At 45.7% G+C, this 252,872-nt stretch overlaps 1 protein-coding gene across 1 annotated transcript; it reads right to left on the bottom strand.

Moving 5' to 3' along the window:
* Window positions 1-9,303: 9,303 nt before the first annotated feature.
* C8B (complement C8 beta chain) lies at window positions 9,304-195,129 on the bottom strand. The gene is made up of 12 exons (XM_069232591.1): window positions 194,978-195,129; window positions 191,148-191,298; window positions 156,276-156,417; window positions 116,491-116,632; window positions 114,877-115,009; window positions 98,428-98,625; window positions 77,526-77,766; window positions 55,979-56,107; window positions 55,721-55,884; window positions 14,878-15,031; window positions 10,763-10,831; window positions 9,304-9,855 (listed from the first exon to the last, which is right to left on the bottom strand). The coding sequence occupies exons 1-12, from the start codon at window positions 195,028-195,030 to the stop codon at window positions 9,704-9,706; spliced, it is 1,728 nt and encodes a 575-aa protein (XP_069088692.1). The 5' UTR covers window positions 195,031-195,129; the 3' UTR covers window positions 9,304-9,703.
* Window positions 195,130-252,872: the final 57,743 nt, after the last annotated feature.

The following is a 252,872-nucleotide window of genomic DNA, read 5'->3' as shown; positions in this document are numbered from 1 at the left end:
CATCATCTGAACAACTGGGAGAGTTACTGATTTAGTTGCTATACTTTCAGGCCCTGGTTTGACTCACTCCTCTCTTCTAGCCACCTTCTCTTATTTATTCTTGTTGTTACCTCTTGCTCACAGATAGAATTTCCATTGTGGTGATGATGAATGGGGCTTCCCTGGAAGCTACTAAAATGATTTGGGGGGTTGAAGACCTATATAACCTTGGCCAGTATGTAACACATTTTATGAAAGTAGAGGTTTTTTTTAGGCCTGTGGAAGTTAAGATTGTTTCCACTGTTTCCCGAATTACCATTTGGATAGGACTGAAGTGTAGCTGTGAGGTCAGCCCTGCTTGCTTTCTTGTAGGCCGTTAAACATCTGCTCCTGCAAAGAATTCCAGAATATGTAGCTAGGCTATGGTGATTTTGCAAATAGGAATATTGTTAACCTTTTTATGCTGATACCGAGATCAGTGGTGATTTATTTTAACAACTGGGCTTATGGCAATAACCTGTCAATGACGTTGTGAGATAGATGCCAATTCATATGACCAGCAAGCGCCAACTTTCATAGTCCTTTCAGGTGCGCTGCATCAGTGGGGCTGTTGTGTGTCCTGGGTATTCCACATCTCCAACTATTTGACCCTATCAGCTATCCTTGTAATGAGGCAAACAGAACTTTTTGCAGTGCGCGGCCACACAGCTGCATATGAGTTCACTTAGTTCAATTTATCAGTAGACCTGAGGCCTACTCATAGACCTAAAAAATCTGTGTCACTTATTTTACAGACTTTAGGGGACCCTGTAGGAAATTTATGACATAATCTGGGTTTGAGCTACCGTATCCTCTGCTCCTCTTTTCCACTGAAGCCCCACAATCTGAGCATTACTTCAGATCCATTCCACTAACAGCTCTATCATCAGGGCAAAAAGAAGAGAACCAGGGAGAGGGGGCACCCCTGCTCAGTACCCTTCAATATTGAGAAGAAGTGGGAGAAAACTCTGTTAATCCATAGTCTGCTAGTTGGGGCATTTTAGAAAGCCTTTACACAACCCAAGAATCTTGGGCTAAATGTTCATCCTTTCAAGCATTTTAAATAAAAAGAGCTAATAAACCCTGTCAAAGGCCCTATCATAATCCACTAAAAGCAGCAGAGCTGCAGGTACTGTCAGTTTCCATTATTTAATCAGGGCTTCTTGTAGTCGTCTCAGGCAGTGTCGCCTGCGTCTGCTATTCTGATCTTCATGTATCAACATTCTTTTAACCGTAATAAATCGAGAGGCGAGCAGTATGGCAAGGAGCTTCATATTAACATCAATGTGGGGGATGGGTGACTACGTGCACCTTGCTCAGGTGGTCTACAATGCTTGAGTAGAGAAACTATTTTGGCCTCTTCAAAGTCTTTCAGGAAAGTTGTTGTGCCCTCAACTTCCTTAAAAGCTGTAGTAAATGTGGAGAAAGCAGTGGGGCTCACTTCTGGAAACCAAATTGGTCCAGAGTTTTTGCCTGTGTCCATCTCTAATAGAGACTTTACGGGTTCCTCAATGGAAAGCGGTTGGTCCACTTTATCCCAGTCCTCTCTGAAGAGTGAACTGACAAACAAGTTGTTATCTATTGGATTTATAACTTCAAGCCAAGTAGCAGATTTTATGTTGTAGAGCTTTATATAATACATTTCAAAGCCACCTGCTATCTCTACCAGAATAGTGATCATCCAGCCTTCTGTGTACAGACAGCTGCTCCAGCCTTCTGTGTTCAGCCAGCCAGAATTAAGTTGCCAAATGCCCTTTTCGTCACTGGTGTGTGTTTGTGAGGCACATCTTGACCGGTGCACGGCCTGATAACTCCCTAGGCAAAATCCAGGACCACGCAACTGCCCCAGGTCTGTCTTTGGCATTTCTTTCAAGAATGGTATCCTACCACCCCGAGATCAGTGATATTAAAAAGATAGCCTCATCCCTTTTCATCAATGAGACAATTAAATATTTTTATGGTGGACCCTCACACACCCTATTGGTGTAATGACTCATCATTGGGTCCCACTCTGGTTCCTTTAAACCATAGTGGGCTCAACCATGTTCCAGGGAGCACTTTAGATAAAGCTCTAGACCTAACGGGGAGCGTACATACAAATACCTAGTGGCTACCACGGCATTCCTTTATTTTGTGTATCACTGTTAAGATTAAACTTCTTTACAAGTTGGGTTAAGTGGGGAGGGGTTGCTATCAGTTATAATCTATATAAAATTCGACATGGTTCATTCTTTCTTATGGCCCTCACAGGGACCCATTCTTTTATCAGGACTGAAAATAATTTTTTTCTGTGAATTGTTTTGAATTATGACTATCCTTTTGAAGAGATTAAAAAAAACCTTATGTTTGAAGGCTTATGAAATATTTAGAGAATATTGATTACCCTCCAATTTTGGAGTTTTCAAGTTTGGTGTGTATATGCTGCCTAATTTCCATGGGGTTCCTTCCATGGTAACCAATATTATTGTGTGTCTTCCCCGTGAGTTCAGATGGACCCTGGTGACCACTAGAAGGAAAGTTTTTATGTAACTGGATAGCAGTGCCTCTGGATCTCATATCAAATCCTGCATAGTACACTCTTATATAGCCGTGGTGTCCCAAAAGCCCACCCCTGGTCCCCATCAAGTGGGTCTTCTGCAGGACCAGGACCACCTGAGCTTGATGGTTAAATAAAGACCTCACCCTCCCGCCACGTTGCTTGAATTTATCCAGGAGACATTCCAAGTCACAACTCCTTGGACCCCACAAACATCAAACAAAGCCATGTAATAGGTTTTCCACCAATGGAAAGCATGTTCATGGAACCCCTCTCTGCTGAGTAAAACTAAATACATTATAACTAACCCTCAGCTTTCCACTACCTATATTTCCTATCTAGAAGCATCTGTTACCTCATAAATGAATGAACTAACCTACAAAATATCAAGCATACTCCAAATTGCTCCCAACCGCCTGCTGATCTTTAAACAAGGCACCTAAAGAACAACAATACAGTATGCCCTGACTGTTCAGTAGCGTCCCAAACCTCTTGTGGAGGCACATTTCATGGTGTGGTGGCTGCATCATTTCCAATATGTGTGTCCAAGGACACCTCAGCAGTCATTTCTCTTATAGCTGCAAGGGCCGATTTGGTTCATTTCGGCCATGCTATTTACTGCAGGATACAGCAAGTGCATTGCCGTCCATCCCCAATGTCTCTACCCGGATCCTGTGCACACCGATCTGGAGGATGTCAGTGAGGTTTGCTCCTCAACCCACTCCCATTTGTGTTCTAAATGATCAAAGAACAGAGCATTAACCTGTAAGATCCTTCGAAGTTTGGCAAGAAAGAACCACATATATTTTATATCCATCGCTCAGAACTTTTGTTTTACATGCTGCAATGACTTTCGCTGCCTCTGTACGATTCTCATGTAGTCTGGGAAATGTAAGATCTTTTGTGTATCATGTAACACCTGTCCTATGCTCCTTACAATTCGAATGACAAGGTGTCTGCCTCTGAAGTTCAAGAAACAAGTAGTCATCAGCCTGAGGGCTGCCATTGGGGTGGGAGGGCATGTCGCCAAGACCCGATGTAATTGCTCTATGAGGAAGAATGTTGAGAGCTGCTCTGCAGATCGAAAGGAGTGTCAGCAGCTCTTGAGTAACTGTTCTGGGCTGGGGGCCTTACACTCCCTCCAGAACTGACAGGAGGTGCTGATTATTATGCTCTGCACAGCCTTCAGCATCTTCTATTTGGGAAACCATCTTGCTCCTCAAACATATCAGTTTCTGTACGGTCTAGCTGAGCTCCTTAAACGTCCTATAGAGCTGCAATGCTCTCTGTCTTTGTCACTTGGCCTGGGGTTTTGCATAGATCCTTTCAGAGCACTGCAAACTCCACCCAGACTTCCCTAAAGTTAGGCCCAGATATACTATGATTTTGTGTCACAGTTGTGTAACTTTTGTGGCACAGCCCCAACGCAAAATTATTTGGGACATTTTATAAGCAATGCAAAGCCACTTTGTGGGGCTTTGTGTTGTTTCTTGTTGATTAATAACTAATAAGTTATGCCACCTGGTGCATAGTACTGCCTTGCATTACGTTGCATTGGGTCAGCATTGTATAGTTGGAGCATGGGCATTCCCATGCATTCACCCATGTACTTTGAAGCAAACCCAGATTTATAAAGACTTGTAAAGCTGGGTTGCGCCAACATGGTGTACCTACCTGTCAGAGGTATAGTGAACAGAAATATATTTATTTCTCTTTGTTACTTCCTCTTTCCATGTGTACACACATAGAAAGAGGGATATTTATCTAAGATTTGGTTTAGAACAGAAAGGTCTCTCTTCCTGCACAAAACCAATCCTGCTTGTAATGCAGGCACTCTTGCTCTGTTGTGCAAGGGTGCCTACACTGGTGTTAGGCAGAACACAGTGCAACAGCTCAAACTGAGAGTAGAAATGTGCTATATCTTTGTAAATATGGAGCATTTATGCTCTCTTCCTCTCATACAAATTCCCTTGTGGTGCCAAGTTACATTAAATATAGCAAATGTGCCCATGGTCTCTAAAGCCTTCTGGAGATACTTGATTGCCTGTAGCATGGCATCTGTGCCAGGATAAGCAGCCTCTCTGACCCCTTCATGCTGCAGAGTCCTGACTCTCCGCTGCGGTGGACGTTGGAGGCCGAGATATTGGCTTAGCAAATTTAAGCAATTTCCCCTGTATTGGGAGTGACCTTGTCCTTGGCCATCTCGATGTAGTGCAATGGAACCCGGCAGGGAGCCCCACTGAGTAAATGTGTTTGAGCAGCCATACCCCTGCCTTAAAAGGGCAGCACGCGTAGTCAGGAATCTCCCTAGTCGATTCATGGGATCACTACAAACATTCACATTACCCCTTGACATGAGTGCCTCACAGCTAGAGAGGCAGCAAGTACCCCCTGAGTGAGACCTCAGCTGCTAAAGGTGACACCAACTCCACACGGAAGCATAGCCACTTGCAGCACATCACCAGGATCACCAAGAGGAGTTTGAGGAATCTCCTGACCTCCAAGTGCCAGCATCAGGGCCCCATTACAAGCTGGTCTTCAGCAGCAGTATCCCTAATAACAGAGAAAAGATCCAACCACACAAGATGCTCCACCTCTGCTGATAACCAAGGATGTCTCTCAGGACCCTCTAGGCTTGATTTAAGTATCTTTGTTTCCCCAGTCATGACTCTTCTTTGGAGCTGGGTGCCCATTACCTCCTGCAGTGCACAATAGACTTCAGCCCAGCTATGTTCAGTCCCACCCAGCATCAGCCCTATGAGTTCAGTACAGTGTGCTTCAATGCAGGTGTGGTACCCTTCAAACCTAGGCGGCAGAACTCCGGCCAGCCACTCGCTTGGTCCAGTACCACAGCCCCATGATTACAGCAAAGGGAGACGTGGCCACCGACTCACGTCTTCTCCTAACTGAACTGGTGGAGTGTTGTCCCAGGAGGCTGACCAAAAGGGAATTTGATGGATTAAGCAGCCACAAAGCAGTGCCGTATGTCCCTTCCCCTATCAGGCAACAGGAATCATGATCACTACAGGTCTGCCACCACAGTTGCTGGGCATCTTGGGATCAAGGCAGTATTTCGACGAAATCAACTTCATCGTCTCCAGAATATATGTTGAATAGCATGTGCAGGAGCACTAAAGGGTGGTGTCCACCATCTTGCATGTCCAGACCATGTCTTTGTTTTTGGTTTCTGGCTTTGTGTACCATATCTCCAGATAGTACTATGTAGCATGTGTACAGTTTAGGGTACCAAAGACATGTGAAAGTTGTCAAAGGCCTAGTGTTCTCTGTTCACTTCTTACTGATTGGGGCCTGGTTTGAGGAACCTGAGATGCCTTGGCATACATGATCTGATTGCACCCAGCACATGTGGCTGGAATGAAGATAGACCCAGATATACTAATTTATCACACATAAAAACAGTGCTGCATCCAAATTGGCTATGCTGTGCTACATTGTGAAAGGAGGGAGAACAGCTCCATATTTACAGAGATTGGCTAAGTACAGGTGTCATCCCATCCACTGGTCTGCAAAAATACTGTCTCAAACGATGCACAGCTTTGCACCACGGCGAGAAAGTGCAAATTCTTATCTGTAGTCAAACCAGAAGGTTTCTGTATGAAAACGTCATCTTATGTTTGATCACCTACATTTTCATGGACTTATGCTGCAGATTTTTTTGTCAAAATTGGTTATGCTCATAATTAGCACATTGCCATAGGGCAATTTTAGTGGACACCTGGGCAGGGCACATCTTTGGTAACTTAGTCAAGCAGGCACGAATCCCATTGGGAGAGGAGCTGCCCCCAAAACACTTTGAAGTGACCACAGAGGGGTTGCTCATTTCACTGGCCACACCTCTGGAGTAGGCACACATGATCTGCATAGCGCAAGAATGATTTACCATGTTGGATTTAGGTTGAGAGCTGCAGTGTTAGCTTGTTTAATGTAAGGCAAATAGGAACCGCTACAAAAGTGGGTTCAGTTGCCAATAGGAACTCTTTCCCTATTGGTCAAGGGGGAGCCCGGGGTCTCCCCCACCCATTTGCTAGTGCCAAGCATATATGTAACACCCCTGGGTACCTTCTTCGGAACACTAAAGGACCTGTGGAAGATAGAAGAAGGCCTGCACCTGCTGCTGAAACCTTTGAAGGGACATGAAGGACTGGACCTGTTCCCACCCATAACCAGAGCAAAGAAATTGACTCTAAGAGTCAGTTGGTTGACCTCCTATTAAGCTACAGGGCTGCAAAAAGCTGCAAGAACATAGTACAGCTGACCAGTTTCAACTGGATCACCTGTCATGGACCCTGCTGAATGCTTCCAACTACTGTGTCTGAGTTCCTGGAACCCTTGGCTGTATCAGAAAATCCTGAAAACCTAGGACTTAGAAATATGTTGGCTCCAAAGATGTCCTCAGGGCTGGGACAACCATGCCAAGTCAATCCGATGAAGGTTGTTGCCGCTGGGCCAAAGATTCAGGCTGATTTTCTCAGCAGCAGCAAATCTGTTTCAGTGGGACATCACTGAGATTATATTGGGCCTTGTGGAACCCTGTTTGGCTACAGCTTGAAGTCTTTTCCCACTGGAGCATTCTGAGTTTCAAAAAAGTGCCTAAGTCTGAACGTGAAAAACTTCACCGGGCAAAGGTGCCAGAAGTATCCAGCCAATGAAGAACCTTACTTAGAGGAGAATTTTTAATTTCTCCTGCTCTGAGCTTTCCTGCAAAAAGTCAACAAATTTGCCAGGACCTTGTCCAATGGCTGTGCAGCCTTGTGAAGCCTTTCTCAGCCACAGCCTGCTGCTATTCCCTAATGCCCTACTGAGGATTTTGACTTCCATGTCGGAGACTAAGGGGCATATTTACAAACCCCTTGCGCTGCTGGTGTTCTTTGATGCTCCAGTGGCACAAAGTGCAGACTCATATGTAGGAGGCCACACAAAGCCACTTTGCATAGCTTTTCATGGCCTCGTAGGTATGGTTTAAGGCAATGCAGCACAAGTCGCTGCATTGCCTTTCACTGCATTACGAGATGTTCCATCCGAATTGCAGTGGGTTTTGCCACCCAGCACCCATGGGTTTTGATGCATTTCAAGATTTACAAAGATGGTTAAAGCTGGAAATGCGTCAAAACCATATACCTCTCCAAGGGATAAATAACAGGGGAAAGTACCTTTATTTCTCCTTGTTTTGTCCCTTTCTATGTATGTTGCAGAATGCAGCACAAATAATAGAGGAAAAAGCCTCCACGGATTGTTTTTGAGCAAGAATGTGCCCTTCCTGCACAATAACAATCCTGCCTACAATGCAGACAGCCTTGTACCATGGTGCAAGGTTGTCTGCTCTGGCGCTAGGCACCAAATTGTGCAACGGCTGAAAGGACAGAAATGCACTGTATCAAACTGTGAATTCATGCCCTTTCAAATTGGCATAATGCAGCACTGCAAAAAGACTTGCAGAGCTGAGCCTACACCAATTTTTGGTGAATATGCCCCTAAGTCGGAAAGCAAAACTTCTCCCTGGGATGAACCTGGTTTCTGTATCTGATCTGTGCTCCATTGGAGTCAGTCTTAAATTGTATCTAGGTACCAGTGAAGTGCAATCAGATGACTGCAGTTGGCGCTTTATGCTTTTTGGTGCTATTTCGATTTGAATTTTTAAAAATTCATATCTCTTATTTCCATCATTAAATTTATGTTGCTTTGAAGTCATTTAGTTCATTAAATTATTCTCTATTTTCATAAACTGGGCTGGAATTTTGTTTGTGTTTTTTTTTTACTTTTTAACTCTTTTGGTTTTCCGAATGCTTTATACGATTTCTTAAATTAAGCCTGATGGCTCTGTGCCTTAGCTAATAGAGGTTGTGCTCAGGTTTAAGTTACAGAAACCATTACTGAACCTAAGAAGAATACTGACCTTGTAACTTGTGGTGGACTATCTTCCACCCCACTAATAATCCACTTTCTCACAAAACTCAACCTTCCTTCTACAGAAGAATAGAAAGCTAAGCTGCCCTCTGTGGTAGTTAAACTCATGTTTTGTAGAACTGAACAGATGTCTGCTGCAAGCTTTACTATACTGAGCCATATTCTCTTCATGAATTTAAAACCATTGCTTGGAGTACATAGTTAAGTACAAGAATGACATCAGATGGTTCAATATATATGTACCTGTAAAATGTAACCGCTCTGCAGATTACAACATCTTGTATTGTCTTGTTAGTAAAGTTGAGGTAGAAGCAGAAAAAAATCACAACATTTTCAATGTTATCAAGGTGTTTAACTGATTTAGAAAGATACCAAGAAGCACACAGAATCGAGTGCGAACCCAGGATTTGATAACGATGAGTTCAAAGTGCATATGAGCAAGACTAGTTATTCAAGGACAAACCGAGGGACTATGAAATAAACAAAAATATATAATGACGAACTGGATAGACTTCATTTATCAGTACTAATCAGCGTTGCTTTTCTTTAAGTATAAGCATTAACTTATCAACTATTTATATTCCTAACAGTTTATCATCTCTGCAGGAAATTTACCAACTGTTTATATTGTGTTTCAGACAGTAATATCCCTTGTATTTCTTGTTGAAAATGTACAGGAAGTAAGTTTCTAGGAAGACTATCTCTTCCAAACTTTGGCTACTAACTTGTAAATGTAAAGCAGTATGCTGTCTTTTCTATGGCTAGTAGCAATAAAGATAACTAGGATATATATTTTAAGACAACAAAACAGTAATGAGAACAGGTTAATTTTCTTACCACTAGAAATGTTTATTGAAACCCGTTATCAAGATGACAACGAAAAACACATATAAAATTATTATCAACATTTTTTATGTGACGCGTGACAATCAAACACTGCTTAGTGAAAAGTGAATGTACTGAATCTCTCATTTAGTTTAATGATTATGTCCAGCAATCAACTAAATATTTGTCTTGAATAGCATTTTCTATTTCCCTGTTTTGTTGATACTTTATTAGTAAACTTTTCTTCTTTCGTCAAGTGAATCTCTCAGGTTTAATTTTTCCTGCTTTTAATCAAAACGGCAAATGAAATGTCACAACATTATTGAAGATAATACTTCACAATTACATAATTTCAATTTTAATTTCCAGTATTTTTCTTTTCAGCACATATTACTTCATCTAACATGCAGTTGTTTCAGTATTTATGCCCATGCACTGCTGCCCGCCATTCTGTGGTTCAGGATTGTTGCACAGTCTGCTTCTTGTTTGTTTTCCACTGGAACATGACGTCCAGCTGGACCAACAACCCCAGTTCCCATTAAGACTGACATCTGGAACAACAGAAAAATACATTTTCAGTTTTTGAAGAACTAAACTTTTTGTTGTTTTTCTAAATTTGGGTATGATTTAATCACCATTACTAAAACGTCTATCAAAGTTATCTATTCAATAGAGCACGTGAGCAAAAAAGAAGAATGCTACATTTTCAAAATGTATGATCACTCATGCCAAACCAGTCCATCTTTCAATACCTCCACAATGTGTATCAAAATATTTAAAGTGTTCAAATGTGTTCAGCCTTCAAAATGAATTGGTATAACGTGTTTCGATTGCACGTGAAAATAAATGTTGGTGCTTTCAGTTTAACATTGATTTTCCTGAACATTCAGGATCGATGATGAAAATAACATATGTCTGCTACTTCGTATATTTGTTTAGAAGTAGTATCAGCAAAGTATCCTGAATAATGATGCACCGAAGCTAGTCACTACTGTTCCTTTAAGCAATGGCTACCAATAATGTTTATGCTGAAGACGTTTAGGGCAACCATCCACATGCTTGCCTTCCTTTAGAAATGTACAGAAATTGCTTTGGCACAACTAGTGAACTGTTGGAAGCACCACTTTTATAGAAAATATGTTTAGAACTGTTCTACAAGCTGCTCTTGATTCATGCAGAAGGTGGGCTGGGCTGGCCATGGAGGATGTTGAAGCCCACCCCCTTCTTGCTGCTTTTTTATGAATTGGCTACTTTGACAAATATAGAATGAAACTAGACTAGTATGCGTTTTACACATAAGGGTGGAGGTGTGAAATCCTGTACCCAAACATGAAGTTAAAAATAATATATTTTCATTTCCTCATTGATGATCTACACAAAACCAATAATGTTTAATAATATGCATACAGTAAATCTCCAAATTTGGAAACATAGACAGTACATTGTTAATACTCTTACCTCTTCTCTGTGTAACCTCACAAGCTTTTCCACGGAACCCCACTGGACAAATACAATCACATCGTGTGTCTGCAAAAATAATAAGTGTGTGAGATGTTGATCTTTTTTATTGCCACTGCTTCCTTTGTGTGCCACTTTCTTAAAGCTTTGTCCATCACACTTCTCATTCTTATTAAATGCAATGGCAGACTAATGATGTGTAGCACTGCCATTCTTTAAATATTTAAGTATCATATCTACAGAGCCATTCCTGGAACTCAAAATATGACCCTTAATCCTCATGTGTATTTCCTCACCATAATAAGACCATTTGCGATCAATGTTATGCCCAGGCAGCACATCAAATGCCACATCAATGCTCTAGCACCCAACATAGCTACGATGAACAATACCTACAAATATAAAAGCAAATCAAATCTGATTTTACTTTGTCTCTCGGATCCCTTTGGATCAGTCATGCAACCAAGTGGTGCTTTTCTCTTCTCAAATAAATGTGAAATCCGAAACAGCATTCCATCGCTTATGCCTTCTTGAATGGATTCTGTCATTGCTCCAATGATCTCAGAAAACCACCCTTTTGATTGTTGTACTCAAGTTATACATGTGTTACTGAAACAGCCAACATACTTGTCCCCAACAAAATGTCTCTTAAAATTCATAATATTTTAAAACTGTGAGAAAGTGGATTATTAGGTGGGGTGGATGGTAGTCCACCATGTGCAATAATGGCAGTATTCTTGTTAGGTCCAGTAAAGGTTTCAGTAAACCTGAACTCAGCCTCTTGTGGCTATGGCACAGAGCATAAGGGATTAATTTAAGGAAATGTTTAAAGTATTTAGAAATACCAAAACAGTTAAAAATATAACACAATAAAAATGCCACTCCAATTTGTAAACATAGAGAATATCTTAATGAAGGAAATGACACCAAAACAACACAAATCCAAGAAGGGGAACCACAGCTATGACTTTCAAAAATATTGCATAAAAACAGTTAAAAAATAATTAAGCACAAAAAGCAAACATCTGGTTGCATTTGACCCAAACCTATGTGCGATTTAAGGTTAACCCGATGGACCATGAGGCGAATACAGAAAGCAGAAACATCTCTGTGGGAAGTGGCGTGTTGTAGATTGCTATGGAGTGCTTATAGAATGAAGTGGTGTGTTGTAGAGCGAAGTTGGGTGCAGTACAGTGGAGTGGTGTGTCTCATGGTGGAGTGGCATTTTCGTTAAGTGGAGTGTCAAAGAGTGGCATGGAGTGGAGTGAATAGAGTGTAGAAGAGTGTTGTGGAGTCGAGTGGTGTGTCATAGCTGTAATAGGGGGAGTGGCATGTCATAGGGTGGTGTGTTACAGAGTGTCAGAGTGGAGGGGTATAGAGTGGAGTGGCGTACAGTGAACTGACATGTTGTACTGAGGAGTGGCATGTCATAAAGTGGAGTGGCATGGAGTGTCACAAAATGGAGTGTCATAGAGTCGACTGTTGTAGAGTGAAGTGCATTTCATAGAGTGGGGTGGCATGCTGTAGAGGAGAGTGGAGTGTCACAGAGAGGAGTGGAGTGGCGTGTTGTAGTGTTGAGTAGAGTGGTGTGTTATACAGTGGAGTGCTGTAGAGTACCTAAGAGTGGATTGGCGTAGAGTTGAGTGATATTAAGTACAGTGGAGTTGCATGTCATAAACTGTTGCAGAGTGGAGTAGAGTGTTGTAGCATAGAGTGGAGTATAGTGTTGTAGCATAGAGTGGTGCAGAGTGGAGTGGCGTGTCATAGAGTAGAGTGGTGTGTCGTGGAGTGGCATGTCATATCAGTGTTTTAGAGAGGAGGGGCGTAGAGTGGTGTGGCATAGAGTGGTAAAGTGGAATGGCATAGAGAAGAGTGTGGTGCCCTAGAGTGGAGTGATGTAGGGTGTTGTAGAGTGGAGTGTCATAGAGTGAAGTGTCATTTGTAGAGTGGAGTGGTGTGGCGTAGAATGGAGTGGTGTGGTGTGGAGTGATATAGAGTGGATTGTTGTACAGTGGAGTAGCTTATCATAGAGTGAAGTGGCGTGTTGTACAGTAGAGTGGAGTGGCATAGACTGGAGTGGCATGTCATGGAGTAGAGTTGAGTGGCATGTCATAGAGTGGAGTGAAGTGGCATGTCGCAGAGTGGTGCAGAGTGAAGGAGAATAGTGTGAAGTTGTGTGTCGTAGAGCAGAGTGAAGTAGTGTGTCATAGAATGATGTGTCATACAGTGTCTTAGAGTGGAGGGGCATAGAGTGAAGTGGCATGTAGCAGAGTGGAGTTGCATGTTGTGAAGCGAACTGGTGTGTCATAGAATGGTGTGGCATGGAGTGTTGTAGAATGGGGTGCTGTAAAGCAGAGTGATGTACTGTACAGTGGGGTGGCATATCGTAGAGTGGACTGGCATGTTGTAGAGTGTGCTGTGTCCTATATACATCTTTTCCTTAGATTTCAGTAGGTACCATGGTACTTTCTAGTTATTTTTGTGAAAGTATAGTGGTACTTTGTAAATGTTTTAAAAAATGTATAAATTGATAGAAATAATGTTGCCTACCTCTAGAGAGTTTTCTAAACTGTCTCATGTCTTTCTATGCATTACTAAAAAATATTAATCTATATTTCACATAAAAAGACAGAACAAAGACAAAGTATGGTCTAAAGCAGGCTTCTCCAACCAGTAGCTGGTGAGCTACTGGTTGCTCTTCAACTGCCTTTGAGTAGCTCTCCATTGTGCTGGACATCCTACTAAATCAGAAGCTTTTGCTTGGAGAATTAATTTACGTATACCAAAATTGAACAGTATGTATTAGAGACAAAAACGTGTATTTCGAGAACTCATAACCTGTTGTTTGGAGAAAAATGCTTGTTTTTAAAAAATGTGTTTAATGCTGATAATAGCATGATAAAGTGTGCAATGTGGAAAATACTTATTACTAACTAGTACAATTACATAGGTGCTAGCTGCATTACAGTTATGGCTGGTATGTATTACCCATGAAGAGGTATTACAAACTGATAAAGCCTTTTTTATTTACATTACTGCTGGAAGTCACTGTTGACAATCTTGCATGGGGTGGACACTAATGTAATAATGTCTGATGCAGTGGAGTAGCAAAAATTGAGGGTGGCCCTGTAAAGTACATGGAGGGCCCCCCTCAGACTCACTCAGGAGCTCTCAGGCCACAGTTATGTGCTGAGGGGGCCACTGGAGCTTTGGGGCCCGTGCACTGTGGGGGCTGTGGATGCCTTTGTTACACCACTTGTCTAATGTAGTCACCATTACAACAACACTGATCCTAGTAATTTCAGGATGATTTCCATTGATCATAAGTAGCTCGTAGTAAAGAAAATGTTGGAGACCCCCAGTCTAAACAGTATGCTGTATTTTCATTTTTTCAAGGTTTTTGATTAATCAATATTATTATGTTTCATCTTCATCAAGTTTCATGGTATACTTCGATATTCCCTTGCCCAATATATCACTAAGTTTTCATCTCTTATTCTAAAACTACTGAACAAATTCAAATCAAGTAACAATGAAGACCCTTTCCACGCCGTAATCTGTATTCCTGACAAATTTCATGTAAATCCATTCAACCACTTTGCCACTACATCTGTCGAAAAAGACTGTGGCAAATACAGTGACAGAAAAACCTGTTTTAGGACCCCCTTTTTTCTTTGCACCGTTTCAACTAATCAGCACAAGACTTTGCATCATCAGTCATTGGAGAAAAATGAAAAAGTCAGCTGGAGATTCAGCAAATGGTGACAACGTTAATAGCAAGCAAAATCTGAGGAATTCCTCTCTCTCAAAATCCCTAATGTAACTAAAGAATGGTGCTAATTTGTGGAGTGAATTAACAAATTCTTCTCCCCCACAAAAACACATAATTACTTGTTTCCATTCCCCAGCATAAAATAATTTGCTTATGGACTTAGTGCTCTAGGCCATGTAAGGATGGCATCTAAAGTTCAGGGATTGTGATTGCTTCAGTTAGTTAGCACTGATGTCCCCTATTCAATTTTTTAATTTTATTGTTTTTCGAAAATTTAAATAATTTTCAATGCAATGTATATCTATGTTGTTAAAGCAAAAAATACAACAAAGAAACAACTTACCTTTCAGAAATGCCAACCCATTATTGCGGCACGAGGAACACCGACAGGAACTTATCTCAATCTCATATTCAGTAAGGGCACGCTTCATGTTATTTTTCAGTGTAAGTGCACTTGCAAATTCACTCGCTGTCACCAGTTCATAGAGTGGTTCTGCCTAAAAAATATTCAGACAGGTATTTTTAGATTTTAAGGAACCTGCAGCAAGGCAGATGGTTAGTGAAGGACAGAATAAAAAGTGAGATCAATTATGGTTTATTAAAGCATTTTTGAAGTATGCTTTGGATATGATTCATGAATTACGTAATAAAATAGGCACTCATAATTCCTGAATTGAAGTCTTCATATTTATAGACTGAGATCAAAACTAAATATGATAACATTGCCCTCACTCATCAGTGTTAACTTGTGGATAGGGTCCATTAATACCCTGGGTTTTGTGAAGAGATTTTCTATGCAAGATTACAAGAAGTGAAAGAAATATAATTGTCTTTGGCAAATATGTCATAAACCTATCCTTTAAGTATTCTTACAACGTGTCATATAGCTGCTGATCTCTCTTTAACATGGAATTATGACAATACTAAAATTTTGGTGAAAAAGCATGGTCAAAGGTCAAAATTAGTTAGGAAGACTAATGCAATTTCATAGTCCTTCTCACTCAGATTTACTCTGTAAGAATTCTTCCAAGATACCCTCAGAGAATTCCAAAGACCATTATTTTATACAGACAACGAGCAAGGCTTACTAATACAGATGAAAATTGCACATGTAATACTATGCATTTACGGCATCATAAAGTCTACTGTTGAAAGTTTTAGTTAATATTGCTGTAAATTCAAAATGAACAGCCAAAGTGAAGCCATAACATAAAATCTTATATTTTGTCAGATAGTAGCTGGAGATACCTAATTAGTTTCTCTGTCTCAAGTGTAGGCTTCCTATCTGTTTTTGTGAATCTAGCAAATTCTACTCAACACAAAGGGGGTCATTCTAACTCTGGCGGGCGGCGGAGTCCGCCCGCCAGAGTTCCCCCCTCCGAAATACCGCACCGCGGTCAGTAGACCGCAGAGGGTATTCTAAGTTTTTCCCTGGGCTGGCGGGCGGTCGCCAAAAGACCGCCCGCCAGCCCAGGGAAAAACTCCCTTCCCACGAGGATGCCGGCTCGTAATCGAGCCGGCGGAGTGGGAAGGTGCGACGGGTGCTGTTGCACCCGTCGCGCATTTCACTGTCTGCCAAGCAGACAGTGAAATACTTGTAGGGGCCCTCTTACGGGGGCCCCGCGACCCCCCCTACCGCCATCCGGTTCCCGGCGGGCGGACCGCCGGGAACTGGATGGCGGTAGGGGGGGTCGGAATCCCCTCGGCGGCGCAGCTAGCTGCGCCGCCTTGGAGGATTCCAAAGGGCGGCGGTACACTGGCGGGAGACCGCCAGTGTTGCCGGTCCGACCGCGGCTTTACCGCCGCGGTCGGAATGCCCTTGGGAGCACCGCCGGCCTGTCGGCGGTGCTCCCGCCGACCAAGACCGCCGGGGTCAGAATGACCCCCAAAGTATTTTTAAGGACATCTTTCACATTCGATCATAGCATGATCCTTAATCTTAATTATCTTTAATTTTCAATGGGGTCATACAACTGAACATGTGAAATCTGTTTGTGCCTTTCTAAATGGGACCTGTGACTGATACAACATGGGTAAACCTCCATTGCATTGTGATTCTCAGCTGATGGCATTCTCAGACCATTTTCTTTCACAAGCCATTCGTTAGTGAAAGCTTCTAAATCAGATATGCCACATTTTGGATTGCTCCTATTCTTGCCTTACACCTTGAAAATTAAAGCTAGTATGTATGGATAGTTTCTTTTAACTATTCAAATAAACAGAAGACATGCCAGGCACACAAGCAAACGTCATGTTTGCAAATAAACAAATGGCAGCGTCAAATCTATCAACTGCCACTCTTCAGCACTGCTCCAAAATGGACCATGTTTCGGGTCACAGAATCATGTCGGATATAAGTAGGGTATGGCACGTCACATTCTGTACTGTCCAAGTATTTGTTGAGAATATTACACGTACAGATTAAAGCTAATTGTAATAAAATCCAGTTTTGTAAAAGTTAGCAAATCTGTGGATGCTTAGGACTGTTTTCCTGCTGAATTATTTGCGTAATATCCATTTACACTACCCGTGGTGGATAAGCAGATTGCAACAAAGTTTCTTAACATCAAATGCACATGCTAATTTCACACTGCTTTTAAATGCTATCTATGCTAGCCGAATTTCAAATATGTTACAGATATAGCTATAAATATGTGGATATCATAATAATAAGAAATAAATAAAGGTAACTGTAACAAGGTGACAGTATTATGTGGTCTTACTATGTAATATTAACACAATACCTGAAAGTGGACCTCAAATTAATACCAGTAACCCTCAGCTCAGTCTTGGCAGAGTGGCAAAGAGCAGTCAGGCTACTTAGAGGAACATGTATGAAGCATTTCACAGCATTAACATGGATGATAAGTAATTGACATGACTCGATAGAAATCCAACACCAATTTCTAAAAATAAAACTTTTTTTTTAAATTAATTAATTTAGGCACCACACCGAAGTGAATATGGTGCAGATAACCAGAGTTATTGATTTTAGAGCATTAAATTAATCAGTACTTTGCGGAGCTGTCAAACACTATTATTGCGGTCAATGGGAGAAACACACAGTATGCAATAAGTAACTTGTGGGGTGAGTTCAGTTGAACCCACCTTGGGTTAAGGTCTTGCGGGCCCACAGACCAAGCAGCAACAGTTGTCATTGACTCACTATAGTTATGCTTCATTTCTTAGCACTCAAAAATCATGATGGTTCTACCCTGCACTGATGTACTTTGCACATTTTTCTTTTGTGTCATTGTTTTGAAACACATTGGAAACTCACGCCTACAATGGATACGTCCGTGGTGTGTGGGATTTATTCTCCACAGTATTTTTGAATACAGGTGGTTGTTTGAGCTCAGACTTTTAAAGGATTTACCTATTTTTGGTGTTACGCCTTTGTTACAACTTCTGTTTTTAAAAATGGCGACTGCCACTACCGGTTCCAATTGCAGTAAACTGCAGACTGGTTGTTCATGCATATTTAACATTTCACAGCCTCAGTAATGCGGGCAGTGATTTAATTTGCATGGTAGAAGCATACACTGCTTACAGAAAGGATGTTTTATATTCTTGGGTCAACTTTCCGACTGTGGATGCAAATACAAATCATTTTCATGAATACACTATTATTGCACTACCTAATGCATACAGAGCATATGCACTCTTAGAAATACCACTTACACATTGGTAACTTCCTAATTGGTTCCAAGGCGCCCTAGAACATGTACTTGCCCAAGTACGCATGGGACCCCTTAGTAATGAAGGGGCCACTTGGCCAGCTTTAGCTGGTTATACATCTAATCCTGATTTACGTCACTTGCCTGTTGCTAAACTTCAACAGTTATATACTACCCTTGTTCAACTCTACCAAAGGTTAGCTCAATTTGTTATGCACATTTTGATGGCAGCTCCTGTGTGAGTGGCAGCAGCGGGTAAACCACGGTTGCCTTCTACTCCGATAATTAGTCTTGTGATTATCAATGCAGTTATGGGTAAATTGCCCACAGTTGTTGAGGAAATTCCCTTTTGGATTACCAAAAAATAGACCAAATTGAGGCTGTGTTTCCCTATGGGACCACATGGGATGGACCCCAGACAGCGGACTGTAACACATGGGGTACAGTCTTTGCAACTTTCTGTACCCTGACTCATGGCACACATCTTTTGCAGTGTTACCGGATGTCTTGAAGCAAGTGCAGAATGAGTATTGGGCCGACCCGGCCCTAGGTATGGGTATGAAATCAATGGGAAATGATCCTGTTGTTTCTGAGATGATTCTATCAAACATCATAGATGAAGCTGCATCTCTGGCTATACATCAGAAGATTACCGCGGTCACTGCTGCTGATCGGGAACTTGAGCTGCTGACCATGACACCTGAAGTTTATACTGCAATAATTTGGAGACCAGACTACCTAAACCCCAACTTGGCAAACCTAGTGCAAGCAAGAACACTGCCAAACAGAACCCGGAGTCTGTTAGAAAAAAATGGGACAAATCTAAACGAAAGACTAAGGGGGTCATTCCGATGGACCGCCAGGGCCGGGGACCACGGAAGCACCGCCAACAGGCTGACGGTGCTTTCTGGGCTATTCTGACCGCCGCGGTCAGAAAAGGGGAACCGGCGGTTTCCCGCCGGTGTACCCCTGGCCCAGGGAATCCTCCATGGCGGCGCTGCTTGCAGCGTCACCATGGGGATTCCGACCCCCTTCCCGCCAGCCTGTTTCTGGCGGTTTTCACCACCAGAACCAGGCTGGCGGGAACGGGTGTCGTGCGGCCCCTGGGGGCCCCTGCACTGCCCATGCCACTGGCATGGGCAGTGCAGGGGCCCCCTAACAGGGCCCCACAAAGATTTTCAGTGTCTGCTTTGCAGACACTGAAAATCGCGACGGGTGCCACTGCACCCGTCGCACCCCTGCAACTCCGCCGGCTCCATTCGGAGCCGGCTTCCTCGTTGCAGGGTCTTTCCCGCTGGGCCGGCGGGCGGCCTTTTGGCGGTCGCCCGCCGGGCCAGCGGGAAAGCCAGAATGGCCGCCGCGGTCTTTTGACCGCGGTGCGGTCATTCGGCGGTGACCGCATGGCGGGTGGCGACCGCCGCCCGCTGCGGTCAGAATGACCGCCTAAATCTTGAGACGTTTGTCCTCCACCAACACCTCTGATAGAAAAGATCATTTGTGTGATCACACACAACTTAAACCTCCTGAGAGATATCAGCTGTCTGATATTCATTCCTTCTCTTTCCTTCCAGGACAAACCACACGAGAGAGGAGGGCATTCTGACTGCAGACAAGAAGAGTACGTGAAACTGAGAAAGGACTCATAACACTCATCTGATGTGAAGATCAAGAAGGAGGAAAAACCTTGTCAGTTAAAACCCCAAAAAGAAAAAGGTTGCAGCCATAACCACAAAACATGCCCTGAGATCCCTTCTACTGGGCAGTGACTCTCCTCAGCAGTACAGTCGAGGTCACAATAGTCCTCTGGACTCTCCGCTCAGTGAAAGCAACTGATCAATATGTGACAGTTGAGATTACGGATAGGCACATGGCCTCTCCAGATCAGCTCTACCATTTAGACATCGAAATTGATGGTGACATACTATGCACTATTCGTGTAATATTTTGGGACAATGTAACATATTGAAGACATTCTTTTAGCAGAGGTCAATTGATGCCAGAGTTTGTCCGCTCTTTCCCGCAAGGTGAAGTAGTAATCCTTCCTTCTTTCTCTGCCCTTGTCCCTGAAGAAATCAAACAGGCTTATGCAGCACAATGGGATCTTCCTCAAGCCCCAACATTATCCCACAATCATGTAGGCTGGGCTAAGGACTCCCCTTATCACATAATTCCCTTAAGGTCCAGCCTGCAAGCGCAAATCCAATATCCTATTAAACAGGATGCTAAAGCACCTGTTAGGGATATCCTATCCCAGTTAGAGTACCAAGGAGTAATTGAACACTGTATCGCCCAAATGAACAATCCACTTTTTCCTATTTTGAAACCGGATCATTCCAATGGAATAGTCTTAGACTATAGGCATTTGAATAGTCATACACACAGTTTTGCAAAACAAAACACACACAGTTTGGCACTTATTAATAATATCGTCTGTAAAAAAATATAAAACAACCTTGGATATTTGCAATGTTTTTTTCAGTCAAAATCTAGTGCCTGAGAGTAGGGACTTAAGTGCCTTCTCTGTGCTTGGCTTCCTGCATCACTTTGCATGCCTGGCCATTGGGTACAACTTCAGTCCAGGACTGTTTGCTGCCTGTATAGTGTCAATTCTTCATGATATTGACCCAGACGCACTGTCTTATGTAGATGATATCTACCTAACAGAGAATGATTTAAATGCACACTTAGCCAGAGTAGATCGTATAATTTGGGGATTTTCTGTCATTGATTACAAATTTGAATTTAAGAAATCTCACATTGCACTTTTCAGTGTCATATTGTTTGCATATAAACTCGCGAACAAAGGCAAAAGCCTTTCACTTCACTTCTTAGAGAAGTGTGCACTCCTACAACCATCTAATACTCTTTGGGAGCTTAAATCGCTTTTGGATTTCCTTAATTGTGGCAGGACATACATTCCTGATTATGCTCAATGTATGAAACCTTTGTATGAATGAATACATCCATATTTTTCCAGTTCACATTGGACATCCGACCACACTGATCTACTCAGATCACTACAATCTGACTTATTGATACACAACATTTACAATACTACAAACCTTGTCATCCGCACATTTGTGGGTGCCATTGGGTTTACTCACACTTCCTTCAACAAGGATGAAACAGTACCTATTGCATAGGAATCTAAATTTATATTCCAATGAAGAAATGCATTTTGCTTCCACTAAGAAAGTTCTGACTGATGTGCAGATGGCTATCCTAAAAGAACAGCCTCTTGCACAGGAAACATGCATAGTTGTTGTCACACCAATTCCAGCATTAGAGGCTTTCACAAAAGCTAGGGTTCCAAATGCTAAAGCTCTGCATCCCAGATGGATTCAGTGGGCAACTTCCTGAACAGCCAGGGATATAAACTTTATGACCCGTCTTTGCAGACACAAGACTTTTTGCAATAGAAGCATGTTTAGCCCATGCCATTAATATTTGTACAACATAAATGTATAGTTTATAGAGATGGTTCAGCTCATCCTGCATAGGGAGTAGACACCAGTATTTAGTGTGTGTGCTTCGATTCATGGTATTGTGTTAGATGGTAGATTTCAACCCCAGAAAACTCACACACAGTCCCTTGGGGACTGTACTGTGCAGTTAGCTGAACTGAAAGCTCTGATTTTGAAACTAAAAAATACGGATCTTGAATTCCCCACACTTATCATGTGTGATTCATATTATTGTGTCCAGACATTTAATGACAATCTGCATTATTGGCATCAGAATGGTTTCAAAGACTCTAAAGATAACACCATAAAGCATAAAACACTTTGGAAGACAGGTTGTCACGTGTGAGAACACAGGCTGTAGGGACTTTGTTGGCAGATGAAGCAGCCAAAGTGGCAGTTGCGACTGCTGCTGTAGCTGTGATTACATGTTCACAAATCCGCATTGACAAAGATATACTGGCAGCCGAAAAGACGACAAGCAATGGCACTCCCTTACCCTAGGGCTTTCCAGCTAAATATGCATACCATTTAAGTGAGCATAATATACCCTATGATACACACCCTTGAGTTGGTGATCAGCTGATTCCCAACTTAGACCACAGGCTAGCATTAGTAAAAGCGGTGCATGAAGGTGTTACTTCTGTTCACGCTGGTGTGGTGGCTACAATTTTGCTGCTACAGCAGCGTTATGACTGACATTGCTTATACACATAGACCAAGACATATGTCCATTGTTGTGCCATTTGTTAACAAATTGAGTGCTCCACTATAGCACACCCCCAGCAGACACACCTATTCATTTTGAACAAACCTTTTCGGCTGCATTTATTTGGACCATGCAGATCCTCTTATTTTGGATGTTGCATTTAAATGTATCCTTCTTGCAGTTGATTCTTGCTCTAGATTCCTCTGGGTGTGGCCACAGCATTCGGCTGACGCTCGAACTGTCATCAAAGATCTGCAAGTTTGTGTATTAACTTATACATGCAGTATTTTCCAATCTGACCAGGGGCCTGCTTTCAAAGCATACAGGGACTCCATTCCTTTGTTACCGGTACAGGTGCATTATTCTTCAGCATAAAGGCCTGAGGGAAACTCTTTTGTGTAATGATTGAACAGTGACTTAAAACAGTTCTTGACAGCTAGGGATTTAGGCTCATGACGTCGTTGAATCCACCACCCCAATGGGGTCAAACGCACACTTAATAATCTCCCAAAATGACATCTGGAGGGGGCAGACTCCATACCAGGACCTCTTTGGAATAAACATGTATGTTCCTGACCTTGATGGTCCAGACAATGTGGCGGCTGTCATGTCCTTTGACATTAACAATCGTTGTGTTGTCTTACAGGATTTTCAACACTTCCGTGACTCATAATCAAGCAACCAGTTGAAGACGTCTTCCTCCACAGGGATCTCATCAAAGAGAAGGCTGCGGTGAAGGTGGAGTTTGGCCTAGCATACCTTTCTCCTGTGCCAGTCCTTGGCATACAAGGTATAAGAACTGTAATTTTGCCAACACTTGCTGATTTCAAAACATTTGTTTTGTCTCCATTGAACACGTCAAATTACATCATGTGGCCGATACTAAATAGTAGGCCCGGAGGAGCCTTTGGTAGTCCCCTAACTCCTCTTGCTACCATACAGCTAATTCCTCTGCAGCATGTGAGCACCACCGAAGCTGTTTCTCCCCAGCTGGTGGGGATCCGGGAATCACATCTCTTACTTCCAATTTCCTCTGCAAACACCAGCCACAATACAGTCATGAGTGCTGTGCTTCCTGCAACAACTTATGTTGCTAATTTGGTTTCTACAGTTCCACCCCTCAGTGACTACAGGTTTTCTATTCCTACCTGTGGCTCCCATTTTTTGACATACTGGTTCTGGTTATTTTGTGGGAACGGATGACTTCTCATCACAATCTTTTGACTCTTTCCGGTCTCAGAGACTCCACCTATGAAAGTTTGTGTTTTCTTTTCATAGATAAAATGTACTTATTTGGTTCCACCTTGGATATACGATAGGATTATGCTAGCCTTGATTATTTTTTCCCTTTGGATTTCAATTTGTGACAGTCTTTTTCTTGTCAATCGATGGCCACTATCTCCTAGAAAGGTCAGCCACAGAACTGGTCGAGGAGGTGCTGACTCCTCATTCTTCTTTCCTTACAGTGACATGAGACCTGCCTTGTGTGAACAATTCAGCTGTGCCGTTAATGGATGGAACTGTTTGGGATAAAGTCACCGTTGATGTCTTCGGCCCCAACAAGATTCTGCAGATTCCATGTGCATTCAAAATATCCATGAGTGACATCATTGTACCTGGGTTACCTTCTGATAAGTGGGATATTGATACTATTATTGCAATGTTGTCTGAGTTAGAATACTGTACTGTCTTCGACTATGAAAATCTTTATTTAAGTTCAGCCAATTATGGAGACATGTTCTGTTACCACCATTATGCGCATCACTATTTACATAGAGCTAACATTAAAATTTCAATTTTCATTTATTCACAGTGGGAAAATTGTCCAGCTCCCTCACAGGACAATTCTCCAAAATACAAAGCTAAATTTACATATTTTTCTAGTCAAAATATAACTTACCCTATATCCTTCTATTTTAAATTAGTCCCCATAACAGCAAATAAATACATGCTGGCACAAATGATACAGTTCAACAGACTACATGTCTGGGATTCACATAAATCAAGGACACGAATGGCCCCAATAATCCCTCTATTGCCCTTTTTGACAATTGGCAGAATATTTTAAATTACACTGAAGATCAGCTCAATGAAATGGTCCAAATTGGCACCTTTAACTCTACATTTACAAGTTCAAACGGGTGGTTATTTTGACCACAGGACACAAAGGTAGTCATGCTCATTTTTTTAATTCCTCACAGGGGTTCAATACAAGCAGGCCAGACCCTTGTTATTCTCCATCTCAACATTCAGATGTAGTCACCACTTATTCAGTGGGGAAGTTATGTCAACTATGGTTAGAACATTCCACACTGTCTGTAGTAAAACAACTTATTTTTTACCTATCGGAGGACATGGATCTCTCTGATTTCTTGTTGGGTCCTAGGTCTCCTTGTTCAAAAAGATTTATTTATGTAACCTATAATGAAGTTTGGAAATTGTTGCAGATGGAAGCTGCTGCACATTTAAGACAATTAATCAAAATAATTTGGATCAAGTACTTGCTGTTGTTGATAATAGCATTAACACATTGTCTTCTCAAATTTACGGTATGAATAATGTTGTGTCATCTGCCATTGATATCATGCAAAATGATATGTCTGTATTGTACCATGGGCAAAGTCAGCTTAGATCAGTTATGCAATTTAGCTGGACACTATAGGTCCTTAAAAATGGCTGCATACCTTAGCAATAACTTAATTTGAGTCACCTATTTTTGCCATTCAATCTGACCCACAAACAACAACTCATGGCTCAAAAAGATACCACATATACAAAGTTACATAGCGAGAAGTTTGACATGCTGTCCTTTACCATTGCAGAAACACCAGCCACAGTTTGGCCAATACATGGAGAAATATCAATCCGTATTTCAACATTCCAGTTCACTTATTGCATGAAACATTTTCCCGCAGGTAGATATGAGGCCCTGGGAGGGAGCTTTATCTACGAGATATGGTTATTCCCCTTTGAATATCATTGTGAATGGCTGGGTTAGGAGGTGTTTCTCACTGGAAAAGAATGTGACTCCTCTGTTAGCCACTCACTTGTGTGCAAACATGTTACTGTTTACGGCTCCTTTAATGCATCTATTCTAAATGTGCCCTATTCATTTAACAGAATTCCAGTTCAGCAACTTTACTCCCTCTTAATGTTCTATCCTGTTGTATAGCCATTTTAGCGATGTCTCTAGGCTCGTATTTTTAGCAACTGGGCCTGCTGTTTGTGCCCTTTAGCCCAGTTATATTTTTTTCTGCTTTTGTTATTACTTCAGGATAGCCCACATTTTTTTTACATGCTGTTTTATCTTCTTTATGTAGTTGTTCTTTCACCTAGGACAGCATTGCATTTTCTTAGCAAGACATTCTTTTCACTTTGTTCTTTCCTCGAAGCTGCAGCGAGATACGGTTGCCGGCAAAGTAGTACACTGCCTTTCCAGCATTAACAGAAACATAAACATCCTTACATGGGGACGTTTTCTCAGAACATCAGCTGCTTTATTATGCAAACACTTCTCTGTCCCATGCACGTTAGAGGGAGATTACAGCCAGATGCCCACAACCGCATGCTGATTGACTTTGCTACAGCTGCTTGCTGAGACTATTGGTTCACTGGTCTACATGGGGATGGTGTCTCTCTATAGACAACAGGCTTCCTTGCTCAGGTATGGGGCATAATATCTTCCCAGGAGGAATCCTGTAGGGCGGATTAGGGCTTATCATGCTGTGCTCTAATATAGCTTAAGTAGGAACTGCATATATTACACATAGTGAAAGTATGGTGGGACTTTTCTTGTGTTTCACTTTTCTTGTCACAATTTTGCTTATAGCTTGTTTCATCCTTCTAATTACTGCAATTCATGCCATTTTATCTAAGACACAGTTGTTTCAATAAATCTTATTGAACCATTTTCCTGCCTTTGTTTGTCTTTGCATGTGTGAGAATAATGTAACTGAGAGAAAAGGATAAGATCTGATCCACCACGATTTCCCCGAGAAGTCATTACGTCATGCGTCCGGTTGCCACACATCATCCCTGCTCTGAGGCGGAGATGAGGCGCTGCTAGTTGGCTGGAAAAAATTAAGCCGACAGTTGTCCCATGGTGTGTGGGATGGGACTCAGTTCCCCACAATTCAGGTGATGCTGCTGCCCGAATCCAGCAGCCTCATTAGGATAATGAGAGCCCACATAACATGGTGCTGCCAATGTTTGGTCAGGCACTGATGTTTGGATCCTCCTGAGTATATCTGTCACACTACTTGCTAAAGGCACCTCAATACTATATACAGAGATGTCCGTGATATTGATGATTTCCTCAGCTAGGTAGGTAGTACCTATCCAGCACTCTAGGTTGTTCAAGCTTGAACCATAAAAGGATCAACCCCCGTTTGGTGTCCTTATCTCTGTACAGGTATATCCACCATGGTGAACCCACAATGAGTGGTATTTGCAGTAAACATGCGACCTCCCCTCACTGCTCATTTTCTGGCTAATGGCCTCACAGCCCAGGGGGGTCCTGTATATTTGTTGTTGAGGCTCATCCAGCCTATAGAACAGAAATATTCTACTATTGGTTCACCTTTCCAGCAGTTGATGGGAACACTAACACAGTTCATCACTACAAACCTGCTAATAAACCTGCACAATACAGAGCATATGCATATTTAGAGATACCTCTATCTTTTCAAGTCCATAATACCTGGCTTGATAGTGCCCTACCACACACAATACTACATTAGGTTAGGTCCTCTGAGCAATGATGGTCCTACCTGGACTTTACTGGTCACATATCCACAACATCCTGATGCAGAAACCTTGACGGTAGCTTTACGTCACACTTGTACGTTCAGCTTACAGCAATATACAGACTGTTAGTACAGTTTGTGATGCAGACATTAAATACTAACCCAGCATGCGCTGCCTCAGCGCATCCACATGGAGTCACGCCAGGCATTAACCGTTCGACTGTACATTCGATCATGGGTAAAGTACCCACCAAACGGGAGGAGTTTCTGTTTTGGTTAGCTCAAAAAATACTTGCGCTGGAAGCAATTTTTCCCCATTCGGGATCTCAGAATAAACATAGAATACTCACTATGTGCTTGCCATTTGACATTGTTCCCACAGTAGATAACTGCAATACTTGGGGCACAGTATACAACAGCAAACGGTACACCGACACTTGCCAGGTGTGAAAACAAATTCAAGATGAATACGGGCTGCTCTAGCCCTGGACTTGAGGATGCAATTAATGGGCAATTTTGCCACAGTATCTTCAATTATATTAAATAATCTTAAAGGGGAAGTAGTTGGACTAGCCGTGTATACAGGTACGGGAAGTACCTGTACAGGTCAAGAATGTGAGCTGCCAAAGATTATTTACTCTAGTATTGGTCGAGATAGTCTGGGAGCCAGGCCTATCAAACCACAATTACAGGGTAAATCCAATAAGGATTCTATCAAGGAAGCACCTGAGGGTTCTACAAAATGCTGGAATAAACTACAGCAAACACCTAAAAAAGAAAGGGGAGAATCTTCACATTTGGAGACCCTTCAAAATCGCTATAATCTTAGAAAAAGATATAATATAAAAATGCCCGATAGATATCTATATACTGATACACGCCAATCTCCTTCCTTTCCAGACTCACCGGATGAATGCAGAGAGAGAGGTAGGGGGTCAGAGCAGCGAACTGAGTATGTGAAACTGAGAAAGGACTCACAACGCTCTACAGAGGTTTCTGTCAAGAAAGAAGAGATACTTCCCCAACAAAAAACCCCAATTCAAAAAGGAAAAAGTGGCAGTGATTGCTATACAAAATGCCACTCAGGATGAGAGCTTTTCCAAAGAACAGGAAGTGGGCACTGACAGTGCTAGACAGTGCGGCTGAGGTCACAATAGTTTCCTGGAATCTTCAAGAGCATCTGCAGGTGAAAGCAACTGATGATTTCTTACAAGCTGAGAGTGCGGATATGCATGTCCCAACACCCAATATGGTGTATAAACTAAAAATACAATTAGAAAAAGACATTGAGCGCACAATAGACTCCATCTTTTGGGATCGCGTTCTTACCATTTATTGTATTGTATTGTACTAGTATTTATATAGCGCTTACTACCCCTGACGAGGCATTGAAGCACTTTCCGCAGAGTAGCACGCTACTCCGGAGCCTAAGAGGAATTAGTGGTGGATTAGTATAGGGAAATATGTGTTCAGTTTTAGTATTTTTATGAGTTAATGTGAGCAGAGGATATGTGAGCTCATTAGTTGGATTGACTAGAGTAATGGGGGGATAGAGGAGGAACGAATCTAGAAGTGTCAATTAAAAGTTTATAGTAATAGGATGAGGCTTTGGATGAGTAAAGGAGAGATGGAGGAGGGAAGAGTCTGTGAAAAGGGTTAGGGAGATCATAGTAGCAGGAGGGCTTTTGACTGAGTCAAGGTGAGATAAATGAGGGAGAATTTATTAGGGTTGTTTGTGAGATCATGGTGGTAAAGTGAGGTTTGGGTGAGCTAGATGTGGAAGAGGAGGGAAGAGCTTAGGCAGGGTTATTTTGGAGATGAAAGTAGTAGAATGGGTTTGGGATGAGTCAGAGTGGGGTTGGAGGATAGATTGATAAAGACATGACATATGGTGATGGGTAGATAGAGTAAAGCTTACAAGAGAGTACATTTATATTATGTTAATCTATTGTTTTTTTTTTTTTTTATATATATATATATATATATATATATATATATATATATATATATATATATATATTTATAGATCCTTTTTTATTCATTATTTTATTTTTCTTGAATTTATTTATTCATTATTATTATTTATTTCATTTACTTTATTTTTTTAACTTTAATTTACTTATTTATAATTTGAGTTTTATTTATAGATTTTATTTCATTTATACACACACACACACATATATATATACATATATATATATATGTATTCACATACATATTTAATCATGAGTAAATATACATTCGGTAAATAGGTTTAAAGAGTATTTGTGTAATTTATTGTTATGACATAGTAAAGATACATATTTCCTTAAGAACTATACATATCTAGAATATACATATATTCAGATTAAAAATATTTATCAACACATGCATACATAGTCCATTGCTGTTTGAGTATGGTGGTTATGAAGGAAAGAGCCAATTCTTGAGTAGTCTTCTAAAGACAAGATAGTTATCCGTGGATCTTGTATTTGGGGGTAATGAATTCCATAGTTTAGCTGCTTGAACAGAGAAGGATGTACCACCTATAATCTTTTTCTTGTATGGTGGTGTTCTAAGGCAGGGTACCAATCTTGAGCGGGGGTTTCTTTGTTGAATGTTTTTGGTTATTTTTTTTCTGATAGAAAGTGGTCCTGTTCCACGTATAGCTCTGTGGGTGAAACAAAGCAGCTTGAAGAGGGATCTTCTGGCAACAGGTAACCAGCTGAGTGCTCTCAAGGCAGGGGAGATGTGGGCTTGTGGCTTTACATGTAATAGTAGCCTGGCAGCGGAGTTTTGAATACGTTGTTGTTTTTTCATAATAGATAGAGATGATCCATCTTAGAGGCCATTGGCATAATCCAGGTTGGATAGTACAAGAGAGATGGTAGCCTGCACCTTGTGTGGAAATCTGAGGTGGGGAAAGATGCATCGCAGAGTCTTCAAGGTGATGAAGATTGTTTGTGCTAATTTTTCCATTTGGGCATTTATAGTTAACTTGGAGTCCATGGTAATTCTGAGGTTTATTAACTTCCTTGGATAATTGAGGAGGTGGTCCGAGTTTGTCAGGCCAGGCGCACAGTGGGTCATACTTTTTCCATTCACCACATATGAGTATTTCTGTTTTGGAGACATTTAGTTTGAGATGTCTCCAAGTCATCCACTGATCAACAGCTCTGAGGCAACTGAAGATTTGTGAGTTTTCAATGTCTTTGGGGCATTCCAATTTAAGTAGTATTTGTGTGTCATCTGCATAGTTGTAGCATGTGAGTTGAAAATCATTGATCAGTTCTGGTAATGAATTAGTGTAGATGTTGGAAAGCAAAGGTGAGATGATTGATCCTTGGGGGACCCCTGCTTTTGTGAGATAGGGTTTGGATGAGAAGGGGGAAAATAGATAATATTAGTTCTGTTTTGAAGGTAGGATGTAATCCAGTCAAGAGCAGTCCCTTCTATACCGGCTTTGTGAAGTCTTTGAATTAGGGTGTCATGATCAACCGTATCAAAGGCAGCCGAGAGGTCCAAGAGAAGAAGTGCAGTAACTCCATTGTGATCGACTGTGTTTTTAAGATCATCCCAGATTGCTATGAGTGCTGATTCAGTGTCTCTTCCTGGGCGAAATCCAGTTTGGTTGTCTAAAAGTATGGAATTGTCTTCAATGATTTGTGACATCTGGGCAAATGCTGATCTTTCTATCAGTTTGCCCAGGAAAGGTCCATTTGTGATTGGTCAGTACTTGTTGGGATCCTGAGGGTCTAGGTGTGTTTAATAACAGACATATGTATGCCTTTTTCAGGTCTTCAGGAAAAGTTCCTGTGGTTAAAGAGTTGTTGATGATTCTTCTTACAGGTGTGGCAGCAGAAGTAGATAAAATAATGTTCTTGAAGATGTCTGGTGGACAAGGGTCAGAAGGGCAACCAGAAGGCCTGCTTGCTTTGACCAAATCCATAAATTCACCTTGTGATATTTGTTTGAAGGACTGTACAGGCTGGGTTGGTTTGATGTTATTGGGGATTTTAGGAAAGGGGTTGGCACTAATAGTTTTCTTCTGCTTTCAATAGGAGTCCACTGTGTCTGCCTTGGTTGTGTACTGAGTTGCCATTTTGTTTGTGAAATCATGAGTAGTGTGATGACTTCCTTCCATGCATTTAGGTTTTTGAAATTCATTGAGAATTTTTATCAAATTCTTTGGTTGCAGATTTAGCATTTTGTATTCTGTCTGAGTAGTAGCTTTTTTCAGCTTTTTTGATTGATGGTTTGTATATTCTGTTAAGTTTCTGTAGCTGAAGTTTGTCATGAATGTTCTTTGTTTTGAGCCAGGACCTCTGCAACCTTCTGATTTGTTGCTTTATCTTTTAAGCTCTGTGTTTCACCAAGGTGTTCATTTTCTTTTGTCCTGTTTAACTTTTCTGAGTGGTATTAGGATATCAAAAGCTTCATGTAGCCATTCATAAAGTTGTGGAACAGAATTAATTGTATCTAGATCTGGGTTGGCTGTTAGTTGTGTTTCTAAGTCATCAAAAATGAGTTTGCTCCATGATCGATAGGTACATGTATGTAAGTAGTGGTGGAGTGTTTTGATTTGTGGTGTTTAATGTTGGAAAGTTATCAGATGGTGGTCTGACCATGTGATTGGCGTGATGCTATAAACGGTAACTAGTCCAGGCTTAGTAAAAATGACATCTAGGTTGTGTCCAGTGATGTGTGTGGGATTGTATACAATCTGATGTAGGTTCAATGTGACTAGGCCAGTGGTGATAGCTTTTGGATGGGGCATATTGGGTTTGTCAAACCAAATATTTAGGTCCCCAAGAATGCATAGGTTTGAGTATAATGTAATAATAATATTTGAGACTGTATCTAGAAAAGCGTCTGGGAATGTTGAGTTGTTAGGTGGAGGTCTGTATAGGAGGAGAAAGTTACATAGGAGGAAGTTGGAGTAGGGTGGCATCTGGTGAGGAGGGCTTCACAACCTTGTATGGATATGTTGTTTGTTTTACTGAGAGTTATTGCTTGTTTAAATATTTTATTGCTAGTCCACCTCCTCTCTTGCCTACACGGTTTTGTGTGATGGTTTGATAGCTGGGAGGAATGGCTTCATACAACACTGGGTCCATGTCATCCCCCAACCATGATTCTGTTATGAATAGTAAGTCAGGTTGTGTGTCTGTGAGCAGGTCATAGATGTTTGGCTTGTTTTTTGAGAGTGACCGACATTTATAAGCTGGCAGTTTAGAAAAAGGGGCACAATAGTCCTGTTTTTCAGTATAGTGTTCCTCTTCCAGCATGCTCAGGAGGCATTTTGTTGGGTCTGTGTGTGTGGGTGGTGGACTTGGTGGCTGAGAGAGACATGAAGAGTGTACATGTTTTTGTAGGTTGGCCTTATTATGTAACAGACAAGGGGATGCAAAGTTGTTAAGAGCGGCATGTTGTTTATATTGTTTGTGTCTGTTTTGTGTGGAAGGAGTATGGGTTAGAGGGGGTGAAGGAGTATGTGGATCATAATGTAAGGCTCTAAATTGTGCAATGGATGAGATGCAGGTGAATGAATGTTGCTTGTGGTAGATGTTTGGAAGAGTGAGAAAGTAGGGGTAAAGATAGGTCAAGATTTGATAATTTATAGGCTGAAAATGATTGGCCACCAGAATGTGTCTGCAATCTCCCAGATGGGAAAGAGGTAATTGAACCCTATTTCTCGCCCCTTGTTCCCAGACAGCTCAGGGAAGCTTACACCATTGGTTGGGCAAAGGCGTAGGCACCCGCATTATATCCCAACCCTGTGGGGTGGGATAAAGGTTCTCCCTACCATGTAATACCAATTAGGTCTCAACCCCCACCTCAAACCCACTATCCAATAAAGCATGAAGCTAGAGCACCCATGTGGGAAATCCTCACGCAGCTAGAGTACCAGAGCGTAATCGAACCCTATGTCTCACCAATGAACAACCCATTGTACCCTGTAGCCAAACTGAACCATACATATAGAATAGTCATAGACTATAAACATTTAAACAGTCATACATGCACATTTGCCATTCAAAATGCACACAGTACAGCACTTATAAACAATATAATGTGCAAAAAATATTTAAAAATCTTGAATATTTCCAATGTTTTTTTCTGCCAAAATATAGCACCTGAAAGTAGGGACTGAACAAGGTTCAGCACCTTGGGCTTTCAGGAAAAAAAATGATATCTCCCACAAAGGTATAAAAACAGTCCAGGATTGTTTTCAGCTCGTGTTACTTCAATTTTACACAACACTGACCCTGAGGCATTGTCCTACGTAGACGATATCTACCTTACGGATGATGATCTCGTACAACACGTAAGACGGGTGGCCAGCACTGTTGTGGGATTTGCCGAATTGGGCTACAATTTTTTTTTTTTTTAAATGATAAGAGCCTTCATTAGTGTCCTGTTTTTCAGATACAAACTATCAGATGAAGGCAAGAGCTTAGTGCCCCAATTTTTAGAAAAATGCACACAACTACTACCACCAAACATTATCAAAAAGCTACAGTCACTGTTGGACTTTTTAAACTTTGGCAGAACATACCTTCCAGATTATGCACAATGCATTAAACAATTATAAGACTTAAAATGTCCTGACTTTTCAAGAAAATATTGGACAATCGAACACACATGCATTCATAGAGCATTGCAACAAGACATGCTTGCAGCTAAACATTTACACACAAGGGACAAAAAAACTCATTTGGTCAGCAGAGTAATTGCTAGTGCCATTGATTTCACCTTTGTAACATTCAATGAGGGTGAAACCGTCCTTATAGTATTCAAATCACACCTATGTTCCACAACTGAACGCTTTGCTCCCACAGAAAAAATGCTGACTGCTGTTCAGATGGCTGTCATTAAAGAGAGACCTCTGGCCGAGGGGAAACCCTTCATTGTCGTATTTCCACTCCCAGCCCTTGAGATTGTTACCAAAGCCAGCGTTTCTAACGCTAAGGCACTACATACACGTTGGATCCAATGGGCAACGTCTCTGATGGCCACTGAAGTTAACTATGTTTTGTTTTGTTGTTCATTTTGTTGACAGTGAGCTAGTCGGGTATTTTGGTGGTGCTGGCTGTCCTTGGTTCTGAATGGGACACACTATCTTGGGGTGGCACTATAGCACAAGGTACCTTGCAGACTGAGTTCAGCGAAGCCCTTTGGTTCTTGACTTGGGAGTTCACCTCAGAACAGGAAGAGCAGCTCTGCAACACACAGGTGATTTTAGTGCAGAGGTGCTCCTGGCTGTCTGGAGTGCTGAACAGGATCCGCGGGTGCTGGCTTTCACAGGCTTGCTAACAGAGGGTGAAAGGGGATGCAAAGACTGGACACCGAAGCCACTGAGGTGGGTTGTTGCATGGTGACATTGGTTCCTTCGGCCTGGAGCTTCGAATAAAGCAGGTAGTAGTCAAGCTGACCACAAACAAGCCTTGGTGCCGGCAAGCACAGTGGTTTGAGAAATCTTCTTCCAGAGGCCCAGGGCAAGAATGCAGAAAGCTGAGCCTCACTGAGGGTCTGGACTGCAGTTTTCTGAAGGCTCCTGACTGGTGTCTTTTGGACAGCCAAGCTTTGAGGCCTGGTGGACAGTACTTCAGTAGCTGTGGAAAACATGGTCTGGTCTTGCCGTTGTCAGGGGACTAGTTTCTCTAGTCGTAGGGAGTTCTGGTGAAGGGGTTCCCTTAAATCCTAGCTTTAGGTGTGTTAATGGGTCCATTGGCCAATGGGCATCCAGTTCTGCGGCTAAACCGACCCTGAGGTGACCAGATTCAGTGGGAATGCATCACTAAACTACCCAGAACCTACTACTCCTAAGCCTTTCCAAGATGGCATGGGCCATCTGCCATGGTATACTCTAGCTGGCCCACCTTAGAGGTGTGGTCAGCCTTAGGGGAGTATCCGCCTCCTGACTAGCTAATTTTCCCACCTAATGATCTCAGAAGGTGCCTGGGGTGGGAGGACTTAGTCCTTGAGTGGGGGGCACATTCCTTTGTCCAGAAGCGGTGGTGCAGCCTTTGAAGCTCACCACCATAATGGGTCTAATCATTAGCCTTCCTGGCAAGGTGGAGGTGTGACCTCCTTCCTGCACAGACTTTTGTTTTGACCTCTGGGAGTGGCACATACTCTCCATCATCTGATCAGAACTCTGTCGTTGAGGCAAACACTTGAGCAAGCCCGCCAAGGCAGAGGAAAGCTGACAACTCGGTGGGCATCCACTGAGAACACCACCTGGGTGCATGCTAGTTAAACCTGGGCCTGACGTGTTCAAGGTTAAAAAGCATGGTTTTTGACACCAAACATGAGGGGGTTCGGTCGGGCCATCATGGATCTGGACATCTGGTTTTGCCTGAGTGCTAGCCCATGTTATCCTATTGACCACTGGTTACTTGTGGTAGTATTAAGTTTTAAACGCAACCACAGGGCCATATATGCTTGCACATATATGTCCACACTCATAACACAATGCACCCTGCCTCCTGGGCCATAGAAGGCCTACCTTAGGGGTGACTGATTTATGGGCAGTGAGGTGGCTCTACCTGAACCTGGTGTGGGCAAAGTCGAACTTTACCCGGCACATTGCTCATGCATGCTGAGATAGCAGCCCTGCAGGCTTTGATTTTACATGGGTCATTCAGGGTGGCACAATCAGTGCTACAGCCCTGGTGACCCCTTTAGCATCCCTGTCCTGTGTACCACTGATACCATTTACATACCACTTACAGGGGTAGTAAAGTCCTTGCCAATTGGGATTACCTATCACAGTTACAATTTAAGGGAATGAGCACTGGGGTCCGATTAGCAGTCCTCTGCACTTCAGATCAAAAACGACAGCATCAAGGAGCAAAAAGTTGGGCGTGACCATCAAAAAAGGTCACTTAACAACAGTAACATAGTTGCAAATATAAACATTGAGGGAAAACAAAGGATCATTTCATGCATGCGGACACCATTTTATATGTGCATGCCAAGTAGCTCTCCTTTCACCACACTCCTTGACAATACTTAACACATTTATATATGGCCACAGCCTAATTAGTAGATAAAAATGCATGCCTTTCCATTGAAAAGTTTCACCTTCCCTAAAGACGGGGTGCCCCTAGTGCTTTGTTAGATGACTTCTAGGAAGTTCCAGTTCAGATTGTGCACTACCTCTGTGTTCCCCATGGCGCTGTCATGATCTTTGACAACATTTAATTCTTATGTTGTATTATTTTGTTTTAACCGCATGGTTATTCCTGCTAAAATAATACGGCCAGATGGGCACAGAAATGAAAATATTAAATTATTAGTGTAATCATTCGATAACTGTTTCTGAATTTTCCTTGTACTATTATATATCAGGTATCTATAGCATTGTCTTTTATTTTATTTTCAATTTAGATCCGACTAAATTGTTTCGTTTTTGTCCTCCCTAAATCAAAAATGATTTCTCCTTTATTGCTGTAAGGGTTGCAAGAATGTACAGTTTTTAAAAAAAATACACAGTCCTCTTTATCGAATTAGTCTTAATATTAAACATGGTCATTCAAAACGAGTTGAATATTTTGTCCTGGTGTTCAACTAGCGATCTAAATTCTACAGTTCTTCTTCTGCTCCTTACTGAAACATTGGGGGCATATTTAGACTCTATTTGCTCCAAATTTGCGTCATTTGTTTTGACACAAATTTGGCGCAAATCTAACTCCATATTTATATTTTTACGTTAGACCTGTCTAAAGACAAAATACTGGAGTTAGCACCATTGTTTAGATGCGTGAACCTACCTTGCGTCAATGAGATACAAGGTGGGCGTTCCCATCTAAAAAATTATGCTAACTCCATAGCCCCGTATTTATCCCCTCATGCTAAAATGACGCACGGGTGGGAAGAGGGGCTAAATAATGGTGCAACGCGTGCTTTGCACCATTATTTAATGCCTAGGTCAGACCAGCCATTGGAGGACCTGTGGACCCATTTCCATGGTTAAACACTATGGAATGGGTCCACAGGTGCCCTCCTCAAGCCCCACGAACACCCCCACCCACACCAGAGGGACACTGGCGGATGGGGGACCCCATCCCAGGTAAGTAGGGCATGTTTAGGTAAATATTTTATTTTTTAAATTAAGTGCCATCGGGCCCAACTTGGGGCCCCCTGCATGGCACAGGATGCAATGGCCATGCCCAGGGGACACTGGTTCCCTGTGCTGGCTATTGGGGTGGTGGGCATGACTCCTGTCTTTTCTAAGACAGGAGTCATGTGGTATGGATGGTTTTGCATCAGAAAATTATGCTAGGCTGCTTAGGGGCATTTTTTTTGCCTCCAACCAGCCTAACATAATTTTTTGGGTGCAAAACCCCCTTCTGCCATACCACCACCCCCGCCCGGCTAACACTAGCCCACCCTTTGTGATGGCTTGTGACATTCTGGAATGACACATGCCGGCGCTATACTTTTTGACGCAAAACTGCGTTTGCGCAGTTTTGTATCACAAAGTATAAATATGAGTCATACTGTCTACGTAGGTTGTCCACGTGGTTATGTGGTCAGTGAAAGGGCCTACCTTTCCTCTGAAAACTGGTGGTTACCACTCAAAGGCATCTTGTAAATCTGACACTCCATATCCCCTTAGTCTACCCTGGCATGAGATGGTCCTCCGCTCCCTATGTTGCCCATCCCTGAGTTTTGAGAAATATTTCTTGCGTACGGTCAGCATCTCTGCTATGTATTTATGATTTGTCAACATGTTTTCAGATTCTGCCCATATGGAGCAGTAGTATATAGAGCTCCTGATGAAAGTTACCAGCTGGTATCATAGGCCAATTTTGTAGAATTACTTAACTCTTTATATTTAGTAAGAAGGTTATATTCTCAAGAAGGCAATCCCTTCTTCATGGAGATGGTGATATTGTTGGTTTACTGAAAAGGTTAAGGTTAGTACTTAGTTAGCATTTGCATATTTTACGAAATTAGGAACCTATACGTTGATTTTCTATGTCATATATGAAACTATTTGATTACTAATTTATGTTGCGCTGGAGGCACATTGCTGATGCTATCACCTAGAAGCCGATGCCTCTTGTATCTCTGTCAGTTGTTTCACAGATTCTTTGGAGTTATTTTGGAGTTACACTGGAGATATTTTGTCATTTTTATTTGTAATCTAAAGACTGTACGATTTTACCTATGACTACCATCTGACCTTGCAGGGTGTCTACACCTTCTGCAGAAGCTCCACTGTTGAAGCATGTGAAATCACTTTTACCTCTGCAGAGTATCTTTATAAATTGAAACCTTTTATATGATCTCATCTGGTCTCACAAAGTAGATTTTCGATCATGATAAATTACTGAAAATGTACTTGTCATGGGCAGGTAGAGTAACTGAATGGTGAATGCAATTTAGAAGGGAGGCCGGGTGAGACACCCATTTAAAAAATTGCAAGATAATTTCCAACAGCTTTCCCAAAATATCTGAACTATCTTTGTCCTTTTAGTCAGCGTTTAGGAACTGAAAATACACCCTTTAGCCATTCCAATTTTAGACGTTGAATATCTACAGGTTTTGGCCCTGAATTCATCTGGCCCACTTTTAAAACTGCCAGCCATACAGACAGCAGGGAGGAAGTGTGACGTTGATGTATTGTGCACCACTTCAAATGCAAACTTCAAATATTGCGGAAAACTACTACTTTCTTATATTTAGTTACCAATAAACACAAGAATTCACTGCCAACAGGTGCTGGTACTGTTCCTGGGGTTCAGAATGATCCTGAATCCAAAAAATACAGCAACCTCTCATGGGAATGGAGTGATATTAGTGGCCATATTTATGGGACATTGGCCTAGCGCAGCACCGCAAGTCACTTTGCTGTGCTGCCCTATGTCAATGTGAAAAGGCAGAAATGCACAGTATTTAAAAAAACTGTGCGTTCCTGTCCTTTCTCCCCCTACGCGGGCGCACAATTGGCTGCTAAGCCCATACGCAGGGACCCTTGCACCATGGTGCAAGGGCGTCTGCGTTGCATGCAGGATTTTTTTGGTGCAGGAAGGGACACCTTCCTACACAAAAGCAATCCCAAGAGGCAAAAAATGAGGAGCTGCTCTGGAGAGATGTAAGATTTTGGACCTGTCTCCAGTTTAAGTTTTTCTACATCCAAGTCAGCGTCAAAATCCTTGTGTGTTGCATGTAAAAACCCACCACAACGTCCATGAAACGCCTCCCTGGAGCAGAGTAAGGCAACGCAGTGACTAGCGCTGCTGGTCTTATTTCATATCTATAAGGCCTTTCAAACCCACTCAAAGTGGCTTTGTATGGCCTCATAGATAAGGTTGAGAGGCTTGTGCTGGCCGGCTTGTCAAAAAAAGTGATGCTCAGGCACGTAAGCCTCTCATAAATATGTCCCTAAGTTTTTAGACATGATTTGATATTTAAATTCTTTGCAGGATAGGAAAACGAGCTGGGATCCACATAAGCCCATATCCGTGCATTTACTTGGGTCTATAGTTTTCATATATGTCTGGAGTTAGTAGGCTTCCAATGCTACTGGACTCACGTACTGCAGTCAACCTGATGCTCTTCTTAACTCATTCCCAAAGTTGAACTTTGACTGCTTAACGTTGAACCGAGGATGTATGGTTGTGATTATAGTGTAGTATAGTGACTTGTATGAATGGGATAGTTACTTAATTTTTGCCAAGGCTTCCTCTTCTGGTTGTTTTTTTCATTACCGACCTGCTTCCTCTCTGCGAGGTCTGCACTTGGCTTGCTTGCAGTTTGAAAGCGATCACAACATTCTAAAACTCCAGCCATTTACACAAAAAATCTTTTTCAAGGGTAGGGGCTCTTTCTGGATGTAGAGCTGTTGCCAGCTTGTGTAACTTGCTTTTTAGGACTGGCCTTGAGAGCACTTTAGGTGCCTCAGCACACTTTTGTTTTAAAAAAAAAAATATATATACAACATAGATATATGTATATATATGAACAGCGGTTTTCAGTCAGTATTGTACATCCATTTGACAGATAAACAGTAATTCACATTCTTTTTTACAACTACCATAGCATGCTGCATAGGGAAACGGGTCAGCCCACCTTCAGCAATTGACTTCCCTCAATATGAGTGACTGCATTTTGCTTGTGCACTATTTACACGTGCGCTAGTTGTTCCATTCATAGGCAATGTTATTAGACCAGTGTGACCTTTTATGTTTGTAAAGCTTAATTTAACTATTGTTTTTTCTTTGGCAAGGTCTCGGCTGCTCCCTAAGCAATGCCACTGGGCCTCTTCGCAGTAGAAAAGGAGTCAAATTAAAGTGATTCTCAAATAACCACTAAGTTCAACAGTAAATAGTGCATCTCCCAAGAGCCAAGTGTTTCTTGAAGCCTGTTTCTGCTGCATGGTATTCGCTAACAGATAATAATCCTATTTCTAGATCTACGCCCTGTCCAGTTCTTCCTTTGGTTGTTTTTACGCAGGGCAAAAGTGGCCCCTAGTGCACTACAACAACCGTTCCACATGTATTTAAGGCACTGTTGTTAATTTGAGTTATTTTCCAACCTGGTTTTCCAGTTCCAAGGTCAGTGGATTTCTTGTCGTCCAATTACCAACTAAAAGACGCTTTTTTACAATTATTTAAATTATGTGTTGCTCCGATTTATTGGATTGCTGTTTGTATCGTTTCAGTGTTTTCTGTTGAAATTAATCTATTACAATACACTTTTGTCAGTTTCCCTGTAATGCACTTGCGCTAAACCTGCTTTGCCACAGTCTTTCCAGTAATCGGCTGTCCTTGTTGGAAAGTTAAAGTTCTTTGGTCTTCTCTGCTGCCTTCATGAGGTAGATATTTTCTGGTGTGAAATTGTGGAGGTACATTTTGTAACATGTACTCTACACCACAGAAATTATCCCTTGTTTCAACTAATCCCAATTTTACTCTTGCAGCTCGTCTTGACTTGGCAAGACTGTGGCAACATTTAGATGCTGCCTCCAGGACCTTTTAAGTGTGTTGTGAGGCCCTTTGCTTTCTTACCTTTCTCTTTTCAGCGACCAACAGAACTCCGGGTCATCCTATGTCACTAGGTTGTAACTGGTGGAGTCGCAGATTTTCCTGCTCCATAATTATAATGTGCTTTTCTTCTTTTGTTGCAAGTGCCTAACCATCTACATTGTCAGAATAGCTCATTGTTTAGCTTTTAAAAATATTAGCTTAGAATTTTAATTGGATACTTGTTTTGACTTACATGGTGTGTTGGAATGGGGGAGATCCTTCTGTACCAAGCGGTCTGGGCTACCAATACATTTGAAGGCCATGCACCTATGCGGGTCTTTTTCTGATGGGGGAAAAGAAGGGAGTTTACCTGATCAATGAAGACAACAAGACCTTCTTGGCTCCATCCAATAAAGCTATGGGTGGTAAGAAGTTCTGGAAAGTTCCAACGTAGAATAGGTTTAGCAGATTCAGATCTGACTTTGCTGTGGGAATACCTTTACCTAACTCTTCAGATTTCCCCCATACTTGTACATGAGCCTGTCTCGTGAACCTCTCTGCCTATTTCCCATGAACCTTAATTTCTTTCATTTTCGACTGACTGCTTCGGCCTAGAATTTCTCTTTGCTACTCTTTGATGCTTAATCTATACGAGGGGAGTTCCTTTATGTAACCGATACTGCCTTTATTTAACATGTGGTATTTGGTAATGATTTGAATTGTCAAATACATATTAGATAACCTCAGATAGAAATAATCACTTTGATATACATGCTTTTTTAATAGACTGATTTATTACATCATTTAATTCTCTAATTTTTACTAATCTGCTAATAAACCTTAATGATTTGAAACCATCCTCTCTTTCATTCTTGTGGAGCCGACAGATTTCACTGGAGATTGAAATACTGTGCTGATGTTAGCTCCTGTTTTACACTTTCAGTCAACGATCAAAGGTCCATATGATCTTTGGCACAACTTGTTTGATGATTATGCCAACGCTTATAGGAATAGAAAAGTGTATTGGGATCACTGGAGTTTTTTTGTTCTGACATACACTCTAGAGAAACGTATTTTTATTTTGAGAACCAAGTAAAAGTGCATGAAATAGGTAATATAGTTTCCTATATAATGTTAATAGTTAAAACACAACTGCTGTGATGTTGAGACTAGTAACTGAACTCCGGTATACGTCTGTTAAGTTCAGTCCATTCAGTTATAGAGTTGTCTCTTTTCTGGGAACCATTAGTCCCTCACTTTTTGACTTTTATTTGTATTTAGATATTGATTTCTTATGGCCTCTATATGACTGGGCTTTTACTTCTAAATGTATTCAAGCATGTTTTGGGGGAATTATGACTGATAGAAAGCAATAGATAATTGCACATATTTCACACTGCTTTTTTTCATTGTGAATGGAAATTTACATTGCTTCTACCCTTATTAGAAGTTTCCTGACTGCATGACCAACAACCATTATTTTAGACTTTTTTCTAATTTCTAAATTTTTTTTCTAATTTTTCTCTACTTTCAGCAAGGAGTTGACCAGGTGCCACCTGAGTACTAACACCTTCTGCTCTCCTATTTTTGAAACCTCTTCTGTTGTCCCAAGGAGAATATGACGGATGTCAGTAACGCACAAGTTATAATTCTCTGTGAGCTAGATTGAGTCCAGCCATGGCACGAAAGTAATGTTTAAAGACTTAGGGACATATTTATAAGCCCTTGCAACACATTAGCGTAATTCTTTTTACGCTAATGTGGCCCAACAAAGCCAAAATCCTAGCGCCATATTTATAAAGTGGCACAATGCATGCATTGTGCCACATGTAACCCTTTGTGCATAATGTATGCAAAGGGGGCGTTCCCCCGTTGGGGGGCAAAAAAATGGCACAAGGAAATCTAAGACACTTCCTTGCATCATTTTGTAAGGCACTTTTAATGCCTGCTTAGAGCAGGCGTTAAAAGGGGCTTCTATTATTTATAATGGCCCCCTATGTACTCTGAAGGAGTAGCGCCAATATTTTGGTGCTACTCCTGCAGAGTACTTCATTAGCGTCATGAACAATGATGCTATTAATCCCTACCCTGTGCCATGGTGGACCGTACTTTAAATATGGCACACACATGGTGGCGATAGGGAGGGCGCTAAGGGACGCAGGGAAAGTGCCACTGCACTCGGTGCAGCGTCACTTTCCATAAATCTGACCTTTAATTTTAAGTGCTTGCCAGACCCTATGTTTTTATGGTGATATCATTATCTTATACCCATGCTCCCATTTACATGGTCTAGTGTGTGCAGAGCATTAATCTTTTTTTCTCACACTTTTTTATCTCTTTCAATTGTCTTTGTTCTATCTATTTACTGCAGGTTTTCTGGGTTTCTCCAGGGTGGGAAATCCGTTTCAAAATGACTGTTTAGTTTATACATGGAACAGGTGTCACATGTCTTAAAAAATGTGATTTGATGTTTTTCAACACTCTCTGATCCTATGCTTTCAATATTCCAGCATAGTATTTTTCTTCACAATCCAAGTCAACAGTGCCAAGTCAAACACCTACTCTGGTTTTGTCATTTATTTTACCAAATACATTTTTGTTTAATTTTACAATGGGGCATCCGTTCTACAGAGCTTTTTTCTCATTAGTTGAAATGTGACAATTTTCTGTATTTTCTGGGTACTTTATTTCACATTCTTCTTCCACTTTCTATCACCATGACCGGCTCTGTCACTTTTTGTTTGTCTTGTATTGTTCACTCCCCCACCTCCCTTCACCAGCAAAAGCTAGAATTTAGGATTTTGAAATCCTTGACTGCAGTGAGCAAACTGTAACCAGAATGAGTACCAATAAGGTCAGCCCTCTATAAAATATATCTTACCTCAGTGCTACCATCCATGCCAGGTGCAATAGAAAATAACCTATGGAATAGACACAATTTATTGTCCTGCCTAGAAGCTGTGCAACTACATACATTTAGATTTACTTTTATTTATTTCAGCCTTTGTCAGTAGATCCATGGCTGTCAAAGCCTGGGGAAATCATCTTACCAGGACCTCTCAGAATTCCTCAAAAACATCATGGGCATTAAAACTGTGGTCATGCATGAAGTCATGAAATGATGATAAACTGTTTCCTACCACAGATGAGGTCATCTCCAGATCTCTCTTGTGTTGAACACATAACAGATGCAAAATGCTTCCCTAGTGCCAAAAGCCATCATGGGTCCCTTTTGGACTCTTACCTCAAGGTTGATCTGGAATTAGGGACAGAAAATGTAGACAGCAGAATAATATTGTGTCAGTAGCCTGGTCAAGGTAAGTGCCATGAAAAACAGGCCATGTTGAGATCTTCCCTGGTCACTCCTACTCATGCTGTGATTTTTGGTGTTCGTGTGCCTACAGGGGTGTTGCGCTCTTACCTCCACTACAACTGAGGCTCTTAGTCCATAAGTCTAGAAGTTGTCTCCTCTAGGAAGCTATTTTCCCAGAAGAAGCATGACTAAATATCCCTCCCGTCCACGACCAGAAAATTGTTCCCCCAGGTCTATAACAAAGTGGTGGGTACATTGATATTGATACATAACCATTTTCAACATTCTGATGGCAGGTGTTAGAAATGGGGTCTTTGGTTGGCAGTCAGATTACCCCCTGTCCAAGCAAGGACCCTCACTCTAGTTAGGGTAAATCACACATAATCCAAATCATCCTGTGCCCGCCCCCTGGTAGCTTGGCACTGAGCAGTCAGGCTTAACTTAGAAGGCAATGTGTAATGTATTTGTGCAATAAATCATACAATAACACAATATAGCACCACAAAAATACACCACACAGTGTTTAGAAAAATATATAATATTTATCTGGATATTTGCAGGTCAAAAATGATCAAAGATGCAATAAGCAAATGTAGAGATATCACTGAAAAGTGATATAAAGTGTCTTAAGTGTTTTTAAAGTTAACGAAGTCTCTTTCAAGCACAAAGTACCTGGTTTGCGTGAAAAATCTCCACAAAGGGCAGCAGAGGAGGAGAAGCGTGGAAACAAAGGGGTGTGCGCCGATTTCTCAGGCTTCACACAGCGATGCGTCATTTAGTTTCCATGCAGGGATGGCGGTGCGTCGATTTCCCGTGCTCGGTCGTGGATTCTCTTCGGATTGCAGGGTTTTCAAACGCCCCGGGGTCTGTGCGTGGAATCCTGGGCCTGCAGAGCAAAGTCACAAGCTCTGTCATTCCGGTTGGCATTGCGTGGAAGTTTCATCCGCACGGCAGGCGCTGCGTTGATTTCCCCTCTGGAAGTCGGACTGCATAGTGCCAGGTCAGCTGTGCGTCGATCCGGTGGGCAGTGCGTCGAAGTTCCGGTCGCAATGCAGGCGCCGCGTCGATCTTCTCCTTGCGAAGTCACGCTATGTCGTTCCGGTTCAATTTTTCACCGCAGGACAGGCTGTGCATCGGTTTTAGCAAGCTGTGCGGCAAAGTTTCTCCGCACAAGGAGTCCAATTGCAAGAGAGAAGTCTTTTTGGTCCTGAGATGTCAGGGAACAGGAGGCAAGCTCTATCCAAGCCCTTGGAGAGCACTTCTTCACCACAGCCAGAGAGCAGCAAGGCAGCAGGCCAACAGTAAGACAGCAGTCCTTCACAGAAAGCAGTCAGGTGAGTCCTTTGGGCAGCCAGGCAGTTCTTCTTGACAGGATGCAGGTTCTGGTTCCAGTTATCTTCTCCAGGAAGTGTCTGAGTTGGAAGGGGTCCCAGTAGGCGGTGTGGCAGTCCTTTGTGCAAGAGCAGGCCCTCCACCCTCCGAGCCCAGGAAGACCCATTCGAAATGCAGATGTATGCAAGTGAGGCTGTGTTTGGGATGTGTCTGAGTGAATGCACAAGAAGCTGTCAACTAAACCCAGCCAGATGTGGATTGTAAGGCACAGAAAGATTTAAGTGCAGAGAAATGCTCACTTTCTAAAAGTGGCATTTCTAAAATAGTAATATTAAATCCAACTTCACCAGTCAGCAGGATTTTATATCACCATTCTGGCCATACTAAATATGACCTTCCTTTCAGATCAGCAGCTACCACTCAAACAATGTGTGAGGGCAGCCCCAATGTTAGCATATGAAGGGAGCAGGCCTCACAGCAGTGTAAAAACGAATTTGGGAGTTTTACACTACCAGGACATGTAAACTACATAGGTACATGGCCTGCCTTTTGCCTACACAGCACCCAGCCCTATGAGTTACCTAGGGCCTACCTTAGGGGTGTCTTATATGTAGAAAAAGGGGAGTTTTAGGCTTGGCAAGTACTTTTAAATTCCAAGGTGAATTGGCAGTGAAACTGCACACACAGGCCTTGCAATGGCAGGCCTGAGACAAGGTTAAGGGGCTACTTAAGTGGGTGGCACAACCAGTGCTGCAGGCCCACTAGTAGCATTTAATCTACAGGCCCTGGGCACATATAGTGCACACTACTAGGGACTTATAACGGACTTATAAGTAAAGGGAGAGAGCATATGCACTTTAGCACTGGTTAGCAGTGGTAAAGTGTGGAGAGTCTAAAAACCAACAAAAACAGTGTCCAAAAAGTGGAGGGAGGCAGGCAAAAAGTTAGGGGTGACCACCCTAAGGCTTTCAGGTCTAACAGCAGGCATTCGGAAATATTCTTGAGGTTATTACAGTAGTGTGAAACACTTCTCTATTTGATCCCATGGGCTTCTAGACATCTAAGAGGACATCTATAACTAATATGGATGAATGAGTGACAGGGGGATTGTGGAAAGAAGATGCACCTAAGGATGGGATGTATGATGGGTAGGGCAAAGAAAGTGGGAAAGGACTGTCCAGCTCTTCACGTAGAAATGGGCTCAAAGACCCTTCTCTTACAATATTACCCCATATGGTGCTTTTAGGCATCTTGTAAACTGGTGCTATCATAATGGGTTCTGCCTGCTCAAGAGAACAGTCTTTACATTGGTGTAGGACGCCGGCTCTCTATATAGTGGAATAAAATGAAGAACGCTGTGCAGAGAGTCCAGTGAATCCCCATTGCAGACGCAAAAGTAAATAGGACTAATGTTCTATTTTGTGGTAGTGTGGGTGAGCAGTTAGGCTTATCAGAGGGTAGTGCTAAGCATTTGTTGTACTCACAGAGGCAATAAATGAGACACACACTCAAAGAATAAATCCGAGACCAATTTAGAAAAATAGCATTTCTTTTTATATATGTTTCCAAGCCAAGAACTTCATAGTCAGGTAAGTAGATTTAGAAGCATAAACACTGCAGTTTCAAAAATCAACACAGTGCAATTTTTCAGTTCACCAATGTTAACCTATGGGAGGAAAACAAGAATGCAGTTTTGCAGGTAAGTACACGACTTGTAAATCCAGTCTTCAGGATTTTAGGTCAACACCACATAAGGTTCAAATCAGTACTGAGAGTGCACCCCCAGCTGCACAAGGGCGGCCAGGTGTAGATGTCAAATTAGGAGTTGGGTGCCCTATGTTAGCCAATGGAGACTGGAGGTGAACGAAGATGCGCTGCTCATGGGTGAGTAAAGCAGTGTTAGAGGTCAATCTCCTGGGGTTGAGGTAAGCACAAGGGGGCTACAAGACTGCACCAAACTTACACCCTCAGCGGCACAGGGACGGCCGGATGCAGAGTGCCAACACAGCTTCAGGCGCCTGATGCAAATCAATGGGGGAGATCAGTTTTGGAAAAAAGATGCAAGCTCGGGTCAGAAGGCTGAACAAACAAAACCCACAGCTGTCCAGGTAAATTCTGATGCTAGAGGACATAGGGACATTGATGGTCCAGCTCCCCAAGGCCCAAGGGCTCCAGCTGCAGGGGTGTCCCTTGGTGTCTGAAACAGCTTACTGGGCAGGTTGTGATCAGGGGAAGTCTTCGGTTTGAAGCTGCAAGCTTGAGGAAGAGTCCTGCAGGGGTCATCCCACTGTGGATTTGGACTCAGAATTTCTGGGCAACCTTCACATGACTGGTGGGTCACTTGGACTCGGGCCATGGGCTTCGGTGCAGAGGTAGATCCGTAGGCGGGTTCATGGTTCCTAAGGGCAAAGTTATTTTTCTTTTAAAGTTGGTTTCTTCTTGAACAGGTCGCTGTTCTCAGTAGATCTTGATCTTTGTAGAAGGCAGGCAGTACTCCCAAGAAGGTTGCTGGGCTGCAGGACAGGTCGTCTTTTGATGCAGGATTGTCGAGGGCTGCAGACAGGCCGGTAGTGCTGGGGCCAAGTCAGTTGGTGTCTGTAGTCTTGTCTGCTGGTGTGACTTTGTAAGGTCCCGATCTTCTTATGTCGTTAGGTATCTCAGTTCTGGGGTTCAGGGGTGTCACCTAAATACTCAATTTAGGGATGTTACAGGGAGTGTAAGGTGGTAGCCAATGGGCTACTCACCTTTAGGGTGACTAAACCCTTTTTATGACCACTTCCATTGGGGAGTGGGCATAACCCTAACCCTAGTGGCCTACATTCCTTCCAAACAAGATGGAGGAATTAAAAGGTAGTGTCGACTTCAGCTTGTCCACCTCAGGGGTGCGGCTGGCATGATGTGGGCACACCTCCTAATCTGCCTAATTTTCCCACCAGTCCTGACGCCAAAAGTGAGGTCAGGAACTTTGGAGACACCTGGGTTGCATTACAAAGTCAGCAAGGCCTTTTAAGCCCCCTGCCCTTGAACGTCCATCCTGCCTGGTCGAGATGTTAGCACCTCTGCCCAGAGCAGGCCTTTGTTCTGAGCCCTAAAGAGCATTGCCTCTAACCTCATGGGGCCTGGACGATGTCTAAAGTGGCTGCACTGATTTTGACCAGTCAGTGTTCACGCTAAGAGTTGGTAGGTTTTCAGGAGACACCTATACGGTGCTCCCTGAATGTATTAATAAATAACTCACTGGATTCAGTGAAGGTTTATTAATACGAGACGTTTAATACCAAACATCCCTATCTTCAGTGAATTCATCATGTAGTAATGACTAGTGTCCAGCACATGTACTTAAAATGGCTTCCCTGCTCTTTTACTATATCTGAGGACCAACAAAGACATGTCAGGGGCATATCTGCTCTTGCAGGTATGCCCTCACATGTAATATAATGCACCCTGCCTTTAAGGCTGGAAGGCCTACTAGAGGGATGACTTACATATATTGCATACAGCGTAAAGGGAACAGGGTACACAGGTTGTGTGCCATTTTGTGTTTTCATTTTAGTTCTGCACCAAGACATGCAGCCTGCGAAAGCATCCCTAAGGGTGACACAATTTGTGCTGCAGCCCTCAGGGTCCTTACTTTAGCACCACATGCCCCTGTACCAGAGGATATAATTTACTATGTACTTATGGTAGCTAAAGTTTTGCCAATTAAAAAAAATTACTGTGTAGTTTTGGGGAAAGAGATCCCTGGGACCCAGTGCACTTTCAGTTGAAATTGCACCAAAAAATAGGCAAAAAGTGTGGGGGGGACCATGTCAAAAGAGACACTTTCCTGCAAGTGGGAGCTAGATGGGACTCAAAAGGGTAATCATGTTTATACCTGCCCCAGTTCAGGCGACCTAGGAGCATCATTGTCTATTTTGGGGATATTCTCCCTAGGGTCTACATTTGCATGCGCAACTATGGTTGAGGCAACTGGTTTCCAGGGGGAGTAATTGGTGAGTCCTTCCATTTCTAGCTTACGTAACTACACAGCACACTCCCTTAGTTTTCCTCCCACAGCTGCGTTCTTCTAACCTTCTACAATGATCTCTTCCATGGTAGTTTCTACGGTATGGATACTTTTGAAGGAGTTGGTCTTTCAGAGTCTGATTTTAGGCAAGCTTATTTCCAATTCTCTTTACACACTCTATCATGCAGTCAGATTTTCAGAATGATGGTGCCCTTCTAGTCCTGTCTGCTTTGTCCTTGCCTACTAGTGGTAAGGATGACACCTTCCACTAGCCATGGAGCTGCTAACACACACTAGTGCCAACAGGAAGTGCTTTCAAGAATGAGCCCTAACCGTGAATAACCCCCAAGGATGAAAATGCCAGCTGACAAAAACCTGATACGAATATGGAGTGGCATGAATGATTGGTGTATCACTGGGACAGCAGAAAACAACAGAAGAGATGGTTCCAGCAGGCTTGCTAATAGTGAAACTGTTGCCCAGAACACCTGGAAAAAAATCTGGGTGTAAAACAGAACCAAGGAGTGACAAATGCAATGACAAAAATCACTTCCCGATAGTGTTGTGGCGGGGTGAAGCCCCACAACAACCTTCTTTTACAGTAGATAGAGAGGGTGGTGTTCCACAATTCCATGTATTCTAACTTGGTTTGGGAAAACAGGATTGGATCATCAGGACTCATCCACCATCTTGGATTAGTTTTCTAAAGGTTCTTTGTTTAACTAACTCCTAGTGCCTTCTGGGAAGAGAAGCAGCCTTGATGGATTGTCATTATGTGACACAGCCATCAAGCAATGCCCCCAAAGAGATGTTTGTATGGGAGGGACCCCACATGGGTGAGCTGGTTGCTGTCTAGTGAGTGGTGTTAGTAGTGTACTGCAGGTGTTGTTGTGCTGCTGCACTCCACCACCATCACTCCTGCTTCTTACCGCACAGGGAGATGTAACCAAGCTGTGTGTGAGGTGCAGGCGATGGTGAGGAACTATGGCTGCAGCAATATGATGCACATTTCTGTTCCTTCTGCCACCTGGGGCAATTAGGAGCTGCTACACCACCTGCTGTGCTGTCTCATGAGCTTTCTGCTAATCCACATGGCACTGCAAATTCAGACTCTTGCTGTGTTTATTATTCTAATTCTCTTTGCAAACATTCAGTTCTGCTCCTGTACTGCCTTTCTTCTGTGTCAGGCAATATCTAAACATTCAATCAGCAATGTACGTTTTTGAAAGAGACTAGTCTAAAATTATTGAAAAGCCTTAAACCAATTTTTAAATAACTGTCCAAAGTAGATTATCATCTTTGCTCCAAAGTGATGATTTTCAGTTATATATTTTGCCTTTTATGTCTTTTAGAGGCATTTGCGAAAATATGCATTATGTTCATTGTGTGATTTATAAAATTTGCTTTAAAGAAATATGCATTCATGTATTCATCTGGCTAGATGGTGCTTAGGAGAAAGCAAAACAGCTTTAGACCTTAACATGTGTGTTCAAAAGAATTCTCATGTTATTTCTCTCATCTTATATCATGAACAGAAAGTTGATTTTTCTCGAAGAATGGATTAGAAGGTGTTTAATAGTTGTTCATAGCCCCCTCTTTGAAGATTGAGACTTCAAATACATTCCAGAGTAGTTTGGCTCCGAGCTGAGCCTCCCAAAGCCACAAAGGCTGTTTTTTACCATCACATTTCTTCTCGTAAAGACATAACTCGGCCTTATTTGCATAGAGGCCTGAAAACTGTACAAAGGTGAATCAAGTACAGGTGTGATTATATGTTGATTTTCTGTTTTTTTTATGATGCATAAACATTAGGGGGAAGATTTTACTAAGACTTTGTGTCAGGATTGTGACACTTTTATTGTGCAGCCCGATGCAAAACCCTTTTTGGTATTTACTAAATCACTTCGCATGGTTTATTAAAAACAAAGTAAATACATTACCTTGTAGTGGGAAGACGTTTCATGGGTTGAGCATGAGTGTTCCAATGCAGCCACCCATAGATTGGGGAGCATTCCCAGATTTACTAAAGGTAATAAGCTTGAGAATGCATCAAAAAGCTACACCTTCCTTCTCATTGCTACTTTCTCTTTGTATGGTTGCTGCAATCTGCAGCATGCATAGAAAGAGGTATGCCTTTCTGCATGAAACAATCTTCCATGGTGCATGGGTGTCTGCCTTTTGTAAATATGGAGCAATGCTGTTCTCTCCCTTTTACGTAATGCAGTGCAGCAACTTTTCTTGCCTTTCTGCATTGCGTGAATTGTAAGTAAATCCTCATCTAGGCATGTAGGGATTCTTTAAAATTTACTATATATAATATGTTGCTGATTGTAATATAATTTACAAATTCTGCTTACGCCAAAGCTATGAGTTTCTGATTTCTGCAATTATTTTGTTTCATTTATTCTGCACTAAAATTGGCTTCGAAGCAAAGCAAGGAAAAGTATGGGTTGCTTGTGTGTGCACCTTTGTGGTCAAATGTTGCCAGAAATCACAACAACAATAAATAAATATTCCTGACAGTCTCTGATACTGCTATTTTGCCTAGCTGACATAACATTGTTATGTGCTTGTTACATAATATCTTACAGGTAAATTAAGGGAGGTGCGCCCATCATAACTTGTCTTTATAAATTGATAAATTGGGACATACCTGCTTGTGCCAAAGAGCTACAAGAGGTCTAAAGTGTTGATTTTACACAATGCTTATAAAAATGTAAGAGTTCCTCTGCCTACTTGTATCAAAGCCTAAAATGATTTTGCGTTCAAATCTGAGGTCACTTAGATAACTCCGAAGCCTTGGAGCTCTTAGCTACCTCACAACTCCATCCACCACTAACCCATTCAACCCAATCTAATGTAATGCAACTCCAGCACAATTTAGTAAAACTACGCCAGAAAGTCTTACAATTGAACTCTCCCTGCAAAAATCTACGTCATTCTCTGTTCACTAACAGTAGATCAGATCACATTCCTTACACTTTCCAAGCCATTGTATATCTTTTTTTTAAGCTTGACAAAGATGCCTTACAGGAAGACTGTCATTAGCTGAGAGGTAAAAATTAGTCTGTCCAGACACAGGGCCTCATTACCACCCTGGCGGTCACTGACTGCCAGGGTTAAAGTGGCGTTCGTACCACCCACAGGCTGGCAGTACGAAATGCCATATTATGACCATGGTGCGGGACCGGCGGTTTACCGCCATGGATGATCCGGAGGTCAGAATCCACTAGGGCAGCGCTACTTGCTGCTTGCAGCGCTGCCCTGGGGATTATGACTCCCCATACCACCAGCCTTTCCATGGCGGTAGACACCGCCATGGAAAGACTGGCGGTAAGGGGACTCGCGGGGCCCCTGCATTGCCCATGCACTTGGCATGGACAGTGCAGCGGCCCCAGGCACAGCCCCGTCGCGATTTTCTCTGTCTGCCTGGCAGACAGCTAAAAATGCGATGGGTGCTGCTGCACCCACCGCACCGCCACATTGCCGCCGGCTCCATTAGGAGTCAGCTGCAATGTTACGGCCGACATCCCCGCTGGGCTGGCGGGCGGAAAATCGGTTTCCGCCCGCCGGCCCAGTGGGGAGGTCCAAATGCGACCGGCCATGTGGCCGACTGGCAGTTCAGCCTTGGCGGTCGGCCTTGTCCGATCACCAAGGTTGAAATGAGGGCCACAGACTTGAAATGGTGTAAAGTAATCAGTAAACATATGCATCTCCGTAGGCTAATAAAGTTGAATGAGGCACACACGATCATAAATCTTAGAAATTTCAAAATGAAAATGGGTAGCTCTAAAATGAATACAGTTTTCAAACTAAATTATATTTAAGGTGTAGTTTGGGCACAAATTTCTTTTATAAAGTCTGAGATCCAAATTAATTGTGAGAAATAATGAAACACAGCATGAACTCTCAGATTTTGGTGCAATACAGAAACTGACTGAAAGAGAGAAACTTTGGAGGTTATTGTAATAGGGTTTAGCTGTTCTTCTGCAGGCCGGTTGCACGTTCTATGCCTAAATATCTTTGAAAAAATTACAACCTCTAAAAATCTTACAAGGTGTGTGCACTATTAGCTGCCTTAATTATCACCAACCACACAAAATAGCTCCAGCCAAAAATGGTTTGTGATTGCTCCATGAGTGCATAAGATCTGCTGTGACAGAGCCTATGCATTAAATTAGAACTTCAATTTTCACTTTTTGGGAAAAGGCAACATGTCTTAAATTAGCTATTGGATCGAAATAACTTGCTATCAAATAGCCTAATGTTCAAACGAACTTCCTTTGTCTGTTTCAACTGTTGTCAGTTGTTTTAAAATAAATTATTGGTTTCTAGAATGTTGAAGAAAACTATTCTTGTGAAATTATAAGACACTATCACAAAAGCGAAGAAGAAACAACTGTTGAAAATGAAGTCTTGAAAGCAAACCCTTCTTTTTATGTTTTTACCGATTGTCTTGGAAATCCGAGAACTAAAAAACATTTTTAGAAAGGCAATTAGAATAACAGAACAAAGCAACTTCACACATTCATTACACCAGCCACATAAAAAGTGTAGGCTTCTTGGGGATAAGAAGAATCTTCAGGTATCTGAAGCCTGAAGTGTCAACATATTTTTTGGATGCAAACATTTTGTTCACTTTCGACAGCTGTGGATATTGGGCACTTTATATGCTATTTTGGGTAATGATTTAGCCAGAGGCTGATGGTGGAAAAAAGGATGAGCAGCCTAAGAAGGAAAAGTAGTGGTAAGGGTTTTAAACTCTGACATAGCAACATATGTTTTAGGGATGCATAAATTACATATGATTCTATAATACATTTAGTTGTATGCCTGAATTTAGTACTCGTGCAGGTATTATGTTTGAAATACTATTTCCTCATTCTTTCTTTAATTCGAATACAGATATCTAAGCATTTGTAAGGGAACAATGAGGCACTGAAATGTGATTTCTCATGGTCAATGATATAAATGTATTCAGTTGTTGAGTTGATATCTAATGCTAAAGGTGTGTTGCCAAAAATTACTTTCCTGTGAACTTTTGCACAAACATTTTTATAAGTGATATTTCAATTTTAGCAACTGCAGTGAATGCAAGCCTATTGTAAACAAAAACCTTTAAACAAAAACAAAATCTCTAGTGTCTGAATTCAGAACAGACCCAGATAAGTAATAATTCAAGAAATATTATGAAAATACCATTAAAAGACATAGACAACAAGGTTTAATACCACATATATGAGAAGGAGCAAGGGCCTGTACAGGAGTATAGATTCCTTTCTTTGGGCATATCCAGAAAATATGTGGTTTTGCTGAATCGAATGGACAATATTTCAACCAAAAATAGTAAAAAATGAAGCCATGTTTGGCATTGTCTTGTGGTCGGTCATTTGGAAAATAGGAAGTACCATTCCTTGATAAATCAATCCTTTTGTAACAAAACATATCATTTTACAATGGTTTTCTATTTTAACTGCAGCTTAAAACTCTAAAAAGTGAAGCAAATTGAGGAGTGTGCTATAAATATGTTTCATAAATACAAATATTATATCAATGTTCAATGTAGCTAAAGTCCCTATGAAAACCTTCTCATATTTGATATAGCCACGTGCAAGCCATTGAAAATATCACACTCTCAGGTGTTCTGAGATTTCCGTGTCTACTAAGCACAAGACAATACTCATACATAGTGTTAAAGATAATACCACTTCATGACATTGGCTTTATAGCTCAACAATACAAACACACCTTTATCAAGATGGTGTAGTAATAATTATTCCGAGTTATGACCGAAAAAATCTCTAGTGTGGTTGGGTACAAAACCAGACATATGAGATAAACATTTCAAGAAAAACAAAAACATAATGACATTAGCAAAATAAAATAAAATGGACTCTGCAGTTCATTGGCACAGTGGCACTGAAATTAATAAGCGTAATCAACTCACATCTATACATTTCACTAACAATATCTGCTCAATACCTTTACTTTGATGATATCGGGATTATACTGCACTGCATCCCCCCACTCTTGCATCAGGTCTGCGGTTGGCAGCTTTTTGTAAGCAAGTGCTGTGATGTGTTCACTTGCTCCACCTCTAACAAGTGCCACAAAGTCTTCAACAACTTTTTTGTCATATTTGTTGTCTGTGAAATATAGTAAAGTAGAACGGAATAAACCACTTTCCTGAACAATCAAAAATGAAATGCCTTTTATGCAAAATATCATTTTTTTGCTTACCTCCTACTTCTTTCAAAAAACCTCTACAAGCACCAGCGGACATTCCTGCGCTCACATAGACGCCTTCAATGTTTCCTCCAATATTAAATCCAACCTGTAAACAGGACTGGATATCGCTGAATGTATATCCTTCAAGAGAAATACACAGAATCATGCATTTAATGCTCATTTTACGTTAAAGTTGCTTTTAAATCTCTTATTCTAATTTTGCTGTTCATTGGCATGTTATTAATCTTTGTTATAACTGGGAGCTTACATGGAAAACTGCTTTTTTCACCGTTAGTATATTTCAATATCTCTCACTATCACTGGTATATTTTTAAATTCACTGTAAGAGTTATCAAATTAGAAATTGTTAATATCACGTTTTGTATGCAATTTGCACCTTAATATCAGCATCTTGACTTATTATCACCTTTACAGGTCATTCTCTTCACATGTCATTCAAGGCTAAAACTGAATTTCTTGCTCTCTAGATTTTATGGCTCACACTTTACAGGCACATCACGCCGTGTGCACAAGCACCTGATAAAACATCATCTTTCAATAAAGTTCTGTCTTCTTTTATGGAGCATAGCTTATTTATGAATGATTCCATTCTTCTTGTCTTTCCTCAATGTATTAATTATATATTTTTATTTTGCATGCATTTTATAGTGTTGGCTAGGCAACCACCACCAGAATCATGTGCCAACTGAAAGAAACAATAATGCAACTTTCCAGTGAAATATTGCATCATTGACTTTGTTTTCCTAAAACTAGGAGGTCGATGAACACATTGGTATCAAAACAATTTAAGGCCACCACAAAGCAACAAATTCAAATTAGCACTTTTTCTAAGGTAAATCTCTTAACAGTAAGACAACATATTCCCACCAAGTGGCTAGATTTGCTGTGAGTGCAGTGATGCAGCAGTGGGCAGCATGCATTTCATGGTTCTACTGAAGATTTGTATATGATCTGTACCTACATGTCTTTCTCAGATGCCCGAGACATACACTTCCTAAAATCAGTTTTGGAAGCACAACAAGTTGGTTTCAGATACCTACGGGTGACTGCATGCTAAGGACAAAATTGACTTTGGTAACAATAATGCTAATTCATTGCAAAAATGTTTCTTTACTTTTAGGATGTTGAGGTATGTGCTTCCCCGAAAGAGCTGTTAAAATGCTTTAATGCTTTGAAGCGATTCCCTCATCTCTTTCCTCAAGCCTCCAGAATAAGCTTGCACACCAGCAACACTGACAGAACCTTTAACATTAAGCAAAAATAATATCTAGTTGTGCTCATGGAAGCAAGTTGAACCATGGAAAGCACTAATATCACACTGACCTTTTCTAGATCCTACATTTTTCAGACCACAGTTAGGTAAACTGATCAAATTATTGGCTGACAAAAATAAGCTATTCCAGTCATTCAAAGCACAACAACACAAACCCAGATCTTTTTTTGTTTGCCAAGGGGCCAGCAGCAACAAAGGAGACCCTTCTTTGGGGTGGGGCTCATGGTCAGGGAGTTCAACTTTGCTGGAGTTCTGAGGGCTCTCAATAACCATGAAAAGACTACCTATGCTGAAAACAATGCAATCCGGGGGTTTGTATTTTCTTTTATGCAGACCATTGGAAGAAACTAGCAATGATTAATGGGTGACACCCATTTATATTCCCAGCCATCCCATTTTGCAGAAATAACTATGATTTGCTCTGGGAAACATTCATTACATGACAGGATACTTGCGTTCAGGCCTCTCAGCAGCACCAACCATCTTCACAAAAGTACTTGCTGCTGTAGAAGCTGTTTTATAATAGCAAGATACTTACATTTGTTCTACAAAGATGAATGGGTTATTTGTACCCATATCTGTTAAAGGGACAAAAATAAATGACATCTCTGTGCTCAACACTGCAAGTATTCAGCGTTCTGCTGAATAGGAAGAAATCAGATCTGGAGCCATCTCAACATCATAAGATCATAGAAGAACATTTCAGAAACAATATGGGGCAAGTATTCCTCCCAAAGACTGCACCTTGGCACTTGAATCTCAATGTTCTTCATACAAGCAGATTGCGCGATGGCAGAGTCATTCCTGAAAGTTCAAGCTCTGATGTTGGCAGGGGTGAGTGAGGTCCCATGATCTTGGTTGTACCCAAAGCCTCTAGTAAGGTATCTCCTAATTCATGGGACCCGATTGTTTTGAACTTGAAAGAGTTAATATCAGCAAAAAAGAGCCTGAAATAAAACAAAATAGTAGGTGGATGGAGGATACTGCTTTCTTGAAGACAGTACCACTTAATTAAATCACTTCAAAAATTCCAGTTGTGATAATGACAGATGCCAGCCACACAGGTTGGAGGTCTGTATTACAGAAGAAACAACAAATTTGGCCCTGTCAGTTTTAATCCAATCCTCCAGTTGGGGGGTTCAAGAGTAAACTTTCAAGCAAAAAATAATACTATTTCCAAGGATGTTGTTATAATAACAGACAATCAAGTAGCAAAGACAAATGTATCCAGGTGGTGGGGTCAGGGGAACAAAACCTACAGCCCTAGGCCATGTTCAACATATTCAAGTGAGAATATGGGCAGCAGAGAATCTAGCTTTGTTAATGGGAGCCTGTTAGAAATTGGGTCTGTAGTTGGCAGAGGTTTACACCCTTGTCCAAGTAGACACCACAATCCTAGTCAGGGTAAATCACAACATAATCCAAATTATCCTGTGCCCACCCTCTGGTAGCTTGAGCAGTCAGGCTTAAATTAGAAGTCAATGTGTAAAGTGTTTGTGCAATAACTCATAAGGTAACACAGTGAAAACACCACAAAAATACACCACACTGGTTTAGAAAATTAGATGATATTTATCTGAATGAAATAAGGTTGGAACAATGAAAATTCAATGTTCACAAGCAAAATTATGAATTTTTAAAGATGAAATCCCCCTAAAGCCCCTAGAAACACAATAGCTCCAACTGGGGCTACCACGGCATCGTTGACTAAGTCGTTTCTAATAGTCTGACTCCACAGGTACCGGTCACAGACTCGCACGGACCCCCAGGCACAGTACCTTTGAAATCGAAGAAACATAGATGTTGCACAGAGTTGTGGAGGTGAGGTGCTGCTGGGCCGGTGCAGCATCAGTCCCTTACGGATTCCGGGGAAATGAGGCGTTGGTTCCATACTGCAAGGCAGTGGACACGAGGAGTCGGTTGCATCCAGTTGCAGGGGGGAGCTGGTGCGGCATCGGTGGTGATATGTTGGTTCCTTGTGACCTAGCCGGGTCGATGGATCCAGTCGGTCAAGACGTGATGTGTCGACTTCGCAGTGTTGCGATGATACTGCGGGACGTCAGTGGTATTGCAGCAACGTCGGACTTGTGTTGCAGTCCACAATCATTGCATGCAGCGATGTCCACGGAACAGGAGCAGGCTGCAGCATCGGTGCTGGAGTCGCTGAAGTTATTCCTGGCATCACTGAAGTCAGAAAACTAGCTAAAAACTAGTAGTCTTTGCTGTTCCTGAGACTTCAGAACAAGAGGCATGGTCAATCCAAGCCCTTGGATAGCACTTTTGGGGAAGGCAGAGTCCTTCCAGCACAGTCATAGGCCAGCAGGCAGCAGGGTAACAAGCACAGCAGCAGTTCTCCTCAGCAAAGCAGTCCAGATGAGTCGTTTGGGCTGCCAGGTAGTTCCTCTGACAATGTTCCGGTGTAGATCCAGACGTGTCTGATTTAGTGGGGTGGGAGACATAGCTTATAAGTTCCCCTTTCAGCCCAGTCCTGTCTGCCAGGATCCCTGTGGGAGGTTATCAGTCCTTTGTGTGAGGGCAGGCCTCTGGCCTTTGAGATGTAAGGGAGAGACCCTCCACCCTTCCTGCTCAGGGAGACCCATTTAGTATGCAGATGAATGCAGATGTGACTGAGTGTCCTATGTTTATGGCCGTCTGGGTGGAATGCGCAAGGGGAGTTGTCAACCAGCACAGACAGACATGGATTGGAGAAAAGGCTGTAAGGCACAGATGGCAGTAAGTGCAGAGAAATGCCCACTTTCTAAAATTGGCATTTCTAAAATAGTAATATTAAATCCAACTTCACCAGTAAGCAGGATTTTCAATTACCATTCTGGCAATACTAAATATGACAGGGCTGCTGCTTCCAGATCAGAATCTACCACTTATAAGTATATGAGGGTAGTTTTTATGCTAGTCTAGGAGAGAAGCAGGCCTCACGATAATGGAAAAACAATTTATGAGTTTTTCACTATCAGGACCTGCATATGCAGAAAAAAGGGGGTTTTAGGCTTGGCAAGTACTTTTAAATGCCAAGTCGGAGTGGCAGTAAAACTGCACCCACAGTAGCAATGGCAGGTCTGAGACATGGTTAAGGGGCTACTTATGTGAGTGGTACAAGCGATGCTGTGAGCCCACTAGTAGCATTTAATTTACAGACCCTGGGCACATATAGTGCACTTTACTAGGGACTTATAGGTAAATTAAATATGCCAATTGGGTAAGAACCAATGTTACCATGTTTAGGAGAGAGAGCATATGCACTGTAGCACTGGACAACAGTGGTAAAGTGTTCAGAGTCCTAAGACCAGGAAAAACATGGTCAGAAAAATGCAGCGAGAGAGGCAAAAAGTTGTGGGATGACCACCTTAAGGGTGTCAGTTCTTACAGAGCCTAGATCGGAGAAGAAATGAATCAGTTGGCAGATCAGCCTAGCAGAAGCTTTCTCAAATCAACAGATATTCAAATTAATAACTTTTCCCCTAACCCCTCTACCAACACCAACCTTGCACAGGGAGTGAAAAACTTAAATGCCTGGATCGTCAATTGCACCAACAGCATTGTCCCCATCAAAAGCAACATCCAGAGAAAATCTTCCAAGAAGGCTAGCTGGTACACTGAAGAACTCAGAACAGTGAAACGAGACAGCAAAAAGCTGGAGAGGAGATGGCGCACCAGCAAGGACACCTCTGACAGAGCAGCTGTCAAGACCTCCCTCAACCTCTCCCACCACCTGCTTAGGGCAACAAAGAAGACAGCCCTAAATGTACACTTCAAAACCAGCACCAACAACACCAAGGAACTATTCAACATTGTTAAGGAATTCTCCAACACGGCTGCCAGCAAAAACAACATCACACCCTCACAGGAGCTGTGCGACAACTTCGCCCACTTCTGTCACAGCAGGATCGCAACCATATGCAGAAACTTTGAACCTCAACCCACACCTATGGACTTCCTGGACAGATATGCCACCACCGTAACTGCCACACACCACACACTGACCATCTGGAAATTCCTCTCTACTCAGGACATCACCTCCACCATGAAATCCATCCACCCGGGACCTCCCACAGGCCCATGTCCACACCACATCTTCAAACTTGAAAACCAAAGGATCGACCAGGAACTCACCAGCCTGCTCAACACCTCTATCAACACTGCAACATTTCCTGATGCCTGGAAACACACTGAATTCAGACCAATACTCAAAAAACCCTCTGCCGACCCCAGTGAACTGAAAAACTACAGGCCAATCTTTATGCTCCCATCCCCAGTGAAGGTACTGGAAAAGATCATCAACAAGCAACTCATGACATGCCTGGAGCAGAACCAGCTACCCAATGCCTCCCAATCCATCTTCAGCAGCAATCATAGCACCAAAACCACCTTGATCACAGCCACAACGACACTCAAACCCTCCTCAACAAAGGAGAAACAGCAGCTTTAATCCTCCTTGAACTTTCGGCAGCCTCGGACACAGTATCCCACCACACGCTTATCAAAAGACTCCACCACAACGGCATCCAAGAGGATTCGTTCTGATGGATCACCTTCTTCCTCACCGGAAGAATCCTGAGGATCCACCTCCCACCTTTCACCACTGAACCCAAGGAGATCATCTGTGATGTCCCCCAGGGCTCATCCCTCACCCTCATGCTCTTCAATTCATATATGGCCCCAGTGGCCAACATTGTCAGATCCCACGGTATCAGCATAATATCGTACACTGATGACAACCAACGTATCCTCACACTCACTGAGGACCACTCCACCACCAGAACCAACTTCCACAGTTGCATGACAAGCGTCGCTGACTGGATGAAGAACAACTTCCTATAGCGGAACACAGAGAAGACAAAAGATCTGATCTTTGGCAACAGCAGCAACACATGAAGTGAATCCTGGTGGCCATCAGACCTTAGACCCGCACCGACTCCCTCCGACCACGCCAGAAACATCGGAATCATCATTGACAACAATCTCCCCATGAAATCACAGATCAACACTGTCTCCTCAGCCTGCTTCCTCACTTGGTGCTTGCTACATAATATCTTCAAGTGGCTACCCTTACACATGAGACACATTGTGAAACAGGCCCTCATCACCAGCCGATTGGACTATGGCAACACCCTCTATGTAGGAACCACCTTACTCCCCCTATAGAGACTTCAGACCATACAGAATGCTCCAGCCAGGCTCATCATTGGCCTTCCAAGACAAACCCACATCATACCCCACCTCAGGCAACTCCACTGGCTCCTCGTACAGAAGAGATGCCAATTCAAGCTGCTCACCCATACATACAAGGTTCTACGCAACCAAGGACCCGCGTACATTAACCACTACCTGAACTTCCATCAACCATTGAGAAGACTCTGTTTTGCCTCCCTTTCACTTGGCCAAACTCCCTGCATCTACAGAAGCAGCAGTGGAGGGCGCTCTTTCTTTCACATTACAGTAAAAACCTGGAACAGCCTCCCCATGCACCTCTGGACCATCATCTCACTTCCGGAATTCTGAATGGCCGTCAAGACCTGGCTGTTCGAATAAGCCTCTGGGACATGCAAGCGCCTGGATACCATTTAGGGTGATTAGGTGTGCTTTATAAGTCCTGATTGACTGATTGGATGGATCTGTATACTTCCTAATCCAATACACAAGTTCCAACGTTCTGCTTGAGAGATGAGACGTTGGAATTATGGTGATGGATGCCTTGTCAATAATGTGGCCAGAAGGTCTCCTGTGCACCTATCTTGCTACTCCCTTCCTGGTGCCAAAGAGAATATAGAGGGAGAAGGTTCAAGTAATTCTAGAAACCCCATTCTGTCCTAGAAGGACTTGGTGTCCGCTACTACAAAGAATGTTCATATGTTTTCCAGTAAAACTATTGAAGTTGAACAAAGATAGGATTTTTATTCTATCATTCACAATACATTACAGGCTTGGAAAGTGAGAGAGTAGCCCATAAATAGCTCTTGGTGTTCAGAGTCAGAAGCAATTGACATGGAAGAAAGGAGGTGTCTTAATACAAGATCATCTTTAATCAACACTGTAAGTATGCCAAAAGATGCCAAAACAGAATAGAGATCCAGTATCTTGTGACTCCTTTCGAATATTTGATTTTTTTAGTTAAGAGAATGGCTCATGAACAATATAGCAATCTGTACATTAACAACTCAATGGTAAATCATTAGAGCATTTAGGGAACATGTACAGTCTTTATCAACAACAGTGGAGCTGACTAATTAATTGCTACAAAGTTTATTCCCTGAGAGGTTCATCTGTTCATCCCCTAATATCTTCATGGGTTCTACCATTAGCATTGAGTGCACTTCAATCTCCTCTATTTGGGCCATTAGAGAAAGCCTCTTTCCAATACAGAAGAGCAAAAGTAACTTTTCCTTTGGCAATAGTATCTACTAGGCATTTGGGAGAGATAAAAGCATTATTAACATGTGAAATTTACTTGAAATTGTTCCCTGAAAAAGTAATATTTAGACCACATCATGGCTTCATTCCGAAGATCAATTCTGAATATCATCAAGAACAGCAAAAAATATTACCAGGTTTCCAATAAATTCATCAAGACAGGAAGAAATGTCTTTATATACTTGTTAGAAATGGGGTCTTTGGTTGACAGTCAGGTTACCCGCTGTTCAAGCAAGGACCCTCACTCTAGTCAGGGTAAAAGAGAATCACCGTCAGCTAACCCCTGCTTACACCCTTGGTAGTTTGGCAGAGCAGTAGGCCTAACTTCAGAGTGCTAGGTGTAAAGTATTTGGACCAACACACACAGTAACTTAATGAAAACACTACAAAATGACACAACACAGGTTTAGAAAAATAGGAAATATTTCTCTAAACAAAACGAGACCAAAACGAAAAAAATCCACAATTCACAAGTCATCAATTCAAAAGCAAAAAGAGTCTTTATGTAGTTTAAAACACACACTAACACTGTTAACTGGAAAACGTACCTTGGGTGAGTCAAAAATAACACCGCACGGGCGAATGTGCGTTGAAAAAGGGCTTGCGATGCGTCGATTTCACTCATGAGCGACACCTTGCATCATTTCTCCTTTCGTCTGGTCGGGGCACGTCATTTCTTCTCTCTGCAGGAGAGCGATGCGTCGATCCGGTCAGCACTCTCGGGTCTGGGCAGGCCTTACGTTGTTTTTACATGCCCATCGGTGTTTGCTTCGGAAATCCAGCCGCATGATGATCCGAAAACCACTTAGCGCGGGTTGCCATCTCACCAGCCTCTGTCAGCGATGCTGCGTGATGTTTCGTCAGCTCCGTGCGTCGATTCTTCGGTCGCGTTTCCGGCGACTGTCAATTTTCAGCCACGGAGCCGGCAGCGAGTAATTTATTCAGCCGCAGATCGGAGTCGCATCGATCTTTTCCACGCATGGCGCTCTGTGCGTGGATTTCTTCCTCTTAGGCTGCCAGCTTTCAGGTTCCCAGGAACTGGATGGGCACCACAGGGCAGAGTAGGAGTCTCTCCAGAGACTCCAGGTGCTGGCAGAGAGAAGTCTTTTCTGTCCCTGAGACTTCAAATAACAGGAGGCAAACTCCAAATCAAGCCCTTGGAGATTTCTTCTCAAGATGGAAGGCAAACAAAGTCCAGTCTTTGCCCTCTTACTCTGGCAGAAGCAGCAACTGCAGGATAGCTCCACAAAGCACAGTCACAGGCAGAGCAGCTCTTCTTCCTCAGCTCTTCAGCTCGTCTCCAGGCAGAGGTTCCTCTTGTTTCCAGAAGTGTTTCTAAAGTCTGTGGTTTTGGGTGCCCTTCTTATACCCAATTTCTCCCTTGAAGTAGGCCTACTTCAAAGTAAAATCTCTTTTGAATGTGAAATCCTCTCTTGTCCAGGCCATGCCCCAGACACTAACCAGGGGGTCGGAGACTGCATTGTGTGAGGGCAGCCACAGCCCTTTCGGGTGTAAGTGACCACTCCTACCCTCCTTCCTAGCATAGATGGCTCATCAGGATATGCAGGCTACACCCCAGCTCCCTTTGTGTCACTGTCTACTGTGAGGCGCAACCAGCCCAACTGTCAAACTGACCCAGACAGGGAATCCACAAACAGACAGAGTGACAGAAATGGTATAAGCAAGAAAATGCTCTATTTCTGAAAGGGGCATTTTCAAACACACAATCTTAAAATCAACTTTACTAAAAGATGTATTTTTAATTTGTGAGCTCAGAGACCCCAAACTCCACATATCCATCCGCTCCCAAAGGGAATCTACACTTTATTCAGATATAAAGGTAGCCCCCAAGTTAGCCTATGAGAGGGGCAGGCCTTGCACCAGTGAGAAACGAATTTAGCAATATTTCACTGTCAGGACATACAAAACACATTACTATATGTCCTACCTAAACCATACACTTCACCCTGCCCTTGGGGCTACCTAGGGCCTACCTTAGGGGTGTCTTACATATAAGAAAAGGGAAGGTTTAGGCCTGGCAAGTGGGTACACTTGCCAATTCGAATTTACAGTTAAAACTTCACACACAGACACTGCAGTGGCAGGTCTGAGACATGATTAAGGAGCTACTCATGTGGGTGGCACAACCAGTGCTACAGGCCCGCTAGTACATTTGATTTACAGGCCCTGGCACCTCTAGTGCACTTTACTAGGGACTAACTAGTAAATCAAATATGCCAAACATGGATGAACCAATCAATAATACATTTTACACAGAGAGCATAGTCACTTTAGCACTGGTTAGCAGTGGTAAAGTGCTCAGAGTTCAAAAGCCAACAGCAACAGGTCAGAAAAAATAGGAGGCAAAAAGATTAGGGATGACCCTTCATAAGCAAAAAAGTCCAACAATACTGTTAGATTCAGATAGAACCATATTAATCTATCTGGAAAGAAGAAGCTCTTTTCATAATTCTCATTCTTTGTTAGTTTCTTTCAGCGGAAATGAAAATGGAAAGAAGCCATCTACGTCAACATTAAGCAGATAGATACAATTTGCTACATGAGGCAAAGGGACGAACTACACCATCTAACATACAGGACTGCTCAACAAGAGAAATAGCTGTGTCTTTGGCAGGATTCAAACATGTCCAGTTATTAATTCTCTTGAAAGTAATAAAATGTATTTTCCAGTATGTTTTCAGCTTCAAATAAATTGACATTACTCTTTATTTGTTAACCAAAGAGGTTGGCTTAGTACATCCTCTCAGGTAAGGTCTGGGACGAGGAAGTGAGGATCGGGAATGTGCAAATTATTGGCTGGTAATTTCTATTGCTCCTGATCTTCCTCAATAATGTCTTTAAAGTTCTCACCTCATCCTCCCTTGAAGACACAGAAGCTTGACATTCCAAGAAGGACTGATGTTGGCACCCCAATTTAAACACAAAGGAGAGTGTCTAAAACAATAAACATAGTAAAAATACTATTGTTTCTATATAAGGGAAACAAAATAAAGAAGAAGGAAGCTGTTTTATGAGAGAGGAACTTCTCAGTATGTATAAACTGTGACAAGGAAGATCAGGATTAGGAGTAAATAAAATTACTGGCAAGTAATTCATACATTATCATGACTGAAACCAGAGGTGAGAGTGATGATGAGGAACAAGTCTATGCAAAATGCAAAAAAGAAAAATAACATGCTTGACCTGTCACAGGAACGTTGCACACAACAATTGTTCTACACAGAAACACTCCTTTATCTATTTCATATTCCATTACAATATTGTGGACAGGTACCTCAAAATTCTTAAGACGAGGCCAACGTGCAGAATGTGAAGTGTCATGAATTTTTCAGGTAACCTAAGTATGCTAAGTGCATATCTTCAGGACAGAAAGTACTACCAGGGCAAAACTAAAAGGCATTGGCAAGGCCAGTAAGTCTGAGCTCTAAAATGCTGAGAAATTGGCTTTGCCAATACTTATATTCCAATTGCATGTGTATAAATGCATCAAGACACATGCACACACACATTGTGCAACATTAGAATGGGTTTGTTATTAAAGAAAGCTATTCCAATATGGCCTCAGACGTACAAACATGAGTTGGGATGTGTGCACATGTGTGCATAAAGATGCATGCCCACACATGCCTTTTGATGCATGTGTGCAAACATCATAATGGGATTTCCCACTTTTAATTTACCTTCTAAAATGGCAAATGTAAGTGTTGAACTGGTAAATTAAAATTAAAAAAAATACAAACCAAATTGTGAAGCATGGAAGTGGGACAGCAGTGGCAGTGCTGTCCAGTTGCTGTGCCATGTTTTTTTTTTTTTTAAATCAATGCAGGATGAGTAGCAGGAAGTGGGATGAGAAGCAGAGCAGGCAGCATCGCCGTATGAGTACTAAGGAGATTAAAGAGCGAGCAGCCAATAAACATGACGCAGAATGAGCTGCAGAAGCATCAGGGAAAGACAGAAGCAAAAGACAGTGTGGTTGAGGAGGGGGAGGGGAATGGGGGAAGAAAAAAAGGAGATACATGCACTTCCATGTACTACTCCATTCAAAAAACCCAAAAGAGGGATGTGAAGACAATAACAGGAAAAGAGAGAAAAGGATCACATGTAGCCCAATGGAGGCCCTCATACAAAATATAGAAAATAGTCCCTCAGGTAGGTGGTGGAAAGATACAAATTATTAAATCAGAACAAGCAGACCCTGAAACGTCCCTGGGGGGGAAAACATAGGAATAGACAGTTAAGCCATTAAATCTGGAGTAGGGAAATGATATCAACAACAAAGCCCTCCAATCATCAGAAAGGGGGTCACCCATTATACACATTATGTATGTTGGAAATAATAGGTCCGTAAAACCTACAGCTGAAGCTGTCTTTGGAGACTTAATAAAAATGAAACTCTAACACGCACTACAAATGCCTGTTAGGTGTAAAAAACAACATCAACCATATTGTACTGTTGCGTTCCAGTGACGCAACTGGTCGCTAGACACTACCATTAGCGGGGGGTGCCTAAACTGTTCCTAATGTGTGTGCGTGCATACCCTGTGTGTCTTTGAAATATGGTTTTGCCCTGAAGTCGGAAAGGGCGAGTATAAATAATAAAGGGCATGGCTGGGAAAGGCAGTGAGGCCACGCATGAGGAGAGTGCAGATTGGAGCAGCCTTCACGAGTCTCCTGTGACCACGCGCATAAAAGAAAAGAAACATTCATAATTATTTCATAGCATTCATGCAGAACAGCAGTATGTCGGAAGCGCCGACATTAAATTTTGGCGACGGAGGATGGAGCACAAGACTCACCGTGCTGCTCTGACCCGTGGCGGCCGCTTCCTACGCAGTGCTCGTGCCACGTGGGTTCAGACACATCGGCGGTATCTCCTGCTGTCAGCCACTCCCCAGCTGCTCCCCGTGTGTGTTTACACGCTGCCCCTGGTGTCTGCAGAGGTCTGTTTTCACCCCGCATTTCAATTACAATGGTGCCAGCGCACCTGCTGTGAGGAGCGCGTCGTTTCCTTGGTGTGGCATGTGTCTGTGCCCCGCCCACACCGTTTGTCTCGGCTTCTTTCTGCTGCTGCTTCTAATGCTTGGGGAGCTCCCTGCTCATCCTGCTGCCTCCTATGTGTGGGAGCTTCTTCAGCCATCTGTCACAGAGGATGCTCCTGCCCCTCCTCATTGCAGGAGAGTATTTATGTGCCCCCAGGCCTCCTACATGACTTGGCACTCAGGCTCTCTACACAGTTTTGGCTGTGACTATCTGGTGAGTGCCCCTGCCTATAGTTCTTGATCTGCAGTCACCCAAGCTCATTGCAAATGAGCACCCACTGCTGCCATGTCAGCTATACCACCCGTAGAGCCATTTCTCATCAATGGGGCCCCATCTGCACAAGCCCCTAAGTGGAAAGACTGGGTGGAGAGGGTCCTACTATTTTCTTGGAAGCCACCAAGGTGGAAAATGCTCAAAAGCAGGCTCTACTCCTGCAGTTAGGGGGAAGGACATCTACAACATATCAAAGAATCTTGTTGAGGATGCGCCCAAAACACACACCACTCTCATTGCTGCCCTAAATAGACATTTTGAGCCCACGGCCAATACAGACTACGAGCGTTTTGTTTTCAGCCAAGCCCATCAACGAGCAGAAGAGTTATTAGACTCTTTCCACATGAGGCTGAGGGATCTGGCCAGCATGTGCAGGTTCACTGACGAGACAGAAGAGATAAGAGGGCAAATAATTCAAGGGTGTTTATCAATAAAACTCAGAGAACGGATCCTGGAAGAGTCGGGAAGGCCTCTACCTGACATTCTACAGATGGGGCGCACAAAAGAACTATCTAAAGCCCAAGCCTCTCATAAGGAGGCGGCCTTACAGAGGCCCATAACAGAGGAGGCAACTAACAGAGTAGCTCCACGCACAAGCAGATCAAAGTACCGCCCAAACAAACAGCCAACAAGACAATGTGGGTATTGTGGTGGACCAACGCACAAACTGTCTGAATGCCCAGCAAGGGGCAAGAAGTGTGCTGGTTGTGGAAAGTTACATCACTTTGTAAAAGTGTGCAGGTCAAGCAAAGCACAAACTGGAAACACTCCAGTCAACGCGGCAACTGACAAATCTGAGCATGGTAGTGACATGGATGACGATGAGGCCGAGGTACACGTCATTCATTCATTGTTCACGGTTGGGAACACTCCCTTTGTGTCAACAAAGTTGCCAAAATGCCAAGTTCATGTAGGTATGCATGAGATCATGGCGGTGGTCAATATGGGAGCATCAATAAATATCCTAGCCGCTGATGAATACCGTAAAATTACGCCTAGTTCTGTACTTGCCAAAGCCAAAGTAAAAGTCTACACCTAAGGCCAGAACACGCCATTTGCGCTAAAGGGTATGTTCCAGACTACCATCTCACATGGGTCTCGAACCATCCTGGCTAAAGTCTGTATAACACAAGAGGGATGAGGAATGCTGCTAGGCTGCAATGTGAAAACAACAAGTGATGGACGGAATGCTGAACATTGTCAAACACTCACCCCCAGTCACAGATCTGGGTTTAATCCATCGTTCTTTTGCTCACCATGCCACCCCAGTTTGGACCCATCCATATGCAAATCAGTCTTGACCCTGTTCCTCATGGGAACAGTCCAGCCCGAACTGCCAAGCCAGGTCCTCACTGGACCGGAAACAAGCATCCTGGGACCGGTTTCGGGGTTTCACCCCTCATCAGCCAGGCTAGCTTGAATCCAGTGGCATGGGAAGCACGGGACCCACGTCTGGGCATACCCTTCCCACTTAGGGCGACAAAGCAAAAACAACAAGTGATGGACGGAATGCTGAACATTGTCAAACACTCACCCCCAGTCACAGATCTGGGTTTAATCCATCGTTCTTTTGCTCACCATGCCACCCCAGTTTGGACCCAGCCATATGCAAATCAGTCTTGACCCTGTTCCTCATGGGAACAGTCCAGCCCGAACTGCCAAGCCAGGTCCTCACTGGACCGGAAACAAGCATCCTGGGACCGGTTTCGGGGTTTCACCCCTCATCAGCCAGGCTAGCTTGAATCCAGTGGCATGGGAAGCACGGGACCCACGTCTGGGCATACCCTTCCCCCTTAGGGCGACAAAGCAAAAACAACAAGTGAGATGGACGGAATGCTGAACCTTGTCAAACACTCACCCCCAGTCACAGATCTGGGATTAATCCATCGTTCTTTTGCTCACCATGCCACCCCAGTTTGGACCCAGCCATATGCAAATCAGTCTTGACCCTGTTCCTCATGGGAACAGTCCAGCCCGAACTGCCAAGCCAGGTCCTCACTGGACCAGAAACAAGCATCCTGGGACCGGTTTCGGGGATTCACCCCTCATCAGCCAGGCTAGCTTGAATCCAGTGGCATGGGAAGCACGGGACCCACGTCTGGGCATACCCTTCCCACTTAGGGCGACAAAGCAAAAACAACAAGTGATGGACGGAATGCTGAACATTGTCAAACACTCACCCCCAGTCACAGATCTGGGTTTAATCCATTGTTCTTTTGCTCACCATGCCACCCCAGTTTGGACCCAGCCATATGCAAATCAGTCTTGACCCTGTTCCTCATGGGAACAGTCCAGCCCGAACTGCCAAGCCAGGTCCTCACTGGACCGGAAACAAGCATCCTGGGACCGGTTTCGGGGTTTCCCCCCTCATCAGCCAGGCTAGCTTGAATCCAGTGGCATGGGAAGCACGGGACCCACGTCTGGGCATACCCTTCCCACTTAGGGCGACAAAGCAAAAACAACAAGTGATGGACGGAATGCTGAACATTGTCAAACACTCACCCCCAGTCACAGATCTGGGTTTAATCCATCGTTCTCTTGCTCACTATGCCACCCCAGTTTGGACCGAGCCATGTGCAAATCAGTCTTGACCCTGTTCCTCATGGGAACAGTCCAGCCCGAACTGCCAAGCCAGGTCCTCACTGGACTGGAAACAAGCATCCTGGGACCGGTTTCGGGGTTTCACCCCTCATCAGCCAGGCTAGCTTGAATCCAGTGGCATGGGAAGCACGGGACCCACGTCTGGGCATACCCTTTCCACTTAGGGCGACAAAGCAAAAATAAAAAGTGATGGACGGAATGCTGAACATTGTCAAACACTCACCCCCAGTCACAGATCTGGGTTTAATCCATCGTTCTTTTGCTCACCATGCCACCCCAGTTTGGACCCAGCCATATGCAATTCAGTCTTTACCCTGTTCCTCATGGGAACAGTCCAGCCCGAACTGCCAAGCCAGGTCCTCACTGGACCGGAAACAAGCATCCTGGGACCGGTTTCGGGGTTTCACCCCTCATCAGCCAGGCTAGCTTGAATCCAGTGGCATGGGAAGCACGGGACCCACATCTGGGCATACCCTTCCCACTTAGGGCGACAAAGCAAAAACAACAAGTGATGGACGGAATGCTGAACATTGTCAAACACTCACCCCCAGTCACAGATCTGGGTTTAATCCATCGTTCTTTTGCTCACCATGCCACCCCAGTTTGGACCCAGTCATATGCAAATCAGTCTTGACCCTGTTCCTCATGGGAACAGTCCAGCCCGAACTGCCAAGCCAGGTCCTCACTGGACCGGAAACAAGCATCCTGGGACCGGTTTCGGGGTTTCACCCCTCATCAGCCAGGCTAGCTTGAATCCAGTGGCATGGGCTGCAATGTGGCAGAAGATCTCAGAGTAGTCACCTTTGCACTCAGCATACATCAGGAGTCAGTAACAGAGCTGTTGGACAAATACCAAGCAGTGTTCAAAGGAATTGGGTGTTTAAAGAGTAGGGAGGTAAAGCTACACATTGATAAGACGGTGCAACCAGTCTCCCTTCGCCGTAGGCGCATTGCGTTTCACCTCCAACCCCAGGTAGAGAAGGAGTTGGATCATATTGAGAAGGCAGGTATCATAGAAAGAGTGACAGGACCAATGCCATGGGTGTCACCAATCGTCGTGGCACGCAAACCCAAACATCCTGGAGAAGTCCACATCTGTGTGGACATGCACCTCCCAAATGCAGCCATTAAACGGGAGAGACATTTAACACCAACAATTGATCACATTATTGGTGAGCTCAGTGTGTCCTGTTGGTTTTCAAAGATGGACTTAAGATCAGGATACCACCAGCTGGTGCTGTCAGAGGAGTCGCACTACATCACAACATTTTCAACTCACATCGGGCTGAGAAGGTATAAGCGTTTGAACTTTGGGATCTCCAGCGCTGCTGAGGTCTTCCAAAATGTGATACAAGAACTACTAGCAGATCTACCTGGGACAATCAATGCCAGTGATGACATTCTGCTTTATGCACCCACCACTGCAGAACACCATTCCAGTCTCAGAAGCATGCTTCAGAGGATCCAGGAGTCCGGGCTAACGATGCATCGCAATAAGTGCGAATTCCTGAAAGACAGAATACAGTTCTTCGGGTATGTATTCTCAGCTAGTGGCGTTGCACCGGACCCAGCGAAAGTAAGCGGCATCAAAGATGCACCTCCTCCCACATGTGTAAAGTTTTTTGGGGACGGTAAACTACTTTGGGCAATTTATAAAGGACCTGTCCACTCTCTCACAACCTCTCTGTAAATTGACCAAAGCATCTGAATCTTGGACATGGGGTTCGGCTGAGCAAACGCCATTTGAGGCTATCAAGGATGCTTTGTCTAGTGAAACTTCGTTGAGGTATTTCGACCCCAAGAAAAAGACTAAAGTTGCCATCGATGCAGGGCCAAAAGGACTAAGAGCTGTGCAATTCCAAGAACATGGTGAAGGGAACTGGTTCCAGGTAGCATACGCCAGCTGATCTCTCACTGAGACTGAACAAAGGTACTCTCAAATAGAGAAGGAAGCCATCGCTGTGCATTGGAGCTGTAAGCATTTTCACATCTATGCGTATGGTCGCTCTTTCGTAGTGACAACGGATCACAAACCCCTAATACCTTTGTTCCACGGCACGGCATCAAAGCCTCCTCCTTGGATAGAGAAATGGATGCTCCAGTTACAGGATTACAGATGTCAGTTAGAATACCATCCTGGGCCTGAGAACCCTACAAATTATCTGTCAAGACATCCACGAGCCGCTTCAGAGGAAGAAGTACATGATGCCCAAAAAACGGAAGAGTACGTCAAATATGTGTCAGACCGGTCTCGACCGTTACCTCTTTCGGTGAGTGAGGTTGTTCAGGCTACCGAAGCCGATGAGTGTTTACAAAAGGTGTTATCTGCCATGCGGACTAGTCAGTGGTACATCGTGAAGAAACAACTACCCACCCTAACTTCTGAATCACAACATATTCTGGGTAGTTTATACAATGTTCGAGATGAACTTACAGTGGACACAGATGGATGGATGTGTACTCAGAGGGTGCAGGTTGGTCATACCATCGGCTCTCACCGCTAGAGTGGTGCAGCTCGCTCACAATGGTCACCAAGTTATGGTCAAGACCAAAAGCCGTCTGAGATCAAAAGTGTGGTTTCCCCTTATCGATGAACATGTGGAGAATGTGGTGAGGTCTTGTGTGTGGTGCCAGGCCTCGGGTGAGCCCAGCCGATCAGTTCCAGTTGAAACAGAGCCTAGCCCGGAAGAACCCTGGGTGTCAGTGAGCCTTGATTTTGGGAGTTTCCCGGGCGGCCGTCACCCAATGGTCTTGATTGATGACTTCTCAAAATACCCAGAGGTGAAAATCATACTGGCTCTCACAGCTGATGTTTTAATCTCCTGTTTGGAGAAGGCCATGGCCACACATGGCCTCATCTCTTAAATCAAAACTGATAAGGGTCCACCTTTCAAGAGTCGGGAGTTGGCCGGGTACTTTGAGAGCACCGGTGTTCGACACCGTCGAATCACACCACAATGGCCCCAGGCTAATGGGGAAGTCGAACGGTTTATGAGAACACTAAACAAAGTGATACGCATCGCCCACGCCAGTAGTCAAACCAGTGACTACGCCATATACTCGTTTTTACGAACTATCGCCAGACCCCTCATTCAACTACTAACCGAGCCCCTGGACATGTAGTTTTTGGGCAAGCTGCTGTTGATTCCATCCCGCATCACCGCTCTTGGGTCCCTCCAACCACAACCCTGATCAAGTTCAAGAACGACGATGAGCCAGGAATAATTATGGAAGCCGGAAGAGACGAGCAGTGTCGTCAGATCTCGTGGTTGGTGACAAAGTGCTGTTGAGAGAGCTGGCGTCTGGAAGTAAGTTCCTCATGCCGTTTGGTACCGCTCCTTGGACCATAATCCGTCAACATGGATTGTCAGTGGTGGCGCACCCGCAACATATCCCTTTCCAAGGAGTTCCATCCTTCCACTGACGTCGCCAAGGGTGTACCTAATCCATATGTGGACAGCGACATGATATCGCTACCTGATGAGGACCCTCGTAGTGTCCCGTGCCCTGACGTGTCACCCAACTCCACGCAGGCTTCGGCCCATGATGTTATCGCTTGTCGTGACTTCAGTCGAGATCCTGATCCAGGGCAGTCAGAGGCTACACGTTATAATCTGCCCTTCTACGAGACTACGCGACCATCTGGTGGATGGGTGATTTAAGATTTTGTCGTGCATTTTCAGTTGTTTTACTTTTAGGAGGAATGTAGTGTCGCGTTCCAGTGGCGCAACTGGTCGCTAGACACTACCATTAGGGGAGGTTGCCTAAACTGTTCCTAATGTGTGTGCGTGTATACCCTTTGTGTCTTTGAAATATGGTTTTGCCCTGAAGTCGGAAAGGGCGAGTATAAATAATAAAGGGCATGGCTTGGAAAGGCAGTGAGGCCACGCACAAGGAGAGTGCGGATCAGAGCAGCCTTCACGAGCCTCCCGTGACCACACGCATAAAATAGAACAAGCGTTCATAATTATTTCATAGCATTCATGCAGAACGGCTGTATGTCGGAAGCGCGACATTACACATATCATGTAATCCTAATGCAAACTCATTCACAGGGCGTGAAGTGCTTTAAAGATCTTTAAATACAAATGGTGTAAAGACATGGTAAAAGGATACGGTGTAAACACAATAGTGGTCACAGCTGATAATAACGCTGCTGAGCCCCATGTGACCTGAGGGCGTGAAGAGCCACCAAAACAGCAGTTGAAATCTTGGCATCTGGTAGTTGCAGGGCAATTCTTTTGGTTCATCATTAAAAAGATGCTAGATATCCTATTGCTAGAAACTCTTTGAAGCACGGTTTTAAGTGGCAAAGGAGGCAGCATCGATTATTGCATTCTAGTAATGAAGCTGACCCCACTGATGCAGTGCTGCCATCTTAACCACCATCGAGCTCTAAAGTGAAAACTGTCATTTCATTCCGCAAGTCCCATTGGAATGCAATGACACATGCAGTGACATATGAAAGACATGGATAGTATATCGAACCTAGCAAATCAAGTATGAGTTGGAAACCCCTGTAGAGAGTGTTTCCAAATCAAGGGGGCAGATTTACCATCCTTCCTGGCAGTGCAGTAACCAAAAAATCTTCACTGAGTTGCGCGAGAAGGAGGGAGCAGAAGAGCGCCATATCTGCGGAGATATGGCTCTATCCTCCCCTTTCCATAGTGCCCGTGCTGATTTCAGCTGCCGTGTACCACAGACACATCTTTGCTCCTTAGTGCAAGGTTGTGTGCGAGGGTCTGGAATAGGTGTTGTATTTGAAGCATACCTTCTAGTGCAAAATACTAGGCCTAGACAACTTCTAAAAATGTTCCTACTTTGTATGTGTGCTGCACAGTGCATCACTCATGCAAAGTAGGGCAAAAAAAAGAGACATGACAAAATGCTCCTTTTAACGACTGTTTTTAAAAGGCGTTAATTTTTTACACTAAACCCTGTCTCACATTTTTGGTAGATAGGTTTGCATCAAAAAGGGTGGGTGGTTGCATGGTAACGCCCATGTAGCACCCCCCTTGATGCAAAGTAATGCAAAGCAGAGCCTCACGCTACTTTGCATTACTTTTTGTCATTTTCCAGCGCAAAACAAGTTTTGCTCTGGAAAGTAAATAACAGAAAAAACACTTGCGTCAATTTTATGAAACAAACCCATCGCAAAATGTTGGTAGTGTCTTGAGAATGAGCACAGCTGATGTCCATAGGGAGTTTGCAATCTGCGTTGGACATTAGTGGAAGCCTTTGAAGCCACTTTTGTGTTGTTTTGGGGGAACTGAGTATTGGTAGAGGCAGAAGAGGGGTTTACTTTGGTTCACGGACAGTGACCTGCACAAAGCCTCGCTCCACATCACAGGCCACACCCCATTCACATGGTGCGATTTTGTTCACAGTTGGTAAGTCTGTTATTTTCTAAAATGAGCAAACCTATTATACACATTTTCTACTAAAGAAATATAAAAAAATGAATTGTATAAGGGAAAAATGTTAAAACAAATCTTACTATGTAACTTCTCCTTGACTGTTGGTACGTTCATCACAGTGCTTTGGAAATCATCAGTGTGATACTGAGGACCCTACTATACGACAGGGAGACACTGGATGAATGCATGTACATGAAGAAAAGTGGCATAGGTCAGACGTGGTAGAACAAGGTTGAGCTTGGTGAGTTGATGGTGCCATTTGGCCCCAAGATTTGCCCCGTGGTTTTGTTTTTCTTTGTAGCCTAATTACATGAAATCCTTTAAAGTAGGCAACTGCATCAATCAAACACAAAACAAAAAAAACCACAAACTTTTGCCAGCCCAAGGGGATACACATACACGAACCAGTGCATTTAATTTGAGTTAAAAACAATGCGTTAGAAACCCATGCAACCACTCAGTTGGAAATAGCGATTCTACATACTTGCATTATCGACCTCTTTCTTGTTTAGAATCAGGGTGTATTCATAGATACCGCCCAGAGTTGCTTCAGTGATGTAGTGGGTTCCGTAATCTCGAAACAGTTCTCGGTACTCGCCGTAGCTGTAGTCCAAAGGCAGGCTTTTTATTCTTTGCAAAAACTCATAATTAAGCATCAGGTCCCTAGATTTTAATTTGTATTGGGCTATTTCCAGCCACGACCTAGCACGGATAAATGTGCTTGCCTATTAGGAAACAAAATTGAACACCTATGAGAATTCCACAGACAGACATCTATTTTATAGACATAGCTTCACATTTCTCACTAATGCAATTGTTGCTGTCTAAGAGATTAAAATGGAAAAGCCTGCATTCATTGTATTGGACAAATAGTACCACTCTATAGACCTCAGAAAGAGAAAAAACACAACACCTGTGGAAGAAACTCAAGGGCTAGATTTATTGACATTTTGTGCTGGTCCGATTACCAAAAGTGAGACAAACCAAAGTTCTGATTATGAGTTTGGCAGTCAGATCACCATATCACCAAGGCTGCGGTACCAAAAAGAATGCAGCGCCAGCGGTCTCCAGACCGCTTTATAACGATGTATGCAGACTGAACCGCTGACCGTCAAAGCAAATGGCTGCCCGCCAGCTGGGCAGCAGCCTGCAATCTTAGCAGTGCGCACTCGGTCGCCGTCATGGCAGCGTGGAACCGCTGAACCCATTACAAAAACACAGTCAATGTGGTGGTCTCCTTGAGGCGGTCATCTGAAGGAGGTCGTCCTCAATGGTATGCAATCTGCAAAGCAACAGACAAGTGCCCATTGGATGGCTTCAAAACCAACATAGCTGACATATTGGCCCAGTGGACATACCTGCAAAACGCAGTATGAAACACACCCTTTCCCAGACCATGATCCTTTGCCTCTCCACTGCAAGAAAGAGACCAGAGCCCACTGTTTTATCTCATCATTGATAGATAATGCACCCCTTTATTCACCATCCCATTCAACACCTTTCACGCACTTTTGTCCATTTACTCCCTATATCACTTTTGTTAGTAAGTACGTCTCTGCTACCCACTTTATTTTACACCAATGTCACGTCCCAAAAATCTTCATTTTTTTAAGAGGAGTTGAAAGTCATGGTGAATGAAACCATAAGAGTAGAGCCACAATCGTTTGGAGCCCAAGTCCAGCATAATCCTCTCAGTAGGAAAATGGAAATGTGATAAAGGATAGTCGACAGAGTGAACGCTGTAGGCTCCACCCTGTACACAAAGGAGGACATTAGGAAGAGTTGGAATGACCTGAGGGCCTCCAGGCAACACATGGAGGCCCAGAAGACAGTGGTGCTCTACCCAGTGGCCCATTACAACTCTTTCTCTGGGAGGAGAAGGTATTGGCCATCCTACATCCTGAGGGCTTGACAGGAATAGCTGCAGGGGTGGAGTCTGGTATGTTACAAAACAAAAAACTGTCATAAGTTCTCAGTGTCCTGCATCCTCACATCTCACCTTTTGCCACTGTGTTGGTAATCTATTTTCCCAACATGCAATATCCAGAGTTGCAGCAATGTAGTCTTGTCAATGTGTACAGTTGTACATAACATTACATGTATCAATCCCCAACACATGTCCTATGTTGGAATTGGGTATGTAAGTGTTTCAATATCAAAAGCTCTTCCTAGGACCCATGGTATGTGTCAACATGTGAATGTATGGGCCAACCTAACTGCAGTGTGGCAATGGATTTGTAAGACTAAACATTTGTCAAGTGTTGGGAAGTACCGAGAGTGACATGACTATAACTTTCAAGAGGTCCTGTTTCTGTACCTCAAACCAAAAGACAATTCAGCACTTGTCCAAATACACGTGCGATTTCTCAAATAACATACCTTCCCCTGGGAGTTCAGCATTTGTGTACTGTGGGGAGTCAGCAAGTGCATGACTCCAACTACCAGGAGGCCCTGTTTCCATGCCTCTGAACAACAGGGCTTTCAGCACTTGTCCAAATACACCTGCGTGCCATCTCTCAAATGATTTACCCTCCCCTGGGAGTTTAGCATGTGTGTAGAGTGGGGAGTCTGCAAGTGACATGACTAAACTACCAGGAGGCCCTGTTTCTGTACCTCAAACCAACAGTCCATTCAGCACTTGTCCAAATACACCTGTATGCTATCTCTCAATGATGTACTCTCCCCTACGAGTTTAACATTTGTGTAGTGTGGGGAGTCAGTAAGTGACTTTGCACCAGGTCCTAACCTATGAATATGTGCTTCTTTTTCTTCAGAAAGTGGACTACCTGTAATGCTATCACCATAGTATGAAAGCTGCAGGTAGAATGATCTTTAGCACCTTCTTAGCGTGGTTATTTAAGCAAATAGTATCTTATTTGATAAACGTTTCATAGAGAGCACACTGTTCTTAGTTGGTACTTTTTAATGCTCTGTGGTGTACTTGCAATTAGAGTTTCACTGTCTGCAAACAGTGTGGTACAAAGTAAACTCTCTCTATAGAGTAAACACTGTTTACATTGCCCACTTTTCCACCCATATCAACTTCATTTCTCAACATGGTTTGGTGACTGTGAGAGGTTTGATACAGATAAAAGCTGACCATAGTAAGGCATTAATTTTGGAACAGATCTTGAGTATCCTGAGAAAACTGGCTTTCTCCGAACAGTTGTATGCATTTTGAACAATGCGTACAATGAGGGTTCACATATAGCTATGGGTGATTGTTAATGTGAACTAGGCTACTGGTGAAGTATATGGGATAGAGTCAATGTTGCACATAACGTGCTTGCTACACATAAGAGAGTTGTATGTGTGATGGCATTAATGATGCATCATCATATTCTGAGCTATTTTGTAGTTACTTCCTTACTTACCTTTAATGCCACACTAATATTTAGAGAGATGTCTACAAATGAAGCTTATGTCATTTGAGATGTCATCAGTGATGTCATAAATGATGTCTCTGCTAAATATAATGAGTGAATTCCTGTGTTGTTTTTATTTCAAAGCATTTATGTTGTCACTGATTTATTCACCTTAATATAACTTTACTTTAACCTTTTTTTTTCAGAGTGATATATGTATATATATCTATTTATTATACAGAAAAAAAAGCAAGGAACTCTGGGTAGTACTCAAGTTTAGGTGGAGGTCAACTACCAGAAGGCGCTGTTTCTGTACATCAAACCAACAGGTCTTTTAGCACTTGTCCAAATACACCTCTGTACCCTCTCTCAAACGATGTACCCTCCCCTTGGAGTTTAGCATTTGTGTAGCATGGGGAGTCAGTACTGACATGACTACAACTACAAGGAGGCCCTGTGTGTGTACCTCAGACCAACAGGCTTTTACGCACTTGCCCAAATACACCGGTGTGTCATCTCTCAAATGATGTTCACACACATGGGAGTGAGCAATCTGCATATTATGCTCAACTCAGAGAGGTGTCTGACTACCTAGCTTGCTCTTGTTCTGGTATCACAAAATGAAACAAATGAGGATAGAAATTACACATATACCACAAAGCTGAACATTTGCCTGTATCTCACACAACTAGGCCTTGAAATGGACAAATACGCATCTCCTCTCCACTGTGTTGGCTTACATATTTGTGAGATGTCATGTTCATTCCCTCATCTAAAGTGCAACTGATCACCACATCTAATGAGCTGCTTGAGTCTAATAGTTTCTGCAAGCTTCACACGTCATGTCAACAAATTCAATACCATGGCAACATATCACAATCACAAAACCTATCACTTAAGAGTGTCCAAGGGCTCTGCTTAGAGTCACACAAAACCTTTGGATGTAGATTACACACTTAAATCAAAAACAATGTACCATATTTATTAACAGGTCTAGTTGGCACAGCACCTGGGCAGACATTGTCCACCACACAGACTCTCAACCCACCTCTGAATGAAGCCCTCAGTGATAACAACACTCCTGGACATGTGGATGTGGATGACGGTCCTGGCCCATCTGGGCAGCCTGGTCAGATGGCAACAGTGGGTCTCACTGTGCCCACAACACCTCCCACCCAAGTTGCTTCAGCATCACAGACACCAATGTGCCCCACAAACCTGTGTACCTAGCACAGTTGCTACCATCTTGTGCCCCCAGTCCTGGATCCTAAGGTGCAAATCAACAATTCTGACACTGAGGGTCCGTGACCCAGTTGGAGAGGGCACCCTGTGCTAAGAGCACAGGCTCATGGGGGTAAGCTCCTTAGGAGGGATGCTGTGAGCCAGAAGAGTGAGACCACTGGGCCCACTCAAGACCAGGATACGATCAGCCATGTCTTGTGAGTCCAAAGGCATGTTGTGCCAGGTCCTAACTGAACTCAGGGTAATCAAGCAGCTGCAGAGGAATATGAACCAGCATATGTAAGACAATAACTTAAACATGGGCACCCTAAAAGGGGTTGCTGAGGTATAGCCATACAGCCTTGAGTCAGGCTTTTCCCCCAACATCCACTCCTTCCTGTGGGCCAACTACATTAAGCCCAATTACATCTGCGGCAGACACAGAAAAGGAGGCCCTGCCAGAGGACCAACCACCCACGGACACCCCTGCCTCTGCAGGAGCTGCCCACCCATCCTCACAAGCGGGGAGATCCATGTAAAAATCTTGGCGGTACGGATAGCAAGACACCCACCACTGCCTCAATATCCGTGTTTGTGTGCCACACATTCACTCTGTGGACTGATCCTTAACCCCATTCCATTTCTTTTGGGAGGAGTACTCTGGACTTCGGACTTCCGATGGTGTGGCATTTACTCCTACGATTTCATTCACCATGACTGACACCTTTCACTTTTCATTTATGTTACTTTTTGCCACAAGTTTGTTTTCACCCTTAGCACTGTAATCACTTCACAAATCACAAACTCACTGTCTGCTGGCTTAAATTTCAAATGTAAGAACATGTGAACCATATAATAAAAAAACAAGCTACTTGTGGAAGCAGGGATATGTTGCATGCCCACAGGATCCACCTCAGGATTACAACTATTCCACACAAACACATACATACCAGTGTCTTTTAAAAAAGAACATTTATTACAATGTTCAGCTCATAGGCTGTCAATATGCCTGAAACATAGCAAATCATACATGATTGAATCATACTGGGTAAATGATCACATTTACAGGTACAGACCTCCAGACCATGGAAGAAAGGGATATATCAGACATTGTCCTGTAGAATAGGCAAACATGAATTTGGTTGATGTCATCAGCTGGAGCCATATCACCTACCTCACAAAAGGAATCTAACATCATATAATGCAAGGCTCAGATAGATGGCAGTACAATAGTTTCTGATCACAGGGTCATTACAATCCAGTGCTTCTGCATCTGGTGGTATTACACAAACAAGTGTCAGTGATGTGCCACAGGCACTTTGGCTTACAGTGATGAAACACATCAACAGCTACATACAGTTCATACAAAAAGAGTGTTTAGCTATTGTGAAGGTAAACTATTATGGATTCAGCCTAGGACTACATATTTTCTGACCACATGATGACACACATAATGCATCAGGGCCACTGCAAACAAGGAACAAGTCCAATGGAGTCCTCCAAATTTCCATTCTATCACTGTGAAAGCTGTCTTGGCATGCGTCTTGTACACCCAACGTCTGTGACATACAGTCCCAGGAACAATACATGTCCACTTTATATTTCCGAATAGCATCATATATCTGCCAATGTCACAACTCAGAAATGTCTCAATGAAGATGTCATGGTGAAGGTATCTGAACAAACAGAAAAAATGAGTCTAGAATGAAACCATACATATGACACAATTCACATAGCAAACGCCTAGAAAATGCAGTCCATGTTATAAATCTCACACAAACAAAGCAACATCTCCAAAATGTGATTGTGTCAAAAGCTTACTCATCAGACACACTTTGACAGTAATTGCCAGAGCTTCAGCTACAGAACTTTTCAAACAAATATACTCCTCACATCATCACAAGAGGTTATTGTACAGTCAAAGCCATGCCATCTCATGACATTCACTCATGAGAAGAAGTTGTTGATGAGATCTTGTTGCAAGTCAGCTCCTTCTTCTTCACCTCTATCATCTTCATTTGGCTTTTCCGGATTCTCACCCAGTGGCACTACAGGCTCCCCCTACTCTGGGATGTAAGGGATAATCCTCCATGTGGCGATGTTATGGAGCATGCAGCATTCTAATATGATTTGACACACCCTTCCAGGAGAGTAGTGAAGGAATCTCCCAGTCATGTCCAGATAGTGAAATCTGGCCTTGAGGAGCCCAAAAGTCTGCTCAGCTACCGTGGGCCTCATTAAAGTGGACTTATCCTGGCGTAGTTGGATTCCTCATAGGTGATAACAAACAAGGACTGTTAGGATATGCTTAATTTCCTGTTTTGTAATGAGACATAAGTGCCACAATGAGTCACACACTTTCTGATTGAAGCACCTGACATTGCACACAGAAGATCACAACAGATGGAACTTACCAACAAGCCAGGCCTTCACAGTCTGGAGTTGTGACATCAGCTGGGGTATGGCTGTTTCACATAATACAGGAATAATGGGCTGAAACTGGGAACCGGGCACAGATGTTTGAAATGTACAGATTTAACAAGCAGACAATTTGCACATTAATCAAATGGAAGTGTTTTCTGTTGTGATAGGCTTGTTCACTGGCATGCGGTGGCCCCAATGCAATATGGGTGCTATCCATGACCCCCACAACATGTGGGAGGTGACCAAATCCATCAAAGTCAACTTTCACATTGGCTAGATCCTCACTTCTGGGGAACCTGATGTATCTGTCAGTGTGTTTCATCATTGCTGATGGCACGTCTCTTAGAACACCACTGAACATAGGTTGTGACGTACCAGGAGATATAGCCACTTTATATTGTAATGACCCTGTGGCCAGGAAGTGTAATACTGCCATGAGTCTCACAATGGTTGGTATACATGTTGGATTATTGTTTTGAGGCATGAAATCTGGCTCCAATTGACAACATAGATCTTGGATTGTTTGCTTATTCAGACTGAACTGCTTTATTATGTCACGTTCTTCCATGGTCTGGAAATGTATGGTAGACTGGAGGTTTTTGCATCCTCCCTCTCCAAGGGTACCTATTTGTGGAATGAAATGAGTTGGAGCATTAGTCATGGAGTCCAGACCAACATATCTGATGAGTAAGATCAAATTCATGTGACTGAACATTACTGACTGGAAATATATTACACCCATTACACATCAAAACTGTCCACTACTTAAGGTCCAGCTATGGTCCCCATGGTTGTCTAGACATGTCTATTACATATTTGTGCACATAACACACCTATCTGCATCTCTTGTGTCCCTTGATATTGTAAAGTATGTTCCGACTGCCAAAAATACCGTCACCGGCAGAGTACAGTGTACCACGGTTCTATGGCATCTGTGACCAGCAATGCACTACACGGCTGTAGGAGAATCTACATGTAAAGGGAGCTTAATATCTGTTGAGATGTTAATACACATTAATAGATGTTATGTCACATTTAAAAGTCTGCAAAACTGTAGTTTCCACTGCCAAAATGGCAGATGCCTGACCTCGTTCATTGGACTTTAGGAACCTCCTGCTGCCGGCAGAAGTCGACTGCGCAGTGGGTGGTTCCAACCGCGGTGGATACAGCGATCGGCTAACATTGTTGACTGTGACTGTTGCGGCCCAATGGCTGTGCCCATCGACGGTGATGGCTGTGTACGTGACATACATGTACGCCGCGATTTGGAAAATAAATCACTTGCCTCCTGACAATGCTGCCATCAACACCTCCACTACTTCCGCTGCTGTGTGTTGCCACTGGGAACCATTATGCCAGGCCAAGCAGGTAAAAGGACTCCTGCCTTCTCTTCAGAGGAGCTGGAGAAACTTTACCAGAGGATCTCACATACTTATTTTACTATGTTCAAAACCATCCTTTCCTTCTTCACAGGTTACAATGTCAAGTGAAGGATTTGGGTGCCTGTTGTCACAATTTGTGGTCCATACATAGAATGTACAGGTTGTAGATTGCGGAGCCCTATACTCTAAGTATTTCAAATGACCATTCTGTTGTGTGATGTGTGATAAGCCCTAGAGCCTCCTTGTGTTACAATAATATATCTATGCAAGTAATCTTTACAGCCAAGCAATAATTTATCTGATGATGGTAAATACCACAGTACATGTATTTGCATTACAGCATGAGCTGTGTATGTATACTGTTAGAGTCAGTTGAGGATATTGTTAGAAATGTGTAAAGTCCCACAAATCACTCAGCCCATATCAGGCCTTGGGAAACTGTGGTATGACAGGCCCCTTACTCCCACACGTCTGTTGTCACCTTTCCAGAGGTCATGTTTGTACAGTACAGGCCTGTTGCACAAGTGGCAAACCCACAGTGCTGATAGTTGGTTGATGCAGGGGAGATCATGACATGTAAATCACTAGCTTTGTTACATGCACCCAATCAGACCAAACATCCCTTGGTATATGGAATTTTATCTCTGTAGGAGTGGCACATATGGTAAGACGTGTAGTCTGTACTATGGTAGTTGCCTGTATGGACCATATGCAGCGAATCAGTGTGCCTGGATGTAAAGGTGTCTGAACAGTCATGCACAAGTAGTTTACCCTTCAGATGTTCACAATGGTGTGGTGTTTCCTAGTGGCTCACATCACAGTGCATGTTGCTTGGCCCTGGACTACATAATGTCAGTGGGCATGCATAGTCAGTATAGGCTATGACCAGGTTTGTGGATAGTCAGCAGATGACTCCAAAAGTGTGTATTTATGTCCCTGTACTTATCACCATGTGTGATTTACACTTGTTGTTTGTTGACAATTATGAAATGCTTTTGCTAGGTGTTTCCTAAATGTGTGTTAAACAACCGGTTACCCTAAAAATGTGCAATTGTGACCTCTTCATTTGTCTATTGCATCCATGCAGGTCAATGCCCAACAGAAGCAATGGATTTGGAGAGCCATCGCCTGGAAGGTGCAGACACTAGGGTTTTTTCGACGATGGTGAGTTCACTGCCGAAAAAGCTGGTAGAACCTGAGACGCTGGGCCGGGAGATCACAGAGGTCCAGCTGGGGCTGTCCTCCGAATGTGCACGCGCACGCTGGACCCTGACCCCCCAATGTCCTGCATAGTGATGGTGGCCTACCCCAAGTTTGATGGGTATTTTAGGAGAGTACAGCAGCTACAAGGGGGTGAGTCCTGGGAGATTCATAACTGTTCCATTGCAGGTAGATGTGTCAGAAGCAGCCAGCTCTCCCTGAATATTGGAGATGGTCAATGTGGGATACACAAGATGAGTTACTGTTTGTGTAGGTATGGTAGGTGGTGCATGGTGATGTGCCTTCCCTCTTGTCCTAGTGACCAGAGACACAATAGCAATATACTCTCTTGAGCGGGACACATAGCTGAGTGCAGTGGTCAATAATCTAATGGTGTTTCATGTTGTGTGTATCATTTGTACCCAAAGGTTCACTTGCCTTCAGTGTGTCAGCCCCAACGTCAAACAACACACAGTGATAGAGCACTGTACTCAGCCATGTGTCTGCTCAAGAGGGTATCTTGGCATATATACCCAACCTGCCACTTGTCTTTAGTGTGTTAGGAGTGCTGGTGCCTCATTACTGTCTCTCATGTGACATAGCATACATTGTCCTTTTCGTGCAGTCACAGAGCAATACTTTTCTTGGTAAGTAGGGAATGTACAGTTAAATGATTTGCGTAACCTCACTTTTGCCATCTGTATTTGTGCTTACAAGTTAACATGTATACCTTGCACTTTTGTAGTATCATTTCCACTACTTTTCCATACACGATCTACCTGTCTTCACTAGATGATGTCTGATTCCATCACATATGTGTGTATGCCAAAGTCTCTTCCAAAAATAGTTTCATATGATGGGTATACAGTTCATGTGGTACCACAGACAGGAGTGTGTCAACATTGTTTGTTGGGTCACACATACCCTAACTAGTTACTCCCTGTCATTTATCTTGAACAATTGAAGAAGCAATGACGGACATGACAAGTAGACCTACAGTACTTATTCACAATGTGCATTTCCATGCCATTGATGTTAAATAATTTGGCTAAGTGTTTTGCACGTCAATTGTTGAAGGTTCATTACCTGACATGCATCAGGTAATGACATGCAGAAATGTTGGGATCATATGTGAGTGTATGCACTCATTAATTCAATTGGATCTGTGTTTGCATGACATAAAGGTACAGAGATGTGCCTTCCTATTGAGAAACATGTTAAAGGTCGTCTTCAGAGTTTAGAGATTCCTTGAGCCACAAAATCGTTCACTGGACTGTTGCCTTCTAGTTATGCAATGTGAAAAGGGTGTTCTCAGCAGCACCAATCAAAACAGGCGATTCCCCTAGGCCTAGCTGATTCATTGTGCTGTGGATATTTGTCCACAAATCTCCCAGACATTTTGACCAGATTGTTTCTAGTATACTTTTATGTGCAAGATGTGTTATCTAGCAGAGCAACATTAGTACAACTTCCATTACACTATTTAGACAAAGTACATATTGTGCAATTACTATTGGTGAGCTTTTACAGTGTGACATGGGCATTTACATATCACCTTCTTCAAGCTACTGTACTTCTTACTGCCATATGGCTGGATTATTTGGCTATCATTTCATCATGATCTGTTATTGTGAATATGAATATTTGCTGATTTCAGGACTTGGTGTGGAATGTATGAGAATTTCCTTGGCACTGCCATTATAGTTGATGCCAACAGGTTAGTGAGGGGTACCACAAGAGCCAAACCATTCAAGGTGACAAAGTCTCCTACTTGATTCATGGGTATTGTGATTGGAAAACTTCACTCATACAATTGAAGTTGTCTGTGATCCTGATTTTCCTGTGTGCAAATGTTTACAATTCATGTAGCATTAATGCATGTGACGTTGTAAATGTTGGAGGCACTTTTGTAATCTTTTGTAATCAAAGTTGTTGTTCAAGTGTGTTCAGGCACATGGACTGACTCTATTTGTATTTGTAATTTCAGCATCATCACAGGAAAGCGCCAAAATTAGTGGGGAAGCAGCTGACCATTGTACTTCCAGTCACAAGACATCAGACATGGGGGGGCACAGAGGGCGAGGGGAGTACCACAGAAGAGACATGCTCCACATCATCTTTTTATGAGTGGAGCTCCAGTGGACACTCCCTAGTAATGGCAGAACACTCAGGAGCTGCGCCTGCTTCATCCTTGTCACCACCCCAATTCCATCTGTACCCTCCCTGTTGTTCCCCACCCAGTTGGCTGGGCTCACTCCCCCAAGAGGGTAGCTATCTCCTTTGCTCCAGGCACCTCGCTCCCTGCCCCTGTAACCTCTGTTGCTCTCAGTGAGGAGGCTATTGACCTCCTGAGGAGCATCGCTGTTGGTCAGACTACTATTCTGAATGCTATCCAGATGCGGGGCACCCATTTCCAACAGAGATTTGCAAGTGATACCACCCCCACCCACACAGACCCATCCACCACTCCCATCATACCCATCACATTCACCTCACAGCTCACCAAGAGATGTAAATGGCCATTGGCCTCTTCTCCATTTTTGGAGGGTTGTAAATAAAGTGCAGTTGTTTGCTTGTTACTCAATGGTCCTGTAATTACTTTTCTACCTTTTTGATGTTCATGAATAATTTGTAAGGTATGACTACAGTTGTGTCTGTTTCACCCTGATTGATGATCCATTTGATGGGGTTGATAATATCTGACTTTGGAACCAGTACTAGAGTCAACCAGTACAATGGGAAATGTTCTATGGATGGATGTGTGGGATGTAATCCAATTGAGGTGGCATTGCAATGGGTGTTGTTTCATATGGTGATATTATTTTATTGGCTTGGCCACTATCAACATATATTGTGTTACATTTCTCCCCACTGAAGTAGATTGGGCATTTGTTTAATGTGTGCAAGCTCCATGTATTGCCCACATGGGGGCATTCAATTGTGCTACCTTCCTGCACAATTGAATGGACATGTGTCCATTTTAATGTGTACCTTACACCTACTTTATCTAAATGTGCGACTCATGCTGTTACTCGTGTATTTGCTTTCTAGACTTGCACTTACATATTTGCTACATGGGCAAGGCACTTGGTTATGTCATGGCTGTCCCTGATATTCATCAGGCCACAGTTCCTGTGCAAATAGTGTTTTTGAGGTATGTGCATTGAAATGCATCCCAAGGCAGGAGCCTTCCTGGGGTCCCCCTGATGCCGCCATACCTATTCTGGAGGGATTGTTTACATTGTGCACTTTGGATGTTTGTCACACAATTTATTCTGCATCCCATTTACTTTGCATTCTCTTGCAAGGTAGGGGATATGTGTGAGTCCATTACGAGGATTTTGCAGGGAAGATGTGTTTGGGTTCAATGACACATCCATACAGATATATGTGTTCTGTCATGACAGGCCATGGCATGTGAACACTGTGAGGGTGTCACTTCAATTAGCAAGTGTAGTATTGATGTGGATTTGCTGTGAAAAAATATTGTGGCTACGTCACTATCTCTCAAACTGGTATGTGCACACATATCAGTTTAAGTACAGTGTGGAGGTGCAGTGTCAGTGACCTGGCCAAAGGGGGCTTCACGGAGCTCTGATTGGGACATACGTTGTGTACAACTCCAACCCAGGGTTCATGATATATATATGAGCAACACAGCACAGCCCATATAGAAGGTCAATGACCCAAAATGCTGATTTTTAAACTTTCTGGGTAAAAACACTATATTTGTGCTGCAAAGTTGGCTGAAAGATATGAAAAGTATCACTATGCACTAATTTGCATATAGGGGGAGTCCCATGAGATGTACTTTTTGTGTTCCCATGCTACTGTCCATAGGTAATACAAAGCCCTATTTATTTCCATTTGGAGGCAGGGCTGTGCGCCAACAAGTATGCCTCCTTGAGACAGGTACATAGTAGCAGAAAGGTTTTTTTTCCCTCCAAAATTTTCACACTTTGCATAGGTGCTCTAACGTACAGTGCTCATACAGTGCAGAAAAAGTTCAAAAGTATGCCTCAGCATAGTATTTTGTCCTGGAAGGTGATACTTCCAGTACAAAACGTATGATAAACTCATGTTCTCAATTTTCCAGTAGTCTACAAAGGTGTATGCTTGCTGTTAGGCAGCCAAATTGTGTGCTAGTGCTTTGGGAGAGAACAGGGGAACCATATCTTATTAGATATGTCTCTGTACCATTCACTATCATGCAAAACAGTGCAGCAACTTTGGCTGCTGTGTTATGTAGAGTGACATAAATCTGTAAATGTACCCCAAGATGTCAATGTGCAACTGTTATATACATTTGATCGATGCTGTATAATATGAGCTATGACATATATGGTGGGTTCAATGCTGTAACTTGAATCCAGGTTTCAGTTGCTTGAAGATTTGGTGCATGTACATACATTCACGTGCTGCGTCTCCACACTCGGGGTACCTTTTTGAAACATCCTAACTCATTTCAAATGATCTTGAATTGTAATTCAGGGATTTCACCCTTGTTCAGTGCTCAGCTGTTGTGTAGCTTGGTTTTGTGCACAGATGCCAAAACACAATGCCTGTACATTCATGCAGGGGTCAAAGAGTTGTTTGACCTTGACTATAGCCTTATTGAGAATATGTGTACTTGAGTTATTAGGTTACAAAGGAGTAAAGGATTATAAAACCACATCAACCTACTTCTTTATGAGCTCTGTAAACCATATCTGTCTGTGTACACACCTTTGGACAGGGTGGTCATCAATAGGAGCAAATCATGGAAAAAGGGGACGACTACATTGCACATCTTCCTACGTTCTAATCAATCAATCAATCAGTGAATTTATAAAGCGCGCTATGTACCCGACAGGGTTTCGAGGCGCTGGGGGAACGGGGAGCTGCTAGCGTTCGAAGAGCCATGTCTTGAGGAGTCTCCTGAAGGTGAGGAGGTCCTGGGTCTGGCGTAGTGAGGTGGGGAGAGTGTTCCAGGTCTTGGCGGTGAGGAAGGAGAAGGATCTGCCGCCAGAGGTCTTGCGCTGGATTCGGGGGACGATGGCGAGGGCGAGGTTGGCAGAGCGGAGTTGACGTGTGGGGACGTAGAAGTTGAGTCTGGTGTTCAGGTAGGTGGGTCCGGTGTTGTGTAGTGCCTTGTGAGCGTGGGTGAGGAGCTTGAAGGTGATCCTTTTTTCCACCGGGAGCCAGTGGAGGTCCTTCAGGTGGGGGGAGATGTGACATCGGCAGGGTATGTCGAGGATCAGGCGGGCGGATGCGTTCTGGATGCGTTGGAGTCGTTTGATGTCTTTCGTTGGGATGCCTGTGTAGAGTGCGTTGCCGTAGTCAAGTCTGCTGCTGACGAGGGCTTGAGTCACCGTCTTCCTGGTTCCTGTTGGAATCCATTTGAAGATCCTGCGGAGCATGCGGAGGGTGTTGAAACAAGAAGAGGAGACGGCGTTGATCTGTTTGGACATGGTGAGAGCAGGGTCGAGGATGAAGCCGAGGTTTAGTGCGTGGCAGGCTGGGGTGGGTGGGGGTCCGAGGGCGGTGGGCCACCAGGAGTCATCCCAGGCCGAGGGGGTGCGTCCGAGGATGAGGACTTCCGTCTTATCGGAGTTGAGTTTTAGGCGGCTGTTGCTCATCCACTCGGCGATGGATTTTAGTCGCTCGTGGAGGTTGGTTTTGGCGGTGAGCGGATCTCTGGTCAGGGAGAGGATGAGCTGGGTGTCGTCGGCGTAGGAGATGATGGTAAGGTTGTGATGACGGGCCAGTTGTGCGAGGGGGGCCATGTAGACGTTGAACAACGTTGGGCTAAGAGAGGAGCCTTGGGGCACGCCGCAGATGAGGTTGGTGGCTTTGGAGCGGTAGAGTGAGAGTCGGACTCTCTGGGTTCTGTCGGAGAGGAAGGATGAGATCCAGTTGAGGGCTTTGTCTTTGTCTAGGTCTTCCACATTCCAAAATGCTTAGATCATTGTGAATAATTAGGAAGATAGATTTTTAAATAAGTATATTGAAAGATAACTGTTTAAAATCAAAAAAAATTCTACTTCCTGTAAACATTTCAGTTTTGATAGGGTCTCTCCGGAGAGTGCTTAAGCCTTAATGAGGAGCATGCAGCTTCTCAGCTGGCGAAACAGATGCCTACTTTTGAGGGCAGCAAGGCTGGCAGGGGTAGACACTAAACATGAATCTGGGACTATGACAGTTGGGAGTGGACATGAATAGAGGGTTAAACCACGGGCCAACACAGAGACCAGGTTTTGACCTGATTGCACCAAGTGCGGCCAGCTGTGGTAGAAGCCCTTTCTGATATGTATCTCAGCTCTATTTAGGGTAGAAACCTGTTCCAAGATCAGTCAGATGGGTGGTTGCTAATATCCATAGAGCTGGACTTAGGTGAAGTCTGAGATCTCTGTCATTTTAAAGATGGGCTTCTGGAATCATTTGCAGATGGGCAAGACAGGAACTATTGGTTTGGGTTAAGAATGTCACCAATCACTGGCTAGTCTACTGGATAAAATGACACCACACCAACATCTCATCGCAACATTCCTGGACTGGAGTTTTTGAAAGAAAAAAGATGCTGCCTGACCAATCTGTGAAAAAGACTGTGATGTATCTTGCTATTCACTTGCTTTGTAGTTGAACCCAGCAACTGAAATTGATCTCCAAGGGTAATTTGGGAGATCTGCTTTACTGCCTCAGGGACACAAAAAAGCTAAAGGGCTCTCTCCTGTTTGGGAGAACTTCCTGCCCAGTTGGAAGGTTATTGTGTTGTAGACTTTGGGAGTCCTGGCTGGAAAAAGAACTGGACTATAGAAGTCCTCCTATGAATTCTATGAGCTATACAAAGTACTAAGAGTGACTTTTCCAGCATTTTCAAAAAGAACAACTATTATGTTTATCAATTCTGGAGGACCTTTGTTAGACCTTTCATCCTTGGCGTGGTCTCCAGTGGCGGCCAGCAGCTTAAGGAGGGAGGGAGGGGCGGGAAGCACACACACACTCATTCTTTCACAAAAACACGCATGCATGCACGCACATCCATTAACAACACTCATAACGTTCAAACATGCACGCACGCACCAAACATTAATTTTAAAAGACCACAGTGAGACTGCTGACCCCACCCCACTCTGTGACAAAGTGTCACTGATTGGCACTCGCCCTGGGCGCAACAGGGCTTAAAGCTGAAGCACCCAGGTCAAAGTCAGTGGGTGACGCATTCCTCGTCACCCAGGGGAGGGCCTCGAGGCACCTTTGCTGATCTGAGGAGGTCACACCCTTAGGAGCTGTGACCTCCTCAGCCCAGCAAAGTTCAGCTCAGGCAGCCAAGAGTATGTGCAAATTGCACATGTCTGCTCCTGTCTGCCTGACCTGAACATGAAGAGTGTCTGTCAGGCTGACATTTGTTCAGCATGACAGACACTCATCATGAGGGGCAAAAGGTGGGGGGGGCATGGCCCCTCCGCCCTAAAGGATGGACCTCGCCTGGTGGTCTCCCTTAACTTTTTGCCTGTGTTTCCCAGGTTGTTGATGAGTGCTGGACTCTATTTTTGCTGTTTTTGTTACTCTAGGCACTCTACAACTGCTAACCAGTGCTAAAGTGCAAGTCTCCTATACACATATGAATGTAATTGGTTCATTCATGATTGGCATATTTGATTTACTGGAAAGTCCCTAGTACAGTGCACTAGAGGTGCCCAGGCCCTGTAAATCAAATGCTACTAGTGGGCCTGCAGCACTGGTTGTGCCACCCATAATAGTAGCTCTGTAAACATGGCTCAGACCTGCCACTGCAGTGTCTGTGTGTGCAATTTTAAACTGCCAATTCGACTTGGAAAGTGTACCCACTTGCCAGGCCTAAACCTTCCCTTTTCTTACATGTACGACACCCCTAAGGTAGGCCGTAGGTAGACCTGTGGGCAGGGTGCAGTGTATGCTTAAGGTAGGAGATATACTAATGTGTTTTATATTTGCTAAATTCGGTTTTCACTGTTTCAAGGCCTATCCCTTTCATAGCTTAACATGGGGGCTGCCTTTAAATATGATTAAAGTGTAGATTCCCTTTGGGAGCAGTTAGACATGTGGAGTTTGGGGTCTCTGAGCTCACAATTTAAAAATACTTTTTTTAGTAAGGTTGATTTTAAGAATGTGTGTTTGAAAATGGCACTTTTAGAAGGTGAGCATTTTCTTCTTAAACCATTCTGTGACTGTTTGTGGATTCCCTGTCTGGGTCAGTTTGACAGTTGGGCTGTTTGTGCCTCTCTCTAGGCAGTGACACAAAGGGAGCTGGGGTGTAGCCTGCTTATCCTGATGAGCCATCTGTGCTAAGAGGGAGAGGAGGAGTGATCACTCACACATGAAAGGGCTGTGTCTGCCCTCACACAATGCAGTCTCCAACTCCCTGGTGTGTGTCTGGGGCCTGGCCTGGGCAAGGCAGGATTTCACAAACACAAGAGACTTTTCTTTGAAGAACGCCTACTTCAAAGGGCAAAATGGGTATAAGAAGGGCACCCAAAACCACAGACTTTAGACCACTTCTGGAAACCAAGAGGAACCTCTGCCTGGAGAAGAGCTGAAGAGCTTAGGAAGAGGAGCTGCCCTGCCTGTGACTGTGCTTTGTGGAGCTACCCTTCAGTTGCCACTTCTGCCTGTGCAAGAGGACAAAGACTGGACTTTGTCTGCCTTCCTGCTTGTGAAGAACACTCCAAGGGCTTGAAGCTGAGCTTGCCTCCTGTTGTTGAAGTCTCAGGGACACTCTGCGGCTGAAATCGACACAGCGCTTGCAGCATGGTTGTGAAATCGGCACACGCGGCTGGAGAAACTACCCTCTGCATCCCTGACGGAGGCTGCAACGAAACAACATAACTGGGCGGAGAAAAACAACGCAAGCCTGCCCGGACCTGAGGTGTTTTGTCCAGATCAACGCATCTCTCTCCTGAGGGGAAAGAAATGACGCACGCCGATCGGACCGGAGAAGGAGAAACGACGCACGACCTCACTTGTGGATGAGAAATCGATGCACTGCGTACCTTTTTCGATGCACACTAGCCCATGTGGGTTATTTTGACGTGACCCAGGTACACTTTCATGCTAACAGCGTTAGCGTTGTGTTTAAAAGATCATGAAGACTTTTTTTGCATTTTAGTTAATAACTTGACTTATGTATGGTGGATTTTTGTCATTTGGGTCTTGTTTTGTTTAGATAAATATTTTCTATTTTTCTAAGCAGTGTTGTGTCATTTTGTAGTGTTTTCATTGAATTACTTTGTGTGTTAGTACAAATACTTTACACCTAGCACTCTGAAGTTAAGCCTACCTGCTCATGCCAAGCTGCCAAGGGGGTGAGCGGGGGTTAGCTGAGGGTGATTCGCTCTTACCCTGACTAGAGTGAGGGTCCTTGCTTGGACATGGGGTAACCTGACTGCCAACCAAAGACCCCATTTCTAACGACCGTGACATGGGACCAATGGCTCCACACAAAGAAAAGTATGTCCTTGCAGCCTATGAGCTGCTGTTTTGTCATGCTCAGAGCTTTTTGCAGTGAATTTTGAGGCTGCTGCAGAACCTCTGAAAAAATGTATCCAACTGCAAGAAGTCCTCTTCAGCTACAGCCTCTTGCTGTGTGTTCTAAGCTTCTAAGCTGCTGGAAGCTTTTAAGAACCAAAAATGGGTCTAAGCCCAAATGTAGAAGTTAGGGCTGGGGGCAAACCAGCAAATATATCTCAGCAGAAAAGTGACCGTGTTGACCATAAAAATTAACTTTATCCCACTCAGAGGTTTTGATGCTAATAGTGGTGTCTTCAGCAGGAATCCATAATTAAGGCCTGATTACAACTGGCCCATTAGACACTGCACTGAGGTTGCTCACAGTAATTGTTGGGCACGATAAAGATCACAAGCTTCCACACATTTAAGCAGGTCAAACTTACAAGAAGCACTGGGTTCTGTATGTTCTGTCTTAAAATCTCAGAATATGCAATACATATTGCATTTGATTAATTCCTTACCTCAGTATTGTATTTTTATTGACTATGAAAAATTTTACATCTGACAGGACCTATTCATAAACTGGCCTTTTGAGTATGCAAAATCCAAATCAAACTGCCAGGTAATAATTTTACCTATTCCACTCCTCAACACTTACTTGATATCCACTGTATCCCGTTTGGCATCAAATAATGCCCAAGTCTGAGTGATTTGCTGCTTTGTTTGTTGAAATATTTTTCCGCAGCACTTTAAAGTAAATCAGGTTACATTCATCCTATTTTATCCATTTTATATACATGTGCTTATTATTTTTTTCTATTTTGTTAATTGATTTAGAAATGTTATAGAGTTGTTTCTTGACTTTAAAGTTGTTATTTTACCACGTATTCCTGTGCAATATAAACCTGTTCCTGCTGAAATACTTAACAGGGAGTTCTCCATCATAATAAAAAATGTCTGAGAATTTCTAAATCAGGAAACACCAGGCAGCAAAATGCAGGCCACGATGAGGACATGATGGATTGAGTTCGGCCTACTATGATACATGGTTGAACTGCCATGATCATGTGAGAAACATGAAATTATCTCAGGTCCAAAGAATATCAACCAGAAATCTATTTTCTTTGAGTACAGAAACATGAGAAGACCATGCTCACCATCTTCAGGAAGAACCTCAAGACGTGGCTCTTCGGATGAGGCTCTAACCCTTTATTCCAAACCCCACTCCCAGCACCTTGAGACCCTCATGAGTGAGGAGCCGCGCTTTACAAAAACTGATTGATTGATTGATTGATTATCCTCAAGTGTTCATGACTGAGGTATAATCTTTCTAGCCAGTCCCCACAGCTATCATGACCACAGGGAGCACCTCCACAAGTAATATAAGTGCTACGTTGGTGGGGCATCACTTCACTCAACAAGCAACATAACCTACTCATGGCAATGTTAGCAAATCTTTGTCTGAAAAATGGATGAAATCCTGGGAAACCCCAAGTAAGGAAAGTATGGCTAAGGGCAGGTGTGTAAAGTTGGATCGCCTTTAAGGTATTTGATGACAAACGTTAATCAGTATTAAAACATTGGAATGTTGGGAGCTCCACTGGAGACAATGGAGTGTGCCTGCCAGGCTTTTACCGGAAGGTAAAAGCCCAGAGCCTTAACATTCTAATGTTCTTTGTTCACAACAACAACTGTAAACAAAGGCCTCAAGAAGCCCAAGGGGATTTTAATCCCCTCGGGCTCTGTGAGGAGTTTGTATTATTTAATAGAACATTGTGCCCTCTACTGGCAGAATGTTTTAATAGCCTATTAGCCCTTCGTAGCTGGGCTATACCGGCAATTAAAGTCCCGCTCCCTTGTTAAAGGACTTCGCCCTCGGCTCAGGCCTTTAACGCTGGAGCTGGCCTTTAATGGCTGATATTGCCTGCTACGGCAGTCTCTAATGCTATAGTAGTGCTTCCACACCTGCCTTTTAGGTCCTACAAACCTTTAGATGTGACATATCAAGATTCCCAGACGAAAAACTCAAAAATGCGTTCAATAAATAAGTTTGAGGAATTATAAATCTATTAGATAAGTGGACTTCTAAATAATCATAAATTACAAAAAGTTATGGAAATATGCCAGGCACTTTTTGACAGAGAATCTTTCTCAATAAGCAATTTTCACATGAGCCTATTCACTTTTTTACCAGTTTATCACCAAAAATGTTGCAGCACTTACTATACTTCATAGGGAAGACGATTTCTTTAATGAAATTATATATGGCATTATAAAGGAGGATAGTGTGAGGCCACAAACAGGGGGTAGCACAAAATCTACTTACTGTGCTTGAAAATTGTCGTGTTCTTTCAATAACCTTCTTGAATTTTTTATCAGAGTAGTTGAAGCCAATCTCGAAAACTCCGGGTATTTTGAAACCGAAGCTAGCGCTTGTTTCTTTTGAATAGGTGCTGAACATATTTTGTTCGTAACTGGAGTATGAACTAAATTCATTTAATTCAAACTCATATTTACCTTTGGTCTAAACAAAAGAGAGAAAAAACAAGTGTTATACATTTTACATATCCTCGTTGCAGAAAAGAAATGTTCTGTTATTATGTAAGTTTGGGTAAAAAAAAAAATATTTCAGAAGGAGGTCATGGTACATTTTAATGGATCTTTGCTGCACAGCGTGGATGCTGCAGTGACACCACTGAACCCTTCCTCAGATGCACATGAGTTGCATTAGCCAGAACATGCACTTAGCATCAACTAGGCCACAATTATGAGTGGCCTACAATTAACTGCAAACTGTAAATAGAGGTAACTCAAAGTGCAATACTTCCCTGGTGGGGGCGTGTACCTCTGATTCTTAGTTGTTTTCTCTACGAAAATGAGGCAATAAATGAGGAACTGGTGATTTCTGCATGTCTCCGAGTTTACCCCAAATTTTCCTCTGCAAAGTCTCAGAGCTTACTTTATTTTTTTCCCCTGCAAATTTCAGTAGGCGTGACCTGACAAATTGACCTCGCACAAATTGTGACCAGAGTAGTAATTATCAGAAATATCATAAATCCGATCCCTACACAAACTCCTGTGTAGTCAATGATCAGAACACCCCATAATATTTGTAATCTGGATTCAAATTGAGAGCTAGGTTTGCAGAAGTTGTCAAAAGGAGCATCAACCACCTTAAAGGGACTTTTTTGTTGTAAATTGTAGTTTGAACAGACAGGTAATGTCTAACAAAGTTAAACAAATTAAAACTTTGGCAGAGGAATAACTATCAACATATGTAGGGTGTGTGTTTTTTTAAAGGCCTGTTTTGTTGTTACAGTTTCCAAGTAGGAAAACATACCAACCTTTTTCACAGAAGACTCTTTTTAGGGACGAACCTGCTAGTGCATGTGCTAGCATTTTGCGTGCAAGACTGTTGTGTTCAGTAAAGGGCATAGAGCCCCACTGTCGCTCACCATTTGTTAGTGTGCATGGCACTTTTCTTTAAATCCTCATAATTATTCCAGGCATGCCTACTTTCCTTTTTCCTTCTTCTGTGTGGAGCAGGGATCAAGCACTATTTGATTCAACTTAATTAGTGCCTGTCCGCTGCCCCTGACATAATCAAGGTATGATTCGTTATTTTTTACCTTCTAGTGCCCCGCAAACAGAAGGCTTGTGACTGGCAAAAACGTACCATGAAGGACAAACAAAATTGCAGAGTTTTATTTTTTAAAGCTAGCTTTCTTTTAATTTGTCAAGTTGTCTTTTCTTACTTTCCACTCGTGTTTTATTTTGTTTTTGCTTGTGGGCACTGTTTTCAAAAGATGACAATTAACTTGTTTGAAATATTGCAAAGCAACAGTGTTTCTTTATCATGTGTAATCTCTGAAATGATGCTTTACCACATGTTCATACAGTACACCCCAATGCAACCCACTCCAATCCGCCCCACTACTATCTACCTCAATCCATTCCACTTTACACCACACCAATTCACCCCACCCCAATCCAGGCCACTCTAACCTACCCAACTTCAATACTCCCAACCCTCCCCGATCTAATCTGCCCCAATCCAGTTTGCCTCCTCTAGTAAAAACAGTCTGCACCACTTCAAAGCAATCTACCCTACTCCAATCAAAACAATCTGCTCCCCTCCAATCTGCCACACCCCATTCCAAAACAATATGCCCCACTGCAATCTGCTGCACTCGAATCCAAAACAATCTACCTCACTGCAATCCAAAACAATCTGCCCCAATGTAATCCAAAACAATCTGCTCCACTCTAATCCACCCCATTCCAATCTACCCCACTACAATGTGCCACACTACAGTCTGCCCCACTCCAATTCAAAACAATATGCCACACTCCAATCCACCTCACCCCAATCTAATCCACCCCACTCCATCCTAATTCACCCCATTCCAATCCACTCCACTCCCATCCAATCAATCCCACACCATCCCAATCCATACCACTCCAATCCACCCTAATAAAATTTGCCCACTCCAGTCTAAAACAATCTGTCCCACTCCAATACGGCCCACTTTGGTTGCCCCATTCCAGTTCAAAAAATTCTACCCACTCCAATTCACCCCAATTCAATCCAAAACAATCTGCCCCACTCCATTCCAAAACAATCTACCCATTTCAATCTGCCTCACTTCACTCTAAAGTAACCTGCCCTACTCCAATCCATTTCAACCTGCCCCACTCCAATCTGTCACACTCTGATCTTTTCCAGTTTAATTCAAAACAACCTGCCCTACCACAATGCCAAATAGCCTACCTCAATCCAAAACAAACTGCCCCACTACAATCCAAGCTACCTCACCTCACCCCAATCCAACCCACCCCATCCCGATTCACCCCATTACAACCCAGTCCACCCCACACCAATCCACCCCACACCAATCCACCCCACACCAATCCAATCCACCCCATCCAATCCACCCCAATCCAGCCTAGTCCAATCTACCCTACTCCCAACCAATACATTTTACCCCAATTCACCACCCACTCCAGTTCAATCCATCCCACTGCGATCTGATTCAATGTACTCCAATCCAGCCCACCCCAGCCTACTCCAAACCAACCCACCTAACTCCAGATATCCCACCCTACTCCAACCATCCCACCCCAGTCCAATCCACCTCACCCCAATCCAACCCACTCCACTCCAATCCAATCCACCCCACCCCATACCAATTTAATCCACCTCACTCCAATCAAGTCCATCACTACCCAATCCACCTCACTCCAATACGATCCACTTTAATCCACCCCACTCAGTCCTATCTAATCCACGTTAATCCACCCTACTCCACTCAAATCCACCCCACTCCAAACCACCTTAATCTACCGTACTTCAATCCAGCACACCACTCTCCAATCAGTCCACCCCACTCCAATCCAATCCACCCTACTCCAGTCCAATCCTCCACAGTCCACTCCAATCCATCTCAAACCAACCTAATCCACCCCACCCCAATCCAGTCCACCCCATCCAATCCACCCCAATCCAATCCACCACACTCAATCCAATCCACCCCATCACACCCTAATCCATCCCACTCAGTCCAATCCACCTCACTCCACTCCACTCTGATACACCCCACTCCTGTCCACCCCACCCCATGCCAATCCAATCTACCTCACCTCAATGCAATCCACCCCAGTCCAATCCATCCAAGTCTACCCCACCCCAATTCAGTCCACCTCCTCAAGTCCACCCAACCCCACCCCACCCCAATCCATCCCACCCCATTTCAATCCACTCCTCTTCACCCCATTCCAATCCACCCCACTTCAATCCATCTCACTCCAATCCTCCACACTCAACCCCAATCCAGCCCACCCCATTCCAGTTCAGTCCACTAAATCCCAATCCAATCCTTCCAGCCTAACCCACTTGAATCAACCCCACTCCAACATAATCCACTCAATCCACCCCAGCCAAATCCAATCCACTCCATCCTATCCCAGTTCAGTCCACCCCACTCCAGACCAATCCATCCACCCCACTGCACCCCAATCCACCCCACCTCCATGCAATCCACCCCACTCCAATCCACCCCAGTCAATCCACCACAATCCAACATACCCCATCCTAATCCAATCTACCACACTCCACTCCATCCCAACCTAATCCACCCCACCCTACTCCAATCCAATCCACCCCACCCAGCCCAATCACTCCAATCCAAACCACCCACCCAACCCAATCTAATCCATCTCACTCAAATCCACCCCTACCCCATCCACCTCACCCCATTAAAACCCACCCCACTCCAAACAAATCCACCCTACACCAAATCCACCCCACTCCACTCAAGCCCCCAATCCAGTCTACCCCATTCTACTCCAATTCAATCCACCCCACTTCCTCAATCCACTCTAACCCACTCCACTCTATTCCACTTCACTACACAACACAGTCTGCCACTGAATACTACTCCCCTCTACCCAACTCTACAACACTCTAATCTTCCTACTCCACTCTACAACATTCAGATAAATCTACTCTATGACACTCTACTCCCCCACTTCACTCTAACACTCCACGCCACTAACCTTTAGCCATGCTGAACAGTAGCCACACTGGTGTAGAACATGGCAAAACAAAGCCAACTGATCTTATATGGGAAAGACCTATTGGCTTTGCCAATGCTTGTTTGTTTTGTTTTTACTATGAACAACATTGTAAGTCTCCTAAACTAGAAAAGGATTGCCCACAAGATTTCTGCTAGTAGATGTGAGTTGTTAAGTGATGTCATCAATCCCTTCACCTGACCTTCAAGCCCTCTACTCCCCTTTTTATACTTCATGGGTTTGTGTTTTTGTGAGCTATTATCAATTTGTGTTTAATCACTGATGACAAATCTAGAAGTTATACTTCATTGGTTTAATTTTTGAGATTTCTGTTGAAACTCACTCATAAAATCAGAGTTAAATCCTAGTATTGCATTTTCATGGACAAAGGAGACCAGACGTCTTCCCCCAGCTTTGACCTTATCCTCATCCTTTTCCTTGCTTTTTCTCTTAATCCTGACTCTATTCACAGCAGTCATCCTTAGTCTTAATCAGTTCCTCCCCCATTCGTCAACCTAACCCTGACTTGATACCCATTTCTCTTCCTTACTCTTATTTTATTATTATCTCATTCCTTCATCCTGAATCTAAACATCTCTCATAGCCTTAGCTTTAGTGAAGCCTTTGCAATAAGACTTAACCATTCCCATGCTGATAACTTGTTCCTCCATTGTATTTCTGCATCACTGATTTTGCCCAATCACTTATTTCTTCTTGCCTTGCCTGTGAGTAACTCTGAGTCACTACTCACATATATGTTTGGAAAGCGATCCCTCCTTGACTCATATTGTTTACTACCACATATTGCTGATCACTAAGATGTTACCTTGTATGATTGAACAAGGATCTGTGTCATACTCAAACGGTATAGTGAACGCCTCAAATATTGATCATACGTCCAGTCATTGGTCTCTTAGCCTACTGTTCGTTTTATCATCTTAGTAGACATTGGCCCTCATTACAACTTTGGCGGGCGCACACCTGCGGTGGCCATTTTAACATCCCCGCTGGCCCAGCGGGGATGTCGGGCGCAACACGGGAGCCGGCTCCAAATGGAGCCGGCGGTGTTGCTGCGGTGCGACGGGTGCAGTTGCACCCGTCACACTTTTTACTGTCTGCAAGCTTCATGGGGCTGTTGCAGGGGGCCCCGCGATTCCCCTTTCCGCCAGCCTTTTCATGGCGGTGCCTGCCGCCATGAAAAGGCTGGTGGGAGGGGGACTCGTAATCCCCTGGGCAGCACTGCAAGCAGCGCTGCCCAGGAGGATTACAACCGCCGGTGGTCGTAATCCCTGAGTTTTTACCGCCAGCCTGTTGGCGGTACAAACTCCAGAACAGCCCTGGCGGTCTTTGACCGCCAGGGTTGTAATGAGGCCCAAAAATGGGTTACATTTCTCTTATTGCTGGTCAATCATCTCTTAATAGTTGGTCAGTATACCTTGCCAATGACTTGATAAATGTGTTTCTGCTTTTCCACTGGCTGCATATTATAGTTCTTTTCTCTGTCCCATCGATATGTAAGTACTCAAAGTAATTATAATGGTTTCACACCATCAATGCTTTTAATAGAGATGAATCTGGAACATAATTTCTTCACATTTGTGACGGTCCCTCGTCTCACTCTATGTGATATATTAACCAGTGTGTATGCTGCTGTTATTTTACTCGCATATTTTTGCTGTTTAATCTCCAAGATGAATTGATTATGTGTATATGAGTAGTCCTGCCGAGGGTGGAGAACATGGTCATTTATGATAAAATACCCTGGCATCTTCTCTTCATTACAAAGCCAACACTGCTATGCTGTTAATTTGCAGAGGTTTAACTGAACTGCACTTGAACTTCTCTTCAGGAAGGTAACATGAGACAGTTAGTAAATATATTGACTGAAAAGTTGTATTCTCATGCATAGGCAATCCTCAAACTCAAATATTTTGCATGACTGAAAAACAAGAGTTCTTATTGCAATAGTCACTTTTATACACATATAAATGTGTTCTTTACCTAAAAAGCATTACTAAATAACAGCGAACTTTGAAATTATGGCAACATTCCTCTTCGTGTGCTTCTGCCAGGACAGAAGGAAATGTCCGCTTTCCTTTGCGTTCGGGGATGTGTGACCCAACCAATTACTCTTTCCGCCACACAGTGCTTTTGAGACTGTAGAATGCTTCTGAGCCTGAAGAAGCATAGACGATAAGCAATTTTTCTCTAGTGTACCACTATTTGTGAAGATACCATTCCATTTTGACTTTATGCTGTAGTCACTCTGAATGCCTCAGGGACCAAAAACAACTGAATCAACTACCTTGGGCTCCAGAAGAATCTGTTATGAGGGAAGTCAGAGCTCCATGCCCATGCATGTGGGAAGCAGGGAGGGACAGCACACCAGGAATCTGCCTGCCTGGACCATGGGTGGAAAGCAAACTGCCAGCTCTCACACTGGCAAAGGACAATGTTGGCAAGGCAGAGACCAGCTTGAGGCACATTGGTTTGAGTGTAAAGTTGGTGTTTGAAGCATGAAGGCACACGGATATTTACTTCAAGTAGGTTGATTCAATAGGACGCCTCATCAGCCAAGGCTACAGTTTTCAACTGTCACCTCAGCGTTCTCCCATTTCACCCGCTACGTGTTCCAGATTTTGTTTCCATAACAAATGAATCTTCTCTGAATCATTTGTTAGGAACACCACACATCTCCCTTCCACATTTAAACAAACACAAAATAACATTTTAGAAAAATTACAGATCAAACTTTAAATAACTACACATTAGAACAACAAGACCCCACTTTGTGCTATTAATACAGTGTGACTAAGTTTCGTGCCTATCAATTCAGGGCATAATCTTTAAAATATTCAGGAGTAAATTTCCTCCTACTACTTTTCCTTTCTTCATACATAACTTCTCTCTCATTACAGTTATCACTACAATTAGACCCTAATGATCGTTTAGTCTCCATGTTTCCACTTTCTCCTGAAGAGACGAAGGGCCACATGTACAAACAATTTTACACGTCGCAAACAGCGAATCTGGCTGTTTGCGAAGTGCAAAATGCACTTCCCGATGCACAAACCCAGTTTTGCGATTCAGTAAACTTGTTACTGAATCGCAAAACGGGATTGCGGCTCGCAATTAGGAAGGGGTGCTCCCTTCCTAATTGCGACTCGCAGTCCCATGTATGATAGTTTTGTGACAGCGAATGCGGTCGCAAAACAATCACAGTTAGCACCAGTGTCACGCTGGTGCTAACACTTTCGCAAACAGGAAGGGGTCCGCATGGGGATGTCCCCTTTGTGAATGTCACTCAAAACATTTTTTGTTTTTGTAATGCATCTTGTTTTCCTTTAAAGAAAACGGGCTGCATTACAAAAAAAAAAAAAAAAAAACTGCTTTTTTTAAAAGCAGTCACAGACATGGTGGTCTGCTGTCTCCAGCAGGCCACCATCCCTGTGAGGACCGCCATTCACAAGGGGGTCTCAAATTGCAATCTACCTCATGAATAATCATGAGGTGGGCATTTGCGACCCCCTTGCGAGTCTCAAATAGTGTCCATGACACTATACTACATATGGTTTTGCGACTCGCAACGAGTCGCTCTGACTCGCAATTTGCGAGTCGCAAAAAAAACATTGATACATGTAGCCCCAAGTTGTTTTCCAACAACCCTTTCACAGGAACTACTCTGTTCATATTCCATATCCTTCCATCAGACGTTTTTACTGCATTCCTAAATAATTTGATAATCTTCAAAGGTCTAGTGTATTTTGACCAATTCGCACAACCAACCGGAGCTTTAATTTTCACCCACTTTTATCCCATCTTACAAACTCTCTCCCTTATGTCAAAATCCTGTTTCCTTTTGAGCATTAAGCTTTCCTCTCTTCTTCTCCAGTTCATTTCATTCAAATAAAAATTATTCTTTACCCAATCCATCCATCCTGGACACAACTTGGTATTGGGCACTCTTCTTCTGATAAGTTTAAACAGTGATTTACCAGTTGTCGTATCTGGAGAGAAGCGATAGGCTGTTATTCTTCTTAGAAGCTCCTTTCTCCAATCAATACCATTTATTCCTACCAGTTGAATGCTCTCTTTCATATACCTATTGAATCTTTCCACAGCACCGTTTGTTTCAGGATGATAAACTTCAGATTTTTTGTGTGTAATGCCACAACTTTCCAGATGATTTACAAACTCTTTTGAACAAAATTGAGGTCTGTTATCAGCTAAAATTAATTTAGGAAAACTTTCTTTTCTAAAAATGTCTTCCAAAAATAATTACACACTGAAAGAAGAAATATCACTTCCATTTTTTACCCCTACCCATCTGAAAGACAAATCCATTAATACAATTAGATATGGAGTAGAATGTCCATTTTGCAAAGGACCTACAATATTAATTGCCAATTCATCCCATGGTTTGTTCGGTAATTTCCAACAAATCATGGGTACGTTACGAGTTTACAATATCTTGTCACTACACGAACACTGGACACATTCCCAAACCATTCATTCAATCCTCAGATCCATGCCTGGCCATCAAGAATTGGCTCTCAAATTTTCTTTTGTTTTCACAATCCCAAGATGACCATCATGAGCTTGATTTATTATTTTCTTTCTCAAATTAAACAGTGGCATTAACCTTGTACCTCTTAATAACACAGACCTATCCATAGCCAATTCTTCTTTTATCAAGTTCCAAACTTTTTCTAGAATAATGAAGTTCCCATTTTCCATTGCTTCAATAACCTTACCCAACTCTGTATCTTCCTTCAGTGCATCTTTCCACTCTTGCTCCTTTATAGCACCACAAGTAATTTCACACACGTTACTGCTAATCTTCCTCCATCATTAGATCATTACCACATTCTTCCCCAGTTTCATTAACATCAACTAATCTTGAAAGACAACCTGCACTCACATTCAATGCACTAGGTAAATATACAACCTTGAACTTTAACTCTTGTAGTTCAATTATCCATCTTCTTATTCTGGCAGAAATGCAATTCAACCCTTTGCTACCAAAAACCTCAACTGTAGGTTTATGATTAAACAACACCACAAAATCTGTTCCTCAAATGAAATGACAAAATTTTCTGAGAGCCCAGAAAATAGCTAAAGTCTCTCTTTCACTTACAGAATAATTTTTCTATGCCCCACCCAATGTTTTTGACGCACACGCACTCAACATTTTCTTCCCATTATCCTCTTGCACAGCCCCCAAACATTTTGCACTCGCATCAATGACAATAAACGTTTGCCTGCCAGGTTCAAATGCTTGTAGACATGGTGCACCCTCTAACTCTTCATTTATTCCCAGAAATTCTTCTTCCACTTCAGGTCCCACTTGAATTCTCTCCCTTTTTTTAACAGTTCTCTCATGTTCACCGATTTGTCTGCCAAATTCTTTATAGACCTGCCATAATAGTCAACCATACCAAGAAAGGAACTCACCTCCTCCTTAGTCTGAGGAGTGACCAACTTCTTGATAGTATTGACTAAGTCTGGTTTGGGTCTTACCCCATCACCTGAGATCAGATGTGCCAAGTTTTCAACCTCAGCAAAACCAAAACGACATTTCTTTCTTTTAAGAGTGAGTCCTGCCTGGTTTAAACATTCCAAAACCATATCCACCCAATCAAAATGTTCCTCTGCTGTGCCACCAAGCATTTCACTCCCTTCAAGTCTTTCAATACTTTGTTCATAACCTTTTGAAATACTGATGCAGCTGAAACAAGACCAAAAGGCATCCTTTGAAACTTAAATGCACCAAAAGGCGTAATAAATGTGGTAGGTTCTTGTGAACCTTCTTAGAACTCCACCCGGTGGTACACAGATGCTAAATCTAGAATGGAGAAATACGCAGCTCCTCCTATCATGGAAACTATTTCCTCTATGTACGGAAGAGGAAATTTGTCAACCACTACTTCCTTATTTAAGGCCCTAAGTTCCACTCACAATCTAATCTCACCATCACTCTTCTTTGCAACTACTATGGGACCCAACCATTCTGTAGCTTCTACCTCTTCAATCACACCTAACTTTTCTAGCCTCTAAAGTTTTGCTACCACTGGCTTTTGCAATGCCAACAGAATCCTCCTCACCTTTGCTGCTATAGGTACTGCATCTTTCTTCAACCTGATCTTATGCTTGTACCCGTTGAGACAGTCCAAGCTATCTGAGAATACCTCTGGAAACAATTGTACAAATTTCCACTCATAATCACCTACTTCCTGAAATTGTACCTGTGGTTGTGCATTTGGGTTAAGTACAACACCTAATAACGTTTGATGTGTACAACTATGAATATCATCACCTGTATTTGAGACATAAACGTTTCCTACAATATGCCTTCCTTTTAGCTCCAGATGTCCTTCAAAGAAGCCCAACATCTTAATAGGTTGACCACCATAACCTCCAGGGCACACATCCATCTCTTCTAATTTCCTGTTCTTTGTACTTATAGTATCAAAACTCCATTTTGAAATAATGGTCAGCTGTGAACACAAATCAAAACGCATCAATAACCTGACACCTTCCACGAGAACAACTTCACTGGGATGTTCACATCTATCTGATTGCACATCAAGTTGGAAAACAATTTCCTGTGAAGCCTCCTTAATTTATCAGATTATTATTATTTTTCTTCTTTCTACTACGAAAACACCCATTGCAAACCACACTCAAAGCTGGGCAACTACTTGCATTCGCTTTATGCCCACTCTTACCGCATCAAAAACACTCACCCTTAAATTTAGCAGTCTCTTTTTTTTTCTCACCCACAACATCCTTGCTTCTCACCTCACATACTCCTTCTTCAATTTTCTCAGCTTCACCTGGCACTGTTTTCTTAACTGCGCTCAATTCCATGACACATTTCAACATGTGTTCAACCCTTTTTGCCACCATGATAACCTCCTCTAAAGGTGGCTCATCCTTCAAACACAACTCTTCTCTAATCTTACCACTACTACACTTCAGCAAAAAATGATCACAAATCCTAACTTCCCCATGCTTGTTATGTACTCCTCCACAGTTTCATCTTTCCCTTACTCTCTTTTCCCAAAACAATATCTTTCCATAATCGTGCTTATCCTTGGTAAATAGTGTTTGTCCAAATTCAAAATACATGTTTCAAACTCATTTAAATTTCTCACTTCTTCACTGTTCAGGTCTGGTAAATTCCCTAATACTTCTTGTCCTTCCCCACCAAGACAATGCATTAATAATGCATGCTTCCTTTCAGCACTCAGAGTTGGACCACACACTCTTGCATAATGAATAAACACTTTTTTCATTTAGCCCACAAATAAACTGGTTCCCCTGGGCTAGTTAGGAAAAATGGAGGTGGAGTCACATTCTCCATTTTGGCAAAATTTCTTTACCAACAATACTGTGGCCCTCATTCTGACCTTGGCGGGCGGCGGAGGCCGCCCGCCAAAGTCCCGCCGTCAGGTTACCGTTCCGCGGTCGAAAGACCGCGGCGGTAATTCTGACTTTCCCGCTGGGCTGGCGGGCGGTCGCCTTCAGACCGCCAGCCAGCCCAGCGGGAAAGAGGCTTCCACGATGAAGCCGGCTCGGAATCGAGCCGGCGGAGTGGAAGCTGTGCGACGGGTGCAGTTGCACCCGTCGCGTATTTCACTGTCTGCGCAGCAGACAGTGAAATACATGTAGGGGCCCTCTTACGGGGGCCCCTGCAATGCCCATGCCAGTGGCATGGGCACTGCAGGGGCCCCCAGGGGCCCCGCGACCCCCCCTACCGCCATCCGGATCTCGGCGGTCCGACCGCTGGGATCTGGATGGCGGTAGGGGGGGTCGGAATCCCCGCGGCGGTGCAGCAAGCTGCGCCGCCGCGGAGGATTCAATGGGGCCGCGGTACACTGGCGGGACCCCGCCAGTGGTGCCGGTCCGACCGCGGCTTTACCGCCGCGGTCGGAATCCCCATTGGAGCACCGCCGGCCTGTCGGCGGTGCTCCCGCGGTCCTCCGCCCTGGCGGTCAAAGACCGCCAGGGTCAGAATGACCACCTGTGTCTTTAAATACAATATTCTTCTCTCTATTTTCCCACAGGTAGTAATCTGATTAAAAAGAGAGGAAATAAATAAATAAATAAATAAATAATTCCTAGCTGAGATGCGCCTGTCACCATGTATTCTTGGATTTCCGCAGTCCACCCAAAATGACAGACAAAGGTGTGCCTGTCACTGTGTACTCCCATGCATTCCTCAAAGTATAATACATTTTCAATTGTTCTTGAATCCAAGGTTCTCTGAAAACTTTGTTGAACAACAGGAATAACACCAAATTCCAACAACACTTCTTTTTTTTTCTTCTTATCAAGCAAACCAATCTCTACAAATTGGCTTCAGCCTCCTCCATTGCAATGATACGCCAACTTTTAACGTGTTTCTATGACACCAGCACACTCTGTCCACACCAAAATGTTTATTCGCTCCTTTTTGAGTTTGGTTTACTGCCCCTTTAAGGCTCCTTGTTCATCTCCAAATTAAAGAAATAAAATACATTCCTTACTTGTTTCCCTCCAAGGAAACCGTCTTACTCGCCTGCCCCTTTAAGGCTCCTCATACTGACAGAGGCACGCCCCTCGTCACGATCCAAGGAGTTGTGCAGTCTCAAAAGTCTGTGGAAATCCTTGTCAAACACAGGCTAAAGTCGCCATCACACAGAAATGACTCTTCCGCCAAACCTGCTCCTCAAATACTCTGCCCGAAGCAATCTACTGAAAAACCTTGGACGCCGTCGCCGAACCCCTTCAACTACTTCTGTAAGTTCTCTTTTTTAAATGAAAGCTGTTTATCCACACCACCGCCTCTCCGTGTTATGTTGAGGGGTCAATCCACACATCGCTTGCCACCAATGTAAAGTTGGTGATTGAAGCATGAAGGCACACTGATATTTACTTCAAGTAGGTTTATTCAATAAGATGCCTCATCCATCAGCACCGCTACAGTTTTCAACTGTAACCTCAGCGTTCTCCCATTTCACCCCCTCCATGTTCCAGATTCTGTTTCCATAACAAATGACTCTGTTCTCTGAATCATTTGTTAAGAACACCACATTGGGCTCCTGTGCAGCCCCCTTTAAGGCTATGTCTTGGTGACCTGTAGGATGGACAGGGCATGCAGACCCTAGGAAAAAAATGAAAAATAGGAGAAAAACCCTTTTTCTGTGATACACGGCTGCAAAGAAATGAGGCTTGTCTGAGATGGTGAAAGATTCGTTTTAGGAACCTTAGTGTCAGTGGCAAAAATGTACATATTATTTCTTGTGGTGTCCCAAGATCAAGGCCACCACCTGTAACTCTTGTTCGGGGGGCTTCCAGTAGGGCAGCACCCCCAAAAGAACCTTTATTTAAAAATGTAAACATCATTCAAACTCCTACGTGATAATGTATTCATGATCCAGGAGAGGTTCAACATTGCTCGAGGTCTTCTGGCTCTAACATGCAGGTCCCTTTATGCTGGTTTCTAAGACTGCTTTGCAGCATGTGTAAAAGTAGAAAAAGACTCATGCAGATCATATACTGGATGTTAAAATGCTTTACTGGCAATGATTAAGTTAACAATGAAGTACTGCATGTATGAATGAAGGTCTCTGTGGAGGACATCATCAAGAGAAGTTTAATGTTTTGGCATTGTGTTATCTTGACAGATTTCTACTTCTATGGAACAACACTGTTTATGTTGTTGTACAGGGCTTTAACAACACAGTTCTGATTTTATCCTTGGTGATCGCATGCCAAAGTCCACTTTGATAACTACACCCCATTATATTGTGTTCAACAAAGGTGGGGGAGTATTGTGGCTTTAGGGTTCAGGGCTTGATTGGGGGTACACTGATAGAGCATGTCACCATAGAAATACCCACTTGCCAACTTGTATATATTTGTAAATTCATGTTTTGTATTGAATAGTGTGTGGGTAATAAAGTACTTTTCCTTACTAATGGCAAAAACACTGGCTGGGCAATGATTTATTGAGGGTTGTCTGTTGCGTGCCTAAGGACTTGAGTACCAGTCCACACCACCTCCCCTGAGTAGGTGTTAGACTGCTCTACCTCAATACCCTGAAAAAAATTAAATGCTATAGATACTTGGTCTCCAATCAGGAAACATATGCCTCTATTAATTTTGAAGGACCAATATTCCTATCAATTAACAACCCGATTTCATACAGGCATGAAAGGTTTGATATCCTTCAACAGCTGTGGCTGTCCATTTGCAGTTTCTCCATTCACAAAGGAAGTATATCCTATGTTGGCACAGCTGTGTTTGCAGTGTTCAATCCTAGTACTATAATATAGATGTGCCACTGCAGAAATGTACCCACCCACTTTATTGACATCATTTCAACCTATCCATGTGGCCAAAACAGCACCCATATTGCCCTAATTGAAAGTGACATTATCCCACTCAATGCCTGGTCATCAGAGCCTCGCTGAACTCTGAGGTTATGGGTAGTGCTCAAGAATACTTGGTTCTCTTGAAATGTCATGGGTGAGAAAGACTTAACACATCTTTTACCAACTCCTTGCTCACCTACCTCATTTAAAGGTAAGTGAATCACCAGTATACCAACAGAAGAGCAGCTCCACCAGTAGCTCCACCCTCAGAAGCAATTGACCCACTCATCAATTTGCCCATGGTCAATGTTTGTCAGAAGGACTGTCCTATTCCTTCCAAAGTACAGTTGTGCCACTCGAGTCTACAAGAAAAAGTCAGGTGGCTCCAAGTAATAAAAAGTGCAATTTACCCCCCTCACACTAGGAGGGAACTCCCAGGGCACTAGGACCAGTTATTTTTTTGTTTTTCAGAACAACACGCAGCCACTCTAGTGGTTTGTGTCTGAGAAACAAAAACATTTGTTTAGTGAGCCCAAACCAACATGGCACCTGCTTGCTATGTTTCCCTGGCTTCAGAAAGACTGCTGCGCCTGAAAAGGCAAGTGCATGACTGAGGGTTGGTAGAGTACATGTGAAACTGGAAAGTTCAAGAAACCATAGGGTGTCATACATCTATGCTTGTAAATGTTAATTTGGGGCTGGAGTCATTTCTTTGGGCGAGGAGGAGAATTTATTAGATTCACCAATGTGCATGACCAAAGCTTTGGATTCTTAAGAACTGGGGCTGATCAAAACTGATTTTTTTATGTCTACAGATAAGGGTAGCGGCAAATCACTGAGTGCGCTCACAATTACATGGATTTGCTTCTTTATCTACATGAAGAAACATATATTGTGGGCATTAGCTGTCAGTATCCCACAGCAGGGATATTTAACTTCTGCAATATTGTTAGGCCACTCACACTACAATGGACTGTCTATGCTTCTGGTGCCATTGTCATTCTGAATGGCTGTGCTGCAGATGCCACTTTTACTTGGTTGAAAGGTGAGCAATCAGAAACAAATTGTTCGCAACTACCTCCACCAATACGAATTGTCCCTTCAGAAACGTCCTAGGCAGCGTACCTCCTCCGGCCATTTTTGCAGTCTGCATGTCATGGAAGCCTGGATGTGAGCATGTTCTAAAATGGAAGGTGCCCTTTTTATGGGCGAGCGCAAAGCACTCTGTCCATAAAGTAATCTCTCTTTGGGCTTCAAACCACGCCCAGGTCACGTCAGTCTCTTTCATTGGTTCTTGGGCTTGCTCTTTAAAATCTGCTTTCTTTCATTTGTGAAAGACATGCATACGTCATGCCTTTTCCATTGTTCAGCCTGCATTCACAGCACCAGTAAACTACTAGAAACACACGAGGCTCGATGTTTTGAGCCTGATTTCTAGGACAACTTTATCTGTTAATTTTCCCCGCAGCGTGATCACGCTGGGGTTTACATGGCGCAATTGCGCTGTGTTTTTTTCATTTAATTTGTGTGGCAAGAAAAGTTAGGTTAGGAGTTTAAAACGCAAATAGCTCCAACTCGAGCAAATGCGAGCCCCGTTGCATTGAAAATGCTTGTTTATAATCCAACTACAGAGTGTATTTGGATATTTTTACCAACCTCTACATGTTCTGAAGGATGACTCAACTTGCTGGTAGAACTAGTGATCTGTGATTATAGTCAACTATGCCTATCCATTTCCAGTTGTGAATAGCACATGCTGCTGAGTGAAAACACAACCACCATATTACCATGCAGTAAGCAAGCAAACCCCTTCAACAGTAGAAACGTATTCTTTTAATTACCTGTGCGAGGTAGCTGTCTACGTTGTAAGGTTTTCGAAATCTGGTGTCACCGATATAATTTGGAGAACATCCTCCAGCATAATACCTGTGATCTAACACTAGCCCTTCATATTCATTGGTGAAGATATTTAATCTGAAATGGCAGAAAAAATATGCAATTTTATAGCATCACATTAAAGTAGTGTGTGAAAATCATTGCAATGACTATGCAGTTGTTATTAAATTGCTTATTTTTTTTAAATTATTGACCTTTGGTTTTTTAAACTCTTCCCCTTGCATTCTTCAAAGCATTTGCATATGCGTATGTGCGTGCGAGTGTAAACACACAGGCAAATGTACAAACAGAGTGGAGGAAACCCTTAATTTAATGTTTACAACCACATATAGGTGGTCATTTTGACATTGGCGTTAAAAACCGCCTACCAGCGTGTGACTGCCATCAAAATACCGCCACCACGGCTACCATCCGTCTGCCATATTATGAGAACTGCCGGACTTCCGCTACAAGAAGGGTGGAAATCCGGCAGTGTTCATGGTGGAGGATGGTGGTAAGGTGGCACTGCTACCACCAGCACCGCCACGCCAGTAGAACGCCACCAGCTGTATTATGACAAATAATACAGCCTGGCGGTGTTCTGCTAGTGGGGCACTGCTAGTGGTAGCAGCACCCCTTCCTGTTCCCTGACGGAAGACCTCCTTGCTCAAGGTAAGTCGGGCTTCCGACAGGGGAGGGGGGAAGAAAGGGGGTGTTTGTGTGTCTGTGTGTGTGTGTCTGAGTGTGTCCAGGAATGTGTGAGTGAGTGTGTGACTGCGCCTGTGTGTGTTGTGTTGTTTGCATGGTTGAATGCGTGTGAGTGAATGCGTGTAAGAATTGTGAAGTGAGTGCGTGTCTGCATGTCAGTGCGATTGGGTGTAAGAATGTGTGCCAGCATGTCTGGAAGTATGCATGTATGAATGCGTGTATGCCAGTGTGAGTGATTGGGTGTCTGTGTGGTGCGTGTCTGTGGGTGTGTGCGTATGTTCGGGTGTCTGTGTGATGATCGGAGAAGGTGGGGGGGGGGGTGCGTGATGATCAGAGAGGGTGGGAGGGTGTGTGTGATGATCGGAGGGGGTGGGGGGTTTGGATTTGCGGTGGGGGGTTTATTTGAATGTCGGGTTGGGGGAGTTAGTGTGTGAATGGGGGTTAGAGGGGTCTTTGGATGGAGGTGGGGTGGGAGGTGTTAGGTGTGTGTTGGGGGGTTAGGGGAGCTGCCTACCGGTGACAGAGAACGAATTCCCTGTAACCGGTAGGGCCTACCACCATGGTTTTCATGGCGTCGGTAACCCCACGAAAAACATGGTGATAGGCATGCTCATAATGCCGCTGGCAGTACTGTGACATCTCTGGCCCGGTGGCTGATACCGCCATGGTGGTATGAGTGGAAAAGTGGCGGGTTGGCTACAGCCAACTAGCCATTCTCATAATGTGGTGGTATGTGCTGCCAGCCTGTTGGCGGTACTACCCCCACATTAACACTCACCGCCGGGGTCATAATGACCCCCATAATCTGTGGATACATTGTGCTGCTTAGCAATTCTTCTATCCTATGACTGCTTAATTCTAAGGACACTTACCCACTGGCAAGATTTTCTATTCCCCAGTATTGATCCATCTCATTAGTGCATTTTCGATACACTTTTTTACAATTTTTTTCATCAGACATATCGCCACAATCATCGTCTCCATTGCACAACAGTCTTCGTGCAATGCATCGCCCTGGCAAACAGGTGAGGAAAATCTTTATTAGTCACAGTATCTGAAAAATGCTGCAATTACATAACTAAATACATATATTGACTAGTACAAGGACGAACATGACAAAATGTGAAGGTTTTCACAGGCAGAGCCCTTTATCTTCTCAACCTAAGCTAACCTGAAGTGTATACCCTTACAAAGAGTTCATAAAATCTCTGCAAATTGACCTGTAAGACAGTGATTCATTTTCCATAATGGTTTGGAATTAAATTGGGAAAGTTCATAACTCATATGTGGCAGAACGCGCCTCTTTTTTTGTGGTCACCTAAATGTTTGCTTGCTTGTATTGCTTTATTTTGGACTCTGGTCACTTGCACACTGCTGTCCAGGCCCCAGTGTATATGCTCATACCTCTAAAACATTGTAAAAATGGCTAACCCCCAATTAACATATTTAACTTTAAAGTAAGGCCATAGCATATGCTACAGGAAAATACAGCAAGGTCATGTGAAGTTACATGTAAACTGTGGACTGCAGCATTAATTTTGGGATCCACCAGAAAAACAAAGAATACATAACTTCAAAGTATCCCTGTGTAGACTTATTATTGCAGCTTTTAAACTTGCAGGCAAACATGTCAAAATAAAGCTTTTTAACAAGAAAAAATCCTTCTTTTAAATATTAAATATATCACCCATAAGGAGGCCTTGTAAAGCACAAGGTAGGGTGTCTAGCATTTAAAAGTGATTTATTAAATAATTTAGTATTTGCACGTACCTACAGTGACTTTCCCTGAAAACCTATTTACATTGTGGGTGGGGAGTAGCATGGCTCCAGAACAGTGTAGCTGTGCTCTATGACTCCACTCAACTTTTGCTTTACTAAGGTAGGATGAGCCTGATGCATGGCACTGATGTCGACAGTAACCAGGAACACCGGAGAACCAGAGAACTGCTCTTGCCACAGCATTCGGTCTCCACCATGGCCTGATTCACAGAGGATCACAGTGGTGTTGCGGGACTCAGCCAGCCCACGCTATCTTGAACCATGCAGCTGCTTGGGGTGTGGGTGCCGGTCTCTCCCTTGGATCGAAGGCCCAACTTCCCACTTGTGAGGAGAGTCTATGCCCTGACCGGAACCAGGAGCACACCACACCATGGAGGATAATGGGCTGCCTGCTGATTTCTTGGCCAGCTGTTCTAGCACTGCCTCATTTGAAGGCTTACCTGTGCTGATCCTGACCGGGACAGGGTCCCAGTCTGGAGGGTGAGTGAGTTCTAGCCCATACTGATGTTCTCTCCTCCAGTCCAGCACCACTGAGTTACTTCAAGGGCTGCTTTTTTCTGACATGGCTTGTCGCTGACTGGTGGTGACTGAGGCAGCCCTGTGCTGTGGATATTTGGGAAACCCCAACCACCTCTTATTGAGAGAGTTCCTGAATGTTTCCATTGTGACCATCACCACAAACATTTACACTGCAACCCCAGAGGTGCACAAGCCTGAGCACTGGTGAATCCCATGGTCTACAGGGCTTTGCTAGATCCCTCACACTGCCTGTGCATCCCACGCAGTAGAATAGGGGTGTAGGACTTCCAGGCTGCTCATGCTCCCACTGTTGCCTGTATGGAAACTGTGCTCTTGTTTGTTGAGGCGGGCCTATGGTCTGTGCAGCCATTGGTGCTTGAACTGTCTTAACCGGTTGTTTCCGGGAGATGATCTCCGAGGGTAAGTCCCACAATAGGACCAATGTACTAATATGTAAGTACGTTTCTCTTCACGTTTAAGCGAAAACGTTGCGACCCCATTGTTGGACCTTCGATACATTTCTCGTTGTTTGGCATTTACCTGATGGCCAGACGAGCGTGATTTGACACGAGCTGAGCTATGAGCTCTTGAACCTTAATAGACTTTCGTTCTTTATTCACATTAAGATATCTTATACGGTAAGACTTGCACAGTGCAGCTTTGCTCTCATTTACTTGACAGCAAGGCATACGTGCCGATTTTTGACACCAGTTGAGCTACGAGCTCACTAATCTAAAAACAGACCATTTAAACATTCCAGATTTTATAGATTGTATGATTAATAACGTGTAGTTTTGTTCATACAATTTTGATTACACACGTCATGCTTTATCTGGTTATGTGAAGCTATATTTAGTAAGTTGACTATACGATGTATGTATAACTGGTTTAACTTTACATTTTAAGCATCAATATTGTTAATTATGGCACCATTAAGCCACTTCAGACATATTTTTTAACATTTTCTTGGCACCTCTTAATTTAGATAGCTATTTGAAGTCTTTGCAATTTTAAATTGGCACGACGAGTCATGTCTTCATTTTTGTTTCCCCACCTGGATTCATAACTAGTGTCATCTTGAGTCCTAGAGACACCTTACCCATGGAACCTGTTCTCGAGTAGGGGGTGGTAAGCATTTTCTTTGTGTGATGTCCTATTCATTACCGTTTTTTTCTTTTGACCAGAATTTGGTTTGCGCCACATCAAATGGTGTACTTCACATGATAGAGAGATCTGTTTTACACTCCTTTGGCGGTTTTATTTTTGTTTCTTGTTTTTCAGGGTACCTGTATTACCAGTTAACTAAAGTAAGTGACTGGTTTTCATATATTTCTTAACCCCTTCCCCGCCACGGACGTAATGGTTACGTCCATGGCAGCGCCCGTGTGGCGCCATGGACGTAACCATTACGTCCTGAATGCTTCCCTCGGGAGAAGCGCTAGCGCTCCTCCCGAGGGCCGCCCCCCCACCCCTCTAGGTCAGGGCTGACCGGGGAATCCCTTCCCCTTCCACCTCCGACCCCCCCCCCCCACCCCCCCCTGTTACGTCAGCACGCGCGCGCGCGCTGATGTGTCACAGGGGCCTCCCTCGTCGCGCTGGAAGCTCTGCTTCCAGCGCGATTGAAAAAGAAATGCAAAAGCATTTCTTTTTCAATCACTTGGGAGGCCCGGAGGGGCTTCAAAGGGAAGGAAAAGTATTTCCTTCCCTTTGAAGTCCCTCCGAGGGTTTCAAAAGCCGGATTGCTTGCAATCCGGCTTTTGAAACCCCACTAGACACCAGGGATTATTTTTTTCTTTGAAATTGACAAAAGGGAGCGACCCCTTGGGCAAGGGTCGCTCCCAGGGGGGGCATTTTTTTTAAAAGGCCTTTTCTGCCCCCAGGGGGGGCAGAAACCTCTAGGCACCAGGGACCATTTGTTTTTTTTTTGTTTCATTTTTTTTTATTGAGGTGGGGAGCGACCCTTTAGGCAAGGGTCGCTCCCCTTGGGGGAAAATTATATTTTGGCCATTTCTGCCCCCCTTGGGGGCAGATTGGCCTATTTTGATGAGGCCAATCTGCCCCCAAGGGGGGTAGAAACCACTAGACACCAGGGATTTTTTTTATTTTTTATTGTTATTGACAAAAGGGAGCGACCCCTTGGGCAAGGGTCGCTCCCAGGGGGGGCATATTTTCGGGAAGGCCTTTTCTGCCCCCCCTGGGGGCAGATCGGCCTACTATTAGGCCGATCTGCCCCCAGGGGAGGCAGAAACCTCTAGGCACCAGGGACCATTTTATTTTTATTTTTTTCATTTTTTTTTTTTTGGTGGGGAGCGACCCCTTAGGCAAGGGTCGCTCCCCTTGGGGGAAAATTATATTTTGGCCATTTCTGCCTCCCTTGGGGGCAGATTGGCCTATTTTGATGAGGCCAATCTGCCCCCAAGGGGGGTAGAAACCACTAGACACCAGGGAGTTTTTTCTTTGCGTGAATTTCACGCAAAGGGAGCGACCCCTTAGGCAAGGGTCGCTCCCTGGGGGGGAGGGCAATTTATTTTAGGCCATTTCTGCCCCCCCTGGGGGGGAAGAAACCTCTAGGCGCGGGGGGTGGGGGTTGGGGGGGCAAATTTATTTTAGGCCATTTCTGCCCCCCCGGGGGACAGATCGGCCTATTATTAGGCCGAACTGCCCCCGGGGGGGGGGCAGAACACTCTAGGCGCCAGGGCAATTTTTTTTTTGTGTTTTTTTTTTTTGTTGTTTCTTTTTTTAGAGATGGGGAGCGACCCATCAGGCAAGGGTCGCTCCCCTGGGGGGGCAAATTGTATTTAGACCATTTCTGCCCCCCTGGGGGCAGATTGGCCAATTTTACGTCAATCTGCCCCCAAGGGGGCAGAAACCACTAGGCACCGGGGATTTGTTTTTTGGCGCCAATGTCACGCAGGGGGAGCGACCCCGTAGGCAAGGGTCGCTCCCGGGGGGGTGGTGGGTGTTGGGGGGGCAAATTAATTTTAGGCCATTTCTGCCCCCCCGGGGGACAGATCGGCCTATTATTAGGCCGAACTGCCCCCGGGGGGGGGGGGCAGAACACTCTAGGCACCAGGGCAATTTTTTTTTTGTGTTTTTTTTTTTTTTTTGTTTCTTTTTTTAGAGATGGGGAGCGACCCATCAGGCAAGGGTCGCTCCCCTGGGGGGGCAAATTGTATTTAGACCATTTCTGCCCCCCTGGGGGCAGATTGGCCAATTTTAGGTCAATCTGCCCCCAAGGGGGCAGAAACCACTAGGCACCGGGGATTTGTTTTTTGGCGCCAATGTCACGCTTGGGGAGCGACCCCGTAGGCAAGGGTCGCTCCCGAGGGGGGGGGGGTGGGTTTTGGGGGGGCAAATTTATTTTAGGCCATTTCTGCCCCCCCGGGGGGCAGATCGGCCTATTATTAGGCCGATCTGCCCCCGGGGGGGGGGGGCAGAACACTCTAGGCACCAGGGCAATTTTTTTTTTGTGTTTTTTTTTTTTGTTTGTTTCTTTTTTTAGAGATGGGGAGCGACCCATCAGGCAAGGGTCGCTCCCCTGGGGGGGCAAATTGTATTTAGACCATTTCTGCCCCCCTGGGGGCAGATTGGCCAATTTTAGGTCAATCTGCCCCCAAGGGGGCAGAAACCACTAGGCACCGGGGATTTGTTTTTTGGTGCCAATGTCACGCAGGGGGAGCGACCCCGTAGGCAAGGGTCGCTCCCGGCGGGGGATGGTGGGGGTTGGGGGGGCAAATTTATTTTAGGGCATTTCTGCCCCCCCCCCCCCTGGGGCCGGCTGAGCTACAGGCCAAACACCACCTTGCAAAAAACACCTCTGTTTTCTGTGAAAAAATATGTTGTGTCCACGTTGTGTTTTGGGCCATTTCCTTTTGTGGGCGCTAGGCCTACCCACAGAAGTGATGTACCATTTTTATCGAGAGACTTAGGGGAACGCTGGGTGGAAGGAAATTTGTGGCTCCTCTCAGATTCCAGAACTTTCTGTCACCGAAATGAGAGGAAAAAGTGTTTTTTGGGCCAAATTTTGATGTTTGCAAAGGATTCTGGGTAACATAACCTGGTCAGAGCCCCGCAAGTCACCCCATCTTGGATTCCCCTGGGTTTCTAGTTTTCAAAAATGCACTGGTTTGCTATGTTTCCTCAGGTGTCGGCTGAGCTACAGGCCAAAATCCACAGGTAGGCACTGCTTTTTATAAAAAAATGTGATGTGTCCACGTTGTGTTTTGGGCCCTTTCCTTTCGTGGGCGCTAGTCCTACCCACACAAGTGATGTATCATTTTTATCGGGAGACTTGGGGGAACGCTGGGTAGAAGGAAATTTGTGGCTCCTCTCAGATTCCAGAACTTTCTGCCACAGAAATGTGAGTAACATGTGTATTTTTAGCCAAATTTTGAGGTTTGCAAAGGATTCTGGGTAACAGAACCTGGTCCGAGCCCCGCAAGTCACCCCTCCTTGGATTCCCCTAGGTCTCTAGTTTTCAGAAATGCACAGGTTTGGTAGGTTTCTCTAGGTGCCGGCTGAGCTAGAGGCCAAAATCTACAGGTAGGCACTTCGCAAAAAACACCTCTGTTTTTTTCCAAAATTTAGGATGTGTCCACGTTGCGCTTTGGGGTGTTTCCTGTCGCCGGCGCTAGGCCTACCCACGCAAGTGAGGTATCATTTTTATCGGGAGACTTGGGGGAACGCTGGGTGGAAGGAAATTTGTAGCTCCTCTAAGATTCCAGAACTTTCTGCCACAGAAATGTGAGGGACATGTGTTTTTTTAGCCAAATTTTGAGGTTTGCAAAGGATTCTGGGTAACAGAACCTGGTCCGAGCCCCGCAAGTCACCCCTCCTTGGATTCCCCTAGGTCTCTAGTTTTCAGAAATGCACAGGTTTGGTAGGTTTCCCTAGGTGCCGGCTGAGCTAGAGGCCAAAATCTACAGGTAGGCACTTCGCAAAAAACACCTCTGTTTTTTTCCAAAATTTAGGATGTGTCCACGTTGCGCTTTGGGGTGTTTCCTGTCGCCGGCGCTAGGCCTACCCACGCAAGTGAGGTATCATTTTTATCGGGAGACTTGGGGGAACGCTGGGTGGAAGGAAATTTGTAGCTCCTCTCAGATTCCAGAACTTTCTGCCACAGAAATGTGAGGGACATGTGTTTTTTTAGCCAAATTTTGAGGTTTGCAAAGGATTCTGGGTAACAGAACCTGGTCCGAGCCCCGCAAGTCACCCCTCCTTGGATTCCCCTAGGTCTCTAGTTTTCAGAAATGCACAGGTTTGGTAGGTTTCCCTAGGTGGCGGCTGACTTAGAGGCCAAAATCTACAGGTAGTCACTTTGCTAAAAACAGCTCTGTTTTCTGTGATATGTCCACGTTGTGTTTTGGGGCATATCCTGTCGCGGGCGCTAGGCCTACCCACACAAGTGAGGTATCATTTTTATCGGGAGACGTGGGGGAACGCTGGGTGGAAGGAAATTTGTGGCTCCTCTCAGATTCCAGAACTTTCTGCCACAGAAATGTGAGGAACATGTGTTTTTTTTAGCCAAATTTTGAGGTTTGCAAAGGATTCTGGGTAACAGAACCTGGTCCGAGCCACACAAGTCACCCCTCCTTGGATTCCCCTAGGTCTCTAGTTTTCAGAAATGCATAGGTTTGGTAGGTTTCCCTAGGTGGCGGCTGAGCTAGAGGCCAAAATCTACAGGTAGTCACTTTGCTAAAAACAGCTCTGTTTTCTGTGATATGTCCACGTTGTGTTTTGGGGCATATCCTGTCGCGGGCGCTAGGCCTACCCACACAAGTGAGGTATCATTTTTATCGGGAGACGTGGGGGAACGCTGGGTGGAAGGAAATTTGTGGCTCCTCTCAGATTCCAGAACTTTCTGCCACAGAAATGTGAGGAACATGTGTTTTTTTTAGCCAAATTTTGAGGTTTGCAAAGGATTCTGGGTAACAGAACCTGGTCCGAGCCACACAAGTCACCCCTCCTTGGATTCCCCTACGTCTCTAGTTTTCAGAAATGCATAGGTTTGGTAGGTTTCCCTAGGTGGCGGCTGAGCTAGAGGCCAAAATCTACAGGTAGTCACTTTGCTAAAAACAGCTCTGTTTTCTGTGATATGTCCACGTTGTGTTTTGGGGCATATCCTGTCGCGGGCGCTAGGCCTACCCACACAAGTGAGGTATCATTTTTATCGGGAGACGTGGGGGAACGCTGGGTGGAAGGAAATTTGTGGCTCCTCTCAGATTCCAGAACTTTCTGCCACAGAAATGTGAGGAACATGTGTTTTTTTAGCCAAATTTTGAGGTTTGCAAAGGATTCTGGGTAACAGAACCTGGTCCGAGCCCCGCAAGTCACCCCTCCTTGGATCCCCCTAGGTCTCTAGTTTTCAGAAATGCACAGGTTTGGTAGGTTTCCCTAGGTGGCGGCTGAGCTAGAGGCAAAAATCTACAGGTAGTCACTTTGCTAAAAACAGCTCTGTTTTCTGTGATATGTCCACGTTGTGTTTTGGGGCATATCCTGTCGCGGGCGCTAGGCCTACCCACACAAGTGAGGTATCATTTTTATCGGGAGACGTGGGGGAACGCTAGGTGGAAGGAAATTTGTGGCTCCTCTCAGATTCCAGAACTTTCTGCCACAGAAATGTGAGGAACATGTGTTTTTTTAGCCAAATTTTGAGGTTTGCAAAGGATTCTGGGTAACCGATCCTGGTCCGAGCCACACAAGTCACCCCTCCTTGGATTCCCCTAGGTCTCTAGTTTTCAGAAATGTACAGGTTTGGTAGGTTTCCCTAGGTGGCGGCTGAGCTAGAGGCCAAAATCTACAGGTAGTCACTTTGCTAAAAACAGCTCTGTTTTCTGTGATGTGTCCAGGTTGTGTTTTGGGGCATATCCTGTCGCGGGCGCTAGGCCTACCCACACAAGTGAGGTATCATTTTTATCGGGAGACGTGGGGGAATGCTGGGTGGAAGGAAATTTGTGGCTCCTCTCAGATTCCAGAACTTTCTGCCACAGAAATGTGAGGAACATGTGTTTTTTTAGCCAAATTTTGAGGTTTGCAAAGGATTCTGGGTAACAGAACCTGGTCCGAGCCACACAAGTCACCCCTCCTTGGATTCCCCTAGGTCTCTAGTTTTCAGAAATGCACAGGTGTGGTAGGTTTCCCTAGGTGGCGGCTGAGCTAGAGGCCAAAATCTACAGGTAGTCACTTTGCTAAAAACAGCTCTGTTTTCTGTGATGTGTCCACGTTGTGTTTTGGGGCATATCCTGTCGCGGGCGCTAGGCCTACCCAAACAAGTGAGGTATCATTTTTATCGGGAGACTTGGGGGAACATAGAATAGCAAAACAAGTGTTATTGCCCCTTGTCTTTCTCTACATTTATTCCTTCCAAATATAGGGGTGTGTGTAAAAAAGACATCTATTTGAGAAATTCCATGTAATTCACGTGCTACTATGGTCACCCCGGAATTCAGAGATGTGCAAATAACCACTGCTCCTCAACACCTTATCTTGTGCCCTTTTTGGAAATGCAACGGTTTTCTTGATAGCTATTTTTTACTCCTTATATTTCAGCAAATGAATTACTGTATACCCGGTATAGAATGAAAACGCACTGCAGGGTGCAGCTCATTTATTGGCTCTGGGTTCCTCGGGTTCTTGATGAACCTACAAACCCTATATATCCCCGCAACCAGAGGAGTCCAGCAGACGTAACGGTATATTGCTTTCGATAATCTGACATTGCAGGGAAAAGTTACAGAGTAAAAAGTTGAGAAAAATTGATGTTTTTTTCTCCTCAATTTCAATATTTTTCTTTTTCAGCTGTTATTTTCTGTAGGAAACCCTTGTAGGATCTACACAAATGACCCCTTGCTGAATTCAGAATTTTGTCTACTTTTCAGAAATGTTTAGGTTTCTGGGATCCAGCATTGGTTTCATGACCATTCCGGTCACTGACTGGAAGGAGGCTGAAAGCACACAAAATTGCACAAATGGGGTATGCCCAGTAAAATGCCAAAATTGTGTTGAAAAATTGGGTTTTCGGATTCAAGTCTGCCTGTTCCTGAAAGCTGGGAAGCTGCTGAGTTTAGCACCACAAACCCTTTGTTGATGCCATTTTCAGGGGAAAAACCACAAGCCTTCTTCTGCAGCCCCTTTTTCCAATTTTTTTGAAAAAAACGAAATTTTCACTGTATTTTGGCCAATTTCTTGGCCTCCTTCAGGGGAACCCACAAAGTCTGGGTACCTTTAGAATCCCTAGGATGTTGGAAAAAAAGGACGCAAATTTGGCTTGGTTAGCTTATGTGGACAAAAAGTTATGAGGGCCTAAGCGCTAACTGCCCCAAATAGGCAAAAAAAGGCCTGGCACAGGAGGGGGAAAAGGCCTGGCAGCGAAGTGGTTAAAGAGGTTTACTTACCCAGTCATGTAGGTCCTGATGAAGCGTCAGTGGATCTGGATAGACCAATAGACGTGAAACATGTCGACCATTATATAGAGGTTTCCTTTCAAATTTTTTTAGGACACTCTAGCATATTTATTGACTTTTGAAAGGTATATGAGCATAATCCTCAACTTTACTTTCAAAATTGTTTTTAACCTTGGTCTTCATCCTTGTTATACTAGACCGATTAAATGATGAAGTTTATGGATGAATAACCAATTTTAGAACCTCTTTCACTTCCTTTTTTGCTTTGGGTGGTGACTTGCGGCACCCTTATTTTGCACTGTTGAACCTTCCAGTCACTGTCACTACGGGGTGCCCACTAGGCATTGCAGCGCCGGCCTAGTGAGGAGCTATTCCCGATGATGATACCTGTCATCCAGAGTGATGCTTGAGGGCTCTTGCTCCTGAGATTCCAGGTCTCCCCTGTTTTCATCTTCTTCTTTCTATATTTTGTGCCTTGGAACAGTGTACCTTTATATATTCACTATTACAGGGAGACTGTACACTGGACCAGAAATACTCCGGGTCCCTCTTTTTGTGTTAGCCATTGGTGCTTGAACAGTCTTAACCGGGATACACCTTCTCACTCCCCTGTGACCTTCTCCTCACGAACGGGCTAAACAAATACAACAATCATCACAAGCTTGTACCTCTTTTGGTTCCTTTGTATGTGACACATTATGGATTCATTTGATGTCTCCTAACTGCTACAGATACACTCTCAAGGGAAAAACTGGACATGATTGTAGCAGCAGTAACACATTCCTGCACAGCCTTTGAGGCCAAGTTTGACTCCCTGACCAATGATCTTGCTCTCCTTTGAGAACACCAACACAAGCTGTTGTAACGGGTCAACATGAACATGCAGACCATCAAGGAATTATGGGGGTCATCCTGACCCTGGCGGTAAAAACCGCCAGGGCCGGGGACCGCGGGAGCACCGCCAACAGGCTGGCGGTGCTCCTTTGGGCATTCTGACCGTGGCGGTACAGCCGCGGCCAGAAACGGAAAGTCGGCGGTGTACCGCCGACTTTCCGCTGCCCAGGGGAATCCTCCATGGCGGCGCAGCTTGCGTATGGGGATTCCGACCCCCATACCGCCATCCTGTTCCTGGCGGTTTTGTTCTTGGCGGTATGGGGTGTCATGGGGCCCCCGTAAGAGGGCCCCACAAAGAATTTCAGTGTCTGCTTAGCAGACACTGAAATTCGCGACGGGTGCTACTGCACCCGTCGCACACCCTCCACTCCGCAGTCTCCATTCGGAGCCGGCTTCCTCGTGGAAGGGTGTTTCCCACTGGGCTGGCGGGCGGCCTTTTGGCGGTCGCCCGCCAGCCCAGTGGGAAACCCAGAATTACTGCTGCGGTCTTTTGACCGCGGTACGGTCTTCTGGCGGTTCCCGCTTGGCGGACGGCTCCTGCCGCCCGCCAAGCTTAGAATCACCCCCTATGTCCTCCTACACAGGATCTGTCAAAACAAGCACAATCTATTCTGGAATGGCTCCACAGCCCAGGCTGGAAGATGCAGAGGGGTACTTGTGTAAGAATAATATCTGTATTTTTGGTCTACCTTAAGGGTGAGACAGAGATGACCTGACTAATTTCCTGGAGGACTGGCTAAGGACTGATATAGCCACAGGATTGCTCTCACCCTATTTTCTGATTGAGGGGGCCCACAGGGTCCCAACGTGATGTCAGCACGAGGCCCATGATGGCCAAGATCCTGAATTACCAAGACAGGCATGCCATATAACTAGCAGTCAGGAGCAAAGATTCTTTAATATGAAACACTGCAAATGTGATGTTCTTTCTAGACTACAACTCGGCACAAGTTGAGAGGAACGTCCGAGACCTGGTCCTTAGATATGCTCTTCTTCTCCTGTCAAAACTAGGAATCTTGAATGGGGAGCTATCCAATTTCTTTATTAAACCTGAGCGGGTGGGAAACTGGATAAAAACATTTGACAAAAGGACAGGCAAATGATCCCATCTACCTCGCCTTCTACTCTGCGTATGGTTCAGATCTCAGATACTGTCAGAAGGTCATTCAGCATCGTGTCAAGAGGAATGGCTCCACACTGGCCCAGAGCAAAAGGTACTAGTTGGATACAGTGGTTGCCTTCCTGCTGGACCTTTAGGTGATTCCAAGCATGCTTGCCTTTGATTCTAACATGTCTACAGATGACAAACTATAAGATCACAGTGGATCTGAAACTATGTAAACCCTGAGGTTTATGGCACAGTACGCAGATTAAATACTTTGATTGGGGTGCCCCCTCGTACTATGTGCATGGTTGTCTGGTGTGTTGTCTTTTCCGTGCATATGAACCTCATGTGGGGGATGACATCCCCTCTTGTTCCTTTTATAAGCCAGCCTACTTTTTACAGGCATCCAGCTTCCTTCAAGCGCCTCTACTCAGGTGTTACTGTGGTCCTTGACTGGGGCTCCCTATCTGTTTTCACATTAGGGCATTCACCCTGGGCTTTCCCTTCAGTGGCTCTCCTTGATTCTTGCATCACAATTTTCTATCAGCAGGGCCGATGTATTCCCTTTGCGATGATCACAACCCAAAACTCTCATTTTTTTAAGCTCTCTAGCTGAGGAATTTACTGTTCTGATTGTTCTTCTCTTCTCCCTTCTCTTGAATGGGGGTTTTCTCCTTTCCTTTTTCTTGGAGGGATAAGCTGGGAATCTGTCTCAGTTCTGTTCTATGTTTGTGTATTGTTTTTCCAGCATACCACAGTGCCTTACCTGTTCATTCTACTAGGACCCCATAGTAGTGCATCTTCCACCTAGCACTCCTTTTGGGTACCCATTCCCTTCTATAATTAGAGCGGCCTTCACTGTCCCCTATACTTTGATTACATAGGATGTAAAGGGTCTGAACTCTCTACAAAAACGTTACAAGGTACATTCTGCCTTGGTACTCTAGACAGTGCAGATAACATATTTACAAGAAATGCCCTTGCTCGCTAAATTGCAATGGATTTGGTGAGGTTAGGTTTACAGCACAGGGGGTGGTGCTGTGGATCAGGGCAGAGGTAGCATTTTTAATAGAGGACACACACTCTGATACCGATGACTGCTTCACTCTAGTGCCTGCCTGCCTTGATGGTAAACCAGTAAATCTTGAGGTGGTTTATGCTCAACATGTCAAACAACAACCTTTCTGGACCTGCTTGTTGACTTTTCTTGCAAACTGGTCTACTGCCCCTTGGACAATCAGGGGTGGTTTTAACTCTGTTTTAGATGCCCTTATTAATATATCTACCTTATGCTTCCACAATTCCTAGTACTTTTGAATGCAATACTGCTCTGGCCATGTTTGACACACTGGGACTTGGATGACACATGGCACTTGTAGCACCCTCATCCCCTCCAGTATTCTTTTTATTCTCCTGTCTATAGGCTACATTCCTACCTAGATCGGTTTGTCTGTTCCCACTCTAGCCACATCCGGGTGACATCAACCTCCCACCGCTCACGTTTTTTACTAACCATAATCCCTAGGGCATGGTAATGACCTGGGGCAGGAAACTAATCCCATTCCCCACTTCGATATGGCAAGGGTCCATGCTGGAGAACGTGGTCTTCCAACACACTTTACTTGAATATATGGGCCCTCATTACAAGTTTGGTGGATTGGAATACCCATCCGCCAAGCTCCCGACAGGGTGGCTGCCACTGTAGTAGCGGCCTCCCCGCTGGACCCATTGTAACTTTCCAGCTGGGTTGACTGATGGAACCAAGGTTTCCACCAGTCAGCTCAGTGGGACACTGGCGGCAGCATTGTCGCCGGCACGTAATCGAGCCAGAGGCAATGCTGCCTCCTGCAGTGGGCACCATCACCCTCGTAATAAGCACAGTCTGCACAGCAGACGGTGCACATTATGAGGGCACTGGGCAGCGGCCACCCTGTGGCCCCCTGCACCTGTTCTCCGCCAGCATTTTCAAGGTGGTAAAACCGCAATGTAAAGGCTGGGTAAAACCAGGTTGTAGTCAGCAGCGCTGCCCTGGCTGATTGCAACCTGCACCCACCATCAGCCCATCAGGATCATCGATCCCGGTAGAAACTGTGGTACCCTGGCGGTCGGACCACCAAGGTCATAATGTGGTGACTGAACCTCCACAGCAGTGGCAGTTCAGACCACCACTGCGAGTCTGGCAGTCTATTGACCGCCAGACTCATAATGAGGTCCATAATCTTGTTTTTTTTCGTGAGAACAGTGGTACTGCCTCTGCTCCCTCCATAGAATGGGAAACATTTGAAGTAGTCAAAAGGGGCATATGTGTCATGGGGGTGTCTGTTAGCTCTACACCTCGATGACCATATGGGACTGACTGACACTGCACTGGGCATCTGAGGGGCATGCAATGGTTGTTGCAGTGGCTGTCCCATTGTGACACCCATAGCAATTGGGGCTGCCTCAGATGTAGTAGACATCTACCTCATGTCACAATAAACTAACAAACTACTGCCCAGGGGTTGTGTAGGTATTCCAATGTGTTGAGGAATGACGTGATATATCCTTCAGTGAAGTAAGTAATGTATGTGTGCCATCACAAGGCACACACATGAGCAATAATGCTGTGAGAGTATACTAATGTGAAGATAGTTGTACCTACTTGCATATTGACTGATTGAAATCATGGATTTCCTGCATGTCTTGCCAATAGTGTGTGGCCAGACAGTGTTGCCATGACATACCATTATTTATCGAGGAAGGGATAAGGACATGGGCATAGAAAATGCCTCAACACAGAAACACTTGTCCTGTGGTGCAAAGATGCATTGTTGGTGCAGGTTACTGAGCCAGTGAAGGAGCAGATGCTGGGCAGCCCCATACTGTCAGTGAGAAGTGGCAGGCCTGTGGAACTGACTCTGCACATGTGTGTGGTAATAGACATAGGCGGTTATTCTGAACATGGCGGGACAGCCCATTCAGCCAGCGGTGGCGGTAATTACCGCCGACGGCATGGCGGTGCACGACCCCCATATAACGATGAAGCAAAGCAGCCAGTTCACTACTACTCACCGCCAGCCCTGAATTGACTGCCGGGCCGAAGGTAGGCACCGTCGACCCGGTGGTGGAATCTAGACTGCCGGTGGGAAAATGAACCTGTTTCCACCATGGATTTCCTGGTGGGAAACCCCGTAAGGTAATCCCTGGTGAAAAACATACTGGTGACAGGAATAATCATTCCTGTCACCAGTATGTGACACGCTTGGCGCCCCCACTGCCACAACCCCCCAAGCCCATGGACACCCGAACCCGAACCCTGAAATCCTAAACTCTACCCCTCCTCCCCCGATCCTCCTGTAGGCCCTCCCCAACCTCCCTCACCATCCCCCACCTCTGTTTAGGCCCCCTCAACCCCCTACATACACATGCACACATATGTAGACATACACACATGCATTCATACATGCCGACACACATCCCCCTTCACAAACACACACGCACACCCCCATGCATGCATTCACTCACTCAACAGACACCCCTCTCCCCCCTTCCCTCTAAGGCTGCACTTACCTGTTCTGTGGTGCCGCTCCGGGAGGGAACGGGCTACTAGGATGCTGCTCCACTGGCATTGTCACGTCTCCATTCACTGCTACGCCTATGACTGCATCATTATAGGCGTGGTGGTGTCTGGACTGATGTGGCGGTAAGGGTGGAGAAGTATTCACCCCCCCCGCCGACCGCCAGCATGGCGCATGGCAGCCCTCACCGATATCAATGACGGTGAGGCTCCAGGCGTCATTATACGGCGGATGCCTGCCGCCGCCACTGAAGGTCTTTCGTTGACCTCCAGCACAGTTGTCGGCAGGCATCCTGCCATGTTCATAATGACCACCATAGTATAGGGTGTATGTGATACACAAGGAACTGGAACTGGGAGGTGCTAGTAGTCTGGACCCAGTGCATGGTCAAGCTCCCTTACATGGCCTTGGCCAATGACACAAAGGGGCCAATAGAACATCAGGGGTGCAGCACCAAATGCATTAATACAGTCCTTGTGGCACTCAGTGTACCCCTTACCCCCAACATGTATGTGCCTAATGAGAATTAAGGCACAGCATGATGCAGGTAGTGTCCAAATGGATCTATTTCTCTGTAGGTAAATGATATACTCAGCAGGAGTTGCAACAGATCCTCACGGCTTCTACTGAGTACATTGGGGGCCCATCTTATACATTTTCATCCCCCCATATCACACCTGTTCTCAGCAGCTGTTCAGAGTGCCGGTATAATTGTACTAAGGGATTTCCCAACGTACTCAGTGGCTTATACATATGCCACCCATACAGGTTTTGGGACCCCCTTCCATACATGATTCTTGGCGCATGCCTCATTTGGTGCTTCTCATTACCGAGTTGGTGTGTGCGTGCATCACAACACCTCATAATGGTTGTGCAGTGAAAATGGTACATCTGCTCAGCATCAGCTCCATCAATGTCTTCTGACTTGCAAATCTAAGGTGGCGCTGGGACTCATCATACAGGAAGCATACGACATGTCCACATCCACAGGCATGACATGCAGCACTCAACTGTATCTGCAACTTTCATGCACGTGCAAAAGTAAAGACTTTGACTTACCAACTGCTCCACCAATCTCAATTCGATGATGATCCAGCAGATCCTGCCCCCTTGTCACCAGATCTGCCCATCAATGTTTTAGTTGGTGTTTGTTCCTTCCACTGATGAATATCGTGGTGAGGTTGTCTAGCACCTTGCCCCACCACATATGTGTTGTTGCCTGTACATCTCTGTGGCCCTGCCCATGTGTATTTAGTGTGGTGTTTGTCTTGTTTTTCCTAGATGGTTGGTGTGTTCTGTATAATGATTGGTATGATGGCTTACCTATGAGTAGTCCATTGCTATATTGCCCATCCTGGAACCGCTGGTTGAGGACACAGTGACAAAAGATGTATGTGTCATGGACGCTGCCGGGACAATTCTCCAGGATGTTGTTGAAGAGCCCACAGTGGTCCACGATAGATAGACACTTTGATAGAATGTGTGTGCTTGCGGTTCCTAAATAGGTGTTCTGTTGCTGACGATGGCACCAGTTGGACATGGGTACAGTCCATTGCATCCAGCACATGCAGAAACCCAGCAATTTGATAGAAACCTTGCTTGGGCTCCTGCTGCAGATGCTGGGTGTTTGGGAAGCAGATGTGGTAGGTTTTGAGGCTCAGGATTGCATCCAGGACCTTTGGGAGAAAGACAGAGAAGGATGACTGGGAGATGCCAGCCATTTGTGCACCCGTTATCTGGAATGATCCAGATGCCATCATATGGAGAACAGAGAGGAGTTGTGTCATGGGTGGAATGCTATAAGGAGTTTGCACCCTTGCCAAAATATGGTGCAGCAGGCATACAATAGACTCCCAGTTGAGTCTGCACATCCAGACCACATCTTGTTCCCTCATTCCAAGGATGGTTGTTCCTCTGTCTGAATATCCTCTCCTCCTTATGCAATACCTTTGTGGCAGCTGTGGTGGTGTTTGGAGGTTGCTGCGGTGGAGGGATCTGTTGTCTTCACAGACATCTTGGCGTGTACCAAGCTGGAGAAATTCGACTTCCATGTTGTCCTGGACATTTCCAAAGCTCCTTCTGTGTGTTTTCCTTGAGTGGTAGTGCGTGAGCCTCTTTTTAACGCCTGGTCTGACCAGGTGTTAAAATTTGACACTAATCAGACTTAGGGGGTCATTCCAACCCTGGCGGTCGGTGATAAAGCGGCGGCCAACCCACCAACAGGCTGGCGGTCCAAAAAATGGAATTCCGACCCTGGCGGGAACCGCCAACAGAGCCCGCCACTTTAACACTCTGACCGCCACGGCGGAACAAACAAACAGCGCGGCGGTCACCGCCAACAGACAGGCGGCAGACAAGGTACCGCCCACACTATCACGACCCACCAATCCACCACCTTTTCCGGGGTTGCCCCGCCGATAAAAGCACGGTGGAAACAGACTTTTCGAACGGAAAACGCTCACCTCTACACACTCCACGAGGAATCTGGACAGCATGGAACCGGAACTATACATCCTCCCAGCCATTGTCTTCCTGCTCCTCTACCAGGAGCACGAACGCCGGCGCAGACGACAACGGTGAGTACTGCACCTACGACACAGGGGAGGGGGGAGGTAAAAAATTACGGGGACACACATACGCCACACACCCACCCCCACCCTCACCCACCACAACACACACATCAATGCAGAGCAACAACTCAGAGTGACACGCCCCAAACCCCCCGGAAGAATGCAAAGACAAAATAAAATGATCATTAAAATTGAAGTATATTATAGCAAAATTGAAGTTAAGTGAAATATGAAATATATCAATAAAATATATTACATCATGAACAATATATACATAGGTCAAAAGTCCGACCCATATTGGCTATCAGCCATTGTTCGTGGGCCAATGGGCCTAAACACATGGGCAAAGCCCACACACGAGACCTGATTCCATTGGAGAGAACACTGAAGGGGCATCAGATAGTAAAACTACAGGCACCTCAGGGGGAAGGGAAGGGGGGGCACCTCAGCCAGTTGAGTCCACGATGCCAGATCCACGAGGGGCCTCCATGCCCATTGATGTATTCTGGGGAGTGCAAAGCCACAGTCTCTCAAGTCTCTACAGTGGGTGGGTTTCCCACTGTTCCATCCTGGGGAGTGCAAAGCCACAGTCCATCAAGTGGATTACTGTTGGACCTGGCTTTTTGACAGGGTCATCCCCAAACTTTTTGCCTTCCTCCTTTTCTTTTTCTGACCTCATTTTTGCTGGTTTTTAGACTCTGCGCACTTTACCACTGCTAACCAGTGCTAAAGTGCATATGCTCTCTCCCTTAAAACATGGTAACCTTGAATCATACCTGATTGGACTATTAACTTACTTATAAGTCCCTAGTAAGGTGCATTTATGTGCATAGGGCTGGTAAATTAAATGCTACTAGTGGGCCAGCAGCACTGGTTGTGCCACCCACTTAAGTAGCCCCTTTTCCTTGTCTCAGGCCTGCCATTGCAAGGCCTGTGTGTGCAGTTTCACTGCCACCTCGACTTGGCATTTAAAAGTACTTGCCAAAGCCTAGAACTCCCCTTTTTCTACATATAAGTCACCCTTAATGTGTGCCCTAGGTAACCCCTAGAGCAGGGTGCTGTGTAGGTAAAAGGCAGGACATGTACCTGTGTAGTTATATGTCCTGGTAGTGTAAAACTCCTAAATTCGTTTTTACACTACTGTGAGGCCTGCTCCCTTCATAGGCTAACATTGGGGCTGCCCTCATACACTGTTGAAGTGGCAGCTGCTGATCTGAAAGGAGTAGGAAGGTCATATTTAGTATGGCCAGAATGGTAATACAAAATCCTGCTGACTGGTGAAGTCGGATTTAATATTATTATTCTAGAAATGCCACTTTTAGAAAGTGAGCATTTCTTTGCACTTAAATCCTTCTGTGCCTTACAATCCACGTCTGGCTGGGCTTGGTTGACAGCTCCTTGTGCATTCACTCAGACACACCCCAAACACAGGGTACTCAGCCTCACTTGCATACATCTGCATTTTGAATGGGTCTTCCTGGGCTGGGAGGGTGGAGGGCCTGCTCTCACACAAAGGACTGCCACACCCCCTACTGGGACCCTGGCAGACAGGATTGAACTGAAAGGGGACCTGGTGCACTTCTTAGCCACTCTTTGAAATCTCCCCCACTTCAAAGGCACATTTGGGTATAAAACAGGGCCTCTGCCCTACCTCATCAGACACTTGCTGGAGAAGAAACCTGAACCAGAAACTACATCCTGCCAAGAAGAACTGCCTGGCTGCTCAAAGGACTCACTTGTCTGCTTTCTACAAAGGACTGCTGCCTTGCTGTTGCCCTGCTGCCTTGCTGAACTCTTGTCTGGCTGTGAAAGTGCTCTCCAAGGGCTTGGATAGAGATTGCCTCCTGTTCCTTGAAGTCTCAGGACCAAAAAGACTTCTCTCTTTTACTTGGACGCTCCGTGCGCCGAAAATTTCGACGCACAGCTTGTTTCGCGGCGAGAAAAACGCCGCACTCCGACGCTGAACGACGCGACGCTCTTGGGACGATCGAAGATCCGACGCACGGCCTCGCAAGGACAATGCCGCCCGACCTCTAGAGGAGAAATCGACGCGGCGCCTGCCGTGAGATCGTAATTTCAACGCGCAGCCCCGCAGATCGAAGTCTAAAGGAGAAATTGACGCGACACCTGCCGTGAGATCGTAATTTCAACGCGCAGCCCCGCAGATCGAAGTCTAAAGGAGAAATCGACGCGACGCCTGCCGTGAGATCGTAAGTTCGACGCGCAGCACCGCACACCGACGCGCAGCCGGAGAACAAGCAGGAAAATCCACGCAGAGACCCGGGACATCTGGTAATCCCCGCGATCCACAGAAAGAGACTGTCCGCGCGCCGGAAAAACGACGCCGACTTCCACGCGTGGAAAATAACGACGCAAGTCCGTGTGTGCTGGGGAGAAATCGACGCACACACTCTTTTTCCACGCACCTCTTCTCTTGTGGCCCTCTAAGGAGATTTTTCCACTCCCAACCAGGTACTTGTGCTTAAAAGAGACTTTGTTTATATTCTAAAGACTTAAGACACTTTATATCACTTCTCTGTGATATTCCTACATTTTTCCATTACAACTTTATTCTTTTTGACATACAATTATCCTGATAAATATTATATATTTTTCTAAACACTGTGTGGTGTATTTTGGTGGTGCTATATGGTGGTATTGTATGATTTATTGCACAAATACTTTACACATTGCCTTCTAAGTTAAGCCTGACTGCTCGTGCCAAGCTACCAGAGGGTGGGCACAGGATAATCTTGGATAGTGTGTGACTTACCCTGACTAGAGTGAGGGCTTTTGCTTGGACAGAGGGTAACCTGACTGCCAACCAAAAACCCCACTTCTAACAATTACAGACTCCCCTGGTTCTGGAGGAGGCATGTTGCCCAGAGTGCTTTGTGAATCCCTGCCCGACACAGATCCGGCCCTGCCAATGGGCCAGCGGTGCTTGACAGGAAGGGCCCAGCGGAGCAGTTCAGAGACGGCGGTGCCCAGCGTAGCGGTGCTTGACAGGAAGGGCCCAGCGTAGCGGTGCTTGACAGGAAGGTCCCAGCGGAGCAGTTCAGAGACGGCGGTGCCCAGCGTAGCGGTGCTTGACAGGAAGGGCCCAGCGTAGCGGTGCTTGACAGGAAGGGCCCAGCGGAGCGGTGCTTGACAGGAAGGGCCCAGCGGAGCGGTGCTTGAGATGAAGGGCCCAGCGGAGCGGTGCTTGAGATGAAGGGCCCAGCGGAGCGGTGTTTGAGATGAAGGGCCCAGCGGAGCGGTGCTTGACAGGAAGGGCCCAGCGGAGCGGTGCTTGAGATGAAGGGCCCAGCGGAGCGGTGCTTGACAGGAAGGGCCCTGTTCAGCGGTGCTTGTCACGGCGGGGCCCGGTTCAGCGGTGCTTGTCACGGCGGGGCCCTGTTCAGCGGTGCTTGTTTTGAAGGGCCCTGTTCAGCGGTGCTTGTCACGGCGGGGCCCTGTTCAGCGGTGCTTGTCACGGCGGGGCCCTGTTCAGCGGTGCTTGTCTTGAAGGGCCCTGTTCAGCGGTGGTTGTCACGGCGGGGCCCTGTTCAGCAGTGCTTGTCTTGAAGGGCCCTGTTCAGTGGTGCTTGTCACGGCGGGGCCCGGTTCAGCGGTGCTTGTCACAGCAAGGCCCTGTTCAGCGGTGCTTGTCTTGAAGGGCCCTGTTCAGCGGTGCTTGTCACGGCGGGCCCTGTTCAGCAGTGCTTGTCTGGAAGGCTCTGTTCAGCGGTGCTTGTCTTGAAGGGCCCTGTTCAGCGGTGCTTGTCACGGCGGGGCCCGGTTCAGCGGTGCTTGTCACGGCGGGCCCTGTTCAGCGGTGCTTGTCTTGAAGGGCCCTGTTCAGCGGTGCTTGTCACGGCGGGCCCTGTTCAGCGGTGCTTGTCACGGCGGGGCCCTGTTCAGCGGTGCTTGTCTTGAAGGGCCCTGTTCAGCGGTGCTTGTCACGGCGGGGCCCTGTTCAGCGGTGCTTGTCTTGAAGGGCCCTGTTCAGCGGTGCTTGTCACGGCGGGGCCCGGTTCAGCGGTGCTTGTCACGGCGGGGCCCTGTTCAGCGGTGCTTGTCTTGAAGGGCCCTGTTCAGCGGTGCTTGTCTTGAAGGGCCCTGTTCAGCGGTGCTTGTCACGGCGGGGCCCAGTTCAGCGGTGCTTGTCACGGCGGGGCCCGGTTCAGCGGTGCTTGTCACGGCGGGGCCCTGTTCAGCGGTGCTTGTCTTGAAGGGCCCTGTTCAGCTGTGCTTGTCACGGCGGGGCCCTGTTCAGCGGTGCTTGTCTTGAAGGGCCCTGTTCAGCGGTGCTTGTCACGGCGGGGCCCTGTTCAGCGGTGCTTGACATGTGTTCCCAGGGAACACGATCGGGCCAATATTTACCGGTCAGTCGCCATCCGACCTTTCGCTTGCGGGGCCCTCCTGTGCTGGAGTCCTGGGCCCGTGGGTGTCCTTCCTCATTCCCGATATGGGGCTGGTGGGGCCCTCCTGGGCAGCTCGCCTGCTGCTGGACTTGTCCGCCCTGCTGCCCTTGCCCTCCTTCGCCGATTCGCTGGGGCCCTTGCCTCCCTTTGTGGATGTGCCAGGTGACGGTGCCAGGGTAGTGTCTTTGGGGGCTGCCGTCTCTGGCCTCTCGCGCCGGCCCTTCCCTTTTTTAGTTTTTTTCCCAGGGGGTGGGCTGGCTGTCCCCTTGCTGCTGGCCGATGTTGCTGCCCTAGAAGCTGGTGGACTCCAATAGCCCTGCACTATGGTCCTTGTAGGTGCAGGGCTTGTGGTGGCTGAGGTGCTCTTTGGACTCTTACGAGATGGAGGGGGTGGGTCAGGTGATGCAAAGAGGTTAATTTTGGAGAGGAAAAACTTTTTAGGAGCAGTGGGAAGGGTAGGTGCAGTGGGTATGGGAGTGGAGGAAGAGGATGTGGTTGTAGGAGAGTCAAGTGTGCTGTCTTTGGGTGCAGGTGCTTGTGATGGAGGCTGTCGTGAGGTGGATGGCTGTTGGGTGGGTGGCTGCCTGCGTTTGTGTGGTTTGGAAGAGGGGGTGACAGACACACTGGGAGAGGACACAGGGGACGTGTAAATGGCAGTGGGGGTGGTGTCTGCACGTGTGCGGAGTGTTCTGGTGGGTGTGCTGGTGATGGACGTACTGGCTGATGGTGGTGTGCATGCAGGAGTGAGTGGAGACGTCACAGGGAAGGAGGAGGGAGACGAGGAGGAGGGGGACACAGAGGAGGCAGTGGCTGTTGGCATGTCTGCATGTGGATGTTGCATGTGTGAATGCTTGTGTGATCTGTGGTGCTTATGTCTGGATGAGCTTGCCTTGGGTGTTGAGGTGTGTGCAGGCTGGTCTGATGGTGTGTCTGGGATAGGCAGAGGAACAGGGGAGTGGGACTGGGTGGAGGGAGTTGGAGGAGGGAGGCTGGAGACAGGGACAATGGCTGCCGTCAGTGCTGAGGCCAGAGCGTTGAACGATCGCTGATGGGCAGCCTGACCCGAATGAATGCCCTCCAGGTATGCATTGCTCCGGTGCACCTCCCTTTCTACACCCTGGATGGCATTCAAAAGGGTAGACTGCCCAACAATGAGCGTCTGGAGGAGGTCAATGATCTCCTCACTGAGGGCAGCAGGGGTAACTGGGGCAGGGCCTGAGGTGCCTGGGGCGAAGGAGATGCCCGCCTTCCTGGCCGAGCAGGCACGGGGCGAACGCTGAGGGGCTGCTGGGAGGGCGGAGCTGGTGCGCTGGGTGGCGGCTGTACCTGTTGTAGCGGTGGGCACGGATGTTGCCGCCACCACAAGGGAGCTCCCTTCCGAGGACGTGTCTGTGTCGCTGACGTCTCCACGGGTCCCCGTTGTGGAGCTCCCCTCGCCCTCCGTCTCACTGGTGAACTCGGAGTCGATTGCATGGCCCTCCGGGGCCATATGAGATGCAGCTCCCTCGTGCTCCGATGCCACTTCTCCTCCGCCTGATGATGCTAATGCACACATGAACAGGAAGACCACAAAAAAAAGGGGGGGGGGAAAATAATGACATGTTGAGTGCATGCATTGGCGACATCGTTGGCGGAGAGGACAGACACAGAAGCCCCCTGCACTACGCCGCGCACTCGGTGTACACTACTCAATTATTGTGACTTGGCCTACAAGCCTATGGGTGACAAATGCACACATAGGTGACCCAGGGCCATGGATAGCTGTACTTAGCACCCTACAGAGGTGGGGGGCGGGGGCACAGGGCCATGGATAGCTGTACTTAGCACCCTACAGAGGTGGGGGGCGGGGGCACAGGGCCATGCCTACAGAAATCACCCTGGCCTAGAGATACCCACAGCCCTCCTCCCCCACCCAGACACCTCCACTGTGCGCTAATACAGCAGAATTTGCTGGTACTCACCCCCTTGTGTCTGCTGTGATGTCCTCATGCGCCCATCCAAATCGGGGTAGGCCACCGCCAGGATCCGGGACATCAGGGGGGTCAATTGTTGACTGGCACCCCTCCTAGGTTGGGAGGCCATCCCCAGCAGTGCCTCCGCGGTCTTTCTGCTCCCGCGGCGGATGTCCTCCCACCTTTTTCGGCAGTGGGTGCCCCGTCTGTTGTGGACCCCCAGGGTCCGGACGTCCTTGGCGATGGCACGCCAAATGTCGATCTTCTTATGGGCGCTGACCTATGTGACATGTACAGGGTGGGAAAATAAATATCATCACTTTTCTGCATGGTCGATGTGAGTGGCCCCCCCTCCCCAACCTTGCCATATGGCACATGCTCTCATCTGTCGTGCGATGCATGCCTCATTCGCTCCCCTCCCCACCATCTTTCATCCACCCCACTCAACCCAGGCATTGGACACAAAGCATGGTCACAGTGTACTTACCTGTTGGTCTGGAGGACCGTAGAGTAGCGCATACTGGGGGAGGACCCCATCCACGAGTATGTCCAATTCTTCAGAAGTGAAGGCAGGGGCCCTTTACTCAGTCGCAGCAGCCATTGTCTCTTCCAGACCGAGGTCACAGCAGCACTTGCAGTATAGGTCCTCTCCTGTGGTTGATCAGGTATCGAGTGATTAAGCAGATAGAAAACGGCGGTCATGCCCGCGGCGGTGCGTACCGCGACCGCCGGCACACATCATCATTGGCTCCTGAATCCCATAGGGTTCAATGTTAACCAATGCGGCTTTGCACCGCGGTCTTCGACCGTCTACCGCCACGGTGTGCCACGCCAGCGCATTGACCTTACATCCCATTGTCACACTTCACAGGTCAGGCAGCCGCCATTTCAAGGGCCCACATGGCTTAAATTCTACTGCGTCACACAGGCCTAGGCCTTGCATTGCCACTCATACAAGCCATTCAATGCATATAGAATCGTGTACTGTGCAAGCTGTGTGAAGGTACCTGTGGGTTGCTTGACTCTGTGCTCCATGTTGTCCTTCCTAGGCACCGTCCGCTGGCACTTGCGAGGAGATGGAGGAATCCTCCCGTGTACAGACCGCTGGTGGACCTGTCGACAATGGAAGAAAGACATGTCATACTGACATACAGACTTGACCGTGCCACTATACAGGAACTATGGGGGTCATTCTGACCCCGGCGGTCTAAGACCGCCGGGGCCAGGGTCGGCGGGAGCACCGCCGACAGGCCGGCGGTGCCCCGCAGGGCATTCTGACCGCGGCGGTTCGGCCGCGGTCAGAAGAGGCAAACCGGCGGTCTCCCGCCGGTTTACCGCTGCCCTTAGAATCCCCCATGGCGGCGCAGCTTGCTGCGCCGCCATGGGGGATTCTGACACCCCCTACCGCCATCCTGTTCCTGGCGGTTTGCCCGCCAGGAACAGGATGGCGGTAGGGGGTGACGCGGGCCCCTGGGGGCCCCTGCCGTGCCCATGCCAATGGCATGGGCACGGCAGGGGCCCCCGTAAGAGGGCCCTGCAAAGTATTTCAGTGTCTGCTAAGCAGACACTGAAATACGCGACGGGTGCAACTGCACCCGTCGCACCCCTGCAACTCCGCCGGCTCAATTCTGAGCCGGCGTCCTCGTTGCAGGGTCATTTCCTCTGGGCCGGCGGGCGCTCTTTTGGAGAGCACCCGCCGGCCCAGAGGAAATGTCTAAATGGCCGCCGCGGTCTTTTGACCGCGGTGCGGTCATTCAGCGGTGGTACCTTGGCGAACGGCCTCCGCCGTCCGCCAGGGTCATAATCAGGCCCTATGTGCCCAGCTGGAGCCAGACCTGATGTCACCCATCCACCAACCCACAGGAATCCCCCCTCTAGTGCAGGTTCTGTCAGTGCTCCATTTTTTGGCAAGTGGGTCATTTCAATCTACAGTGGCCATTTCATCAGGGATGTCCCAGCCTATGTTTTCAAAGGTGTTGTCCAGAGTGTTGTCTGCCCTGATGAAATACATGCGGAGCTACATTGTTTTCCCTAAGTTGGGCGATTTGGCTACAGTGAAGGGTGATTTCTATGCCCTTGGACATATTCCCAACATCATTGGTGCCATTGATGGGACCCATGTGGCTTTGGTTCCCCCCAGAGAAAGTGAACAGGTGTACAGGAACCGAAAAAATTATCATTCGATGAATGTCCAGGTGGTCTGTTTGGCTGACCAGTACATCTCCCATGTAAATGCCAAGTTCCCTGGGTCAGTGCATGACGCGTACATCATGCGAAATAGCAGCATCCCTTATGTGATGGAACAGCTACAGAGACACCGTGTGTGGCTAATAGGTGACTCTGGTTACCCCAACCTGTCCTGGCTACTGACCCCAGTAAGGAATCCCAGGACAAGGGCAGAGGAACGGTACAATGAGGCCCATGGGCGTACTAGGAGGGTGATCGAGCAGACCTTCGGCCTCCTGAAGGCCAGGTTTAGGTGCCTGCATATGACAGGTGGATCCCTAATGTACTCACTGAAGAAGGTGTGTCATATCAACGTGGCCTGCTGTATGCTTCACAACCTGGCGTTGCGACGCCAGGTGCCTTTCCAGCAGGAGGATGGTCCAGATGGTGGTGTTGTGGCAGCGGTGGAACCTGTGGAGAGTGAAGAGGAGGAAGACGACGGGGACGACACAGACAACAGGGACAGAGTGATACTACAGTATTTTCAATAACACACAGGTAAGATTCAACACCGGCATTTTACAATTACTTACAGTCTCCTGCCTCTCTACTGTCTGGCCTATTCCCCCAATGTATGTTAACTGAGTTGTGACTTTCCCTTCAAATTTCAGAGATGTGGCCCCCACTGCGTGACCTCTACTTTGTTTACCCATGGACTACAGCTGTGTGACAGTGGTATGTTATCATCACTGTGTAACTGGACATTTTGGCAACGTTATGTTTAATACATTTGTTCACAATACAGGCAGACTCCAGATTATTTTTGTGCAATAAGTGTTTTTATTAAAGTGCTGAATTTAGGGACATGGATGAAAAATCGGTAATGGGTGATGGTGGAGGAATGTCCATGGCAGAGTCCAGCTTTTCAGTCTCACAGATGCATTGTCCATATGCCTGTGGAAGGTGGAGCTGGGGCAGTTTCAGGTTGGACAGGGTGACAATGTGGGACAGTGGGATGACATCAGTGGGTATCCTTTGCTGGCGGGTGTCTTGGCATCCTACTCTGTCTTTTTCCGAGATCTCAGGCCCGCTTGCGGGGTGGTTCTTCTTCTGCAGGGGGTGGGGTTCTGGTGGCCTGTTGTTGTGTGGGGGTCTCCTGTCCACTAGCGCCGGCGGAGGTGGTAGCCTGTTCTTGGTCCATGCTAGTGACAGGGGCCCTTTGTGGTGCAACATGGTCCCGCAATGTGGTGACAATCTGGTTGAGTGCCCCGACGATGGTGCCCATTGCGGAACTGATGGTTCAAAGTTCTTCCCTGAACCCCATGTACTGTTGCTCCTGCATGACCTGGATCTCCTGGAACCTGGCCAGTACCGTTGCCATCGTCTCCTGGGAGTGGTGGTATGCTCCCATGATGGAGGAGAGGGCCTGGTGGAGAGTGGGTTCCCTGGGCCTGTCACCCCCCTGTCGCACAGCAGCCCTCCCAGTTCCCCTGTTTCCCTGGGCCTCTGTCCCCTGGACAGTGTGCCCACTACCACTGCCCCCAGGTCCCTGTTGTTGTTGGGGTGGTGGGTTAACCTGGGTGCCCTGTAGTGGTGGACACACCGCTGATTGACGTGTCCTGGAGACAGAGGCATGGGCCCGCTGGGTGGGAGCTGTGCTGGTGTTCCCAGAGGGGGTTAGGTCTGCTGTGGCCTGTGGCTGTGTGAGGGGAACCGACTGTCCTGAGGTCCCCGATGGGCCGGGCTGGTCATCTGGGTCCAGGGAGACAGAGCTGCTGTCATCACTGGTGGCCTCTTCTGGGGGTGGGATGGACATTTCTAGACCTTCCTGGGCGGTGTGGTGGCGTTCGGGTCCTGCAGGGGTATAGAGGTATGGTTATTGCCGCAGTGTGTGCCATATCGTGCAATGGGTGGCTGCCCGTGTACCCCGGGGCTGGCATTCCTGTGTGGGGGCTTTTGTGAGGGTGGCTTGTGGGGGAGATGTGTATGTGCAGTGGGCATGCTTTGGTGATGGGTGTCCATGCTTTGTGGACGCATGCAGGGCTAGGTGTTGGGATGGGTGGGTTGTGATGGTGAGACATTTGCAGGGAGTAGGTGTGATGGGGGTGGGGGTGAGGGTGGGGGTATGATTTGCGATGCAGGTGGGGTGGGGGGGTGGAGTAGTTAAGATTTGACTTACCAGAGTCCATTCCTCCAGCTACTCCTGCAAGGCCTTCAGGATGCAGGATGTGCAAGACTTCCTCCTCCCATGCTGTAAATTCTGGGGGAGTAGGTGGGGGTCTGCCGCCAGTCTTCTGCACCGCAATGTTGTGCCTTGATACCATGGAACGCACCTTCCCCCGTAGGTCGTTCCACCGCTTCCTGATGTCATCCCGATTTCGTGGATGCTGTCCCACAGCGTTGACCCTGTCCACTATTCGTTGCCATAGCTCCATCTTCCTGGCAATGCTGGTGTGCTGCACCTGTGCCCCGAAAAGCTGGGGCTCTACCCGAACTATTTCCTCCACCATGACCCGGAGTTCGGCGTCTGAAAACCGGGGGTGTCTTTGGGGTGCCATGGGGTGGTGTGGATGAGGTGTGGGGTGGTGTATGTGTTGTAGAGTGTGGTGATTGTGGTGATGTGTGTTGTTTTGTGCGTGGACATTGTGTGGGTGATGGTGTGGTTTGCCTCTGTGTGATGGTGTTCTCTATTCTGTGCTGTTTGTCTCTGGCTTTCTGTCGGATTTTTTTGTCGTGAGGGTTTGTGGGTGATGTGGGTGTGTGTTTTATATTTAATTGGGTGTGTGGGAGTGTTGTTTGTATGTGTATAGGGTGTGTGTATTTCGAATTGTCCAATGTGGTTGTGTTTTGTAAGTGTGTGTGTATTTCAACCGCGGCGGTGTGTACCGCCAATGGAATACCGCAGTTGAAAGACCGCAGCGTGGATTCGTGGGTCGTAATGGCATGGGCATATTTCTGTTGGCGTGACGGTGGAGGTTTGGTCATCGCCAGTTTCCCGCTGACCTTTGGTGTGGCGGACTTTTGTGGATGACAGGTTTTTGGCGGTTTGCCAGTTGCGGGTCAGAATGACCGTGGCGGTTTACCGCGGCCGCGGAGGTGTTATGGCGGCCTTCTGACCGGCGGTAAGCGCCTTTTACCGGCGTGGTCAGAATGACCCCTTTAGTGCCATTTTTTGAGTCCACCTCCTTAGTTAGCATAGTTTTTGCATCAGGGGTAAAATATGGAGCTATGGGGTTAGCGTTGTGATTAGGACGGGAACGCCTACCTTGCATCTCATTGATGCAAGGTGGTTTCGCGAATCAAAGAAATGGCGCTAACCCCAATATTTTGACGTTAGACTGGCCTAGTGTCAAAATATAAATATGGGGTTAGGTTAGCATCGTTTTAGCACCAAAATAAATAATGCAATAGTTACGCTAACCATCCATAAATATTGGCTATAATGTCTTACCCCCCCTATATTAAGGGAAGGAGCCCTTGGGAATGTGTGAGCTGTGGAACTACTGCAAAACTATGGTAGACAAATGCTCAAGAATGAAATACATATAGAAAACAGGTTTCAAAGTATCCATACATATGCATAGAATTGTGTAATGTTTAATGGGAGGGATGTGTAAGGGAGAGTAAGAAAATGTCTGTTAGCCCCACTAAGTAATGTATACTCCATGGACAGGTCACTCAAGCACTTAAGTGCTGCTCCTGTTGAGATTAGGGGCCAGATGTAGCAAAGGGTTTTTCCCATTCTGTGTTAATGGGAAAATGTGTTCGTACATATGGCAGTAGATGATAATAGGTTGAAAAATGTCTACGTAGCCTAAGTGGCATATATAGGTGGCCACACACTGTGCCCCTTGCATGGAGGGAATCCCTCTAGTGAGTATCTAAGGGGCAGGTATATTCTGGTGTGGAGTACAGGCAAGAAGCGGACGGGTCTTGGTAGGGCAGTAACCGGCCAACTACTACATATGCTGATATAATGGTAATGCTGTCTTGCCTAATTATGTCAGGGCTTGTTGAGAAAGGGAGGTGGAAGAGCTAGGAACCCTATAAATAAATTGTTATCGAAAATAGGGTCCCCTCACAGCAGGGACTCATGTAAGGGGGGTGCCGAATAAATAAATAAATAACTCCCCACATACCCCCACATTACTAAAGAAGGGTTAGCTCAAGCTAGTTGTGCGCAACCAGGTCTGGTGAGTTCCAACTGCTGAGGACCCCAATGCACTAGCAGGTCCTCTGGTCGATATCTTGGAAGAAATGCTTAATTGAGACAGAAAGAAAGGCTGTATTATTCGGGTCAGAAGCTCCTACTCGCAGTTTTCATATGTAGTCCATATTTCGTGACCTATCCGGCAGGCGCAAACCCAGAAGTGGACAGGTGATGTGGACCGTCATATTTACTCTGATGTCATTCAACTGCTATTAGTCATTAAAGTCCAGCCACACGGTGCAGCTAGACCACATCCCACCTCGCAGTAGTGTGTGTGGAAGGGGCGGTAATCAAAACATTTACTGTATGTATAACAGTTGCACACCTCTAATTATCATAAGGAGGAGGTCACGGGGAACATGTCCATATACAGAAAAAATATTATCATGTTAGGAGTGAGTGGGGGGGCGGTATTTGGTCTCTAAGGGTGCTGATAGTGGAGTTTATTAAGCCATATGTCAGTATAGGCGAGTGATCCAAGTATCGATGTTGTCAACCGCTTTCTATTTTATTAGTTAAAGTTGGACCTTTGTATGTCATCATGTGGTCCAGTCACACGAGTTTTTAGAGTTGATCGCCCAACATTGCTCTTCTTTGAATGCACCAGTGCAGGTAGAGTGGTCATCATATACTTTATAGGAAACAACTGGACCTTTGTATGTCATCATTCAGTCCGGTCACATATGTTTTAAGTTTGAACATCCATCACTGCTCCCTTTCAAGAAGGTGTTGTGGGGTAGTTGTAGGGTCGGTGAGTGCATCAAGAACAACCCACCATAGATCATCAGTGCTATGTCCTTTGTCAAAACATTGTGTACTGAGCTTGGTTGTGGACCGTGCACATCTGATGTTATTAGGGTGTTCATTTATCCTAGTCTTCACCGGCCTAGTCGACATCTCTATATAGTGTAGAACACAGGGGCATGTTACCATGTAGAGTGTTGCAATTTGTGTGTTTTCCAAGTTGCAATCTAACTATAGGGTCTGGGTCTAAGAAGTCTTCTTTCTTAGTAAGAGTGCAAACGTTGCAGTTACCACAAGGGTAGTGTCCTTGCACAGGTGGAAGCTGCCACAGTCTTTACTGTGTGGATTCGAGACGTACAAATTTTGGACGGGTATGTACCACTAGATCTTTGATGTTTTTGGTTCGCTTGAATGGAAAGAGAGATTTTTAAACTTCCTCCACTGCTAAGAATAGACCAAGGTCTATTGATGATCTTTTTAACCTCATTAGCTAGAGGTGTGAAAGTAGAAATGTACGTCAAGCGTCTTTCTATTTGTTTGGGGTAAGTGGCAATCAGAGTATACCTATGGTTGTTCCGAGCCCGCTTTATGGCATTGTTAATAATGTGTTGTGAGTAGTGATGATTGAGTAACTTCTGAGTGAGATCATCAGCTTGATTCTCAAAGGCAGAGCTGATGCTGCAGTTATGTCTAAGTCTCAGGAATTGACCGTAGGGTAAGTTGTCTCAAAATGTCTCTGTGTGATGACTCTAATAAAGGAGCAAGCTATTGCGGTCTGTTCTCTTCTGGTTGGTTCTAGTAACCAGTTTGCCTTGGTCAGTGGTAATCAAGAGGTCTAGGAAGGAGATTTCTTTATCAGAAATGGCTGCTGTGAATTTCAGGTAGGGGTCTAGGCCACTGACCCAACTAGTAAAGGGTATAACCTCCTGTATATTACCATGCCATATGATCAAAATGTCGTCAATATAACAACGCTATGGTCTGATATTGTGTGCAAAGGGATTGCCACTATTGAGGATGAATTGTTGTTCAAAATGTAACATGTAGAGACAAGCCAGACTAGGGGCGAAGGTATTCCCCATAGATGGTTGGTGATATAGGTGGTTTTTCAAACTGGAAAAAGTTATCTGTTAGAACTAAGGTTGCATAATCCATTATAAATTGAACTGGGGTGGTGAGGACCAGGCGGTAGCTATAAGCATCTCCTCCACCAATATCAGAATAGCTTCTTGAGTGTATAGAGCCTCAACATCAAGACTAATCAAAGCATCCACTCGCCCGGCCTCATTAACAGAGTTGATGAGGTTCAAGACATCTTTAGTATCTTTAAGTAATGTAGGGATCGCCTTCAAGACTGGTTGTAAAAAATGGTCACAAAAAATGGGGTGAGGTTTCAGGATTGACCCCCTCCTGGAGACAATTGCTCGACCGGGTGGTGGTTGCACCCCTTTTTTAATCTTAGGAAGGCAATAAAAGTAGGGGATGCAAGGTCGATGGATATTGAGGAAATCAGCCTCTTTGTGTGTTATCTCCTCATTGGCCTCAGCTTCCTTAATCATGGTGCTTATAGTTTTTTGTATTCTTTCTGTGTGATTCTGTGTAATGGGATCATAATAGGATGTACCGCTAAGAAGGCACAGACATTCTCGGCTGTAAACCTCTACGTCCAAAATGACGATTGCCCCCCCTTGGTTTGCTGATTTTATAATAATGCTGTGGCCCTTGACTAGGGTGCTCAGAGCATCTTGCTTCCTAGAAGAGGGATTCAAGAATGGGCATTTTGGGGTTAGTTTACCCACATCGTTTAGGGCTGCTTCCTCAAAAGTGAGAAGCTTGCAAGGCATTGCGTTAGCTTGAAGTGTGAATTTAGATGGATTCCTCAATCCTGTATCCCCCTGTGAGGCCTGTGGAGGTTTGTACTATTTCCACTCTAATGTGTACAAAACTAGGGAAAGCGCTGGACTCAGGAGAGGTAAAATTTACTCTTCCTACTCCAGTCTGACTAACAGTAGGGAAAGCGTTGGACTCCAGAGGGGCAAAATTCACTTTTCCATCTCCAGTCTGTGCAACAGTAGAAAAAGTGTTGGACTCCAGGGGGTAACATTTTCTATTCCCACTCCAGTCTGTGCAACAGTAAGGAAAGAGTTGAACTCTAAAGGGATAATATTTACTATTCACACTCCACTCTGCACAGCAGCAAAGAACATAGTTTGCTTTCAACTTATAACATAGTTTAAATAATTCACCAAAAACATAAAAATGTTAAACAAATAAAAATGTTAGATTATTATTAAAAATTTTAATAATTAATACCAAATAATAAAAATGTTAATAATTGATTATTTAATTAAATTTCCACACTCTGCGTTAACAAACCTAGCAGCTCAGAATTTAAATATAATTAAAATAAAAAAAGTATAACAAAATTAACATATTAAATAATCAATAATGTACATATTAATACATGAACAATTGATTGTAAAATGTATTTATTAAACAATTTAAATAATTATAAATCAATTTAATATGTTATTTAAAAATAATAATCAATTGATAATTAATTATTACTTAATTAACTTTCTACCCAATACCTCTACACACTCAATAACCCACACGTAGAATATACCTTTACAAATATATAGAATTACATACCTTAAATAAATATCAATCAAATTATATTAATTACAAATAATTATTATTTAATTATACTTAATGAACTTCCTACTATGTACCCCTACAAAACTTCCAACCTGCTCCAACACTATAACTTACTATTAAGAATTAAATTTGAAACCTATAAATAACTTAAAAATACAAAATTTCTTTTAAACTTATTAAGAACAATTATACAAACAACATATACATTAAAAATCTGAACTAAAACACATAATGATAATTTAAAAAACTATATTATTGCCAACTATATTATTGGAATTATATTAACAGCACAAATGTTATTGAAAATGATCTTACTTACCTAACAAATTGATATTCTTGTCAATATTTCTGCATCACAATATTTATGTGTCACTATATTAAAAACTCAATATTTATGTTGGTCATTATTTAAACTCCCATATTTTTTCCAAACACTATTGAAAGTATTATTTCTGGGCCAAGTGAACATTAACAGTCAGGGACCAATTCACAAAGGTGTTTTCGACAAGGGTGATTAGATTTTGAAATCCAATAACTGTGATCAACAGAGGAGTGCAAAATAATCTTCAATGATAACCAGTATAGAAATAACGGAAAGTAGGGAACTAAGGTGAACTAGATGAAATGTTTACACATTATCATCTGTCTTGATTAAATTGGTATATAATAAGGCCTGGTAGCTAATATTACACTAGAAAACCTACCTCAATTGACCCTCCTCCGAAAACTGGGGCATGTGTTAAGTTTACTGAAATTAGCTAGAAAGGATGGTGAAAAATAAGGAACTGCCCCAGCAAGTCCGGAGCACCTATTCACCCTATTTATGAGTATCTGAAGTAGTACTTCTGCAGTAATATTTCACATATTAATGCATGTTTATGGGAATGGATTCCATAGTTTGGAATTTTAATGACCATTAAATATATTTTTTGTGTGTGGTAAAAGGAAGCACCCAAAACTAAAACTTTGGTGTGAGGTTCACTTACAGGTTATGGACCAATTCCGAAAGGCAAATATGAGTATGTGAAGTAGTTGTCTCCTAAATGATGTTGTGAATCGACCCATCTATGTTGCACATCATGTTTAATTTTTTTGCATAATGAAACACTTTTTCTTACTCCTTAACACTGTCACTGCACCCTATGAGTATCTTCAGGAGTAAGCTATTGTAAGAGTTTTACCTATTTACTTACTTTTAAAAACACAATGAATGATCCACTCGAAATACAGTAGAAGAAAGGTTATTTTCTCATAGAGTTGTATTAACAGAACCAGCTCTAACACTAAATGCATCTGGTATATTGTTGGATGGTAGCACCTTCTTGGAAGCACAAGGGACATATTTTGGCAATATGGTTGTGTAATAATTTGAATGTTAAGCCAAAGTACTGTGTTAAGAATTAAATATTTAATTTACTATTTCTTGTTGCTTTCACTTATTTGTGTTTGATCTTATTACTGGTTACATTTATGTTAAGTAAAAATTTGATTTTGCTTCCTAGTGCACCGTAGAAATAAAAGTAATGATGTACCTCGTAAAACACTTCCTCTGAATACAAAAATGTCATCATATGAGATCAGTGTTCATGTTCTTAATAGACGCATGATTGGATACGTTTCAGCTCACTAAAGAGCTAGTTTGCTAAAGGACTTTTTGCAGCAGCACTGTGCAGTATATGAAACTGCAGAGGTAAGGTGGAAAAGCCTAATTGTATTAAAAACAAGCATTGGGAAAGCCATTTGGTCTTGCTCTGCCAATGACTGTCACTGTCAGAACCCCTTTCAGAGGGCTGTGGGACAAGAAAGGGTTACTGGACCCAAACATGAGTCTTGAGGCCTTTTAATCCTGATGTCCTGGCGCCTAACCTATTATGGATTCTGAGCAACTGAGCTAAGTATCCCTTCAGCACTTCACTCCCAGGGTTAGCGAGGTTCAAGAAGTCTGAGGCTATCTCAGGGGGGAGTTAGATACAGTGGGGGGACACAGGCTCAAAACTCAAAGTACACACAGTAGCAGCAGAAAATTATGGTCCAATCAAATGCACATTTTTATGGAAAAAGAGAAGTATTTTATTTTTACACCTAACAATCTAAAGGCATAAAACCATTCACAACAACTGCAAAGTCCTCTTGAGGTCAGGGCTTTGGTGTTTCATAGGCAGCTCCCTGTGTCCCACTCCCTCCTTGCTCTGAGCAGTAATGGTATTCCCCATTCACTGTAGGCAACAGTGAAAGGGAAGCAGCACTAGTTGTCCAAGTCTCATGACTGAAGGCTTTTTGTAGTTCCTCTGTGCGGGTATGTCTCTGATTTGCATCACGCTGGGGGTGTGGAGTGAAGATCCTGGTGTGAATACTTCATCCTAGTGCTGGTATGCACAGGGACCTCACTTCTCTGGGGATGACTCTAACCTGGTCACACATATGACTGGTCCCGGTGACCCCTCTGGGGTCCATCTACCCCACGGGGTACCCTGTCACCCCACTGTACAATCTACATGGGTTCCGGCTGATCAACATAGAGAAGTCCTCAATGGCAGCCTATCATGGCTCACCACCACACAAGGGCTACAGCCCTCACAGCATGGCAATATTCTCATCGTGGTCCCTCCTAGCATATGAGGTGACTGGCTCCTCACTACACACAGACTCCTGCATATTCGGTGTATGGCTCATTTCCCGGTGGCCCTTCTCTGCCATATGATGGTCATCAACTTCATCCTGCACAAGTGCATTGACCCAGTCGGTGCAGCAGCCATCTTCTCACACCTCGCAAAGTCCACTTGACATGGCTCTGCACTGGACCTCACTCCTTCCAGCACTCTCCTCTTCCTCATTGGTCATGGCAAGTAGTCGATGATGCTCTAGGCTCCAGGGCAGGTGTTATTGGATTTCCTGTGTGATGTCCCCTCACCCAGCAAGGACACTAGTGGGCCTTGGCCCCTGGTCTTGGTCACAGGCAGAAGTTTTGAAGAGCTTCAGCTCCTTATAGAGCCCATCTGGATGCTTGACAGTTGAAACGTTTTAGAGTCTCAACTTAAGTAGCATTTATAGTCCATTTCCAGACCAAATGTGATTTAGTGTCTGAGTTTTTGAAGTTTATGTTGGGGGTATGCTTTCTTTTGAAGTGCCCACTCCTCTGCCCTATGTTCCTCTTGAAAGCAGTCACAGCAGGAGCAACTCCAACTCTGATAGCCACAACACAGCCCATGGGAGTGGCGAGAGTTCACACCTAGCTGTCAGCCACAGTCATGTGTGTATGAAAAGGTTAGTCCAGGGTCTAGGCCTTACTATGTGTGATTAAATTATCAATCGCATCCAATTCCTGAGATGCGCCCAGACACCCCTTCCTTGTGATCCTTCTCTTACTCAAACACTACCCTTTGAAGTTTAAGGGAAAGCCTCGCTCACTCCTCTCCATTTTGTCACACCCAACTTACAGAAACACAACAATATGCACATCTGTATGGTGGGATTCCTTTATCTCCTGTCCATGTGTGACCATGCAGGCCTGGGTCTCCTAAAATGGAAAGTAGAGTCTGCTATGTATTGCATTATTCATAAGCATACATACACCACCCAGCACATGCTTTTAACAAGCATGCACTGCGCAGCATTGAGCCTTCATGAACTGTACCACTTATAAGCACACATACACCCAGCACTTGCATTCAAAATGCACGCACTGCATAATACACAATTGCGCCTGTATTGTACCCTACCCCTCCTAGACACACATAAACCCAGCGCATGTGCACCACTCACATGCTGCACAGCATTTTGCAACAACCTGGTGTAGGCCAAGAGGTGAATCAGTGAGCTGAAAGGCCTCACTTCAGTGACACAGGTTAAAGAGGAACTGCTCACTGGTACTGATCCCTGCATGGTATGCTGCCACCACCAGGCTCATGCTGCTTAGCTCCTGTGAAAGCAGCAGTCTTCCACCACTATGAGGGCATCCCTCCTGGTTCTACAAGACTGCAATCTGTGAGACTGGCCTATTCCATGGTGAAAACTCATGATCTGTGCTTGCTTATGACACAAAATCAGTGTTAGGAATCCAGACATCAAAACAGTTGCGGCATTCAGTGGAGGGGTGTGTTTCCATTAACATGCAGAGGACTGTTCTGTCCCCACAGTCACATTGCATCTTGACTCAAGGAGGCAGCCACTGAATGTTTTGGAAAATAACCTCCCAAAAGATACTGTTGCAGGCTTTAGTCTTATTGTCGTTTGCAACATTTTACTGCAAGCACTGACAAAATTAATCACTGTTGCCAGAAGTCTTGTAATGTAGCCAATAGCAGTGTCCGGATGCCAGGGAGAAGGTTATGGAGGACAGGAGACAAACAGACACCGAGCCACAGCAGAACTCAGTGCTAGTTGAGGAGAGAGCAGAATAATGAGAGAGTTGGTGGGCAGGGGAGCAAAGGATAATGGGAGTTGGGAGGGTGCAAGAGAGACAGGAAAGGGGGTGGTAGAAAAAAAAACAGAAAGAGAGTGTATACAGGGGGATAGACAAAATGGCATGCACTTAAGAATTAGTGCTAAAGCACAAATGATGACATAAGCATTGGCAAAGCCAATAGGTCTCACCAATGCGAGATCTATTGACTTTGTCAATGTTTTAAGACATGTTGCATAGCAGCACAAGCTAAAGTTAAAAAAGTCCTCTGCCAGGGTGGTGTTGATGGTGTCATAGTGCTTTTTTCTTTTAAGCTATGTTGCACAGCAGCCCATGCAGCTGTGTAATATGTGTAAACACATTGTGGGGTTTGAGGGCAAGAAACATGAAGGGGGAGTGGGAAGGATCAGCAATAATGGACAGTAGGAAGAGGGGGTGTCAGGAAAACAAAACAAGAGTGGTTCAGGGAGGAGGAAGCGAGTGCCAGACATTGCCAGGGGGAGGGAGAGGGAGGAATAAGAAATAGTATCTAAATTTGATGAAATCAAATAAATCTGTTTTGAAACATGAAGACCTTGGTGTTTTATGACTGAATAATCCAAAAATGAACAGCTACATATGGTGGTACAATTGAGTATGAACCAGTATCTCATATTTTAAGGGAACATATCAACATTGGAAGATGTTTTGTCAAAATCTAAGAAGTGATAAAGTCAAATCAAAGAAAGACATGACCCCATCTATCTCACTGGAGTCCAAATCGTAGTGATCCACAGCACCCACTCTGACAGACACCACATATTCAATTACTTGTTTAACTCCCATCCCCTTAAGGTATTGGTCTAACCTTCACTTATCATGGAGCCAGACTGTCTGTACAAAGGATAGCATGAGTGCAGGTCATCCATGATGGGCACCTAAACTCATTTTTGAGGACTGAAACTTATAGTCTGAAAATACACTGAATACACATAAATGACACATAAATATGTTGTAGGAGAAAAACATAAACAAGGTCTAATTCCTCAAAAGATTTTCCAAATAGAAGGGATTATTCACCTGCTCTAATTACAAAGTCAGCATCTGAAGACATCTGGGTTCCCAGAGGTCACAAGCAACAAATGTAAATCAGAAAGCTGAACACCACTAAAATTGTTCATTTTTATTGGCTTTTTGCCCATTGATATCTATCTAGGAGATTCAGAACTAGTATCTGAGATAAGAACCATCAAGCATCGACACCTATTCACAGTACCCTACAACTATCAGCTTAGATAAGAAAAAAAGGTTCACCTGTTTCTGCACACACGAACCCTTCACACCTCTTTCCAGGTCTACAAGATCCAGTTGGGGTACATGCCTCTTCTTCTTTGTCAGAGAAATTGCATGGGTCACCATTAAACTGAGAAGGCTTGTCCACTTTCACATATCGAAACTGTAGAGAAACACAGACACCAGTTTTAAATGAGTCCTTCCTATTCAGGTATACTAACACGTAACAGCTTGACAAGTATCTTTGGATAAAGAATATAGCTGACTATATAGAGCACAAATGTAGTTTTATGAAACTAGAAAATAGTTTAAAAAAATATATAGGAAAAACTAGTATACACAATGTGGCACTAGAACAAATAGAGCTGCATTTTCCCTGCCAAATTCTTCTTGCCACCTGGTAGGCTCGTACAAGATCTTGAATGCACCAAATACCTTTCTTATTCTCTCTGAGATGTCACCTGGGACGGGGTAAACAGCAGCTCATAACCTAACTCACCACTCCTAACGTGGCACTCATACACGCCTGGCACGAGAGACCAGAAAAGGGCTAGATCTACAGCATCCATAATGGACCGATGAATGAAGAAATTAACTTGTAAACTGATGTTTATAGAATGGTGGGTGAATAATCATAGAAAATCTGTTCTATCATTAGCATGACCTCTATTTAGAATAGTTGAACCTATTTCAAATACAAGATGTAGGGATTGGTTAGGAGTTCAGCAAATGGTTTACACCGTCCGTCGAACTTTGGACAGGGAGGTTGCCGCCGTAGTGGTTACCTCTTCGCTGGCCCCATAAAGAGTTTCTGCGGGAAACAGCCTACATCTTTGTCACCCTCTCGTAATCGAGGAGGCGGCAATGCTGTAGAGCGCAGGGTGCACCAGCACCCTTGCGGTGTTCATTGTCTGCAAAGCAGACAGTGAACATTGCAAGGGTGCTGGCCAGAAGGGCCCCTGAACTTTCCATGCCAAGAGCATGGGCACTGCAGGGCCCCCCCTGGGGTCCCCTCCACCCATTATCCACCAGCATTTTCATGGCAGTGGTACCGCCATAAAACCGCTGGCGGTGAAGAGGATCGTAATCCCTAGCTTGCAATCCCCTGCTTGCAAAGCTGCCCTGGTGGATTCGGACAGCCGCCACCACCAGACCGCCGGGATATCTGATCCTGGCAGAGTTGGTGGTTCCTTGGCAGCCTGACCACCAGGGTTGTAATTTGGCAGTTAGACTGCCGTATTGGTGGTGGTGCGACCGCCATCCCAGAGTCTGGCAGTCTAGTGACCGCCAGACTCATAATGGGGCCCATAATATGTACAGACTTATTAACTTGAAACATATAATTAAAGAAAAGCCTCTAAAGGCGAATTAAAGTTGGATAGAAAACTATACGTACTTGATTCTTACATATCAGTAGGCCGTGCATGTAACCTTATGACACTAATCATGAGGGCTGTGTTAATTTATCACAGTTTTCACTATGTCTGTTTTGACCTTCACTGATTACTTACAGAAAGGAAAAGTGATGACATAGAAGATGGAATAATATTTGGGGGGTCGTGTTGAGTAAAACAGGCCAATAAGTATATGCTTAGGTTCAGAATTATACTAAAAGCACTGACATGTTGTGCATATTCCACAAAACATACAATGGATAGGAAAATTATGCACATTTGCTCTACTTAAAATCTGAAAATATAAACACAAAGAGACACGTAAATGGCATGGATAATTGTCTTTTTTCCTTTCACATGACTTACTACTAGTGTCTTGGACTGGAGTGCTGCCCGAGCGATGCGAATGGCTGACACTTTGCGATTATTCTGCCCATCAGATTTTGTTGCTTGAATATGACAACCTACGTGAGGCAAGATCCAATCTGCCCCTCACTGATGAGGCCTAATGAGTCTAAAAAATAATCTGGGGTTTGTTGTGTATTAGAGGGCGCGTGGCCAGACAGTCTGGGCTGAACTGTTCCTACTGGAGGAGGACCAATCTTGTTTTGCTCGTTTTTGTTTCCCATCTGGGGTCTAGCAGTAGGCAAACTGAATACGATGGTATGGAGTGCGTACCGATTGCAACTATTCCACTCATTATTTTTGTTGTATTAATTCGGCACCCCCCCCCGGAAATACAGTTATATTGTATACTCTTTTAAGGCAGCACAGAGGTAGAGGGAATGTGTTCATCGAATTCAAGCAAGTGATTTGCACTCAATCATTCTGTAATGTTATTATAAACATACACAACTTTTAAAAAAATAAGCTTGCCATTATTTCAGAACCTCTTAGCAACACAATTACATTTCTTCTAGAGTGTTAGTGCTTTGAAATGTGTTCTTATAAAATGTTACTTACTATGCAATTTACTTCTATTGGTCTGAATCCATAATTCTTTCATACAACCCTAACATAAATCATAACATATACAGTTCGGTCAACGCTCTAAAAAGCATATGCCATGGAGAAATTGGAATTGTTGCATTTCATCACTGAACAGACTTTGGAATTGTAGGTCTATTAATTTATCTTCCATCACATACTTGCTATCTTCCTTATGTGGTGCTAAACTCAATTATGAAATGGTCTTATACAAACTAGAAAAACGGAATTCGCAGATGGTAGTCGCCTAAAAATATTTGTTAGACCTGGCATCCTTGGCGTGGTTCCCCTAACTTCTTTACCTTCAAACCTCCTTTTTGGCAAACGTAATTTTTGCTCGCTTTAGGACCCTGGTAACTTATCACTGCTAACTAGTGCTAAAGTGCATGTGCTTTCTGCTTAAAACATAGTAACATTGGTGTATCCAAAATTGGCATATTTCATTTACTTTTAAGTCCGATTAACCACAAACCTACATGTTCTCATGCACATAGCTACCCTTGGTGGTAACATGATGGTGTGCCTAGGCTTCCTTGAAGTAGCTGTCCCTCTATGGCATTTCCACCATCTATATTTATCATATTATATCTGTCTATATGGACCCACCCATTGATATATATGAACAACCATCAACAAGTGGAAATAGAAATATACAACTCAGGAACATCCAGGGAGAAAGTTTTAAGTGTTTGTTTTTGGTAGCCTTTATCCAACTTCTATATTGGAGAAACTGATCAGTATTGTTGGACCTGACATCCTTGTCTTCCTAATTCACAGGTTAATTTGGAGTTTGCTTGTATTTGACCCTCACAGAGATTGTGGTTGCTCCTTGAGAAAGTCTTCACACCCTCAACCAGTAACCCAATTTCCTGAAAGTATCCAAAGTAGAGTCTTTATGAGCCTTAACAAAAATTACACATTTTCCATTTGAGAATATGTCACCTGTCCCTCTGCATTAACAGATACATATTTCCTAAAACACTTGGCTGTAGATGCCTCAACAAAAACTAGAAAGTACCTACATGGGTGGCGCCAGTGTATACCAAGGAATGAATTGAATTCTTCTAGTCACCCATTGCCACTGGATGTAAATTTAATCAATTATGTGAAAAGGAAGATTCTGAGTCCTGATAGAGCAACAGTTTTTAAAGAGTACTATAGTAAAATATTCCCAGAAGCAAGTTTAGTCAAATACAAGTTTTCTCCAAACAAAAGTGTTGATATACAGTATTGCAATTGGGAAGTCTTACAGTAACTCTGCATGGCAGGGCACTGCAGCTCTAGACTATGATATTTCAGTAATCATTGTTTCAAACTTAACCCTCTGATGTGACCTCCATGCTTCCCTGCACCACTGAGTCTTGTTTTCATACAAAAAAGTTTTTCTATTTCTTTTTGTATTAGCACGGCAACCCTTACTAGCTTCAGGTGTGTTCCTTTTTCTTAAATTAGCTTTTACACATAGGCCCTCATTACAACCCTCGCGGTAAAGTTCGCTGACCGCCATGCTGACGGCTGCCAACATACGTGTCCGCTGCGTAAATCCACTACGGGTATTATGACCCACATTTAGAAATCCTCCACAATACAGACACCCACACAAGTCCGCCACACCAAAGGTCAGTGATAAATTGGCAGTACCAAAACCCACACCGTCACGCCAACAGGAATACGCCCACACAATCACGACCCACAAATCAACGCGGTGGTCATTCAACCATGGTAAACCATTGGCGGTACACACTGCCGAGCTCAAAATACACACACATTTACAAAACACAACCACTTTGGACAATTCCAAATACACATACCCGATACACATACACACACCACACCCACACACCCACACCACTATAAAACGCACACCCACATTACCCACAACCCCTTACAACAAAATGTTTGGAAGAAGCAGAGAGAGAGAAAAGCAAAGACAACACCAGCATCCAGAGGCACACAACACCATCACTCATACACCATCCACGCACAAAACACCACACACCTCAAAACATCACCCCACACATCACGTTACACATCACTCACACCACATCATGACACCTCAAAGACACCCCAGGTTTTCTGAGGAGAAGCTCAGGGTCATGGTGGAGGAAATCATCCGGGTAGAGCCACAGCTATTCGGATCACAGGTGCAGCAGACATCCATTGATAGGAAGATGGAGCTATGGCGGAGAATTGTCAACATGGTCAACGCAGTGGGACAGCATCCAAGAACACGGGATGACATCAGGACGAGGTGGAATGACCTACGGGGGAAGGTACGTTCCGTGGTATCCAGACACCAGGTAGCCGTACAGAGGACTAGCGGTGGTGATACTTGGCATTCACATGAGAGATGTACTGGTCTGCCAAACACAACATCTGCACATTCATCGAATGGTAGCTTTTTCAATTTCTGTACACCTGTTCATTTCTGCAGGGGGGGACAAATACCACATGTGTACCATCAATGGCACAAATGATGTTGGGGATATGTCCCAGGGCATAGAAGTCAGCTTTCACTGTGGCCAAATCCTCCACCTGGGGGAATACAATGTAGTTGCGCATGTGTTTCAGCATGACAGACAACACTCTGGTCAACACGTTGGAGAACATTGGCTGAGACATCCCTGATGCCATGGCCACTGTAGTTTGAAATGAACCTCTTGCCAGACAATGGAGCACTGACAGGACCTGAACTAGAGGGGGGATACCTGTGGGATGGCGGATAGCTGACATCAGGTCAGGCTCCAATTGGGCACACAGTTCTTGGATTGTGGCACGATCAAGTCTGTAGGTGATAATGATGTGTCTGGCTTCCATTGTCGACAGGTCCACCATGGGTCTGGACACCGGAGGATAATGCCATCTCATCATCTGCCCCAGCGGATGTGCCCTATGGAGGAGAATGGTGAGCAGAGGGTCATGTACCACATAGGTTGCACAAGTGTTTTTGCTGTAATGTGAGTAAATCCACGTGTAACGTTGTCTGTCCGTATTTCTTCCCAAGTGTGCTGTGACACAGTTAGGTGCCATGCCATGTGCCACCCTGAAATGGTGGCTGCCTGACCTGAAAGGAGGGAAAAGGGGAAATGAGGTAACTGTGCTGGCGTTGTGCAGCGTTGCGGTAGGCGGTCAAAGACCGCCGCGCAATTCAGCATTAGTTCTCATTGGGCCCTATGGGTTCCAGGAGCCAATGACGATGTGCGCCTGCGGTGACGGTATGCACCGCCGCGGACATGACTGCCATTTTCTATCTGTTCACTCACTTGATACCTGACCTTCAACAGGAGAGGACCTACACTGCAAGTGCTGCTGTGACCTGTGTCTGGAAGCGACAATGGCTCGAGTGCCTGGGGAAAGGGCCCCTGCCTTCAATTTGGAGGAGTTGGAGAGACTAGTGGATGGGGTCCTCCCCAGTACACGCTACTCTACGGTCCTCCAGACAAACAGGTGAGTACACTGTGAGCATGATGCGAGGGCCATGAATGTATGGAGTGGTATGGATGGAAGATACATGTGGGTTTGGGTGCTGAGGCCTGCATGTGAGGATGGTGAGTGTATGTGTGTCAGGGTGTAGTGTGGTCAGTTTTACGTATCCTTTGCGCATTAGCTTCAGGCTTTAGGCCTTTGTGCACTTTGCCCTGGATGTATTTTATTCCTTTGCTCGCAGCTTAGAGCCTCTGTGCACTTTGATCTAAATGCTTTTTATTCGGCTTCGTACTGTTATTTTTCAAATAACCAGTTCTACGGTCTTGTTTTATTTTTTATATCACACTGTTTTGCCTACTTCAGCACTGGAGTTCTCAATAACACATTCCTGTTCACTCTGTGCTTCAGTCAAGGATACAGTCTGGTACATTGCCGATAGACGTGGTAGGAGTTTAGTCTTTGGCGTTCTTGCGTAGGGACATTTTGTGATCACGCTGACATGTTAGTTATAAAAACACTTCCTTGTCCCAATACATGCAAGAGGGAGATTCCGACCAGGGAACCACAACTAGACGCTGACTACCTCGTTGCAGATGCTGAACCAGATCACAGGCCTTTGCTCAGGTATGAGGGTTGATGTCTTCCCAGGGATTCTGAAAGGCAAGTTAGAAGCTTAACATGCTGTGCTCGAAATAGAACTAGCAGAGAGAGAGTAGAAATTGTTAAACACCATGATAGCGTTATTCTTATGTTTCACTCTCCTCGTGACTATTTCAATCCTACTGTGTTGTATGGTTCTGGTTATTGCGGCTCACGCCTTAATATCTAAAATGCAGTCGTTTTATTAAAACATTATATAAAACTTACACTGCTTTTGTCATTTGTATATGAGATCATACTGTAAATGAGAGAGCTGATTTGGATCTGAGTGACCACGACTTCCCTGAGAAGTTCCAAAGATGTCATGCGCTCGGCTGCCCAATCATCTCTTCCATTTGGGAGAAATGAGGCACTGCTAGTTAGCCGGAGCAAAACCAGGTTTAGGGTGACAGAGGTCCTTCCAAGTGGGTCCGACTCAGTCCCCCACACTGTGAACAATCCTGCTGCCTAGAAATCCAGTAATCTCATTTAGGATAATGAGAGCCCACGCGACATGGCGCCACCAACGATTGGTCTGGCTCTAATTTTCGGGTCCAGCTGACTCTCTCGGTCTCATATATATATTGACTCCTCGGTTCCGTTAACGGAGACGTCCGTGGGGCTGCGGATTTCCGCCACCACGGTATAGGTGCATCCTATTACTTAGTGGTCGGTTGCTCAAGCTTGAACTTTGAAAGGAAAACCCCGATATTGGTGTGCCTTCTCTGCCCTGGTGCTATTTTTTATAATGGCGAATCCTCAAGTAGTGAACATAGCGCTTAATATGCGCCAACCGCTCACGGGACATCTGATAGCACATGGTCTGACGATCCAGGGGGGTCCGGTCACGTTTGTGGTGGACGCCCATGCAGCTTATAGAACAGAGCTTTTTTATTCTTGGGTAGTGTTTCCCGCGGTTGATGGGGGTACAAACACTTTTCATGATTACACATTTGCGAATGTCCCTGGATGGTACAGGGCATATGCATACTTAGAGGTACCTTTATCTCATCAAGAATACCATAATTGGCTTGATGGCGCCCTCCCACACACAGTAGCACAAGTTAGGTTAGGTCCGCTGAGTAATGATGGTCCAATCTGGCCATTATTGGCTACATACACACCATATCCTGCGGTTGCTAACTTGGCAGTGGCTGACGTTCGTCGTTTACATATAGACTTAGCTACTACATACAGAAGATTGGTTCAGTTTGTGATGCAGACTTTAAATACTAATGCAGCGCGTGCTGCTCCGGCGCACCCACATGCAGTGGTTCCGGGTATCAATCCAGCCACTGTACACTCAGTTATGGGTAAAGCACCGGCTAAATGTGAGGAAACTCCATTTTGGCTGGCGCAAAAAATTTATACGCTGGAAGCAGTATTTCCCCATACGGGACCTCAGGATTGCCGTATGGAATGGTTCCTACTGTGGACCATTGTAATACCTGGGGCACGGTGTTTGCTGCACTCTACACTACGGCACACGGTACACCAACATTGGCTAATTTACCGGAAGTGCTTAAACAAATTCAAGATGAATATGGGGCTGCCCCAGCCTTAGATTTAGGGAAGCAGCTGATGGGCAATTTTGCCGCAGTTTCTTCTATTATTTTGAGTAATCTCAAGGGAGAGGCAGTGGCGCTGGCCGTGCGAATGCATCTTCGAGGCGTTCCGCAACTTAATCAGGAGCGGGAACTGCAGAGAATAATAGCAGAAACATATTCAAGTATTGGTCGTGATAGCCTTGGGGCTAGACCGCAAAAACCCCAATTACAGGGTAAAAATAGTAAAGATAATACTAAACAACAGCAAACTGAGGGTACTAAGAAGCGCTGGGAGAAAAAACAACAGACACCTAAGAAAGATGAGGGACAATCTCCGCAACCGGAGACCCCGCAGAATAGGTATAATCTCAGGAATAGGGATAATTTGAAGACGCCTGATTGATATCAATATACTGATACACGCCAATCTCGTTCCTTTCAGGACTCCTCGGACAAGAGAAGTGAGAGAGGTGGGTGGTCAGAGCGGAGAACAGAGTACCTGAAACCGAGACAGGAATCACAACGCTCGACGGAGGTTTCTATTAAACAAGAAGAGAAACCGCTCCAACAAAAACAGCAATTTAAAAAGAAGAAGGTGGCGGCAGTCTCAGTTAGACATGCCACTCAAGAAGAGAGTTCTCTTGAAGAACAAGACATGGGCATTAGCACTGTTAGACAGCGCGGCAGAGGTCACAATAGTTCGCCGGAGTCTTCTAGAGCATCTGGAGGTGAAAGCAACTGATGACTTCATCCAGGTTGAAACAGCAGATAAGCGTGTCTCTGATCCCGATAGAGTGTATACAGTAACTTTGCAATTAGAAGGGTACATTGACCGCACTGTAAACGCCATCTTTTGGGACCGTGTGGTAAAATTGTATGACGTTCTGCTGGCCGAACAAGATTGGCCACCTGACTTTGTTCGCGACTGTCCAGTTGGGGAGGAGGTTATTACACCTTCATTCTCACCACTTGTTCCGGGAGAACTAGCAGAGTCCTATAGTAATTCATGGGCTCTAGCACAGGCCCCCGCCCTATATAGAAATCATGTGGGGTGGGATAGACAATCACCTTATCATGTAATTCCGATTAAAGGCGAACCTCAGCCACAGCCGCAGTATCCTATTAAATTTGAAGCAAGGGCATCGGTAAGGAAAATTCTTACACAATTGGAGTACCAGGGAGTAATTGAACCCTGTGTCTCGCCAATGAATAATCCCTAATTTCCAGTAGCAAAACCGGACCATTCATATAGGATAGTGGTGGATTATAGACATTTAAATGGACATACACGCACATATGCAATACAGAATTCACACAGCGCAGCGCTTATGAATAATATAGTGGGTAAGAAATACAAAACAACATTAGATATCTCGAATGGATTCTTCCGCCAAAATATAGTGCCCGAAAGTAGAGACTATACCAGCTTTAGTGCGTTTGGCTCTCACAAAAAGTTTTGTCGTCTGCCTCAGGGGTATAAGAATAGCCCAGGACTGTTTTCGGCTCGTGTAACTGAAATTTTGCACGAGTTGGACCCTGAAGCGTTATCATATGTTGTTGATATATATCTGACGGACGATGAGTTACTGCAACATCTAAGGCGTGTAGCACGCATTGTTGTGGGATATGCTGAAATTGGCTACAAATTCAATTGAAAAAAAACGAAGATTGCCTTCCTCAGCGTCATCTTCCTGGGATATGAGTTGTCGAATGAGGGCAAGAGTTTAGCGCCACACTTTTTGGAGAAATGTGCTCAGTTGCAACCTCCTAATATGGTTCGGAAGCTCCAGTCATTATTGGGGTTTCTGAATTTTGGCAGAACTTACATTCCTGATTAAGCTACACGTATAAAACCCTTATACGAGTTGATTCACCCGAATTTTTCGAGTAGATTTTGGACGATTGAGCATACACATATTCTTCGAGATCTGCAATCTGATCTCTTAGCAGTAAAACATTTACACACTCGGGACAATAAAACGCATCCGGTCATCAGGGTTATACCTGGTGCCGTTGGGTTTACATATGTCACCTTTAATGAGCATGAGACAGTCCCGATAGCATACAAGTCCCACTTGTATTCTGCTGCAGAACAACGATTTGCACAAACTGAGAAAATACTCACTGCTGTACAGATGGCTGTGATTAAAGAAAGACCTCTTGCCTAGGGCCAACGCATTGTTGTAGTTTCCCCGATTCCAGCCTTAGAGGCTGTTACAAAAGCGAGTGTTCCTAATTCGTAAGCTTTACACCCGCGATGGATACAATGGGCAACGTCTTTGACAGCCACTGATGTAGATTACATATTTGACCCTAAACTGCAGACTCAAGAATTTCTCCAATATGAGATGGAGTACCCAGTTCCCGCTGGCACATTGCCTATTGACCAATATCAGGTGGTCATATACACCGATGGCTCTGTGCAACCAGCGGTTGGGACTAAACAACAGTATTCTGCTGCATGTGCGGTGGTGGGCGGCTATATGGAGGGGGAAGAGTTCTGCCCCCGACATACTTATACACAGACCTTGGGAGACTGTACGGCACAGTTGGCTGAGCTGAATGCTCTATTGTTAGCCTTGGAACACGCGGATCCGGCAATATTTACATTGCTGGTCTGTGACTCCTACTACTGTGTTCAGTCTTTCAATGAATATTTGCACTACTGGCGGTTGAATGGGTTCAGAGATTCCAAGGGTAACACCATTAAACACAAATTGCTGTGGGGGAAGGTTGCGGATCTGAAAGAAACGCTTCCTAAGGTCCATGTTGTACATACACTTGGACACCAGCGCGTTGGAATACACGTTGCTGGAAATACTTTGGCTGATGAAGCCGCAAAATCGGCAGTGGCAGTTGCCACTGTGGCCGCAGTGACTCGTTCGAGTTCCAAACCAGACACAGAGATTTCGGCTGCCATAAAAGCTACGACTGATGGCACGCCATTTCCTAAAGGATTCCCTCCTAAATATAGTTACTGTATGGGTGGTATGCTAAACGCTGTAGTTAAAATCCCAGGCGTTGGTGTACGTGAAGTGCCCAATAAAATTGAGCGACCTCGATTAATTACTGCAGCACATGAGGGGGCGGCATCTGCACATGTTGGCGTGGCTGCCACAATTTCACTGTTACAGGCCCGTTACTGGTGGCCTGGTCTCTATAAAGAGACGAAGCAGTATGTCCTTTGTTGTGACGTCTGTCAACAAATTAAAGTTTCCACGGCTAGACGCCCGCAGCAGACGCCCCTTCTGATATCGACTAAACCTTTGCAGTGTGTGTACTTGGATCATTGTGGTCCGCTGACACCAGATAGTGCATACAAATATATATTGGTTGCTGTAGATTCGTGCCCCAGATTTGTGTGGGTCTGGCCACAGCGCTCGGCTGACGCTCGGACTATTATTAAAGATTTGCGCATCTTTGTTGATACATTTGCAGTTGCGGCTTTTCATTCGGACCAGGGTCCTGCTTTTGCCTCTAAGGCATTCAGGGGCACCATGGCTTTGTTGGGGGTCCAGCTCCAGTTCTCGTCTCCATTTCATCCCAAGGGAAATTCTGTCGTGGAGCGTTTAAATCGCGATTTAAAGCAATCCTTAACGGCCAGAGTTATAGGTACGGGTCGTAGTTGGCTAGCCCACCTGTATGGAGTACAGAGAGCACTTAATAACTTGCCTAGAAGGTCCCTGGGGGGTCGTACTTCATATGAGTGCCTGTTTGGAACACAAATGTACTGTATGTTCCTGATCTAGATGGTCCTGGTGTAGAGACGGCAGATACGCCCTTTGACATAAATGATCATGTCACTGTTTTGCAGGATTTACAACAATTCCGTGAAGATAACTCTTCTGCAAGTGCTGCCTCCACAGGAATTAAGGATGAGCCAGTAACGCCTACTGGTTAGGTTCCCAGGGTTGGGGATCTTGTGCGTGAAAAGGTCGCAGTGAAGAAAGAATTTGGTCCTTCTTATCGGGTGCCTGTCCCTGTGATAGGGATCAGCGGCACAAGAACTGTAATTTTACCACCGTTGCAAGGTGCCAAAGGAAATCGCTTTGTTTCCATTGATAATGTCAAGTTACAACATGTGGCCGATTCTGCACAGCAGACCAAGAGGGACACCCAGTAGTTTCCGGAATCCCTCTCACTACTGGGGAAGAAGTCCAGCTGCAGGTGATTTGCACCGACGCTGTTTCCTCTCCGAGCTTGGGGAGGGTGGAAGCTGATCTTGCGATTGTTCCACAGACAGCGAATAATTTGGAATCTTTTGATCAAGTTGCTGTACGTTCTACTGATATTACTGAAAGTGTGGTTTATAGCGTGCCAAGGCGAGAGCCACCATCTGCTTCTTTGTTTACGGTTGCACCTTTTGCGAGAACTGCCTCTGGCTGCTTCAACACCACTGACGATACCGTGTCGGACTCCTCGTCCTCTTTATCATTAGCTCGGGGTCCACGTAAACTGCTGTGTTGGCTTAAGCACACATATTTTGTTTTTCCTTGGAACTATCTGTGGCTTTTTATGACTGTAATGACTCTTTTCTTGTGGCTGGGATTTGTGGTTACCTTTTTTTTGGTAATACATGGTCATTTTCTTCCTGAACGATCTGACATTGAGCACGTGGAGACGGTGTTGAAACCACATTTTTCGTCTCATATGGTTCGGAGAGACTTGTCCGTAGTGAACATTTCTGCAGTACCGATTCCGGATGGGATTGTGTGGGATAGAGTAATGTTTCACATATATGATCCCAATGAAATAATTCCCATACCGTATTTTCTCAAGTTATCAATTAATGATATCGTTATACCAGGCATTGTATCTGATGATTGGGATATGAAGACAGTGGATTCTATGTTGACGGAATTGCAATATTATACTGTCTATGAAAATGAAGATACTTATCTATTTAGACATAATCATGGTGACATGTTTTGCTACAATTATTATGGACACCACTTTATTCATAAAGCTAGTAGCCCTAAGTCGATATTTGAATATATGCAATGGGAACATTGCCCGAATCCTCCACAGGGGAGCTCTAAAACGTATTATTGTAATTTTGCATATTTTTCTGGGCATAATCAACAGAGTGCTAAGTCTTACTATTTTAGAGTTACTCCGCATGCTAATAAGCAAATGTTATTGACAGACACTAAATTACTGTATTCTAATTTGTTTGTATCCAAACTTTTGGTTGAGGGGTATGAATACTGGTCCAAAACTGTTGACTTGAAAAGTGTCTGGGGAACGAAAAATTGGCAAATGCGGGGCAGGGACACTTTGTTTAGGGCGTGTATTATTCCTGTCCAAATGATTTTCCTAAATGACACTGTGCAACAGACTAGTTGTTTGGGCTTAGCAACGATTAGAGATTTGAATTTGCCTAGCATACCTGTCCCTTCCAAATTGAACAATTGGCAGCGATATATTAATGCCACGTTTAGTGAGTTTACAGACTGGGTCCAGAATGGTATGCTTAACACTTCATTGATACTTCCGGGCGGGTGGTTATTGTGGCCCATGGACACTAATGGGTGTCATCAGCGTTTTGTCACCTCTTCGGGGGGGTTCAGGACTAGTAGGGCAGACCCTCGCTACATATCACCAGAACATGCTGATATCATTACTACATACAGTGTGGGGAAACTTTGTCAACAATGGTTGAAGTCATCCACGCTGGATGCAGTTAAGGCACATCTCACGTTACTGTCTAATGATACAGACTTGCAAGATTTTTTTCAGGACCAAGAATGCCGTGGAAGAAACGTTTTCTATATGAAGTATATAATGAGATTTGGAAGCTTTCACAACATGAGGCAGCGGCCCGGTTGAGGAAAATTGGTCAGAAAAATTTGATACAGGCTCTGTCTGTTGTGGATAATGGGATACATACCCTTTCAGACCGTGTTTATACAACTGACAACATTGTTTCCTCTGCTATAGAAATTATTAAATCGGATATGTCTTCTTTATATCATGGGCAGAGTCAAACGCAGTCCGTCATGCAGTTGGGTTGGACTCTACAGACCTTGAAGGCCGGTCGCGTTCCGTGGCAGCACATTCGTGCCAGGGAGATATTTATTTCCTTTAATTTGACTCGTCAACAACAGCTGATGGCTAAGAAGGAAGCGACATATGTTATGTTAAACATTGAAAAGTTGGAAACATTGCCTTTTACTGTTGCTGAGATTCCGTCAGCTGAGTGGTTGATTCATGGGGTTATTAATTTGCCTATCTCCACTCTGCAATTTACTTCTTGTTTAAAGCACATTCCGGTGGGTAGATATGAATGGTTGGGAGACAGTTACATACACGAGGTGCAGGAGCTTCCCTTTATATACAGATGTATTAATGGTTTGAGGGAGGTTTTTCTTAGCGATAGCGAATGCGAAACTTCTGTCAGCCATTCGATGGTTTGTAAACAGCTGTCTTTGCACGGGGCGTGTAATGCCTCGATTGCTAACCTAGCTTAAGGGAGTTCCAGTCACGGTAATTAAAAACACTTTCCAGGTGCTTTCAAACAGCAGTTACGTCCTTCTTAACAGTGAACCCTGTTGTGGCATGCGTGCCGGAATAGTTTACGTAGTCATTGTCACCAAGGCCGTTACGTGCTGCGGGAATGTGTTGTTTCCCCCCACTCAAATTAGGGAGGTAGCGGACATCTGGCCTCATATTGCTACTTCCAAGGTGAATTTCGACAAGTTGAGTCGAGTGAAAGCTCTATTGTTTCAAAAGCATGTGGCCCTTACATCTGCTAGCGAGACCTATGCACTTCAGGTGGCAAGGTCATCGGCGGAAATACAGTCCCTTTTGAATACTAACTTTCCGAGTCACTTTGGTGAACTCGTGGGACGTATATTTAATGCGTCCAGCACTGCTGGTATTGCACATTTTTTCAAAGCCGTTGGTGTTGGTTTTGCTCACACCTTCTCTTCCATATTCGGTTCAATACCTTCGGCTATTCACTCTATTTTCGGAAGCATTTTTGGGGGATTCCCGATTACTTTGGCTTTGTTGGCTGTGGTTTTGCTGTTGCTGCTGTTCTTCCGCAATGGCTGTCCCACTGCGACGAGATCCCACATTAGCGCTCCCATCAGCGCAGCTGTGTCGTGAACGCATGATGCAGCATTTTGGAGCAACACTGCTGGGACAATTGGAGTGTGACTAGTCTCTGTCATTCCGGCCGGTTTTGTGTGCAACCCGTGTTTCGGTGCCTTTGGTGCTCGTTTGAACATGCACTGGCTCTCTGTCTCTCCCTGCAGCGCCCCCCAGTGGTTGATACTGATCTGTTGATGTTCCCGATTAGGGCTCATTCCCAGACTTGTGCACTGCGGTTGCGTTTGCTTCGTGAGGCAGTTTATGAGATTCCCTTCCTTGAGGAAGATGGTATTGTCTCATTCATAGGCCCTGCACGGGGTGCCGCCCTGGATGGTTCTGGGGCTTTGGAACACACCTGCTCCATGCTAATTTTTGGCGTGTATTTTCCAATGTTGACATCTGTCGAAGTGGAGGATCTCCTGCTTTCCGTGGCTTCGGTCTAAGAATTTGATTTTTTTAAATTGACATTATTTTGAATTTGGCTTTACTGTCACATGCTTCCCAATTTAGAATTTGTTTTCTGCTTTGCTGTCCTCTGACCTTGTTGAAATATATTTGATGTAATTGTTTTGTATCTGGGGCATACTTTTATGTTATTGGAACCACTTGCTACCGACAAGGGGAGGGTGTAGTGTGGTCAGTTTTACTTATCCTTTGCGCATTAGCTTCAGGCTTTAGGCCTTTGTGCACTTTGCCCTAGATGTATTTTATTCCTTTGCTCGCAGCTTAGAGCCTCTGTGCACTTTGCTCTAAATGCTTTTTATTCAGCTTCGTACTGTTATTTTTCAAATAACCAGTTCTACTGTCTTGTTTTATTTTTTATATCACACTGTTTAGCCTACTTCAGCACTGGAGTTCTCAATAACACATTCCTGTTCACTCTGTGCTTCAGCCAAGGATACAGTCTGGTACATTGCCGATAGACGTGGTAGGAGTTTAGTCTTTGGTGTTCTTGCGTAGGGACATTTTGTGATCACGCTGACATGTTAGTTATAAAAACACTTCCTTGTCCCAATACATGCATGCTGACTGCCTTGTTGCAGATGCTGAACCAGATCACAGGCCTTTGCTCAGGTATGAGGGTTGATGTCTTCCCAGGGATTCTGAAAGGCAAGTTAGAAGCTTAACATGCTGTGCTTGAAATAGAACTAGCAGAGAGAGAGTAGAAATTGTTAAACACCATGATAGCGTTATTCTTATGTTTCACTCTCCTCGTGACTATTTCAATCCTACTGTGTTGTATGGTTCTGGTTATTGGGGCTCACGCCTTAATATCTAAAATGCAGTCGTTTTATTAAAACATTATATAAAACTTACACTGCTTTTGTCATTTGTATATGAGATCATACTGTAAATGAGAGAGCTGGTTTGGATCTGAGTGACCACGACTTCCCTGAGAAGTTCCAAAGATGTCATGCGCTCGGCTTCCCAATCATCTCTTCCCTTTGGGAGAAATGAGGCACTGCTAGTTAGCAGGAGCAAAACCAGGTTTAGGGTGACAGAGGTCCTTCCAAGTGGGTCCGACTCAGTCCCCCACACCATGAACGATCCTGCTGCCTAGAAATCCAGTAGTCTCATTTAGGATAATGAGAGCCCACGCAACAAGGGCATGGGTAGGAACTGGTGGGCAATGAGTATGACGAACCGGACAGGGGAGTAATTTCCTTTCATCCTGTACCTTTCCTCCAGGTCAGCGCCCACCAGAAGAACGGTATTTGGCGTGCCATCGCCAAGGAAGTGCGGACCCTGGGGGTCTATCATGGACGGAGCACCCACTGCCGCAAGAGATAAGAGGACCTGTGCCGCTGGAGCAAGAAGACGGCGGAGGCCCAGCTGGGGCGGGCCTCCCAACTTAGATGGGGTGCTCATCGCACCATGACCCCCCTGATGTTCCGGATCTTGGCGGTGGCATATCCGGAGTTGTATGGGCACTTGAGGGCAGCACAGCAGCCACAAGGGGGTGAGTACAGTCTCATTCAGCTGACTCTGCGTGCTTTACTAGGTGTCGGGGTGGGGGATGTGGGCTGTGGGTTCCCCTAGGCCAGGGCGAACTTGGTAGGATAGGTCCCTTGTTAGGCAGGCTCTGTGGCACTCCAACCCCAATAGTGTTAGTGGGCATCTACAACTAGTCAGCCTCATGTGGGTTCCAGGTGTGCAGCAAATGGGGTTAGTCATAGTCCTCCATGAGCAGGTGATTTTCCTACTAACTGCTAGTGCATGGCCTAGTGCATAGGGCTGCTCCCTGTGTGTTGTGTCCGCCAGCGGTAGTGGTGTTGCTGGCATTGACCATGTGTCTTGTCTGTCTTCCCCCCCTTCTTGTTTTGTCACACTGTCCTTGTGTGCATTAGCATCATCTGGTGGAGGAGCAGAGGCACCGGAGACGGAGGGAGCTGCATCCCATATAGCCCATGAGGGTAAATCTACGGAGTCTGAAGGCACCAGAAGGACGGAGGGCGAGGGGAGCTCCACGACAGGGACAGGAGGGGACATGAGCGACAGCGACTCCTCCTCTGATGGGAGCTCCCTTGCGGTGGCAGGCACCCCTGTGCCCACCGCAACAACATGTACAGCCGCCACCCCCCCCTACCAGCACCGCCATCCTAGCAGCCCCTCAGTGTGTTTCCCGTGCCCGTTCACCCAGGAGGGTGGGCATCTCCTTCGCCCCAGGTAACTCAGGCCCTGCCCCAGTCAGCCCTGCTGCCCTCAGTGAGGAGGCTATTGACCTCCTGAGATCCTTCACTGTTGGGCAGTCAACCATTCTGAATGCCACCCAGGGTGTCGAGAGGCATTTGCAGCAAACAAATGCATACCTGGAGGGCATTCATTCTGGCGTGGCGGCCCAACAGAGAGAATTTCAGGCTCTGGCCTCAGCACTGATGGCAGCCATTGTCCCTGTGTCCAGCCTCCCGCCTCCAACTTCCTCTACCCACACCCAATCCCCTCTTCCTCAACCTATCCCAAGCACACCATCAGACCAGCATGCACACGCATCAACACACAAAAGTGGCTCAGGCAAACATATGCACCACACATACCACAGGCACTCACACAAGCACTATACCCATGCAGACACACCAACATCCACTTCCTCCACTGTGTTCCCCTCCTCCAAGTTGTACACCTCCCTCCCTGTCTCATCTCCACTCACACCTGCATGCACTACATCCTCAGCCACTACCTCCATCACCAGCACGCCCATCACTACACACCGCTCACGTGCAATCACCACCCCCACTACCTTTCACACGTCCCCTGTGTCCTCTCCTAGTGTGTCTGTGAGCCCTCCTCCCAAAGTACACAAACGCTGGCACACACCCACTCAACATCCATCCACCTCACAACAGCCTCCAACCCATGCACCTTCACCCAAACTCAGCAGATGTACACCTCCTACAACCACTACCTCTTCCTCCACTCCCAAACCCCCTCCATCTTCCCTTCCCAGTGTGTCCAAATAAATGTACCTAGCTAACCTGGAGCTCTTCCCTACACCTCCCCCCGTCCTTCTCCTAGGGACAGGATGTCTAGATCCCAGCCCAGCACCTCAGCCACAAAATCTGCATCCGCTGTGGTCCCTGCTACTCCAGTATGGTCAAATGGGGCACCCGTCAGAGCTGCCAGTGTGCCACCGATGGAAAAGAAGGACCACCCTATTCCACCACCTGCAAAGCTCAAAAAGGGACCGGCTTTAAGCAGGGGACAGTCACACCACCCATCCAGCAAGGCCTCGCACAAACACACAGTGGACAGTGCCAAGGTCCCTGCAGCGACTGTCAAGATGGGGAAGCGCACAAGCCAAAGGGGACATCACCTCTGGGCAGGATTTCACCTGTGGACGGGCTGGTGACCACCAAATCATCAGGGATGGCAGCCACATGCACCCCAGTCACCACCACCGCTCCGACCGCCACCTGAAACCGCCACCTGCACCACCACCTGCACTGCCGCTGCCACAACGTCAGTCTGCAGCATCCTCCCAAAGGATCAGCCATCTGAGGCTGCCAGAGACGGTATGGTGACTCCATCCACCGCAACAGTCACTTGCACCATGGCCAGCACTGGCAGCATCTCCGCCGTAGCCACCGCCACCTGCACCACCATCAGCACCGCCACGTGCACAGCCGAAGCCACTCTGTCGGACGTCAACCCCATCCACAGTGTGCAGCCGTCAGAGTCTGCAGGTGACGTCCTGGACCCTGGACACGCCACTTGAGACACCACCTCCAGCACTGACACGAACCAGCAATAGGCATCCTAAGTCGCCGCAGGATGGAGTATGGGTCTGCCTCCACGGAGTATCATGCTACCTGTTCCGGGTACATCGCGTGGCTGTGACACACAGGTGAGACGAAGTCAACATGCCACAGCCCAAGAGCAGCATCACTGGGCACAAAGCCCCCTCCAGCACCAGTGGAGAAAAGCATCCACTAACACAGTCCTTGGCAGGATGAAGCACTCTGGGCACAAAGCCCCCTCCAGAACAAGGGGAGAAAAGCATCCACTAACACAGTCCTTGGCAGGATGAAGCACTCTGGGCAAAAAGTTCCCTCCAGAACCAGTGGAACATGTCACCAACTTGAGAGACTATGGCGTTGCACTCCCCAGGAGCAAGCAGTGGGCAAACCACCCACTTGAGAGACTGTGGCTTTGCACTCCCAGGACCAAGCAGTGGGCAAACCACCCACTTGAGAGACTGTGGCTTTGCACTCCCCAGGAGCAAGCAGTGGGCAAACCACCCACTTGAGAGACTTGAGAGACTGTGGCTTTGCACTCCCCAGGACCAAGCAGTGGGCAAACCACCCACTTGAGAGACTGTGGCTTTGCACTCCCCAGGACCAGGCAGTGGGCATGAAGCCCCCTCGAAGAGCAGTGGTGTCGTATCATCATCCCGCTGAGGTGCCCCCCTTGCCCTTCTCCCTGAGGTGCCTGTTTTTTTTAGACCTTATGCCCCTGCAGTGTTCTCTCCGTTTTGAGGCAGGTGTCATGTGTGGGCTTTGCCCATGCTTTTTGGGACCACTGGTCCACAGACATTTAATGGGACAGTGTACGGACTTGTGTACTTGCTGTAAACATTTGTGTATACTGATTATTTACTGTTCTCTTGGGCTATCAGATTAATCGAATATTACACTAGTTAAACTCATTTCGTTTGGTCCTTGCGTTCTTCCGGGGGGTGACGGGGTGTATCTGTGCTGTGATTGGATATGTGTGTGTGTTGTTGTGGGTGGGGGTGTTGCGTTTTGCATGTGTGTGTCTCACTCTATTTTTCCTCCTCCCCTCCCCTGTGTGCTAGGTGCAATACTCACTGTGGTTGTCCCCGCTGCCGTTCGTGCTCCTGGTAGATGAGAAGATACACCAACGTTGGTAACACCTGTAGTTCGGGCTCCATGGCATCCTGGTTCCTCGTTGAGTGTCGTGAGGTGAGTGGTTTCCACCGTGCTTTTGATGGCGTTGGTACCGCCCCTGAAAAGCTGGTGGATTGGTGCCTTGTAATAGTGTGGGCGGTATGTTGTGTTCCGCCTGTCTGTTGGCAGCTACCGCCTCGGTGTTTGTCGCTACCGCCGTGGCGGTTGGAGTGTTAAAGTGGCTGTCTGTGTTGGCGGTTTCCACCATGGTCGTAATTCCATTTTTTTGACCGCCGGCCTGTTAGCGGTATTACTGCCGCTTTATCACCGAAAGCCACGGTTGTAATGAGAGCCATAGTTTTTTAATTTTATGCATCAAGACTGGCTTTTGCCATCTTAGAATGGTAAGTTAGAAGTTAACAACAAAGCATTGGCAGAGCCAATCAATCTTGTCTTTCACGTAGCTACAGTTACTTCAAGTAATGTTCTTTACGAATCAGAAAACTGTTTGAAGTCTTTAACAACACTGCAGCACTTCAGAATTGTAATAGATGTACCTCTCAATCAGCAGCAACTGCTTAGTCTGTCACAATGCTTTAATAACTCATGTTGTTACTAAGTAGCATATTTACTAGCCCCTAGCACTACCAGAGCATCACTTTTTGTGATGTTCCGGTGGTGCTGTGCACTAAGCCATGTTTACAAGGTGGTGCTAAGCCACTTTTTATGGCTTTACACAGCCTTGTAAATAATGGCCCCTCCGACCCAGTTTTCTGTAGTAGAGGGGTGTGCAATGGGTGTGTCTGTGGGTGTTCAGCTGCAACACCCATTGCTTTTGACACTGCCCCAGATTTACAAGAATTCGTAAATCTGTGGCAGCGCCAAAAGCTAACACCACCCTAGGGAAGGCGCTAGTATGTTGCAACAAGGAGAAATACTTTTATTTCTCCTTGTTTTTGCTTTTTCCACATGTGCTGCATTCTGCAGAACACATGGAAAAAGTAAAACGCCATGAATTAATATTTATGTGCAGGATGTATCCCTTCCTTCACATAAACAATCATTCAATAATGACGATTTGCTACATCCATGTGTGCTGCATTCTGCAGCACACATAGAAGTGCCAAATCACCATTGAAGATTGGTTATGTGCACGAAGGGACACCTTCCTTCACATTAACAATCATTCCCTTCAAAGCAAACACCCTTGCACTTTGGTGCATGGCTGCCTGCATTGGCACTGGTAGCTAAATTTAGCCATAACTGGATGTCTCGCACAAGTCAAATGCAAAAACATGATATACTTCTATGAAGGTGCAGTTCCACAAGTTGTTACTAACTCTCCCTCACAAGCCAGATCCAAAAGTATTTAACTTCTTACATGAAGCTGAAGTTCCATTAGTCATTACTGGGTGTCCCTATCGAGTCAGATGCAAAAGCAGAGGAATTCTTAAATAAAGCTGCAGTTCCACTAGTGGTTACTAGATGGCCCTCACAAAGTATATGCAAAAGCATTGAAATTCTTACAAAAAGATGCTGTTCCACTAGTCATTACTAAGTTCCCCTCACAAGTCAAATGTAAAAGCATTGATAGTTTTTTGTGAAGATGTACTTCCACAAGTCGTTACTAGATGTTCCCCACAAGTCAAATGCAAAAGCGCTGAAATTCTTTAATTAAGCTGCAGTTCACACAGGCGTTTTCTAGGTCTCCTTTAAAAGTCAAATGCAAAGTTTTGAAATTCACCTTGAAGCTGCAGTTCCACAAGTCGTTACTAGGTGTCCCTCACAGTGGAATGCAAAAGCATTGACTTTTTTATGTTAACATACAGTTCCACTAGCCATTACTAGTAATCACGAGGTATAACTAAAAGAAGAATGGAAATACACTGAAATCCTTTTATGGAGCTGTAGTTCCACAAGTAGTTACCAGGAATCCCTTCCTAATTGAATTCAGAAGAATTGAAATATTTTCATAAAGCTGCAGTTCCACTTGTTGATGACAGCGGTCCAGCTCAAATCAGAAGCTACTGATTCAAATGACCTATACCAAAATGAGGGTGTTTGGATTTTGCATACAAATTTGTATACTCACTTTTTTATATTTAACTAGTTGTGCTTGTTTTCCACAGGAATAATTATTTGCCAAAGCAGATTCATAAGAATGGGTCCAAGTGACATATCTGAATACATTTCTTGATGCTTTTAAGTTGGTGATTACACCCTACTTTTCATAAGAACTTTTATTCTCAAACTTAATCTGCATTTACACTCTACCTATCCTAATGACTTGTTTTATAGTGAGCAATTAACATTGTAATATACAATAAATGTCTGCAGCACACATAGATAGAGGACAATGTCTCAGGGGATTGTTTTTGCACAGGAAGGTGCACCTTCCTGCACAAAACAATCCTCCTTACTTTGCAGTTAGTGTGGGCCAGAGCTGCCACTGAATTTTAAGTACAAAGTCCCTGTAGTATTAAACACTGATGCTGTAAAGAATTATTAACCATGTTTGTTTATTCATGAACCTGACTATAGTTAGCAGATGACTCAACGCCACTGAAGACACAACAACCCAGATTTACGAAGGTTTTGCATCAGGTTTGTGTAATCTTTCCAATGCAGACAAAATGTTTTTTTTTAATGATTTACAAATGACCACAAATTGCTATGCGCATTGGTTTGTAAGAGAAAGTAACAGAAACCAGTGCAAATCACTGCTTTGCATTACTCTGCATCGAGGGTCAGTCCAAGGTTGATATATGCGTGTTCCTGTGCTACCACCCATTGTTTTTGACCCAAACCCCTATCTACTAAAAATAGTAGACAGAGTTTTGCACCAAAAATGAACTCCACTTGAAAGCAGATGTTAAAAGGAGAAATGCTTTTCACTTCTCCTTTCTTTTCCAACTATGCATGTCTACAGCACAGCACACATACAAATTAGAAAAAGTTGTAATATAAGCATAGTATTTTGCACTGAAAGGGTACTCTTCCAGTACAAAGCCTTTGCTATACTCAGACAGACACCTTTGCACTGTGATGCAATGTTGTGTGTGTTGTGCTTGGCACAATAATTCTGTGCTGGTGCTAGGGAAAGAGGATGAAAGGGCCATATCTCTGGAGATATGATGCTGTCCTTCTCTCTCCCTCTCATTCAACATGGCACATCAGCTTTAGGCGCTGTGCTGCATTGCATGAGAGCTTTGCAAATCTGAGCCAATGCTTCAGTCTTATGTTTTCTGTTAATAAACCATTAGCATATATAATTTAGGTAATAATTTGAATTTAAGTGAGCAAAGCTACAGGTCCCAAAACAATATATTGATAAATTAAAGACCTGGGCTGATATATTCTGTTCAATGTAACATAGAACCATGAAGTAACCCTAAGTGATGTTTTCATACATCAAGGTCACATTTTACATTTATATTTCTGCTGTTTGGTTGGAGGGAGTAATTAGCTGGGCTTATTTACAAGCGGCTTGCGCCACGGTGCGTCATTTTTTATACTGGCCATTTCTACAAGACCACGCAAAGTCACTTTGTGTGGCTTTCATGGCCTTGTAGATATTGAGTGAGGCAACGCAGCTCAAGTCACTGTGTTGCCTTACATTGTGTCAAAGAGGTGTTCCATGGGTGTTGTGGTGGGTGTTCCCATGCAAAACACCCTTGGATTTTGATGCATTCTCAGATTTACAAGGTTTTGTAAACCTGGGAATGATTCAAAAGCCTACATCTCCCCAGGGGTAGTGTAAGGGTAGCGCAACAGGGAGAAATATCTTCATTTCTCCCTGTTTTTTCCTCTTTGTATGTTTGCTGCAGAATGCCTCTCATGATTGTTTTTGTGCAGGAAAGTGTCCACACAATGCCCACACCGTTGCACTATGGTGCCGGGGTGCCTGTGCTGGTGCTTGGCAACAATTTGTGCACCAGCACAGGGGAAAAGGACAGGAATGCCCCGTATTTTTTGGATAGTGCGCATTCCTGCCTTTTTGTTATGATGCAGGGCACTGCAGCAAGAAAAATAGTGGTGCTACCCTGCGCCAAAATGTTATAAATGAGGCCCTGAATTTGTTGTGGAAGATTAGCTTCCATATTTAAACAGATGGGTAAAATTGTTATAGAAATATTTTTCCCTTTTTAGGTATCCCCAAGAGCTTCAGCTCTCAGTTGTGAGAGCTCTTGACACCAAAACATCAAAAACATATAAAGAAGTGCAGTAAGAGAGTGCGCTCGGGCCTTTCCAACCCTTGCCTTTCCTGTGTTTTTGTGGTTTGCCTCTCTTTAGTAGGCTGCTCGTCAAGGCCATGCTATTGTGAGGGTGGTTTCATCAAGCAGCTCTTTTATTAAACTGCAGATGCAAGATGATAAGTGGATTTACCCAGTCTGTTTTCTCCGATGCATTTACTTTGATGGCACAACCATATTTGAATTGCTGATTTATGGTTTTACTGCTTGCTATGCGGATGCCTAAGCCTGATATAAAATAACCTCACAATGATATTGGCTAATCACCCCAGTTTGCTCAATTGTTCTAATTTGCTGACATTATAACATGTCAGATTTATTGCTTTTTTTCTGTTCACAAAATAAAGATGTTCGGGCACACAGACTTTCATAAGGAGAAACAAAAATGCTTTCTCTTTGTCAAAAATATTTAATGTGCACTATTTTGCTGTTCTTCCTTTAAGTTCACCGCATACAGCCAACACACACTACATCTTCAGTCTAGATTTGGTAACACGTATTCTGCTAATGCAATTTATTTAGCTGAGAGACACTTTGTAAATCATCACTCATGATTAGGGCTGTAATGATTATAATATATGAGATTCTGCAATGCCTGTATAAAAGCTCATCTCTAGTTTGTTTATAAGAGGTGTCTTGAGATGCACACAGGGGCCTACTATAAAGAAATGGCATAGTTTTTCAATTGTAATAACTTATTACAGTTCCCTTGCAACATCACAATGCCTGGTGCCAGAGCCAGCAGCTGAAAAGCAGGACAGGTCATGGAGCATAATTAAAGCAGCTGTTCAACAAACAAAAACTAAATATTGCTTTTCATTCTTCTGTTTCTTCAGCTGTACGGTGACAAGCAGATAGGAAATATTTATGGCAAAAGGTTTATTTTCTGCACTTCTTAGGCAAATATAGAAACGTTAAAATCTTTCTGGATGTTGCTACACATTTCGAACATCTGGGCCATTTTTGAAAAAAAAACGGACTAATATCTTTTCGCAACAGATATCTAACATCTTTTTGGTGTGTTTAATTTTAAACAAGAGAGTCTATTTTTACTATTCATATTTGCAAACATACTTTTGCTTCCGTATGAAAGAGTTATGCACCAAGGATTACATTTTTTGTGGGAAAGGTGATGGTGCGAGCATGTATTATAAGGAATAGAGTACTTCTGCCATACATGAAAAGGGCATTACTAGTCACCTAGGAGTTCCAACATCGTAAAAAGGAACTCAACCTCATTCTTCTATCTGGTCATGGAACCCCTAGGTGACTTGCAATATCCTTATAATGTATGACAGGGAGTACTGTATCATATATATTATTAGGAAACTTTACCAAGCTGTATATTAACTACTCACTTAATCTACCATACTTACCTTATGATATGTAACTTACCATACTATTCTGCAATACCTAAGTTATCCTCCCTAACCTGTCTATCACATCTGACTCTCTTACCTAAGCTATCATGCCAAACTACCCACCAAGCCTGTACATTCCAGGTGCCATACCACTTTACCTTACTTACCATAAATATCCCACCAGGTCGTCTGTACCTTCCATAACAAACCCTGTCAAACCTAACCTATGTAAAGAGGCAGAATAATCACTAGTGCAGCAGGTACATTGGCACCAGACACAAGGGGTGAGAGGGCCCCACTTCTCCCGAGGCATTGGCTGTGCTTTTTCACTTCAGAGCCAGGTGTTGGGGGCCCAATTTCCTTGCTTGCATTAGGCCACTGACATCCTTGTTGCATCACTGCCTACCTACCATATGACCTAACATATATAAACTATTCCACCTACCTAGAATTCCGTCCATGCCTACTTACCATACCTACTTACCTACCATACATACTGATCTATCAGGCTACAGCAATTTCCCAACTTTACTTCACTAAGATGCCTTACAACCCCATCCTAGGACCCATTCCATACATATCAAATCTATTTACCATGCCTAACCTACCATATCTATCTAGCACCCCTAACCTACCTTACCTATCAGACCTGCATGTCTGTTAGAATTTGTGGAAGAACAAGGGGATGCATGCAAATAAGGAGGGAAGTGAGCCTGAGCTGTAGTACACTATCATTTAGACCCAGAAGAGAGGTCGGTGAAGGTGTGAAATACAGTTTTTTGGCAACTGGGTTGCAATCAGCGTGGGAGTCATTCAAGTCATAGAGGGCAGAGGCTTCTGTAATTGGTTAGAACACATTCAATCAGATAAAGGGTCAAAAACGCCTGCTGTAGTTTAAGAAGAGACAGCTGGAAGAAACAGACACTGAGCACTTTCCATGGTTGTATGGTTCCTGCTACAACTAGTGTTTCACTCTCTGCTTAGCGTCCTTTGGACCGGACCTGGATCCTCATTTATAGTCCTTGTTTGCAGAGAGGTGCTGTAATTCCTCAATACTTGCCAGTCCTGGAGGGGAGACCTGATACAACCTGACACCTGTCAACCATCCCTCCAGTGGAGTATTATGTGATCATACTGATTTGTGCAATGATTTTTGCCACCATGTGCATTATTGAAATCAAAATACACATTTTGTTTTGTAATTCATCTCATTATTTAAGTAGAACATCATAGAGTGAACACAACTATTACTTCATGTCCTTACTGTTGTATCTGTTATGACAGATCACGCTTTTCTGTCTTGCGGGGAAAGTTACTAGCCTACATAACCTACTACGCCAAGCATGCCATACCCACTTACGATACCTAACCAACCCATTATACCTAACCTACCATACCTACCTTACATAAAATAACCTCACTTCTACAGTAAGTGTATCTTAGGCATACCCTGAGGTGGAGGTTTTGTGAAAAAGATCAAGCTATGTCTATGACATCTTTATTAAGGGCTTTAAGATACCGAAGCCTGCTACAGAAAGCACATGTGTAATGCACATGTGTCTAGCCTGAGGGGCCTCTAATAATGATCTAAGATACTGCAGTCTGTATTTGGAAAGTAAAGACTGTAGCTTTAGAAGTACATAAAAACACGAATGTCATTGCTTCTTTATAACTAAGCATGCTATTTTGACTTTGCCAGTGCTTGTTTTCTGTGAGATTTGTGTTTGAAATTGACTATCTAAAGGTAGTTGTGCATCATTATATCATATGCAGAAATATCATGAGTCGCTGCATTGCTAGCACTACATAATACACCATAAATACATTTCCTTTCCAGTCTCTTGAGGTAAGATCACACTGTGCGATAATTTAAAATTACCTGTGTGTTTCACCAGTCACTCTCTCTATTTTGATCCATAGCCACATTTCTTAATTATAGTGCCCACATATCATTGCGACATAACTGGAAAAAAGCATAGGCAGCTATCTAGAGCTTCCATCATTGGCTTAAATCTGGACCACATTGATCACATACTACTTGTGACATAACTGAAACTCACCACAGGAATAATATCAATCTTCATGTTAGTGTTCTAAGCTTTTATGCAGAGCACGCTTCCATCCCCCATGGCCCCCAATTCTCTGTGGCCTAGAAACAAAACAAACCCTTGACCAACTACAACTGACATATCATGATTTGTTCACATTGCTATTTATATAATAGCCAGCAAACTCATCCTTTTATCCTTTATAGGTCAACACCTTCATTGTCCTAATTTGGGCATTGGTAATACTTGTTTATACAGTGCCTACATGTAGCAAAACATGTGGCATTAAGGGCTATATTATCATCATTCCATCCCAGCCGGCACTTCCACATAGCGCTATATCTTATTGTGAAGTAGCTGCTGCTCGAAAAAAATTGTTGGTTCAGTGTTGGTTCAAATCTTGGTTGGCTTTATGCAGGTGTCACCTTAGCATCCCTAATCTCTGTGCTTAGATATAACTGGAAATCTGTGCCCAGTTCAGCCCTGTCTTCAAATGGCAATTGCACATTCCTGTCCACCACAGTACTTATGTCATTGCGATATAACTGATAAACACCACTACAGACTTGCTTTCCAGTGGATCATCAACTCGGGCATTCTAAATGTAACCCTTTCAAAACAAATGTGAGCAGTAGCTAACGGTCACTGTATGTTTAGTTTAGTTTAATTTATGAGATTTATAGAGCGAGTGGCTACCAGAAGACATCCCAGGGCTGATGGAGGACCGCCAAGCGATGGGAGCAAAACTATGCTGAAAACAGTACAGTTTTCAATTTTCTATGAAAAGAGAGTTTGGAGGTCTCTTTGCAAAGCTCTAGGGGGAGGGAGTTCCAAATGTTAGCTTTTGCTCTACAAGCAAAGGATCTGCCTCCCCATCTAGATTTCTTAGCTCAGAAAGAGTTAATTAAAAAAGCTGATGAAGATCTAAGTGCTCTCTGAGAGATGAAGGGTGTAATAATTTGTCTGAGAAAAAGCGGACCCTTATTCCGAAGGTCTTGGTGAACAAAACACATGTCTTTCAAGATGGTCCGCTTTCCAATAGGAAGGCAGTGAAGAAAAACTAAAGCTGGTTTGGCAGACAGATGTCTAGGGGTGTCCGTAAGTAGGCAAGCGGCAGCATTCTGCACCACTTGTTGTATCTTTAGGACATAAAAGGGGGAGCTCAGGAACAAAACATTCCAAAAGTCAAGACCTGACAGAACAAGGGCCTGAATAAGGAGTCTTTTGGCAGAGAAAGGAAGAAGCTTGAAATGTTTTCTGAGAATTCTTAAAAGACTAAGGCCCTCATTCTGACCTTGGCGGTCGGCGGAGAGGCGGCGGTCGGACCGCGAACAGACCGGCGGTCAGAAAAATGGCATTCTGACCGCGGCGGTCACCGCCGCGAACGACCGCCACTTCCCCACTCCGACCGCCACGGCGGTCATGACCGCCGGGCTGGAGTTTGCGCACTCCGGCCCGGCGGTCGTCCCAAGACTGCCAACGGTATCATGACCCTGCCTACCGCCGCGGTTTCTGGCGGTCGGGAACCGCCATGCGAACCATGGCGGTAAGCACTATCGGGGCCAGGGAATTCCTTCCCTGGCACTGATAGGGGTCTCCCCCACCCCCCACTACCCACCCGAGTCCTCCCCCCACACCCTCCACCCCCCTGCCACCCCCAGAGGTGGTACGAACCCCCTCACCACCCCCACCCCGACATGCACATACATGCACCCCGACATGCACACACCCCCAACATGCACATATACACACCCCCTACACACACATACACAACGGGGACACATACCCGCACACATACATGCAGACATGCGCACCTGCCGAACAGCACACATTACCCATAGACACAGCAGCACCCCCCGCCCGCATACACGCACTCACACACCCCCTCTACACACTCACACGCACACCCCCATGCATGCCCACATCACACAACACCCCCCCTCCCCCGCCCCTCACGGACGGTCAACTTACCTTGTGTGTTGGTCCTCCGGGAGGCGACGGGAGCCATGGGGAGGTGACCGCCAACAGAACACCGCCAACAGAAGACCGCCACACAGATATGTGGGTCGTAATTCTGTGGGCGGTGTTCTGCTGGCGTGGCGGTGGAGGTTGACCAGTCTCCACTTTTCTGCCGACCGCCAGTGTGGCTGCTGGCGGTTTCCCGGCGGAACGCTCCCAGCGGTCGGAATGCGCACAGCGGCATACCTCCGCGGTCGGCGGTCTTCACCGCGGCGGTAACTCGGCGGTCTCGCGAAAAGACCGCCAAGGTCAGAATGAGGGCCTAAATCAGGCTCTTGGAATGACATTCCATCGTGAGATATGAGTTTAGCCAAAAGCCCAGGCTCTTTATAGTTTCTTTTGACGGGCAAGGTCTTTAAACCATTCCCTAGCTGGAGGAGGAAACTTGAGCAAGGATGGATTCCCAACCATCATTACCTCTGTCTTTTCCTCACTGAGCTTGAGTTTGGTGTCTGTCCATCTGTCTGGCAACTTCTAGAAGACAGGAGGATAAAGTGGACTTTTCTAGGATAGCCTTGATAGAAAAGGAAAAGACCAGCTGAGTGTCATCAGCATAAGGTACCAAGGATAAACCATAGGGTTCAATGATTTTGGCCAAAGGGGACATATAGATATTAAAAAGAGTGGGACTTAAAGAGGAGCCCTGTGGCACCCCACAACTAAGGGGCAAAGAAATGGAGAGAAAAAATGATCTAAGACTTGAAAGGTCCTATCCTTCAGGAAGTAAGAAAGCCTACAAATCCCAGCTGAGATATTCTATGTAGTAATATCTTCTGATCCACAGTATCAAATGTGGCGCTCAGATCTAATAGAATGATTGCTGCATATCCGCCTGAATCCAGGTGTTGACAGGTATCTTCTGTGTCAGTTTCTTGCATAGGTCCCTTTTGACTATGGGGCAGACATGAATGTTGGTGGGTGCTGAAGGGATTTTTTTATCCAATCAATTTGATTGGCTGACCATGACAGTGAACTGTTGTTGATGCTGCCATTAAGTGATGCTGAAGATGCATGGACATTTTCACATCTATGTCAATCTATGTCACACATCACAATGGCAGGGAAGAGTTAGCTGGAGGAGAAGGATCACATAATGGCAGAAAATGCTTTCAATTTAATTTAAATATCCTCACGGTTTTTGTCGATCTAAACAGGAAACATTAGATAGCACACATCTGCCCAGGTCCAAGTGATCTCAGAAAGGATTAGATAAAAGTCACTTCCAAACAATATTCCCTGTCATTAAATAAGGGGTAATAGCAGTAATATCAAGATGCCTGTGTGGTCAATTAATGTTCAAAGAGTGGACACTGTGCTTGGTTATAGCTTAGACAGAATTGTGGCTGTATTCCTTTCTGAGTGAGCAGCTTTCCTCCGTAGAACACAGGACAGCTTCAGTGCTACTAGGGACTTATGGAAGAGTCTTCTGAAAGTCAATGGCTGTTGAGGAGGTACCTCATAATTATGTAAGCCTCCAATAGAGCCTGGGTCCTGTGCTGCTAACTGATTTGGAATTGCACAGGCACCAGAACTTTTTTTGTTAAACCAAAATGTCATTTTTGTTAAACCAAAAGGTAGTGCAGTGAACTGAGGTGGGATACGGTCCGAAATGTATTGAATCATTATTGTGAAGGGCCTTGTGGGTGACATAGTTTTAAATAGATGACAAAGGGGGTCATTCCGACCCTGCCGGGGACCGCGGAAGCACCGCCAACAGGCTGGCGGTGATTCCTGGGCCATTCTGACCGCGGCGGTAAAGGCGCGGTCAGAAAAGGGCAACCGGCGGTTTCCCGCCGGTTTACCCCTGGCCCAGGGAATCCTCCGCTGCCATGGGGATTCCGACCCCCTTCCCGCCACCCTGTTCCTGGCGGTTTTTACCGCCAGGAACAGGATGGCGGGAACGGGTGTCGTGGGGCCCCCTAACAGGGCCCCATAAAGATTTTCAGTGTCTGCTTTGCAGACACTGAAAATCGCGACGGGTGCCACTGCACCCGTCGCACCCCTACAACTCCGCCGGCTCCATTCGGAGCTGAGTTCATTGTTGAGGGGGGTTTCCCGCTGGGCTGGCGGGCGGCCTTTTGGCGGTCGCCCGCCGGCCCAGCGGGAAAGCCAGAATGGCCGCCGCGGTGCGGTCATTCGGCGGTAACCGCATGGCGGGCGGCGACCGCCGACCGCCGCCCGCCGCGGTTGGAATGACCGCCAAAGTATCAATAGGAGGATGCCAAAGCATGAGTAGGAGGATGGGACAAATATAGTACCTATTTGCAACCTTGATGATACGCTAGACAATCAAGTTTTTTAACACCTCTAACTTCTTGAGAAGCGAGGCATGTATAGGTTTAAAGAGGGTGTTAACTGTCCCCAAATGTCTCTTGGGAAGATGTTTTAGGCCTAGATGAAACTATGGGTGTGCATACAGTGGAAACATCTGTGCTGATGTGTACCTCATAGGAAAGCCTGGAGTTCAATCTCACTAGGAAGATTGTGCCTTTTATTTTTCTGAAGATGATATACTGAGAACTGTCAGAACGAAGCAGGAATATCCATGACTATTCTTCAACCAAGAGTAAGGAACTTAATATTTACAAAATTAAAGTAAGGCAAGTTTTTATTTATCACTGGCAGGTTGGTTGTGAAAGTTGGCAAGATGCGTTCAAGTTGTGAGCAAGCAGTGCCTGATGGCCATATGTACATTTGGTCAACGTTGGCCTAGATGGGAAAGCTGACTTCAAAGAGTCTGAGTATGTTTACCGTAGGGCCTGGCAGATGTTTAATGAGGCTGGAGACAAAAGTAAAGCTTGAGGGCCTCGTAAAATATCAACTGTCTGCTTCAACCATCTTTTCGAACTAGGTGAGTCTTGGGCCATAAAGTTACCCAACTTAATGGTACTCCTATTATGAATCTCATTTGAGTGAAAGACTCAAGATTAATGAAAGACTAAGGGCCTGATTCAGAGCTTGGCTGACAGGTTACCCTGTCACAAAATGAAAGATATCCCGACTACCTTGTAACAAGTACATTATATCCAGCACAGTGCCTAATTTGTAAAAAAAATATGTTTTAGGGTCCTTGTCCGAAGGCTACTCCAGCTTGCATCTGCCATTTCCCCTGCCAGCACTGACAATGACAGTGCTAACCCAACTATTAATTATCACACTCCTACAAGTGTGACAATTTGGACTATTTCAAAGCTATAAGAATGGCACAGGTGGCAGGTATTAACTTTTTCAATGTATATTAAATTACTAAACAACTGTAATTGTGTTCATCTCAGATTTAGACAATCATTGCCGCTATGTGGCAGATGGTCATAACTGCAGGTGTTATCAATCTGGTCCAGATGCCTCTGCTGGAAACCATCAGCTTAAAGTAAGCTCTCACTATATCTTAAATCACCTGTTATTAGGCAGACAGGATATTGGTCATATTTATGAAGTAGTACCTGTCTATCAAACTCTAAACCAGCTTTAAGTCTGCTCTTCTAGGATTTCTGTGTTACTTGCTGGTTATATGCAGATTGCAGCTTCATGTGCTGCACTTTCACATCTATTTTACCAGTCAAGAATACTGAATATTAAATAGTTTTATAGAGCACACAAATGCCCAAGGGCATGTTAGCGCTTGAGTCTGCTAGAAACAGAAGAATCAACACTGAGGCAGAAATTTACATAGGTTATTATCTTCTAGGGAGAGAAAACAACCAGGTCTTGAGACCTTTCCTGAAACTAAGCAGGTTATCTTGAGCTCTAAGATGTGCCAGGAGGTTGTTCCAGAGGTGGCAAGTGCTGGTGCTGCCCCAAGTCATTTTCTTGATTCTAGGCACCTTAATGTTTCTGGATGTGGCCGAAAGCAGGTTTCTCCTGGGAACGTACCAGGGGAATCTCCTCTAATAGTCAGAACCTCTACCATGCAGACCCTTGTGCGCCAAACAGAGTGCCTTAAAAGCACTCTGTTTTTACAGGGTGCCAATAAAGCTCCACCAAAATCTTTGAAACCGACTCAAACTTAGGGAGCCTTCCAAGGAGTCAGCATGCAGCATTCTACAGAATTGGCAGTCTCCCTAATGATCTTTTTTTAATGCCTAAATATAAGTTATTACATTCGTCCAGCTTGGCCAAGACCAGCGCTGTAATCACTGACTTCTGTAGCTCGTAGGGTAAAAAGGGTAGAACTTTTTTAAGAGTGCGCAGTAGGAAAAAAACAGAAGGTGTGAGCTTACTTATCTGGGAATTAAAAGAAAAACTGGAATCATAGATTACCCCTAAGTTCCTAACAGAGCATAATGGAGTAGGCAGGGAGCCCAGGGTTGGGGGCCATCAAGACTGATCTCAGAAAGTGGTGTCCCTGCCGAAAAGAAGGACCTCGGTTTTATTCAAGTTGAACTTGAGCTTTTTTTTGTGCATCCATTCGACCACTGCACCCATACAGCAGTTTAAACGAAGTGTAGTTTCTGTTCCATTACTAGCAATTGACACCACAATTTGAGTGTCATGCGCATAAGCAACTGCTGAAAAGACAAATAGGGATTATCCTACACTTCAACCTCGTCATGCATTTTCAGAGAAGGGCACACAATCAGTTCTACTGCAAACTTAAAAATATTTATATTGAACAGCAAATGTTGGAGAAGTTATCTTACAATAAAAATTACTAGCAAATCATCTATACATTTTTCATAGATAATTATTAATTTGTGAAAAATACAATTAAGTTCCGGTGATAGTGGCATTTTAAGTGATTTATAGTGAAAGGCCAAGAATAGAACGTATTTTACTTACTCGTTTTTTCAAACAAGGGTCACAGTTACTCCAGGGAGACCAGGTGGAAAGAACGCAATCGATGGGTTGTGGCGGGTCCCACGCTGACCGCGTCCACCGCCTCTTTACTGGACTCACATTGTTTGAATTCAGCTGGGGAAGAGACTCGCTCCTGCCACAAACATGTAAATAATTCATGAAAACATTTGAAGGTGCAGTCTTTTTCAAACCTCATTTAGGCCAAGCGAATATTTTACAGTACCGTCTCCGCATATGGTGAAAAGGCTCATAAACTATTACAATATTTTAGGGGCTGGCACAATACACAGATGCATTATTTCGCTACGGCAACAAACAGTATTTATACTCTTTTGGCGTCGCATTTACGTCGTTTTTTGACGCAAAATCGGCGCAAACTTCCAAAATACAAAGGGCCCATATTTATACTTTTTGACGCAAAACTGCGCTAACGCAGTTTTGCGCCAAAAAAATTAGCGCCGGCTAACGCCATTCTGAAGCGCCATGCGGGCACCGTATTTATTGAATGGCGTTAGCCGGCGTTAGCCGACCGGCGCTGCCAGGTGTGCGTGAAAAAAAACGATGTACACCAGGCAGCGCCGGCGTAGGGAAAAATGGCGTTTGGGCGTCCCAAAATGGGGCAAGTCAGGCTGAGGCAAAAAAATCGTCTTAACCCGATTTGCGCCATTTTTTTTGGGCGCCCAGACGCCATTAACATGACTCCTGTCTTAGCAAAGACAGGAGTCATGCCCCCTTGCCCAATGGCCATGCCCAGGTGACTTATGTCCCCTGGGCATGGTCATTGGGCATAGTGGCATGTAGGGATGCACAAATCAGGCCCCCCTATGCCACAATTTTTTTTTTAAAAAATACTTACCACAACTTACCTTTTCTTCCCTGGGATGGGTCCCTCCATCCTTGGGTGTCCTCCTGGGGTGGGCAAGGGTGGCAGGGGGTGTCCCTGGGGGCAGGGGAGGGCACCTCTGGGCTCATTCTGAGCCCACAGGTCCCTTAACGCCTGCCCTGACCCAGGCGTTAAAAAGAGGCGCAAATGCGGGGTTTTTTGCCCCGCCCACTCCCGGGCGTCATTTTTGCCTGGGAGTATAAATACCACGCACATGCCTGGGAGTCATTTTTTAAGACGGGAACGCCTACCTTGCATCTCATTAACGCAAGGAAGGTGTTCACGCCAAAAAATGACACTAACTCCATGAACTTTGGCGCTAGACGCGTCTAACGCCAAAGTATAAATATGGAGTTAGTTTTGCGTCGAATTTGCGGAGAAAAAAACTACGCAAATTCGGCGCAAACGGAGTATAAATATGCCCCAATTGTATTTTGGAAGTTTGCGCCGATTTTGCGTCAAAAAATGACGCAAACGCAGCGCTAAAATAGTATAAAGGTGCGCTTATGAGACAACGGTGCGTTGCCACTCCCTTAATGCTGCTTATGAGACTCCTCAGAGCTGAAAGAAGCCCTCTGCTCTCGAAACTACCACGGTTTTATTATTGTAGGCAAGGACAGTCGAGCACTGAGGGTGCCATTTTGCAATGGATGAGCGTACCTAAAGCCTTTTTGAGATTGACCTGACAGATAAATTCTGCTGAAATAACCCTGAAAGATCTGGGCCCATATTTAAACCTTTTTAGCGCAGCGTTTGAGCCGCTTTTTAACGCAAAAACGGCGCAAACATACAAAATACAATTGGGCCATATTTATACTTTTTGACGCAAAACTGCGCTAACGCAGTTTTGCGCCAAAAAAATTAGCGCTGGCTAACGCCATTCTGAAGCGCCATGCGGGTGCCGTATTTATTGAATGACGTTAGCCGGCGTTAGCCGCCGGCGCTGTCTGGTGTGCGTTAAACAAAACGACGTACACCAGACAGCGCCGGCGTAGGGGGAAAATGGCGTATGGGCGTCCACAAATGGTGCAAGTCAGGCTGAGGCAAAAAAATCGCAGAAACCCGATTTGCGCCATTTTTTTACGACGCCCATCCCCCATTGAAATGACTCCTGTCTTAGCAAAGACAGGAGTCATGCCCCCTTGCCCAATGGCCATGCCCAGGGGACTTCTGTCCCCTGGGCATGGCCATTGGGCATAGTGGCATGTAGGGGGCACAAATCAGGCCCCCCTATGCCACATTTTTTTTTTTTTTTTAAATACTTACCTGAACTTACCTTAATGTCCCTGGGGTGGGTCCCTCCATCCTTGGGTGTCCTCCTGGGGTGGGCAAGGGTGGCAGGGGGTGTCCCTGGGGGCAGGGGAGGGCACCTCTGGGCTCATTCTGCGCCCACAGGTCCCTTAACGCCTGCCCTGACCCAGGCGCTAAAATCCGGCGCTAATGCTGGTTTTTTAGACCCGCCCACTCCCGGGCGTCATTTTTGCCCGGGAGTATAAATACGACGCATATGCATCGGAGTCATTTTTTAAGACGGGAACGCCTACCTTGCATATCATTAACGCAAGGAAGGTGTTCACGCAAAAAAATGACGCTAACTCCATGAACTTTGGCGCTAGACGCGTCTAACGCCAAAGTATAAATATAGAGTTAGTTTTGCGTCTAATTTGCGTCGAAAAAAACGACGCAAATTCGCCGCAAACGGAGTATAAATATGCCCCAATTGTATTTTGCAAGTTTGCGCTGGTTTTGCGTCACAAAGCGGCGCAAACGCGGCGCTAAGAAAGTATAAATATGGACCCTAGTACTTTAAGAGTAAAATAAAACAAGGTATGTCGGTAACACTTGTATACATCTTGTTTCTTTGATTTTATCCACGGTCCGAGTCATGAGGTTTAAGTGAAGTTTGCTTGTGCTTTTGGGTGAGAGATGCATTGTTCACTGAGGTCGCACAGAATGACAGAGGCTACCAGGAAAATAAGTAGCACAGTCCCTAAAATTCAGCAACGTGTGGTATTTACGACCTTTACTCCTGCATATGAAATTTATTTATCACACATCACAGAAATAAAGCAACATGAGCTGGAGTGCTATTTTAATGCTGCAAGAACCATGAACAGGAAACGAAAACTCGTTTTCAGAGAGTTGTTTGTAAAATGAAAATCCCTCAAATGTCCCTTTTTTAATCTCAGTTTCTTAAGCATGCAATAACACCAAGGCTATCAGATGACACCATGACACCGACAATTAATTTTTTTAAATGCCCGAGCAAGGTTCACTCAGACAACTTTTCAACACCAGAAATCGGCTCTCGTAAGATTGGATTGTTCGTACTTTTGAGGTATATTTCTGTTTGTTATGGGATTTACAAAGACGGTATAATGCTGTACTTTTTACGCAAACACTTAACAAATAGAACTCTTTTAGAGCATGTGGTGTGGGGATTAGAGCATACATTAAAACGCTGTGACCATCGTTCTGAGTCCACCAGTAACATCAGCAAGATATACCACACGGGTGGGTACTCACACCCTGGAATGTGGTTGTCACCGGTGTGGTCAGAATCTGAACACCACAGTTCTGAATTGGAGATAACACGGTAAATATCGCACATATTGCCCCATTCTCACTTGTAAAACCTGGAATATCGCAAAGAGTGACGGATATGGATGGATTGTAATACTGACTGAGTTGGACAGAAACTTCTATTTGCATCTTAATCAGTTATGCAGACCAAAATGAGTTCTTTACTGTCCAATATTGTCAGCTATTGAAAAGATCTACCTGCCGAGTAAGAGAATCTACCAAACCATACTACCGCCCAGCATTCATTTATGTGTCCACATAAAGCTACAAGCGATTCATTTTGAGTAAACTGCCTTGTGCTACAAAAGCATACTTTTAACATAAATAAAGTTCAACATACACATACCCGCAACTGTAGGTGCAGCTTGATAAACCGAGTATTGCTAAGAAAAGGAACATTTTCTCTCACGGGGCCTTCTGAAGTTGTGGGAAGTAAGCACCGCTGAGGCTTCTCCCAGGGACTGGTACCGATGTGCTTCACAATGGTTAAACTCCTAAATACACACGAAACCGACGCCCATCTCCGAAATCCACAAACAACACACCAGGCCCCCTAGTGGGCCAACAGTTGGAGTCACCGGCCACAGTATCACCATTTAGGAAAACGGAGTTAGATTTTTGTAACTTTCACTCAGAAACAATTATCATTAACTTCGCTTTCGGGCACCAGCAATAACCTCAAACTTTGAGCTTTTTCGGAAGTAAAAAGACACGGCCAGTGTGCGTATATTATCCAGATTACTACGGTAAAAGAGCAGCGTTTTCAGCTGCCCTGGGCGTACTTTACAATGACACTGGACTATGTGCGGTAGAAGGTAACGCTGTGTAATTGAAGTGTCAGCTGATAAATGTGCGAGGGGATGAAATGTGGAAGTACTGTATGTGCGTACCTTTGCACTATGAAGTAAGTATTTTCATTGAAATGCAACTTGGCCAGTTACTCTCTGGTTTCTGTCTCAGCGGACTAGTCATTTTCAGTGGAAAAAAGTAGAAAATTGAGACCTAGGTGTTTAATAAACAAGCCAAACGGAGCCACGAGACAAAATAAAATGCCACTGACCAGTTCCATGACGCAAATGGCGTTAACTTGAAAGCACTCCAAGGCTCTCATTGAAAGACATTAAAGTAAGTGCAGGTTTGAAAGCCGGGTATATGGCCTTTACTGAACATAGAACTGTCATTTGTGTCCTCTACTAAATTGTGCACAGACAGCTAACGGGCATTAGAAGGTTCTTCTTCGCCTACTAAGTGCAGGCCAGGAATATGTGCCCAATATGTAACACGGCCCCTGGCAGTTGTTCGTAAGCAGGTAATATGATTGGGTTCCTAGTGGTGACTTGAACTCTCATCGAGAGATTATTATCTACCCTATGTTGGATATTGTGGATTACTCTGAGTCTGGGTGATATGGCTATCTTTAAAAAAACACTTTTGTCCAAGGTTGTCAGCACTACTTGAACTAATTTATGGATATAAAGCAAAGACCCCAATTCAGCCACAACTTTCAAGTATGACCATGAGCTAGGAAATGTGTAAAATGAAATGCATGGGATTGCTTTTCGCACCAAATAAATATTTTTAATGCCTGATGTGAAATATATTTTATTATGCAAAGCACACACATTTTCAACATGGCTCACACAGCTCGGGTAAGTTTTTTCTTAGTAAAAAACAAGTTGAGGGTACCAGTAAAGCACATGGGCTTGTATCATGAAGAGCTTCCTGGTTTAGCCAAGTGCCAAGCACCCTTTTTTGGCTTTAAGGAGTTAAAGATCATACAAATAGGACAGCACAAGTCAGAAACAGTGAGCATGGATGTTCTTATTCTTTTTGCCACGTGTTCAGTATAAAGTGCATGTCTTAACTGGAATAGTTTCTGAGTTCTATGCATGACCTTTAGACAATTTACGTACAAAAACATGTGTGTCTCTGCATGAGCTGGTGCAGCTCTTCATGATATGGCTCGTGGACCGATCTATTTGAATGCAGGATTATTGTGTAGGACCAGGGTGGAGGACAGGGTGTGGGACAGAGGTGTTAATGAGATGTTTGGTACCTGGGTGATGGAGGGAGCTGTGCAGTAAAGGTGTAGGACCAGCATGGAGATGAGGGATTGATGCAGATGGGTAACTGGATTGGGGAAGTGGTGATCCTAGTAGTACTTCGGTGGTGCGGGACAGGAAGCGGTGCCCACCACTAACCTCTACTTCATGATTTCCACTCACTTGAAAATCTGGTTTTTGTTTATGTGTTAGCTGGTCAGCATCTACTGGCCTTCAAATTAATACTTGGTTTAATTAGCTCTGTAAAATTCTCGAGGCAAGAAAACATGAACCTTTATAACATAAAATGAAAAAATATGTAGTAATGATGTAAGCATCCCATGTACACTGTGAAAAATAATTTACAAGGAAAGTATTGTACAACTTGTATGTTCTGTCGATTTATCATCCATGGTTAATCTGCTGCCAAATACAAATTGTATAAAGATTTAAATCTTTGTACTTTATTTATTAAATGATCCATTTGTCGGAGAGGGTGAAGTTGAAGTCAGGTTTGAAAAAAATAACGAGTGGATTTGAATCTAGTTGCAACATGCTTACGAAAAGGTTACGTTAGTTAATGTCTGAAGCAACCAGTTAATAATTTGTTGGCTGATAAGGATGGTTTACAGGAAAAGACTGCAATATGTTTGTAAGGGCTGTTTATTCTTCCAAAGTATACAAAGGAAAGGAATAATAGATAGTAAAGGCGAGGATTACGATTAGGAGGATAAGAACAAATTAAATTAACAGCCCGAAGGATTGCACATTTAGAAACTGGTGATTTTAGTAAAAAGTACCACGCAGATAAAATAAAGGGAGACACGTTTACAAAATCAATTTTAGTTAGTACTGTAGGCAGGCAAAATGCTATGTTTGTATGAAACTCACTTCTTCACACTTTAGTTCTCAAAATATATTTCAATAAAATAATCGACTCAATGCAAATCGTTTTTACTCAAGACTTTCATACTTTTGAATATTTCTTATGTATTTTTGACAACAGCGGGAGCATTCACGTGGTGCATGTCTTCATCGGTCAAAGTCCGCATTGGCAGGTCACTCCTCAAAGGCGGCATAATGTCTCTTTTTGATAGAAGGTGCCTTGTAATTATAGTGGTATTTCGCGTGAATGTGATGGTTACAGTAGAAGCATCAGAAATCAACTCCCCAGACGGCTTCTGAACTTTAGATAATATCTTGACCACAGCCTGTCTAATCCCAAGGTAGTACAAACGCCTGCCTACCTTATCTCCAGTGTCATTCACCTGTTGTCAATCTGAACAGGGCCAAAGGAGTTTGCTTACGTGTATTCTATCTGTCTCAAACTGGCTGAGGAAAAAGATGTCTCCAGTGCCGACAAACTCATGTTTTAGGGCAACCTGTGCAAGCATTTCTAGGGTGCTTGTCATCAACTCTTTCTCTTTCTACCAACTGCAAAGGTAGACCATTGACTTTCCTCAAAATACAGCTTCAAAGGCCTCTCAGAGTGAGATGCATGAGGAACTGGAACTCATGTTTAATTGAAGTATGATTTAATCCCTGTTTGCAGGTAGTTTGTGAAGTCTTAGTCCACCAGCCACCAAGTTTTGAGAAGGCATACACCATCCTCCTCTCATGTATCCCAAGCACACCTCTATGTGGAGTGTTTCCCCTTGGTAAGGATAGGAAATCGATGTACCCAAGGCAAAGCAGTAGAAGGTATAAAAAAGTAGTGAAGTTCAGAGAAAGACTGGGGAGGCCAAGTACACCACCGACCACACAGGCCTAGTGATGTGGCCCTATCAGAGACAATATTATTTTTATATGGCCCTGATGTATGCAAACCTGGGGCCATATGTATCACCGGGTTTCCCAATGCTAGGCCATGCAAATTGGTACATGCGTGGCACAAACCACTAAGTCGTATTTTTGAAGCCACTTTGTGTGGCTTTGAATGGCTCCAACAATATGGAGTAAGGTAATGCAGCGCAAATCACTGTGTTATCTTACTCTGCCCAAGGGAGGCCTTACATGGGTGTTGCTTCGATGTTCCCATGTAACTCCCATTGTTTTTGACGCAGTCCCAGATTTACCAACCCTGGTAAACCTGGGAATGGGTCAAAATCCTATGCCTTCCCAGGTGAGGTGTAATATCTTTATTTCTCCTTGTTTTCCCCACTTTCTATATGTGCTGCATTCTTCAGCACACATAGAAATAGGAAAATACCACTCAGGATTGGTGCAAGGGTGCCTGCATTGATGCTATGCAGCCAAAAGGGCACCAGTGCAGGGGGAAAGACAAAAATGCGATGTATTGGTTAAATACTTTGTATTCCTGCCCTTTCCCTGTGACTCAGGGCAGGACAACAAGGGTTGCCTTGCGCCACAAAGCTCATAAATCTGGGCCCAACAGTATGAAGTTCTTTGCCCACTGTTGCAGTGAAGTCACCTCAGTCACTGTTACTACTTGAGGATTCCTTGTACTCAGTGTGTTAAGGGCCCTTGGACTCATTGAATCAAGAGTGATGGAATGTTCACCTAACACATGACTAAGAGCACTTCTTTATTCTACCATTCAACATGATATAACATTCCTGGCAATCCATTTTTTTCCTGGGTGACAACCAAAACCAAAAGAATGCATTACTGGGGCATAATCACTTTTCCCCTGCACCCCCTTCTGAACCGTGAATGGTACATCCTAAGATAAGTATGAATATAGCAGTTCAGGTAGCTGCAATTGGTATCCAAAATTTGTGTCTCCTGCAGTAAAAATAAAATGAAACGGAGTGCTGTTAGGTGAACTGTAGTACTATCCCATCTTTAATCATGACATTGAGTGCATTTCCGTTTCTGTAAATATTACAGCATCTGGTAGTGGAATTAGATGATTCCTAGGTGCCATGGAGCGCTAGAGGAGGCAGGATGTCATGTTCTGGCAAATCTTGTAAAACAAAGAACCTACAGAAACATAGAAGTTGTACTATAAAACCCGCCTCCAACAGCCCCCCTTTTTCACTCGTCCAGCCAAGAACCATTTGTTGCCTGGTTTAAGTCCTGTAAATAAACAAAAACTCAGGGAGTGTCTAGCAGCAATGATTGACAACTGATCAATGCAGCCATATAGTTGGACTGAGACAAATAGAAGTGAGGCAACTCATAACTAACTGGGACACGCATCTCTGGCCTACTACTTCCCAACATCACATGTAAAGGATCCTGTGCCCCCACAAAATCCCAGTCAGGATTGATAGACTTGAAATGTGACATTTTGAATTAAATTTCCTAGGTGTACCACTTTCTACAGTACGTATGGCTAGACAGTTCAACCGCCTTCTAGAGTGCCTGACCATTCAGCTCAATGCCTCTGCCTCCACAGGATCCAGTGTCACTTGTTTTACCACATACACCTGATTTCTAGGGCAGGAGATCTGATTTCTAGGGCATGAGGCTCTTCATTTTAGCATCTGCCATGCTAGGGCGAGATTGCCTCTCTTCTCTGTTACTGTACTCTTTGGTCCTGGGTCCACCACCCCAAAGGTTGGGCTTGAGGTGGCTTGGAGGAGGAGACAGAGGGGGTGCTCAGCAACTCAGAGAGCCCCCGCAGAAGCAGGCATCACCCGCAGAAGTACCGGAGCAGGCACTTGGAAGTTCTGTGAACTCAGAGTCACAAAAGGAGTGTCCCACGATGTCGGAGTCCAACGCAGAGGGTTGAGCACTGCAGGGCTGAGTGCTGGGGACCCAGGCTAGGCTATGCACAAAGGAACCCTGTGAGAAGTGCACAGAAGCCGGAGCAGCTGCAAATCACTCAGTACACAGGTTTGCTGTCTGGCTTGGGGAGGCAAGGACTTACCTCCACCAAATTTGGACAGAAGGCCACTGGACTGTGGGAGACACTTGGACCCAGCTCCTGTGTTCCAGGGACCACGCTCGTCAGGATGAGAGGGGACCCAGAGGACCAGTGATGCAGTATTTTGATGCCTGCATTAGCAGGGGAAAGATTCCGTCGACCCATGGGAGATTTCTTCTTGGCTTCCAGTGCAGGGTGAAGGCAGACAGCCCTCACAGCATGCACCACCAGGAAACAGTCGAGAAAGCCGGCAGAATGAGGCGCTACAATGTTTCTGGTAGTCGTCTTGCTACTTTGTTGAAGTTTTGAAGGCGTCCTGGAGCAGTCAGCGGTCGATCCTTGGCAGAAGTTGAAGAGGGAAGTGCAGAGGAACTTGGGTGAGCTCTTGCATTCGTTATCTGAAGAATACCCCAGATGAGAGACCCTAAATAGCCAGAAAAGGAGGTTTGGCTACCAAGAAAGGAGGGTTGGCTACCAAGAGAGGTAAGAACCTATAAGAAGGGGTCTCTGACGTCACCTGCTGGCACTGGCCAGTCAGAGCAGTCCAGTGTGCCCCCAACACCTCTGAATCCAAGATGGCAGAGGTGTGGGACACACTGGTGGAGCTTCGGGCACCTCCCCTGGGAGGTACTGGTCAGGGGAGTGGTCACTCCCCTTTCCTTTGTCCAGTTTCGCACCAGATCAGGGCTGGGGGATCCCTGAACCGGTGTAGACTGGCTTATGCAGAGATGGGCACCATCTGTGCCCATCAAAGCATTTCCAGAGGCTGGGGGAGGCTACTCCTCCCCAGCCCTTCACACCTATTTCCAAAGGGAGAGGGTGTAAAACCCTCTCTCAGAGGAAATCCTTTGTTCTGCCTTCCTGGGACTGGGCTGCCCAGACCCCAGGAGGGCAGAATCCTGTCTGAGGGTTGGCAGCAGCAGCAGCTGCAGCGGAAACCCCGGAAAGGCAGTTTGGCAGTACCCGGGTTCTGTGCTAGAGACCCGGGGGATCATGGAATTGTCCCCCCAATACCAAAATGGTATTGGGGGGACAATTCCATGATCTTAGACATGTTACATGGCCATGTTCGGAGTTACCATTGTGACGCTACACATAGGTAGTGACCTATGTGCAGTGCACGCGTGTAATGGTGTCCCCGCACTCACAAAGTTCGGGAAATTTGCCCTGAACGATGTGGGAGCACCTTGGCTAGTGCCAGGGTGCCCACACACTAAGTAACTTGACACCTAAACTTCACCAAGTGAGAGTTAGACATATAGGTGACTTATAAGTTACTTATGTGAAGTGAAAAATGGCTGTGAAATAACGTGGATGTTATTTCACTCAGGCTGCAGTGGCAGTACTGTGTAAGAATTGTCTGAGCTCCCTATGGGTGGCAAAAGAAATGCTGCAGCCCATAAGGATCTCCTGGAACCCCAATACCGTGGGTACCTAAGTACCATATACCAGGGAATTATATGGGTTTACCAGTGTGCCAATGAGAATTGGTAAAATTAGTCACTAGCCTGCAGTGACAATTTTAGAAAGCAGAGAGAGCATAAACACTGAGGTTCTGGTTAGCAGAGCCTCAGTGATACAGTTATGCACCACACAGGGAACACATATAGGCCACAAACGTATGAGCACTGGGATCCTGGCTAGCAGGATCCCAGTGACACATATCAAACATACTGACAACATAGGGTTTTCACTATGAGCACTGGGCCCTGGCAAGCAGGATCCCAGTGAGACCATAAAAACACCCTGACATATACTCACAAACAGGCCAAAAGTGGGGGTAACAAGGCTAGAAAGAGGCTACCTTCCTACAATGACGAAGCACAAAAGTACATGAAGCAAGAACTGACTTTGTTCTCCGTTGATCTCACTAAATAATTAGATGTGTATTGAAGCCAAAATATCTGTGTACCACCACAGTGATGTCCTGAAATAACTCACATTGATGTCTGTCATAGTTGTGGGAAGTACACACTTCTGTACTGATCAACCCTCACCTTCAGCAATATTGCAATCATTGAGCCTGATTCATAAAGGTAAACTTAGACCAAACACCTAAGTTTACCCTTTGTGAATTGGGCTTAGTGTTTCATGACCTTGGTACATAGTCATCTTCCATCAGTCTACAAGTGGAGATGGGACACAGTCTGGATGGATATGTCCACAACTAAGCATGGATCTTTGATCATCCTGTAATTTGAAGTCTAAACAGCCTTACACATACTATTGATTGTCATCTGATGTGCAGCATGGTCATAAACCACACAAATGTTGGATTAGGTGTACATATACAAACACAGCCTTGCATATGACATTTGCTAAGATGTGAATATATGCATTGGAATATCCCTGACATCAGACAATCTACATGGCAAGTGCCACATTTGGCATGTCAAGGCTACTTGTTGGTGCTGTACACTAGTTGGCATGTGTGCATAGCTAGACATTACATTTGACATATGAGCCACTGTTGGGAAGATGTGTGCTTTTGGTCCCCCTTGGAAATGTTGGTATCATTTTGAATCCCAAATTTCGCATTTACCTCTAGGCACATGAAATTATATTTTATACTGAGAAAAACACAAAAGGCATGCATGATACAGCATCCAACACCCAAAGGCTTCTTGTCCCTATATTAGATATTGTCTGGACAATTCCTTTGCTATTGCACACAGCAGTCATAAGGCCTTTGGTTCACCAGTCATGGTTTTGGCATTGTTTTTATTCATTCAAGTGCAAGTGTGAGGCTCATTTGCCCAGTTGCGTTCAGAACACTGCAAATCCCAGGATGCACTTTGGTCAGTGCATCCAATGTGCTCCAATGAGGCATTGGCCTTATGACTGCTGCAGCAAATGCTCAGATTACGTGAATGGTGACATGAGCCGCATGATGGTACAGCTCTGTTACCACTCACATCATACCAGACAAATAATGCAGGCTGATAGAAATGGAGTCTCTAGTTAGCAGTCAGTTTAGACCCTGTCCAAGTAAGGACCCTCACTCTAGTCAGGGTAAGAGAGATACCTGATTCAGATAACCCTTGCTCACCCCCTTGGTAGCTTGGCACAAGCAGTCAGACTTATCTCACAAGCAATGTGTAAAGCATTTGCACATAACACGCATTAATACAGGGAAAACACTACAAAAGGACACCACACCAGGTTTAGAAAAATAGCCAATATTCATCTATGTAAAAGCAGACTAAAACAAGAAAAATCCATCATAGAGTAGTAAAGATACATTTTTTTGCAAGAATTAACTTAAAAATACAGCTCTTTGAAGTCAATAGTGGCGTCTGGGGCTATCACAGAGTCGTGAACAACAAATCCAACAGTTCAAGCCGGCTGTGGCGTCACAGCCCAGCTACGGTGTAGGGAAGACCCGTAAAGAGTACCTTAGAAATGGAGGCCGTGTGAACCTCGCGATGAGATCCGGAGTGCGGCATTGCTGGCAGTTCCAGAGGTCGGTTCAGGGGTCCTTGAAGTCACACCCATTGCAGATCGAACTTCTGGCTGATGACAAAGTCAGGAGCACTGGAATTGATGGCTTTGGGGATGTGGTGCGAAGCAGGTCAATGCTATGTGCTGTGGCCACAGGTCACAGTGCAGGCAGCCGCTCGGTGACAGCATCCGTAGACATCAGTGAGACTGGGGCTGTGGTGTAAAGTGGGGTGGTGCGACGTGCCATGTCTCCGGGTCGTGGTGCAGGCAGCGTCATCGTCGTTGCTGAAGCCTTGTTGTCGGTAGGCCCAAGGTGCAGAGTGGCGTCTGTTGATGATGCTGGAGTTGATGACGCTGGCGTCGATGGACTGGGGCTGGGGTGTGGGATGGGACAGGACGGTGCTTTGAGTACCTCACGAGCAGTGTCCTCAGGCCACAATGCAGGCAGTGGCATCAGTGTCAGCATAGAGCATCATCGTTGGGGATACCAAGGCTGCGTTGTAAGCAAGGCGATGTGGAGTGCAGGGCCCACAGTTCACAGTGCAAGCAGCGGCTCAGTGATGGTATCAGGTGGCGTCCGTGTGACCAGGGTTGTGGTGCAAAGCAGGGCATGACTTTGTGTGGTTGTGTCAGGTCACGTACAGGCAGCGGCGTTGTTGACACTGCTGTGATGTTTTTTCTTGTGTTGTAGCACAAAATACACAAAGGCATATTTAAGAGACCCTAGCGCCATTCCTATGCCACATTAGAGCCATTTTTTGATGATAATGAGGTGTTAGAAGGCCAAAAACGCAGCGCCATATTTACAAAATGGCACAATGTAAGCATTGCGCCAGTTCGTAACCCTTTGCGATACATTATGCCTGCGCCAAGCATAATGTATGCAAGGGGGTGTTCCCCCTTTAGGGAGAGCAGGAATTAACAGGAGTCTTCCATTGTTTACAACAAGCCTCTGACTGGTTTTCATGATTAGCATCAACATTTTTTATGATAATCCTGCAAAGCGACGGACTAGCGTCAACATTTTTTATGCTAGTCCCCTAACTACTGCCATAGTGCGCCGTATTTAAATACGAGACACACATTGTGGCGTTAGGGGGGCGCTAAGGGGTAGAAGAAAAGTGGTGCTGCATGGTGTGCAGCGCCACTTTTCATAAATATCCCCCACAGTTCCCAGTGCTGAAGGCAGATGAAACTGAATTCTTTGATATCTCCGAGAATTCCAACAGGAGGCAAGCTCTACTTCAAGCCCTTGGAGAAACTTCACAAACTGGATACACAGCAAAGGGGCAGTACTCCTCCTCCAGCTCTTCAGCTCTTCTCCTTGGTGGGGGTTCCTCTTGATCCAGAAGTGTTCTAAAAGTCTTAGGTTTTGGGACCACTACTTATACCTGTTCTGGCCTTTAAAGTAGGCAAACTTCAAAGGAGAGTCTCTGTTGTCCACAAGATCCTGCCTTGCCCAGGCTTGGCTCCAGACACACTCCAGGGGGCCCGAGACTTCATTGTGTGAGAACAGGCACAGCCCTTTCAGGTACAGGTGTCAGCTTCTCCCTACCCACTGTAGCCCAGGAGACTCATCAGGATATACAGGCTAAACCCCAGCTCCCTTTGTGTCACTGTCTAGTGGGAATTCACAAACAGACCAACTTTCAGTCTGACTCAGATGTGGATTCTACAGGCAGGCAGAGGCACAGAACGGTTAAGCAAGAAAATGCCCATTTTCTTAAAGTGGCATTTCCAAACAGACAATCTAAAAAATAACTTCACTAAAAGATGTATTTGTAAATGGTGAGTTCAGAGACCCCAAACTCCAAATCTCTGTCTTCTCCCAATGGTGAATTAAACTCAAGAGGAATTTAAATGCAATCCCCATGTTAACCTATGGGAGAGGTATGCCTTGCAGTAGTGAACACCGAAGTCGGCAGTATTTCACTATCAGAACATGTAAAATACACCAGTACATGTCCTACCTTTTAAATACACTGCACTTGCCCATGGGGCTACCTAGGGTCTACCATAGGGGTGCTCTACATGTACCAAAAGGGAAGGTTTGGGCCTGACAAGTGGGTATATTTGCCAAGTTGAATTGGCAGTACATGTCTGCACACACAGGCAGGCCTGAGACATGGTTACAGGGATAATTATGCGGGTGGCAAAATAAGTGCTGCAGGCCCACTAGTAGCATTTGATTTACAGGCCCTGGGGACACACAGTTCACTTTACTAGGGACTTACCAGTAAATCAAGTATTCCAATAATGGATAAATCAATCACTAGTACAATTTACATAGAGAGCACTTTAACACCAGTATGCTATGAAAACAGGAGGTCTGAAGGCAAAAAGACACGAGAAACATGCCAAAAGATTCCAGGTCTAACACAGGCCATGCACTTACTAGGTCTCCGCTGCTCATACTCCTTCAGCTGGACATGGAGAGTCAGCCAGACTGCCCTCGGGACCCTCCTGTACAGTGGCGTAAGACAGGGCCTGTGCATGTGGGGCAGGGATGACTGGCACAATAACTCCTAGGCATTTAGGGGGGCCAGCGCCCACTGCACTGCTGCACTCTGCTATGTTAGCTCAGAGTTGGGAGCATGCTACATTGCTCAACTAGTCCTCTGAACCCCCAAATAGCTGAGGGTACTTTTTCACCAGCTAATATGTCCAATTCAGCATCACTGAAACAGGGGTGCCCTCTCATCAGGTCTCTCAGCCATGTTGGGGGAAGTTTGGATGAACAAATCAGCAAGATGGCAGAGGATATTATGTGGAGGTTAGGATGCCTCAGAATGACCATAGAATGACTGTCTACAACTTCCAGTCATGTACATACTGCCTTGTGTTTCCTTTTTGTAATTTCCTGTATGAGAACTTTGGGTTCTGGCCCTTGGGACTTGGTACTTGGGACGGAAACAAGGTGTAATACGTGTGAAATCAGAAATAATATTAAAGAAGGGCGAGGAGTCAAATTCCAGAAGGGAAAAGTGCTTAGGTCCACATTACATTACATCCCAGCACAAAATGCCCCTATGCATTATGGTACATGTGGTCCACATTAGGCACTTACATCAAGTAGATTGTAGTGTTACACCAAAGTTTGGGCAGGTAGTGCTGTTTATCCCTAGACACATGGGGTCTGATTCACAAATGGAGAGGGCCGGACTGGGAACCCAAAGCAGCCCTGACAATTTTGTCAGACCATCCCCCACACTGAGACTAGAAACAAGAGTGAATGGATTATGCAGGAGCCAATACTTACAGTGCCATTTCTGGACCACCCCCCAGTAACAAAATCGGCCCCCACCCCTCCAACCTTCTGGATAAACATCTGATGCCTGCTACAGCCAGTCCAGCCCTGCAAACAGCCTCCACATTAGTGGTGGAGGCCCCGCACTCATGGAGAAGTCATTGCACTCAGGGCAGTATCTCCAAAATGAGATTTCCAAGTGTTGGGGAACATTGTGAATCAGGTCCATGTATGTGGTTGTGGATTTTGTCCTTCATCAGTAGGGAGCAGCACTTCCAACCCGCTTCAATACATGGAGGGGCAGGCATCCATTTTATGGTCATTCTGAGTCAGCCTCACTTATGGGCAGGATCCTCTGTAATCCTGCTGCACAGTTGAACCCACCTCACCCAACATGGCTGAGGGACCTGAGGACAAGGCACCCACACATTCTGTGATACTGATGGCCATACTAACTGAGGGCTTGCTTTATAGGTAGTCTCTGCATTATGTGTGCCCAGAGGAACAGATGAATGCTGCTGCACACAATGAGATCCCATAGAATGAGATCTGGGGCCTCCTTACACATAGGAGACACTTTCTCTGTTTGTGCCAAGGTGGAGCTTAAAAAGTGGTCCCATCAACAAACACAGTAAGGCCCATATTTATACTTTTTTACGCAAATCAGCGTCAAAAAGTTTACCGCCGATTAATGTTTTTCCAATGCGCCAGCCGGGCACCTTACTTATAGAATGACATTAGCCGGCGCTGTGGCCTGGTTTGCGTCAAAATAAATGACAGTAACCGGGCAGCGGAGGCGAAGGGAAGACTGGGGGTTGTGCGCCAAAGAATGGTGCAGTCAGATTAGAGTAAAAAATATTGGCTCTAACCTGACTAGCACCATTTTTTCACGGACAACCCCCATGGAAATTACTCCTGTCTTAGCAAAGACAGGAGTCATGCCCTCCTGCCCAATTGCCAATCCCCTGGCAACTTCTGTCCCCTGGGCATGGCCATATGGCACAGTGGTTTGTAGGGGGGCCCAAGTTAGGCCCCCCTATGCCACTTTAAAAAGAAAAAAAAGCATACTTACCTGCACTTACCTGCACTTGCCATGGATGGGTCCCCCCATCCATGGGTGTCCTCTAGGGGTGGGCTAGGGTGTTAGGGGGTGTCCCTGGGTGCAGGGAAGAGCACCTGTGGACTGCTTCCATGGTCTCCCACCATGGAAATGAGCCCACAGGTCCCTTAACGCCTGCCCTGACCCAGGTGTTAAAAAACTGTGCAAATCCAGCTGGGCGCCATATTTTAAGGCCCACCTCCTCCTGTGCGCCATTTTGACGCCGGAGGATAAATAAGGCCCACGTGCCTTAGAGTCATTTTTTGCACGGGAACGCCTACCTTGCATGCCATTCGCGCAAGGTAGGTTTTAACGTACAAAAAATGACTCAAACTCCCAACCTTTGGCGCTGGATGGGTCTAGCGCCAAAGTATAAATATGGAGTTAAGTTTGTGCCAAATTTGCGTAAAAAACATTACGATAATCCGGCGCAAACAGAGTAAAAATATGGGCGTAAGTGTTCCCTATTACATTGAAAGCACTGCCCCCAGGGCAGCCGCAAAGTCACACTCCCAGGGGATGGCAGTGCAGTCAAGTGAAAAACAGGGCAGTCTGAAAGCAGAAACTCATGTAACACTGTGCAAGCGTTAACCCCAATTCACATTTGAAGGGGATTAGAGATACCCTTGTAGGTAGGTCCAGTGAGTGTCTACACTCACCTGCACTGAATGTGGGTTCCATAGGACCACCTTTCTCCCCTCCACTGACAGTTTTCCAACTTTTATGTGGCGCACTGTCAGTGTACTGCAGGACAGCTTCTTTGCCTCATTGTCCACATCTAATATATGGCGTGGGCGCAGAGGCAAATGGATTCCCTAATTTGCATGGGGCTAATCCTTCAGGCTAATGAGTGGACACTCACTGGTGATAGTGCAGGCACTACATGTACACAAGTGCTACCTGTATTACAGAAAGGGAAGCACAAGCATCTGCGGCCCTTTCTGTAATACAGAAGTGCCTTGGGGTACACAGAATGGGTGCACATTCCTGTTGGGCATCTGGGACACTTTGTAGAATACGACCAATGACGTTTATTCACTGCATGCTGCAAGGTAGTGTGTTGGTGTACCTGCGATTGGCCTAGATTTGCCATGTTAATACAACATTACCATGCAAGACAGTGGCAGCCACTCCATGTTATATATCTCACAATGTACCTGTTAAGTTAACATGAGACAGTGCCATCTCATCATAGGGGTACATTAGGCCTACATGAATGATGCATTCTGCAATACACACAATACAAACTGCCTAGCCATTTTTGAATGTGATCAGTAGGTTTTAGTTTGATTCATGAGGAAGACCATCTATAATCACACACCCCTGTTAAGTTACCCAGGTCCATTCATGATGTGCTGATCCAGGCCAGATGATCAGGATGAATTCTGGGACTTGTAGTCTTTTTCAGTTCAAGTGAAACAGGAACACAAGTCCCAGTTTTTACTATATATGACCACAGGCCTGGAACGGCACATCACCTGAGTAGCTGCTAAACATGACAGCTATGAGCATGGACTATCTATTTCTTTACTCTGGTCCACTTGTACCATGGTGTACATGTGAGGGACCTATGTCCACACTGCCACAGGATTTGCAGCACACACAAATAAAAGGGGCCTGATTCTCAAAGGGCCTCAGCCTCTGTGGTGGAGGCCCCCCAGTTGTGGTGGAGTCTCCACACTTTGGGCAGGATCTCTACACTGCAAAATCTAATTGCGGTGATTCCACCTTGGGTACAGAAATTCACCCTCTAATGTAGTACCACTGCACCGAGGGCAGATGCCCTTTGTGAATGAGACCCCTCCTGTGAAACCGTCCAGGGAGGTCCCACACATGCACTGACATTTAATCCCTTGAGTCTATGCAGCCCTTAGAGACATTGTCACTGATATGTGCACAGAACACATTTCATGGCCAATCTTTTGACTCTTGTCAATGGCTGTTGTTTACAGACATCATGTATGGCTTACAAAGTAGTCTCAGGATAGAATTTGTAGACAGAGTGTTAAAAGTCCAACTATCATCATTGACAATAGACCACAACCCACATGAAGGCTATGTCACAACAGGTTGCTCAGGTGAAAAAAAGTGTCAGCCAGCTGGTCACACACCTGCATACCCTGTCCTCTGTTTTGTACAATGGGCCAGTTGCCCAGATTAAGAACTAGATGAGGGTCCAATGGTAAGTGTAAGCCATAATTTAATGCTATGCTGTGCAAAACACAACAGGCTACTCTAATGTTGCATGCAATTTGAGGAGAGTACAGCAGCACCCCCTGTATGGTAAGATATCTGAATCTTGACTTCAGGAGACCAAAACTGTGCTCAATGATGGATCATGTACATCTGTGTGCCCTATTGTACCCACGCTGAGGTACAGTGGTTGCATGTTTGTATGGTGTGAGGAGATGAGAGGAGAGTGCATATGCAGCATCACCTGAGGAGGAAAATGATGTAATATTTGTACATGTCCCTCTTGCATCTGTAGAGTACATGATGTATGAAATGGTACATGTTGTGTCTGTTGGGGGCATGTATGTGGCATGAGGATTAGTGTTGTATAATGGTTGTTTATATTAAAAAACAAATATACATGTCACATATGAGTGGTGCCTGGTACTTACCCAGTAGCCACATGTTGCCAAATTTTCCCGCTGCCATCCGGCGAGCCAGAGGTGACTGATGGAATATAGCTGTCATGGGTATCAATCAATAGCACATGTGGGAAGTGGGAAATTAAGTATAAATCCCTAGCTGCCATTTGCCTTCTGGCCAGTATATGGGGCTTTTGCATGTGGAGACGAGCTCTCCTATTGATGCAGCTCAGTACCCGATACAAGTATCTGTACTGGGTTGCCTGAGAGATACCCACAAGGTCACTGGAGGTCCTCTAGAACTACTCCATAGCAAACAAATGGAGAGCCGCTGGGATCTTGACATAGGCAGGAATGTCAGGTCACAGAGTCCAGATCCTGCTCCCACTCCAAGATGACATCAGGGGAAAACAGTATCTGGCCATGACATCTTGGCGGAACATCCCAAAGAGGCTTATCCTTTGTCTGAAAATCCTCTGTATTCTACTCCTCCTGAAATCCTCCTGTTGCATGGCAAGGGGCAAACCAACAAACACATTCAGCAACATGGTGAAAGGTCTGAAAGAGTTTGTCTGTGGCAGCTCTGCTTATATGTGTAGAGAAAGTCTGGAATTGGCTATTGGGCTAAAGAGTTTCAGCTGGAGCTGGGTGGGGATGATAGGTACTGACACAGGTGTATCAGCAGGAAAGATTAGTTTCTCCATCCGAGTGTGGATATTCTGCCCAGAGTGGGGATAAGCCACCCTGAGTATGGATAGCCTGTCCCAAAGGCACATAATATGCCTCACGTGTGGATCATCTGCCCCGAGTGCAGATATAAAGATACTGCTCATAACTTACCTTTGTGAATACTGAAAAGTCATAAACGTATACCAAAAGTCTAAGTTTACCTTTGTGAATCGGGCCCTTCATGTCTAGATTGAATTATATGTAGTACTGATACACAGAAGTCAGAAATTAAGAAAGTGGTTGTGAGGAAAATGATGTATTATATGGTGTGGTTGTGTGACCTCACTGTGTCATACACTCATGATAACAATTTGGGTCCAGTCAGGCTTGTTTCAAAATCTTGGCTCATACATGTGCAAAGTGGCTTGAAGCAGTCAGGGTTAAACAAAGGTATACATGTAAAGCCTTTAGAAGCACCAAAACAATGAAATAAGAAAGTCATGCACCATGAAAAAAAACCAACACCAATTTATAGAAATTGATCTTAATGTTATGGATTTTTAGACACCAGAATGAACAAAATCCACCAAAGGGTTCAGAAGGAATAGATTTTTAAGTAAATAGTAAATCACTGCAAATTGGTAACTGCAAAGATTGGAACCTTTGTAAAACTTTGAAGAATTGTGTTCGGCTAGTCAGGCTAGCGTTGGGTCACCAATCCTCATGGGGGGAAGTTCAAGGAGATCAGTAAAGAGTAGTAGGGCAGTTACTTCATCACCAAAATATTGTCAAGTCCAATTCCAGACTATGTGGGTGAACTGCCATAGATTTCAAAAGAATGGTCCTAATGTAAGGGACACAGGATGCTGAAAATGCTGTAAAATGCTAAGGATGCTGTGCAGTTGATGGGGGCCCTTCTTGGAGTTTCTCCTCAGTCCACAGGTTTGGTGGGGTAACTTTGGCCATAAGGGTTGGTGTCCCTCAAAGTCATTTATGATCCAGCAAAATTCCAGGTGTCACTGGACTACTGGTCTCCAAGCACAGCAGAACCAGTGGTTCCCTTTGATGAAGAGTGGTGTCCTTCTAGGGTGACCAAACTGCACTCTGATGACTCTCCCGGGTCCAGCAAACGTGGGTGTAACTTGTGAGTGTTGGGACTCAGTCTCTCAAACTGCACATCGGCAGTCGGCGGCAATCAAGCAATTGTGGCTACTGACTTGCTACAACAGGCTTCTCCAGCCTTTGTAGCCCAGGTGCTGCAACAGGATGTCAGCCAACTGACTCTTGGAGTTCACCTCTTCCGTTTGGGATTCGGGGGCAACTTTTCCATGTGCCAGGCTTTACTAGCCCAAGAATCAGCAGTTGCAGTCCAGCAGTTGGTGAAACCTTTCTTACTAGGTCCAGGGAACAGCAAGGCAGCCCTTCTTTGGTCCTCTCTCCAGTCCAGATTAATCTGAGGACTAGGTTCTAGGGGTGCCATATTTGTGTCCAAAAATTGTATTTGTGGATGTGGTGGCTGTTACTAGCCAATGGGCTATCAGGACATTTCCCACTTGATGACAACTTTCTGCAAGAAGTGGTATCTAGCTATCCCAGGGTGCACTATTCTGCCTGCTCCCAAGATGACAGAACCCCTCTCTTAGTGGATGGAGCTTGGTAGCCACCCTAGAGGTGTGGCTACTTGAGGGCTGCAGGGTCACAGAAAAAAATGATTTGGCAGCTAGTCACTCTATTTCGTCTCCAACACCAACCTGCCTTCCAGAAGAAAAAAGCAGTCCTTATTTTATGTGTACACCATTTGTCCTTCAAATTCAGCTTCCATTGAAGCTCGCTTTATGGGCTCACAGCTAGTGTGGCTTCCTGCAAGGGAGAGGTGATAACTCTTCCAGTGGAATGCCTCTATTGTTCTTTCTCCTGGGAATCATTCACATCTCTTCCCAGGAGCACAAAAGGCTGTCTTGTGGCCAGCATCTGTGAATTGCCACTGGAAGATCTGGCCAACACAATGCCAACTTTCTAAAGTTGCCATATATTTAAAAGTAACATTAAATTTGACTTGTGCATCAAGTCAGCTTTCATGTAATGATGATTTTGATACCTTGAAGCACTATTTTAAGAAGTCCTATTTAGGAGTTAGCACATCTGATTTTCAGCATGTCACCCTGTGCTCGCCAACAAAGCTACTAGTCTTTCCACACTCAAAACCACAATTTGTGGATTTTACTTTTAGGACAAATACAAATACATGTCCTACTTTTTACTATATAGCATCCTGCCTTAGGACTATATAGGCCTGCTCTAAGGGTCACTTCTATAGATTCCAGTCAGCAGTTTGAAACTGCTCTGCCATTCTGCAGTTGCAGGCTGGGAGTCATGTATTCACTTTGTTACATCCAACGTAGCGCAATCAGTGCTGCATCCCAGGTGGGCATTTCAGCTAGCAGGCCCTGGGTACTCCAAGTATCTTATACAGGGGACTTATGAGTAAGTCAAATTGTGTTAATTGGGCATAAGCCAATCAAACATACACTGTTATAGGTCAAATCACGGAGGTCAGGTTAGCAAGCCTCAGTGCACTCAGAAAGTCAATTAACTGCAGCATCAGCTCAAAACCTTGGGGTGATCATGCGAAAAGAGGCATTTCTTCCATAGTCCCGTTTCAGATGAAAGGTAATAAGCAACAAATCCACATCCTGGTTGTTCTATTCATATAAGTGGAAGAAGCTGCAAAGGCCATCTGAATTGGCATGGTCAGTTCACTGCAAAGCCATGCCCTGTAGGAAGATGGATCACCTCAACAGTTTGGGGTTTACCCCTCTTACCTGCATAAGCCACAGGAGAGCTCTGTGATCAATTTGAACTCTGTAGTGGGTCTCAAATAGGCAGGGTCTCAGCTTACTCAGGGATCAAACCTCTGCAAAGTCTTTCCTCTCAATGGCGCTCCAAAGCTGCTCTCTTGGGAGGAGTCTCCTACTGATAAAGGCAACTGATTGATTCTGTCCCAAATAATTCACTTGTGACAATATTTCTCCAATCCCATATTCTAAAGCATCTGTCTGGACAATAGACACCTTGTTGAAATCAAGTGCCTTTAGGGCAGCTGCTGATCACCAAGCTTCATTGAGAGTGCCAAAGGCCTTTTGACACTGCTCAGTTCAGATAACGTTTCTAGATTGCTAATTAAAAGTAAAATGTGTTGTGTCAGTGTTGCTACTATAGTACCATAATCTTCGACAAAACCTCTATAGTACCCAGTCAGGCTAGAGAACTTGGGTATGGGTCTTAGGAGACTTACAGACCATAATTGTCTGAATTTTGGGTTGGAGAGTTTATACATGGTATCCCCATAATTGATAGTCCAAGTACACCACTGACCCTTGATAGTCAGTCCTACTTGTTCCATGGTGGTACTAAATACAGCAATATCATCTAGATATACTGCACTAAATAGCCTGAAAGTACTCTGCTCACCTACTTCTGGAAGGTGGCAGGGATATTTTTCAACCCACAGGTCATCACTTTAAAATGAAAGCGTCCTTCAGGTGTAAGAAAATCATACCTCTCCTTGGCTCGTTGTGTGAGGGCTATTTGCCAGTAACCTGAAGTCAGGTCAAAGGTGTTCAAATACTTTGCAGCTGCCAACTTGTCAATGAACTCATCAGCTCTGGGCATGGGTGGTAATCAGACTGCATTTGGGGCTCTGTGGTCAACACAGAAGCTCATCTCATGTTTCTCTCCATTACGATTTGACTTGGGCACCAGTGCCAGCAGGCTGGCTCAAGGAGTTCTAGAGGGCTCTGTCACCCCAGGTTTATATTCCACTACAGTATCAATGTGGCCAAATGGGGGGAAGGGAAGTTAGTGTTGGTACTGCATGGATGGAGACCTGGAAGGAAAAAGGTTAGTCAACAATTCTTAGCTCTACTTTCAATAAGAATAATTTTTTACATTTCAGGCAAGAAAATGGTGGTTATTACAACGTCCAGAATTAGACTTCCTTGTATTAAATAACACAAAGTTCTTGATCTTCATGAAGCAAAAGACATATCTCTATTGTGGGAGAACTAGTGCATCTCATACTATGGTTGATTGATCTTCCTTCACAAATCACTAGCACAGACCTAATTGTGCCCCCCAATGTGCCACCTTACTGAAGTGCTATTTTTTCCCAATTCACCAGAAGAATTTCTGTTCAAGCTCCACTGGGCGGTATCTCATCTGAACGTTTTAAGAAGGTTAGTGGGGACTGAAAGCACATAGAGAGCACAGTGTTAGAAAACAGGTGCAGCCTTGATCTGTAGAAACACTAAACAGCTCTCTGAAATTGAGAAAACCTCTTGGGTGTTTGGCTCCTCGATGTGGCAGCTCCTTTCAAAACCAACATGAACAGCAACCACGGCTGAAAGGACACAACCTCTTCAACTAGAGATGCCAAATTACAAGATGGTGTCTTCAAGCATGCTGCCAATCTTGCACATGCTGCTAAAGGGAAACAACAATGAAGCCTACAGAGCCAGCACAAACAGATGAGTCATCAGGGTTAGCAGGCCATTTGAACATGTTCCACACAAACAACTGCTGCTAAAGGGAAACAACAATGAAGTTACTACCATCAGCACAAACAAATGAATCATCAGGGTCAGCAGGTCATTTGAGCATGTTCCAGAACTGACACCTTCTGGGAAGGGAAACAACAAATGTGTCATCTGAGTCAGCACTAGCAAATGAGTCACTCGTACCGGCATGAGTGTTAAAGCACATAAAACAATAACAATAAAGATATTCTGTTAATACAACATATCTTGCTGTTAAGCATTGGAACATTAATGATACACACACACTGATGAGCTGGATATTTAATACTTGTTTTAACCTTTGTGGCAAGGAGTTTGTGACATATATGTTAGACCCGTCATCATTGGCTTGGTTTTCCCCCTTTTGCCTTTTATCCTCCTGTTTAGCTGACTTTGTATTTGCTGGCTTTAGGACTCTGTACGCTTTACCACTGCTAATCAGTGCTAAAATGATTGTGTTTGCTCCTTAGAACCTGGCAGTATTGGCATATCCCTAACTGGAATATTTAATTGACTTATAAGCACCCAGGCTCTGTAAATTAAGGCTCATATTCAAGGGAAGTTAGCGTAAGTTATTTTGACGCTAAAGCAGTGCTAACTGAACTCCATATTTACATTTTGAAGCTAGACCTGTCTAGCATCACAATATTGGAGTTAGCGCCATTTATAGGAAGCGTCAACCCACCTTGCAAAGATGGGATGCAAGATAGGCGTTCCCTTCATAAAAAAGACATTAGCCTCCTAGCGCCATATTTAAGACCTGACACAGGAACGACGTGCAACTAGGAGGTGGATCTAAATAATGGCACTAAGCCCGATTAGCGTCATTATTTAACGCCTGATCAGACCAGGCGTTAAAGTGTAGGTGGACCCATTTCCATGGGGAAACACCATCGAATGGTCATATAGATGCCCACTCCAACCCCCGGCATCATCACCACCCACAGCACAGGGACACTACTGGAGGGGGAGTCCATCACAGGTAAGTGTATGTGTATGTGGGTGGTATGCACTGGCTGCCCCTTACATGGGGCCCCCTGTCTGGCACTGGGTGTGTTAGACTTGCCCTGGGGACACTGGTCCCCTGTGGTGGGCATTAGAGTAGTGGGAATTACTCCTGTCTACACTTATACAGGATACATTTTTTTTCTACTTATGCATCAAAAATGATACTGTGCTGACAAGCTGTCTACTGTAATTTTTGACCCACTAGCACCATTTCCCCTAAAACCATCCATCACTGGCTAGCGTCTTTTTTTGAGACACTAGCCATTCTTTAGCGCCATTGTGCATCATTTTGTAAATATGGTGCACGGATGGCATTAGGGAATGGCATTAGCTCCCATGAAGAAAAATGAGGCACAATTGTGCTATCTAGCGCAGTTGGGCCTAATTTTTCCTAAATATGGGCCTAAATGCTACTATTGGGCCTGCCACAATGATTATGCTACCAAATTAAGTAACCATTTAAAAATGTCTCAGGTATGCTATTGTAGCCTGTGTGTGCAGTTTTAAACTGCCATTTCAACCTGGCAAAAAACCTTTTGCTAGGCCCAAACCTTCCTTTTTCATAAACATACATCATCCCTAGGGTAGACCCTGGATAACTCAGAGGGCAGGGTGCAGTGTATTTAAAAAGTAGGACATGCACTTTTAAGTTCTTCATGTCCGGGTAGTGAAAAATGCTTAAATTCTTTTTTCACTACTGCAAGGTCTGCCTCTCTGATAGGACAACATTGAAGTTACCTTCTTACAACTAATAAATTATAACTTCCAAATGGGAGCATGTAAACATTTCATGTTTATTGCCTTTAGAATAGTAATGAAACGTCCTCTCTTATGGAGAAGTCAGATTTAAAATTGTAAATTTGAAAATACCACTTTTAGAAAGTTGCCATTTTCCCTTCTTAGCCATTTAGGCCCAGATTTAAGAGGGCCTAGGGCCTCCTTGCACCACATTAGTGTTGATTTGTTTTATGCTAATGTGTCCCAACGGGCCCAAAATCGCAGCATCAGATTTACAAAGTGGGGCAACGCATGAATTGCACAACTTTGTAACCCCTTGCACCACATTATGCCAGCGCCAGGCATAATGTATGCAAAGGGGCGTACCCCCATTAGGGGGGCTGAAAAAATAGTGAAAAGAAATCTAAAAGATTGTATTGCACCATTTTTTATGGCATTTTTTACACCTGCTCACAGCAGGCGTCAAAAGGGGCCCCACCATTATTTATAATGGGCCCCTATCTACCGTTCAGGGATAGCACCAACATTTTGGTGCTAACCCTGAACAGTAAATTAATAGCGTCCAAATTTTGACGCTATTTCCCCCTACTCTGCGTCATGGTGCGCCGTATCTTAGATATGGCGCACACATGGAGGTGGTAAGGGGGCACTAAGTGGCGCAAGAAAAGTGGCACTGCACCTGGTGCAGTGCCACTTTTACTAAATCTTCCCCTTAATGCCTGAAGCCTGACTCTGGGTCACATGACTAGGTGTAGCTGACAGTTGGGATTTGTGTATTCATCCTAGAAAGGGACTTTGTAACATTGTCAGAGTTGGCAATCTGCTACACCCCATCATGGATTATTTGGTCTGGAAAACTAGCTTGTCAGTCATCTTAGTTATGCTGGTACCAGTGTCTATCAGACCCTGAACTTTAATCGCATAGATTCTTGACTACTGCCTTTTCTTTTCCATAACTTTAGACCAGTGGGCCAAAGTGTTCAATTTCCTTCCAACCCAGGGAAACTAAGGTGGCTTCTGTTTACCCTTTGCGATTTCCAGAGGCCACTTCCACCCCCATCCCTACACTAACAATGTTTTTGGGACGGTCACCATTGGGAGACTTTTTGGAGCAGACAGATCTCCCCTCTTGTGCCCTGGCTGCTTACAGTCATAACATATCCCAGCCTTTGAAGTGTCAAAGTCTTCCCAGGTAAAGCCTCCCGTTGGAATGGGATGTGTCTCTGCCCTCCCCCCTTTGGCATTGTGAGAAATTGAATTGTTGGTTAAGAGGGTTGTGAGTCCTTGTCAAGCGATAGCCACAATCCTTGTCAGGGTGTACCTCAAAAGTCACTAAATTAACCTGTGCTTAACCCTCTGCTAGCTTTGCCTACTCAGGATTAACCTAAGTGCAATATATAAAGTATTTATGGAGCACTTAAACAGGAATAAAGTGAAACATAACACAAAAAGAAAACTCCCACACCAATTTAGATGAATAGAGTCACATTTAATTAATTATTTGGGGCCAAAAGGACAAAAATCCAATCAGTAGAACAGGAGAAATGCAATTTTAAAGATTTAGATAAAAGTGGCGCCAAAAAGTGAAAAGCACCATCTGAGGATATCTTGTCACGCTGGACAAGGACAAAGTCACAATTTCAAGCTGATCATGAACGAGTGCAGGCCAGACACTGGACCAAGTTTAGCCCAATGAGGATTGTATCGTATGTCGTTATTGCATGGTCTGCACGGCGTTGCTTTGTGAGACTTTGTGCTGTCCGTCATCGGTTCTGAAGAACTGCAAGGGTTGCAATGTGAGGTCCTACGCCCAGTTGGGTAGTACTGCATTGGTTCCAATTAAACAGTTTGGTCAAACTTTGTGGGGTTTCCATTGCTCTGCATCCAATATTGTGAAGCTCGCCACTGTGTGGTGAGGCTATGCTGACCTTTGTATTACTTGGCATTGATTGCAATGGGGCTGGCGGCTATGTGGTGAGGGTTTCTGGGGCCTTACGTTGCTTGGTGTCAGTTCTGGTGAAGCTTACAGCTGGCGGTGAGGTTTAGCAGGGCTTCATGTAACTTTGCATCAGATCTGGTTGAAGTTTCAGTTAGGTCAAGAGGAGCTCTCTCAGATACTAACAAAGGGCCAAGGAACTGGGGAGGCACCACTTGGGGATCAAGAATTCACCCCAGCTAAAACAGATCCAGCTTCGTGCCTAAGCAGATTTAGTATAGCAGGTCCACTGGGCAATGGCAGGGATGCCTCTGGAGCTTGTTATGTCTCTGTAGCTCTAAAGAGGAGGTCAGTCAGCTGACCCTTATAGTCACACAACCTGGGATGTAGGGAGCAGGTCTAGTCTTCTTTCACACTAACAGAAGAAGCCTCAAACAGCAGAGCAACCGGTTGTCCTTCCTCTCTCAAATCCACAGGTCCAGGAGTGTATTGAACAGTGGTTCAAATGGTTCCCTTATTATACTGGTGCCCACTATGAATTGGGAGAAGCCTCTGAAGTTTGCCCCTGGAGATGTGTCAGAATTATTCTGCCTCCCTGCCCTGGTCCCAGTTTGTGTGGGGGCACAATAGACCACTCCTTTGAGTGTGAGAAGGCCCAGTGTTTTGAAGTGCAACTATGGTAGCTGACGGCTCTGTTCCCACCCCCATCCTTCCAGAGATGGCCCTTCCTCCTAACACCCAAGCCATTTATTGTGATGCTGTCTGGGAGGAACACACAATGGCCAACTATACCTAGTCATGTGACCCATTATCTGGCTTTAGACACCAAATAGTTAGGACAAGTAAAGGGCAACTTTCTAAAAGTGGCATATCTAGAGTTTTAACTTAAAATCTTACTTTACTATTAAAGAGGGGTTTCAATTACACTTCCTCAGATACTGAACATGACATTCCTACCTTCTCCTAATCAAAAGATTTCCATTACTTAATGGTGTAAAAAATTTGATTTTTTGGTTGACTGGGGTGTGGGACCTGGTCAAGCAGCAACCACAATCCTTGTGAGGGTGAAGTCACAAGCAAGCCCCACATTAACCTGTCCTCTACCCTCTGGTAGCTTGGCACAGAGCAGTCAGGCTTTATAGTTAATGTGTAAAGTATATGTGCATCACTTCAAACAGTAAAACAATCAAAACAGACCACAAAGGGATCCCACACCAGCTTAGAAAACAGCAAGATGTAATAAATAAAACAACACCAAAACAACAAAAATCCAATCAGAACTGGAGCTACTGAATTTAATTTTTTTTTGTGACAATAGGACCAAAAAGCACAAAGCTCAACTAGGGATATTTGGTCTAGCTGGAACTGGTCAGAGTGATACTTTCAGGCTGACTGTGAGGAGTGCAGGTCAGATTCAGTCACCAGGTTTGGCTCACTGAAGTTTACCTTCTGAAATCCATGCCAAGAATCCCATTCACGATGAAGTGGTCTGCGAGGAGCAGGGAGAACATTGCAGGAGGCTGTTGGAGGGGCTTGAAGAGCAGGAAGGCATTGTGGGCTAGCATTGCGGGACCTTTGGTTGGCAGTTCCCCACTAGCGAACAATGCTGTAAAGTGTAGAGGAAGCTGCCAGAGCTTCACATTGAATTGTGGTACAAGTGGCAAAGTCTTGCTGCCAACGGTCACATTTGCAGTTGCGTTGAGTCCAAAAGCTTGAATTCAGCATCCTTGAGCTCCAGCTAGAGTCCATGTTCTGAGAGTCACTGTAGAAAGGTAGCTTCTAGCCTTGTTACCCCCACTTTTGGCCTGTTTGTAAGTATATGTCAGGGTGTTTTTACTGTCTCACTGGGATCCTGCTAGCCAGGGCCCAGTGCTCATAGTGAAAACCCTATGTTGTCAGTGTGTTTGATATGTGTCACTGGGATCCTGCTAGCCAGGACCCCAGTACTCATAAGTTTGTGGCCTAAATGTGTTCCCTGTGTGGTGCCTAACTGTATCACTGAGGCTCTGCTAGCTAGAACCTGAGTGTTTATGCTCTCTCTGCTTTTAAAATTGTCACTGCAGGGATGTGGCCAATATGGCGGCGTGAGCAGACGTGTGTTTGTGAGCTCCGCCGCCCGGGCCTCCGCAGCTACTTAGCGGTCCCAGGCCAACATCGGCGAGGGCGCCGCCGAGGATCAAGTTTGCCAGGAAGACTCGGGTGCTGAAGGGAGCGGCTGGATGGGTGTTCGGAGGCCCGGGGGGTGAGGAGGGGACCCCCGGTGAGCTGTGAAGGGGGCGACGGAGTCCCTCTGGCCTCCTGTGGACTCTGAAGTGCGAGGGCCCCGTGGAGTGTAGGAGTGAGCGTGGGCCCTCAGCTCGGTGGGACAATCGGTCCACGGAGAGAGCGAGCCGTTGGAGGCCTGGGTGCACGCTGCTCGACAGAGCTGGGCATTGGTGGAGCCCTATAACAGGAAGTCCCTACCACTTTGGTCCTGAAAGAGAAGAGAAGGGGGAACGGTCGCTCTTCCAGAGCTGGAACGGGTGCAGAGGGCGAGAGCGGGCTACTCCAGTGAGAGGTGCTGACTCTGGAACTGGATAGCTGGGCAGCAGTGTGGACAGTGTCTGGTGAGGAGCTGCTCCCTGTGCTGGCGGGTGAGCTGCATCCTGATGGCATCCTCTAAGCCGAAAAGGGACCAGTCAGTGAGGGAGATGTTGACAAGATCTCACCCAGCACAGGGTAAGCCTGCTGAGGGGGCCGTTATGGCGAAGGGGCCTGAGGATCGGGGTGAGGCGGAGGACGAAGGAGGGGTCCCAGTGAAGAAAGGTTTTCTCACCTCCTTGTTTGATTTGCTTAGGATGGACCTGCAGGAGCTTCGGAGAGATATCTCCAAGGAGATGAGGGAGCTACAGGTGGACATTACGTCGTTAGGGGAAAGGGTGGCGAATGTCGAGGACAGTGAGATCTCCCGGAGGAAAGAAGTAGAACAACTGCAACAGGAGGTCATACGTCTTCGTGAGCAACAGAAACTCTTGCAGATGTCGACTGGTGGCAGAACATTCGCATTAGGCGAGCTCTGGCTGGGGCGGAAAGAGAAGATATTAGATGGTTCGTTACGGCACTGTTCCGCTCCATCCTGGGTCCAGAAGACATGCAAGAGATCACCTTGGATCGGGTGCACAGAGCGGGTCAGATGGGAGGAACCAGGGAGCGCCCTCCTGATATCTTAGCGTGTGTGCATAACTACAGGATGAAAGAAAGCATCCTGCAGAGAACTCAAAACCTCTCTCAGGTCCAGTTCAGGGGGCACGCGCTTCAGCTTTTCCAGGAACTCTCGCTGAGGACATTGCAGAGGCGAAGAGAACTTAAGCCCATTACGGAGTTCCTCTGGGTGAATTCTATGGCTTATACCTGGGGTCACCCCTTCCGCCTTGTGTTTCGTTGGGGGGACCAGCTGCATTAGGTGAAATCATTGCAGGAGGTGTGCAGGATCCTACACTTGGAGGAGACAGAAAGGGCCGCCGGGTCGCATGAAGAGGCCACCGCCGAGGACCGCCCGTGTTGGCGATGGAAGGAAAGGAAGAGGAAGCAACTGAGGCCATCCTCGACCGAGCAAGCGCTGGAAAGACAATCTGTGTTGAGCAGTCTTGCAGCAGGGACCAGTGCCCAAAAGTGGACAGCACCCGAGTGTCGCTGCAGTGGTCTGGGGTCGTTTTTTCTTTTTTTAAACAAGTAATGAAGCTGGTGGAGACTGGCCCGGGTGGTGGGGTCACTGGATACCAAGTGACGACCTTGTGTGGTGTTGCAGACTTGTGTCTGGACTCTGCCTCTTTTTGGACATGTGATAGAAGACTTGTGTGTTTAGATAAGCACCTGTTGTGCGCCTTTGTTTTATGTTGTTGTGCTTCCCCCGAAATTCCTATGTGCTCTGGTCCTGATCACTGTTATTATGTGTGCGGGCCACCCCCAGACCGTCCTCGTCTCTTGTCCCTGGGTAAGGGTTCCCGCCTGGGTCGCGTGACCCGCTTAATTACGCATGTCCCTTAAATGTCTAAGCCTTAATATCCGGGGATTAATAGTCCAGCAAAGAGGTTGGCGATCCTTTGTGCTATCGAGAGGTCTGACAGCCATATCTGCCTCCTGCAGGAGACGCACTTATTGGCTAAGGATACATATCGTATGCGTTCGAAGTGGTTCCCCCGGAAGTTTTGGTCCTCTGCTCCTACGAAGCATGCTGGGGTGGCGATACTAATATCGAGGGCCTTTCCTGGGGAGGTAGTCGCCAAGATACATGAGATCAAGGGTAGGTTCCTGGCCATTAGGGTGCGTGTTGAAACATTCCACTTCACTATTGCCACATTATATGCCCCTAACGCACAGCAAGAAACATTCATGAGGCAGGCCATATCCCCAATGCTTACCAGACCGGACAGGGCTATTCTTGTAGGGAGAGACTTCAACCTGGTTATGGACAATCAGTTGGATCGTTCAGGGCACTGATATGGCCAGACGGGGGCGGTGACTCCGGCGGGGTGACAGTGGCTGGCTGATTGTGATCTAGAGGACATCTGGAGGAGGGCGCATCCGACGCTCAGGCATTACTCATTAAATTCGGCCTCCTCCAAGACGTATACGCGTATAGACTTCTTCTTAGCCTCCTCAGAGTTTACGTCCCAAATCAGGGAGACTCCAATTGAGCCTCGAGCTCTGACAGATCATGCCCCCATTACGTTGGTGGTCCGTCTTGAGGGGGGGCTAGTGGGGACCCCGGGCTGGCGCTTTCGAGATACTATACTGTGGAGCCGGGTGGCGGAGGAGACGCTGCGACGCGCGATCCTTGACTACCTTACACACAATGACGAGGGGAGGACTAGCCTAGAGACACTCTGGGAGGCACTGAAGGTAGTAGTCCGCGGAGAGGTGATATAGCTCTCGGCCAAAGAAAATAAAGCTAGGAGAGAGCAGAGGGCGGTGTTAGAACAACATGGATCAAGGTCTGGAGACTGCGATTATCCTCCTTGACCTAAGTGCGGCGTTCAATACAGTTGACCTAAAAATCCTCATAGATAGACTGCGAGGTTGTGGAATTGCCGGAACCGCGCTAGACTGGATTTGCTCTTTTTTATATGGGAGGTCATCTCAGGTACTCGACAGAGAGTATATCTCTAGGAGCACCTTCAATAGCTGTGGTGTTCCGCAGGGCTCGGCCTTAAGTCCATTACTGTTCAACATTTATATGCGGCCATTAGCAAGTATAGTTGAGCCTTTCGGGCTGAATCTAGTATCATATGCAGAAGATACGCAACTGATAGTTTCCTTCTCCAAGGCCCGCCCAGATATGGGCTCAGCACTAGGTCCTTGTATGAAAGCAGTTGCATCCTGGATGTCGGAAAGTAAATTAAAGCTCAACAATGACAAAACGGAAGTTATGTTTTTTGGAAATAAAATTCCCCCTGTCATTTCCAGCCTATTGAGCGGGGTGACCCCCCTCCCACCCCCTAAATGTCTTATTAAAAGCTTAGGGGTATGGCTTGACCCTTTTCTCTCAATGGCCCAACATGCGAATAGAATAGCAGGAACCGCCTTTGCTCTGCTAAGGACCCTGAGGAAGGTTTTAACTATTTTACCATTCTCAGCCAGAAGAATGGTGGTCCAGGCACTGATTGGCGCTCGGATTGACTATGGCAATGCGTTGTTTATAGGCTCCCCGAAATATGTCATTCATAGACTACAAAGGGTACAAAATGCAGCAGCTCGCCTGCTACTATATATTCCTAAACTACAGTCGATACGGCCAGGAATTGTTTCCCTACACTGGCTCCCGGTAGCGGAAAGGATTCAGTTCAAGACCCTGTGCCACTTTCATAGATCCATATTTGATAAGGGACCTGAATTGCTGAAAGCATTGGCACAGGTTTACACTCCAGCCAGGTCGCTTAGATCCTCCTCAGCTAATCTGGCCATAATTCCAACAACGAGGAAAGCCAGATGGGGAGGAAGATCGTTACCATACCAAGGCGCCTTGCTTTGGAATAATCTCCCCCTCAAGATGAGAGTAAATCCTCATGAGATGTCGTTTAGGAAGGAATTGAAGACCTGGCTATTTAAAATTTTAAATCTAAATCCCTTGTATAAACATAAGCAGTATTTCATCGTTATGGCAGTTTAAGCGCTACAAGGCCGTTAGGCAGTTAGGCGCTATATCAATTATTATAACATAACATAACAGAAAGTGGCGGCTCTGGAACGCTCCCATAAACATATTGGTGCTCCCAGAGTATGGAGGGAGTTGGAGAAGGTGCGTCATCAGCTGAAGCGGCTGGATTGGGACAGGGCAGAGTATGCAGTAATTCGACTTAAACATAAATATTATATAGGGAGTAATCGCTGTGGGAAACTCCTTGCCCATCACCGGAGGGCGCAGCGCTCGTCCACGGCTATAAAGATGGTGCTCTCCCCTTCACGGGGTGAGGTACGAATGGACGGGCAAATGGTGGAGGTGTTTGCAGATTTTTATAGAGAGTTGTATGCAGCAGACACGGAGAGTGACGCGGACCCTATCGCCTATCTTGCGGACTGTCAAATCGCCCTGCTCCGTGAGCGGGATGCGACCGCCCTGGACCAGCCCATAAGAGTGGAGGAGATGATCTCGGCGATTTCCCGTCTGAAGGTTGAGAAGTCGCCTGGCCCATACGGTTTCACCTCGCTTTTCTATAAAACTTTCTGCCCAGAATTGGCACCGCTCCTGGCACGGCTCTTTAACTCCTTTCTGGTGACCATAACCCTCACGCCCAGCATGTTGGAGGCCAACATCATGGTCATTCATAAGCCAGGGAAGAACCCAGAGGAATGTGGCTCATACCGGCCCACCTCGCTTCTAAATATAGATGCTAAGTTGTTTACCGGCATTCTGGTGCAGCGCCTTAATCCCGTTATGCCTGGACTCATAGACACGGACCAGGCGGGCTTCATACCTTACCGAAGCGGCTCTTACACTTAATTGATAAAACTAACAGATCTCGTAGAGAGGTACTCATCCTCTCCATTTACGCGGAGAAAGTGTTTGATAGGATACATTGTCCCTATCTTTTTCAGGTATTGGAGCACTTTGGGATGGGTCCGGCGTTTAGGTCCTGAATTCAATGTATCTACCGTGCACCTAAGGCCGCGGTTTGAGTAAATGGGACTTTGTCACTGCCGTTTTCGATAGGTCGGGGGACACAACAGGGGTGTCCGCTCTCCCCTCTGTTGTTTGCGCTTCACATGGAGCCTCTTGCTCAGCGTCTTCGCGATGATCCCCACATCTCTGGTGTCAAATTTGGGGGAGACTATCACCTCATTAGTTTGTATGCATCCCATGGTCTCACTGCCGGCCCTCTTGGAAGCCCTTCGCGTGTTTAGTGGGGTTTCTGGGTTTAAAGTGAATACGCAGAAGTCGCAGGTGCTAAGTTTGTCAACCCTCCCAGAGCATAAGGAGAGCCTTAGGTCTCGCTATCCATTTATTTGGTCAACGTCACATGTACCTTATCTGGGTATTGAATTGGCAACTTCGGTGGCAAAGACGTCTATCCTGAACTATTCTTCCCTCTCTCTGGAGATCTTGCGGGACATAGGGAAATGGGGGAAACAGAAGCTCTCCTGGTTCGGCAGAGTCTATGCGGTGAAGATGACAGTATTGCCGCGCATACTTTATGTGTTTCAAACTCTCCCTCTGACTCCGCCGCCACACACTATAGCGACATTACAGTCAGCGATCCTGAAATTTATATGGGGTGGGAAACCGGCGTGGATTCCGTGGAGTGCCTTGTACTGTCCTAAGGAGGAGGGAGGATTGGCGGTCCCTTGCCTGCTGGGGTATTTCCAAGCAGTTCAGCTGCGTTTTCTGCTTGAGTGGAGTCGTCCGTTCACTGAAAAGCACTAGTGCTTTATGGACCAGGCAGTCGCTGGGTCTCATATCTGGAAGGAGCCCTGGCTTCGGCGTCGGCACAGAGAGCGCCGGGGCTTTATTCATCTCCGATTACGGGCACAACGCTCCGGGTGTGGGATGTCGTGGCGAGGAAGTATGGTCTGATGACTTTTCCATCTCCTATGTCACCGATTTGTGAGAATCCTGACTTTGTCCCAGGTCTACAGGTGGAGCATTTTCACCTCTGGTATGAAGGGGGCTGCAAAAGGGTAGGGAGCATATTTGACACAGACGGAGTAATCTCTTTTGACCAGATGAGGGAGACGTATGGGCTGACGGAGGCAGATAGGCTGATGTACTGTCAGGTTCGGCATTGGGCCCTTCTGCCGGCGAACCGGCCTTTGATAGACAGACCGCTTACACCGTTTGAGAAATGGCTTCTGGTAAAGAAAAATGACAATCGGATGAAATCGGAATTGTATAGACTTCTGCAGGGGGTAGAGCGACTGACTAAATCCAAGAGGCAGAGGAGATGGGAGGTAGAGTTGGGGAGGGAGCTGACAGAGGAAGAATGGGAAAGCATCCATTATAGATCGTATCACATCGCGTACAACACATCAGGGGCAGAGACGACATACAAGCTGGCCACCTATTGGTACTATACCCCGGCAATGGTGAATGCATGGGACCCCTGTAGGAAGTTGGCTCTGTATATATATTATTTCAAAGTAAGAAATAGTGTGCACAGAGTCCAAGGGTTCCCCTTAGAGGTAAGATAGTGGCAAAAAGAGATAATTCTAATGCTCTATTTTGTGGTAGTGTGGTCGAGCAGCAGGCTTATCAGAGGGTAGTGTTAAGCATTTGTTGTACACACACAGGCAATAAATAAGGAACACACACTCAAAGACTTACTCCAGGCCAATAGGTTTTTATATGGAAAAATATATTTTCTTATTTTATTTTAAGAACCACAGGTGCAAGATTTACAAGTAATACTTTAAATGAAAGGTATTTCACTCAGGTATTCTAGGAACTTTGAATTATCACAATAGCATGTACAGTTGTGACAGAAATAGCAATAAGATATTTTAAAAGTAGACACTGCAAAACTCACAGTACCTGGTGGAGGTAAGTAAATGTTAAGTTCACAGGTAAGTAAAACACTTATAGGGTTCAAAGTTGGGTCCTAGGTAGCCCACTGTTGGGGGTTCAAGGCAACCCCAAAGTTACCACACCAGCAGCTCAGGGCCGGTCAGGTGCAGAGATCAAAGAGGTCCCCAAAACACATAGGCTTCAATGGAGAACAGGGGTACCCTGGTTCCAGTCTGCCAGCAGGTAAGTACCCACGTCCTCGGAGGGCAGACCAGGGGGGTTTTGTAGGGAAAGGGGGGGGGACACAAGCAGGCACAGAAAGTACACCCTCAGTGGCACAGGGGCAGCCGGGTGCAGAGTGCAAACAGGCGTTGGGTTTTGTGTTGAGAGCAATGGGGAGACCCGGGGGTCTCTTCAATGATGCAGGCAGGCACAGGGGGGGGCTCCTCGGGGTAGCCACCACCTGGACTAGGCAGAGGGTCACCTGGGGGTTGCTCCTGCACTGGAGTTCGGTTCCTTCAGGTCCTGGGGGCTGCGGGTGCAGTGTTGGTTCCAGGAGTCGGGTCCCTTGTTACAGGCAGTCGCGATCAGGGGGAGCCTCTGGATTTCCTCTGCAGGCTTCGCTGTGGAGGTTCAGGGGGGTCAACTCTGGCTACTCACGGGCTCGCAGTCATCGGGGAGTCCTCCCTGTAGTGTTAGTTTTCCGCAGGTCGAGCCGGGGGCGTCGGGTGCAGAGTAGAAAGTCTCACGCTTCCGGCAGAGAAGTCCTTAAAGTTGCTTCTTTGTTGCAAGAAGTTGCAGGATTTTGAACAGAGCCTCTGTTCACGGGAGCTTCTTGGTCCTTTGGATGCAGGGCAGTCCTCTGAGGCTTCAGAGGTCGCTGGTCCCTGTTGGATGCGTCGCTGTTGCAGTTTTCGTCGAAGTAGGGAGACAGGCCGGTGGGACTGGGGCCAAATCAGTTGTCGTCTCTGTCTTCACTGCAGGGCTTCAGGTCAGCAGTCCTTCTTCTTCTTTAGGTTGCAGGAATCTTTCTTCCTCGGTTCTGGGGGCCCCTAAATACTGAATTTAGGGGTGTGGTTAGGTCTGGGAGGACAGCAGCCAATGGCTACTGTCCTTGAGGGTGACTATACCCTCTTTGTGCCTCCTACCTGTGGGGAGGGGGAACATCCCTAATCCTATTCGGGGAATCCTCCATCCACAGATGAAGGATTTCTAAAAGTAAGAGTCATCTCAGCTCAGGACACCTTAGAGGCTGTCCTGACTGGTGGGTGACTCCTCCTTGTTTTTCTAATTATCTCCTCCAGCCTTGCCACCAAAAGTGGGGCCAGTGGCCGGAGGGGCGGGCATCTCCACTAGCTGGGATGCCCTGTGGCGCTGTAACAAAGGTGGTGAGCCTTTGGAGCTCACCACCAGGTGTTACAGTTCCTGCAGGGGGAGGTGAGAAGCACCTCCACCGAGTACAGGCTTTGTTCCTGGCCACAGAGTGACAAAGGCACTCTCCCCATGTGGCCAGCAACATGTCTGGTGTGTGGCAGGCTGGCAAAAACTAGTCAGCCCACACTGGAAGTCGGGTATGTTTTCAGGGGGCATCTCTAAGATGCCCTCTGGGTGTATTTTATAATAAATTGCACACTGGCATCAGTGTGCATTTATTGTGCTGAGAAGTTTGATACCAAACTTCCCAGTTTTCAGTGTAGCCATTATGGTGCTGTGGAGTTCATGTTTGACAAACTCCCAGACCATATGCTCTTATGACTACCCTGCACTTACAATGTCTGAGGTTTTGCTTAGACACTGTAGGGGCATAGTGCCCATGTACCTATGCCCTCACCTGTGGTATAGTGCACCCTGCTGTAGGGCTGTAAAGCCTGCTAGAGGGGTGACTTACCTTTGCCACAGGCAGTGTGAGGTTGGCATGGCACTCTGAGGGGAGTGCCATCTCAACTTAGTCTTTTTCTCCCCACCAGCACACACAAGCTGTGAAGCAGTGTGCATGTGCTGAGTGAGGGGTCTCTAGGGTGGCATAAGACATGCTGCAGCCTTTAGAGACATTCCCTGGCATCAGGGCCCTTGGTACCAGGGGTACCAGTTACAAGGGACTTACCTGGGTGCCAAGGTTGTGACAATTGTGGACACAGAGGTACAGTTTAGGGAAAGAACACTGGTGCTGGGGCCTGGTTAGCAGGGTCCCAGCACACTTTCAAGTCATAACTTCATCAGCATCAGCAAAGGCCAAAAGCCAGGGGGAACCATGCCAAGGAGGCATTTCCTTACACAACACCCCCGCCAAACAAAAGAGGATGAGACTAACCTTTCCCAAGAGAGTCTTCATTTTCTAAGTGGAAGAACCTGGAAAGGCCATCAGCACTGGCATGGGCAGCCCCAGGTCTGTGTTCCACTATAAAGTCCATTCCCTGTAGGGATATGGACCACCTCAACAGTTTAGGATTTTCACCTTTCATTTGCATCAGCCATCTAAAAGGTCCGTGGTCAGTCTGAACTACAAAATGAGTACCAAAGAGGTATGGTCTCAGCTTCTTCAGGGACCAGACCACAACAAAGACCTCCCTCTCAATGGCATTCCAACGCTGCTCCCTGGGGAGTAACCTCCTGCTAATGAAAGCAACAGGCTGGTGAAGGCCATCATCATTGGTTTGGGACAGGACTGCTCCTATCCCATGTTCAGAGGCATCAGTCTGCACAATGAACTGCTTGGAGTAATCGGGAGCTTTGAGAACTGGTGCTGTGCACATAGCTTGTTTCAGGGTGTCAAAGGCCTGTTGGCATTCTACAGTCCAGTTTACCTTCTTGGGCATTTTCGTAGAGGTAAGTTCTGTGAGGGGTGTCACTATGGATCCATATCCCTTCACAAACCTCCTATAGTAACCAGTTAAGCCAAGGAATGCCCTGACTTGAGTCTGGGTTTTTGGAGCTACCCAGTCCAGAGTAGTCTGGATCTTGGGTTGGAGTGGCTGAACTTGGCCTCTACATACAAGGTGTCCCAAGTAAACCACAGTACCCTGCCCTATCTGACATTTAGATGCCTTGATAGAGAGGCCTGCTGCTTGCAGGGCCTGCAAAATCTTCTTCAGGTGGACCAGGTGATCCTGCTAGCTGGAGCTAAAGACAGCAATATCATCAAGATAAGCTGCACTAAAGGACTCCAAGCCATCAAGGACTTGATTCACCAACCTTTGGAAGGTGGCAGGGGCATTCTTTAAGCCAAAGGACATCACAGTAAACTGATAGTGCCCATCAGGTGTAGAGAATGCTGTTTTCTCTTTTGCTCATGGTGCCATTTTTATTTGCCAGTACCCTGCTGTTGAGTCAAAGGTACTTAAGTATCTGGCAGCACCCAATTTGTCAATTAAATCATCTGCTCTTGGGATGGGATGAGCATCTGTCTTGGTGACAGAATTAAGCCCTCTGTATTCCACACAGAACCTCATCTCTCTCTTCCCATCTTTTGTGAGTTTTGGGGACTGAGACCACTGGGCTAGCCCAGGGGCTGTCAGAGTGCGCAATGACTCCCAACTCTAGCATCTTGTGGACCTCCACTTTGATGCTTTTCTTAACTTGGTCAGACTGTCTAAAAATTTTGTTTTTGACAGGCATGCTGTCTCCTGTGTCCACATCATGGGTACACAGGTGTGACTGACCAGGGGTTAGGAAAAAGAGCTCAGCAAACTGTTGTAGGACTTTCCTGCAGTCAGCTTGCTGTTGGCCAGAGAGGGTGTCTGAGTAGACCACTCCATCTACTGAGCCATCTTTAGGGTCAGAGGAGAGGAGATCAGGGAGAGGTTCACTCTCAGCTTCCTGGTCCTCATCTGTAACCATTAGCATGTTTACATGGATCACCCTTTTGGGAGTCCTGCTAGTGCCTGGGTCTACCATGTAGGTGACCTGACTCTTTTTCTCTAGCACTGGGTAAGGGCCACTCCATCTGTCCTGAAGTGCCCTGGGAGCCACAGGCTCCAGAACCCAGACTTTCTGCCCTGGCTGAAACTCAACCATAGCAGCCTTTTGGTCATACCACATCTGGAGCTGTTGGCTGGCCTCAAGGTTTTTACTTGCCTTTTCCATGTACTCTGCCATGCTGGAACGTAGGCCTAGTACATAGTCCACTATATCTTGCTTAGGCTCATGAGGAGGTCTCTTCCAACCTTCTTTCACAAGAGCTAGTGGTCCCCTAACAGGATGGCCAAACAGAAGTTCAAAGGGGGAAACCCTACTCCCTTCTGAGGCACCTCTCTGTAAGCGAAAAGCAGACATGGCAGGAGGACATCCCATCTCCTTTTGAGCTTTTCAGGGAGCCCCATGATCATGCCCTTCAATGTCTTGTTAAACCTTTCAAAAAGACCATTGGTTTGTGGATGGTATGATGTGGTGAATTTGTATGTCACCCCACACTCATTCCACATGTCTTTAAGGTATGCTGACATGGGGTGGGGGAGTGGCCAAGCAGCAAGATAGCGCACGCTTGAGAACGTAGCTCCGGAGGGGCCTACTATTAATCCTTAAAAATAGCCCACTCTCGGGGACCATCGACTTGTAGAGTCGGTACCCGGAGGCACCAGGGATCCAGAGGAACGAGGGGGAGTCTGACCCCCGGAGCGCGGGGGCCCCCGCGGTCCCACCGGCGGCTTCAGCGCTTGCCAGAGGAGCACATTGAAGGGAGGACTCATCCCGACTTAGCAGAGAACACGTTACAGTGCATCGGATAAAGCGCCCGTGTGCGCTGGGGGCGCGGTCCGCCGGCGGTGATGGTGAGGGCCTGACACCCATAATGGGGAAGTAACATCGGGGAGTGAGGAACGAGGCGGGGAGCAGACTTCCAGGGGACTTGTAGAAGACGTTGAAGGGCGGTAACCCCCCAGCCTGGCAGAAAATACGCTACAGCACATTGGACAAAGCGCCTGCATGCATTGAGGGCGCGACGGAATGCGCGATCCACCGGCGGTGTCGGTGCCGGCCCGGCGCCTACAACGAGGAAGTAACACTGGGGAACAAGGATCGAGGTACGGAGCGCACCACCAGGGGAATTGTAGAGGTCATTGAGGGGTGGTCTCCCCCCAGACGGGCAGAGAACACGCTGCAGTGCATCGGATAAAGCGCCCGTGTGCGCTGGGGGAACGGCGGAGTGCGCGATCCACCGGCGGTTTCGGTGTGGGCCTCGCACCCACAACGAGGAAACAACGCTGGTGAACAAGGACCGAGGTACGGAGTACAGCCCCGGGGGACTGGTAGAGGACACCGAGGAGTGGTCTCGCCTAATAGAGAACACACTACAGTATGCCGGATAAAGTGCCTATGGGCGCTAAGGGCGCGTTGGAGTGAGAGAGCCGCGGGCGATGCCGACACAGGCCCGGCATCTACATCGAGGAAGTAATGCTGGGGAATGAGGAACGAGGCACGGAGCAGGGCCCCAGGGGACTTGTAGAGGATGTGGAAGAGCGGCCTCCCACCGGCTTGGCGGAGAAAATGCTGCAGTGCATCAGATAAAAGCGCCCATGTGCGCTGAGGACGCGAAAGAGAGCACGATCCGCTGGCAGGGTCGATGCAGGCCCAACACCCACAATGAGGAAGTAACACCGGGGAACAAGGAGCAAGGCACAAAGTGTGCCCTCAGGGGACCTGTATAAGACGTTGAAGGGCGGTCTCGCCCCGGCCTGGCAGAGGGCACGCCGCAGTGCACCAGATGGGAAGCTCGAGGACGCGACGGAATGTGCGGGCCATTGGCGGTGTTGGTGCAGGCCCGACACCCATGGAGAGGAAGTAACGCTGGACAACAAGGATCGAGGTGCTGAGCACAACCACACGGGACTGATAGTGGACGTTGAAGGGCGGTCCTGCATCGGCCTAGCAGAGAACATGCTGCAGTGCATTGGATAAAGCGCCCGTAAACACTGAGGGTGTGGTGGAGTACGTGGTCAGCCGGCAGTGTTGGTGCGAACTTAGCGCCCACAACAGGGAAGGGACGCTGGGGAACGAGGACCGAAAGTAAGTGAAACGCCTTGGTGAGTAGAGCAATCTCACACTACGCACGAACTTCAGACACCAGGAGTGAGCCCAGCTCCCCATAAGGACGTAAAGCAGAAGTGAGCGGGTGAGTCCTCCCGAACTTAGCTGGAAGGAGGGAGTGCCCTTGGACTAAGGTGAAGGTGGAAATGAGAAGGCCTGTAATAAATGCTGCTGCCCTGGGTAGTGTACTGCACCCGATAGAGGAAATGCTGGAAGTGGAGAGCATTAGAGGCCTGGGCCCGGTGCTTAGGGCAACAATAAGAAGGGGCAGCTAGGCCCCTAGGAGTGAGAGAACCAGGTGAAAGAGGGGGGACATTCTAAGAGAACCATGATACCACTGAGTGGAAGAGCTGAATTGGACTGCTGGATGTAACTGACTGGCCCAAGATAAGCCTTTGAGCTTATGTGAATGAGTGAAATATACCAGTCCGGCTCACCTTTCCGTTAGCACCGAAGTGAAGCACTGCAAGCCCGATGTCATCCAAAAGTCGGCACAAGACCAAAGCTATGGACCGTCCAACACACACTGATCCTAAAGAGGGGGAACCTCTGAACTTCTCGCAGGCTATAGTGCAGGATTCCCTGGACAAGATCCTGGGGGCAATCGAAGACACCAAAGCCACACTACAGCACAATATCAATCAAGTGGATGTAGAGGTGGGGCTTCTGAGGGCAAACCATCATAAACTAAGGGGGTCATTTTGACCCTGGCGGTTAAAATGACTGAAGCACCGCCAACAGGCTGCCAGTGCTTCCTGGAGTATTACGACCGCGGCGGAAGCGCTGCGGTCGCACCGCCGGGGCCGGCGGTATTCCGCCACATTTGCTCCGGCGGTGACAATCCGCCTGGGCAGCGCTGCTAGCAGCGTTGCCCGGGGGATTACGAGTCCCTGACCGCCAGCCTTTTTCTGGCGGTTTGAACCGCCAGGAAAAGGCTGGCGGTATGGGGAGTCGTGGGCCCCCTGACAGGGCCCCATGCAGCTTTTCACTTCTGCTATGCAGACAGTGAAATGCGTGACGGGTGCAACTGCACCCGCCGCATAGCCGCAACACCGCTGGCTCCATTTGGAGCCGGCTCCCATGTTGCGGCCCACATCCCCGCTGGGCCGGCGGGCGGAAACTTGGTTTCCACCCACCGGCCCAGTGGGGATGTCAAAATGGGCACTGCGGGAGTGCGCCTGCATTGGCGGCAGTCCGGCGGTTATAACTTGGCGGGCGGCGGTTGGCGCCCGCCAAAGTTGTAATGACCCCCTAAGTGACAGAGTTAAAGAGGCGGAGACCGCATTGGCGGATATCACTCCTAAACAAAGAGACACAACAATTATGGTAGAGAATCTCAACGACAGAGTGAAGCGGCTGGAACAGAGAGCTGAGGACGCAGAAGGGAGGAACCGAAGGAACAATATCCGAGTGGTAGGCCTGCCAGAGGGAGCGGAAAGGACGAGTATGGTGGCATTTCTGGAAAATTGGTTGAGCACGGTTGTAGGAGCAGACAACCTGACTCAGTTTTTTACACTTGAACGAGCACACCGAGTGCCCTCGAGACCCCTTGCCATGGGCAGACCACCCAGAGAGGTGATAGTCAGAGTTCTGCATTACAGAGACAGGGATGCCCTAATCCAGAGGGCCAGGGAGGCAGGCCCCTTCGGAGTTGCGAACGGAGAGGTGATGTTATTCCCAGATTTCACCTTTGAGGTCCAGATCAGGCGAAACTCGTACATGGCAGTCAAAAAGGCCCTCAGAGCAGAAGGAATCCAGTATTCGCTCCTCTTCCCGGCTCGCTTGAGAGTGACTCACAAGGGTAAATCTTTGTTTTTCCAGAACCCCGAAGAGGCCTGGAAATGGTTTCAAGCTCATGGAGGTCAGTCAGCCCAGAGCGCAAAAGGTAACGTAAAAGAGACCTGAAAGCGCAGAGTCCTTGGAAGGCGGAGGAACAGGGACCACTCACGTGGGATGCCAACGCAGTCACAGAAGGAACTTGGAAAGCAAGCGGCCCTTGAGGCGGTGGCGTCCATGGGCAGAGGGCAATCCGGGGTAGACTCAGATGGCATGGCCGGGTCCTCCATAGGATGCTCGGAGTCCTAGCCGCGGGCTCCGAAGGTGATCCCCCCAGACGTCAGACGAACTTGTGTAACGGATGTGATACCACGACCTTGGGGCAAAGTGAATTACAGTTACAGCTTTTGCAGGTGCGATGGGCAGGGTGGAGAGAAATACTTATGTACACATTCTGAAACACGGGGAGACTGTACCCAGGGCAGGGGTGGGCAACCTGGAATGCTAATAAGACAACCCTATGGTGGAATATAATATACTAACATGGAATGTACGCGGTATGGGGTCCCCATCCAAACATCACAGAATACTGTCCTTTTTTAAGAGAAGGGGTGTGCAGGTGGCAATGCTACAGGAGACCCACTTAACCGCAGGGGAGGTAGAGAGATTGAGGCGTAGATGGAGAGGACAGGTGTTTGCCACTGGCTATTCAGCATATGCGAGGGGCGCCTTTATTTGGATACGAGCGGGGGTTCCCTTTGAAGTCATATCTAAGGACATAGACCAGTGGTTCCCAAACTGTGCGCCGCGGCACCCTGGTGCGCCTTTAAAAGTTGCCAGGGGCGCCACGCACATTTTGGAAACATGATATGAACATTTTAAAAAGATTTATGCGTGCAGTTTATAAATGACCTGTTTATGACAAGTTAAAAGTATTTTGCGGCCGAGTAACACTTTAGCATTTTATGTGGGAGAGTTACATAAGCCCCACCTGTCAAGGTCTTGCCCTCTGCAGCATGGTTTCACCAAATGTGATTAGTTCTTAAATAAAAGCCTTCGTTATTGCCAGCCGGTCAGAAATTCAGAAGAGAGCACTGGAATGTTCTTGCTCCTGTGGGATCCTCTTGAAGTGCACACATCGGATGTGTTCCTTGTTGAATTTACAATAATCAGGTAATTATAGTTATTATTATTAGGATTTCTAATCTAGGGTGAGAGAGAGGGCACGGCAGGACCGGAGATCACAGGAATGTGCAGGAAATTCTCCTAAGCAGCGCCAATATAGTAATTATATTATATTATTATTGATAACTAATGTTCTGTTTTTAAAACAGATGGATATTTCCCAGGGGCGAGCACGAGGCCCCTGTGTAGTTTCCGGACACTGCTAACAGCTTGATTCAGCACACACACAGAAGTTGAGTTTGTTTATTTAGGTTAGAAGACATTATTAGAATTATTAGTTCCTTGTTGATGACAAGTCCAGGGGAAAATTGCAGCATTTCTGCTTTGTGAAAGATTAACCTTCCACCCTTTTCTTATTATTAAGCACACATTTCCTTTTTTCCCCATTTGTGTTTACTAAATTCTAGTAAATTGTTAAAAATAAATTATAGGACCACAGTCCTCCCTCACTTGCATGCCCAAATCAGATTACTTACTGAGTCTTACTGCCAGGGGAAGGCAATTTTCGCTGGGATGCCAGAAAAACAGCTATGGGAGGTATAGACCAAGTGGAACTTGGAAAGCACAGTTATCAAAAGCTGAAGTCTTTGAAATAATTTAAGGCAGCGGTGCCTCCTAAATTCTCAAGAAACTGCAGAGTGGGAGTGTGAACAGCAGTGCTTAATTTGTAAATAAAAACGTGCCGGTGCCTAAAGTCCTCCTTTTAAACATGTGGCTGCTGCAATTAAATGTGCGAAAATGGAATACTGAGGCAGTGTAATACTGAAGCCATCTCAGGCCTCTTCAATGATTTTAAAGCCACTCCCTGTCCCTTCAGCTCACTCTTGCAGCTTTCTGTTTTCTCCCATTGTGACACTATTTCGTTTTTCTCTTCCTTGCTTAGCACCAGAAACAACAAGCACAAATTAAGCACTGGTGAATGATCAAGTACTGTTAAGCAGTTTTAGAGGAGAAAGTGTCCAGATTGAAGGCAGAATGTGTGCACCAAAGGTGAGGTGTGAGATGTGTGTGTGGTCAAGGCAATGTAATGACGTTGTAAACAGAGAAGAAAATACGTGCATGGAGGACAGCAATTTTGACACGGGGAGATGTGGCTACATTTTTTAGACTTTTAAGAATGAGAGGTTGAATTGGAGGAGATGTGGTCTAGCAGGGAGGAGGAAACATACAAAACATCCATGTTATGCTCGTTGATATAATTAAAGTACTCCCGAGGCTGGGCTTACATCGCCCACCCGAAAAGAAAAAAAAAGTAACATAATGGGGAGCCGCGGGCAATGGCAAATATAGGTGAAGGGAGCCGCGGGTCGAAAAAGTTTGGGAACCACTGACATAGACCATGAGGGTTGGTTTGCGATAGCAGAGGGGAGGCTTCATGGAACTCCAATTGTCCTGGGCAGTGTCTACGCCCCCAACCAAGATCAAGTCCCCTTTATAACGCAACTGTCGAGTCATCTCAAACACTAACAAACCGGGGGTATCTTAATCGGGGGAGACTTTAATGGAATATTAGACGTGGACTTAGACTGATCCTCTCCACCGGTAACAGGGGCACCGACACATAGAGTGGCAAAAATTTTTAGAGAATGGATGAATGCGTGGGGCCTAGTGAATGTATGGCGGGTCCAACACCCCACTGAGAGGGATTATTCATTCTATTCGGGACTTCACCAAGTACATACCAGAATAGATAGGGTGGTGTGTACAGCAGATATCGCGCAGGGAATGACCCGTGCAGAATACCTTGCTCGCACATTATCGGACCATAACCCCCTACTGGTTACTTGGAAAGCGACAATGGATAGGCCTCCTGTCTCAACATGGGGACTGACCCCCGGCTCGTTAGAGGACCAAGCATATAGAGAATCCCTTCGCCTACACCTTTCAGACCATATTAAAACCAATAAGGGATCAGCCTCTTCAAGATGCTTGGAATGGGAGGCCCTCAAGGTGACAACTAGAGGTTTTTGCCTAGGTCAGACAGTTGGAGTGATACGCACTCTAGAACGTGAACTGAATTTAGAGAGGATAATACACAAAGGGGAACGAGGTGGGTAGAACGGGGATGTAGCACAGGAAAGATATGTCCAGGCACGGAAGTCATATGCCCAGGTGGAAGAGCAGCTTCGCTGTCATAGTCTCTGGTAATATCTAGCACCACTCCAGGCTGAGGAGGGCCGATCAGGTAGAATGCTGGCGTGGTTAGTGAGGGCTGAAGGGGACAGTGGACCCATCACAAGTGTCTATCATAAAGGGGGGAAAAGTCAGTATATGCCGGGACCCATAAATGACGCCTTCAAAGAGCACTACTCCCATCTCTACGTGGCCCCGGGAGAGCTTAGAGCAGATGACCTCGACGATTTTTTGCGCCCACTCCCTCTGACCATGCTAGCACCTGAGGAACAGGATAGTTTAGGAGGCCCGCTGGCGGTAGACGAGGTACAGGAGGCTATTGTACAGCTGGCCTCCGGTAAGGCCCCAGGGCCGGATGGACTTCCCATGGACATTTACAAAAAATATACTGCACTGTTAGACCTCCAGTTGGTGGTGATGTACACGGAGGCATTGCAACGCGGAATGCTACCGGACTAACTTAGGGAGGCACTGGTGGTCCCTCTGCCCAAAACAAAGTTGAGAGAGGCCTCAGTAATGGACTTTCAACCTCTGTCGATGTTAAATAATGATTTTAAAATCCTTAGTAAAGGCTTAGCCAATAGACTCCTACGCCACATCACCGGGTTAGTGCATAATGATCAAACTGGCTTTGTCCCGAACCGCAGCACCTCTTTAAACTTGAGGTGCTTGTTCGCCATCTTGCACATGCCCGAAGAAGAGAGGCCCGGGACGGGAGTGCTGCTTGCAGTAGATTTTGAGAAAGCTTTTGACTCGGTCAGATGGGACTACTTGAGAACAGTGATGCGGCAGATGGGAACGGGAGAAGGCTGGATAAAATGGGTGGATTTACTGTATATGTCACTGTTAGCGAGGGTGAGAATGGGCAGAATAATATCGGATACTTACCCTATATACCGGGGGACGTGACAGGGGTGCCCGCTATCGCCCCTTCTATTTGCTCTGGCCATAGAGCCACTGGCGGTTGCAATGCATAGCAAGGGTACTGGCAAGGGAGTAAAATGGGGTCAATCAGAACATATCATTTCACTATATGCTGATGATCTACTCATATACCTCAACGATGGAGAGTTGGGTCTACCCTGGGCCTTGCAGACGCTGGACCATTTCAGTGCACTCTCAGGCCTCTGCCTCAACAGGAGCAAGACATTCGTTTTTCCCCTAACACAAACTTATGGGAGACCCTCCTCCTGCCCTGGGGACATAGTTTGGGCTCCACGCACTTTTAAGTATTTGTGTATACAGGTATACCATGAGACTGGGGATCTGAGAGATGGAAACATTGGAAGGGCACTCTGCTCCCTGAGAGCCTCAGTAGGTTTCTGGCGCTCATTAAAACTATCCATCATGGCCAGAATTTCCTTATCTAAAATGATCATGCTTCCCCGCCTCCTCTATTATTTTGCCAACCTACCATTATCGATTCCTTCAGCGTGGTTTCGAGAGTTAAATACCCTACTCAGGGAGCTTATCTGGGATGATGGCCGCAGACGTACAGCACTCCCGACCCTGTGTCGACCAACTTTAGCAGGGGGCCTGGGGGTTCCAGATTTTGAGGCCTGTCATGCCAACTGCAATGGGTCCCCAGTTGGTTCGCTGGAAAGGGATGCCTAGACAGATGGATTGCAGTGGGAGATGGAGGTACGGACCGAGACATAGCTCAATTGATTAATAGGAAGGTGACACGCCAAATGGACAGCGTGATGACGAAAGTAACCATTCTTTGCTGGAAGAGGTGTGCAAGACGAGTGGGGGTGGGATCCCCTTATTCTCCGGCCTTGCCACTGACCGCCCTAATACTAGATCAATGGGAGGAGGGCTTGATGTGTACAGGGATCTGGATTTGGAAAAGGGCGGGAGTAGAGACGGTAGGTGACTTTTTCCGGGACGGGGTGTTGAGGCCCTTTACTGATCTAGTGAATGACAGAGGAATCCATCCAGGACAATTCCTTCTGTAGCAAAAGTTAACACATAGGGGGTCATTACGACCCTGGCGGACGGTGTTAAAGGTGCGGTAATACCGCAAACAGGCCGGCGGACAAAAAAAGGGAATTATAACCGTGGCGGAAACCGCCAACATAGACAGCCACTTTAACACTCCGACCGCCACGGCAGTACAAACAAGCAGCGTGGCTGTCACCGCCAACAGACAGGCGGAAGACAATGTACCGCCCACAGTATTACAACACACCAATCCGCCACCTTTTCCGGGGCGGATTCACCGTGGATAAAAACATGGCGGAAACAGTTTCTGCAATGGGAAAACGCTCACCTTAACACATCCCACGAGGAAGGAGGACACCATGGAGCCGGAATTACAAATCCTACCTGCCCTTCTCTTCCTACTCATCTACGAAGACCAGCGGCGGCGAAGACAACGGTGAGTACTGCACCTACGACAAAGGGGAGGGGGGAGGCAAAAGTCAGGAACACACACACGCAACACCCCCACCCCCACCCTCGCATATTACAACACACACACCAATGCATTTACAAACATCACAGTAACAACCCACAACCCCCCCGGAAGAATGCAAACACAAAACAAAATCAGTTCAAACATTTTAATGTATCAAAATACATGTGCCAAATATATACAGATAGATATAAACTCATACAAAGGTATATACAGTACGAGAAGTAGTGCAGATATGCACATCTTAATGTCCGTGCACCACTAGGCCAAAAATGCATGTGCAAGGCCCACACAAGATACCTGTCCACAAACGGAGAGAACACTGCTGGGGTATCAGAGAGAAAAACAACAGGCACCTCAGGGGGAAGGGAAGAGGGGGCACCTCAGCCGGATTACAGCACCACGCCACATCCACGACGGGGCTCCATGCCCATTGCTGTATCCTGGGGAGTGCAAAGCCACAGTCTCACAAGTCTCTACAGTGGGTGGGTTGCCCACTGTTCCATCCTGGGGAGTGCAAAGCCACAGTCTCACAAGTCTCTACAGTGGGTGGGTTGCCCACTGTTCCATCCTGGGGAGTGCAAAGCCACAGTCTCACAAGTCTCTACAGTGGGTGGGTTGCCCACTGTGCCATCCTGGGGAGTGCAAAGCCACAGTCTCTCAAGTGGATAACAGTCTCCACTGGTTCTGGAGGGGGACTGGTGCCCCGACTCGATTAGTCTCCCCGTGACAGTTCCTGTCCCGTCACAGTCCCAGCTGCACATGGGATAACGATGCCTGATGTGGCGGTCTTTTTCCTTCTTCTGCGGTGCTTGCCCTGTTCAGCGGTGCATGCCCTGTTCAGCGGTGATTTGCCATGGCGGTCTCTGGACTGTTCAGCGGTTCTTTGCCATGGCGGTCTCTGGACTGTTCAGCGGTGCTTTGCCATGGTGGTCTCTGGACTGTTCAGAGGTGCTTTGCCATGGTGGGCTCTGGACTTTCCAGCGGTGCTTGCCCTGTTCAGCGGTGCATGCCCTGTTCAGCGGTGCTTTGCCATGGCGGTCTCTGGACTGTTCAGTGGTGATTCGCCATGGCGGTCTCTGGACTGTTCAGCGGTGCTTTGCCATGGCGGGCTCTGGACTGTTCAGCTGTGCTTTGCCATGGCGGTCTCTGGACTGTTCAGCGGTGCTTTGCCATGGCGGGCTCTGGACTGTTCAGCGGTGCTTGCCCTGTTCAGCGGTGCATGCCCTGTTCAGCGGTGCTTTGCCATGGCGGTCTCTGGACTGTTCAGCGGTGCTTTGCCATGGCGGGCTCTGACCTGTGCATTGGTGTGTGGCATGACGGTCCCTCATTGCCCTGCGAGGCTGTGGCTGCCGGGGCCCTCCTGGGCAATGACTCTGGCGGTGGTCTCCTGACCAGTGATGATACTTGTGCCCTCCTGGGCAATGACTCTGGCGGTGGTCTCCTGACTAGCGACGATACTTGGGCCCTCCTGGGCAATGACTCTGGCGGTGGTCTCCTGACCAGTGACGACGGTGCTGGCGGGGCGTCCCGGCCGCCGGGAAGGATGCCGCCCTTCTCCGCCGTGATGGTCACACCAGGCTGTGCAGACTTCTTCTGGCCCTTCCCCACCTTTGGAGGAGTCACAGCTGACTCTGAAATCCCCCTGGGGCCCCTGCGAGTTGTTTTACCTCCAGGAGTCTTCAGCCGGTCCCGTCGGCCACTTTCCAACTTCAGAGCCTTTACAGGGGGTGGACTGGCAGTGCCTTGGCTCCGTATCACACTGCCTGCCCTGGTGGCCGGTGCACTCCACACACCTTGAACACGCACCACTGGTACTGGAGGCTTTTTGGCTGAGGCGCTACGACGGGACTGATGAAGTGGAGGGGGGTGGGGGCAAAAAGGTCAACTTTACAGAGGGACAGTTTCTGACGAACACTGGGATGGGTAGCTGGAGGGGGTCTGGGAGTGGAGGAAGAGGAGGTGGTTGTAGGAGGTGTCACTGTAGGTGTTTTGTGTGCAGGTGCAGGTACTGGAGGCTGTCGTGAGGTGGATGGATGTTGGGTGTGTGGTTGCCCGCGTTTGTGTACTTTGGGAGGGGGCGTCACAGACACACTGGGAGAGGACACAGGGGACGTGTAAATGGTAGTGGGGGTGGTGAGTGCAGGTGAGCGGGGTGTGGTGCTGATGTTCTGGTGCGAGACCTAGTGCCTGTAGATCTAGTGCATGCAGGTGAGAGTGTAGACGACACTGGGAGGGAGGAGGGAGATGATGAGGAGGGGGACTCAGTGGAGGCAGTGGATGTTGCTGTGTCTGTATGTGGGTGATGCTTGTGTGAGTGCCTGTGGGATGTGTGGTGCCTATGTTTGCAAGATCCACTTTTGTGTGTTGAGGTGTGTGCATGCTGGTCTGATGGTGTGCTTGGGATGGGCTGGGGTACAGGGGATTGGGTCTGGGTGGAGGAAGTTGGAGGGGGGAGGCTAGACACAGGGACAATGGCTGCCTTCAGTGCTGAGGCCAGAGATTGCAGGGTTCGCTGAAGGGCAGCCTGACCAGAATGAATGCCCTCCAGGAATGCATTACCTTGTTGCAACTGCTTTTCTACACCCTGGATGGCATTCACAATGGTAGACTGCCCAACAGTGAGTGACCTGAGGAGGTCAATGGCCTCCTCACTGAGGGTAGCAGGGGTGACTAGGGCAGAGCCTGAGGTGCCTGGGGCGAAGGTGATGCCCACCCTCCTGGGTGAGCGGGCACGGGGCGACGGCTGAGGGGCTACTGGGAGGGCGGTGCTGGTAGGGGAGGTGGCGGCTGTACCTGTAGAAGTGGGGGGCACAGATGGTGCCGCCACCACAAGGGAGCTCCCATCGGTGGACGAGTCCGTGTCGCTGGTTGGTGATCCAGTAGCCGACGTGAAGCTCCCCTCGCCCTCCGTCCCACTGGTGCATTCTGAATCCGTGGTGTGGCCCTCCATGGCCATGTGGGATGCAGCTCCCTCGTGCTCCGGTGCCACTGTACCTCTGCCTGATGATGCTGATGCACAAAAGAACAGGGAGAGCAGAAAAAGGGGGGGGGATGACAGAAGAAAGACAGGTTGAGTTCATGGCATACCGCTACCGTTGGCGGACAATACAGACACAGCAGCCCCATGCACTACGCTGTGCTCCTGCCCTCTACAGATGCAATTCCTGGGATCTGGACTACATGGCTAGGGTGGACATCTGCACACATGGATGCCACAGGAGCATCTATACCTGTACTTGGCACTCTCCTGCGGTGGGGTGTAGTGGCACATGGCCTGCATTACGGAGGGGCCTAGCCTATGGAAGTCGCCCTGGCCTAGGGAAACCCACAGCCCTCCTCCCACACCTAGACCCCTCAACTGTGCGCAAAGTCCCCAGAATGAGAGTGTACTCACCCCCTTGTGTCTGCTGTGATGCCCTCAAGCGCCCATCCAACTCAGGGTAGGCCACCGCCAGGATCCGGAACATCAGGGGGGTCATGGTGTGACGGCACGTTGGGAGGCCATCCCCAGCTGAGCCTCCGCCGTCTTTTTGCTACAGCCGCGAATGTCCTCCCATCTTTACCGGCAGTGGGTGCCCCGTCTCTGGTGGGCCCCCAGGGTCCGGACTTCCATGGCGATGGCACGCCAAATGTCCTTCTTCTGGTGGGCGCTGACCTACATGACATGCACAAGGGAAGAAGAGAAGTCATTACCAACTGCACCGTCGATGTAAGTGTCCCCCCCTCCCTACCCTTGACATCTGGCACATGCATCCACATGCATTCATGTTCCCTGAACTCTGCCCCCTTCCCTCTTACAACCAGCCCTCTCCACCCAGGCCTAGCCCATACAACGTGCTCCCTGTGTACTTACCTGTTGGTCTGGAGGACTGTAGAGTAGCGTGTACTGGGGGAGGACCCCATCTACTAGTTTCTCCAACTCCTGAGCAGTGAAGGCAGGGGCCCTTTCCCCAGACGCAGCAGCCATCGTCGCTTCCAGACCGAGATCACAGCAGCACTTGCAGTGTAGGTCCTCTCCTGTCGAAGGTCAGGTATCGAGTGATTGAATAGTTAGAAAATGGCGGTGACGTCAGCGGCGGTGCGTATCATCAACGCCGGCGCACTAGTTCATTGGCTCCTGGGACCCATAGGGTCCAATGTTAACCAATGCTGCATTGCTCCGCGGTCTACCACCGCCTACCGCGACGGTGTACAACGCCAGCGCAGATACCTCACATCCCATTGTCCCAGTTTAGAGGTCAGGCAGCCGCCATTTCAGGGGCCCACATGGCTTCATTTATTTCTGCGTCACACATAGCTAGGCCTACACTCAACACACATACAGAAATGGTTTTGTGTTTGGTGTTGTGTTCTGTGTATCTGTGGGTACATACCTGGAAATTTGTTGACTCTGTGGTCGCTGTTGTCCTTCCTAGGCACCGTCATCTGGCACAATTGAGAAGATGGCAGAATCCTCTGGTGTACCGACCGCTGGTGGACCTGTTGACAATGGAGGAGCGACATTTAATCATCACCTACAGGTTTGACCGTGCCACTATCCAGGAACTATGTACCCAATTGGAGCCTGACCTGATGTCACCAATCCGCCATCCCACTGGAATCCCCCCTGACGTTCAGGTGCTGTCAGTGCTCCATTTCCTTGCAAGTGGGTCTTTTCAGACAACAGTGGCCATGGCATCAGGGATGTCCCAGCCTATGTTTTCCAACGTGTTGTCCAGAGTGTTGGCTGCCCTGCTGAAACACGCAAGGAGATACATCATTTTCCCTGAGGTGGAGGATTTGGCTACAGTAAAAGGTGACTTCTATGCCCTTGGACATATCCTCAACATCATAGGTGCTATTGATGGGACCCATGTGGCTCTGGTCCCCCCCCACAGGAGTGAACAGGTGTACAGGAACCGGAAGAGTTATCATTCCCTGAATGTACAGATGGTATGTTTGGCAGACCAGTACATCTCCCAGGTAAATGCTATGTTCCCTGGCTCAGTGCATGACGCCTACATCCTGCGGAAGAGCAGCGTCCCTTATATGATGGGTCACTCCAGAGGCACCGTGTGTGGCTATTAGGGGACTCTGGTTACTCCAACCTGTCCTGGCTACTGACCCCAGTGAGGAATCCCAGGACCAGGGCAGAGGAACGGTACAATGAGGCCCATGGGCGGACTAGGAGGGTGATCGAACGCACCTTCGGCCTCCTGAAGGCCAGGTTCAGGTGCCTCCATATGACAGGTGGTTCCCTATTCTACTCACCGAAGAAGGTGTGCCATATCATCAGCGCCTGCTCAATGCTTCACAATCTTGCTTTGCGACGTCAGGTGCCTTTTCTGCAGGAGGATGGTCCAGATGACGGTGTTTGTGGCAGCTGTGGAGCCTGTGGACAGTGATGAGGAGGAAGCTGAGGAAGAAGACAACGACAACAGGGAGTCAGTCATACAGCAATATTTCCAGTGACACACAGGTGAGAACATTTTCATTTTTAACATTACATTCACTGTCACACGTCTTCCTCTATCCTGTGTGTAATTTCATAGCATTATTTGGTAATTGAGTTGTACCTTTCCATTACGGTTTCACAGGTGTGGTTACCAATGTGTGTTATCTGCTTGCATCCTTCAAGGACTTGTGATGTGTGACATAGGCATGTTGGCTTTACAACTAGAAACGCATTTTGATCTTGTCATTGATAATACATTTTACCAAATCACAGACTGACTCCAGATGTTTTTGTGGTTCAAGGGTGTTTATTGAAGTGCTCAAAAAGGGAGGGGTGTTGTACTATGGGGGACGGTGGAGGAATGTCCATGGCAGAGTCCAGTCCATTGGTCACACAGGTGCACTGGCCATATGGGCAAAGGAAGTGGAGCTGGGGCAGTTAAAGTATGGACAGGGTAACAATGTGGGACAGTGGGAGGACAATCAGGGTGGTCTCATTTCCTGGCGGGGGTCTTGCCATCTTGCTCTGTCCTGTTCCTGGATCTCAGTGACCGCTTGCGTGGTGGTTGTCCGTCTGCAGGGGGTGGGGTGCTGGTGTGGTGGTCCTGTGGCGGGGCGTCCTATCCACTAGCGCCGGCGGAGGTGGTGGGCAGTTCATCGTCCATGCTAGTGTCAGGGGCCCCTTGGAGTGCCACGGTGTCCCTCAAGGTCTGCTGTATGTCCTTCAGCACCCCTACGATGGTGCCCAGGGTGGAGCTGATGGTCCTGAGCTCCTCCTTGAAGCCCAAATACTGTCTCCTGAAACTTGGCCAGGACCGTCGCCATTGTCTCCTGGGAGTGGTGGTATGCTCCCATGATGGAGGATAGGGCCTCGTGGAGAGTGGGTTCCCTTGGCCTGTCCGCCCCCTGTCGCACAGCAGCCCTCCCAGTTCCCCTGTGTTCCTGTGCCTCCGTCCCCTGGACCGTGTGCCCACTACCACTGCCCCCAGGTCCCTGTTGTTGTTGGGGTGGTGGGTTATCCTGGGTTCCCTGTAGTGGTGGACACACAGCTGATTGACGTGTCCTAGGTAGGGAGGTATGGGCCTGCTGGGTGGGTGCTGTGCTGGTGTTACCAGAGGGTGGAAGGTCAGTGTTGGGCTGTGCCTGTGGAAGGGGAACCGACTGTCCCGAGGCCCACGATGGTCCGGGCTGGTCATCAGGATCCAGTAGGGCAGAGCTGCTATCATCACTGTGGGCCTCTTCTGTGGGTGGAGTGGAGTTGTCTGGACCATCCGGTGTGGTGACGGTCCTTCGTGATCCTGCAGGGGCATAAGTGCATGATTATTGCATGTGTGTGTGTCATGGTGTGCAATGGGTGGCTCACTGTGTACACCAGTGCAAGCATTCCTGTGGGGGGGCTTGTGTGATGATGGTTGGGGGGGGTGTACTGGGGATGTGCAGTGAGCATGCTTTGGTGATGTGTGTCCATACTTTGTTATGTCATGCAGGGCTTGGTGTAGGGATGTGTGGTTTGTGTTATTAGTACATTAGTGAGGAGTTGGAGTGATAGGGGAGGGTGTGAGGGTGGGGTTGTGTGATGGCATGCAGGTAGGGGGGGGATCAGATAGTTAAGATTTGACTTACCAGTGTCCATTCCTCCACCGACTCCTCCGAGGCCCTCTGGATGCATGATGGTCAAGACTTGCTCCTCCCATGTTGTTAGTTGTGGGGGAGGAGGTGGGGGTCCGCCGCCAGTCTGCTGAACCGCGATGTAGTGCCTGGAGACCGCTGAACGCACCTTCCCCCGTAGGTCGTTCCACCTCTTCCTGATGTCCTCCCGATTTCTTGGATGCTGTCCCACAGCGTTGACCCTGTCGACGATTCTGCGCCATAGCTCCATCTTCCTGGATATGGATGTGTGCTGCACCTATGAGCCAAATAGCTGCGGCTCTACCCGTAGGATTTCCTCCACCATGACCCTGAGCTCCTCCTCGGAAAACCGGGGGTGTCTTTGGCGTGACATGGGGTGGTGTAGGTGATGTGAGGGGTGGTGTATGTGTTGATGAGTGTGGTGATGTGTAGTGGTGTGTGGTGTCTTGTGCGTGGATGTTGTGGGTGAGGGTGTTGTGTGCCTCTGTGTGGTGGGGTTGTCTATTCTGTGCTCTCTCTCTGGCCTTCGTCTCTATTTTTTGGTCGCAGGGGTTTGTGGGTGATGTGGGTGTGTGTTTTATATTGTGTTGGGTGTGTGGGAGTGGTGTGTGTATGTGTATCAGGTGTGTGTATTTGGAATTGTCCAATGTGGCGGTGTTTTGGAGATGTATGTGTATTTTGAGCGTGGCGGTGTGTACCGCCAATGGAATACCGCGGCTGAAAGATCGCCGCGTGGATTAGTGGGTCGTAATAGCATGGGCGTGTTTCTGTTGGCGTGGAGGTGGAGGTTTTGTTTTCGCCAGTTTAACACTGACCTTTGTTGTGGCGGACTTGTGTGGGTGTCTGAATTTCGGCGGATTCCGAGATGTGGGTCATAATAGCTGTGGCGGAATCCCGCCGTCGCGGCGGTGTGTTGGCGGTCTTCTGCACTGCGGTAAGTGCCTTTACCGCCAATGTTGTAATGACCCCCATAATCTGCAGGAACACTGGGAAACAGTGAATGCAGAGCCTGCCACCCATCAGATATTACACCTCCTCCTAACATTGGGGGATGATTCACACCGCATCACAAGACTGTATCGTGCCCAACAGGAAGGAGCCCTTGACCCAATGCAATCCTTACGGGAGAGGTGGGAGAGATCCTTGGAAAATTAAATAACAGACTCAGAGTTGAGTAGAGTACTAGCGTACCCAAAGGAAGTATCGAGAAACATGAGACTTAGAGATACTCAATATAATTACACGCACAGGACGTACCTCACCCCACAACGCCTATCCTTAATGTACGGGGGGTCCCCAGGGCATGCCCCAGGTGCAGTGATGTGAACACAGATTTCTACCACATGGTGTGGAGCTGCCCAGACCTGCGTCAGGGCTGGGGCAGTGTGTTGACGTACCTCTCTAGACTGCTTGAAAGGGATTTAGCCCTATCTCCCAGTGTGTGCCTATTGGGTCTTGGAACCGGACTCCCACGTGGGAAGGTGGGGGGTCGTTTCCTGAACCTTGCTCTGGTTTTACACCGGAGACTGATTACCTTGGGGTGGAAATCCCCCAGATGCCCATCACTGACGGAATGGAGACGGGAAGTAGAGAAGTGGGCCAGAGCAGAACTGCAGATACTGAAGAGAGAGGAGGAGCGTGGTCTCCGCCAGACCCCTATCACTCCAGAATGGGAGGAGATACTGACAAAGTGGGAAGGGATGCTGAGGGGTAAGGACACAGCCACAGAGGGACTGACATAAAGATTTAAATACAGGCCCAAGGTAGAGATCGGCAGTGACACAACTCCTGGGGTAGGGAAGGATAAATCCAGGGTTCTGAACCTAGCAGACACTAGAAGGGAAACGAAGACAGACATGGAATGCACGGCCGAGGGCACAGAAATGACCGAGTGGTGTTAGAGGGGATGGGCATTATTTGAGGGAGTTACTGTCTTGGGATTAAAATAGGGATGGATAACATGAAAAGTGCCAACCCTGCTCCAGGGTAACGGAGAGGGGGTTGACTTCAGATAATGGAACCACCTGCCCATACAAGTTCCATCGCACCATTACTCTATTTAACTTTAGTTAAAGACCGTTCTAGATGTACAACAATCAGATCGATGGCATAGCTCTCAGGTCGTGCACAGGCAAATGTATGAGGCCTCAGAATTAGACAATAAGCAACTCAAATTGATGTAAAAGTAAAAGAAAGTACATGATATTTGACCAAAAATATGTAACACCCTGAGCTGCATGGGTAATCTCAACTACCATGCCAAATCATTCTCTCTTTGTATAACAGCAAATTGTTAATAAAAATATTTATTATAAAAAAAAAAAAAAAGGTATGCTGACATGAAGTTGGTACCTCTGTCAGAAACCACCTCCTTAGGAAATCCCACTCTGGTAAAGATACCAATGAGTGCTTTGGCTACTGCAGGGGCAGTAGTAGACCTAAGGGGAATTGCTTCAGGGTACCTAGTAGCATGATCCACTACTACTAGGATATACTGATTTCCTGAGGCTGTGGGAGGTTCAAGTGGACCCACTATGTCCACTTCCACTCTTTCAAAGGGGACCCCCACAACTGGAAGTGGAATGAGGGGGGCCTTTGGATGGCCACCTGTCTTACCACTGGCTTGACAGGTGGCAGAGGAGGCACAAACCTCCTTTACTTTCTGGGACATGTTTGTCCCAAATGCCCAGCAAGTAGAATGTCATGGGCTAAGGTCAGAATGAACTCTCTAAACTCCTGATGCACTATCACTCTCCTAGTGGCACTAGGTTTGGGATCTCTTGCCTCAGTGTAAAGGAGTCCATCTTCCCAATAGACCCTGTGGGTTCCACTGATATTTCGTTTTGTTTCCTCAGCAGCTTGCTGCCTAAGGCCTTCAAGAGAGGGACAGGTTTCTTGCCCCTTACACAGCTGTTCCCTTGTGGGTCCCCCTGGGCCCAAGAGTTCAACCTGATAAGGTTCCAACTCCATTGGCTCAGTTCCCTCAGGGGATAGAACTTCTTCCTGAGAAGAGAGGTTATTTTTCTTTTGCTGTGTTGAAACCGGTTCCCCAGTCTTCTTTCCTTTTCTCTTGGAGGGTTGGGCCATTATTCCAGACTCCAACACCTCTTTTTCACCCTCAGCCTTGCACTGTGCCCTTGTCTTGACACACACCAGTTCAGGGATACCCAGCATGGCTGCATGGGTTTTACCTCAGCCCATTCTGAGGACTCCAAATCATTTCCAAGCAAACAGTCTACTGGGATAGCAGAGGAGACTACCACCTGTTTCAGGCCAGTGACCCCTCCCCACTCTAAAGTTACCATAGCCATGGGATGTACTTTTGTCTGATTGCCAGCGTTGGTGACTGTATTTTTGCATATTAGGGGGCCAGGCAGCTCGTGTGGCTAGGTCCACCCCACCCTCAAAGACTAATGTAGCTTAAGTGTGGACCCTGATTTGCTCTGGGCACACTGTTGATCCCACCTGGAGACTGGCTATTCCAGTGC

The sequence above is a fragment of the Pleurodeles waltl genome, chromosome 4_2 (genome assembly GCF_031143425.1).
Source record: "Pleurodeles waltl isolate 20211129_DDA chromosome 4_2, aPleWal1.hap1.20221129, whole genome shotgun sequence".
Taxonomy (NCBI): Eukaryota; Metazoa; Chordata; class Amphibia; order Caudata; family Salamandridae; genus Pleurodeles; species Pleurodeles waltl.
The sequence above is the reverse complement of the archived record's forward strand: the minus strand, read 5'-3'. Positions and strand labels throughout refer to the sequence as shown.

Bases quoted from the DNA above. Each gene is read 5' to 3' on its own strand.
- C8B (XM_069232591.1), bottom strand. From the start codon at position 195,030: ATGTTCCTTTTCTTAGCAATACTCGGTTTATCAAGCTGCACCTACAGT. The intron at 56,108-77,525 runs GTATGTAGAATC...TTTCTCTTGAAG, and splicing joins GAAAGAGGTCGATAATGCAA to GATATACATTCAGCGATATC. The intron at 55,885-55,978 runs GTAAGCAAAAAA...TATATTTCACAG, and splicing joins TTTTTTGAAAGAAGTAGGAG to ACAACAAATATGACAAAAAA.